Source organism: Chelon labrosus, assembly GCF_963514085.1.
Source record: "Chelon labrosus genome assembly, chromosome: 3".
Lineage (NCBI taxonomy): Eukaryota > Metazoa > Chordata > Actinopteri > Mugiliformes > Mugilidae > Chelon > Chelon labrosus.
This window is the reverse complement of record NC_140339.1, coordinates 26,933,469-27,221,826: the sequence shown is the minus strand read 5'-3', so window position 1 is coordinate 27,221,826 and position 288,358 is coordinate 26,933,469. Positions and strand designations below refer to the sequence as shown.

Here is a 288,358-nt window from a genome sequence, read left to right as displayed (position 1 = left end):
AAAAGTGGACTTGTACAGTTTTTGAGAAGACAAGCCAGTTGCATTTTTTAAATGCCGTTTTTAGACACTTTGTAATATGGTATATAAATTATTTTAGACAGTTCTGTGTTCCCAGAGAAATAAATGTTTAGCAACATGATTTTCTTTCTCAAATGTATGTCAAAACAATGTTTTCGTGGTATTACTTTGACATTTTAAGCACCCACAGACAATTTAGTCACCGTCAGTCTTTGTGACTGTGTAATAAATTTAGTTTGCCTGAAATAAAAGCGACTACAATGTGTTGTTGAAGTCAGACAGATTTAGTGTTATCTATAAGAAAACAGTAGTTTGAATTCAGACATTCGGGTCTCATTATGTCCAAACACATTAATAAGAAAGTAAAGAGACACTTAAAATAGACACATCAGACTAGCAATAACACTGTGAGGAAGGAATTGTACTTCCGAAGTACTCTTCATGAATCTATAGCACGGTATAATCACCCATAAGTGAGTTACATGTTCATCTTTGATTACCGATTTCGAAAAAGAACAAAACCACACCATAAAAGAATAAACGTATGAATTATAATCTGCACAAATGCATGAAAACAACTTCAGCATTGTTTTTTCTTAAACTCAGATTCTATCACGCTACTTTAAATATTCAGAATCGTCAATATTTTATAACTCAGAACTTAGTTACAGAAGAGATGTGTATACAATAGTGTATGTTGTTATTTTTTTATTTTTGTGCTGTTAATGAAACCATTCACTCACTCATTCATTCATTCATTCATTCATTGTCTGTAGATGCCTAGAGCATATTGCTGTTGATGTCTGGAGCTTCTTCCAGCAGGCAACGGACAAAAGTTGTTTTTGTCCAATACCGTAAGGACAGGCTACCAGTACATCACAGGATTAACACAGAGAGACACCAAGCCACTCTGGACGGGACTCCTCACCATCACAGGACAAACACAGAGGGACAAACAACCATTCACACTCACATTCACACACACAAAAACACAAATGGGGGTTTGGGTTAAGGAAAAGGGATGGGGGGGTCAATGTGGGAGGGGTCAGAGGAGGAGGTGGTCATAGGCTTGTGGTTATGGCAGAGGTCAGGCTGAGGCTGGGTCTCTCAAGTTCTTTTGAAAATTTTGAGGAATCTCTTCTTCAGAGATTTCTTCTTCACTTTTTTCGGCGCCTCCTCAGTCTGCTCTTCTAGGTGTTGCAGTCTGTCCATTAACTCTTTTCTGGCGCTCTCCCCCTTCTCCACCGTCTTCTTGATGGCCTCGGTCATGGATTGTAAGTGGTGCTGGAGGTCGCCCTTTTCCTGGTCTCATTGTCTTCTTTCTTTTTCCAGGTCCTCCTGCATCTTGATGGCTGCAGCCGTCATAGTTGCTGTCGTCACTATGTTAAACGTAGCGGAGCTTTTCCTCTTCCCACTTACACTGTTGCTCGTCCATCTGAGTCTGCATGAGAATCAGTGCAGCTTTAGCTTCAGCGGTCTCCTCTGCTTGTTGTTGAAGACAGGCCTCTGCTTCCTTCCTTTTGTTTTCTTCTGCCTTGAGAGCTTCTTCTAGCTGTTTACCATGCAGGGAAACATTTTCATGCATCTTCCCCTTCTTGCTGAGCTCCCACTGAAGAACAGCCATCTCTTCTTTCGCCTCCTTCCTTGGGCTGTGAGCTGTTTTGCTCTAACTCTTTTCTTAGAGCAGCATTGTCTTGCTCCAGTGAAGAGATCTTGTCTGTCCCTTCGGTCAGAATTTTGTTAAACTCCTGCTCCGAGATCTGAAATACAGCGTTGTTCTTGATCCCAGCACTGGTGGGTTCAGGCTGGGCTGCAGGCTGCGGTTTCTCAGCTGTGTTTCCACGCAGCATTTGGAGAATCGGATATTCTTTAGCTGCCTAAACTGTTTTTTTAACCATTTAAAGTCAATACTGTTCTGAAAAAGTACTTAAAGTACTTAAAATGGCACTTTAACTTTAGATCTGTTCAGTTTGGCCAGGGATATTTTCTTTGTTTTTCTACTGATTTGAATTGTAATGCAATTAAATGCATTTTCCCAGACATTAAAAGAGCTTGAGTCTAAAATATTCATGTCTGTGTCTGTTATTTGATTTAGTCATCCACTAAAATCCATTTAAATTAAAAAATGTTGCTTTTTGGGGCAAATATTGTTATGTGATTAAAGTGTGATTAATCAAGATTAATTAAAACAAAGCCTTTAATTAATTAGATTCATTTTTTAAACAGAGTCCCACCGCTAAATAAAATAAATGATAATATTTGTCCATTGGGCTGTAATGTTAATGTAACATCTGTATGATTACAGTCATGTCAATCATTTTTAAACTCAAAATCACTGAATTTGTGTATTTCCTTCTTAAATACAGGGAGAGACGCAAATTGAGGCAGCAACGAGCTGAGCCTCACCTCGAATTGTTCACTTTCTCACAAAATGGGTTGGGCTTGTGCCACGTGATTTGCCACCAATATAATGTTTGCACACGCTTTCATCACATCTCCTAACTTTCCAAGGTCGAGGTAATGTATTTCATGTATGTGTGTAACATATTGACGTTAAACACACTGAAACCACACTGAAAAAGTACAAGGTGAGGCAGCCAGTACTTCTACTTCATGGAAGAGTTGGACGTGAGCAGGTCAAGGGTGGTGATAAACTTGCATCTTCCCACTTTCTCCAAGAGTTCATCAAGCCGAGGCATTGGGTAAGGGTCAAACTTATACACAACATTAAAATCAATGTAGAACCTCAGAGATTCCTCCATCTTCGGGACCAACACAACTGGACTGCACCATTCACTTGTGAATGTTTTACTAATCCCTAGCTTCAACATTAGGTAAATCTTTTTTCTGAGCTTTGGCTCCAGACGTTCAGAAATTTGGTAGAATTTTTGACGAGGCTAAGCATTCTCCCTCAGACGGACATTGTCCTGTACCAGAGTTAAAACCAGGTTTCTCTTGAAACGACTCTGGACTAAGGAGACGTCTTATATCCTTCTGCTTGGAAGACCGGACTCTGAATTGCCATCAGGGAAGAATTGCTCTCTCTTCTTCATCCTCGACCACTCAAACAAGGCACTGCTGCAGGTGGGACAGCAGACTGTGGTGGAACCTGGTATTCCTTCAACAGCTTCATGTGAAAGATTTGATATTTCTTGTTCCTGTCAGACATGTCTTCCCCAGCCGTTTTGTGATTCTGTAAGGCCCCTGCCACTTGGCTAGCAGTTAAGTGTCATTAGTAGGGAGTAGTAACAGCACCTGTTGTTCCGGTTTGAAAAGTAATTTCCCTGGCCTGTCTGCTATACCAGATCTCATTGGTCTGAGCAGTTTGCACATTTTGTTGTCGTAGTTACGTCATTTGTTAGAGTCTCTCTCTCATTTTTATCACATAGACAGCCACATTCTCTCCCACTGTTTTTGGGTACTCACAGTGTTCCCTTAGCAGGTCTAGAGTCATCCTCATCTGGCAACCATAGAGCAGCTCAAAAGGTGAGAAGCACAGCTGAACCTTGTGGCACCTCATGATAAGCAAACAGAAGATAAGGCTGCCATTGATCCCAATCTGAACCAGCCTCTCAGGCAAACTTGCTCAGCATGTTCTTTAAAGTTTGGTTGAATTGTTCTGAATTGTTCTACCATCTGACTGGGGGTGGTTTTGATGGCCGAACACCAGATGAACCTGCTTAAGTGGTTTTGACGGTATTTATTCCACAGTCTGTGAGGACCTCTCTGGCTATACCTACTCAAAACAGCTGACGCAGACAATTGGCAGCCTGTCTAGCCTTAACTGATCTGAGCAGGACAGCTTCACAATAGCAAATTGCATTATCACAGATTACCAGTATGTAACAACAGGAACTTCCCTCTAATGGACTCACTTCCTGGACTAGTTCTGCTTTTAGTACCACCTAAAGCGTAATCAGTAATCAATTCGAAGCATAGACAGGACTTCTACCACTATCAAGAAATAAATTTTAGTGAACGGTAATGGACGGGACCAGATTGGCCAGTATGCAATAACACAATGGATGGAGGATCTGACAGGATTACCTACTGTGTAACGGTCGGACACTTGATAGAGAAACCAAGCGTGTACACTAGAGAGAAAATTAGGGTATATAAATCTTTAAATGCCTACAACTATGTCCTGAATGGTCATGAATAAGTCTTACAAAGATTTAATAAAACAAACCTGCACCAGGCTTGAGTTACTGTGAACCGAATCAATGGCTACATCTTGACAGCTAACTGCACTAGCATGACTTTGACAACCATGAAGTTAACTACATACTAGTTATTTGTGATGATCGTCTCGGTCCAATCTTGTCATTTTATTGCATTTAACTACAGGTTTCTCTAGTCTTTTTGACTCGGAGTGGCAGCTGGCATACAATAAAATTTCAGTTTGGAGCCATTAACCTTACTTCTCCAATTCTGGCACCCAGCAACAACAGCAAGCTGACATGTTGATAACGGTAGCCTTCTATTCTGCTCTGTGGTTTGCCTCCAGCTAACCGCAGTGATGTAGGCCATAAAAGGGTCTATATTTATTTGTTATATTTGACCTTGAAGTCAAAGAAGTCCAATCCACTGGCAACAAGCTGAGACCTTTAAGTTAGTGTTATCTCGTTTTAGTTGTTGGCCCACCTCAGATAAACACAAGTTCTTCATCAGCAGTTAGCTTATCGAGTTGGGCAGGGACAATGTGTAGGAGCTGCCACAGATAACACACAGCTTCTACAGTTACGCCAAAGGCGTGGTAATGAATGGAGACACATTTTGTACAACAATTACACATCTGATTTAAATTTGAACTCTTCTGCTACCCTGCTGCAGGGACAGCAGTGTTGTGTCCCAAACTATTTTATGCCACTCATAATGTTTTCTTATTTTTTTTGTTATACTGTGTTGAAAAGAAGAAAATATATCACATTTACAATGTTGTAAATTTAATCTTTTTTTATTTTTTTTTATTTGTCTTGTTTGAGACACTGTTTCAACTCCCCTACATAACACCACATTCCAGGCTGACCTTCTTCAGCCTGTTCAGAAAGCAGAAAATATACATCTTGTCAATCACGGTGGAGGTGTTAATGGTTCGAGACAGCAGTCCAACTCCTCTTAACTTAACTAAATGTAATTTGTTCATCCAGTTTTAGCTTCTGTTACTTGACTCCCAGTAACATACAGAACATAACTTAAAATCCTCCTCCTTACATAGAAGGCCCTTAAAGACCTAGCTCCATTATATCTTAAAGATATCATAGTACCGTATCGCCCCAATATATTTGCTTTCAAAGTGCAGGCTTATGTGGTTCCTAGAGATTCGAAATACAGAACAGGAGGTAGAGCCTTCAGCGATCAGGCTCCTCTCCTGTGGAACCAGGTTTTTATTCATTATCAATCTCTTATGTAACATGCATCAACTATATCTTGTACTTGTATCACGATGAGATTCTTCATGTATGCTTTAATCGGATGTACGTATCTGTGGCAGGTGTATGTTTATCTTGTTCCACTTACTGCTCATTCCTCTCTCTCTCTTGATGAGCTGGTTTCAGTGCTTGATTTAGAGGTTTCAGGCTCTGGGTTCTGTAAAGCGTCTTGAGACAATTTGTATTGTTATTGATATTATATTAATTAAATTGAATTGCACTGAATTTAAACATGGGTTCATTTACAATGTAGCACTGCCATCTGCTGATCATAAAATATGTGCAAACTGCTCTTGTCGATGACTACTCGTACTACCACGACATACGTGATGGCGAGGGTTGGTTACATATGGGACAGTTATGGCCCTTCATGGCAGTAAGAGAGAAAACACACAGGACATTCAACCACAGTGCTTAAAAGCTACTAGCGCTAAAATGCACTTTACAAGCTAGGGACAGTAATGCATTTAGCAGTTAATGCAGATACACAGTTAACGGAGAATATGAGTCATTAGTTTAGCTAATGATGCTAATGCACACATGTTGAAAAACTAACATAGTGGCTTAATAGTCTCTAATTCACGCACTGGCCGCACTACGAGATGATAACTGACAACAAGGTTGTCCTGAGAATTTAACAGTCCCAAATATGGAAGAGACTGGAGAGATGGCAGATTATTGTCGATAGTGATTGGTCTAAAGGTTAGGGGCTGGGGTGAGGCAGAGTGTCGTTTTGAGGAAGATCTTCTCTTTTGAGCTTTGCCTGCACAGGGTGAAGGTTTCATATTTAGTAAGTGTGCAACTTCCTGCATTTTGGTTTAAGGAATTCACACACTTTTGAAGTTTGGTTACTGGCTTTTTCAGTCATTTTCAGCATATTCCATGCAAATCAACGTACTATATGTACAATGAGTCACTAAAGCCTTATTTGTACGCATAATTTACATTCTTGTATTGGGAAGGTAACTTTCCACATGGGTGACATCTCTTACATTCTTTACTTTTTAAAAATAAAGACATACCGAAAGTATGTTACTAGTGTGGATTATGAATAATTAGTCTAAAACTGTCCAAATGTCCAACATACTCTGAAATGTCCCAAAGGATGATGACTGGACACTTGAGAAAGAGAGAAACTCCAGACAGAATGGGGACACTTTTTTATACTGTATCAATATACCTTCTTCTCTGGTGAGCTATAGAGACTGCTGGGGTGGTAGGACAGCACAGGACTGGCTGACTGAAGCAGCATGGCCCTAGTCTTTGGCCCCCCCTCCCTGTGTTTGGTTGCAGCCCTCCTCCGTCCTATGTCCTGCAGGCATTTAACCTCTGACCAGCAAGACCAATATTAACTCTTGAGTGATTGTTCCAGGGCAGCTGACTTCCCCTGGCTCAGGCCCTGAGAACATTCCTGTTCCATCGCTCAAAGAGTCTTGCTGTCACACTGCTGACCTCCTCCATGGCCATGGCGCACGCACACACACGCACACACACATAGCCCTTGCACCACCTTCCAGATAAAACTCTGTTCGTTCTGCTAATACACAACATCTGCAGTCATCAGTAACTGCTGCTAATAGTGCTTACTTGAAAGAGTGGGATATTTACCATCAGTGTTTGCATTCATCTAAACATACGATTGGGATCTTATTCTGGCTTAGATCTTATTCAGGATGTCAGGATATTCAAGATTGGTACATAATATGAGAAAACAGGTTATAGAGTCAACTAATTACAGGTTCAGTACAGTTTCTGATTGTTTATTGATGAGTATTCTCTTTATTGACACAGGTATATTTAGATCAAGGATCAAGTATTTACACTTTCAGAGACAGACTCACTACTGTACAACAGCAAACAATGACAGGTATGATATGCTGACCGCATCCACTGTTAAAATTGTTTCCTATTTTACAGACAGGGAATTAGGGAGTAAAACACATGTAGTACTAGGTTACTAAGGTGTACTTTAGGAACTGCCTTAAAATAAACTGACTGACCACATAAGTGACATCTTAAAAGGGCTTTGTCTCTACGTTCAGGTTTAGCTGAATTTAAGGGGAAGAAATCGTTTCTACTCCTGGCTCTTAACTCATCCCCACCAATAGGCTTATTCAAGGGTGCGGGTGGGTGGGACCTGGGTGGAACATATTGTTTTGTTGGACAACAGGCTGCCAGGAAAGCTTCAGCCATCCTGCGGCTTCTTTTAAGAAACTGCTCCACGATGATGGTGTCTCTAATTTGGTCCTTAGTCTTGGCATCAGGAGCCATCCACTTGCCACAGGCAAGCTTAACTTCCAAGCTTCCCTAAGGCTTAAGAGGTTAAAGGCCTTTCAATCCTCACCCTGCTGGAAGAGCAAGGATTGTTTTTTGTTCATTTTAACACCACATTGGGTCCCATCTTTTTTACCTGCAGAAGTAAAGACAAAAGGCCACCACGCCTGGAAGATCAGCTGCTTTGTATTGTGCAACAGAGCCACTAAATGTTTGTAGCGCAGCCAGGCTCTAGAACCAATCACAGTCGAGGATTCACAGAATGGGCATGGCAAACATCAGTCAACTGCAAATGAGGTATTGTGCAGGGACATCTGCATACATAATTATACAAGTGACTCAGATTAACAAAGAGCTGCATTAACAGCAGGGGCCACAACACACACTTACTGTATTCTTTACATGGACTGTGTCTGCTCTCTCGCTCCTCTTCCTTCTGTCACACACAGCCTTCTATACACACATCTTCACACCCCAGCATACACCCCAGCATACGTCTACCATATGCTTCCCTGCTTGTATATAGTGATAGATAAAGCTATAAATTAGAAGTTTATCAATTGCAGTGTATTGATTGTAGATGGATAATGCTGGTATTAATAAACTGTTCCTTTTCTTTTGGCTGTGTCCAGCCAGTTCATCAAAGTGCCATCTCTAGGACCTATTTTCCTTGGAGGGCCCTATAGGGGACATCCCAGGATTTCAGAGACACACAAACACCTCCATCATGTTAAGGTGGTGATTTCTTGGGGGAATTTCAAGCCCCTAATGTCTTCAAGATCTTCGAGTTTGACTGAATAATTTATTTCATCTATAAATGCTTTCAAATATAGTTGTGTGCCATTTACATAGCAATGGAAATATATGTTGTGTCTCTAAATGATACTGCCCAAGACACGGTTGTTAGTGGTAGCGGCCCCAGCACAGGACCTTGTGGAACTCCCTGACGAACTTTTATGTGTGTGGAAAAATCTCATGGTCAAATTGATATCTATCTGGTAATTGGGATTCAAACTAGTCTAGTGCAGATCATTTAATTCCAATCACATATATGGTGTTGAATGCAACATTAAGGTGTAGCAGGACAAGTATAGAGATCCATTGTCTGAAGCAATAAACTTTAATGACTGCTGATTATGTGCTATGGATATAGTAAGTCTATAAACACATTGATCAAGAGTACTATTTTAAAAGTTAGGATGGGCTCTAAAAGATATGCTTCACAATATATATACACCGATCAAGCATAACATTATGACCACTGACAGGAGAGTTGAATAACATTGACCATCTTGTGACAACCCAATGTTTTGCTGGGAAACTTTTGGACCTGGTATATGTGTGGATGTTACCACCCACCTTGACTAGACCAAGCACCTCCATCCCATAGCAATGACATTCCTTGATCCCCAGCAGGATGCAGCCTGATACAGGCACACACACAAAAACAGTTTAGAAACAACTAAAAAAAACATGAAGAACAGCACAAGGTGTTGACCTGGCCACCAAACTCGATAGATCCCAAACTGATCAAGTATCTGTGGGATGATCCACAGAGGCCCCTCCATTCAACCCATAGGTCCCAAAGGGCCTAACATTCTGTTGCCAGACACCACAGGACACCACAGGACACCCTCAGACACCACAGGACACTCGTGTCCATTCTCTAATGAGTCAAAACTGTTTTGGAGGCACAAGAGTGACCTACACAACATGAGGGAGGTGGTCATCATGTCATGCCTGGTCAGTGTATACTCTGATGAAAAACACATAATCCCAGCTAAACATTGGACAAACATCATCGTCTGGGTCGTGACAGGCTGTAGGTAGATGGTTCTTAATGCCTGCTGCAACTGTGGCTGATTAGGGCAATTAAGTTCATGAATGACTCAAACCCCTTGAGCTGCCACTGCAAGGCTATTGGGGTGCAGAAGGATGTAACAGCTTGTTCTGGCATTGTGCAGCACTTATTTGTTTTCCACTTAACACACTGAGAAAGATAAAGAGGTACTTAGATGGTAATGTATGAATCAAAGGTTTCTTATTGCAAGTTATATTAGTTAACGAATGCTCAGTTACAGCATGTGACAATACGCGCAATGTGTTCTTATAAAGTGCCTCTGTGATCCTTTTACCAGAAACTTTGAACACTGAGTTGTTCTATAATTCATTAATACATTGATATCTGGCTATATCCATCATTTTCAACTTATTCATATTCACTTTCATTTCAGTGAATAACCAAGTATCATGTGGTCTCCTTACATCATCTATATACATTACGCTCTATCCAGATGCATAAAGTTAACTTACTTGCTTCTCTGTTGTCTTGTTTTGAAAGTGAGGAATCTTAGTGTGGTTTAGCAGACACAGTGGTATATAAAGAACAGTGCCAACATGAACAAAGGATGAAAAATTGGATTTGGATTGGAGGTGTTTGTGATTTATTCAATATGTAGCTCCTTTGTACTGTTTAACATTTAGTTAGGATTTAACTTAGTGACTGTCTTCCAACAAGCACATCACATATACAAACTGAACTTTTACCATTGTGTTCTACTGTGCTGAATTTAGCCACCATTTCAAGTCAAAGTCAGCTTTATTGTCAATTGTGACATGTGCAACACATTCACAGCATTGAAATTTCTGCATAAACAAAATAGAATAAAAATAAAAACTAAGGCACATGACAATAGACATAAAGTGGCTGGTGCAACCCCTGATAGTGACTGTCAAATTACCACTAATGAATATGTAGTGTTTAACAATGGCTGAAGTGTGCTTCCCTTGTGCTTCATGACAGAAACACACACAGGGAAGTGGATCAGGATAGTATGAAAACAGTATATACGGCAGGACAAACCTTCTGTGATGTCCCCCATCAGATTCAGATGAGTGGTTCTGAAAGTCAGTATAGTATCTCTGGGTGTTACCTCTTGTTAATTCGAAAATGAGGAAATCTAATTGTGGTTTATTAAGTAAGCATCATTCTACATCATTCCACATTATAATAAAACATAAAAGTGTTCTCTTTCTCAGTTTTCAGGACCCCAATCACACATGCAGTGGGATGCATGCACAGATTTAACAAAGGTTTGCATACAAAATTCTATTTAAATTCCATTAAAATTAATATATTTATGTAAAATCTATTAATTTATTAACACCCCCACCCGCACCCACACACACACACATAATTGTTTAATTCAATTGTTCACACTTATTAAAGATTCCTTTATGTCTTTGAGACTGCCATTGATTGGTGAATAAGTGGATGACATATGCTGGCGGATCTCTAATATTTTGAAGTAGGGCCAACTCTGAGTAAGTCTGAGATGAATTATCTTGATGGTCCACACACACTCTGGTCAACAGTGCACCAGAACTAGACACATTCCAAAAATAAAATAAAGAGATCTGGGTTAGATGAGGAGTGGACTCTGATGAGCTGGAAATGAGTTTACTGCCACAACAGGGCAGCAAGCCGGAGGCCACAGGGCTGGTGGGCTGCAGTATTGTGTTGGGGGCAACTGTCTGCTCTGACCTATTGTCTGGATGAGCGTGACTGTCTCTGAGACAAAAGAAGCACCTGCCTGATCATCCACACACATATATTGGTCTGCCATGTGTCTGACACAAGGGCTTGTGTGTGTGAGTGTGTGTGTGTGTGTGTGTGTGTGTGTGTGTGTGTGTGTGTGTGTCTGTTTGTATGCACACTAAAATCATGGATATCGCCGGGAGAGTGTTGTGTTAGTGTGTAGTTGAGCCTTGTGCGTTGGGGGTGGGAAGGTTCACTCTGGGGGTCAGTTTGGCGGGAACACGAGGCTTGCTGAAAATACATATGTCCGGCTGTGTACCAGGCTGCGCGCTACAGAAAACACACAAGCTCATTCACACATTTGTGAAGAAGAGAAAGGCAGCATTTTGGACTTGCTCCCTAATTAACAACAGATCAATATTTCCATCTCTGAGTGTGTCCATGTGTTTGTGCACTAAAACATCTGTTGTCCCGTTAACAGCTACCATAGTTAAAGGGGGTCTGCTCTGTTGATCCAACCAGTCAGCCATAGTCATCCAGAGAGGCATAGGCAGACTCAATCAGGTTCATTCACACCTGGCATTAACACGCATATTGTGTAATCTGATCATAACAGGGCAGCTCTAAGTGTTCACACCTTCAACTAGAATGTGTCTCCACTTGCGTCTCCCTAACATTCCCTTAGGATTTATTCCTGTATGTTACCCACGACGATGTTAGTTTGTTCAGAGAGCCACAAAGTTCAGATCATAACTTGAGCTGTGGATGTATCCAGATGCAGGAGAATATCCCTGCTGCACTGTTTGCTGTCGTAAAAGGGAAAAAAACCTTGCCTAATAAAAACAAATAAAGAGCCTGGTCACTATCAACATGAGTCATAGATTTTTAATGAAATTAAGACAACATTTTGGTTACTTGGATAGAAAAGTAAATGATCTGTGACCCCTGCCAAATTGGATTTGTTTGCACAGCTGACAAATATGCATTTAGCTCCCGAACAACAATGATAAAATGTAAAAAGTTTTCCCTTCTCTTTTACGACAGAAAAGATGATGTTCCTCAGCTCTATGGCCACTTTGCTCCTCTGGCTGAGATTACAGCCGACCCAGTTTTTTAACTCTCTCACACCCTTGATGCCAATTTGCTTGTAGTGTTATTCATTAATTCATTAATTCTGGAGGTATCACACACCCGGTAACACTGCTGGTACAGTCATTGCTCCCCATTTGTGCTTATTGATACAGCGAACCACAACATTAAAAGAGCTGAGGGCAAGGCCAATAGTACTTTAACACCCAAATTAATTAAACTACATTTCCTAAAAGCTACATGGGACAGTTGTTACATTTGTGTGTGTGTGAATGTTTCTGAGGACTCACTGAACAGTATGTGTTGTTAAACCAAAAATTGCATGCCACCTTATCTTTAAACATAGTCATTTGAATCACAGTTTTCTCTGAGGGTAATATGATATGGTTGTAGCTGAACAGAACAAATCTATAGCCAGGCTCCAAATTCTTGTAAAAATCCTAAAACTAGATGCGCAGCTGCAATGAGAAGCTCATCTTTGATCAGACACATTACTTGGGTATCCATATATTTTTGGGTATTCCTATATTTTGGACTTGGGTATTCATACATTCATGTTTTATTTTTTATTTTTTTTCAAGATTGATGTAGAAAAGCAAACCAGACCAAAGGTTCATTACTGTAACAGGAGAAAATGTAAGTTGTTACTTCCTCCCTATAGTGTCTGTGTGTGTGCATGTGACGGTGTCCTCTTTATTTTGCTAACAATGATTGCTCTGTGGAGGGCTGCTCCACTTCAACCCCTGATAGAGCGATACAGAGAGAGAGAGAGGGAGCAGGAATAGAGACAGCATGGAAAAAGTGAGGACTTATTTGCGGAGTGTGCCTCGCACCCTCTTGTGGGCGCTCCCTCTGTTCTCCTCTGGTTGTCCCTTTCTCCCCTCTTCTCTCTCTTCTCTCATTCCTTTCTTCTAAGCCACTCTGATGTAATCCAAAAGCCTCCGCAGGAGCAGCTGCACAGCGAACCAGCCCCAGCTCCCTCCCTCTCCCTTTCTCTAAATGTCTTTCTCTCTTTTCTTTGCACTTCCAGAGGCATGCAATGGGCAAAGTGAGGGAGAGGAGGGCCCTCAGAAACAATTGAGGTCTTTTTCTGCCCTGAAAAAAGGGGGCTATCGCCTCACATCTCCTTCTGTAGCCCCTCTACTGTAATATACTCCAGGTGGGTGGTTGCAGTGGCACAGTGTCTTCGTGTGCTGTTAGTATAAGGAGACAACTGCAAATAAATACTGGAGCCAGACAGAAGATTTAGCTGCGGACAAATAGCAGTGGCTATAAAAAATGCTCTGTAGAGATGTACAAAGCCAATCTCAATGCAAATCTTAACTTGAACTCAAGAAATCAGTTTCCCAAAGCCAATCAAAACATCAGTGACATTAACACCCTGCTCTCTGCAATGTTAAAACAAGTCGAAAACTCAGCAGCCACTACAGGTTGTAATGTTACAAGTTACATTATACCTCACATTAAAATACTGCTGGAGAGGTGTGTGGTCCAAAAATGTTTTTAATGATCTTTGTTAGGGGCGTGCAGTTCATGAATGACTGTTTTGATCTCAGATCATTTCAAGGCAAGCAAGAACTGTTAATTTTGCTCAATAATTCTGTCCTCGGTGTGTTTTTTCTTCAAAGCATGGTAAAAGGCCTGGTATTTGCTTACAGTAGCAAACTGCAATTTTTCTTTTTGCTTCTTGGACACTGCTAGCAGTTACACCATGATTGGGAGCCGTGACACTGTCCACTCTCAGTGGGTCCTCTTGTGTGCTCATAGAAAACCACATATGGATTGACTATTGTCTTATTGTCTTGTCAGATTAACAGACCCACTTCCGCCCCCTTGAAAGTATCCCACAACATCTGAAAGAATGCGGGATTTAACTTCCAGTTGTTGTTGAAGGAACCCCCGCAAGACATCAGTTAAGTTGCACTGATTTGCACCTAGTTAAAGGTCCAGTCAGACTGCCATTATGTGTCTTGTGAGGAACTTGCAATGGGGCCACTTTTACTGACAGTTAGTTGTATTGCTTATTTGCTAGACTTATCGGCCAGATGTAAAATTGTAACCACTTCTTTTCCACGGCAGACCCACTTGGTTTGGTTTAGTAGGTTCCAATCTCCCTCTCTTCGCGGAGTGGGAGATTGGAGCCTCCCCTTCATGTATTTGTCTGTATTTAAGGGTTGTTTGAAACCTGTGTCTGTGACCCTAATAGTCCCTGGTTAGAAGAGAGATTTGTTAGTTTCCAAGCAAGACGATGTGTCTGTGTAAAAAATAACTCAGCAACTCAGTGCTGTGGCAAAGCAATGAAAAGTCACAACAATAATACTCAATGGACAAACCCAGCAAGAATATGTAGAGTGGCTGTAGTTTAGTTGATTTATGGAGAGCCATGTGTACAGAATACCTGTAAAAGTTGTGTTAATGCCTGCTCTGGGGGGTTTAGGCTTGGTCCTGTTATTGGTGCTACATAAATTAAATTAAATCGAATTGAATTAAAATCTGTCATGCTATAATACATATTGTGACACAAATATGTACACAAACACATACACACACTATATATTTTATATCACTAACAAGACATCACTGTGTCTTAAAGAATTTTGCATGACACATGACACGAACACTTACACATGACAGACATACAAACTTAAATTAAGTTATAGAAAGTCTAAGCTTACCAGGACTTATTGGGCAGATTTTTCAAAACAAAAGGCCAAAACTACTTTTAGGAAGTTACCAGAAAATGTGGAAAAAATAAAAAAAAACAAAAAACAAAATAAAAGCTCACAGATATATGATTAACAATTAAAATCTCTGCTGTGTGGCACTTCCTAACAGACACAAAACAATGGTCATGCCACTTTCTCCCACTGGGGTCACCTTCAAAATAAAAGCCTGTCCCATGCAGCCAGAGTAAAAGTAAAAGCTCTATGGTAACCTTAACTATCCAAAAGGTTTCCAAGTCCCAGACAAGAGCCAACAAAAGGGGCTTTGCTCATGTCTCACTGTTCACTTTTATTTCATTTAATTTACTTTCAGTTGCAGAGATTAAAGAAGCAATCAGCAGAGATGCCGATGCTGCGGTAGCGTTAGATTTGCAAGATGATACGTACAGCAGGGAACATACAGAGACTGACAAGAGCAGGTGGGGCCTTTTCTCAAACGGCACGCCAATCTCAAAATGAATCATTCTGCTGATATGAATGTTGCTGTGGGTTGTGTGTGTTGGACGCTATGGCTGATGCCAGCACCAAGGGAGCCCAAATGTGTGTGCGCGTTACAGTGCACAAATATTTAACTCGTCACTTGGACAGAGGTGTTCTGGCCACCTTCTTCAAAACCCTGAAGACAGATTGGAAAAGGAACACACAGGAATTTTTGCTTAATTTGACTGTAATTAACATCAGCATTGATGCATATCCACAAAAAAAGTACTTTACCTTTAAATTTGATTTGGACATGGAGCAGATTCTTTCCTTGGGAAGACTGAAAGGTTCTGTTGTGCCAAAATGCATTTTATCTTAAATAAACTAGAATTTTCATGTTTGCTTGCCAATCAGATCATTTCCATACTGGACATTATGAGTACTAGCCACAAGATGAAACACCTTAGTATGATATGTTAGAAAAGCTTAATACTCTAGACTCAGCTCCAGTAGAGGTTACAGAGGTACATTTATTTACAAGGCTATGAGCAGGCTTGACAATGTGCCTGAGTTGGCACTGTCAGTCACTTGGTACTCTCATACATTTCTTTCACATTGACCCCAGGATGCTCTAATTGGTGTATGGTAAATTATGGCCTACGCACAAACCTGGGTAGCGGAATAAATTAATTAGTATTTCATGGTTGTTTTTTTTATCAAATAATGATGCTAAAATTTATACTTCTGCATGGTAACTGAAAACCTGATCAGAGCATTATGCGTAGAAGATATTCTGTTGCATATGTGCTGTTGCAAAGTCACCCTGTGAATCCAGTGGACCCTATACTCCAGTGGAAAGATAAAGGCTCAAAGCGCCTCTTTGGAGGCTGTTCCCAGGATTCTTAAAATGATGGTGCCATAGTTGTGTCAAAAAAATGATTCCACCCAATTCTTTTCATTGTGGCATCTCCCAGACATTTTTATTTATTCCATCTCCATTGAGTTCAGTGGGTTCACCAGCAGTTTCATTCCCTGGGTTCTGTAGAGTGTCTAGAGACAATTGTAATTGTTATTGACACTATGGAAATAAAACTGTAGCACCACTGGTTACCTCAATGCAACACTGTCCAAAGGTTCCACCAGAAAGTTTGATGTGAGATTATTATATACAACACTAAATTGTAAAATATTGGATTTTCTTTTCACTTTGGCAGTTTTTATTTCTGGTTGACCTGGACTGTTCTTGCAGGACCATTCAAATAACGAGTAGCGTGGTCTACAGAGTCACTGTTGGGAATGATCTGAACCAATGAGACCAAGGAATTTGGCATTCAGACAGTGGTGAGGTGGTTAGCACTGATGCCTTACAGCGAGAAGGTCCCGGGTTCGAATCCATGGGCCGACTGCGCTTTCTGTGTGGAGTTTGCATGTTCTCCCTGTATCTGCATGGGTTCTCTCCAGGTACTCTGACTTCCTCCCACCATCCAAAGACATGCTCATTAGGTTAATTGGTGATTCTAAATTGGCCGTAGGTGTGAATGTGAGTGTGAATGGTTGTCTGTGTCTCTGTGTTAGCCCTGAGATAGACTGGAGACCTGTCCAGGGTGTACCCTGCCTCTCGCCTGATGACAGCTGGGATAGGCTCCAGCAGACCCCGCGACCCTTAACAGGAATAAGTGGTTACAGAAGATGAATGAATGAATGATAGTCAGTCAACAGTTTCACAGTAGTCCTTCATTAGTTTATCATTACTTCTCCATTATCTACAATTTGAATTTGCTGAATTAAATTTGATACTTATTTAAATACCTATTACACCTCCCTTTGGACATTTAGACAATTACAGTCAATAAGGTTGATTGGCCTGTCTTGCAGCTGTAACTAAACAAGCCTCTACTGAGCTTAACAGCATTTATGGTGATTCAAATGAAACCAAATGAAACTCCCCCAGAGTGCTGTAGGCTGAAAGTACAAACATGCCATTAATATTATAACTATGTCAGATCAACAAATACATAGTGGCTTCTATGTGATGAGTCAAGCATGTGTAATAAGTACTGGCCTCAGCATTCATAAGCATTACAATTAGTCCTGAAATACAGGAACCAACCATAGGCAGTGTTGGGGAAGAGGCAGCTGTGCTCCTTGGCAAACCAAGATCTCACACTGCCATCTACTGGCGAAAAACTGCTACACCAGACCAGTTAGTCCTGTTTAAACCCAGATTTCTCATTGACAAATACAGATTTTCAGTAGGAAAAATAAAAAAACATATACTTTATCAAATTTGTGAACACGTTAAAATTAAGTAATTGACGATTGCTACAATCACTTTTCCATCAATACCTTAAGTCAAAGTACTGTTACCTCCTGTTAACCAGCACAGGACAAACGTGTCCCCCCTAAAGGTGGTCTTTTTAAAGTAAGGTAAGGTAAAGTAAGGTAAGATAGGTAAGCCCCTCCCACCATGTAATTCAAGTGTTTATTAAGTCACTGTTACCACAAAGTAGTTTTCTCCATAATGCAACCATAAATCATCTTATAAATAAGAACACCGATATTTCCTTTTCAGCATTATTAATTTTCACAATGTTCCCCCTCAATAAAGTGCAAAGAACATGTTTTCACATACAAGAAATATTAGTGATAGTCTGCTGCCTCTGTTTGCATTTGGGAACGTGCACACACACGAGGGGTAATTAAACTCACAATGACCCCATAATGTATCTTGGCTGGATGAAAATGATTATCTCATCTTATCTTATCTTATCTTAACTTATTTTATAGTATCCTACTCGGAATGAATAACGCCCTATCGAAATAAATCACCAAGGTCTGTGTGTGGATGTACGTCTCTGCCCCCCTCCACAGTCAGTGACGGGACTGCAGCTAAACCTCTTTTTAACCTGCAAGCCTCACGGAGCTTGAGCATGGTGAATTTGGGACATGTATGGTGTCTGGATGTAAGAGATGGGGTGTGGGTGTGACAAACACATACGCAAAATGTATTGCATTAGTTGGTGAGGAGGTACAGTGGTACATTTACAACTAGTGAATATGTTACTGGGAGTTAATTATATGTATGGTATACTTATATTGCCTCAACTAATTATTTTGTATTTCCACTTCTTTATGGGAATACCCCTTGGCAAATAGTCACCATAGAACTCGTAATCTCCACAACTGGTTTCCTGGTGTAGTCCATGAACACGAGCTCCAAAAGGAAGCTGGATGTAATGTGTTGCAGGCCTCTTAGATTTCATACATAGGCATTTTTGAATGGCATAGTACCAGCACCCAGTTTCCTTGGCTTTAAAGGACCAGGAGAACCTCGAACTAAAAAGGTAAAGTACTGATTTTTTCCAACCATGGCTTATCTTATTAAGGAGTAGTTTTAGAGTATTGAATCTTAAAGGGAAGGCTCAATGTCTCAGTTGATTTGTCTGTCTGTAAAGGAAACCATTTTTGAGGAACAACCTCATGATGAGCTTTTGGGTGGTACCACTTATTGTTTTGCGAATTTTATCTTGAATTTGAATGAATTTCTTGAATTGCTTCATCAGCTGACCTCCTCCTAAGTAACTCACTAACACTAGTCATTGTCTGCCAAACTGGTGTAGAGCTGCTGTACCAGCTGCAGGTATAGTAGCTGTAAACCACAGTATGTATAGTAGGGGCGTTTGTTCCCAATTACACGGCTCCCTGGTCAGCTCCCTATCAGAAGGCTTTGTTGTTGCTTCAGTCCCAACTTTACAACATGGCCTCCAGCAGTCTTACATGTAATTCTGTAGTCAACAGGTCAGCCCTGCAACCTCCCCTGACCCTCGTCTTTTTTGGAAGAGGCTTTGCAGTCAGACACTGGCATTTTCCATTTAGATGTATTATAGTGGCTACCACGACATTGTACATGCCATCTGGTTTATGCTTAGTGGAACCTTGATTTGTTTTTCAAGGACAGCGACACCAAGGACAGTCCATGTGAGGGTTATTTGACCGAGAAGGAGAGTGATGGAGTGCTGCGTCAGATGCACCAAACCTGGGATGAGTTGGACTGCAGAGTAAGGACGAAGCAGGCAACAAGTGCTCAACACCTCTGGGAACACCTTTAATATTTAAAAAACCATTCCAGGTGACAACCTCATGAAGCTGACTGAGAGAATGCCAAGGCTCTCACTAAAGCAATAAGCGCAATCTAACTCATAAAACTCGTCTTGATTTGTACGTGAGCACATAAAAAGCACAATAATGCAATCTTGGAAACGAACTTTGGCCTTACAGTAATTACTCCTTACCCTTACTACTAAATGTGTGATCAAACGTCACCAAATTTCTCAATACACAACAGATTCTGATGTTTTTCTGATCTTTTTCACCTGCATTGTGACTGTTCTAAGCGTTTTAAGTTTAATTGGACAGAAATACTTCTATAGAGTCATTGCCTCAGCATGTGAGAATGTGCAACTGTGTTTTAGCTGTGGTGCAGCTAGTAGATCATCTTCTATATAACTATCCAGGGTACCTTGCCAGCGGTGAGGCAATCCAAATTTGAGGATGATTTTTAAAGAGCATTTTAATGTTACATTAAGTCCATTGTTTTTCTTTCCTGAAAGATAAACATAAACTGGCCGGTAGGTTTAAAAGGAATTCCAATACTCAAACACATGTAATGCTCACTGACCATACACACATTTGCTATTTTTTTGCAATTACCTGTAAAATGTTTTGACCTTAGTTTTAAATTTGCTCACTGAATTTCCATCAACTGCATCCTTGCTTCACTGGTGGCACATTTTTGGTTGTCATCAGAAACAGCTGGATAAGAAATGACACCTTTTGAATCAGTTTTGATTATATAAGATAACACATTTGTGTGTCAAAAATATATAAATGTGAAATATTTTGTAGCACTACAAATATGGAATGTAAAATATAGTGTACTTTATATATTTTTATATAGCAGGCCAAAGTGGAGAGGTCCACACAGCGCACACAGGCATTTGGAGAAGGTGTAAGAGATGAAATGCATCAGAAACAGTTTGAGAACAGTGCATATTTAGCTCCTTGCTGATATAAAGCTTAAAATGTTAAATGACAGGCTGTGATATGGCAGAGGTTTTTTTCAGTTTTAGGTCATGCCATGTACAGTTGTTTTGTTCAGTAGATCCACTAAACAAAACAGGAGTCACTGTATTTGACACCTCTATCAATCACTATCTAATCATACACTCTCTCTGGATGGCATTACCTTGGCTTCCAGTACTACTGTGAGAAACCTTGGTGTTATATTTGACCAGGATATTTCCTTTTATTCTCACTTAATCCAAGTGACCAGGACTGCCTTCTTTCACCTGTGTAATATCGTTTAAATTGTGTTCCTGAGCTGCATACTATTCATACGTGGTCCTGGTCTCATCAACCTGTCCAGTCTGTCAACGCATAACTCTCAAACCTGCTTATGGTACCTCTTATATTCAGTCATTACAGCAAACTGCTATTGTCACTGACAGATTTATAACCCCAAATATCTTGTTTATATTCCTTATCAATCTCTTATGTAAAATCATCAGCTATATCTTGTATTTGTATCATCACCAGATTCTACACTTTAGTCAGATCATGTATGTATCTATGACAGATGTATGATTATCTCGTTCCTCCTGCTGCTCTCTTCTCTCTCTTTTCTGTCTCTACCTGGCCGACCGCAATCAGATGTGTCCCTCCATATGAGCTGGGTTCTGCTCAAGGTTTCTTCCTGTTAAAAGAGAGTGTTTCCTTGCCACCATTGCCCTAGTGCTTGATCTGGGGGTTCTGTAAAGAGGCAATTTGTGTTGTTTTTGATGTTAGGCCTGTAGGCCTGTTTATCTCCTGACCTCACGTCCCACTCCCTGAGCAGTGTCCTCACTTCATTGTTTAGCCATGGCATTAGGTTGGGAAACACCTTGATTGTCCTCCATGTTGTCACATTTAAAATCCCCCCCAGGGACAAATAAAGTCTGAATCTGAAGATTTGCTATACAGGAATGAATGTATCCTGGCACAGGATCTGCATATTCCTCCAGGTCATTGCCCTCTTACCCTCTCCCTGCCAATCTGATATCAAAACACTCCTGCAGCTTTGAGGTGGCTTCCTCAAACCACACCTGTACCGTTCTCATTGTTGGTTTTACTCTGCAGATCGTGGGTCTGCAGGCTGGGATCAGAGAGAATGAAATATGATCTGGTAGTCCAAGGTGTGCAGATGGTCGAGTCTCAACAAAGATCACTGCTAATAGAGTTCACAGTGCAGATTTACACCTGCGCATATCAAATGTCGAGACAGATGGTGTAGACAAACAGAAATCAAGTGTGCACTAGTGGATCTGCCAGCTTTAACTGCAAATGTCCACACTGTGGGATGAATAAAGGATTTTCTTATCTTATCAGCGTAGCATTCACTTGTTCTTGTATTTAGATAGAAATGAAGGTGTTCTTTTTTTTTATTTCCAGTTACAAAGGTTATTTACATCTCCACACCTCTGCCATAACAATAAATTGTCAAGTGTTATAGCTTGTTCACCGTGCTTGCAGACTGTTGACCGTTAAGTTACGTACCTTCACAAACAGAAAAGCCAAGGTTACTATGACTAAACAGTAACCAGGCATTCGGGTCAAAGACCTGAAACATTACTGTCTGAACTTTGTTTTAACAACTACTTACGTTGAGAATTACTTTCCTATTTTTATGATGTGGGGATGGTACAACAACACAATAACCTCACAAACACTTGTGTTCATTAGTTAGCTTAAAATATCACACATGTCTCAGTGTTTCGGTTTTATTATATTCAGTATATGAAGAGAGGGGAGTAATGACATGATTGCAGTGATAGAGTAATGACATGCAGACTCCTCCCTGTGAACTTTAGAAAGCTTTTCCTTTCGCAGCTTCCAGTGTGTTGAGCAGTTGGACGCTCCTTCCTTCTAATTTCAGCCAGAACTGAAACAACACAGAAGTGAGTACACTGACAAATGGTTTCTTTTGTGTGTGTGTCTAAATCAGTAAATTCCTGTAGAGGGGGAAAAAATGTTTCAGTGACAGTGGTTTATCTGCTGCTGAGCAGTACTCCTCTGGGGTCGTATTTGCAATGAGAGTTGCAGCTGATTGTTAAATTCTTATTCCACGTGTGCTCTGCTCTTTTACAGCAGGGAATCATATCTCATGGTTTGATATGTTAGCACTGTACAATATAATGATGGCTAGAGACGCGACTCGAAGATGACTTTTCGGCAATTATTTCCCTCTGATCGCTTTACGCAAACGTTTATCACATAAAAGGCCAGAGACAACTAATGAATAGCACAGCAGTAACTTTTAAATACCCTCAGCAATGCCACGGAGCACAGTGAGAGGCAGTCAGGAAAAACTACTGTAACCCAGGAAGTACAGAAAAGACTATGTTTGGGATGGACATTTCCCCTGGAAATCATGAATAATATAAATGTTAAAGGTGAAATTCACAGACATTCAACAAAATAGTTAATATAATATATATTATATTATATATTATTTATATATAAATGTAATGTAACCGTGTACTGTATGTAATAAATTTTACAAATAGAAAACTGTTGATTACAACTAAAACAAAGTGCATTTTAACTGATTTACACAAACTGATAAAGCGATCCAATCATGTGACATCGCATATAAACTTCAGTTCAGTGGTCTGGCGTCAGGTCAGAAGTGGTACTGTAGTCTTGAAAGTCTTCATTCTGTCCTTTTCAGCAAAACCTGTAGGAGGAAGTGGCAACTGCAGATGTGTTTTTGATCTCACTCTCAGTGAAACAAACGGCGTCGCCTGTGTGACATCAGTTGAACGCAAGAAAGAGAATAGTGGCACGATGCGTCATGAGTGTCTAACTGTGCACAGCTTGTAATTTTGTGTGGGAATGTCTCTACAGACTAACACATACTGCATTTGGCGACAGATAGTTTTTAACTTACTTAAAAACGCTGAAAAAGTTTGAGATTTATGGCACCTACTTTCAATTCCAATTCAGAGTAAAGGGCTGTAAGTATTCAGTCCTTAAGCCAAGGACATGTGATTGCATGCTGTCCTAGCTCAACGCCGCTGGATGAGATTGGTCGATTGCTGATTAGCTGAAAGGTTGGCCTGCTGCGTCTTGATCTCTTTTGGTCTCTGGGATGCAGTATCTCTTCCCTTGTGGCTGGTTAGGGTTACCGACGTACCAACGCTCTCCGGCTCACCTCTACCTGCTCATGCACTTCATTCCTCCTCTTCAGACTCCCCACAGCCAATGACAGGTCTCAGCCCACCATTTTGTTCTGATTGGCCATTAAAATCTGTCAGTATGTAAAAGCTGACTTACACAGGTGCAGGCAATGTGGGAATGGCAGCCAGCTTCATGGCAGGAAGTGCATTTGAAAATTAAAAGCATGCAATAAAATGAAAACACAGGAAATTTAATATAATAAAACGCTAAAACGCAGCAACCAGTGAATACAAGACCATTTACCATTTAAACTGTAGGAAATAATGTAGGAAATAGCAGCCCATCTGAGCAGCCCTGTCACTGAGCAGCTGTGAGGATATTTCGCCTACTTTTGCGAGGTTGCTGAGATGGACATGCTATCCCACTGGAACTCATCACAAGATAAAATGAAAAGAGAAGGAAGTTTTACTTGCTAGAAAGATAAGTGTTACTATCGGTTCAGTCCTGATTCAGTCCTTGGAATGTAACAACTTTATGGGTTTTGTCTGTGAAATGACCTCTCCACAGGAAGTCAGGAGTGATCAGTTGACTGTCATGCAAATGTGTATGCATGGCAACAAAAGAATTGTTTCTTGGTGAATAAAAATGATTCCTGAAAATTATGCTCTTTCCTTTTTCAGATATGTTTGGTGTCTCCGTATTATTGCTTCTCCTTCTGTCAGGTAAATTAGTGCTTCATTCAGACACATGGCTGATTTTTTTTAAATTAAGATCTTTGACTGTGAAGCTTTCTCACTGACACTTCCAGGAGCGAGAGCATTCTTGATTCAGAACGCTCAGAACGGCCTGTGCTTGGAGGACTCGGCAGATACGGGTGAACTGCTGCTGAAGAAGTGCAGCTTGGACTCAGAGTCTCAGCAGTGGATGTGGATGGGTCAGGGCATGCTGATGTGTGTTGCGTCATCCAGGTGTTTGTGGGCCCAGCAGAGAGAGACACCCCAGACCAAGTCTTGTCATGGACAGGAGGTTGTTGCTGAAGGGTTAATGTGGGACTACTACGGGGACAGACTGATCAGCAGAAATAAATCCCTGCTGCTGTCAGTCAAAGGCCAGGAACTGGTTCTCACTCGACGTATGAAACATTCGAAGTGGACTTTTCTGGTTGATGGAGATGAAAGACTCAGTAAGTCTCATTTACGATTAAATTTGACTAGAAGAAAGCAGTAGAATAAGATCTGTAACAAACAGAGGTGCTGTGCTGTCTGTCTGTGTGGTCCTCTTTAGGACTCAGGAGGGGATCTGAGGATTCAGACCAGTATGAGTTTGAAGAAGAAGAAGAAGAGACACAAGTACCGTCAGGCATGACAGACGAACAGAGAGAGTATCTCCGCTGGTACTACCGCACGGAGGACCGTAAGTGCTGCTCCTGAATAAATATATCCTCCAGGAAGTGTGTCTCATTTATTTAAAATGTATCAGGATGTGTGGTTGTAGATACTGTAGATCCAGATCATGGATGCGTTGCCACTGTTGAGTTTTTAATCTGACACTTTATACACTTTTAAAATACAATTTTATGATTAATCCATCTGTTCATTACACTACATTACGCTCCCTGGACTGCTACCAGGATTGTTGCGTGTCTCTTCAATGCTGACAACAGCTGAAGAATATCTCCAGTGTTGAGACTGAGGACTGCCTAGGATCTGACTCCAGATGCTCGTGGACTCAAATAAATAACTGTAATCACAAGGTGCCAGCCTCTGTGGTCATAAAGTTCCCTCAGTATTGTCAGTATTATTTCAACTGTGGATCCCCTGCCTGTATGTTTACCCATATGTCGTGATTCCTTTGCTTTCTTCAGTCCTGTCTCTTAACATACAAATTTAGACTTGTAGGACTGGTTGTCAAAATCTTTGCCCATGTAGATAACAGTAAAACTCCCTTACAGTCCACGGTGAACTAGAGTCTCTTTAATAATAACACATTGAGTGAGGGCAGCCATTGACAATAATGTGGACCTGAATACAGATGGAATCTGGTTGCTGATATCAGCAAACAACCGGTAGAAGCCAGTCACCTTGTGCTTCTTGCGAGAAGTTGCTATCCAATTGTAATAATAATGATAATAATAATAATAAGGAATCAAGTAAATGTTAACTCTCTTTGACAAGTGCTTCATTAACTTTCACCTACCACACGGCTACAATTTCTTGTTGCCTAACTTCCTGAATACAGAATGTAAAATCTTTAAGGCAGTGAGAATTGTGATTTCTACTTTTATCTGATGCAAAAGTTGAGTACGTAATTAAATGTGTTGTGCTTTTTCCAAGTGTTCCAAGTTCCAATAAAGAAAAATGGTTAGGTATAATGAAAGTGTGCTAGTGCATGTTCTTCCATTTGTGTTGCATTTTAGTATACAGAGTTCGAAAATGATAAAAACTGTAGCAATATGAGAAACAACCAGAACACCTTCCTGCAATATTGAAACTGCCCTAAAGCCCTAAAGGGGTCGGCCAGCAGAAATCCATGAAACAGAGCTTTATGCTGATAGGACCATATTCAGAGACACACAGGCTCCAAGTGACACAGACATCTTGACAAACACTGTTGTTGAATATGTTAGGGAAAAATAATTCCCTTTGGTGGGGCGTCACTCCATCTCCCTGCTGGAGAAACTGTCCATGTTAATCCATCTGTTGAATGAAATAAGTTATTCTTTGAGCTATTTATTTACTCAGTGCTTTATTCAGTTCTGTCTTCACCCTTTTGCAGCCACCATATGGAAGTTTGTGCTGCTGGGAGTGTCCTTTATCACTCTGCTTTGTGGTTTTCTGGTGCTGGGAATTGGAACCGTGGCCAACAAGTATGACCTGAAGTTATACCAAAATCAACATATCGTATGTTTGAGTGTGCTGAGTGACATGCTTTGCTGTCTTAATTCCAACAGGAGCAGAAAGAAGATAGCGAAGTACAAGGCAGCGGTGTCTCTTCTTAAGAAAAGAGAAGGTGAGGAGTTGCTAGCTCTTTCACAGCACACGGACTCCATCACACCTCCGCCATCAGACCGGCAGGTACAAGAAAGGTCTTCTGCATCCAGCAGAGACAATAGCACTCTCAAAGCAGGAAACATTGCAGTCACATGGAAAGATGGTAATACCTCCTTACTGTACACGCCTCCTGCTGAGGAGGAAAAACAGGAGCATGAGCAGGATAAGGTGTCAGCCTTTCAACAGGAGGATCATTGACAGAGGGAAGAATTCATAGTGAATGACTTCAGCCTATGACAAAGTTTATGATGCTCCCCTTTGCACGACAGTGCACACAAATTACACAAATATGATTAACTAATCAATGCTCTCCTCCTGATCAGTATGGACAGAATGTTTTGGATCTTTACCACTTCTTTATGTTCGATGTAGGTTGACGATTGTAGTTTTAGTTATAGATCCACTTTTTTGTGACATCTGCCTCAAATGTTAATAAACAGTAAATAATTTTATCACAGGATTGTGTCTGATCATTTTCATGATGGGGTGTGGTAGTTAGCACTGATGCATCACAGCAAGAACTCACGGGTCAGCTGGGGCCTTTCTGTGATGAGTTGTCTACCTGTGCCATCTATCTATGAAATTATAGACAAACACAACACGGAGTGATACAAAACAGAAATATTTATTTCAACTGTACACTTGATAGAAAATGAAAGAATCTGCAGTCTCATAAAATAACATTTCCTGTAGACTTCCCGAAGAACATACCTACATAAAAATGTTGAAAACTGAATTTTCTACATTTCTGCATAAAAACCTTAGCGTATTCTCACACAAGTTCCAGTCAATGTAATGAGAGGTGTTGAGATGAAACAACACTGCATTCCAGCATCAGAACCTAATCCCGTCTATGAAACATAGGGGTGGGACAAGCAGCCTGAGCACACAAGTCGTACTACAAAAGAATGCTTAAAGAAAAACAAACTTAATGTTTTGGAACGAGCAAATCAAAGTCCTGACCTTAATCCAATAGAAATGTTGTGGAAGGACCTGAAGCAAGTGGTTCATGTGAGGAAACCCACCAATATCTCAGAACTGAAGTGGTTCTGTGCTGAGAAATGGGCTTCTGTAGACGACTGATCAGCAGTTACCAGAAATGTTTAGTTGCTGTTATTGCTGCAGAAAGTAGTCGCACCAGATACTGACAAGGGTTCACTTATTTTTCATCTCACAGATATGTACAAATGATCCATTCGAGTGGGTTCTCAGTGTCTACTGTCAGGACTTGTGTGAAAATCCAGTGAAGTTTAGAGTCATTTTTATGCAGTAATGTTATGTGTGTGATGCTCTACAAACCCTGTGATGACTTCTTAATATGTATGACGGGCTGCTATAACCTTAGCTCAAGTCAGCAGACAGCCATGTGTGATCGGTACAAGTGCAGCAAAGGCTCTCTGCTCGCAGAAGTGGACAGAGGAGACTCTGCGTTCACTTGCAGCAGTCAGTGAAACCTCAGAGGATGACATGAATGGAGATAGAAGCATGAGATTTAAGGTTTTGTCAGGATTGGATCTATACATGGGTATGTCTGATGAGGTTGGGAGACTGTCCAGAACTGGTTCAGGGTCAACATTTAATTTCAGACTTCGATGTCCCCTATTCTCCCTTCAGTTCTCTTATGACCAGTGAGAGGTGTTGTTCTTTAATTGACTTACAATGCAGCTGCTTCACTTAGAGTTAGATAAAGAACTACAGTCTGTCTGAACTGTCGGCTCGTTCACAATCTGTGTTGTTTACTGACAGAACATTCTAGGAACCTCACAGTGTTTGCATATCACAACATTTATATGGTAACTAATACAATAGACAAAACTACCAGCTACAAAAGTTGTGATGAACCATTTTAGTGGCTTATAAATGGAATCAGTGAGATCTGGTGATGTTTTCCATTTAACAATGTGCCTTTGATGGTCACTGCTCCTCTATTACTGGAAAGCAATCCTTGGATAACTTAATTTCTTGAGGGAACATTCAGCTCAGTTCACAAATATAACTATTAATTTTTTTATCTAAGAGAACACAGACGGCATGAGTTCAGTCAATATTAATGTGTTCCGTTACCTATCTGCAGTAATTCAGTGGTGTGTGTGTGTGTTAGTGTGTTAGTGTGTGCGTGTGTGTTTGTGTGTGCGTGTGTGTTGATGTGTTGTTAGGCCGCACGCATCATCAGCTCTTCAAGGGCCCGTTCCCTGTGGTTCTCATGAACAAGCAGCACTTCCTTGATGGCGTTCTGCTGGAAGCCCATCTCATTGAACTGACTCAGCAGGTGAAGGAACTCCTCCGCCTTAAAGGGAAAAAAAACAAACAAACAAACAAAAATAAATCATTTTACTACATTAGATGCTTTATCAGGAGAAAAGTGTCAAATTGTCTTTGAGAAGATTAAAGAATGGTGATGCTGCACGTCTCTGCATGTCTTACTTTTGTTTCGCAGTTTTGAAACATCTCCAGAGCTTCTTCTACCTGAGCCATGTCATAACCCAGCTGACACAGGTGGTCACACGCAACCAGGTAACTCACGATCTGCAGACACCAACACAGACACTGTTGTAGTTTAAAGTAAGTTCTTTTCTGATAAGATGATCAGCAATTTTACATCGTTGCATGTCTGTAGCTGATTGAGACAAAGAGCAATCAGATCGTGGCTGTAAAAAACAAATGATCTCTTTACAGGGTTATGGCTTTAATTCTACTTTACTTTCATAATAATCCACCTTCCTTTAAACGTTATTTCATTCTGTTTCTCAGGAATACGCTAAACTTTATAGTTGAGGATCTGAGGAGAACCTCAACTGTTCTTTCACTGAATCAGTTCAGTGAACACAGGGCGTACCATAATATACCTCTGTAAGGCAGTAGTTCTTATCATAGTGATTAAACAGCTGAATGATCAGTGTGTTTTGACCTGATCTATAGTCAATGGTTTTTACTGACAAGGAAGGAAAGACAGATAAGAGAGTGATCTGAAGACTTCTTATGCCATGACGCCAATTTACTTTCTCAGAATAAATGTTGTCAATGCACGTTCGAAAGCCTTCTCTTTGAACTATTTACCTTTACTTAAAAAAACGGAAGCGGAACTCAACAGGTGGGCGAACCTTCCTTTGTCTTTGATAGGTCGTATTAATTGTACTAAAATGAATATCCTGCCAAAGTTTCTCTTTCTGTTTCAAATGCTACCCATCGCCGTACCTAAATACTTTTTTAAACAGCTGAACTCAACGATATCTAGGTTTATATGGAAGACTAAAACCCCCAGAATTAAGTTAAGAGTCCTCCAGGGTACATATCAGGAAGGGGGATTGAAACTCCCCAACTTTGAAACTTATTACTGGGCAGCACAATGCCGGGCAATCTGGGTATGGAAAGCAAACTTACGGCAACCCCCCTCTTGGCTACAGATGGAACAGCACGATATAAATTCTATGTGTCTTGCCTCAATTCCGTATGTTCCCTCACTCAAGCAGCTTCACACGCTGACAATAAACCCATTCATAAAACAAACCTATAAAACATGGTCTGAATTACGTAAAAAGACCCACAGTGATCAACCCCTATATAACCTTACCCCCTTTCATACAAACCCCCTTTTGCCTAAAGTTCTAAGAGATGGTATTACCCAAATATGGTTCACAAAGGGCATCAAAACTTTTGGGGATTTGTACAAAGACGGGGCTTTAGGGTCATTTGAAGATCTTGCAGATAAATACAGCCTTGACCAGAGGCACTTCTTTAAATTCCTACAACTTAGGCATTACATTCGATCAGAACAGGGGGGCAGACTTTTACCTATTACAACACAGCCCCTGGATAGTATACTGAGTGGCAAGAAGGAACTCAAGGGATTTATATCTTACATGTACAACGGCATTAACAGTCTGTTGGACAAAGAAGTGCTCAAGGCTAGGGGGTAATGGGAGGGTGACCTCGGTCACAATTTTGAAGATGATGATTGGATCGAGTTATGTGAAAAGGCCCACCGCTTTTCCTATAATAGTAAACACATACTAACTCAATATAACTTGATACACAGGACTTATTACACCCCGGAAAGGCTGCATAATATGAGTCAGACAATCTCTCGATACTGTCCAAGGTGTAAATCTGAGGTTGGCTCTCTTATTCACATGTTCTGGTCTTGTTCACAACTGTCCAACTACTGGGAAAGAATACTTAAAACCATATCCAAGGTAACTAATATAAATATACCATCCGAACCAAGGTTAGCTCTCTTAGGGGACACTTCAATGCTACCTGTGGAGGGCAGCAAAGTCAGGTTTATAAGAATAGCTTTGACAATAGCCAATAAATGCATAGCTCTCAAATGGAAGAGCGAAGACGCACCTGTACCCTCTCTTTGGCTTAGTAAACTAACCTCTTGCATCCCCAGCGAAAAAATAATGTATAATCTAAAACAAAGACCAGACAAATTTGAAAGAGTATGGGGTAATTTGATTGAACATTTGAATACAGCAGATATAGATAATTAAAGAGTGACACCAAAATAAGACCTGGTTACTGGTGAACAAAAGGTAATTATGTATTATCATTTTCCATTCGTTACTTCACCTTTGGATTTTTATACACTTTGAATTAATTTCCATTTATATATAGTTGTATTTATTTATTTTTTTGTATTTTATTTTATTTATTCATTCGCCTTTGAAATTTTGATTGTCTTGCTGTACTTTAATGAGTATCTAAGTATGTATATACAGTATATATATATAATTTACCTTTTTTTTTTTTTGTGTGTGTGTGTATATGTACTTATAAATGTCTGTATGTGGTTGTTTTCATACATATCTTTATAAATATATGAACCAGTAAGGGAAAATGGGGGGAGGAAATGGGAGGGGGGCCAAGGGGAAAAAAAATAAGATGTTGAGTGTATAATTTGCTATGTTATACGTTAACATGACAAAATTCAATAAACACAATGTTCAAAAAAAAAAATAAATGAATAAATGTTGTCATGTTTCAGAAGCCTTTACTGAACCAACTGTATGGTAATTATCAGAAAAGCAAAGGATTTCAATATTCACTGTGAAGAAAGGGTTGATGAGCTACTTGAAGACATTCAAATGTGACATGGTAATAGTTGAGCTAAGGCCAATAGTGTGTCCTTCCTTTTTCTAATTTTTTTCCCATTAACCCTGCACTGTAGTTTGAGATTTATTCTGTGCACACTAGGCTACTGTATGTTGTGGGAGTGTAAAGCAGAGCTATCTCTGGGAGTCAAAGCTCTATTTTTACATTGGCTTACAATGGCTTAGCACAGTGTTTCTTCTCCCTTCAGGGTGTATGGTGTTTTTTGTAATATTTTCTAGGGTGCTGATTTTGTTTTGAAACTGTTTTCAACCAAAAATACCAAGGGTAACTGTGATTTGTTTTTTGACATCACAGTGGGAATAACTGCTAAAATGACCAAGCATGGGGCTTCCACCATGTAAGGGTACACTAACTGCTGAGCCAGCTTTTTCAGTTAATAATAGGTCCAGAAAAAAACAACCCAGTGTTTGTAATAGGATGCAGCTGACGAAACACAAACGTTGCCTACGTGTCTCCTAGAAATGTTTTGCTCTTAGTTGGATAAAACACTGACCTGGTCTGGACGCTGCCGACCTGTCCTCTGCAGGGCAGTGACGGCAGTATGGAGGGGGTAGCCCTGAGAAGTGATGGCCCCCAGCAGTTCTCTCTCCTCAGGGCTCAGAAGTGACAGGAGCTCTGCTGAAGAGTCGGAACCAGAGAAGGGAAGACCCTGTGGAGGCAAAGTGGCAGGAGGGTTTCTGCAGACATCAGGTTTGAGGCGCATCTAAAAAAGATTTTAAAAAACAAAACAAAAAAACAGCAGACTGTTGTGAGAACAAAGACAGATTCTAGCACTTTAGTGTGATAAAACACATTTGTTAATCCTGATGAACCTCTTATAAGCCGACTGAATTCAGGGAGTAGACTTTACAGAGTCCAAATCCTGACAGACATTTTGGAAATATAAACAGGACATAAATGCAAAAAGGTGTGAACTGATTTCTTCTTCCAAGACAACAAGATGACGGCACGGATGTAGGCCTCTGTACGGTGCTCTACAGTACTTTGGTGTATCTAAAAAAGCTAAAACAACTGGACTTGTTTCCCACCACTCATCCGTGTGACTTTTTGAGTTCTAAATGACAGGTAGTTTAGGGTTTTTTAAACATAATGGATGTAATTATAATTAAATGTGATGCAGACCTGGAACTCACATGACACAACATTCACCTGGAATTATAGAACGTTGTTCATATTAGCCTGGGTTGTATTCACTTTCTCACAGTCAGTGGTTCTCTGACAAACGGTTATTAGCCAGAAACTCTCCAGACGCAAGATGTTTGGGGACAGATGTTACTACTGTGTTGTAAGTAGTGTCTCCTTCCACTTGTTTCAAGAGGAATTTTCATATTTTATATAGATGGCTTCCTTTAGGCAGCCATCTACGATTTACTTTGTTACAGACTGCTTAGCAACAGTCAGAACAATGAAAAAAGTGTCTGTCTTCATTGAATATGGATAATTTACAGAATGGTGGTCAGTTGTATCGTATTGAACGTGTGGGACAATACAGTTTGAAATATTTTGCAATTAAAACTACCTAAAAGCACAGACACAGTGAAATGTCTTTGATTTAATCAGCTTAAAGACTGCCTGGACGTCCTGCTAATTAAAATAGGATAATTAAAACTGCTCACACTCCACTCAGTATGTTTCTTCAAATGAACCTGGCTATCCCTTACCGTAGGTGATGTGTTGTGGTCGCTGATGCTGAGGAACCTGTCAACTGTATTGGCTCTGGAGGGGGAGGTCCGGGTGTTGAGAGATCTGAGTGAGGAAGGGCTCTGGGGCTTGGTGTCTGTGTTGGGATTCTGCTGTGTGGGTGTGTCCAGCACTGAGAGGGAACACTGACGCAGGTTCTTCCTGCGCTGGTGTGGCAGACTGCTGAGACAGGCTGGAGGGTTAAGAAAGTCAGGGACGAAGGCTCTCTGCACTCTCTTGTGACCATGCTGACATGAAGCGTCGGAGCGCTTCTCCTCCGGCAAAGCTTTCGCTGTCACACACATCTTGGCTTTCTGTGCAGCACTCTCCCCTTCATCCTCAGAGTCCGAGATGGCAAACTTGGTGCGCAAGACGGTGGGGTTGAGGCTGTGGGAGCGCTGTCGAGGGTTGGGCTCCCAGAAGTCTGAGCTGTGGCGGCTGGCCAGGCGGCTTTGCTGTGGGCTGCTGAACACCATCCAGTATGGCGGGCAAGATGGCTGCAGTAATGACGTAGAGGACGAAGGCTGAGGCCGGCTGGTGAAGCCACTCTGCAGCCCAGTTAGTACCCAGTTCTCTAGACTGAATACATACTGTCACATGGACAAACAGCATGTTAGTCACAAAAACAAATATTTCAAGATTAATTTGATAATAGGTGTGATAAATGTTTTTGTTGCATTGGAGGTCTGGCACACTGAATTTGAAGCCTGGCCCCGCTCTATGGAAAACAAGTTGAGGCAGCTGGTCATGCACATATGGTTGGTTCGAACCAACCTAGTCTTGCTCCCTGGGAGCTCCAGAGCAGTACAACACTGGATGACAGACAGTACAAAGGAAGCGTAGTCCTACACACCAGCGCATGGTTCACCACTGACTCACTGGACATACCCACTGATAAACCAGCTCTGGTAATTAGCAACTTTTGCGAAACGTGAAGTTAGATACTGACACTGAATCCTATTGAAAACTGCTGCCAAAGGATAAGCATAAATATGGTGAGAGTGTTATTCATGTTGCAGGTAATGACACCCTGTTAAGCTACAATAGAGCACTAAAAGAAATGTGAAATTGGTGTGTAGCTTCGCCAAAACCATGTCAGACCTCCAAGCTTTTTTTTGTTTTTTTTAATAAATTGAACTCTATGACCCTCAGGTGACGTGTACGACTATATCTCTGGTCGTCTTTTGTCCATCGCTGCATTAAGCCCACCCTAACAATTTTATTGGTCCAGCAGATCCTTGCTGGGGCATTATCAGTTCCTAAAGGTGTGGCTAGCTCCACACCAGCTTACCGCCACACAAAAAAAAAAAATAATAAATTGTGGGCAGGGAAAATTTGGACTGGATTCCAGGCCTGCAGAGTCCCAGAACTGTCTAACACTGAAAACTCTCCAAACTAAATAGAAGCTCTGTAGGTCATGTTTATCCCTGAGCAAGACTCAAGGACACTGGTGTGTGAATGTGTGTGTGCTTGTGTGGACTCGTGGTAGGTGTGTTATTGCAACTGTAAAGTGCTTTAAGTACCAGTAGTACCAAACAACCCTAATATAACAATACGAACAGTTATCAGAATGTGGTTTTTACAAGAGAAAGCAGCAGGTACACTATACATAGAATACTGTACTAACAGACAGAGAGGAAAACACTGACCTCTGTTTCTTGGAGTACAGTGAGGTAATCAGGTAGAGTCACTTTGATATCATCTTTGACTTCTTGTATGGAAGCAGCCTCTGGCATCTTCAGAGGGACACCATCCATACTGCACAGGGCACTGAGAGACACACATTTACTGGTAAAACATTTTAGATTAACATATTTACTACACAATAATGATGACATTCATGTTCACATCGCGCTTGAATAAACTGAGTGACATCATGTTCACTAATTCTTGCGCATCACAATAGTCCCATAAGAACTAGGATAAAAGCCATGCAATAATTTGAAACCAAAACAAAATAATAATAAAAAAAATGTCTTTAAAAGGCGTCATGTACGTGAAACACATATTGGGACCTATCTCAATGGGAAGGTGTATTTGGCCCCGTTGAAGTGCTCAGGTTAAAAAATGAGTAGGCTGCACTCATCAGGGTCCATGCAAATCATTCACATTGGTATTAGTGGAAGGTTCAGGGCCAACTGGAGAAAACTGGACGCCAATTATATAACCTTGTCACTGACACCAAAATGAGTAGAGGGTATGGCATGATGATGTATTCATTGCTAAAAATTAAGGCAAAGTCCGACATGCATGACTTAATCGTACCTCACATAAGGCTGGTTTTGTAGTTGACTCTAAGTCTTGGCTTTATTTAGTTGATGGTATCAACATTTGATGTAATTTACTGTGCTGTAAAATGGAGTAAGTCCTGCAGATCGGTTTAGTAATCATTGTTTTAATCATTATTAATTGGGGGCACAAATGACCTACTGTGAAAAAAGCAGCCTCATTGAAAGCATTCAGTATGTACTGTACATCTTTAATGTTGTATACTTTAGTTATAATGTCAGTAAGCTTTTATTAAAAACACACTTGAGTTCCAGTAATATATATAACTATGAGACTTTGTTAATGAGATGTTTAATGATATTGAAGCTCAAGTAGGAATTATCTCGGTAAACTGATGACAGATTTGAACTTTAACAGCTAAGATCTTGTCTGAAAGAAAATAGTTTTCCTTAAATAAATTAGTCGTTTTTTCGTGCCCCTGCTGCCTGCAGAATGCATTTTGCAATTCCTTGCTGTCTCAAATGCTCACAAATTATATGCCAACATGCCCTTGATAAAACAATTGGATCAAGTACACGCATAGAATCATAAGAACGCATAGAACATTCCTCCAGCACGTGTGCACGTCCACAAAGGATTCATGTCTCAGTAACAAAAGGGAAAATGAAAAAGGTTCTCAGTCATTTAAACATTTCTCTTTTTGTACTTATTTATATATTATTATTTATTTCCACACTTATTTCCTTCTTCGACGATTTTTTTCATTGCTGACGCACTCCTGTGAGAAAAGATGGACGACTAATGTCAAGCACAGATCAAAAATGTCTCTAGTCAATTTTAAATGTATTTATGAATTAGTTTATTTATTTTTTGCACTTTTTATGTATTATTTCTTCTTTTAAACCATAATGTGCCATTAGCTGTATAAATTTGCATTAAAAAAAAAAGTGGAATTTCTTTATGTACAGACACGTGTTGAGTAGTTTCGTAGTTCTGGAGCCTTACTTGCCAAATAACAAAACAAGGGGTTGGAATGTCTAATTGTAGTGTTTGCATTGCAATTCCCCTCAATAAAAAATGTAAAAATAAAAAAAATGAGAAAAGCAGCACCCTCTGCATCTCAGCTAAATACATGGATGAAAAAAAGAAGAAGGTGAATGAACAGAGAAATGAGAAAAGCAATTAAGGATTACCTTCCCTCTAATACTATCTGCTTTGAGCCATTGTCTAATTTGTGGAGTGTGTTACACAATGAAGAGTGAATCATGTGCAGGGAAAGGAACAGAGGAATGTATTAGGCAGCATGTTAGGCTCTCCATTGGACAAATGAGACGTCTTCTCCGGTCAGAGACACAGTGGAATCACTATGCAACTAACGATGTGAAATGAGACTTTTCTCAAGTTCAGATGAGGGAACAGATGGCTTCTGTTTACGCAGTAAGGTCATTTTGTTTAGTATTTGTCCCTGCTGTCCGGCCAAAGTTAATCAGACTGAAATACCAAAACACCAGGCAGACAGATGGTCTTGGATATCCAGGAGCACGGAGTAGATGCTCCCTAAGCTGATGGTGTTGTGTGGTGTGCACTTAGATGCTAATGCCACTGGACAAATATCATCAAAGGTACATGACTACATGATTAGTTTGCAAAATACGTTCATCATTATTGAGGAAATATCGACTCTACCCAGTAAAGCTTCAGATGTCTCATCTGAAATTCCCCATCTACCAGTTTAGAAGGAGACTAATGAACTGGCTAATATTTAGAATATTTTGCAGAAACATTATTTTTTGTAGATTATAATCGTGTTCTCTAAATAAATGTGTAGCACTCCCTTGTCTGTCAACCACATTTATGTATTTTTCTATTTAGATTAGAAGAATAAAAACTCCTACCTGTGTGTTGTTGGATTTCCAGTCAGACTCTATGTGTGCAGATAGGAGACTGAAGCACCACACTGTAGATCCAGCTATTGAACCTCCTGGAACTCTAATCCACTTACCTCCAGTAACTCTCATCAGCTGACTTACTGCCCACACAGTCAACACACACATCAACATGGAAAGTAAAAGCATCACACATTATTGCAGCAGTAAAGACAGCTGATTACAGCGTCATAAAGCCTCTGCTGGATTTTCATTGGATGCCTGTGTGCTGGTCTCAGTGGTTGTAGTTATGAACCCTGAGGGAACCATCACATTCCACTGAAGCTCCCTTAGCATTGCAGTGTCTCACATTGTTTTCAGTGGTTGTAAAAGATTAAAGATTGTACTCCAGATTGTGCACCAGACGTTGGGAGTCATTGAACTCAAGTCCTTAAAGCTGCTGTAATCAGTGTATTTATATTCATGGATCCAAGAGATTGTGATCTGAGCACGAGCTTTACACTTCACACAAGCTCTGCTGTGTTTTCTGGCATCAACAGGCAGTTGTTCAGATTTAAAATCTGTAAAACAGTATGGTGTACTACCTGTCTAGGCATAAATAGCATGCAGATACTGTTGGAGAACACAGTGGAGTGTAAAGACCAAAAAATGAATGGCTTTAATTCAAATGATGATTGTTTTGCTCCATGGTTACTGTATGTGGAAATAAAACCTTTTGCTGACAGTTTCTTTATACTTTATACTTATATACAGTATAAAGCTTTGTCATATGTTGGATGTGTTTATAACACACTGTGTCACAGAAAATGTTCATAAAACTAGTAATAATCATTCATTAGGACACCAAATTATTTTAATAAAAAGTAATTTTATTTTTCAAATTATAAATACATTTCAAAGTCAGTAGAAACAACAACAAAAAAAATCCATTATTCCATTCCACTAACCAGTTGTCATCTCAAGCTGGGCTTACACCAACTGGTCCTGCACTGTGTGTGCAGAGGAGGTTCTGACTGGCAGCTGTATGTATTTTGGGCTCCAACTGACAGACAGCACAGATGAGTCAAGGACCATCATGATCGGTTTCTGAAGTCTGCACGGCAGAAGCCCAGACCTGGTCCGACGGGGGGGCTGGCAGGATCCAGTTCTGAGGTATAAAGGAGCCATCGGGGTGATCTGCTGAAACCACGAACATGTCCCACTCTTTCCTGAAAGAAAGCAGTTGTATTCAGGAAGCTTCTCAATGAAGATAATAAATAGCTAATAAAAGCTGAAAACAGTGATGAATGCCCTGTGTGACTTCCAGACTGTCAGAAACTGGCAGCCAGAAAATGTTATCAGATGCTACTTTAATGCGCAATTTATAGTACTGCAGCATGTTGACTGCATAGCTACAACATGGCTCTGGACCCTATGCTGCAACCTACACCGTAACCTGACATGTATCTCACAATATGCCTGCGATGTATTTGAAACCTTTGATGTTTCTCCACAAACATAGAAATTTATCATTTTTAGGCTCTGTATTTGAACAAACTCCTACAGAATGTTTCTGATGTGCTTCAGTTCTGGTCAGCACAGATCGTCCACAAACTGGACGATTAAACATTATTAAAAGCTTTTGCACAAGCTATGCAACATGGCAATCATCTCCATTCAAAGTCTTTTGGAAATTGCCATTAAAACATTAGAAGCATCTGATAACATTGCAATCCCTGATAGGGGAAAGGGTTAAAATAAGGCACAGCCCAACTGAAGCGCAGCCAGGCAATGGCAAGGGTGTGACAGCCAGTTGAATGCTGCTTGCAGCTTTAATCTATATTTGGATTCCTTCTCTGTAATAGATCTTTCTGAGGCTTCCCTTAAGCAATATTATTACGAAACACTGCGTAATCTTCCGTTGCAATGCAGATGACATCCAGTTCTATTTATCCTTGAAGCCAGGTGAAACAAACCAGACATAAAGACGTGGATGACCTGTAACTTTCTACCCTCTTTGTATTTGGCCCTAAACACCTCAGAGATTCATTGTCTAATCATATAGTTTCTCTGTATAGTATTACCCTGGCCTCCAGTACCACTGTGAGAAACCTTGGGATTATTTATATTTACACAGGCCAAAAAAAAAAAAAAAGTCACCACCTGGATTTAACTAAGCAAATAGTTACGGGCCTCCTATTGGATAATTACTGCATGGGTGATTATCTTTCAGCTGTCAACAAGTTATTTAACCCCAACTGATGCAATGAGTAGCTTCTCATTTCTTAACAACCATGTTGAAAGACACATCCTGTGGTCGTGGAGAAGATGTTAGTCTGTTTGAGAAGAGTCAAATCATTGGCATGCATCAAGAAGAGAAAACAGGATCTAAGGAGATTGAAGAAACTGCTAAATTTGGGTTAAGAACTGTCCAACTCGTTATTAAAACTAGGATAGTGGGGAACCATCGTCTTTGAGAAAGAAATGTGGTCGGAAAAAAATCCTGATTGATAAACATGAAATCAAATTGAAGAAAAACAAGGGATTGGGACTGAACAGCTGTGTAGCCTTAAGAAAACCACTAATCACTTTCACTACTTGAAAGGTAAGCTCATTCGTTTGTGTGTTGAAATAAATAACTTGAATAAGATGAAGACCAACCTGATCTGTATCAAAGCATGCAGGGAATGTTCAGCATGGCTGTAGTACTGTCTGAATGGCTGCAAGACACTATCCCTGGGAAGCTCCTCTGTCGAACAAACAGAGAAACACATGTTCAGCTATGTTATAAAGCACACACGACTGTGATTTGATCATACCAGACAAACTTTTACCTCCAAACAGCATGGAGTGCACTCTGTGTTTCCTCTGCAGCTGTCTCTCTTTCTCCTTCTTCATTCGCCTCTCGTGCTCTCTCCTCCTCTCCTCCTCTTGCTCTCCTTCCAGCATTACCATCAGAGCTTTCTCCTCTGCCGAGTAAATCGCCATCCTCTTCTTTATCACATAGCCCATATGTTCCAGTCTGCTGCTGAATACCTGGTTGAACTGCTGCTCAGTGTCGATACCTGACGCATACACACATAAAGAGTTATAGAGTGTAGACACAATAGTATCACAAAAGATTTACGCCCCTTTACATTCAATTGAAGCTAGTTCTGTCTTATTTATATGGCGCAAAATCATAATTGTATCATATACAGTATGTAATAGTAATCTTAAGACACCTTGCATAATAAGGTCAAGACCTTCCAGTATTATTGGAAGAAGCTCAATTCCCCCTTAAGCAACACTTGATGACAGTGGGGAGGAAAATGTTTTTAACATTAGGAATCTCCAACAGAAACAGAAAAGGGACAAGCACCATCTGCCCCAACTTGCTCGGATGAGTGGATAGCAAAGAGAAAAGATGAGCACAGAGGATTGGCCTAGTCTCTTGTTTAAAATAAGAAAAGAGATTCTGTTGGAGGGTTAAGAGGGATTTTGCACGACAGTTCAGATTTAAAGTTATACTGGAAAACAGGCAAAAACAAGGAAAGAGCGGTGGCAAAATAAGGATTCATTAAACACATAACAAATCTCCTATGGCTTTGTGTGAATATTCTGTTAATGATCTTAAAATTATATGGTCTTATCATTTACTACTTAATATTAAAAGCAAGAATGTCTACCTATGTTACAAAGTTCACCTGCAATTGGATAAAAGGTTTCTTTAATTGTTTGCACACACCAGTGTCCAGTAAAAACTAGGAACACACAGAGCCAATTTCACTTTGCATTTAACACACAGAGCTCTTTACAAGATTTTCTGTATCACCTACAGTAAGCAAAATGTACCTCATGCAAAAGAAAAAAACCAAAAAAAACTTAATTTTGTGAAATATGAATTACTATTTTTAAGTCGACTCTTGTGTAGGCCCACACTAAGTTTTTATTTAATAATACTTTTTTTCTGCATCTTGATCCCAGAAAAAAGCTGTCGCATTCTGCTTCGGACAGAGATACTGTGTATGGCAATATAACAGTACATTGGATTAGATCATTTCTTCCCAACTGAAGAAGCACTTCTCTATAAGTAATGACATGCTTTCTTTCTAACCGACGCATGATCACAACTTGCTCCACAAGAATGACACGGCCATAGCTGCGCAGATTTCCTGAAACAACACAGTTGAATATTGTCATCTAAACTTGTTCACACTGACTTTATCAGACACCTGTGGTTTCCGTGAAATGCCTTGGTGGTACACCACCATCCGTGTTCCACTGAAACAGGACGTCTGGAGCTAAATAGATCACGAAATCTCACCTTTCCTGGATGCTGCTTCTTTCCGCAGCCTGCGCAGCTTCTCCAAAGATTTCAGGACATCTTCCATCCTCTTCACATCTGCCTGCTTCTTCCTCACCTCACACAGAACGGAGTCTGCTGCCAGCTTCAGCTCCCGCTCCTGATTCGCAAACACACACGTTACTAATGCCTTGTCTCATGATTATCCTTTGGTGGTGCAGAGCAGGTTGTCCATGAATGAGTGTTTAGTGGTTCAATCCCCCATACATGGACAACATGCTGAAGTGTCCTTAAGCAAGACACCCAACCCCAAAGTTGCTGCCAGATGTGGCATTGTTACTGTAAAAGCCTCTATAGTGTACCAGAGCTATATAAACACAGGACCAAGATCATATCTGAGTTTTAGCTCTATGCTGAAAGTTCACTGCAGCTATGGATCCTCTGTTGACAACAGTCCTTACCTTCTTCTTGTCCTCCACTTGCTGTATTTGCTTCATCATCCATTTATCTATAGCAGCCTCTTTCATAGAGCGGCGCTCCTTGGCATTCTCCTCCTCCATCCGCAGCTTTTTCCTGGCCCTCTCTCTCAGAGCTCTCCTCCGAGCAAAACGAGACGCATCAGCTTTCATCTGATCTAAACATTCGGGGTCACTGACGAGTTTCCCTTTCTCACATATCTCTTTCATCACATTTAAAGTCATGAAATAGGAGTCACTCCACACAGAGTCCTTGTGCAGGTTGTGTTTGAGAGTTTCACAGGACTCTTCCATCAGTGAGACTAGCTGAGATACCTGGTACAGTGCCTTTCTGAGTGCGGGGACTGAGCTGAGGCGTGGCTGCTGCCTCTGCTGGGTCTGTGGGCTCCTGGACTTTTTGCTTCTGTTCTGCAAAAAGCCTCTGAGCCACTGTGTGTCCCGCATCCTCTGCACGGCTCTCTCATCTCCCGGCTGTGTTGTAGTTAGCCGACTGCTGTCACGGCCCTGCTCACAGTCATACCGAGGGGTCTGAGGGCCAGCTCTGAACTGCTGAGAGAACGGCTGATACGCAGGGAGTCGGGGGCTACGGTATGCGTCCACCTGAGCGGGCGGCGCCATGCTCAAGGGCCCCGGCGGTGGGTAGAAAGGAGGCGGGGGGACGGAGAAGTCAAATCCATATGGAAGGGGGAAGCGAGGCCCTCCTGGACCCGCTGCTCCGGAAGACGATATGGGGGAATCGTGTCTGAATTCGTACGAGTAACCGTCGTGAGCCGGTGGAGGTTCCCACGGTGGTTGAGTGTGGTCCGGCTGCGGTGGTCCATGCAACCCGCTGCTTGTCGGCTGTCTGTTAGCGATATACGGCGTCTGCATACTACCACCATCGTAGACAGGGGGTTGTTGACTTTCTGGCTGAGCGTACTGATACATCCTGTCCATGTTGGCGGCATTAACTCGTTCAAATGTTGCTCTAAATACTTTCTTTCACATCTCAGCAGCAGCCATGTTTACACCGTCTTCTGGTCTTTCTTCTTCTTCTTTTGTTTTCCTCAAAGGCTCATAAGGGCTCCCCCTGTTGGCTGAGTGCAGTATAGGTCATAAACTCCTCAATCCTTGTTAATGGATAGATAATATAATGCTGATGCATGTTCAAATGTCCATTTTTCCAAGAGTGGGAAATAAATTTAAAAAAAAAGTGCAGTGTATAAGCAATTTCCCTTGTGTACCAATAAAGTTCATCTAAGTTTATCTAATCCAACATTTCTTCGTAAGGTCTATGTTCTCATGCCTCACAGCTTTTTTAGCCAAGAAAGCTAGTAGATAGTCCCTTTACTTAAATGCCATATAATGACTGATGATCCACCATATTTGATGTTTACAGGCACAGAGAAACTGTCAGATGTCACAGTGTTTGTTATTTTATAGAATAGATAGAGTTGAATGCCTTTATTGTCACTATACACATGTACAGTGAGATTAAAAGCCAACTCCAATAACAGTGCAAAAACAGTGTAAAAAATATACAATACAATATAAACATAGGTAATATACAGTAAAGATAAAAAAAAAGTAACATAAAGTAATAGTACAAAAAAAGGGAGGTAAGGTGCACAGTCTTTGAGTCCCAGAGCAGTTCTAATGGAGGATCTTTTGGCGAAATTTGGAAAATTATTTGGACATAGTTGGGTTTTATTTGTTGATGACAGAGCAATTTGGAGAAGAGGAAGAGATGTTCAAATGACCTTTGTTACGGTATGAATGGGCATGCGGAGGGCAGTAATACGCCCACTCTCCTAATCACCTGCCAAAGTTTCCAAAAAGAAGAACTTGAAGAGTTTAAAAATAGAAAGGACGACAAGTAAACATGACTAGTCATTTCACTCATCCCTCCGTAGTTATTCCCCACGCCACATATAGATTTCAAGATACAGCAAGAAGTAAGGTGTGAAGGTGGAGCACTTTTTATTCCAGAGAAAGAAATACACATGAAGAAATTTGTTTCTGATCATTTATCTGTTTATTCCACAGAACGTTTGGCAATAATATTAGCACTGCAGTGGGTTGAGAAGAATACTGAAAACACTGTGCAATACTTTACAATATATATGCCCATTCACACCGTAACAAAGGCCATTTATATGCAGGCTATAGTTCCCACTAATAGGTATTATTTGCCCACTATTTAGCATTTCTTTCCCACGAATAGGTATTTTGTGCCCACAAATTATTACTTCGCGGGGCTCCGTGTGTATACAAATACTATAATTATCAATCATGGCGATATTGGGGTCGCAAAATAAGCCAATAACTTATTGGCAATAAATTAATCTCCAAAGACGCTCAAACATAAAAGATTATTATAGGCTGGTTTATAATACGAATAGGTATTGTATACTTGGGTGACTACGGCAGACCAACACAGACTTAACAAATAGTGAAAAATGCGCGTGCGGAGCGGTGGGGGGCGGTGACAGAAGCTTTGCGGAAGTGTGTGAAACGCAGTCATATGACCAGGTAGCAGCCCGAGAAAATGCTATCCCGACATGGGTAAACTGCACCGGACACGGTGTCTAACATCCACAAGCAGCACAGCAACAGCGACCTGAACTCGTTTACGAACACGGTGGATATCTGTGGTGAGTGGGCTGTGAGCGGACGGAGCCTTGATGCGGTGGTCTAGTGTCCTTAACGTAGCGCTCCAACAGTTAGCCGTTTAGCTAACCCCTCGGAGGAACAGTTCGCTTCCCTCTTTGGGCCACATCTGATTGTAAGTGATTGCTGAGCTGTTTTTGTCCCTACATTAAGTGACGTTTCCTCTCTCGCTGTGTCCGCAGATGGAGGAAATTAAAGTGTCTCCTGATTATAACTGGTTCAGAAGCACAGTGCCTTTGAAGAGAGTAAGTACATCTTCCCATACACTTTGCCTTTCTGCTCTGCAAAAGACATTTCCAACAGCAGACATTTTGATTGTGACTTGATATTAATTTCATTAACGATAGTTCTGGCCCCGGTCAGACCTATGTCTGTCCTGGGGAATCTGTGACCAGCGTAGTACAGGTGTGAACAGACCCAGGACACTGATGTCCATGGTCCATGGCCCTTGATCAAGCGCCTAACCCGCAAATGGCAGCCCACTGCACCGAGTGTACATACTCGTGTGAAAAAATAATGTGTCCATGGATGCTTATAAAATTGCAGTTTTAATCCGAGGTTTGTTCAGATCAATAAATAATAAATTTAAGTGTGTGGTCAAGTCATGAAGCACACACAAAACCCACCCAGTTCATGATTCTGAAACGGCAGTAGAGATCCATTAGAGGAAACAGCTTTCGTAATATTGTACTGTGCCACAAATTGTGTCCGTTTGTTTTCATACAGAGAGCAAAAATAGATCAGATGTGGAGAGCTGGCTGAGGACACATGTGGAGACTTTTAATGGAGGTTTTAATGCTAAGTGTCAAAACGAGCACTAAAAGCTGGCAGCTTGTGATCAGATTGCCCAGGTCAGATGTTAATAACACAAGGTCTGAACGGGGCTTCAGTTAAGTACCCTAGTAATCGGTAACATTGCGGCATCATGCGCTGCAATCCAGACTAACCCCACAAACAACAATAGTACTGAAACTTCAACAAACAAGTGGAGACAGTTAAGTAGCTAACAATGGAATGAATGAAGACTACTTGCTCCGTCATACATGCCTGTGTCATAAAGCCTAGCATATGACAAGGAAAACCTCTCTTTTAAAAGCAAGGGGGGTGGGTGCACAGAGTTAATGACAAGGAATAACATAAAAACATGGACAGTTGGAAGAGAGGTGCTCAGCAGCGAAGGCCAACGGCATCAAAGCTAAGGGATGGTTCAGGGTCTCCTGACCTAGCCGTAACTATAAACTTAACAAAAAGCATTATGCATGTAAAGAAGGAAAATCCTAACCTTAAAAGTAGAGAGTGTAGTGTCCTCCCATCTGGGGGCTGGCGGGAGCATGCGACCCAGACCACCTCCAAATGTGGTCAGTGATTGGCTCTCTCAAATGCGATCTCAATGCGTCCTTGGGGTGTTCACACATGTCTTTTACCCTGGCCACTTACAATTAGATTGCCCTGATCGGATCTTAATGCAAGGTCTGAACAGGTCCTAAGTTTGACTGAGCACGCATTTCACTTGCTAATTACAAAACTAAAGGAAGAAAACCACCCAAACAAACTACAAATAAAGATGGCTGTAGTAAACCTAGGCAAAGCAGCACAAAAGAAGAAACCCATTCTCTGATGCTGTCCATGGGTTCAGGACCAGGTCACTGCCTGCCAAAAAAGATCTTGACAAATTAAAAATCTCCATTTTATTTATGATTATGCTAATTTTTTTTCAATTACATTTGAACCCTTGAGAGTAAGGAACTGTGTATAAAAATGGTTGTTATTCCTTAACCTTTCTCCTAATGGATTGCTTATGTATACCCTCAAAGCTGAGCATCTGCACTCTAACTCAGCACTGTATCTAAACACTTTACATGTCTTGTAACACAACTCCAGGGAAGTTTAACTAGAAGCAGCTCAGTTTGTTTCATGTCCATCATGCAGTGTTTAAAGAGCTTCTTATATGAGTCCTTAAGTCAAATAATTCCAAGCTGGGAAAAAATGGTGTTTAAATGGACATTCAGGTCCATGATCTGTGTTGCTCACATTGCTGTGTTTCTGTCTCCCTAGATCATTGTTGATGATGACGACAGCAAGGTGTGGTCGCTGTATGATGCAGGCCCAAAGAGCATCAGGTGCCCCATCATCTTCCTTCCTCCAGTCAGCGGGACAGCTGAGGTGTTTTTCCACCAGGTGCTGGCTCTGACAGGCTGGGGCTACAGAGTAATCTCGGTGAGCTCGCCAGTAACACAACATTGCAGCTTTAGCATGTTGCTAATTTCTCAGTGTGTTCTTTATGGCCATCAATGGGAGCTTCACAAAGAAAATCTTAAATATTCTTCACGTTTCTCTCCCAGATTTTACATCATGTTTCAGTGGAAATAAATACACAAAAATGTCTGAGAGAAAATCATCCCAATCACAGCACAAACCACAGACTGAATTATATCTCTCTCAAGATTGATAATAAAATATATGTAATAAAAAAAATCAGTGGTATTTTATTGTATGGACATATAATTGTATAATTAGTGTAAAATTATGTGTAAATCATTATGTTTGTGATTTTAACACATGTCCAGTCTTGCTTAACCATACTATTCTGGATATAGACATACTATTTGGATGCTGGGCAGGTGATCAGACATGTGACTGACATCTGGTGTAGGGTCTGTTCAAACTGACTCATTCACGCTGATTCACACTGATGTGATGTGTCAGCGGGTGTGCTTGTTTTCGCCAGAGTATCGCGAAGTAAATGTACAAGGAATAAATTGGTTATAAAGGACATTCTATATGTGTCGGATGAAAGGCCTTCATGAGCTTCCTCTATCTGGTCTTCTTGGGGAACAATGAAAATACCCAAAACAAAAATGCTAACCTCATTTGCCTGTGTTGTACAACTGCCACCTCTGACCCATATGCCTGTCTTCAGGAAGTGTGTTGTCTCTTATCAGGTCTCTCTTATCATTTTGGCCTGATATAATAAACATCTTATGATTTCACCATGGTTGTTTTCCTGGTTTGGTTTTCAGCTGCAGTATCCTGTGTACTGGGATCTCATGGACTTCTGTGATGGATTTCGGAAGCTCCTGGATCATCTCCAGCTGGACAAAGTAAGACTGTGTTTTTTTTTTCAAAGCCTACTAATTTCTTTAAAATAGTATTTATGACACTACTCTGTAGTTCAGTGGGTTGCCAGGATGCCAGCTTGGGGACTGTGTGTGTATATATACATATTAGGGGTGGGACTCGATTAAAAAAATCTAATTAATTAGAGGCTTTGTAATTAATTAATCTCGATTAATCACATTTTAATCGCATAACAATATTTATTTCAATTCAAAACAATAGAAAAATAAAGAAAATATCCCTGGCCAAAACTGACCCTAACCCTAACAGACCTAAAGTTAAAGTGCCATTTTAAGTACTTTAAGTAGTTTTTCAGAACAGTTTTGACTTTAAATGTTAAAAAAAAAAAATTAAAAAAGTCTGGGCTGCCGACACGTCTTGTCCGCACTCGAACAGCTCTGACGGTATCTGTACTCACTGCAACATGCTTTGCATTTAGATGGCACCGTAGGGTTGAAGTGCTTCGTTGGTATGCAAATTTTTTCCACAATTTGCACAATACCCCGCTTTTATCACGGCTTCCATCAGGTAGTTTTTTTTTTTTAAATAAAATTTGCCTTCCATCAGTCCTAGCAACGTGCTTTCATCCGATTCCTCAGTTTTGGTAGCTGTTAGCCAAGCTCTGACATGTGCATCAGTGTAATCGGTGTACCAGGAAATCATGCACTGACAAGTTCTGTTTGGAATACAAACTGAGATTAAATGCGTTAGTTTTTTTGTAATTAATTAATTGTAAGTAACGCGTTAAAGTCCCACCCCTAATGCATATATGTTATGTATGTATATACACTGATCAGCCACAACAATTAAAACCACTGACAGGAGAAGTGAATAGCATTTCTCATCTTGTGACAATACAATGTGGATGTTACTTAGACATGTACCACCCACCTAGACCAGACCAGGCACCCCCACCCCATAGCAATGACACTCCTTGATGGCAGCAGCCATCCCCAGCAGGATGCAGCCTGACACAGACACACACATAAAAACGCTTTAGGAACAACTAAAAAAAAAAAAACATGAAGAACAGCACAAGGTGTTGACCTGACCTCCAAATTCACTAGATCCCAAACTGATCAAGTATCTGTGGGATGATCCACAGAGGCCCCTCCCCTCAACCCATAGGACCCAAAGGCCCCCACTAACAACATCGTGTTGCCAGACACCACAGGACACCCTCAGAAGGTCCATGTCCATTCTCTGATGAGTCACAACTGATAACAATATTAGGAAGGTGGTCATAATGTTATACCTGATCGGTGTACATTTATATAACCGTGAATTGTCCAAAAATGTATTGACTTTGACACAGCAGCAGTTGTCATCATGAACAGTCTGGTACAGCACTGCTGCCTGCTCACCCATATAAACACTGATGATCCTGTGTCACTTAACCTTCAGGTCCATCTGTTTGGAGCCTCTCTAGGTGGATTCTTGGCTCAGAAGTTTGCAGAGTACACACACAAGTCTCCCAGAGTCCACTCTCTGATCCTGTGTAATTCATTCAGTGACACCTCCATCTTTAACCAGACTTGGACAGCTAACAGGTACTTTTCACGGTCATCTTGTACGTTCTACTCAGGCTTACAGTCATTATTCATCTTTTCTTTGCTGCTCCTCCTCAGTTTCTGGCTGATGCCAGCTTTCTTGCTGAAGAAGATTGTTCTTGGGAACTTTGCTAAAGGTCCTGTGGACCCTAAAATGGCAAATGCAATTGACTTCATGGTGGACAGGGTAAGTGGACATGTAATTCATATGTTTCATGTCTTTGGGACCTAACTGTGTAACCTGACCATAAACCCCAGCACACTCTGCTCCTACTTAATCACAGCAGAGAATATCAGGTTGACAAGAATCTGATACCAGAAACGGGTTACATTAGTTCTCATGTTATCTCTGGGGGGAGTCTACATAGTGAAAAAGACTTTGAGTGTTGTATTTGATTGATTTTAGATTTTGTTTCCTTCAGCCACTGCATGTTCTCAGAGCAAAGCTGGCTATTGATTGGTAACAATACAGTTTCTGTGTTCACATCGGCCTGTGAAAATAATGTTTCACTGTCAAAGTACAGTTAGCAAAATTATTTGCTGATAGGTCTTGGAGATTTAATTACAACTGACCCAGATGGCTTTCCAACTCCACAAATGTCCATCTTTGCTCAGCTCCTTCCCAGTGGTATTGTTCAGTCTGTGAGGTGAGGCCAGCACACTCTGATCTTTATTGTGTGTTAATAATGTTGCACTGGATTGGGCTGCTTTTACTTCATATAAGTTAACAAACCAACACAGAGGAAACTAAACTTGAATATTGAAGGTGTCACGGTCACCATTCTTCATCAACTGCTGTCTCCAGACAAACTGACTTACTGTCAGCTGCAGACAGGACCAGGCTCGTTGTTTCTGTGTCTCTCTATGCAAACCAAGCGATCATATCTGGACTTTATATGTTTAATGTCTCTGTGCTTAACTTTGAATGTTAACGTCTCCACTCCTTATTTCGTTTATGCTGTAGTTGGAGAGTCTGAACCAAAGTGAGTTGGCTTCGCGGCTCACACTCAACTGTCAGAACTCGTATGTGGAGCCACACAAAATAAAAGATGTCGCTGTAACCATTATAGATGTAAGTGTCAAACCAAACCACCAGGTATACCTTTAAGGTACAACTTTTTCTGTTTCTACTACAGTCAACAAAATGACATGTTTCCTGTTGATGTTCAGGTGTTTGATCAGAGCGCTCTGTCGCTGGAGGCCAAGGAGGACATGTATAAACTGTATCCTAATGCCAGAAGAGCTCATCTGAAAACTGGAGGAAACTTCCCTTACCTGTGCAGGAGTGCTGAGGTCAACCTCTACATACAGGTATGCTCTGCTATGTATAAGGACACATACTGATATGTTTTGTCTGATGACAAATGTTGCAACAATATTGAAACATTTAGTATCTGCTATGTTATGCAAGTTGTCCGCATCTTTTTACATCACATGTGAAGAGGTCAGCGGTTTCTGGCTTCCTGTTGTTCTTATTTTAAACACTAAAACTCACCTCACAGATCATTTCTTCCTCGGGCTGGGTGACAAAGACCTATATATGTTTAAACATAGATTTAAAACACTGACCAAAACAGGTATGAAATCAACCTTCCCACCTACCCTATAGGCTGAAATCCCTTATCATGAGGCTTTAAATTATGAGAAGACCAGAGCGCAACATTATCCTGTTGAATGAGCTCTGCCCATTTGCTAAAACTGCCCATACTTTGTTGATTGTCTTTTATTTGGTCAGTATAATATGTTTATGATGTTACTTGTCTATGTGCAGATTCACTTGCGACAGTTCCACGGGACAAGATACGCTGCCATAAGTCCTGACATGGTGAGCGCTGAGGAGCTGGAGGTGCAGGAGAGTCACAGGACAAGTAACGAGGAAATTTAAAGACAAACCCTGGGATGACGGTTTAGCTGCCAGCTGTTTCCTCTGAACATTTCCAACAGCTGCTGTCTCTCTCCTCCTGAACTCACAAGACATTAAGGAGGATTCACTGGATATTCTAAAAACTTTCTATGGAGCCCAACAGTCAATCAGGAAATCCACTGAGAATATTTTTGACAGAAGCAATATTTTGGTATTGACTTGTATACAAATGGTATTCCACTGCTTTGCTTTAAAAACATACACCTTGCCTTATGTGAAAAGAATTGTTGCACTTAAACTGCCCAAACTTAGTTCTTGTATATGTATTATATAAACTGTTCCAGCGATGAACCGAACACACTGGTTGTAGAGATGTATAGCTCAAACAATTTGTATAACTCACTGACATATTATTATACATTTTTCTATTTTCTTTTTTTCCCTCTTTTATTTCATGTTATGCGTTTGTGTATGTCAGCTGTAAAAGGTGCAGAACTGTGTGAAATTTTGCCTGAAGCTCAAGGAGAAAAAATGAAGAAAAAAAAAAATCTTCAGGTTGTTTATGAGTATATAATATAATGCAATTAAAATGTGAGTCAACGTGAGACTGCTTGTGTTCGACAACTGGAGTGATAAAATTAGGACAAGTCTGCCCTGGAGATCCAGCATCTTGTCCACAGCCCACCTCACGCCCAATAATTATTCCTGGTGCAGGGGGAGAAATGACCTACTCACCTCAGAAAAATAAATAAAAACTTTTCAAAACTGAACAGCACAGCACATGTAATTTGTATTAAAAGACAAGTTTTAATCTGCAGGAAATCTGCACCATTTCTAATTAACATTACACTTCAACATTTTTGGGGGACTTCTAGTTTCAGAACATAACAATCTGACTACTGAAAATTTCCCTCAACCATAAAACACATCACTTACACTAAAATCTCTGGAGGAATTTTGTGACAATCGTATATAAAACAAACTGTGGGCTTCAAATTATTAACACTGCTCTGTTTTCAACAATCCACTACCTTCAAGATAACATACGTAATCAAAGTCAAACCACCAAACTAATATATGTTTCTAAACTAGAATCAGTAGCCCCAAGAAATAAATTAAATAAAAGCATTTGTGCAAGATCAAAAGTGGGAATCAATTTGGTGAAAGTGCTGATAGAAAAAAAAAAAACACAAAGGCAGCCCATTACTGTACACATGACACATCCTGTGTTACCACTGCACAACTCTGTGACAAATATGAATTGGCAATATGACAGAAAATATTATTCAACTATTTTTAAAATATTACTGTGCAGAAATACTCAATTGTAACTTAAAAGCTGTGTTAATCAGTAGAAGAATGTGCCAAAATCACCCATGCAATTGCGTTTGAACTGGTTCCCCTGAATGGAGACAAAGATCGGGTGATCCATTAGATCTTCAACTGCTCGGCTACAGGACGTCTCCTTGTTTCTGCTCAGCTGTCGACTAAACTGCCACTTCTTGCCTCCGGAGGAGGCTGCTTCACTATCTGTGCTGTTATTAGGCTGAAGAGCGCCCAAGCTGCTGATGGTTGATGATGTGGAGATGACGTTAAGATCTGAACCTTCTTGCGGTTTGTCTCCAGCTGTGTTAGCAGTAGGATCTTCTGAGAATAGAAAGTTAGGTAAATATTGATATTTAATCAGCTTTTAACAACATTACTGGGACTCTACCTACCTTCAACTTTATCCTCTGGAATACCGTGTTGTTGTTCTCCATCGTTTGGTTTCACTAGAATCACCCCATAGCCTTCATTGTTATAGATCATATTGTTCTCCATGGTGATTGAAGGCATTACATCCAGCTCATCAGCAAAGTCCTACAAACGTGACATTTTAATAACACTGGTTTATCAAAAACCATCAGCAAAATGTAACATGTAGTTGTTAAGTTTCATTGATCATCCCATGTCTGAGTTACACATGAGGGACATCTTGACATCTCACCAGTGCTGGAAAAGCCTTAGAGCCGCTATCACAGCAAAGCAAAGGTTTTAGGCCACCTAAGCCTTGCTTGGAGCTTAACTAACTGATTTGTTTAATACGGCTTCATAGATAAATATATCTGGGTTCCACCTGCATAGCAATGGAAATGTATGCAGTGTTTCCTAATATTATTGCAGAAGGGAAGCCTGTACAATGTGAAAAGTATTGGTCCAAGCATAGCACCCTGTGGAACTCCATGACTAAACTATAAATTATGTGTAGGAATTATTGTTGACATGGACAAACTGGAATTCGTCAGATACAGTGCCGCCTCAATACATTTGCCCCCATCAGAATTTTCTACATTTCTGCATAAAAAATACCCCAAATATAAGCAGATTTTTACACAAGTCCTAAAAGTAGACTTTAAGACTCATCTCACCTTGATGAGTATCCCGTCCTTGCAGTGATGGATACCATTACCAACCAGACTGCAAACACTTCCAGGGTAAATCTCCAAACCTGCTCCCTGCACACAACACATCTTATCTTAATAAATTAAATAAAAAAAATTAAAGGAACACTTAAATCAGAGAATAGCATTAAGTCAATTCAACTTCTGGGGTACTGATATGGTCAGTTAAGTAGCAGAGGGGGTTGTTAATCATGAGTTTCTTTGGTGTATAAAATTAACAACAGGTGCATATGCACAGTCTCAAGGGCATGAAGGAGATCCAGGAGACTGGCAGTTACTCTAGGAGTGCTGGACAGTTCCATAGAAGGTCCTCAACCCATCAGCATGACCGGTATCTGCTCCTTTGTACAGGCCACTGGTGTGAATGTCTCTGCCCAAACAATCAAAAAAAGACTTCATGTGGATGGCCTAAGAGCACAGGGCCCACTAGACCGCCTCTCTCGATTCTGGAGAAGCCATGGAGACGTTATGCTGCCTGTAACATCGTTCAGCATGACAGATTTGGTAGTGGGTCAGTTATGGTCTGGGGAGGCACCCATTGTCAGACCCTGTGCTGGTGCAGTGGGTCCTGGGTTCCACCCGATGCACGACAATGCCCTGCCTCCTGTGGCGATAGTATGCAGGCAGTTCCTGGGGATGAAGGAATTAATACCATTGTCTGGCCCCCATGCTCGCATGACCTAAATCCAATCCAATAGAACACCTCTGGAACATCATGTATCATACATACTGTATGGGTCCATCTGACGCCACCAGGCTCCTCAGACTGTCTAGGAGCTCAGTGGCCTGGTCCAGATCTGGGAGCAGATACCCCAGGACAAGATTAGGAGCATGCCCCGACACTGTCAGACTGCATACAAGCATGTGGGGGCCATACAAAGTACTAAGCACTGTTCTGAGTTGCTGCAAAGAAATTTAGCTAAATGGACTAGCCTGCTACATCATTTTTTTGGGGTGTCTTTGAATTCAGCCCTCTGCGAGTTGACAATTTTCATCTCCAACGATGTGGCATCCTTTAGTTCCTAACACATTACCCAGTCCATATCAGTATAGATATCCAGCACGATTTTTGAGATCTGATGTGTTTTGAATATGTTCCTTTTATTTTTTTTGAGCAGTGCTGATCAAGAGCAGCAGATTGAAACTTCAGAAAAGATCCAGTGAAGAGGAGCCTCACACATGATTAGTTTCGTGCAGTGCCTACCTTGGAGCCGTACAGATCACACATGTTCATGGTGAGACGGGCAGATGTTCGAACAATAACTCCAGTGGTCGCACACTGCAGGACACAGTTCTCCATGTTCAGAGTCCCCTGACGCACACCTGGCAAACGGGTACATACACCAGGATGTAAACATATTTTTTCTACTTTATCACAAAGAATGAAGTTCCAACCCAAAAGTGGTAGTATTTTTTTTTATAAATGGCAGAAATGAGTCAGAGGCCGCAGAAATCTCTACCACAGGGACCATATGCATAGTGACAGTGAGTATTCAGTACCTTTCTTAGACCACTTAATAGTCACTAACCACAGCAGACCAGGAACAGTCCACATCAGCTGCACTTTTGGAGATGCTCTGACCAAGTTGTCTAGCCATCACAATTTGGCTATTACCAAAGTCACTCAGATTCTTCCACTTACCCATTTTTCTTACATTTTATACAGCATTTGTGGCAACCTTTGTGGCAACAGGGTTGTATATTAGTGACAGCTATTCAGTACTCACACAGAATGCCTTCTATAGTATCATGTTGGATGAACTTGATGTTGGACAGTCTGACATCAGCTCCCGTTGACTCCACAAACGAGTCACCTTTGTTCTTCTTCTCAATCACCACTTCATCAGGAAACCCAAAGCCTGGGCACACACACCGCACAGAAACCAAGAAATCAGTCAAACACAGCAGGTCTATAATCACACTAAAGTTGTGTGTTTGTACTTGCACTACTATCTTTGTTGGGCCAGGACAACACGTTGAATATTATATTTACAGTCACAATGGGTTCAATACAAAATATAACACCATGGTGCATTTTGTTCTTCTACCACCTTCAATAGTGATGGAATCTGGTATGAAGATGGAGTTGCTGACGCTGTAGTTTCCTGGAAGAACAATCACCACATCACCCTGATGGCACAAATCCACTGCTGATACTGGGTCTCTGTGGAACTAGACACATGACACAGCTTTTAGTCTCATAAAATATACTAAACCTATCAATATGTAATTCAGATAAGTAATTAAATTAATAATTACAATGAAATGACCGTATAAATGGCTAGTACAGATTGAAGGGTTTTAGAGTTGTACATAGCAGAAACTGGCAACATTAAAAAGACCAGCATATATACTCAAAACATAATAACGGTGAAATATCACCGTTAAACAAATCTAACTGAAGAGCAAAGTGAGCATGTTGGTTGCACACCAGAAACTGTCGCCCCTTCTTACTACATAAACACGTTATGGCAGAACAGACGGAATTTGTGAAGTGGGAGATTTGAAGCCTCTCCTTCACCGTGTGTTGCAGCATTTCATGACAGTGTATGTGACCTGTGCAGAAATTCAATGTTGCCAGATTAGCAAAGAAGACTTTTTAGTTGCCTGCAAGACCTGAGAGTAATCCCAGCTGTGGCGCTACAGCTGATTCATTTAGGGCTGTGTGTGTGTGGTACTGACCTGGATCTCAGTGTCACCAGAGGAACACAGTGGTATCAGTCTCGCACTGAGGAGGGACTGGAGCTGGACGGTGCTGCAGGAGGCTGTAACTACATGAACCACCTTCATACCCGTTGGTCTGAGCCCACGACTCTGTACAAACTGCTGTCTGACATTTCCTCGGTAGGCCAGCACGTACCTGGAAATAAGGAAGAGGGGTAAAAGTCAAGGTTGCAGATAGGGCTGCAAAAAAAATTGTTGATGTCATTGATGATAAATATGTTGATTTGCATAGAATACATTGACAGATCGCTATGTTGACTAAAAAAGCCCAGACTCAAACGTCTAAAGTGAGGAAATTCATTAAACAGAGACCCAGACGTTGTTAATACTTCTGTCCTGCAGAGAGCAGTGACATTACTAGCAGCTCAAATCTGCCAGAACCCAGAAGAAGAATACAAAGTGGAATCACATTTACTAAAATTTAAACTACTCCCAGCTGTAGATGAGTCGCTGAATATTTGGACTATTTCAGTAAATTTAGTCTGATTGTCAGTTGGGAGTCATTGTTGTGTCTTTATCAGTCGTTTTGGAGAAAAGACTCAAGAGCAGATGCTAACCACTCGCATAGCAGTGCTGCTTTCCAGCCCATTTAAATTTCAGCAGATTATTTCTGCACATATAGACCTATAAAACTTAATAACATTACGCTTTAACTAGGTGGAGCCCACCTTTAGTGTTGTATCACAGCATGAATCTTCTGGGTTCTAAGTTAACCTGCTGGTCAGCTGAGATCATGGTGACTGATTAAAAAAAATACTTGTTTTTGCAGCCCTAGCTGCAAAGGAAGCTGGATCTGAGAATCCAAGAGAGAATAGTGGTGATGGTGTAGACCATTTCTGAGGACACACTGAGAGATCATACCTCAACAGGGGGTTTTCAATGATGTGTAGCTTGCGCTTGAATGTCTCCAGCTGGTCATAGAGCTTCAGACCCTCCACCATGGATACGTTGTCCAGCTCAGAATCTGAGTCAGTGCTGAGGCCACTACGAAGCACAGAGAACTGCTGGAAGCACTGGGAGAAGTTCTGCAGTAAAGACTGGTACTCTGCCACAAGGCCTGAGGGGACTCTGTCCTCTAAAATGTCGTAGTAACTTTAAAAAAAAACAACAAGCATACAAAAAATACTCAGTGTTGTGGTTAACGTTTAAGATTTTTAAGTTTTAGACCGTTAGAGCCCAAGTGGACAGTACTTTAGGTCCGCATAATCATAGTAGTAACTGGGTGTACTCACAGCCTGAGACGAGGCTCCACACAACGAACAAAGTAGTCATAGTCATCATCTTCGTCTTCCTCATCCCACTGCCTCCAGATGTGCTTATAGAAAAACCTGAGAGGCAGAGGAAAGTGTGGAGCAGCTGGGCAGGAAATAGCACCAGACCGTCTAAATATAACGGCAAACAACAAGTGAACTCTATCAGTAGAGGCATACCTGAGGTGTTCGATGGCAAGGGCCGTCTGATCTAAGTCTCCAGACTCCTCGTAGATCACCTGTAGCTCCTGCAAAGGCACTTTGTGCTGAGTGGCCTCCAGCAGAGATTTCATGGTTTCTTCAGTAAATTCACAGTCTCTGGTGACACACTGCAGAGGCAGCACGAGCCTCACGCATGCCTTGAGATCCTTAAGGTCCACATTTTGCACCTGAAAACAGCAAAAGTGGAAATTACCAAGTGCTGCACACTGAAGACCAGCAAAACTCCATTTGTGCGATTACACAGATTCAGTTTTGTGCCTGCTCAGCAAGAGGCATAGCTAGCTCAAAAAGGTGAATTATATCTGTAAAGACGTGTCTAATGGTTGGTTCACCTCCACCAGAACATCAAAGACATCAGTAGACCACAGAGCCAACCAGTCACACGGCTTCAACACCTTTTCCAGGTAGTCTGTAATGAAACCCATCACCTCTGAGGGTTTACAGTCTCCTAAAAAAGGACAATCAATAAGTGAGATCAGGAATATTTTAACATTTCTGATTATTACTGTACTCAAGTCAGAATGTGGGACAGCGTGTGGCTGTGGTTACCGAGCATGTAGTCCTGGAACACCTTGAACCTTTCATAGAAGAGCAGGTGATTGGTGTGGAATGTGTCAGGAAGACTGGAACTCTCTCCTCCATGTCGCTCAAATCTCTGCAGCTGGGTCCCCGATTTAAAGTGGTCTGTGCCACTGTCATCATCATCGTCATCATCATCGGTGTCACTGTAATCCCCTTCCTCCTGAAACAGGACTGTTGGAGGAAATATCTGTTATTTATCTCAGTGGTGGTTTAAAGCAAGGTCATCATTTCTAACCTTTATTGAAACAACTTGTGTTAAATTAGTTTTTTCAGACATTACAGCTTCATGATTATTTATATAAACTAAGTGGTGATTCTCAAGAAGCCAAAGTATGTGGCCCTGGAGGCTGGTTGCAGTACAGGACATCAGATCCCTACAATACAGTACATGTCAAATCAATTTTTCTTCAAGGATGGATTCTGTCGTTTTGAGTAGTTAATGTAAGTTTCGGTGTATGTGTCTGGTAAGTTTCGTTTTAGTTAGTTAACACTATAAAAACTGGACTGACACCATGATCATTGACAGTTGCCATTGACAACCGCTCCGTGCAGGGGGCGGATCATCGATAATGTGGCTGTCTATGGTGGCTCCACTAGCGGACAGTACTGCGCAGACTCTGGCTACAAACTCGGAAGATGGCGCCGGTCGTACCCCCGGGACATTAGCTTCAGTGTGGCCATTTTTCCACAGTCTATGGTACAAACAAGTAAAGCAAGTACTACCGGTAAATAAGAAAGCAGCAAGACAGTGTCACGGTGGACTGCACCACGATGTCAGAGCACAAACCACAAACCACCATATTAGGAGTTGGACTAGTTGATCCTGTAAAGAATCAAACACTGTCAAATTTCCAGGATTCACCGAAATGGAGATTCGATCGTAAAAACCGAGCACCGAGCAGCAGACAAGGAGTTATTTAGAACAAGTGGCAAATGGAGAGCGTTTGCTTCCACTGCCTGTAACAAGATGAATGTTTTAGCACAGACTACAAGGGACCGACACACACATCACATTAACGTTACATTAGCCGATAGAGCCAACCAGATCAAATCAAATACACGAGTACTAACGTAAATTACTGCTGGGTTGAGAATTTAACAACTACAGGAAGAAAAATCCGTCTACAGACCTTGTGTTATATCCGACGCCCGACGTCCTACTTCAGAAACGCCGTTTTCCACGCTGAGTTCAACTTCTTTAACAGCAGAGTATGGTTCAACCACTACGAAGTCCGACATGTTTTTTCCAGGGCACGCGTTTTCCTGTGATTCCTGCTCCATGGAGAACAATTTCGACTTTCTTTTAACGGACTAAAAGCTAGAAGCGCTACAGGTTTATGTCTGACAAAAACAACTCGGTCAATTACACAAACCTACTTTCAAAAATATCCCGGTCTGCATAGCCACAGCCAATCAGAAAGGACAGTTTCGGGCTGCCCCGCCCCCTGGCGTCGGGCGGCCCATAGGCGGCCAGGCTGAGATCTCCCCACGCATGCGCAGTCAAACGCGCCAGCTGAGTGAGTGTGCTGGACCAAGAACACCAGTGCAAGTCATTAGAGTGAGGTAAGTGACCATACATGTATTCAACTGTATTGTGTATTGACACACACAACACATGCCAGCAGATGATTTTGACTTGGTCACGGTATGTAATTAATCATCTGTATATCTCACTCCATTAAATTAAAACGATGAAAAACATAGGTCTATAACTTTATCTGTTGTCATGATGGTGAATCGTAGCAGTGGATCACTAAGAGCAGAATTCATTATGGGTATTATGGGTGCAGATCCCGGGGGTTTCTTTGCTGCAAGCTTCAGCATTCCGTTGCACAAATATTCACATTTCTCCAGCAGGTGGCAGCACGACCTCAAATAACTACACTGTTAGAAATTGCTGTTCATTTACAGCAGAATTCCAGCAGTATTAACCTGTTATTTTTGAATACATCACTCTACTGTTAATACAAACAAAAAACTGTGAAATTTTGGTGATTTACTGGTCTTTTAACAGAACTATACTGTTTTAATAAAAATACAGCATTTCACCGCTTATCATTCACCCAAACCTTCTAAATCATGGTATCATGATGTATTTTTTGCATTCTGGGAAATTTAACCCGAACTACACATGGGAAGCTGGATCTGTTCGGGTGGAACAGTGGGGAGGTGGTTAGCACTGATGCCTCACAGCGAGAAGGTCCCGGGTTCGAATCCATGGGCCGACTGCGCTTTCTGTGTGGAGTTTGCATGTTCTCCCTGTGTCTGCGTGGGTTCTCTCCGGGTACTCCAGCTTCCTCCCACCGTCCAAAGACATGCTGGTTAGGTTCATTGGTGATTCTAAATTGGCCGTAGGTGTGCGTGTGAGTGTGAATGGTTGTCTGTCTTTCTGTGTTGGCCCTGCGATGGACTGGCGACCTGTCCAGGGTGTACCCCGCCTCTCACCCGATGACAGCTGGGATAGGCTCCAGCAGACCCCCGCGACCCTTAACAGGAATAAGCGGTACAGAAAATGAATGAATGATCCATAATTCTAAATACTTATGAAATGAAACAGTAAACTCCACTCCCTATAAAACAGACTGATTGCACTTCAGAGCGGTAATACACAATCTCAGAATGTCACCCAGAAAATATCAGGGATGGTGTATCTTCTGCAGCAATGCAGTAGCTGTACCTAACTACAGTTAATCTCACAGCCACTTTTACGTTCACTTGCAAACAAAACACTGAGATATTTGAACAGCTCCTCCTGGGATAGACTTTGCCTTGTCACCTGTCGGTATGCCATCCGTTTGCTGATCTGCATTCAAACCATGTCACTTTCAGCTTCAAAGCATTTAAGTGTAAACCCTCTGATTGTGCCTGAAGGACAGAATCTTACTTAAAAAGTGTGTGTCACTTTCCAATCCTCATGCCGGACGCCTTCCTTAGTGCAGACACACCATGAAATTCTGGCCGTGAAAATCAGCCTTGGCAGACTTGAATACACTGAATAGGTCTGACTTCATGCCGACCATATTTAGGGACCAAACTGTCACCAAACTGTCATCAAAATGACACAATGTGTCACTGGAAAGGCAGGATGAGCAGCTCAAAGTAAATTCAATGATGACTTACAAAAATATGGATCAAAAGGCTTTGTAAAGGCTTACAAAGGGTAAGCAGATTAAATCCAAGAACACAAATTCAACAAGAGGTTAAATTCAAACTAAAGACAAACAGGGTATTAAATAGCAAGTTACACAGAATCAGGTAAAACAGACAGGAAAAACTGGAAAACAAGCGGATTAGTCATCACGACCAGTGTCAAGGGGAAAGACAATATGCACTGAGGCTAACAAGGCACGAGCAGACGAAAGACACAGAATCCCTCAAGAAACCAATCAGTTATGTTATTTATATAGTGTCAAACAAGACACTCTCAAGACACTTCACAGCACCCTAAACCAAAGAAGCCTACACATTAGCTTAATAGTCCAATGGATATTTGGAAATGTATTATTTATGTTTTACCTATTACTACATAAGTTGAAACAGACACTAGTGAATTTATTTTTCAAAATATTTAATAAATTATAATAAATGTGTAATTTTCATTTAATTCTATTCATTCTTCATTCACTGATTTACACCTATGTGTGTGACCATTCATTCATTCATCTTCTGTAACCGCTTATTCCTGTGAAAGGTCGCGGGGTCTGCTGGAGCCTATCCCAGCTGTCATCGGGCGAGAGGCGGGGTACACCCTGGACAGGTCGCCAGTCTATCGCAGGGCTAACACAGAGAGACAGATAACCACTCACACTCACATGCACACCATGCATACGGCCAATTTAGAATCACCAGTGAACAAGTACCCGGAGAGATCCCAAGCAGACACAGGGAGAACATGCAAACTCGACGCAGAAAGGCCCAGTCGGATTCGAACCCGGGACCTTCTCCCTTGTGACCATTCAATATATATCAATCAGCAATATATGCTGAGCATTCTAAAGACAGGTAAAGTAACTAAATACAATGCTAATCAAATCTATACTGGCAGGAAAGCGTGTATTTCACCATGTCAGCAAACAGTTACTCATTAAATGTACTTATGGTGAACACAAAATAACAGGCAGTCAGATCTCAGACTAGCTGGACATCACTGTGAATTCACCATCTAAAGTCAATATTTTATTATTTATTATTTATTGATTAGATTAGATTAGATTAGATGTACTTTTATATCAGATTGCAGAAGTTTAGTGTAATTTAACTGCAGTTCTGTTTTCTGAAAGTCTACAGAAAAGTCTATTTTATGAGATTGCAGATGTTTCATTCTTCACTGTACATCAAGTGTACAATTGTATCACTACTGTTTTACAAATACTCCATGGTGTGCAGATATAAAGTGTTACCCACGTTTAAACTGTAATTCTAATTTTCACATGGCTTTAGCTGAGCCGAGTGCACATGGGTATTTATGCTTCTAATACTGATGGAAGTCCACACTGTGGAACATTACTATCGTGAATTTAACTGCTTAGAAATATCTTTAGACTTATGGCGAGAGGATCTCTGTTTTTGTACCTCTTTTCCTCTTTGCTCTGATAGCCACCTGTAATGCCTCCTCCACATCTGCTGCACACAACAGGAACTGCAAGTACCATTTTGACTACTTTGAATTTTGACAGCTGATATTAATTTGACTAACAAAATGTATTTAAAGACTTATCTGTTTCACATTTCATCTTACAGATGTGACATAATAGTGGTGTTACTTACTGTAATTTGTCATTACTGTGAGTATTTATTATACTGCCATTTTCCTCCATAGTGACATTGTGGATCATTGGTGACAGCTTTGTCCGGCGTGGTTCCCAGAGAGCTGCAGAGACTTTCAGAAGTAACCTCTGCATGCTGGAGGTTTGTGTCTGTTGTGTGGCTGGTGTGGAGTGCAGTGGCAAGGCTTTCTTGTCCACTCCTTTCAAGGAAGAGCAACACTGAATGTCCTCATCATCCACTGTATGGTAGCGACATCGGGGAGTTCAGCAACGTCAAGTTGGTCATGATGAAGGACATGCTCCAGCTTCACCTCCAGTACCTTGGCGTGATCATATAGATTTGTTTTTGACAGAAAAGGGACCTGGTGACGACTAGTGCTAATCCAGCCAAAACTGATATGGTCAATAAATTTCTCAATGGTGCTATGGCTACAGTGGACCGTCACATTAGACATGCCAGACCTGGGCTATTTTTAGGAGACAGGGATGTAGTTAATTTGATGATGTTTGTAAGTACATTGGTCATGTGCCTTAACGGTCACTGCTTTTTGTCAGACTTAAACAAAGCTCTGACTGTTGTGTTTATTAATGTGGTTAAAGAACATAACACTTCCCACCTCTGCTCTTCCTCATTCCTATAATCTGACCCTCCATCCTCTTTGCCCTTTAGCACCCCATGTAGCTCTCTGGGCCTATGCTGGGCATAATAACCTTAATGGCATGTATATTTTCACATTTTATAGATTTAAATTTAGTCCATCCTTTTGTATTTAAAGTCCTTTTATTGACACTATTTTCTTTGGTTTATTTTATGACAAGTTACAGTTACACATTTCAATTAATTCTATTTACAGTATATTTGCACTCGATTTGCCGTCTGCAGAACGTCAATGTTAGATTTCACACTAAAAATGTCTCTTTCAATTTAAAGTACAAACAAATCATACAATACTGATAAAACATGTAATGAATGCTCAACTCTTTTGACAAGGGAATACAAGTCTAGTTTAAGTATCAAGTTAAAACACTCCCACAATGTTTCTGTCTTCTCATTGTTCTCAGGACACTGTCTCAAATTGTGGAGACAAATACTAAAAGAAACATAATCATCTTAATATGTTCAATGTTTATATCACCAGTCTGCTAAGACAGGATGAATGACAGCTTTTAAGAATGTGCTATTACCAAGGGGAGGTGGCTCAGTAGGTAGAGTGGGTTGTCCACAAACCGGAGGGTTAGCGGTTTGATCATGCCACATGCCGAAGTGTCCTTGAGTAAGACACTGAACCCTGAGTTGCTCTGAGTTAGTCGGGATTTTAATAAAATCTTTTCCTCTATACAAGCAGTAATTTAACAAATTAAAGTCACATCTTGCATTCAGGAAGACATCAATACTTAAGGTAACACATTTTTGACACAAATCAATAATGAAGTCCTGTTAGGAGTCCTGCTCTTTGTCTCATGTTGAGTTGGTCCACTGGTGCAGCTCATCTGGATCATCTGGAGGACAAGTATGTAAAGTAATGTAGATATAACATCAGTCACTTTACTGTTCAACCGCTCATCATTTGCTTAAGGAAACAACATAGTCTCTGTGTTATATTGTCTATTCTTGTTTAGTTATATTAACACACAGCTAACATTAATAAGTTCTGTAAGTGCACAACAAGACAAGATGACAAAAGACTTTATGGCATAAGCTTAATTTTCACTTAAGTCACTAACAAATCATCATTGGTAAGTATAACAAACTCAAGTGGTATTAGGTGCACATTTTGGAGGCTGCTGTTTTGATGCTATTGTGGTGAACTTCTGTGTAGCATAATAAGATGTCTGACGGTTCTCAGTCATCCAGGTCATGGTACATCCAAAAATGCTGAAGAAGTTCAACTGGACTGGAAAATTTCTTGAAGACGTTTCTCCACTCATCCAAGTAGCTACTTGGGGGGAAGTTAAACAGGGACATCTGTTGGTGTTACTCATCAGAAACTTAATGACTAGTGTCTGTTAACGGCCAGATACCTACCTGTCCTTCTCCGATGAATGGTACTCTAATGACCCATCGTCGGACAGAGGCTCCAGTCTCAAGGTGTGAACTGGGTGAAACTTCTTGTTAGTTCCCTTTTGAACAGTTTCTCCTGAAATGCAAGTGTGTATCAACCTCCAGTTTGTATTTGATCACAATCTGTCAGTTTCTGGAAGGAACTAATCTTAAATGATTTATTAGAAGTGTTCATTTTTGGGTTCCTTGACTGTTTACATTAGAATATAACAACCGACTCCAGCTCCGGCAACAGCTCTTTCTTTCAGCATCTGGACTAATGTTATCTCTGGAAACATGCAGTGTTAGATTAATATTTTACTGCACATACACACACCTCGCCACTTTCTAGCACACCTAACATTACCATTACACTATGGTTGCTTACACTATGTTAAAAAAAAAGTATTATGACCCTAAATTCTAACTTTTCTATATTATGTTTTGACTTTGGTGGATGCAGGTTTGATAAGAAATTTCCCATTAACACAACCAGAGTCTAGTTTGAAGGCTAGGCTTATTCCTTAGCTGGCTAATTAGCTACCAGACCTGCCATTTTCACATTGTGTGTCACTGTGTGGTACGCAAACTGCCCAGATGCAGACAGAGAGGATTTGCAACGGTTAGTGAAGTATGCACAGGGCATCACCAGCTGCAGCTTTCCTGCAGTCGAACAGTACATCAAGGAAAAGGGCAGGACTCTTCCCGCCGCACTCATGAACTGTTTACCCCCCACCTCAGAACAAAGGCTGCCCCAGCTTCAGGTCCTGAACCAATAGTGTATTTTCTTTCCAGAAGCTGTAAGACTCACAAACACTACCACCCAATAACTATGTTCCAGGTGCAAGAACCTTCTTATGTGGAATATCTGTATATCCCACACATATTTATCAATACACACCTTATACGCCTATTGCATTGCTTTTATTTATTTTACTTTATTTATGTGGTTAGGCGTATTATTTATACTCTTCTTTTCTATTGTGCTGTGACTGGACCAGTAGTTATTTCCATTCCCTTCCGTGTACCTCATGTCTTGGAATGACAATAAAAACCTTGAAACCTTGAAACCAAAACCATAAACACCACGGAGAGGCTATTGTTGATTCTTGACGAGCCCATCCCTCTCCTTTCACGCGGCCACGCCCTTACTTATGCCGAACTTTAAGCCTTCATAAAAAAAAAAAAATAATAATAATAATAATAATAATAAACGAATGAGTTATAAAACAACTCATCCTCCGAACAGTTGTCATGAATAGAGAAATTAACTAGTTGCAGGCTGTAAACATGTTGTGTTGGGCATTTAACATGGAGGTCTATGCAGATTGATTTCTTTTTGGAGCCAGGGTCAAACGGTAAATGAATGAATGAACTGCAATTTTCCCAGATCCGGACATGTCCACTTGTAGCCTATTTAGTGTGCTGGTGTTCCAGTTCCAAAAAATTCTCCCCCATGATCTATACTCCAGAATCATGTTTACTTGTGACTTGGCCTGTAAGACTATTTAATTAAAAACGTTTTATTATTATTATTTTTTTTTGTTTACCCTTTGGACTGGATTCCAATACTCACATTACCTACCCTTACCACAGGACGTGAAGGCAACATGACACTGTCCCCGCGAAAGGTGACGTCAGCGGCTCCAGGTAAAACGACACACCTTTACTTCCACACACAGACACACACACGCACACGGAGAGGGGCTAGCTTACGGAAGAGAAGCAGGGACAGCTGATAGAAAGTGTGTTTTTGTGTTTTTGCCTTTTGGTTTTTGGTCACTGGCCGATGATGGAGAAACTTTAATGAGCCGGACGCAGAAGTTCACATCTACTCTGCATTACCTCCAACATGTTCTTCAAGGCTGTCGAGGTAAACAAATGTTTTTCTTAAACGTATTAACATTGCCGTGTTAGTAAAAATGTCTCCCACTGGACCACCCAACGCAAATTGAGGTAAAGACTACTATTACGTTACATTATAATTAAGAAGGATATGTCAATTTACTTTATATTACAAACTGTTCTTAGTTGGAGACCCAGTGTTATTGTACAATACAGCACAAAGAAAACACATGTAAACATATCTGTCTTCAGCCAAAGCACAATTTTCAAAATTCTGGTTGTGTGGAGACAACACATATATATCAACACAAACACACAGACTTATCAACCGCAATTTATTATCAAAACATTAACAACATCATCTCAGTAATCTCCTTTGCATTACACCTGAGCCTTGCACAGAATCACACACACACTGTGCGCATATTAGAAATTTTCATTTCTTATATTTATGTATTAATATTATATATTAAGTATTTAGTTAACATTCACAGAATGTTTCAAAAAGCTCTCATTACAAATGAACACAAGGTCTTCTGGTCGTCAGCTTTGTCCAGAGTCAGTGCCTTTTCATCAGGAGGAGGAACAGCTTTTCTCACAGAGGTGTTGTTCAGTGCCAGGAACTTTCTGAGAATTTCATTCATTAAGAAAAACTGGACTGTCATAACATGGTAATGTTGGATCCGCCTTGTAGCCTGCCATGTGTTCATGCGTTTGGTGCTCGTGGGTTCCCGAAAGAACTTCTGGGTTTCTTGCCACAGTCCAGCCTGGCTCTTGCTGTACACCTCAGCTCTTCCTATAAAGTCACTGTTTGAATGAATTGTTAGTTTTTGTTTAGTCTTCTGGGAACCCATTATTTCAGAATGATACACGTAAAGTGACACACTTAGTTTGTTATGCATTAGGCTGCTTCTTCCATCAGTGGAGGAAGAGCATATCCAGAGGTCCTGGCAGAGAGGACTGGTATGAATACATTTTGCCTGCTCATTAAACTTTTTATCTGTTGATAAAAGCATGAGATTAATTGCTCAAACTGAATATTTGCAAAAATGCAACTGAACAGCTGCAGTTACAAATGACAGTTATGAGATAACACAAAATATAACAAATATATAGAATTTAGCTGAAATACTTGTTATGAATTTAATATTCTGTTCATTAGAGAATGACTCCTGTCTGGATCTCAATATAGATTGCTTATTGTGTGATCGTTTTCTAATGCATTACAAATATATGTAAACAAAGATTATCAAGTTGAGTATTTTAGTGCTACCCTTATATATGTGCATGTGTGTACAGGAAAACACAGAGCTGCCGGAACTACGGAGGGACAGCTGCTCTGAACGTTTACTTCCTTCAGTGGTAAGAATTCACCTTTGGTCTCTCTCCTCCCACCTGATCTTTTCCTTAGGTCCTTGTATTGTGAGATAGCAGTAGACAGAACCTTGTCAGTAACATGCAAACAAAGAATATGTCTGCTCGTATGAAAGGACTATTTTTCCAAAATACAAATTAACAGTTCAAGATAACACTTGAAAACTGTTCACGTCCAGTGTCTCATTTGCTTATCTTGAGCGCATTTGGAAATGTTACTGGACCTCAGTATTTCCTTTTAAGTCCACTTCTGTCTTATAATGTATACTTTAGATATTGGTGGACCCAGAATAACTTTAGATACACTTATGTCTTAATTTCCTGGTACTTTCCCTAACCTATCCCAGACCTCAACTGTAACATTAACATAACCTTTTCATTAACCAGTGACCTGCAAATCAGTGATTTTACGATTGGGGACTCCACTTTTGTCCCCATCTCCATCTGCCGTCCATCAGTAGATGTGATGTAAATGAACTGCATGGCCTGGAATACAGACTGCCTCACTGACAGGCATATATATAGTATGTCAGACTGCAAGGCTATCTAACAGACTGATTAACTTGAGGGAAAATGAAAGCTATCATGGACAACCCTCCTCATTCTCATGTCAGGCTGAGGCAGCTCAGGAGCATTTTAAGCCACAGACCACACAGCCACAAGCTGCACAACCTTTAGAATGCTCTTTCTTGCCAACATCCATCATGCTGCACAATGCTACATCACCCAGTACCTCTAGGCTCACCTGAAACTGATCTGATAAAAGATGAAGCTTACTGCCATCTGCCTCATCAATCTATCTGTTTTTTTTACACTTATCCAGACTAAGCAGGATTTTCTGAGCTTTCTCCGAGCTCTCTTCGAGTTCTCTCCAGATATCTGAGCTCCTCACTATCTCTAAGGCTCAGACCAACCACGCTACAGAGGAATTTCGTTTCTAACCATAAGTGTCGGTTGGAACGTAGATTGTCCAGTAAATCGAAAACTTTGCCTTACAGCTCAGCTCCTTATTAAACTCAATGGTCCAATACAGTGTGGTCCCCTAAGCAGAATGATAAAGCTGGTTCATTGTTCCACAACCAGGACAGAATCCACATTGCTCCTTCTGAATCCGAAGTTCGATGATTGGTCAGACTGTCCTTTCCAGCACCCTAGGGTGCATACCCTCTGGTCTCCTTTTTTGAAAATCGAATCCACCACCCCGGTCTGCCAGGTATTGTCCCAGACTTGAAGAGGCGAGGTAGCGTCTTTGCTTTCCTCGCTACCTGATCTAGCTCACTACCAGGTGGTCATCATTTGACAACTCTGCTCCTCTCTTCAGTTGTCATAGACATACGGCTACAGATCTGATGAGGCAACCACAACGTCCATCATTGAACTTTGAATTATTATTTTTAGTTTTTTAGCAGATGTACTGTATATATGCAGATTACTGTATCTTATTCTTTCTTTTGTATCTTATTGTAATGGTGCTGAGATGTTTAACAACTTATAATCTTATCCTATGAGCTTAAGACATGTACATAAGATAGATGTATTCCAGGCCTATGCTCTGTTATTTGCTAATTTGTTAGACTTGTTTTTGCTAAAAACTGCATTTTCTTTTCCGTCTGTCTGGTCATTATTGTCTGTATTAACTGGGTATATTGTCTTTGATTAGCCCGCCCAGAAGACATTTGACTACATACTGGTTGCACACAAGGGGCACAGTGACGAGGACCTGAAGATTCAGAGACAGTTAGCCTTTATACATCAGCTACGAAAGAAAAACATCTCAGTCACTGTGAGTTTCTTCAAAATGCATTAATGTAATGTAGTATGAAAGAATGCTTATAAAGAGAACCTACTAACATGTGTGTGTTGTGTGTTAGAAAATCATCCATGATGACAAAGTGTTTTACGGCCTGCGGGCTCCCAAAGAGACATTTGACGACTACCAGTACCTGCTTAAAGTCTCAGACTCCTGCAACTGGTGTGGAGATGTAAAAGGAGAAGTCCCCCAGGCCACCAGGTAAAGCACAAACCTTGGTGAATTCTGTACAGGTAGTTGACCTTCTGATTGGTCTGCTGTTCACCAACCAGAGGGCTTCTACCCTTTGTCATGTCTCTACTTCGTATGTTACTGTTGGTAGTTCAGACACACAATAGCAATGCATGGGCCTGTGTCCATAAAAAACATCAAAAACCTGTAATAATAGGGTGGAGCTGGCTAATGTTAGCGACCCTGCTAACGTTGGCAGATACTGGTAAAGTTACCAGTCTTTTCAACAGCTTTCAGTTACAATTACGAGTTTCATGCTAACATCTGTGAGCAGGGCTTAGAGTGAGACACAACTGAAAGGATCACTTTTATGTATTGAACTCTTGGCAAGCTGCAGAAGACAATGACACATAAATTGGCTTCTTATTTATTTTTGTACCTCTGTTCCCTTAGCAGTGCCAAAAAGCACAGTGTAATTTCATAGTTTTTCTTTTAAATACAAATACTGTTGTACAAAAACACATTTTTCCCACTACACAGCACAGTAGTAATATTTAGTTTTCCTTATCTTACGTGTTTTCTCCCGGATCGCATGTCAAAGTTAATGTGATAATAACACCTTAACCCAAACACCTGTTATAATGTTCTGGTAGAGCTGTGGCTGACCTGTAGTGTAGAGTGGGTAGCTCGTACCATAGCTCCAGAAGCTCCAACAGACGGTGTAGTCCTGTGTTCTCTACTACAGAAATGGGCTGGTCATCATGAACTCCATAAACTCAATAGTATTCTATGTAACGTTCTGTGACGTTTTCTTTTGTTTTAAACACAGGGTTCAGTGTTTGTCGTTTCAGTGCAGCCTTTGCCTGCGGGCACTCAGTGTATTTTCTTTTGTGATTTATTTTTTTCTAGGTGGTGAATCAAGTTTGTAGTATTGAATCTCCTGCTGCCATCTTGCGAAACATCGACATTGCACAACTTACAAATATTTGTCCAACTGACTTAATTTTCCAGAGGAGAATACTTCCAAACAGCAGACATGTTTAGCCACCAGATTGTTTTCTTCATCTTCTGGGATTTTTGGTAGCACTGATGCTAGCCAACCACTATTAAAACATAAGAAGAAGTTTTGACACTACAGGGATGTGGTTTTGGTTTATTTTAGAGCTAAAACAAATAACTAGAGAAGATCAGGCTTCGGTTTTGTAATTAGTTGTAACGATCTAACGGTATAATATATGTATACAATGCTGCTTAAAAGTATTTGCGGCCCTCAGAATTTTCTACATTTCTGCAACTACATGACCCAAAACATCAGTGGTTTTTTATCCAAACATGAGTCTCTCATTTAAACCAAACAATTCTTCTTTGGTTTCATCCAACCACACATTTGTTTCCCAATAGTATTCTGACAGACAGACAGAAATGTTCTTTTTGGAGAGTAGTGGCATTGTCTCCTGAATAAATAATTTGTTTTTGTATTTGTATTTTCATTCAAATATTTTATTATTCTAACCTGACATTTTTTGCAGTACAATATACACTGCATGCATTTATGTACATGGGCAATTTCTTTTCAAAAGTACTTGCGCGACTTTTGATCTAATTGATAATTACATTTATATTAATAGTATCGGTTCATCTCCACTGAACAACTTTTTATTGTTCCTCCAGGATCCGTATTGTCCATTTCATTCTCTATCAGACGTCTCTCAACACAGGAGGTGAGTTTGATTTGTTCAAGAAAGTTTAATTTAGTTACTTGTTATTTTATACCTTTGTGATATGGAGTTGTGATTGTTTATGTGGACATCTGTTTTCTTTTTCTATAAGAGAATCTAAATGACCTGTTGATGGACAATGTCTTTGAAACTTTGTTCTGCCTCCATGAGGTAAGTCGACCTAACTTTCTCTCTTTATTAGGGAATTTGTTGTCCCAATCTTAATTTTGAATGTCGGCTGATGCCCATGTGACACTTGCTTAGAGCACAGTCAAGCTCAATAGATCATGTTGAACTGAAGTCATGCTGAAAGAAATAAATTCCAGGATTTCTTATCGTTTCTATCGATGGATCAGTTCCAGGATACACTTTCATTACACTACTCTATTACACAATTGTTTATTCACAGTAAGGATCTGATTTGCTGCTAATAAATGAGCGCTCAACAGATCCCAAATAGTCCAGAAAACCCCAGGTTTAGGTTATGACGTGCATACCACACCACCATTACTGAAAAGCACAACAAACTGCCCTGGTTCTCTGTTTAGCTTCATTGTGATTCACATCTTTTTATTGAGAAAGCATTGTTGTCAGGCTCACACCACTGATTTTTGGGCCAACTTATCCGTCTGACATTCAGTTATTTTTAGGGCATCGTGAAAATCGAACAATGTGTCTCATACAATTGGAGAATTAGCAGCTATCCCTTTAAGAAAGACAGAAAACTACAACTAAGCCCACTGAATTTAATGAACTAAAAGCAGCTTGACTGGTTTGCTCTACCTTCAGTTATTATTTGGTTCGATGCATCCCAGAAAAAAAACACAAATAATCATTTACATTTGGGTGCAGGAAAGAAACTCAGCAGAGAGAACAGTAAATACAATAAAGAGGAAGGTCAGTCAAGTGCAGCAACAAAATATAGTACAGAAAAAAAGGTAGTGAATAGAAACAGTCAAAACAATTACGCCAAAAACCAGTAAATTACAGTACAGTAGTGGAAGTGGAAATGTCTTGCAAATCTATTTTTGTCCGGATGTTTCAATGCTGACATGACACTTGTTCAATGTGCTTCTCTGTGGGATTCAAAAAACTGAATGTATTTTTATTTTTCTCATCATTCTCAGAAAAAGATACAGAAACACCTGAGAAAGAAGTGGGCTCGTTGGTCGGCTCTTTTTACATCACAACCAGTCAAGGACATCCAGTCAGTATTTGTCTGTAATATACTGTTTGTCTACTGACAGTCACAGACAGTCATAGATGTCTGTCTGTGATTGTCAGTGGCTGTCACTCCAGAAAATGTTTACATCACTTTAATTACACATACAGTGCCACTTAAAAGTTTTTACGCCATTCAAAATCTTCTACATTTATGCATAAAAATGACTCAAAACTCCTCGAGGTAGATAAGATAACCCAGTCAAACAAAGGAAACGGAAACATTATTTTTGTGCATTAATTTAATCAAGAGAATGAATCATTTGTACATATAGTATATGTGAGTTACAAAAGTATGTGAAGACTTCTTTGGAGTATCTGGTATCAGCAATAACAGCAACTAAATGTTTCCGGTAATTGCTGATCAGTCGCGTGCAGCATCTAAATCCATTCCTCAGTACAGAACTATTTCATTTCTGAGATGTTGGTGGGTTACACATTAATTCACATAAACATGTATTGCTTCAGGTCTGTCCACTGCATTCCTACTGGATCAAAGTCAGGATTTTGAAAAATTATGGCAAGCTGTCCTGGCCCAGATGCAGCAAAGGCCCAAACAAGGACATTACTACCCCTATGTTTCACAGATGGGATGAAGTTCTGATGCTAGAATGCAAGTCTCCAAACATAAGCCTCTCATTTAAACAAAACAGTTTTACATTAGTCTCATCTGTCCACAAAACAGTTTCTCATTAGTCTTCTGGCTTGACCAAATGGAGAGCAGTGGCTTTGTCCTTGCCACTCTGCCATGAACACCATGGTGGTTCAGTGTTCTCCTGATGGTGGATTCATGAACATTAACATTAGTCAATGTGAGAGAGGCCTTTAGTTGCTTGGAAGTTACCCTGGCTTCCTTTGCGACCTCTCAGACCATTTTGCGCCTTGCTTTTGGAGTGATCTTTGTTGGTCGTCAACAACTCATAGATATGTAGTATTGGCTCATATAATTTTTCTGTTTCATTTGTTTGATTGGGTTGTCTTTGTCTACTCTCAGGACATGTATGGAAATATTTACAGTCATTCCTATGCATAAATGTGGAAAATTCTGAAAGGTGAAAAACTTTCAGGACACTGTATATGTGTTGTAAATTTATTGTATTTTACCCCTTTACAGTCAACAGTAGTTCCACTTTCCATGTGACACTGTCGCAAAGCAAACAGACAATTTAACACTGGAGTGGATTTGGGGACAAATCTCTGACTGTCCTTTTGGCCAGACCCTTCCAGACATCTGTGGAGAGACCTAAGCAATACGGTCTAAGCATACTTTTCATCCAATCTGGAACAGTGAAACAAATTGTAGAGACTTGTGTGCTGCAATAGCTGCCAAAGAGGATTCTACAAAGCACCCAGACTTTGAATTAATTGGGGGGAAAAAAACTAATTTACACTATTAAGTGTGCAAAATTGTAGGTGTCTAAATACTAGTAAAGGACTACCACTGTCTGGCTGTAGTTGTCTGTAATTCTGCCCATAACCAAAACTGACCTTTTGGTTGTATCTATAGTCAAGTAAAGAATTAAAGTTATGTTAAAGAAACACTGGAACCTGACAAAAATAAACAGAATTGAGTACGGTGAAAATAAAATAAAGTACAATAAGGAAACTTGACTAAATGTAAGAAAGAAACACAGCGCAATAAAAGTGCAATAAACGAATATAGTAGAATTTAGAAAACAAACATGGTCTGTAAATGTCAGATTGTTAACTACAGTGCTGTGAAAAGGTATTTGATCACCTCATATCTTCTGTTTTTTGTGTATCATAGATAATAAAAATATAACCCTACTATGTGCAGTAATTCAACATTAGAAATGATAAATTCAGCCAATCAAAAATAAGAAAAATCAATAGTTACTAAATACAAACAAGCTGCCGATTACTACCAGCCGTCAGACCATCACTTTAAAAGACTATTCAGAAGTACCAGGTTTGATAAATTTAATCATTTATGAAGAAAGGAAGAGGGTCATTGAAATCCAACAGTGTGAGAATGGATTCAAAGCTACATCTATGGCATTATCAATACATGCAAAAACTATGTGACCATAGTGAGCATTACCAGTAGTAGCAGACCTTGTAAACTGTATACAGCAGTATACTGTCAGCTTTCTGTGCTACTGACTTGTTGTGTCTTGTATACATGTGAGTAAGACAAAACTGAGTTTAATTTAATTGAGACAGGTTTCAGCTTCAGACTTCTGGAAAACACTGCACTAGATCATGACTGAAAAGGTATGGGGTATGTTCATGTGTCTGGTGAGTTCATCGTGTCTGTCTGTTTGTTTTCTCTCTGCAGGAGTTACTTTGGGGAGAAGGTGGCTCTGTACTACCTGTGGCTGGGCTGGTACACTAAACTGTTGGTGCCTGCTGCTGTTCTGGGTGTTGTAGTGTTCCTTTATGGGCTAGCCTTTTTTAACACTAGCCCTCTCATGTAAGTCAGTTATATGTGTACATGAAAGTACAGTACAACAATATGTAATACATGGTCTAGGAATGCTGCTTTTGGATGGATATAAGATTCTTTAGTAACGATAACAGGATAAAGACTAACAAGGCCTTTGAAATTGAAAATGTGTGACTCAGTGATAGGTGTATGTTGTTTTTAATTTTGATCTTTGTGTATCCTTAGTAACGAAGTGTGTCAGTCCAATATAATCATGTGCCCTCGCTGTGATAAGAGGTGTCCGCCGTGGCAACTGTCTGACACCTGCTCCTACGCAAAGGTGAGCTTATTTTCCATTGGCTGTCCTCAATCAGCTGTTGTCATATCACAATAGTCAATGTATCAGTGTAACCCATTTTAAATGAATTGTAACAAGTACACCAACACATTACAGGGTGTAACAGTAATGATGATTAAATTGACTGGGTTAGACTGGGTTATTTTTACATAATCATCAACTTCACATCTCTTGAAATGTCACAGATCCCTGCGAGGAAACAGTTAAAAATAAAAATAAAAGTAGGCAATTTTATTTCCCACTTGAAATCTGACTGGATCTTACAGTGACACAAACTGACAGCAAATTCTAGTCTTTGTAGTTTTTAAATTGTATCTCATCCAAAGAAGATGCGCTGCTCAGGAGAAAGTACTCTTTCCTTACAATATCACAGTCTGTTCCAAAAATCCTCCTCCCCTGCTGAACACAGTCTGGGTTGAACCTCTGTAGGTAACATGAGAACTCCTCAGATCCATGTGTTCATTGGGTGATTTTAAACAGAACTGTAAGCCATTATGTTACTGTTACACCTCTCTTCTCTTCATTTCCTATAACTAAAACCCCAAAACCCCTGGTCTACCCTTGCTATATTTACTTTATTACTCTTACACACACAACAGTGGTCCACCACATTTGCTCGGGACAGACACACTGGGCTGTCTTCCAAACAGCAGTTACATTGACAGTGTGTTTAACAATTCCTTGTTAGCCAGCTGGACTGGTGTCATTTACTGTCTGTTGACATTTTGGTAGTCAAAATTATTTATTCTGTGCTTTTCTTTAGTGGCTCAAACTGCTATGACTACCAACTAGCTTGTTCCACAAGAAGCAATGTGATGGTCTATACTATAGAAATTGCTTAGTTAGGATAATGTACTACACCAGCTGCATTGCTTTGTTGTATTAGACAACATACATGATATCAGCCTCAGTTTGAGACACAACAGTGGAGGTCCACTGAATAGTTTATTTCCTCTGTAGCACAAAGCCTGAAGCCACAATTATCAACAAGTTTAACTTCAGCAAGTGCAGGAAGGAGATTAACTTGTTACTCATTGACAGGTATGATAATTCAGAGACTCACTATTATAAAATGCTTCTAAATATCCACAGACAGACCCTGCCTTTCAGTGCAAAGTAGTCCTAGAAAGGCAGGTAGAATCCCATAGTTCAAACAACTAATAGAAAAGTTATTTAGAGGACCTACACGTTGGAACCAAAATTCTCATCAGACCAAAGTACAGTCTAATGTCCACTCTCGCCCAAGCAATTCTCTACTTCTTCATGTTCTCCCTAAGTAGAGTCAGGTCTCTGTTCATGCAAGAAGACATTGTCAAGGCCTAGCTCAGAACATTTTAACATCCACCATAGTTGGGTCAGTGTGATCCCATCTACTTCAGTTCCTTCCTACATGAAATGTTCATTCCCTCACCACTTAGGAGGAGGCAACAATTACCAACTGACACATTTGGAATGTAAACAGCTCCTCAAACTCCTCACTCATACTTTAAAACAGACACTGTTGATAAACTACATACCTAGTTTAAAGATATCTGATTAGATTAGATTCAGCGTTATTGTCATTGCTTAGAGTAAGTAAGCATTTTTGATTGGTTATATGCATTATGGACAGTGTAGAGAACACAGTATGTACAGTCAGTATACCACACATATATAGTTTACATATACACACACATACACTTAGATAAAAACTCTACAGACTCTACGCACTGCCAGATAACCCCTCAATACCTGAGATAAGGAAGATGACACCAGTGGCTTGGGAAACTCAATTGGGCCTGCCAGCTCAATAGCTGAAGCATTATACAGATGTACTGCCTCAAAAGGTCACCCCAGCAACAGCACAAAAGGGTGACAACATGTGCTACTGTCTTATCTATCAATTGCATCAGCATTCATACAACAGAAGCAGTTGAATGCCAGTGAGCCAACTAGCTAGACTTTAGAGTAAAAACTCAGATAATGTTTGTTTGTCAGACTCCTTCACCACTGTTCTTACCACAAGCAGGTTCTCAGGAGGCATGTTCCACATCTTTTCACAGCCTGGACAATAAAAGGTTTCATGACATCCCTGCCATATGCCTGGCAGTGCCCTACTCTGAGTAGATGACGGAAGTTATCTATCCAGGCCCAGGCCAGTACAAGAGCCTGGATAGTTGTCCAACATCTAACCAAAACTTCCCTCAAATGCTTAATGTAAAGCCAAAAGTCCAAAATAAATAAACTCGAGCTTGCTCCAGAAACCAAAATGGGGAGAGAACATCGGTGTCCCTCCTTGAAAATTCATCATTCTCTCCTACCAGGCTCTGCACCTTCTCTTTAGGAACCCATCCCCGCCTTTGAAACAATAGTGTCACACCTCCCAAACCAATCCCTTACAATCTCTGGGCAGATTTCTGTTTTTGTCCAAACATTGCATTCCCTCTAAACATTACTTCATGGCATTAAGTTATACCCTGCCAAACCAGTTTCAACTTGTATCTTTAGCTTCTGTTGACTTATCTGTCTGGACTTGCTTCAGCATGCTAGTGCCCGTGTCAGACCAGCCTTCTTTTGCACGATGCTGTACACAACAACAGGCTCACCATCTCTTTCAGTATGACTAGGATACTACAGACTACATATTTTTTTGACTTGACACACCTTCTCAAGGGTTTTTCTTTATTTTTATTGTTTTCGACATCGTAGATTAATACTGAGGAATTCAAAAGTATGAAGGAACACATGTGGAATGATGTACGTAGTTAAGTGTTAAACAAACCAGAATATGTTTTATCCTCTTAATTTTGCTGGTTCTTAGGCTCTTAGGCAAAACTCTAATGATCCTGTGCAGAAGAGTTAACTCTTATTCTTCCGGTTTCATCATAGCGTTTTAGGGTTTTCTTGTACATGTTATGGTTTTTGCACCAGAGATAGATTCAGAGTTCTTGAAATTTTCCACACTGACTGTCCTTCATGTCTTAAAGTAACGATGGAATGTCATTTGTCATTACTTAGTTGAGTGGTCCTTGCCATAATATGGATTACAGCAGTAGTTTAATAGGGCTATTCACTGTAGAGAACTGTGGACCAACCCTACCTCTGCCTAAGACAAGAAATTCCAGGAGTTCATTCTGGACCAGGCACACCTCTTTATTGAAAACCATCCCAAATGACTAGTTTTATGAAGCTGGCTGAGAGAATGTCGAGAGTGTGCAAAGCTGTCATCAAAGCAAAAGCTGGCTGCTTTAAAGAATCTCAAATATAAATCCTATTCTGCTTTGTTTAACACTTTCTTGTGTACTGCATAATTCCATGTGTAAGTATTGATCTACCATGTAGGAAAAGAAAGAGAAACCGCTGAATGTGAAAGTGTGTCCAAACTTTTGACTGAAGGCTGACTTTGATATTACCTGAAATGTTTCCAATCATGTAAGTTTACATGACAATGTCACCCTCATTCTAGGCATCTTAACTGCATTAGTATTCCATTGGATTATTATATCTCTGGCATGAAATTGTCCTAAAATTACAATAATATTGTTTGTTGCATTTATTTCTCGGGACAGTATATTATCTAACAATGAGTTATTGGGACAGTCCTGCTCTCTACAGAGGAGACTGACAAAATCAAAAGATTTGAAATAAATGCTGTCTCTATTATTTGTCCTGGAGCTGCACAAGGTCAAAGATGCAATTTGGTGCACTGAAAATTATACAGAAAATAAATGGAGGCACTAATAAAAAACTAAAACTAAAAGTTATCAATCTAACATTAACTGATATTTCTGATTCTTCTGTTTAGACACAAACATAGAACCCTGATTCTGTCTTGTGTGGTACAAGATTAAGCTTCTCTCCTAATATTCATGGTGTGTTTGTATCTTCACAGGTCAGCCTTTTGTTTGACAACGAGGGCACTGTGGCTTTTGCTATGTTCATGGCAATCTGGGGTGAGTCTCTAATAGAGTCTGAGCGGATCCACTGGAACATCTAATATAATGTGATGTGCTGTGTAGTTAATTTTTTAAATTAATCATGTGTTTTCAGCCACGCTGTTCCTGGAGCTGTGGAAGAGACACAGAGCCGGACATGTTTCTAAGTGGAATGTCTATGACTGGTGTGAGGAGGAGGTACAGTTTTCACTATGACTTGTAGAAGCTCAGTGGATTGTCAACATAGAAAACAAAAACATTTATTTACATTGTTCTAACCAAAAGCTTATCTAAAATCAAATATATGCTTTGTGACGAGATACCTGCTGGAGAAAGCTAATGTACACTTGTGCAGTCATATGCAGTCATGTGCACAAAATCACATTAATTTGCAATACAACCACAGGCATAATATTCATTTTCTGAAAAAAAAGTACACACTTGTCTCCAGCTCCTTTCCTCCTTAGCTGTGTAAGACTACAGTACATGCACTTATCTTGTAAGACTACAGTACATGCACTTTATGAAGAGTAACACTGTAATTCACAATTTCAGATTCTTTTGTTCATTCCTGTTTTGTTTTTTTTATCACGGTGTTATTCTTTCTTCACATACGTAATTCAGTCATCTGTTTGACATTTCCACCAAGCTGGCAGAGCTTTGTCCTCTGATGTTCACAGCATTACAAAGAAATTTAGGAGAAGACCTCACTTTTTTGTACAATCTGTCCATTTCACTAACTGGAAGATTGGCAGCAGTAGAACTGTCCATACTACCTCAAATAAATGACCCCTTTGCTATGATGCTAGTCCAACCTACAGCGCAATAGTTTAACACCTTAGACTCTAACTTAGTGCAGTTCTACTGGAAACATAAGCCCTTTCAAATATCATGAAGTCATCCTCAAATGTATCCAAATGGCCACAACATTCACTACAATCACAGCAACCATGGCTGGACAAGAAATATCAGTATCAGACCTCCCTTTCCTTACACAGCTAGTTAAAAAGTATAAGTATTTCAAAAGCCAGCTTGGTGGAAATCCAATCCAAGGGAGCCATATTGAGTTTTAACGCTCTTGTTAAAATGTTTCATTTCTTGATGCAACGTTCCTTGTAATATGTGTGTCTTAAACCTCTGCTTTCTTGTGTCAACAGGAGGAACTGATCTTGGAAATAGTCAATGATCCAAACTGTACAGCCAAACAGTTCACACATTCCTACTTCCGCAGTACTTTGGTTCTCATCCTGGTCACACTTATGGTAAGACAAACAGTCTTACCATGCAGTCTGCTGTACCTTATGTTTGCACATACAAGGAATTTATTTTGGTGGTTGCTACAATAACATAAGTCAAGAAAAAATCGGACGATAAAAAAATATTGAAGGAAGTGGACAGATTGTTCATGAAAAAGGTGCACATTAACAAGCAAAGTGTAAAAAAATATTCATTAACAAACAAAGTGTGTTTATATAATACATGTAGACTTAAAATGTGTGTGTGACAGGGTTATTCTGCAAGTTCAGTTGCAGATGGGAAGAAACTGTTCCAAAACCTCACGTCAGAAGGGAAAGCTCAAAATATTTGTGTCCAGGGTGAGAGGGGTCAGCTGCAATCTTTTATTCCCACCTCAGAGTCCATGCCCAATCGCCCTATCAGCAGACTGTATCAGTCAGCAAGTGAAACAGCAAACAGTGAAACATTAATTCATCACTGGCCAATTTAAGAGGTCCTAATCAAACAGGACCTGAAAAGGTGACCTGAAAAGTTCCTGTCTAAATAGCCACAATGTATTTTTTCCCCGTTAAACCATTTTGCTTACTTCCTGCTGATTTGGGATCAAGTACAACTTTGTACAAACTAGCAGTAAAAATAATTAAAATAAGCAACATGTTTGTCAACTTATGGTATTGTTGTGTTGCAGTTAATGCTAATCATCGGTCTAGCTCATGCTCTGGTGGTGTTTCGAGTGGTGGCTGCCCCCTTGATGTCTAACTCTGAGTGGGAATTTTTGAGGGACCACGCCAACCCTCTCACTGTGATGCTTGGGGCCGTGCTGCACTACGTCACCATTCAGATCATGACCCGGGTATGTATACCTGTTTTCTGATCCTCATACAATATTCACTCAGTGTAGAATTAGCGAAAACGGGAAAACATTTACAGACGTCAGAGCATAGTCCAGAGCAAAATAATTCAAGTGCCGAGTCTCAAACAAGGGCTGCAATTGCAATGGACACAGTTCTTTTCTTGGGCAGCAGTTGTTTGTGTTATTTCAAATTTCAGGAGCTTGTAAGTGGCTCAGAGTTGACTAACAGTTAAGAGATACCATTTAAACTAATGTGAAAGAGTATCTCAAAGTCAGTTTCTCAAAATTAAATGTTTAGTTCATTCAGGTGTGAAACATTAGAACAAGCTGAAGGGTGGATGTTAGAAAAGCATTGTCATACAGACATCTTTTATGACTGTATAAATGCTCTCTGGGGTATAGGGGACATGTTTTGTTGTCAACAGTAAAGACACAACCTCATGAGCAGACCCTCAGAGGATTCATCCCAGGATGCAGACATGTGGTAGGATTCAAAAAAGAAAAGCCAGGCTGCAGTTCTCAAAATCATATGACCAGTAGACTTTTGGAAATAAGGACCATGGACAAAATGAACCTCTATCAAAATGATGAAAAGAAGAAAGTGTGGAGATAAAAAAAAACTGAATCAGCTCATGAGCTAAGGCTATTAAATAATTTTTCAAACATGATTTCTTTTGACTGACCTGCTGAAGAAGTCAGAGAGAGCCACAACAAGCAAGAATAAAACTAAATGGCTATGAAACACTGAGCTAAATTTGGATCTAGAATCAGATTGTATTCTTGTTGTCAGCGGTTCTGCCTTTCAAACTGTTCATGCTGTGTCTTGAATTAGCATACTGTGGTACCCTACTGAATGAAAAATCTCAGAATGCTCAAGCCTCATGTAGACTAACATTAATACAGTACATTTTCCCACTTTTCAACTTGAGCATGTTATGTAGCTATAGTGATTTAAAATTGTGGGTGATCAAGGCTCATGTCTAGTAATCCACTTAAAGCAACAACTCCAAAGAGTATATAAGACAAGACCTTTGGAGCTTAACCCCATCCCTCTTGTAGCTTGAGAAGGCTCCACTGTGAATGTCAATTGGAGCGTCATCAAACATTGTAAGGGTCACCACACTACTGCTACGTTTACTACCACTTCTGCAGTCCCTCAGTTCTCAACAAATTCTTCCTCTTACGATGACCTGCCTGCCGCCATTGTAATGACTTCATCAATGTTCATGACTGTTTGTGTCTTTCATTATAACAAACCTGCAGGTGAACAGATGGGTGTCACTGAAGCTATGCTACATGGGTGAGAACAAAGGCTTTTTTTATTATGCATTCCTGCAATTAATAAAAAAAAAAATAAAGATTTAAACTAATTAAAATTTACACAGATGAGCCACAACATCCTGACTATTTGATATGAAATAAAATAGCACATGCTTTTGTCTGGGATACAGCATGGACAAGGCTTAAGGGGAGCTCCTGGTCAATGATCAATGCTGTCCCTATTAATACTGGTCCAATGAGAAACACACCATGAATTAACCACAGGGGGATTAGGGGTTAAGACAATTTTGATGCATTGACAAGTCAGGATTACAGAATATCTGGTAACATCTCAATGCCAGTGACTTGCTGCACACAGTTTCTGCAGCAGTTGTGGCAGCAGGTGACCAATGAGTCACATAATTGGCATGTGGTCATTGTGTTCTGGCTCATCAGTGTATAAATCCAGCAAAATCAAGTATTCAACAATTTGAGAAATTCCTCACTACTTACTGTACGTTCATGTGCTTCTCTGTATGTGTCCATTCAGAGAATCTGAACTCAACTGCTGCAACAGAGAGGAGCTTCACAGTCAAGATGTTCACCTTCCAGTTCTTCACTCTCTTCTCCTCTCTCTTCTATGTTGCCTTTTTTCTGGGCAGGTACTGTTTCTGTGATTGTCAAAAAGCATACATAAATTGTGATAATTATGAGGTCCAATGTGTACTGTTGCTCCTCACTAAACGTAAACGCTTCAGACATAATAAATATGAAACAAAAAAAAAATGTATTCTGTAGAATCAAAGCTTGGTTTGTACTAATGCACCCAGTCTATGCAGAGCCTATCCTGGTGAAAGCATTTATACATGTGCGACTAATCTGCTGTGTTGAGTTGAGGAACGGATTTTATCCAAACAAACTGAGTACTGTAATGAAATCAAAAAAATTCTTTGAAATCTGCCACATTAGTTTTCAGTGTCATTGTGTATTTTTAAAGGTCTGATATGATTTAGCTTTGAGATATATATATATATTTTTTTTTTTTATGTATTATTTTTTTTTTTACATCACAAAAACTTGCTGTTTTACCATTTACATGGAGGGTTCAACTGCTGATCTGAAGTCTTTTTGCCACAGGATAAATGGCCATCCAGGAAACTATGTGCGTGTTGCTGGGTTCAGACTGGAGGAGGTAAGAAGATTCATTCAGTGTTCAGAAGTTAAGCTACACACTGCAATGTTTAACATTCACCTGTGTTGTGTTTTGTAGTGCCATCCCAGTGGTTGTTTGACAGACCTCTTTATACAAATGGCTGTGATCATGTTGCTGAAACAGACACTAAACAACATCTTTGAGTTTACTGTGCCGTGAGTATCTTCAAGTCTCATTTAAGGAAGCAGCTGATAAAACTGTCCCAACGTCAAGACCTCATCAAAAAAACTCAGTGATAATGTGTCATATTCTCCATTTGTGTTTTTCCAGCTGGCTGAAGAGTTGTGTGAGCAAAAATGCCGCAAAGAAGCTGGAGAGGAAGTGTGGGCACTGTTATAGAAAGGCCTGTCGTGATGAACAAGGCCGGATTGAACCATGTGATATCTGCAAACTTAGGGATTGGCTACATAACTATCACCTGGCCAACACCGACGCCTTCAGCCTGTTTAATGAATTCCTGGAAATGGGTAGGTCCATAGTCCCTCACCAGTCATCACAACTAAAAAACAAGTATTGACAGTATTCATTATTTCCTTTGCTCTCACAATTATTGAAGATACAACTATTGATTTGGAGTTATTGTTTTGATATACACTGATCACCCGCAACATTAAAACCACTGACAGAAGAAGTAAATAACAATGACGTTTTTGGACCCGGCGTTTATGTGGATGTTACTTAGACATGTTCCACCTACCTAGGCCAGACCAGGCACCCCAACCTCATAGCAATGACACTCCTTGATGACAGCAGCCATCCCCAGCAGGATGCAGCCTGACACAGATACACACACAAAAACGGTTTAGGAACAACTAAAATAACATGAAGAACAGCACAAGGTGTTGACCTGGCCTCCAAATTCACTAGATCCCAAACTGATCAAGTATCTGTGGGATGATCCACAGAGGCCCCTCCCCTCAACCAATAGGACCCCCAGGCCCCCACTAACAACATTCTGTTGCTAGACACCACAGGACACCCTCAGAAGGCCCATGTCCATTCTCTGATGAGTCACAACTGTTTTGGAGGCACAAGGGAGACCTACACAATATTAGGACATTAGGTCATAATGTTATGCCTGATCGCTATATGTCAGTGACATTTAAAACTGTTTTATATTTCATTTTGAACTCAATCACTTATCTTTTTACTCTGCTGAAACATCTCGGAGTAATAATGCTGTCTATGCCCTGCAGTGATCCAGTTCAGTTTCACCACAATATTTGTGGCGGCATTCCCGCTTGCTCCCCTCCTCGCTCTCATCAACAACATCCTTGAGATACGCCTGGATGCCATAAAGATGGTCCGTCTGGAGCGACGGCTGATTCCTAGGAAGACCAATGACATTGGTGTGTCCGTTTATATGAATATCAGCCAAACTTTCTGTGTGAACAGCGTGAATCAATAGTCTGAACCAGCTAAAATTATAAAAGTTACTGAAGTCTGTATCAGACCACTCCACGTGAAACATTTAACATTTCAATCAGGCCTGAAAATGCTATAAAAGTAAAATAAGAATACAGGTACATGTATGTAACCATATTTGTTGACTGTCATGTCCTTGCAGGTGTGTGGTTGAAGGTTTTGGAAGCCATTGGAGTGTTGGCAGTGATCGCTAATGGTCTGGTCATTGGAGTCACATCAGACTTTATTCCTCGTCTTGTCTACCATTACCGTTATGGCCCATGTGCGAATGGAATCTCTCATACAGAGTCAGTCATACTTCATCTGGTAGAAACGCAAGGTAACATGCCATGCCGGCAAACTGTTTTATGTGTTTTTATGCATTTTGTGCTCTTGTTGCAGCTGCATGGCGGGATACATTAATGATACTCTGTCCACGGCTCATATAACACACAACTCAAGTGACTTCAACACCACAGAGTGCCGGTGAGACTAAGACTGAAGTATTCGGCTCAGTGTTAACATGGACAAGCGTAATTTGCAAATGAGATGAACACGACAACTTGTATTTCGTGTGCAGCTACAGAGACTACAGGAGCGAGGACTACAGTCTAACTTCTCAGTTCTGGTTGGTCCTGGCTGTGCGGTTTGCCTTCGTCATCCTCTTTGAGGTTTGTCTCTTAGGTGTGATGGAGACTATGTTGTGCACATTAGAGTACATTGATGAAGTCAGTTGAATGGTTTTGTCTGTGTCCTGTGTGTTTCTACAGCACGTTGTGGTCGTCTGTAAATTTATAGCCGCCTGGTTCGTCCCCAATAGTCCCCTTAAGGTGAAGAATGCTCGGCTCCATGACAAACTGGATCGGCTGAAGAAGGAGCTGTAGTAAGTCTGCAACAAAGCAGGACATGTTCAAGTCATATTAGAGGACTTGAAACTAACTAACTGCTTTCAACACATACAGCTATGATGTGGAAATATCTGGTGTTTTATTACTAATAATTAATCAAATTAATCAGTTGTTATTTCCTGATTTCACTGATCTCTGTCTCTGCCCCAAAGGACTATGCAAGATGAGAACTCGATCTAAATGAAAATTTATATGTTCACTATTTAAAGGTTTAATATTGTAAAATGCAACTAACTAATCACAAATTACTTTTCTCTAAGGATAAAGCTAACTTATACAACTGACATTTGCAAAGTGAAAATAAATAATGACCAGTGGTGAAAAAGATAATATAGTTGCTGGATTCTCTCCCAGGGTGGTTGATGTATCCTGGTAAACTCTGAGTGGACTCCTCCATGAGCATTAGGAGTATTGTTAACTACTCCAGTAAATAAGACAAACATTACTTTACTTTCAATAGATGGTTAGCACGACTCCAGTTGGAGAAGAAGACACAATGTTTTAGCCACACACAAAAGGCCCACCCATCTTACCCTCTTCTAAGAACAAAATGATTTTTAATACATTTAATATCTGAAAACTATTGCTCAATTCAGAATAACTTCACTAACACTGAGCGTGTCATAAAGCTGCACAATCACTCTTTACACTGAACAGCCAACAACACATTGCTTCCTGTAAAACGTGTCTTTAGCCGATACTGATACCATGATAAAAAAAAAAGTGCCAGCTGATATTTTTCAAAATATTGTCTTTCTGTGATTCCCTCAAAGATATCCTTTGCATGAGCCATGAGGTGACAAAGTAAACTGTTCTTGTTTGGGTTGGGAGGGCTGTTAGTTGTTGTTAGTTGAAAAAAAGCTACAGTGACATGTTCTTACCTGCAGAGGGGAGGAGGTGAGATTGAATGGTCTATACACTCACTTAAAAAAAAATCCTTTGTTTATCTTTGAAAGCTATTGTGTACAAAAATAATTACCTTAGGGAGGAGGTACCCTACATGCAGCTGAATACCATCTGAAAAAAAACCAAACCATTGTCTAGGTGTGTAGACATTCGATGTTGTAGTATTCTGTTCCTGTGCATACTGTAGGCAACACTAGTAATCATATTGTAGTTTCCTACAGAGGCTGCATGCACACACTAGTATTGAATCTCACATCATACACAGACTATGGATAAGTACCTCATACAACCTGCTTTAAAGACACCAAACCATCCCTTTAACCCTCATGCATCAGTTTAATTTACTACCCTCTTGAGTCATTAAGGACAAAAATGTCCACATCCAAAAAAAATGCTATAAAAACTTAACTGGTTAATATTTTTTTCAGCTTCTTTTCTGCATAAATATTGTAAAGCACTTCAGCACTTTGCAAAACTACCAAAAAGTCCATCATTTTGAGGATTTAACCCTTTAAATTCCAGTTTGATTACTTAAAGTCACTGTTGTTTTTTAACGAAAAAAGAAAACACAAAAAAATTAGTTATTTTCCATAAAACTAATGTTGGGATGCCGGGGCATTTTTGAATTGATTGCATTATTAGTTTTTGTGTAGCATCAGATTTAAAATGTACTAACCCCTTGCGACGTTATTGGACAAAAATGTCCCACTGACTGCCATTAAACCACATTTTTTAATCTCTCAGCCATGACACAGTATGATCATTCATTCTGCAATATTAGGGTTTCATTTTTGAGAAAAGTAGTCACATCATTTTTAGTGTTCAACACTAAAATCAGCCATTTCCCCTTTATAGGGCCTATGCATAAAATGTTTGTTATGTCATTAACTTTTGTGCTTGTGTATTTGAATTCTGTTCAGCTTTTACAAGGAACCATTGCAGAATTATTGAGACATCCCAATAATAAACAATTAAAATAGTCCAGAGACAAATAAGCTGAAACAAGGCCAACTGGACCAAGGGAATTTTTTGAAAACCCTGCATTCCTGCTCACTTCAATCCCCACAATACAATGAGACAGAACAGCCAAGTAAAAAACAGAGCAGTGTACTTTATGTTGTTCAGTGAACCACACCACACCTTCAGAAACGCAGCTTGTTAGGAAACGATTAAACAATCCGCCTACACCTTTGGGACAAAGCACAGAGGAGGAGAAAAGAAAGCCAAAGGGGCCTCTGAGATATAATGAAAACTTCATGGGCACAGATGTTAAGACTGTGTTTCAGCCCCATTCACACTTGAATGGACAGACTGGAGCTTCTGACTGACAATGGGTCGTACCATTCATTGAAGACAGAGGACAAACAGTTTCCTCGTTAACAGACACCAGTCATTAAGCCTCTGTTGAGTAACACCCACAGATGTTCCTATTTAAACCCCAACTCTCCACCAGTCCTTTAGAACTGCAGAAGCCGCTTGGATGTGTGGTGAAACGTCTTCAAGAAACTCTACACGTCCACATGCCCTTGTTTCAACTTATTTGGATATACCGAGACCTGGATGACTGAGAACCTTCACAGACAAATTGCTTGTCATCTTGTCTTTTGACAGTTAAAAGACTTAAAAGTGAAGCTGCAGAATAAGACAGTTTTAGTTTGCATTAGCAACAACCTAATAACCCTCGAGCTGATGACAATTTAAATAGTGACTACATTTAGTGAGTGCAATAGACAACATTTGGTAGGCTACGAGGCAGGTGGAGCTGTTTGTGTAAAGACCAAAGTGAAGCTTACCTGACCTTTCTTGGAAGATATATGCAGGGACTTCACGTTTTTCCAAAGTGTGTACAACCAAATGGATCTGGAGATTTAGTGTTATAGATGACCTAACCTAAGATAATGACTGAGACAACTCACAACCAAAAAATGACAAAATATCTTCTCCAAACATTAGATGTTTCCATGTCCCAAGGCCCCACAACATACAAAGACAGAGTTTGAGAGGGAGAGCGACTGCTCAAGTGTTTCTGCAAATTGAAGGACTCACACTGATAAACTAAGGCCCACAAGATGCACGGGCCAAACCTGTGGGTACTTGGGTCAGCCTGTAGGGCACTAGGCCCACCACATCAACACTGTCAATACCTAGGCTTGTCATGTCATGTCTAAATTCCTTTTATTCATTTAATTTTTTTCCATTTTCCATTTTTTTTCAGTGAAATAAAACGCTGCAAATCCACAGAAGTCTGACATCCCAAGCCTGACCTCAGACAGGCTGTCACTGACAAGTCCTGACTAGCTGAAGTATGAAATGGGGGGGTTATTGTATTCTTGTTTTTGTAGATTGTATTTTCTGGTGAACTCTAATCCAGAGTGCATTGTTTATGTATTGAGATACTATTGGACTTTTATTTTCTCCTGCAGACATTTTACTATAGAGCCATCAGCATGTGTTCAGCACAACAACTGATAATCTTGAAAAGTTTTCATATTATCCATTCATTAATGTGATGTACCTGTTTTTCCTCTGGAGGACTTTCAGGAGTGGGGGGTGGCTGTCATTGGCTGACAGGCGGGGTACACCCTGGACAGGTCACTGTACTGAATAATAAATGTAGTAAAATATTTCTTTTTTGTTATTTACTGTGTTCCATTAAGCAGCTTCACAGATAGGTTTGTCCCATATTGGAAATATATCAATTTGCAGTTCATTGAAGACAGGCACTGAATTCAGTAAGTGTATTCTGAGGTTTACTGCAGTTGAAACTCTTTGAGAGACATTCAGTCTGGGAAAGAAGGGGTGTTGCTGTCCGTTGGGGTCGTTTGCCAATATGATGTGCCACTCTTGATCTGTTAGTAGACAGACAGTGGAAAAACACTGCAAAAACTATATAAATGTTAGTAGCCATGAACCAGGGAGATTCATAGTTACTTGTGCAGCATATTGTAATTACACTAGGCTGAAAGCGTGACAAATATTTTTACTTTATTTAAGCCTGTGCATGAGTATGATGAATGATAATGAATACATAAACACAGAATTATATAAAATATGATGAATCTAGCTGTGGTTTTATGATCACAACTTATGATACACTACAACAAGTTAAATGCAGTACTGATAAACTGACATAACAGGATATACTGTAGACATTGGGTATTGTATTGTGTATATATACACAGTGACACTGCCCTTCAGAATTTTCAACATTTCATTCTAAAATGACTTACACATCGGCAGATGTTCACACAAGTCCAGAGAGAAGACCAAGAGAAGCCAGTCAAACAAATGAAATAGAAATATTGAAGTGGTTCTGGACTGAGGAATGAGCTTCAATTCCTCCATGCCTTTAGACGACAGATCAGCAGTTACTGGAAACGTCTATCTGCTGTTATTACTGCAAAAGAGGGTCACACCACACACTGAAGACAGGTGTTCGCTCACTTTCTTGAATGACGCAGAAGAATAATACTTCAGTTTTGCTGGGTTGTCTCCGTCTACTGTCAGGACTGAAGGACTCAAAACCGCTGATGTTTTGAATCATTTTCATGCAGAAGTGTAGAAAATTCTGAAGGGTGCAAAAACTTAGCACACACTAAACACCAAAATACATAGTAACATGCAAGTAATGTTAAGGTTAATATATTTTAGACAAACAGAAATTTTGGTAAATTCTGTCAGTAGACGGTACAGTTAGCAGAGGAGCGTTGGGTACACATGAAGTCACTGGTGACCTCTCTATAACCTCTGGATTCGGTTAGACCACTTCCTGTTCGACAAATGACAAGAGATATGTCGGGTATGAAGAGCATCTGTTCACAGCAGACAAAAACGGGTACAACTGTACTGTATGTTTACATCGTGGTAAGTGCTGCGTGAAACCTTTCATACACTGAATTTGTGGAAGTACCTTTAATTACAGAAAGGTGTGTGCAACTCCAATTGTTCCAACTGATTATTCTATCAAACCAGACTACTCACTGCACCTTACCAATGGTTATTAAAAGGCTATCAGAGATTTTATTACCACACTATTGCCCATCTTACCTTCCATGAGGTTGTAGAGGTTACAGTAGTTGGTGCCATGGTCTTTAATGGCATACCAGTTCTGAGAGATGGACATGGCCTGGAGACAAAGATACATCTAGAGTAAATGTGTTAAATAAAACACAAGGCTACACAGAGCAGACACAGAAAAAAGGAGACAAAAACAGGACCAGAATAAGGACAGATACCACAAGTACAGGCCTGAGAGCTACAGGCCGAGTCAAGAGAGTCTCAAAAATACCAGAAACAAAAACAGGAAGGAGCTCAGGCTCATAGGAACTATTATTATGATTTTTTTGTCAGTGGTTGTATCACATTCTTACAGTGGCTAAGAGAGATCAATGCAGTGCAACTTGAGAAAATGTCCTCACCAATTTGGCAACACATGCACTGCAAATACAACACAACCAAATACAGAAATGCAACGCAAATACTCAAACCCCAGCAAATACAGACTCATGCTGCAAATACTGAAAACACCAGCACATAAAGAAATGTTTAAATATGTATTTTCTGGTGTTTTAGGTATTTTCTGTGTATTTCTGTATCTGCAGGAGTATTTGCTGATGTTGTGAGTATTTGTAGCACAGGTGCTGTTCTTGAGTTGCCGTCAGTTGAGCCTCTTTTGGCAAGCGCACATTCAGCTGGTTTGGTATTACAGAAACTGTCACGCAGTCAGGCATCATGGAGGAAAACTTACCGTAACATGACAGCAAGTGAAGAAGTGATAGGAATTCAGTCGGAAGTTAAGGATGTCCTCATACCTCTTAAACGGAGTAGTGTGCTTGGCAGCTATAAAGTGGACAGAGGCAGACTGCAGCTGCAGACAAAACAGGAGTTACACATTTAGTAATATAACCGGCGATCAAGAAACAAATGATGATTAACTAGTAAGCAGAACACCACCACCTAGGTCTGTCGACACAGGAAATAAGATGCATCACTGAGCTGGAGAAGGCATTTTGGAACTGTCAGAGACTAGTACTGGAAACACTAGTTCAGTTGTGGCTCCTGCTAAATCTTTCAGGGAGGGGAACAGTAGTTCTGATTTTCAAGGTTACCTGTTCAATGGGTAAATAAACAGCAGGCTAACTAGATGTCATCACATTGCACTGACCAACTGGTTTTGAAGTTTAACTCGGGTAGCAATATAGCCAGTAACCAACAGATGGCTGCCATTGATTAGTGAAGCACCTTTAGTTTCAGGAGCAACTAGTTTAGTTCTCAGCCATCTGATTCAGTGCATCACATTTCATTTTGGGTGCCAGAAATACAGAATGAAGTGATAGGAGGTGAAAGGTGTCGGAAAAAAACGAACTTAACATATGAGTTCATGAGAATTATCTCGACCTGGCATGTCCAAAGTCCGGCCCGCTGTCCAATCACGGCCCGAGGTCGGATTTTATATGGCCCCCACATTTTGTCTAAAAATATGTTATTTTCCAGCGCACAGAGTATGCAGTTTCTTTTCTCAACTCATGGAGGCAGCGTTGACAGATGTCCGTCAACTGCCATTGAACCTCAAAGAAGAAGAAGATGATGGACCCATGACGTGTGACACAGTACTCTTGATTGGGAGGGGTTGTCACGACAGAGAGCTTTGCAAGTCTACACAGTCGACACTTAAATGTCCAAAAAAAATTTGCTTTGACGCCTCAACTGTCTTGGCTACATCAAGTAGAAACAGGAATGTTGACAACGAAGGCCTCCGCTTCCAGGAAAGGTGGAAATTACAATATGATTTTACTGAAAGCCGAAATAACTGTGTCTGCCTAATTTGCCATGAGAGTGTTGCCTTGTTTAAGGAATATAATGTGAAGAGACGCTACGAGACAATACATGCTAATACTTATGACAAGCTATCCGAGAGCACCCAAGCTCAAATCTCAACACCAGCATCTCTCTCTCACTAGAACTCAGTTTCACTCTTCACTTTAGTGTTAGTGGCTTATCTGTTGCTTTGTTATCACAGAGTTATATTTTAGAGTTTCTGTATGTTTCTGCTGTAATTTCAGATAATCTGTGTGCCCTGATGTGTTCATCTGAATGCTTTTATGTGGTAACTTCATTGTCTGAAATGAAAATGTATAAAAAGAAAAAACAGAATATCTGCATTTTTATTTGTTTTTTATTGCTGTCACGCTGTTTGTTACGCTGTCCTTGAGCGTTTCAGTGGAGGTTGCTCTTTTGAGTGCCCAGCCGCTCTTCTGGGTTGACTGTTTCTCTCTTTGATGATGGCCCGTAGACGCTTCGCCCACTTGGGCACAGGGCCCGCTGTCGTCCAACGACGTTTGATGGGATTTTGAGGAGTTGACAGCTGTCTCGGGAGGCTACTCTTCTGTTCTTCAGATGACACAGAGAGCCATGGTTCGTCCCCTGGTGCAGGGTCAGGCTGCTTAGGAGGAGAACTTGCAGAACGGTAAGAGGAGACTCTAGGGGGGCTACAGGCCGGGCAAGGAGAACGCGAGCTAGGAGAAGAGCAGAAGGAGAGGGCTGGTACTGGGACCCTTCTCAGGATCAGTCTTGGGCTGTCAGGCCGGTTTGGGTTCGGAATGTGGACCACTGTCCACCTGGTAGGAGAACCTGCAGAGGAGTCAGAGGAGACTGCAGGAGAGCTACAAGGTGAGCGTGGAGAAAGGGAACCAGGTGAAGAGCTAGAGGAGAGGGCTGGTGCTGGGACCCTTCTCAGGATCAGTCTTGGGCTGTCAGGCCGGTTTGGGTTTGGAATGTGGACTGCTGTCCACCTGGGAGAAGAACCTGCAGATGAGTCAGCGGAGACTGCAGGAGAGCTCCAAGATGAGCGTGGAGAAATGGAACCCGGGGAAGAGCTGCAGGATAGGACTGCATCCAGGACTCCTCGCAGGATCAGTTTCGGGCTGTTAGGCCGGTTAGGGTTTGGAACGTGGACGGTTGTCCATGTATATCTCTGACGAACACAAGAACAGAAACAAATGCAACATTTAAACTTCAGCTGAATGAACACATGAACACACATCAACTGTTTTACCATGAAGACTTTGTTTAAAAAGGCCTCACATTATATTAGAGATGAATAGATCAGGTTGGATGACAAAGCCAATAAATATCAATTTTCTTCTTAATATGAATTGTTATACTATGTATTCACAACACTTCACACCGTTATTCATATTTGCACTTAATGAAATGCTGTAGGATAGGATAAGTTACATGCTAATTTTAGTCATCTCCCTACACAGCCTGGCTACTGTGTCACTGTTCAGTGTTTATAGAAATCTTTTGGTGTATATTAATATTTGTGTAACTGGTAATTTTGTTACTTTTTTTAAAGCAAAAATGTTTTCTCTAACATGCAGGCCTTGCAAACGTATTCACATCATTCTTTTTTCAAAAAGTAGATTGTCTTAGATGTCTTAGAAAATTTTACACAAAATAGTCAATGCAGTAGCATCAAAACACAGTAAAATATACTGAGAGTTAAATCAATAAAACTTACCTCCTCCATGTTGAAACACTTGTGATCGCTGTTGGTTGTTCGACAGGCAATTGCAGACTGCAAAAGTGCTCGAGTAATCGAGTGTGTCTTCTTGACAAAAGTGCTACGAAAATCTCTGTGCTTTCTGCGCTGAGTTTTTGTAGAAGTGATAATCAAGGTAGGAGATAGCTATTAAATCTAAGAATTCTATATAATGCAAGCTATGACTGATCTTCTAGTTATGATGTCATAGCCATGTGGTGTGATGGCATCACATGGATGGATGGAATGTTTGTGTGAACATTCCATCCAATGAGGTCTGGTTCTCAACCTTGTTGGACATGTCCAAAAACTAAAACAAAACAAAAAAACACTGACTACTGACTACCATGATTCATTTATTGAAATGCTGAGACATTTGTGCATGTTTGACCTACTGGCTTACATAGGGAGGACTATAGTATAGCAACACAATGTATTTTCATTTAGTAATAACACACTCACAATTGAATAAGAAATCTCCAATCGCTATCAATAGAGATTTGATCACAAATCCAGGATAGTGCACATATTGAGTTCTTGGTGCATGTTACATCTCTCTACACCCCCATTAATCTTTCAGTGGCAGGGCAGGTGTCAGATAAACTAAACAAAAATAACATTTTTTTTTTTTTACTCCAAGTGTAACATGAAACATGTTCTGTGTCTTTGATTTAAAATAGTGATAGCGTCATGTTTTTGCTTTTACCATGTTGTTTTATTAAATTGTGATTTTGTAATTGTAAATCCATGAGATTCATTTTACCAATACAGACCTTGAGTCTTGAGTATTTCTGTTCCACATTGTAATTTAATTGATGATACATACAGCTTTTGCAGTATTTTGGAGATTGTCCCCATGTGCCAGAACTACCAGATACGCATTAGTTGACTGTATAGAAATTTTGAAAACAAAATATTATATTGTTTCCCTCAAAATATGTTTTTAGCTGACTTATAAAAAAACGTAAACCCTCACTTTCCACTTTCTGCCACATTGGGACCAATTTGCTAAATATCCATATAAAATTACTGAAATTGAAAATAATTCTGTTGGATAAAAAGATTAATAACACCATCAAGTGTTGCATTAAAAGACATGCAGAGTTCAGCCCCAGCTGCAGAAAAGAACAAATGGAAAAACAAAGAAGCACAATTACAAGACACAGAACTGTATTCCTGACCTTTGTGCTGATTTTTGTGCTACCCGCACTATATGTGCAAAACATAATCCCCAAGGTAATATGAGACCTAAGAGAGGACAGTTTCCAAAACCAGAATTCCCATTCCAACATATGTATGTATGGACTTTATAGAATGAAATAAATGTGAAGAAAAGAAATATTGCTACATTATAATTGATGCATTGACCAAATGGGTAGAAGTATTCCCCTGCTCAAACCCAGACGCCATGACAATTAAAGCATTAGTAAAACAGATGATCCCAAGATATGGCATTCCTGAAAGAATCTACAGTGACAGTGGGGCTCATTTTGTGAACAACATAATCACACTCATATCCCAGACTCTGAAGATAGAACTAAAAAACCAATGTGCTTATCACCCATAGTCTGCAGGATTAGTGGAAAGACATAATGGCACAATAAAGTCAAACCTGAAAAAGACCATGGAACAAACTGGAAAGAACTGGTTATACTGTTTGCCCCTAGTAATAATGAATATGCATTTTACCCCAATATCATCACCATACCAAATTCCTCAACTAAAACTATTCAAGAGGCTAGAATAAGAAAGAGAAACAACATTAGCTGACTACATGGTACAGATGCTAACAAATCGAGAGAGTTCTTCAGTTAATTCTGTTCCAGACATTCCCCTGAGTCGTGAGGATCTAGCTGCTAAGCCTGTAGACTGGCTGCTGATCAATATCATAAAGAGAAAGATGTGGTCCAGTCCAAGGTGGAAAAACCCATTCCAAGTCCTTCTCACCACTCCAACTGCTGTACAAATTGCTGAAAGGACTACGTGGATTCACCTGTCACACTGTAAGAAGGTATTTGGGTTGTCTGAGGGGACAGACTAAACTGATAATTCTTAGACATACGGATCCGCCAGTGGCTGGGGGAAGTCTGGGCTACAAAGGGAGTTCACTTAAGTTAGAGAACTGTCTCAAACCCAGTGAAGAGTTAAAGATCCCAGTCACTTAGAGGAGAAAGTGGTCACAACACAGTATTTCAGTAGCGGTACCTCCCTGAGGAAACCCCACAACAAATTGGATCAGACACGGTCAAGGTCACCTCTCCGCCTTACTGCGTGAGGGTAAATGTAATCCTCTGATAATATCACTTAAAAGACCACAAAATAAGGATACTGGACTATATGTATTAGGATCCTATGAGATAGGCACAGACCCATTAGGACACTTCACCATACAGGTCACTAGAACCAATACCACCTCAACTACAGGAGTGGGAAGTCAACCAGTGACACTCCCTACTGGAGTGACGTATCTAACAAATATCTATTGGATGGATTGGATATATATATACAGCACAAGAAACTGGTCAAACTAATTGCATAGCATGTTCCACTGCCAGACCACAATTAGGACCAATTCCATTCAGGCTAAACTTCACCTCTGACCCCTCAGGTTTGCAATGTGTTGTAAGCCTGTTTAATAAAAGCACGACTCCTACAACTAATCAACGTGAATCTCTGAGTTTATTGTTTACTCCAGTCAAGGACTCCATCCCACGAATGACAACTGCCATACCAGGTAATTATACCTGTTTTTTACAATCAGGAAATGGCATGGACGTAAGGACCCTTGAATGGTGCTCCAGTACTATCAATATTACTGCTGACAACAGTAACTGTTCCGCCTCATGGTTTGTAAATCAAACTACAAGCAAAGCTGACCTCTGGTGAGATCTAAGCTCAGTAGTAATAGTTAATAGTAGCTGTGCAATGGTGCAGTTACTCATGTCATTCCAACTCTTCGCAGTAGGAGATTTTAAGAATCTCTCAGCTGTACTCCATGACAGGCAACCACACGGGGGATACCACCGTTCAAAGAGAGTTCAGCCAGGAGGTACGTTTGACAACTGAGTGTACATTGATGCTATTGATGTACCAAGAGGTGTTCCTGATGTGTTTAAGGCACGTAATCAATTGACAGCCGGGTTTGAGCCATTCCTTTTCTGGTGGTCTACAATAAACAAAAATGCTGACTGGATTAACTACTTGTATTATAACTAACAGAGATTTATAAATCACACTAGAGATGGCATGAGAGGCATAGCTGAACAATGAGCTCCAACTTCTCTTATGGCATGGCAAAACAGAATGGCTTTGTACATGTTGCTCGCTGAAAAAGGAGATTTATTGTCAAATGTTCGGAACATTCTGTTGTAGTTTCATTCCTAACAACACAGCTCAGGATGGAAACATCACCAGAGCCTTGGAGGGACTGACGGCTCCGTCTGAAGAATTGGCTGAGGACGCAGGGGCAGATCGACCATTTGCAGCCATACTGAAATCGTCCATTGGTATGCCACCCCTTTCAGACTTTACTGTGTTGGTATGCTGTATTTTATGGACAACAACCAAAGTCTTACTAATTAATACTTTTTTCTTCTTGTTTGTTGAATGTAGCCTTTTAATATAACACTTTGAAACATATAAAGACCCACTGACCAGGAGATAGATGTGGCATAATAGCTATTATTTACCATTAATATTTTGCATAACATTTAGCTATGATTGGGTTGAGCTGTTTTCAGCCAACATAGATATGATTGGTATGGCAGATGTGAATTAACAAGGCTTTGTCACTCAATTCAGTGCCATATGCTGTTCTATAGCCACAAACCACTGCTCATCCAGCACTATTAGCAGTGCATTAATTACTCAGTATGGATAGTCTGAAGTGCAAGTGAGTTATGTAATGTATACACTTGAGCTCAACTTAAAGATTCTACAGGCCTGAAGTCAAGTGTTCTGTATTACACAAGCACACACACGCGCACACGCACACACACCCACACACCCACACACCTTGTATAGGCACTTCTGTCCTCCCATGGTGCAGCCAGCCATTGTTCTCCATTTCTTAATCTGTGAAACCAGGGATTCAGAAACCACTCGACATGGTATCCCAAAGTACCTGCATGGAACAAAACAAGCACAGCAACTGAATGTACTTTTTGGGCATTGTGCTGCAAGTATAGGTTAATTTTAAATTAATTCAGTTATAACATTAGGAATGAATTCCAAGAGAAAGAAAATATACTCTTAAAACACTGTTTTTTCACTCAAGAGGTGGATTCTTTGTGCCAATTTTGAACATTTCAGTCCTCATTAATTTGGCATCACCAGTAGTTACTGCCATATCGCATAATTCTGGGGGTAGCAAAACAAATAATCCTTTTAACTCAACAGGGTTGATGACCTCCCTGGGAGGTTGGAGGTGTGTAGCCTGTAGGCCGCAGCTCTTCATCCAATATTTCATCCAAACTTTCTGGAATATTTTAAACACATCCACTGTCAGAAATATTCCCCATTTCATTGCTGTCTTTATGAACAATAACAGTAGGTACTTGGCTTGTCCAGTCAAAGTTTTTGTCACTTAAAAGCTTTTCATGTAAAGTTGCAGCTCTTGAAAATGATTGGTTTTCATCAGCAGTAATCTGTGAAACCATTGGCTTCCTGTTCATGGCCTATTTTGATGCGTTGATGTCCAGATATCTATCCAGAAATCTGTTTATAGATAATACAAAAGCAGTAACCTGTTACCACAGACTCCCTGTTCATTGTAGTAATGAAACTATATAAACGTTACAATTCTTTCATCAGTGGACCATAGGCTCACCATTGTGTTACTTCATTCAGCAACAGATTTAGAGACATTTTTAAAGGAAATGTTGAGATATCTGCGTCAAGGTAGATAAAAACTGCTAATATGAGACCAAGGCTTTTCATCACAAGAAATAACTCAGTCCACTGACTTCTGTAACTCAAGCTGAAGAACTTTCCGTTTACATTAGAAATGCAGTCTCTGTGATTTCACTTATACAGCAACAATTGTCAAATATAATGTTTTGAACAGAAACATCAGAAATGCTTAAGGAGTTTCAGATAAATAATGCTTTTATCTAGTATGTCTTATTAAATTTAATATTGCCCACAAAGTTGTGGAAACTCAACATTCCAAAAAAAGCCATGATTGTTTTCATTTACATTTCTAAAGCAGCAACCACAGGAATTATGAAATGGTGCTTTGTGCCATATACAATAAAGTAAATGAAATTAGCAAAGTGAAACTACTAATACACATTTATCACACTCATACATTATTTTCTGTACACACAAAGGCAAACAAAGATGGAAGAGTAAAAACATCACTGCTTTTATAGCTGGCATACCAAACATAACACTATCAAAATATGGACAGAATAAATTATACCATACCATTCTACTTTGCACTGTGCATGGAAAAATCCCGCGCAAAGCCCAGATGAGCCAACTAGGAAAACAACCCAATGGAATAAATGCATTCTGCTCCAAACTGCATCAGCAACTTCAACCTGGATTCACAATGGCAATATGTTCAGTGACTGAAAGACATAAAAGGAAAAAAGAGGCAAGAAATCACAAGATAATCATGTGCTTCTCTAAACTAGGAAACAGTTTAAATTGGATTAACTTCTGTCAATAAACAGAAGCTACACAGATACTTGGCTTACAGAGACACCTAGAGACAGCCTGTAATAGAGCAAGGGGGATGCACAATCTGACATCCCCAGCACAATTTGCCTTTATGCGGCTGCTGACACTGCTGCTATGCAGTTGTTGTTGGGGGAAATACTGTAACATAGCCTACTGTTTGACAGGTACTGAAAAAGAAATGAAGAGAATGTGTTTTGCATGAACAGAAATATAGTTTTTAATAAAGTGTACTTTGGTAACACGTTTAACTCACATTATTATGAAAATGTGTGAAACTTTAGTAATAATGTTTCTAAAAATGTAATCTTAAATCCCCTGAAAATACTGTTATAACTGCGAGGCAGAATGGGGCCCTCAAAGACAAGTGTTGTAGAACATTTTCCGAATTCAGGACACCATTAGAAGACGGTTAGTGTGCATGTGCATCACAGCACAGGTGCAGAAAGGAAAGTTACTAATAATCGGCCCATAAATTTGGAACAAAGACACCGGTTTAGTAGGTGGGGATTAGAGGGAAAGACTGAGCATAATATATGGCTCCTCAGAGCAGTTTTTTGTTTCCAGGGAGCATTTACATATAAATATTCATCCATCTTCTGTAACCGCTTGTCCTGTGAAGGGTCACGGGGGGGCTGGAGCCTATCCCAGCTGTCATCGGACAAGAGGCAGGGTACACCCTGGACAGGTCCATTGAAATATAAATAAATACAATAAATTAACTAAATAATGTCCTTTTAACTCTGATACGTATTTTTTCTTTATATTTGCATTCAACATCATTAAACCAGGCAAGTCATTAAGAACATTAAAAAACTTCAGAGTTCATTTGGGTGGTCTGGCCCTTTAAATGTAAGATGATACGTACCCTTTGGCGCCACCTTGAGACTTGCATCTGGTGTTACAACTTAACAGTAAGTATTAAAATATAAACTGGACTGAGTTCTTCATCAGAGACAAACCATTAATTGATCCGGGTTCAATTCCCAGTAATTGCAAAGTTCTTTACCGAATTTCCCACGGGATAAATAAAGTATCTATCTATCTAGAATCAATATTTCAGAATATGTTAAACTCAGACAGTCCACCAATAGAATATATTTTGGTGGAATATCCAATTTTGAATGACTCTGATCCAAATCAGACCTATCAATCCCTCCCAGTGATCATAAATGAATCACCCCTTGACTGGCATTTTAGAAGGTAATAAATATCCCGTGTCTTACACTGTGACAAGAAATAACCTGATAAGAGGTCCTTTATCCGTTATCCATTAGAGCTCAACCCTTTTACACAGGGTGACACATCTGAGATAACGTTATTGAAAGATTTCTCTTCCACTTTGACAGCACATTAGTGCTAATGAACGCTACAACCACCAGACTCAATGACCACCAATAATAACCTGACAGTCATTTAGTAACTGTTGTAGAACATTCAACACATTTACCTGAACATAAACTATCGCACATGTTGCTTTGTTTGTGGGCGGGGCAGATGTCAACCCTCACTACAATTTAAATATATATATTTATATATATAAAATTCAGTTTGCACTAACATATTAACGCGTAATTAACATATAAATTAAATAATAATAATAATAATTTATGTGTATTACTTAGATCATTTTTTTTAAATATATATTGTATTAAATTGATTGTCTTCGCCATCAGTTTCAGCCGAACTGTTTTTGTGAGCGAACAGGAAACACATGTAGCTATGGCCTGTTATAGATATACGCTGATATTATCAAAGCGTATAAATGCAGATTTCTTTTTCAGCACATGTTAAACTCTTGAGTAAGTCGAAGACGTGCTCTCAAAGACGTAGCTCGAGCCGTCACGTATTACACGTAGCGGGAGGGAAATGAGGAAGTATCAGGAAGCAGCAGCTAGCTACGCCTCCTCCTCCTCCTCATAGACTAGCTGCTACTGAAGTACTGGAGCTTCACTCGTCGGTCTGTCTGCAGAGTTTTCTCACAGAGGTCTGGTCAGAGTGAAAGCAGAGGTCGTCATGAAGCTGTTGGTCCTCTTCCTCCTCCTCTTCCTCCTCAGCCTGTTCAGCTCTACGGACTGTAGGTGTTTCTGTCAGGTGAGTGACTGCAATATTCTTCCTGTATTCTCTGCTAGTGGTGTCACTGCCTACAATACGAGTCATGTGTGTATTTTATTTAAAAGATTTTATTAAAAGTTGCTCTTTGTTAAAAGAGATGTCAAAAAACATCTCAAAATCGGGGTCCAGACGTTTTAGGAAGGCTCTCGTCCATCCAGCCGTCATGTTAAAAACAGGAAGCAACTGCATGTGTTTGAGTTTTCTTTAAGTTTTAAATGACTGGTGAGGAGTTCAGGCTTTTATCAGGAACGTCTGCGGGTGGTGTCCACCTAAAACTCACATGAGTAACAACCGGAGACTCACCTGTAATGATAACAGTCCTGCACTAAATCTTAGCTTCATGATTGTTTAATGTTTTATTGATGCTGAAAGAGTTGAAAGGTGGTAATTCAACTGGATGATCATTTTGTGGTGTTATTTTATTTATTTATCTTGGTATTATATTTCTAATATAAAATAACAAGAACATGTGTCAGTACAGCACAATACAATTCAACTGCACTACAAACCACGGTGTATAAAAAGAAAAGACAGCTCTCGCAGTTATTTTAAACTAATGCTGAATACCATAACCTTCATGAAGCTAAGGGGGAGTGCAGGACAGTTACATTAGAATGCATTCTCTAGTGTACCTAATGAACTGGCAAGTAAGTCTGTATGTTCCTAAATAAAATCTAATCTCCCCACCAGCCATTTACAGCTGAAGCAGCTACCCAACAAATCCAGTTTTATGTTTGTGTTTAATGTAATCCTTGTAAGAAAGAAAGAAAGAAAATTAATAATTTATCTAATGCATCTCTAGCTACAAGTTGCAACCGAAAATACTGAACAGGAAGTTCAAATATCAAGAAGAGATAAATAAATATGCTTGAGTATAGCCCAGTAGAGAGAGAAAAAAGGCAATCAGATAACTTCTGGGAATCACTTTATATGTCGACGGTACTCTAATTGTTTAATTTTCTGAACACAACTAATAATATTAATAATAACAACAGTATTGGGCTTGGAGTGTTGGTGAAGCCAGGGGATGTATTGGCATCTTTTTTTTGTTGTTGGTTGGTCTTTAATTTGTCCATCTCAAATAGTTGTTTGTGGTTCCTGTTTAAGGTGACTGGTGACCTGGACGACTGCGCCTGTGACGTGGAGACCATCGACGGCTTCAACAACGACCAGCTTTTCCCCAAACTTCAGTCTCTCCTTGAGTCAGACTACTTCAGGTTCTATAAGGTGAGCTAGGCTAATGCACCACACACGCACATACATATACACATTGTGGGTGTTGCTAAGGACATGCATTTGGACTCGATCTCCTGCAGGTGAACCTGAATAAGCCGTGTCCATTCTGGACGGCCGACAGCCACTGTGGCCTGAGGGACTGTGCTGTGAAGCCCTGCTCTCCTGTGAGTTCGTCTGTCTGCTGTAAACAAACCTAGTTAAGCCTGTTATTAACTCAGATCTGTGTCTGGATAACTTGACAGTAAAGTCCATACATACAGCAGCTTTCCTCCTGTGAGCAGACTCTATCTAACTCATTTTCAAATTGAGGTCAAACTGTGGACACTGAGATAACGAGAACTCATTTTAATATCCGGTGCAAAAAAAATGCAAACCCATGGACTGCATGTGTTAATCATTGACTAGGTGTAAAGATGGATGAACCCTCCGTGATGCTACACATAACTTTTCTGAAGAGCAGTTTTGGAGCTCAGCGTAGTCCAGGCGTCACCCACCTTGGCCCAGCTAATTAAAAAATGGTCAAAAAGGTGGAGACGAGGCAGACAGCTAGGAATATTTGAGCTATATTCCTGAACTTTAATGTGTCTCTGTGTTACGCCAACTTTGCATTCTCCACCTGCATTAAAAACTAAACACTGCACACTGAGGGCAACAAGTGAAAGCTCCAGCTAAAGTTGGCCATTTTGCCATCTATTTTACTGATCTTAATCCTTGACTGTATATTAAAATGAACAAACTCTTGATTAAATTGAATGTGTCCTATTTTAACATATCCTACTTCCTTTTAGATATCTAAATTAAACAGTCATATCTCTCATTTCTGTGTGTATTAGCCAATATTTCCACCATCTGGCTCTGTTTAATACTGTTCTTAATCTCTGTCTTTTTGAAGAGGTCAAATGTATGACCTCTTCAAAAAGACATCATGAGCCAGAGTGAAGTTTAATCAGTATGTGTCTGTGCACATTGTACATGATCACACTGTTTGTCTACCTATTAAAATACTATTCTTTGACATGGAAGCCAAACCGCGTCTACAAATCTTTGTGGTAGAAAGTTGGTCTGGACTCGCTCCATTTGGAACTCATTAGGCCCCGGCCAATCAAATCAATTAAATCATTTGGGGGGTTTTGTGGTGACGGACAGAAGAGTTACAGCGATGCAGTCATCCGCGTCATCTGAGCGCCGTGGAGTTGAATTAGTTTACAACAAAATGGCTCTGATTGGTTGGAGGACTATCCTTGCATACAGAGTTTTTCTTTTCTCTGTATTGGTTGAAACATGCCCCATAATGAAATGTTGCCAGACTCAAAACCCTACTCTGATACAGCTGACATGTTGAAAATGGGTGAAATACATTACAGTATCTACATCAGACTGACCAAAAATCTGTCTGCTCACAGAATGAGGTGCCTGAAGGGATTCGATCCTCGTCCCAGAACAAGGTGAGTCAGTCAAACTGGCTTTAATATCCAATTATTAGTACTATTTAATGCAATTTTGACATAAAATACATCTGTATTGAAAATGGGGTAGCACAAAAGAGAGAATTAAAGTCGTAGAAGATGGGAAATATTTAATGCTAAAGGTTTGGTGCTACAACATGTGACTCAGTTGTAAGTGCCGTAATCATTGTAAATAATTCATTTTCTGTTTAGGGATCTTTGCCAGTCATAATAGTGATATATCAAATTTTAGGATTGTAAAAAAAAAAAAAAAAAAGTATGTGGGACAACATACGTTTTCACTTTTTCCCTTATCGTTCTCCATTACGTTCCTTTTTATTGTTTTCCTTAGTTTTCAGGAGTGAATATTGCTCTTGAATGTGATGGCATACATTTCCTGTTTATTATACGTTTTAATATGTCTGTGTTTGTGTTCAGTATTCAGAAGAAGCAAATAAGGAGCCAGATGAGTGTGAGCAGGCGGAGCATCTCGGAGCTGTAGATGTCTCTTTAAGGTCAGTTTTGTCAGCATTATAACTTAAAAACAATAAATATATTTATACAGTTATTTATCATCATATGCATTTCACATGTTACCACATCAGCACAGGATTTGTCACCTGCAAATTATGCTGTGGTTACAAAACAGTTTATTTTAAATCTAATCACTGGCTGGGTTATGTTTAGAGCAAGTTTTTTTTAATGCTCTGTGAACTGCACCAGACTCACTGGGAGGAACTCAAGGTGGATAGTGGGTGTACGAACCACAGACATTATGGGTGGTTAAGGTTAAAGTAAAGATCGTGGTAAGGGTTAAATCTGCGGCACAGCAACATTTTCTGGTGTTGAACTTGGCCCGAGTTTTGGGGGTGTGTCCCACGCCGCGCCGTTGGCAGTAGTCGGACCTATGTTGGAAGCTATTCAGCCAGTTCATCACAAGTCAAGGAACAAGTCTGTCAGAGAGATCGCTCTGGTTGGCCGGTCAGCTTGAAGAAACAGAGCACGAAAAAACAAATAGAACTGTCAATAAAATGGCATGCGGAAGGCTCCTCTAGTTTTCATCTTCGTCACATCTGAACGTTCAAATACACAAATATTTCCACAACAACATGATGGTCAAGAATGAATAAGCTTCCTAGCCTCTGAGCTAATAATAGCTCTTCCTGTTTTTTTTACTTTTGATTAACAAATATAGATGAAGAGTTATCACCTTTTACTTAGTCAGAGGACGTTTGTATCAGCTGGTCGTTGACTGTAGTCTTTGTGTCGTTATCAATTGGAACTTTTTGGTCCAGACATCACAGTCGGCCTTTGTTGCCGGTAGTTTGTTGCAGTTGGTTTGTAGTGACCTGGCTTTTAATCCACAGACTGGCATCAATGTGGCCACATGAGACCATGAGTGTTAACAAAATTCAGAGAGTTGTTGCAACAATGCAAAGTGGGCAGTACCAGTTGGACTTATCTCAATTTTAATGGGCAATGGCAGCGACCAAATGCAAACACAGAGCTCCCCACACCGTGAGGAAACACTGTCGACCACTTTCTACCACCAAATTCACCACGCTGATAGTGGGGGTGGAAATATAGAGCGATGACGCCAAGAAAAATTAACTCTGTCCATACACTAGCAATATTTTAATGTTCTGCTGGATTCATTTGGGGTGGGAAATGCACAATAGGGTTACCTAGGTAACCAGAGCTAACAAGACATATTACAAACACAGACAATAATCAACAATAAATGAAAATATATGTAATTCAGTTAAAAAAAGAACATTGGTCTGCATTTAATTTTGATGAACCATTTGAGTACGTCTCTCTGTCAGTGTCTTTCTTTGTCCACTATTTTAACCAACTAAAGTAGACTCTTCTAAATATTTTGCCAATAACGCACGATTTTATTGCAGTTACTACATTTTTCATGAGATAATCTTGTACAACATTAAGATACAATAAAAGCCCCCCCCCATGTTGGGCTTTATATTAGTTTCTTTCCACATTTTATTTTTGTTTATCAATTCATCATTTACTTTGAAATCTAAGCTGTCATCCAAAGTTAAAGAACTGTGCCTATTGTGACGTTGTGATGTTAAGTTGTGAAAGCCACGGCAAATTAACTGGTGTAGGAAAGTGGTGAAAGTTTGTTCTTTTTTTAAAATCCACTTCATTCACCTGTGCCGTCCTTGACCTCTGTATGTTTACAGAGAAGGAAACGGGTGAAACTAAACACGCTGACTTCTCTGTTTTCATTTTTAGTGTCGAGACCCAGGAGGCTCTGCTTGAATGGAGCAAACACGATGACGAGACAGAGCGTTTCTGCGTGGTTGACGGTACAGTTCAGTGCATCAGTCAAACAAATTAATGAATGAACAAATAAGCTTATACACCACTGTAAGAAATCAGAGTAAACCTCTTCAACTATACACATAAAAGTGTGGGTCAGAACAAATTTCATTTTAGATTTATAATCAGAATACAGAATATTTCTGGAAATATAAAAAGAGACAATGATGGTAAGACTACACCATGTCTTAGGAAAGTTCTTTTTTAGTAAAGTTCTTCTTTTTTGATTTCTCAACACATTTATAAGTCATCCATCACTACACACCCATGATGGATTATTGCAGTGTTCTGCTGGTGTGTAACTCCTCTAATCAAACAGATGATGTTATAGTGACTTACAGCTGACTAATGTGTTCCTGTTTCCCAGACGAGAAGTCACCTGACTCCCAGTATGTCGACCTGCTGCTGAACCCTGAACGCTTCACAGGATACAAAGGACCAGAAGCCTGGCAGATCTGGAACAGCATCTATGAGGAGAACTGCTTCAAGTAAACTCTCTTTATATTATACATCTTCATATTCTGACTTTTTGTATGTAACCATCTAAAACTACAGAAGACCACCTTAAGAGCAGGCCCTGGAGTTCAGTCAAATGAAGTTGAAGGGAATAAAATTAAAAGTCCTCCTGCACAAATCTCACTTATCTTTATTCTTGTGACATATTTGAGAACTTCACCTCCCTGGGTCTTCAACAGCAATTTACATTAAACCATAATCTCAAAAGTTACTACTAATTAAAGCTGTCAGATCAAGGGAGTGAAACAAAAAGGTCATCATGTATAAAATAAGAAAATATAGAAACTCTTAAGTAACATTAAACTAACACAACTATATGATTAGTGACCAACCTTAGAGAAGCTCCGCTATCGTTGGTTGTTGTTTAAAGAGGACAGTGTCATTGTTGTGGTTTAGCTCCGCCAAAAAAAAACTAACAACCAGATGAGATGACTCCCCATAATGAATCCATTTAACAGCTGAAAAGATGTTTCCTTTGTTTCCCCTTCACAGGCCGTACACTGTCAGACGACCTCTCATCCCTGAGGCGTTCCAGAGCAGCCCAGGAAGTGAAAGTAAGACCTCTTCAGTATTACACCACACAATAGCCACAGCCGCATTAACAGATAGAGAATATAAACACTTTTTATTCTGAAATATGTCACTTCAGTGATGCGCAAAAGTCCAGATATATATATTTTTTTCTTAGTTTCATTATTTTACACCTTTAAAACCTTCTTTTCAATAAGCTGTCATATACGTACACAAACAGCTCAGTGTATTGTCTCTGGCCGCCTTTGGCAGTGCTTTATCAATACCAAGTATGCAAGCTTTGGACTTGCGCCCTCAGCAGTTTAGACTTGACAAGTTTGATTCTGAGTACGGACTCTGGAAGACGTTAACTGACAACACTGTGTTTATTTACAGCGAGGACCTTCTACAGTTGGCTGGAAGGTAAGCTGACATTTCAACTGTTGTGGAGTGTTTTTTAGTTTCTTTCCATCAGCTTTCTCTCTGTGTTTGTCTATCAGGTCAGTGTGTAGAGAAGAGAGCTTTCTACCGGCTCATCTCCGGCCTCCATTCCAGCATCAATATACACCTGAGCGCCAGATACCTGCTGGATGGTGAGACATAGAAACGCATGCTTTTCCCAGAGTCGGGATTTAATCAGCTTGGGTTTGACTATTCCTCTCTCTCCTTGCAGACACCTGGTTTCAAAAGAAGTGGGGTCACAATGTGTCGGAGTTCAGGGAGAGATTCGACTCTGAGCTGACGGCCGGCGAGGGACCCAAGAGACTCCGCAACCTCTATTTCCTGTACCTGATAGAGCTGCGAGCGTTGGCCAAAGTTCTGCCGTTCTTCCAGCAGCCGTCCTTCCAACTGTACACCGGCAGACCTGAGGAAGACCAGAAACACAAAGAGCTGTTGATAGAAATCCTGCAGCTGGCCAGGTCAGTCTGAGACCACTCCAGGTGTCGGGGTGTTTTGATCGCAACCTGAAGTTAACCAGATATCTGCAGCTCAATACTCATCTCTGCTTAAGGCTAAGGACTCACTTTATTCTCAGACTGCATCTTCTAAGTTCATCTTATAATATCACACATCTTTCTCTGATCTTCTAGATCTTTTCCTTTGCACTTTGATGAGAGATCTCTGTTTGCTGGGGATGAAAAGGAAGCAGCAAAACTGAAGGTAAACTTATAAACTTATAAAATTGAATTTTTTTTTTTTTAATTATTAAAGCTTATTAAAGCTTTTTTCCACTAACTTGAAATCGTTCACCATCACATCTTACAGAATAAATACCCAAAAAGTGATTTGAAGCGAAATATTTTACAATAAACATTTTGTGCTAGCTTGTGTCAGAACAATGGCTACGTCTACACAGACAATATTTCTAATTAGTGATTCAAACTTTACCTGTTTACATGGCAACTTAACGTCTCTGATAACTTCTGATCAGTTGTCTACAGCAGCTGGGAGGAATTTTAGCCTGTTCCTCAGTAAAGAACATCTGTAGTTCTGAGAGTTTCCTCTCATGAACTGCTTGCTTCAGGTCCTTAGACAACATTTTTATTGGTTTAAGGTCAGAACTTTGACTTGGCCGTTCAAAAATATTCATTTAGTTCTTCTTTAACCATTCATTTCAGAACGACTTGTGTGCTTGGGGTGCATTGTCCTGCTCCATTTCTCTTCAGATTCAGCTCACAGACAGATGTCCTGACATTTGCTGGTATAATTTAGAATTCATTGGTCCATTAATGATGTCAAGCCATCCTGGCCCAGATGCAGCAAAACAGGCCCAAACAAGGACATTACCACCTTCACAGAGGAGGTTGTGACGCTGGAACGCAGTGTTGTTTAGTCTCCAGACATGAGCCTCTTATTTAAACCAAATAATTCTACTTTGGTCTCATCCATCCACAAAACATTTTTCCAATACTCTTCTGGCTTGTCCACATGATGTTGATCAAACTGCAGACTGGCAGAAATGTTCTTTTTGGAGAGCAGTAGTTTTGTCCTTGCCACTCTGCCATGAACACCATGGTTGTTCAGTGTTCTCTTGATGGTGGATTCATGAACATTAACATTAGTCAATGTGAGAGAGGCCTTTAGTTGCTTAGAAGTTACCCTGGCTTCCTTTGTGACCTTTCAGACTGTGAATTTGTGGATTCCAAAAGAGCTAACAGTCTATTCATTCTTCACTGCACTGAACTGCATCAACTACAAATTTCTTATAGGCAACACCCACAGATGTTCCTATTTAATCACCACCAGTATTTTAGAACTGAAAAAGCTTCTTGGATAAAACATCTTCAAGAAACTCTCCAGTCCAGTTGTCTTTGTTTCAGTTTGTACAAATGTAGTGCATCATGTAATTATTGTTTAACTCCACTGTTAATGTCAGGAGGACATCAGACTGGCCTTCCTCAACATCTCCAGGATCATGGACTGTGTTGGCTGCTTCAAGTGTCGCCTGTGGGGGAAACTACAGGTAAAATGTTCTGTCATTTGCCAACCTCTCAAAGTCTCCAATAAGCTTTAAACGGACACCTCCTGCCTGTCATTTTAATCAATAAAATAACAAAGACACGAGGATTTTCTCTGCCAGTGCGGTCTCATGGGGCCAAAAACTGTCTGCAAACCTTGCTTGGTATAGTTTGTAAACATCTGCTGTATAGTGACCTAGCCTTTGTATTCCTCTCTCTTGTCATCAGACTCAAGGATTAGGCACAGCGCTGAAGATTTTGTTTTCAGAGCGACAGATTGAAGCTCTGCCCAAATCCAGCAACCAGCGACCCAGTTTCCAGCTGAGCCGGCAGGAGATCGTCTCCCTGCTCAACGCTTTCGGAAGGTAAGGGAGTGATATAGTATCCTTAAAATTAACCAAAAATTGCACTGGAGCCAACCTCAATTCTGCAGGAAGTAATATGAAAACCTCAAATTTTCATGTATAAACTGACTTTAATGAGAATATACTGGAGTCAGACTTATGTTCCTGATGCCCCATAGGATTTCCACCAGCGTCAGAGAACTGAAGAACTTCAGATCACTGCTGGCAGAGGAGCGATGAGGACGTCAAGAGCCTGTCAACCATCTTCTGATGATTTCTAAATTCAAATCTGTGCATTTGTGGATGTGATGTAACGACAGCCATCTGTTTAGCTGTCTTAGACTTGCTGGCTTGAAGTGTCTTGACTGAAGCTGTAATTGTCACAGACTGAAAAGTGTAATCAGCTCCAGAACCATTAATTCAAACATAATTCTTTAAATGAAAACGTGCTTTGATCAGTGAAATCATGTCAGATGATATTCTTCGGACATCAGCGTGTTTTTGTAATTCTGCTTTTTTCCTGAAGATGGCGGTGTTTATAAAGAAAACTGTCCTTTGTCCTAAGAAAAACTTGAATGTAAAGACACTGTTAAAATGGAAATTATAATGTGTTTTACTTACAAAACTTACATTCCAAAAACTTGAATCTGGTTTACTGGTGGTTTACTTAATGAAGAAATGAAATGCATTAAGGGACTGAAAAGAAAAAAAGGTTGTTTGTAAAATAAATGTATTTTTATTTATGTGTATACTATGTTTGGTTTGGAAATAATGGCTGATTATGCCATTTTATTTTTTCACTATTGATCTTTTGTCTAGATAATTAGGTATTGTAAAATAATTATTTGTTTTATTTTTTTTTCATTCCTTTTGTGAAATTAATAAACTTGCACTTAAATATCCACTTATAATAAAATGAAGAGATGAGTATATGATGGCAGTGAATTATATGAACAGATTGTTTTTAATAATCACAATTCTATTTTTTGACAATTTTATGCAATGGGGAAGATTATTGTTTGTTTTGTTTGTTTTATAATTTACAAAGTTGTACAATGTAATTATACTTAATTGAAAAATAAATAAATGAATATTAATACAAAATAATATGTATAATTTTAAATTATATAATGTATAAATGTGTTATCAAACATTAACAGTTAGGCATTTATTATTAAATAAATGGTTTTGTAAGTACACAATAAATTGCCTTGTAAGATACTCAAAATTATACTTACTAAGAAAATAAATAAATAAATATATATACACATATATATATACATACTGTATATGTATATGTATGTATGTATATATATACACACATATAAAAAACTGGATTTGTAAAATTCATTCATTCATTCATCTTCTGTAACTGTTTGTCCTGTGAAGGGTCGCGGGGTCTGCTGGAGCCTATCCCAGCTGTCATTGGGCGAGAGGCGGTGTACGCCCTGGACCACTCTAATGCAGGGCGAATTTGTAAAAAATTTATTTTAATCATTGAGGTTTTTTTGCATGTAATTGTTTCAACCCTTATTCTTTTTAAATATCAGGTTTTCTGTTGGTGATACAGCTGTTTCTGTTTCTGTCGGAAGCCTCCACGATATGTTGCCTCCATAGCCTGTATGGTTAACCGTAAACACAGCGTGGCAGTTGAGCCCTCTGCTACCAACAATTGCGCAAATAGATATCAAAATAAAAGTCCACAATTAGCTTTCAAACACGTAAAGGAATGAAACAGCTTTGATCGAGAGAAATGTGTATGCTATAGATATAAGGTTGATGATAAAGGACTAAATCCTCTGTAACACACATGGTGACAGCAAGAGCACTTTACAATAGAAATAAAGGTCCTAGTTCTAAATATTACGATTCCTAAACTGATATTTGAGCCAGGCAACTGCACTGCCCATTGTTTCTGATATTTTAGGCACACACAAGGTAAGGCAACAGCATGAGAAAAACATTTACAGGAATAAGAACACAAACCACAATATACAAACGCATATTTTATTGTAACACTGATAAGAATTGTAACACAATGAGGTAAGTTAAATAATCCACATCTGTGATGTTCTTGAACCACAAAATATTCACCACCCTATCAGTAACAATTCCACAAAGTCCGCAAACAATGGCTGGTAATGCCCTGTCAGTTCAGTTCACAGTTTAAAACAAACACATTTTTTTCTGTTTCTTATGAGAACAAGAGCAATACTGTTACTGACACAACCACCCCCCCTGTCCTTCAGTCACAGACCAAAACTTACCGGTTGTGTATTTGTTTCCTTTTTAAGAGATGAAACTCAGTAGAAAATATCCCCTGAGGGAGGAACATTCTTTTGATTTTCTGATGAGAAAGAAGCCACAGACACTGGCAGGCTCAGTCTGAGTTTGCTACCGTTTCTGCTGATGACTTGGCACGGTCTCACAGGGCACTAGGACATACAGTAAGACAGCATTTAAGTTGCTCTGTACTGCGGCCAAACCGTGTAAAAACGATCTCACGATGCCTGATGAGTTATTAAATACTCCACAGACATCAGCTGGACAGGACAGCGTGTCTGAAACGCCAGGACCCTGCCCTCTGAGTTATGACCAGGGTCCTTGTTGAGAGAGTGGTCAGAGGATTGTTTCTCTGCACTCAAGGCTTTGTTCAGAAGAAGGGGAGCCCAGTGGGTTGGTGGAGGCGCTGGTTGTTTGTGGGAGATGTTTTGGACGGCGCGTGGAGGGGGACGGGGATGAACTCAGGGCACCGCAGCTCTGGAGGTGAAGGTCCTCATGGCCACGCTTCCTGGGGCTGCCTATGATGCGTTGGGTCATCACCTGGCACAAAGACATGTTTCTTGTTACAAAAATGTTAAATTAGGTTACTGTAACTTGAGTTCAGGAACTAGACCACGCCCCGTAACATTTTTTTTCCTGCTCTTACTTATAAAGGTAAATCCTCAACCTCCCCGATCCTCACCACCCCTCTCTTTTCTTCCATCTTTCATTGGAGGACAAGGAGCCGAAGCTTCTTGAGATGTGCCCCCACCCTGAGGCTCACTTCTTGGGTTCCTCTACCATCATCCATCTACACATTCTGTGCCCTTCAAGACTCCCCTTTGACCCCCCTCATCACACTGTCCATTTCCCTCATGTCCTGTCCACCAATAAACCTACATAATGTTACATCGGTTAAGATGTGGTATTTGTTCGTGAAATTAGTCAAGTATCATTTTATAATTTGTGCAACTGTTAAATAATTTTTTAGTGATTCTTTGGTTTCGATGCTGGTCTCATTACAAATTCCCACTATGCTTCCAAACTCAATTATTTTCCATAATACAAACATCATCAACGGTCTAACCATGCCCCTCCTCACGTGTTAACATCTATTTAAACTAATGGTAATTAAGAAGCAGCATGCGCATTAACGCACTGATGGCACTGTCACTTCTACAATGTAGAAGATTGACAAATCCTGGTTCAGTTACAGCTCTGTACAGTGCATTGGTTTGAAATGCGTCATTACCAGCTTTTTACATGCTACATTTCTTACATTTTTCTTTTGGCCCAACATTTGCCCCAACTGAGTATGCAAATGACTGGCCCAGCTCTACTGGATCATCTGTTTAGAGTAAGGTGCCCTTTTGTCTGGGGCAAACCAAAGTTTACATTTGGCATTCAACCTCCAAATCTATCCAAAAGTCTCTGTGTTTTACATGTCTTTATGTTTGTTTTCTGGTTTGTAAGGAGCATTACAGCCTCACCAGGCCTCTAGCATGCTATTGACCTTAGTCCAACTGGATCATTGCTCACAAATAACCATCAAAACCTGATGAAGACCTGCAGTTTTCTAAATTGCACCGAACCATCAAAGGCTGTTGTTCGCCATCTAATCCAGTTACCTGATCTATGACGTTGGCACTGAAGATGGCCTCTTCCATGTGTTTCTCGTCCGACTTAATGACACACTTGATGTTGTTGACAACCTGTTGGACCTCAGGAGGTAGACTGCAGCTGGAGTGCTCCAGGAACTTGGCCACTAATATTTTGGTGTCTTTGTACATCTTTAGGTCAGCCAGGGAGTGCGGACGGTCGTGGGAGGAGTGCGTGTGCACGGATCGGGGTTTGAGTTGAATGTCAACTTTCCTGCCCTCCTTCTGCTGCTTCCTGACACATAGATGACCGGGTTTGGCTCCGACTGCCTCTGTTGAAATGTCTCTTGGCTCTGAAGACAAAAACACATTGTATCACGAACAGTTCTCGAAGCTGAGGCTGCGTGTTGTCACAGCTCAGTTAAAATTAGCTGAGGACTCTTTTTTGTGTTTCCTAATAATCCTTTACCAATTTGTGGTTTGCACTGGACAGTGACACTACCTAGCAAATGTTTAGAAAAGTCTGTGACGTGCAGTTTGTCCATCAAGTCATTGACAAAATAGAAGGTGAAAACCTGTGTAGCAGCAGACATGCATATTGCAGATGTCTGATTTCCTCACCACCACCGCCACATGAATTCATAATTTGTAAGTTCATACCCTGTTCTGGGGATGTGTGAGCTGAATCTTCAGCAGCAGGGTTATTTCCAGAGGCGCAGCCACAATTCTCTCCTGTAGAGGGAGACAAAAACAATGGAACAATGCTGTAAGGTGGCATGTTTAATTTCAATAAATCTGCCATATGATCATTTGTTCAGTCTACAATAAAAAAAACAAAAAACAGTGGTGATTTTAAGTGATAAAAAATGGCAAATCATCACCCATAAGATGGCAACCTGAAGTCTAAACATTTTTACACACTTACTTCCTGTTGTAGTGGAGCAGGAGATAGGGTCACTGGTGGAACGGACAATGCGTGCCAATTTGCGGTACCTCCTGGCAGCTCGGAGCATCCGAGGCCTCTCTGAGGGTGAGTGGCCACTTTGGGCTGAGGTAGAGGGGGGCTGTGATGTGGAGGAGGGTGACCAAACACTAAAACACAGCCTCGGGCCACGTGGCCTGTTAGGAGGGGAAGGGGAAGGAGAGGGCGCCAAAGGGCTGATAGCAGAGGTTCCCCCAGACGATGCCACAGAGGTGGGGGAGCAAGGCTGCGGTGGCGGGGGGATAGTGACAGGGAGTGTGAGCTTCCGGCTCATCATTCGTGCTTTAATGAGGGAGTGTGTTGATGCTTTAGGTGGCTCCTCTGGTAAATGTTTGGCTGAGGCCAGCTCATCACACATGTGCATGGCTGCCCTGAGCTCCTCACTTGGATGTGTGTTCTCTGCTGAATCCTCTTGGTCCAGGTTGCTAAAGTTCTCTGACGACCAGTCCGGCGAGCGTTCCAGTGAGTCCTGGGTGTGAGAGGACTCACTGTAGCCAGTATCACTGGGGCGAGGGTCCGTGTTAGGCAAGCCACGATGGCGCCGCGAGGAGCCGCGTGTGCAGAGCTCCAGGCTGGTGCAGCTTCCGTCAGTGGGGGCCGTGTGGAGGGTGCCATAGGGTGAGGAGTCAGAGCCCTGGACCTCCAGGGAGCACAAGTCCTCTGAGGAGCAAGTCTGGTCCTGATCAGCCACCTCTGACACCATCAGTGACGCACTGTCCACAGAGGCTAAGGAAGAAAGTATCAATAGCATGACTACTAGTAAGATATTTAACAACTTCATGCAATGTTCAGCTGTTCCAACTGTCTTTACCCTGAGTGCTGAGTCCTGCAGTAGTGTTTCTCTCACACAGACTGGACTCAGTGGCCTGTTGCTCCATGCTGGTGGTGACCTGCAAAGACAAAATGATTAGTGGAGACATAACACAGCAGCACTGCTTAATAAATATTCATGTTTTGCATGTACTATATGTATTGCATAACAGCAGTGTGGCGCTTAACTCACAATACCACTGACTGGTCTGTAGAGGGCTCTACCAGACCACAACACAGTCATTTCTATCTTTAAAGGGCAGGGGTACCAGTGCAGAAAACTACTGTGTCATGTAGTGCTGAATAAGAAACTTTAATTAGAATCACTAATGCCCTTTTCAAAGAACAGTATATGAGATCTGATCTATTTCAGGTGAGAAAAGCGTTTCTGTTAATTCCCATTAAGGACACTGTTTAAAATAGGTATGAAGAGAACTATGGATTTACCACGCACTGTAATGGAACAGTGGATTAAAAGCCCCAGGTGTTAAATAATGTCGAGAATACAATATAAGATAAAAGGATTTTCTCGCATATGAGGCCGTTATTTTTAGCTGTGAACAAAGAGGTGCAGCAAAGCCTCAGAGTGAGGGGGGAAAAAAAGAAGCTCTGATCACTTCAACCTGACGGTGGAGGCAGACCGCCCCAGTACGTCTGAGACAGCAGGTGATAATCAGCTTCAATTTGGCAGTGATTTTTTTGACTCACAGACTTGACAGGCAACATCTCAAGATGCAGGCATGCGATGAAAGCAGTATTTGATACTGATAAATATGAAATACATACTGTATATAGTGGCAATACTCTTTTAACACATGGGTACACAAAACAGGATTTTGAGCAGCACATCCAGTCATATGGATTGCTAAAATTCATATTTTTTTTTAGCCTGTGGAAGTTCCCAATCATCAAGGTGAGGGTTTATCTAAAAAACTAGGGCAATTGGACTTGTTTGGTTTCTTGGAGATGTTTTGCAAGTTATTCACATCAGGAACATCTGTGGCCTCCACCTGGTGTCCACCACCCACAGATGTTTCCAGTAAAACACCAACAAGTAATTTAGAACTGAAGAAGCTACCTTCAAGAAGCTCAAGAAGTCCGGTTGTACTAGTTTCATTTTTTTTCAGATTTTCTGATGATTCACCTTGAAATTATTCTTGTCTTTGAAGAATATCTCATTAAAATTTACATCATTTCCAGTTTTAACTAAAGGACTACATTTTTAATAGCACCACTCATCCGACTATCTGCTTATAATGAATTAAACTCATTTAAAAACGCCAAATAAATAGGTTTAAACCTAGTGAAAAAAAAATGCTTTCTTTGTTGCCTCTACAGACAGGCTTACAGTATAGACTTTTGTTTTAAGGACAAAGCTGGTTGTTTTTTTTCTCACCTGGCTGGCGGGGGTTTGTCCCACCACAGACTCATACGGAGGGGGCAGGTCAGTTGGGTACAGCGTCCCTGGGCTGTTGATAGGAACCCCATAAATGGCACTGAAGGGGGAATGGGGAAAGTCCAGGTGCAGGCCTCTGCCAGGGACATACAAGCGGAAATTCAATAAAAGAGTGGAAAAATCCAGATCATATTTAGAAAAGCTGGAATACAAAGAACTGAGCCGTCATTGAGCCTGTCAAACAATGTTGAGTGTTTAAGCAACTGAAGCACCCAATGTGAATATCCGAGTTATAAATACGCTACTGTCTATTAAAACGTTAAGAAAGAAAGGATGAAAGACACACTCTGGTGTCCAACACTCCAGTCCAGACAATATACTGTATATCAGCGCTGCACTTCTCTATGTGCACCGCCACCACCGTTTCATATGGTGCCAATTAAGAATAAGCAGCCATGCGTGCTGTCATATCTTTTAATTACAACCCAATTCTCCTCCAAAGTGGCAGAGCATGAAATACAACCAGAGAGTTTCCACCAATCATTGGAGGCATGATGATGTCATGGCACATCCCTGGCCGTGAGCAGAGACACCATAAATGCTTCCTCTGCCTTGTATATATTTATGGTGTAATTGACAAACAGATGTGGCTTCGTGCCAAACGGCCATAACAGCATCTCTCTCTCTCTCTCTCTCTCTCTCTCTCTCTCTCTCTCTCTCTCTCTCTGGCAAGACTGAGAAAATGGAGGGAGTGATGAGGGAGGGCTCAAATGATCTTCCACGACAGCTGAGATTCATGGATGTCACAGCTGTTTAGCGGCGGGAAATTATCTGAGCTGACCGTGGATGATAGTAACACACGTGATGGTCACAGGGAAATAGTAAATAGACATGATGCCTTTTGTATTTGGATTGTCTTTGTTTCAGCTTTGTTTGTTTTTTGTTTTATTTGTTTAGGATATATACCATGCCCTGCATGACTGATAACCATCACAGATATCTGGATGTAAACGTTTCTTCTGGCAAATTCACCATCTCATAGGAAATTCTGTCATGGTTTGCAGCAGCCTACATTAAATATTAATGTCAAACCATACGAGTAAAGAATGCATAATACACCTTCTGAGCTCGTCCCAAACAAAGCATTCTATCCGACCAATCAGTGTAATAAGCTAAGACCACTTTTGTGTCACATAAAGACATCCAGATATGATTTCAGGTGCCTGTGGATGAGCAGGAAGGACACAGCATGATCCAAATACATAACATTATAGAGTATGTGTGAAATACACTATGCATCTGTTACAGTGTAAGCCTTGAAGCTGGAAAATGGAAATGCAAGTGTACAAATATCACTTCTCATTCATTTGTCCTGCAGATATAAATGTAATTCAAGGAGGAGCCGACTCTTGACCAGAGCTACAAACTTGCAGAGCATTTTGAGGTAGGCATCTTTAGCAATACTACACTAGATCTTTCAAAAAGTTATGTAATAAAAATAAAAGATTAGAAACACAATCATTCCTACAGGAAACAATACAGTCTCAATTGTCATATAGCATTTCATATAGATTTACTTACTGAAGTATTTTGGGAAACTAGCCTATTGTGTAAAATTATATTGCCTTGTAACCAATTCACTGATCTTATTCTGCATCCACACATCCCAGGAGACAGATTGGAAGAAGACTCTCAGAATGATGGCAATCAGTAATATTTTGTTTCTCACCTCTGTCCATCCATTGAGGGGGTGCAGGTGTACTCTGGGGGGTAGTATGGTGGTGGGGGAATGGGAGGAATAAACTCATCAAAGTCCAGTGTCTGGTGGAGGATGGTTCCATGGGGGGTCATGCAGTCAGCATTCAGGGCTCGAGCTCGGTGCGGCATGAACTGAAACGCAGCATAAAAAAAATAAAGATATCAGACTATTATTCCACCTGATACTGAGCCTTTAGCTGTTCATGTCTTATTTTAAACCACAATTTATCCACGCACAGCTAATTACTCAAATGAGAACTGTTTATAGCACCTTCTTGTTTTTTTTTTACACGTTTTCAGATGCACGCTGCTGGTAACTGAAGGAGCTCTACTGCAGGAACTAAAAGTCAAGGGCCTCACTCAGAGGACAGTTTTCTCAGTGGGAACATTTTTTTCTTTTCTAACCTCCACTGCCTTAATTAACTCGGCTAAATTTACAGAGCTAAACAAAAGGTTTATTCACCTTTTGCGGTGAATGAGCCAAAACAAGGCTACCCTTGGAAACTCCATAAGACTGCTGGCGGTAAGACACAGTGGTTTTATACTTTACTTCACTGCGACTAGATGCCACCATGTTCAGCCGATTCAGTTTACATAAGCGTCCTGTTGGTTTTAATGTGTAGCCTGGTGTGTCCTTGTATCTAAAATGTATTTTTATGAATTTATTTATAATGTATTTAGTTATAATGACATGTGTAGTAGGATAAATAAAGTCGTATCGTATCGTATCGTATCGTATCTTCTGCTTGATGTAGAGTTAAATTCTCCTAATTCTTACACCATTAGACAGTATCAGAGACATTATAATAATTATCAAGGCAATGTATTTATATCTTCACAGTTCCATTATAATCTCAGATATGCTGATCAGTGAAGCAGTGTAAGCTCCAACTAGAGGTCTTATATGAAGATGAGAAGGATTTTGAATTTACATTTTTAAATGTTGTATAAGCCAAACAGCTCTTGATGGCTTTGTCTTATTTGTCTCTGACTTATATCATTGCATGTCTCTTGTTTCATAGAGCTCAAAGATAATTAATAGACCACAGTAGTCTTTGTTTCTATGGTTCTTTCCCAGGGTTTGAAAAGGTTATTTATAGAATAACAAAACCTAACTGAGTAAATAAGTAAATGTTGACTGATCGGCTTTCATCATGTTTTTTTTGCTTCCATTTGGCAGAAACATTATTATAGATTTCACAGAACTCAAAACTCGTGAATTTTCTGCAGTCAATTTGGCCAGATGGATTTAAAACTTTGTTTATTTTACCGGCTACTATACATCTAAGATCAGTTTGCATTCCCTGCCTCTTCAGCCTGCTGTCAAATCAAACATCCCACGTGTTTGTCTCAGCGTGCACAAAACTTACAGCTTAGTTCATGAAATGTGCAGAAGACTCTTGCTTCAGATGTTACTAAGTTATTAAATTTTTGGTATCATGTTGACCGTGCAACAAATAAAATCAAAATTCAGGGAAGTTCTTCAAAGGAAGAGGAGGTCCTGTGGCAAACGACCTTCACTCTGTGTGTTTCCATTAACTTGTATTTACCGATCAGACTGACTCAAACATTTCTCTCTGGTTTCTTAAAACAGATAAAGGCTGCAACAACGTTCCTGAGCTGTGTGTGTTTGCCCTGAGGAGAGTAATCTTCAGTCGAGTTCAGCAGTTTTAGTTTTTAACCGCAGGGAGGTCACTGAAAATAAAATAAATTCAGCTATTGTTGCTGTCTCCCATTGCACCACGCTCACCATCTGCAGTACATCAGTTGAGACCATCTGCATACAGCACATTGCAGTGGCTAGAGCGCACACAATGGTGGAGATGACGTTCAGGGCGCACACGCTAAAGAGCAGCTCCTGCAGGAAGAGAGAGGGGGGAGGGAGGGAGGGAGGGAGGGAGGAAGAGACTGTTAGAAGAAAATGTGACAAATTACAGTGGTGTAGTGAGGAGAGGAAATAGGAAAGGAAGACAGTAGAAGGATGATATTTGAGGAAAATGAGAACAAAAAGAGGCAAATATGGAGCTACAGGGAGAAACACAGAAAGGACTGACGGCGATACAAACAAATGCCATGAGGTAACCAAGTTTAAATAGACACAGACAGGTAGCACTGCAGTCAAGTAAAAAAGTTAAAAGGTTAAAGACTAATGGAAAGAAATATGACCTCTGTATATGCTCAGTATGTGGGAAAATGAGCTCATTAAAATCCAAGGTTAAGCATCAACACATTCACACACTCTGCAGGCTCTGCAGAGAACCGCGAGGGGACACACCAGTACTGAAGCTGTCAGCAAAAAGAAATGTGCAAGCTCGTGAAATTGTAACCCAGCACCCCCCGAATCAGAGGAAAGACTTATATAGCAGCGGCGTTCACATTACGCTGCTGCTGGTGTATTTACTTATCTAAAAAAATATATATTTAAGTGGCTCATTTTTTGAAACGCATCCGGGCCTGACAAATAAACCTGTAATAACTTGACTTGATGAATTAATTTCCCAGAGAAGACCACAGGAACCGTAATAACATCTGCCTAGAAATTGAATCTGGGAATAGCTGCCTGGCGCGCATAATGTGCTGAGAGGACGGAGGATGAGGGCAACTTGTATTGCTGGTCAGAAAATAAGAAATATAAAATATCATTTGTGCATGTGTATAAAATATGTGTGTGTGTGTGTGTGTGATCTGCAGTCCATTCAGATGCATGAATACAATCACGAAACATATGCTGATGTTCCTCCGTATAAACATCACAGAGCTCATCTGTTTTAACAAATTCACTTACACAGTCATTGTCACGATACTAGTGTCAGAGCTACTATTATCAAGCAGTATAAGACCCTCCAAACCACACTACTGCTGGCACACCAAACAAAACACGTCCATGAATATAATGATATTTTTCCTTGGAGACAAGAACAGAATAAACTGGATTTAAATCTCACTGCACGTTCTTTGCAGACAGAGGCTCATGTATGAAGCTCCCCAGCTTCCACACAAGGCCTTTTCCAGCCTGTCGCACAGATTATTCACCAGATTCAGTAGGCACGTAATTACCAGTGACATTACAAACCCCGGCTTTTATTAATCCTGCGGAGAGAACAGCCATCTCACCTGCTGAGGTTTACCCAGTCATGGTTTGTAGTCGGGGTGTAAAAGACGATCAAGTTTGGTGTTTACAACAGGCGGTTCGTTTTTTTGCCGAACAGGCCGCGCTACTCACTTCAATTCCTTTTGAAGTTTGTGATATAAAATGGATCATGTTGGCATCAGAGATGTTGAAAGTTTCCAGCCCTGCAACTGTTTTTTCAAGCATGTTTGATATAAGCTGCCAAAGATCAAGTCTGTGTGAGCTGGGAGTTAAAGCAGAGATGACGCCAGTTGGAGCTGAGCTGAAGTTGCGCACTGCCAACTATAAAACACAACAAATGCATGTTTGAGTTGGAAACTCACAGTGTTGGAGGGAAGTTTGGAGGACATGCCTGACATTTCAAACTTGAAAAAGGCAAACTTTTCACTAAACAGAATTGGTGAGAGGATATTGTCATTGGTTTCATTGTAGCTTAGTGATAATTGCTCTATATTGTTAAAACCTTTCACTGCACACTTGGATGAAGCACTGCACATCACAGAAGAGAACGCTATTACACTGATCAGCCACAACATAATGACCACTGACAAGAGAAGTAAATAACATTGACCATCTTGTGACAATACAATGTTCTGCTGGGAAACTTTTGGACCTGGCATTCATGTGGATGTTACTTAGACATGTACCACCCACCTAGACCAGACCAGACACCCCCACCCCATAGCAATGACACTCCTTGATGGCAGCAGCCATCCCCAGCAGGATGCAGCTGGACACAGACACACACACAAAAACGCTTTAGGAACAACTCAAAAAACATGAAGAACAGCACAAGGTGTTGATCAGTTTGGGATCTAGTGAATTTGGAGGCCAGGTCAAGTATCTGTGGGATGATCCACAGAGGCCCCTCCCCTCAACCCACAGGACCCAAAGGCCCCCACTAACAACATTCTGTTACCAGACACCACAGGACACCCTCAGAAGGCCCATGTCCATTCTCTGATGAGTCACAAATGTTTTGGAGGCACAAGGGAGACCTACACAATATTAGGAAGGTGGTCATAAAGTTATGCCTGATCGGTGTAGTTTGGCTTCACTTGAGCATAGCTATGCATCATTTAGAAAGAAATGAAAACTTGGAAAACTTGCTGGAGGCAGTGTGGCCATACAGATCCAAATCACGCACAAATTCTTCTGGACTTGCCCAAAGATAACTTTTGAGATTCAGTATTAACCTCAGTATTAAATTAGGTATTAGGACACACAAACCCCAAAAAAGTGTTGTATATTATATCTTGGAAATGCAAGTGAAGCAACGCGAAAAAAAGAAACTGGTCCCACCCAGATGTAAACCAGGAGAAAATAGTGATAGATAATATACTTAACGTCTGAGAGTGAAAGAAGATAAATTTAACAGAATAAAATAGAGTATGTTTAGGAAAAACATCAGTCCTGAATTATTGTATTGACAATAATGTATTTTCTTGCATTATTAAGATAAGATAAGACTTTATTCACCCCTGTGGGGAAACTGTAACCGTTTGTATAAGACAACATTTTTTTTAAATATTAAATGCTTGCAGAAATATGAAACTAAAGGCAGTAATAATAATAATCAAAGAAACATAGAGGAACAAAACAGAACCATGTGTATTCATTTTAATCTGCTTCCTAATCTGGACACAGTTTTACTTTGGCAGATTCCACAGAGGGTTGGAGTGTTTTTTTTTCTTTCACATCACTAATACTCAACTAGACACGCGCTCCAAATAGCTGCTCCAAAATACTACAGATTCAGAGGAACAACGGTGTGCACCATGCCTTTCTCCCACCAGCATCGAGTCTCTGTTAATAGTCTCAATGTCGGTCACATTACCATCATCTGTTCTGGCGTCCCTATCCAGCTCTTTACAGGATCTGACAGAGCATCAAGAACTTCCCTCAAGAAACCCTGCAGCAGTTTCAGGGAGGTCAGGTAGGTCTGTTGACAAAGCCCTTTGGAGATTTTCTAAATTCTGATGACAGTAAAGCAGCAGAAGTTCTGATCTCTGTGATGCCACTTCCAATAAACTACTACTAGTACCCAGACTGTAGTAAAAGAAGAGCTTTTCCTCTCACATAGATGCTTCAGCCCCTGATGAATGCAGGTGACACGGTTGTGTAGTGGTTAGCACTGACAGTATCTGGGTGTACTGTATTTATCGGGATTTGAACCCACCAGCCAGTTGGGGCCTTTCTGTGTGGAGTTTGCATGTTCTATCTGTGTCTGCGTGGGTTCTCTCCGGGTACTCCAGCTTCCTCACACTGTCAAAAGACATGGTTGTTAGGTTAACTGGTGATTCTAAATTGGCCGTAGGTGTGAGTGTGAGTGTGAATGGTTGTCTGTCTCTCTGTGTTAGCCCTGTGATACAATGGCAACCTGTCCAGGGTTTGCCCCACCTCTCGCCCAATGACAGCTGGACTCCAGCCTTCCAGTGACCCTGAATGAATAAATGATCTGAATGCACTTAAGTGTAAGGTGCATTGCTTTTCACCCTCTAATAAAATGGAAGCATGGGTCAGAAAACTGTTACTAACTTGATGCTTTCCCACTACTGGATGATAATCAGAGCAGTAACAACGCTGAACCAGCAGCTCGTTTTCATTGCTCATTTCACCAGAATGCACACAGTTTCCCCACGAAGCAAATAGTAAGTTACAGAAGAGTGGATTAGATGCCACTTTGCTGTAACAAATGTGATACAAATGCCAAATGAGTGAGAGAAGTCACTGATTAATGTTACAGCTGATAGGACTCTGAAGTGAAGGTTTGCGGGGAAGTGATTAGCTGAGATCTGGACGTCAATGCAAGGTGAATAGCACAACGTGAGTGACGTGGCACTGAAACGGATCAGTCAGGCATGTCCACAATTATATTTTACATTGTATTTGCACGCTTTAAATCACTGACTATGGAGTTCTGCACTCCTAAACTTTATTGTTTCCACGCTCGTCATCACAAAAGCAAGTTGCACAGATGAAAGTGTAAACAGCAAAAACTCATCCATAATCAGTCTTGTAAGGCTCTGACACATAATTAGCGCCTTACAACAGTCCAACAAAGACAGACTGGCGGCGCACAACATCACACTGCAAAGACTACAAATGATCACCAGCTGGTGCAAGGCATACATGTAAGGTCTGCATCTGAGGGCGAGGAAACAACTGTCTCTGAGCCTAAACACCAGGAATAAAGATGAAATAAGTCCTACATGTTGTGTTTTACAAATACAGTAATACTATCCCCGACTATAAGGGCCGACTGTCAGTTTTTGTGCCTCAAAACACCTACAGAGACGCAAAAGATACTAGGATTTAGTCTCGTTTTTCTTATTATTTGCTCAGAATACAAATTGAGAACGTGTCAGAGAATATGGCCTTGCCTCTCTGTGCACAGACATCGGTACTCTGTGGTCTACTTAGAAAAGGCGAGAGGAGGAAAATAAAGGAAAAAATACAGTGAATGAAAAATCAATTGGTAGAGCAGTCGAGATTTTGGACAAGAAGAGAAAACATTGCCAAAAGCACCACAAAAACTACAGGCGGCACCCACAAGACAGTTGTTAAGAGGTTTGCATAGCTGTGCAGGGAACGAGGAACAAGACATCAGCTCTGTACCTTCATTCGTGTAATCAGTACACTCCATGTGAGCTAGCTGACTGAAATATGCTCACAGTTGATCATTTATGTATCCTGTTGTGGCAGCTTCGACTGCGAGGACTCGAAAGATTTCATCTTTCACGGCACAAACTAACCCGTGTGCAACATTTGTGAGCACCAGAGCTGAACTGCAAGCATCTAGCCTTGACAAGAAATATTTATGAAGGCTTACGCTGCAAGCTTGATCATTATTGTTGAGGTATTTAATCAGCCGCACAGACGTGGGAAGGTGCGTTTCATTGATTTCCCTTGTGAGCACAATGTACATAATAACATAATGAACCCTGCCAAGCGAAGAAACATGATAACATCACAGCATAAACCGTTTCCTGCTCACCAGATATTTGACCTCTAGAAGATACCTTGCCTCAGGTCAATCAGGTTAGTGAGTTACAGAACAAGGTTACACATCCGCCCTTCAACAGGAAATCACAAATTACCTCAACACTCCCTCTCACTGATGATTTGCAGCCTGCAGGCACCGAGGTGAGAAGAAAAACGGGATGGAAATGAAATGTGTCTGCTAAGACTGACTGGCACATATCAGCAGCTTCATTTTAAAAATCAAGTTTCAAACAGATGAGCTGTTGAACAAAACGAGTGAATAAAAAATTAAAGTAGTCTACAGCTGGGTCTGTCTGCTTTGATAATTCAGTATTCCCCCATATGCCTTGTGGTTTAGTGACAGAGGGACTCCATGGCAGCTGCATCAGGAGTTCATTAAGGCCAGCCACAGACTAACAGCCATCTGAAATGGCCAAGGACTCCTGGGACTGACAGCTTCCTCTTAGACATAACTCAATACGTCTGACTAGTTTGGCACTTAATAAAGGTTTATAGCACCAATTCCACTTCTCTTTTAATGACGGATGATCACAGTGACAAATGTGCTTGATCTGTCGTCTTTCTGTAAGCAGGCTTCATCCTAAGAAGTCTTTTATTTGGATATCATGGTTTCCTAATCAATCAGGGACATAAAAATGAATGGATATGATTATCCAATAAGAGTAATACATACTGTATGTCATTCCTGCATACACGTGGTGTCAAGGTATTCTACTGAGGTCATGAAATCTACAGGCAGACCTACACACCTCATACTCAGAGCACTTCTGTAAAAAAAAAAAAGGATTCTGCTTTCCTGCCCAATTAATCCGAGACTGAATTTTTACTTTGCTCTTCATTGTTCTGATTAGAGAAGCAGGATTAGTGTGGTGAGGCTGTACTCATATATCGTGCTTTGAACTAAATACTAAAGTCAGCGTGTTACATCTAACAACAATTCTAACATGATGCAGAGAAAGCCTAAATGACATCTGAGAGAAGATCGTATTTTGCAGGTTTTTCGTCGTAAACCACCACATGGGACGAATAAAAAACTGCACCTTACGATTACATTTAATACATCTCAAGGTTAAAAGATCGCCAGACTTTTGAGGATTTGAGGAGTTATGTATGTCTGCACAAAATTGCAAGGCAATCCACACTAGGGTGTTTTGAACATTCCAGTCTGGACTGAAGTTGTGGACAGACGAATTGCTGACATCCCTCAAGTCGCGCAATAACATGGCTGAAAATAGGTAAAATCTCAAAAGGTAATGTCTGCAGATGAAAATCAAATAACTTGAGGCACTACGTAGACACAAAATCCATTTTTCCCCCAGAAACCTCAATTTCTGTTTCCAAGTCTGGATTGAATGAAAGTATATAAAAAAAGCTAAATAAATAAATATGCGGAATCCAATTTTTGTAATCACATTGGCATTATGAGATTTGGAGTTTGGTTCAAACTGTTTTTTTGGAGTTGTGTCTCGGGTCTGTCCTCCCATGTGGATTTCAGACTCTAACAACTGCAACATCACAGAGAGGATAAAGCTAGCCATTATGGTCACAGAAATATGAAACTCCAGTTATACTCACCCTACAAAAAGTAAACTATGTCGCTAGGCCAGCTGCCACTTTAGGTTAGACATGTCAGCACAGCTTTGAACTGTCTTAAAGCTGTTTTTGAGCTATATAACACATGTACCTGCAACCTGAATACAGTCCGTACAGAATGTTTTCTACATGTGAATACAACTTGAAGAGTCGACTGCACAGAAACACATGCTGGGTTCCGCCTACCTTGAGACGTAGGCGTATGGTATTGCAATCCCTCAGTGGATTCAGTTTCAGCGTCTCTCCCAGGTTGTTGCAGCTCGAGCTCTGCTTCTGTAGCTCGCAGCATACACACACTCCATCGCTGTCAAACTTGAGCTGGGGGGGAGGAGGGGAGAACACGCATCCACACTCATGCATGCCCGCCACGTACACAAAAACACACAGAGGCACAGAAACACACACACGCGCACACACAGATGCACAGATCAGACCTGGGCTTAGTGTTTTCATGTGTTTATCCTGACAATCTCAATGAAACTATGTAGTCAACACACTGGACCCACACTGGATGCACGATACACAAACAGTGAGAATGGCCACTCTGCGTGTAGAACAGGACAAAGGATGGTGAGATATGATGAGCTAACCAGGAAGGAATGGAGGTAGAGCATACCTCTGCTATGTGTCCCAGATTGAGAGAAAGCAGGACATGAACCCAACAAGTGTGGGTTAATTACATTGGGGAGAGGAAATGAGGAACATTAATATTTCAGTCACGACTGGGGGAGGGTCTCTGGGGAGCAACATAAAGCAGCAAAGTTGGTGTGGCTGCTCGGTAGCATGGTCCCACTTGAGCAAGGAGAAAAGCTGCTTATAATGTGGAAGAGGTGGGGTTAGTGGGTTGGGTGCTAGATGATTCACTGGGGACGTCTTCAGGCATGAAATTGATAGGAACCCCCGGCACTATGAATTCAGCTTAAACAAATCAGCTAAGCATCTCATTATGAGAAGTTTGGAACACAGTCGCTTGATGGCCAGACTAACTCATGGAACGGAAGCTCATAATGTAGTTTCCTACTTCACTCTGCTGCATGAAAGCGCTTTCTACTAAAAGCCACTTGTGCTCAAAATGAACCATGTCAGAAAATGGAAGCTAGAGGAAGCAATTGTGTTCAAATATATGGATAGCAGCGTTCCCTGTCCTAATGTTGCACTCGGTTGAACAAATGAAAAATGATTGAAACGGTTCTGTATGAACGCAATAAAATAGCTTCAGTGAGAAGTCAAACTCCTACCAATTGTTTCACCTCCACATAGCTGGCTGATTGCTACATGAAGTGGATGTGGCAGTCTGAATGCCAGTTTCTGAAAGTTACAGATATTGTTGGAGACAACTCCCCAAAATCTGATATCTGAGCAGAATGGGAAAGGGGGACTTCCAATGAGAACTGACAAGCCCTTCTGGTGGAGTACACCAGGATCTTTAATATATCTGTATTTATGATCACACCATTACAAAATCAGGGCACCTTAGAATCTGCCGCAGTGTTTTTTTTTTTAACTCAAGTCTCCCAACTTTGAGTTGGAGTCACTGAACTCTTCCAAAGTTGTTTATCTATATTTTGGCTTGCTTTGATTGTGGCAAAGCTGGAGCCATTAGTCACCAACAGACAAATAGCTCAGTTGACTTTGGGTGCTGACTCAGTTCTGCTGCCTGTTTATAACAGAAGTGCTGCCTGTCAGCCCCTCACGTCCTGGCATTCGTGTTGGCGGAGTGAACTGGATGCAGACAACAATGTCTAGTTCTCACTGATGTCAAAGTTACTGCTTTCACAGATGACAACAAGTACAACAACAAAGTTCCACGCAAGTCTTTCCCTAACAAGTGACATTTTCTGAAGTGATCCACCTTCTTTCAACCATTTTATTTGCTATATGTGACAGCTTTTTTTCGTACATAACTGTGCGAACATCATATAGCAAATGAAATCTGATCTATTCAGTTCTGATTTGGGCCATCAGCATATGTAAACCTAGGCTGGACACAGGTTGGATGTCTCACTCTAAGCAGTAACACTAGAATTCATGTGATATTGGTAACAATCCTGTGTGGGCGGCAGTTACACTGCACATGCTAAAAAGAAATTTTGTTTAAATGAAGCAACTACATTCCAAACGTTTTCACAATCCCACCATTCCTGGCTCCGACTCAGTAAACACACACAAATGCACCATGAGAAGTCATAATTTAAACATATCCTCCATGTTCTTTTTGCCTCTTCCTCATCCTTTTTATCGTCTGCTCACAAATTCAGTTTCCACTGCACATCAGCTTATAAATTAAACTGTAAGCACATTGATTTCAGTGTCTAAGTCCGTATGACCGCGTGATGTGTTGCTCTTTCGTACATGTGGGTCAATTTGGAATCATGAACAGTTCACACAGGAATCTCATATTAGTCACTTTAAAAAAAAAGATAATCAAATAAACAAAACAACAACAAACTAGAGATCTTTGTATTAAATCTGACTTAGGCCTTAAAATGAGAAGATGGAATATGGATGGATGACATATTTTCACAGCATATTAGACTTGTAGAGAACAGCACAGAAATCCTTTCAACTGGAATGTCAGGGCTTTTGAAGGAAAACAAAAAACAATTATGCAATATGAAATATTCTGGTGCATGAAGTTTCTGTTGTTTTGCTAGATATGTGCAGGATTTTAAGACACAGAAGATGTGGGTATGTGAATGATGTAAGATATTGTCAGAGATCTGGGAATATGAGAAAGAGTCTTGCCTTTCCTGTCTTTATTTCATTACATTTTGGTAAATGAAAGTTCAAGCCAGATGTAAGATATATACTGTATGTGTTGTGACCAGAAGGGTGTGTGTTGTTGACACTTTGGATCAATCTGTCTTAGTAATATGAAAGAATATGTGAAAAATGTGTGTATATAGTACTTATATATTTAGGCCAGTGGCACTGAGGCATATTTTTTACAGTGTCAGAGGTGTATAGGAAAAGTTTTCAAGCCTCACAAACTGACAGCCCCATTAAATGGCTTGTCAATACGGACATCTCTCTTGTCCACACTTTTCAAGTATCGAGAAAAAAGCTGCAGAGTGCATAAGGGTTAAGGTCCAGTTGGTCTCACCAGCTGACAGTCTTCCAGAGAGTTGACAAGCTGAGCGTTCTGGCAGGAGAGGATGGAGCCCGCCAGGTTGAGCATCACACACACTGCAGAGAGCAGCATGAAGAATGTGATCTGTGACAGAGAAAGGAGAGGGAGGGAGAGAGAAATTGACAAAAGGGACAACATAATGTCAAAATGCTGCCGCTGAAACTGATTCAACACCTTTCTGATATTGTCTCTGAAAGCAGTTGTAACACCAGAGCCACAGTGTCCTCTTCTAATCAATCGTCACACACTGATTTTAACAGATCATCAAAGAGGAAATTAGAAAGGATGTCGAGAGAAATCGATCGGTGTTCCTCCTCTGAGGTCTAGCGTTTGGAGGGGAGAGAAATCATAATAACAGCAAAGCTGTTCACTCAAAGACACAAGAAACAACTTATTAATGGGTGGAAATCCTAAACCCACAGTGGACCCTTTTTGCGTTCCTCAACATCAGAACAGGTGGAAAGCAGCTGATGTCTGTCAGTCAGTGTTAATGCACCCTTCACAGCAGAGCCAGTATTTAAGCCGGCATCCTTTTAGCCCCTTTTTCTCAGGGTAAGGGCCTTTATTTATTTCTTAGCCCCATGGATATCAATCCTGTTAGCCAAAATATGGCTACTCTGTCTAGTAGTTAAAATTACAGGTCAAGTGTTCTTGAAAGACTTTTATAAACAACCAGCTCTCTCTTTCCAGGGAAGAAAACCAGACCCTTGCATTGTGTAACCAGAAGTGCCTCCTCAACTCTTGGATTTGGTGAGATCTGATCACAGCAGCAGGGTCTCACAAACTCATAACTGACCAATTTCATTAAAAACCATAATAAAGGTCTATGTTCAAAATTTGCTTTTGCCAAGTGCTGGAACCCTGGAAGAGTGTCAGTGTAGGACACAAAGGGCACCAGCAGGAGGAGCTTGACGGACGTGAAGGTTATTGAGAACACACATAAGCAGATGGAGAGGAGGTGATGAGGATGGAGGGTGGAGAAGGGGAAGGAAAGGAACTGGAGGTGGCATGTAATAAACAGATGGAGCGATAAGTTTAAGTGCTTTTCAGCGCAGCAGAAAATTGAAAGATTGAGAGACCGATGGATGAGCTCAAGGGGCAACTCCTTGGATGGCAAAGGAGAAAATCAGACGGAAAGCAGGAAAGACCAAAAAAAAAAAGAAAAGAAAAGAAACGAGGCAACCACTAATAGGTGTTAATAGGCATCCAGGAGAACAGACAGACAGATCAAGACTCTGTGGTCCCATGATGCATCAGTGGTAATGATGTGTGGATCTAATTAATTAGTATTTCATTTTAATGTGATATCAGCTGTCTGGTTCCCTGGTTGATCAGCTGCGTTAGAACAAGGAACAGCTCTGAGAAAGTTGGCCTTGGCAGACGACATTACAAAACAAGTAAGAAGAAACTATGATCAACCAGCCACCATTAACATATTCATTTTGTGTCAAGATGTTTTTCTGAGCAGTTGGCTGGCTCAGCTACACAAACATTAATATGCTGTACTATGAATTCAAAAAGGAAAAGCAGGAAGATTTTGTGGCTGTGTGTGTGTTTGTACACACTCAGTGACTAGGGATGGAGTTACGGTTAAAAAGACATTGTCCAGTTTTTGCCAGTTTTTTATCCCCTTTTCCCATTCTGCTCGGTATTTGCTACCAAATGAAAAAGACAGAATACCAATGAGCAACTGTCTGAATTCACTAAACTGAACCCTTTTCTTGTATGAATCACGATCTGACTTGTGAACGCGTTCGCTGACGACCTTGTGGGACATTAAAAAAAGTCTGTTAAGAAGCCCGACACTGTTAAACCCCCACGATCTGATTTCTAGGGTAACACTATATATGATATTGTCAGACAGTGTGGAAAATGTTCATCTACATGTACACAGTGTATTGCTTATGTCACTGGGTCACCGTCACATTTTGACAAGTAGATTTAAGTATGACAGCATATGACGGCGGAATACGACGGGGGATACGTTGGAAATTTGATAAAATGTCGTCATGTCAAAGCATTAGTTTTGTATTACTGATTAGATGCGTATGTAAATAACAGATATTATTGATTGCTGAGTCCAGAAGAGTCTGCGTGTTCAGGACTGATGGGATCTGCCTGTTACTGTGGAGAAAAAAAACAAACATGGGCCCATTTAAATATATGAACCGTGTTACTCTTCATTCACCACGACAAGTGTTTTGAAACTCCCTTATGGAGATCTATGAAAAGCAGAAGGTATGCAGCATCATTAATGCGAGGAAGTGTTTCACTTTAAAATATTCAGACAATTTCTCTGCTGGTAATTTGGATTTATTTATTTACATGCAACAAGCACCTCTGAGTGCTCTTCACAGTGGAATTTAGATTTGTACTGCAGATGAGTACTGTAAACAGTGGTTCCATAATATCCAGAGTCATATCATCCAGGCTGGTTCATATAGCACTGGTAAGTGTGACAGTAATAGTTAGTGTTTTCAGAGAGCTGTGCTGCAGAGATGAACAGCAAGCAGAAATCGTTAGTTCATTTGGGAGTGCAGGAGCGTTTATCTTGAATGACGCCACGACAGTAACTATCACAACGAGGATATTGTATCGCGCAAACTAGTGACAGTAAAAGGTTCTTCCCTGACACTCAGGCCATTAGTTGTAGTTTAGTGAAAGCCTGCCTTGTTGCTCTCTGAGCCAATCAGATACTGTGCTATGCCTCAAACAATAACCAGAAGCAATTCCAGCGGAGAAGAAAATAATTTCTTTATAAAACCCTTGAAAGCACGCTTTAAATCAAAACTTTAAAAGCGCGCAATTGTGTTTCTATTAAAAAGTGGCCTCGTGTGACCAGAGTATCACCTGTGTGCCCCGACACTTTTTATGTGCCGAGCTGATTGTCAGGCCTGGCCCCACACCGATGCCTTCTCATTACAATGTAGGATCACATAGCACCATTTAGCAGCTAGTCATTAATTACTGCAGCGCTGCTCTCTGCATGCCAAAGAGGAAAACACACACACACACACACACACACACAGAGAAAAGGCCACGCACACTCCACTTGGTCGCTGTAGCAGCCGAGGCAGATTTACGCCGTGTGTCATCATCACATCGTTTAGCACTCACTGCGGAGGACAATACAATCACCATCCATCTCCATCACCGCGCATAGATTACAATATAAGACCCAAGGTTCAGGTGTGCCACTGTAATTCTCCATAACTGTCACTGAGGTTAAAATCATTTGGTTACTGCTTTGCCTCTTCCTATTCTGCATCCAGCTTTTTCTTCAAACGGCAGAGAAAAGAGATGAGGTTATGGATGGAGCACGCATGCATTAACATGGTATGCAAAGGCACACAAGTACAACAATGGTGTAATGCACATTCCTCCTAATGGTTTTACTTTATTCCATCATAGAAGACTGCTAAAAAGAAAATACAGACATTTGGATTGAATCAGGCTATAGCTATTCACCTGTTTCCAGTCTTTGTACTGAGCTGACCAGCTTCTGGCTGCAGCCTTACAGACAGACACTACAGTGATATTGATTCCCTGACCATGACAAATATCATATTATTCCTTCCTTTAAAAGGTGTGGAGTTTCATCGGATTTGGAAAGTCTTTGTAAAAGCATGTCAATTCAACAACTTACACAACTCTTACGTCAGCATTTACTTTCAACAAAACTGCCTAAACAAGCAAAGGCAGAAATAGATCCAGGCTGCCTGTTACTCAAACACATTTCATCTTTCTATTCTGAAGCTCTTCTCATCTGTCTGTGCTGCCGCCACCAACACAGAAAAGCAAGCTCATTTATCACCTCTGTTTATTTGCAGTCGGATAAATTGGAGATAAGATAAGCATCTGAGTGTGGAAACTAGACTGCTGCAGCATCAAATAGTATACTGTAGCCTTTCATTGTTTCATTACAAGCCAACTAATAAAAACCTAAATATATTTAATAGAAACAGGAACTGGGGAAATTGGGGGTTCATACATCATCAACTGACAACTTCAGCAGTATTTTAAGCAGAAACTAATGAATATTTCATGGCCTCAAGCTTGCACACTCGCACAACTGTCATGCAGAAGTACAGTAGGTTATAATAAAGACATTATACATATTTCATTTATGGTTGTATGGGAGCACTTGGGCACCCCCGGGCAAATTATTGTACATAACAGTGACTGTGGCATGTAAAAAAGTTTCAGCAGCTTAAGTCACTACTTAGTAACCTCAGATTTCATAACCTTTAAATGTTTTTGTAGTGAGCTAAGAGGCTTTGTATTCTTGACTTCAGAATTGTCCAACATGCTTCCTTCCACCTCTGAGATTAGGCTGCCTTGCACACACATCATGCTTAAAAGGTACCCACAGATGATGCTCAAAATTGGCAGCTTTTGTATCTTGTTTCGCTACTGAGAGCTCCACAGCCCCTGGTTTCACTCCCAGTTCTTAACGTTTGGCTCGTTTAATGCTGCTCCTATATTCTCCATACATATTTTAATTTAGGCCAACAAGCTCAACTTTGATACATCTGTTCCCAGTCGTGTATTCCAAAACTGCTGTAGCTCGCCCAAATGATTTTTTGCTGAAGACTCTTCCATGTTGACCCTCTTTGTACATCAGCTGAATGATGCTCCAACACTCTTGGGTCAGCTAAACGTTTGCAACAATTAAAGGGTTTTAATTTCCCTTTCTCGGACCAGGAACATATTGTCCACAGTCCCCCTTAACTGTCTTCTCTTGTGGATATTTTAAACAATTGAAAGTGAATGCACTCACTTGATAAGTTACCAGCTCTAGCTGATGGTTATTGACCAACCTTTCAATTAAGGCTAAGCAAGTAAGTTAAGTAGGAGAAGCCTAAGTTTTGCATTCGCTATAATACAGTTTACACAGTATATACAATACAGTTTTTAAAAATGTAATAACTTTTGAAGACATGCTCATTATGTCTGCAGGGGGTTGTGTTAAAAATTCACTTAAAAAATATTAAATACTGCAGTTTCTGAATCATCACAGCTGAAGTCAATTCTGAGAATGTACAAGATGCATGTGTAATGATGTTTGCCTTTTATAATGTTTCTATAACGGTTGACAGCAGTACATAGAAAGAAATGAGAGCACAAAAAAATTAAAAATAAAACATAAAAACAACAAAACGCAATGTGTGAGCAACACCGAAACCCTCATTAATACTGAGAAGCATTAGAATAACCTTGTGCACAACGACCTTCGTGAGTAGTTACAGGGATTATCTGCCTTTGCTTCACTGAGTAAGGCAGATGCTGCAACTCATCAGCTCATCAAAGATGCATCAAAAGTGCAAACCACAGCATGTTATGCAATTCCGTGTACATCTCATCTTCACCAACCTCAGTTTCTAGAGTGAATGTGGTGCATTTGTAGCCTGCATAATAATAACCACGGGGAATCTGTCCGCTAGCTGTGTAGCGGATGTTGTGTTGTAATGTTTATGCTATTGTACCTACTGAATATTACAAACAACAAAAGTGTGTGTTTTTATCCATGTCAAGGACCTAAGCAACACATACTCGTACTACAACTGTGTAATTTATAAATTTTATAAATCAAAAACACTGACAATTGGCATGTAAAACGTTTTTTAACTCAAACTGATTTGTAAAACGTATCCAATAACAATAGTAACCATTTAAAACATTTCTGTCATAATTTATGTTAACAGATTGTCGTGGCTAAATAACCAAATCTACTCATAAATGGCCCTTTAGGACCAAAGATTCAGTGACCATACTAGTGCATCTAGCAACATTTAAACCTTGTTGAAAAGACACTGACCTGCAGTTGTGGATTGGACAATAAAACATCCAAAGACTGGAGAGTTTTGAACGCATGTTAGTTGTACAAAAGCAGGGTTTGAAACACATCCTTTGACTGCAGCACAAATTAGTATTTAGTGTGCAGCAGCACTGCGCCACAACACTATTTATTTTCAATTATCACCGAGCCACGAGAAATGGAAGCAATGTTGTTTTGTTTTTGCTGCTGCTCAGTAGATCACAGACCGTCTGATTCAGTTTCTCTGTGACACTGTCCATCAATCCTCGGGCCCCTGCCGACCAAAATGCACTTTGCAGACAATAAGACATCATCACTGTGTATTGATTAAGAGGAAGGAGCGTTATATAGGAGTTATGGAGTACCCTGGGACTTCAAACTTAAAAACGCAGATTCAGAACAGAAACAGCTGGTTCTCATTGGTTCCCACTGTTAACTATCAGTTCCACCTTGGGCTGTGCTGTATATTATTTATATATATGTGTGTGTGTATGTTAGGTGGTGATTGACCCTGAGTTCAGTGAGTCCAGATAAACAGTGGAGGTGTTGATAGTAACTTTCAGCAGCAGAACCCAGGGGGCATCACTATACACCACATGTAATGACTTAATGGACCACTATTGCTGCTGGGGAAATTAAGTTTCTCTGGAGAACACATCACTTTACAACCCTCGAACATGTTCAGGCATGTGTTTGGAGGTAAATGGACACACATATGAATAAGCCCCAATTCCAACTCGACAAAATCATTGGTGAGAAACAATGACTAGTTTATACTACGCAGCAGAAGGACAATATTATACTAAAGTCACAATAAAGCACAATTTTAAGAAAATGGATGTTTATACAATAAAATTCATATCTTTTTAACTGTTTGTGCATAATAAGATAGTATTTTGTGTACTGTATGGACAACATTTGAACATAGAAGATGATATATTGTAGATATTTTACAGATGGAAGAAAACTAAGTAAACAATATGTTCTATGTTGTTTACTGTTTTATATTCAAATTTTATATTTGAATATATGAATAAAATTTATATTTTTCCTTTTTAAACGTAACAAATACTATCAAATACAGAGTAGCGTGGTACTATGTACTTCAATTAAAGTCCATTAGATTGAATGCACACAGTTCAATTCCATATTCACACAGTGGCCATCTGGTAACAAATTCAATTTAATATTTTACAAAAAACACTATCAGCTTATGCTTGGTTTAAACGATAAGAAGCAGACGTTGACTTAAAGATAACACTTTTTAAAAAAAAAAAATCTCAGATCACGACTTGTACAGTGTCACATGTGCATCGAAAATGAAGGGTGCAAACAGGATCAAATATTTGTACTTTCAAAGTAAAAGAGCCATCTAATAGAGTATAAATAACACACCAAGTCATGTTACTTTATGTTGCAAAATGACACACGATGAGCTTAAAACGAGTTGTCAGGACACGTGAAATATGCCTTAAGGGGCATGCTAGAGTACTTATATGCAATTTGCAGAATCCTAATCCTGCTGGAAAATAACTTCTTTTCAGAAGAACACGTCACTTTGAGCCCTCAGCCATGTACAGATAGGGGCTGAGAGATACTTAGACATGCACATTTCTATAAGCCACAACTCTAACCCAGCGAATACGCTGCATGAGCTTTTCAGAGAAAAGAAAGACACATTTTAAGAGCATCTTTTTACCGGACACTAGTGTATTTCTCATTAAACCTCTCATTAAACCGTTATGGCGGACATGATCTAGTTATTTTCACAGGCAGACAGTAAGACAGTGAACCACAGCAATGTCAGCCCTAAGAGAAATGTTTTGATGTTGATCTTTATCAATTGTTCACTAGGTGTTTTTTTTTTTCTTCTTTTTTTTTCTATTTTTGTTGCCTGTAAGAGTAAAAAGACACCTTGCCTCTTGCCTTAGTATGCTTTGATGTGCAGTTATGTTGACAGCATGTCCGACTACATCTCCACAGGATGTGATGGATTAGTTCCTGTGGTTAGACACATCATGTGGACACGAGTCTAACAACTTGTGCTGGTGGCAAATGGGACAAAAGGCATGCTAAACTACATCTTACACATTAGAGTACCTTTTCAGTTTAACCATTTGACTTTTTAATAATGTGCACAAGCCTTGGAGTTTCGTACCTCCAAGCTTCAACAATAGGAGAGACAGCTAATCAGACAAGCAGTTATTGGGTGAGTAAAGGAAATAGGGGTGTAGGCTCTGCGTAAGTAAGTAGAGTTGATCTCAGTGCCAGTGCTCACATGTATTGATTAAAACAGACCATGAAAGACAATAACACCCCGAGGGTCAGTAGCTGATTAACCTCCACTTCTGAACATTTTAATCAACCACTGACCTCTAAAGAGCTAAAACAAGGAGGCTCTGCCTTCTCTGCTCCACTCCCCAGGCTCTTGGTGGGGGGGCTGCTGTAATGAGACAGGCCTATAATGAACCAGGTCCCAGCAGACATGCACATCACACAGACGTACAGAGGGAACTTGCTGCTTGCTTGTCATTGGAAATTAACAATGTTGTCTCGTGAGTGAATGAGTAAGTCATAGGGTGTTAAACAAATATGTCGACTGTAATATGTTATACACAAAACACAGAACAGGACCAGCGTAACCTAGCCCGCAAATCTTGCTTTCACGACAAGGACATATATTCATGTTCTGTGTTGTGGTTCCTCTGATGCATGATTTTATGAATGGAACTGTGCAAATGTGCATTGTTTTTAATGACAACTGGAGCTTATATGTTGTATGTCACTCATTATGTTTCTCAGGCCGAATAACTTTACAACAATGACACACATTACCCCATTTGTCATGGCATAATATAAAATGTTATTGAAAGTTTAAAATCATATTCAACAGATTGTTTAACCTATGTCTTTCTATATCTTAATACGAAAAAAAAGTCAATTAATTCAGTTAAATTTTTGCAAAATAAAATCAAATTACATCGTTACATCTGTTTAATGTTGTTATAATATACACCCTGGACAGTCTCCAGTCTATCTCAGGGCTAACACAGAGAGACAGACAACCATTCACACTCACATGCACACCTACGGCCAATTTAGAATCACCAGTTAGGCTTTGAGTAAGGCCAGAGTACCAGGAGAGAACCACACAGACACAGGGAGAGTTTGCATGTTCTCCAACGGATTTGAACCCAGAACCTTCTTGCTGTGAGGCATCAGTGCTAAGCACCACATCACGCTGCCGCCCAGCATTTTACCATGAAACAAAAAAATATATATATTCTGATATTTATGGATTTGCTATATGGGCTAAAATTGGTCATAATGACTAAAGGAGTGCAATGTGAGCTGAGCTGTAAATGTTTGCTGAAACACCTCTGCTGCTGGTGCCTGGATCATGCTGCTGCTGCTGCTCCTCTGAGACATCAGATAAGCGGCTCTATCTAATTCATATTCTAATTAATATGGAGCCTCACTTCCTGCGTCTCAGGGCCTTAGGGAAGGACACTATTCATCAGGCATTATCTTGAGCCCAAAGGTTCCTGTTCACCCAGCCAACCGTGCTCCTCTGCACTCTGCCCCCAGCTCACACTCCGCTCATACCTTTGTCTGATCCCTTACCTGTCACTTCCTGTCATTTTACACATAATAAGACCATTGTGGAGCTCAGAAATAAAGAATCAAAGATGTTTAGTGTAGGGGTGTGCATAGGTGGGTCTTTAATATGCCCAGAGAAACAATGTGATATAAATGAAAGGGAGAGGAATGAAAAGACAAAAGGAGGCAGCCACATTCAAAAAGCCTCCCAAATTGCCTTAAGGGAGGCTTCTTTTAGTCTGTATGGGAAACTGAGCAGAGTGGATCCTGTTTTTGTTTTTTACATGATCAAAATACTTCACACATCTTTTTCCTTTAAATAGTTTCTGTTTGTTCAGTGCCATGGTATAAGAAGAACGAATTTAGGTTTGTGACACCCAGAGTTAAACGCACAATAAAAAAAAACACAAAACACAAAGAAAAAGAAAAGGTGTACAGTAGCAGCAGGGGAGGCATAGACAGTGATGTGATGCAACATTTACCAACCAAGATTTCTTGCTTATTGAAGAAACGGGGGGGGGGGGGGGGGAATAGAGTTTGTTTTGTAGTTGTGGCCCCCTGCAGAGTCTTATTTCTGGGAAATGTTAAACAAAAGAAGCAAAATATTAATCTGGATTCAGAGATGCGGTCTGTAGAAGCTCTCAATGGGAATTGGACTGTGTGAGCATAAAACTGAGTGATAAAATTCACACAGTAATGGAAGTCTTCGCAGATAAATGCTGACAATCTGAATTTACAATTTATGGATTAATTTACATGCAGCTGTATTTTAATGTTGTAGTTGGTCAGGGCTAACTTATTGTCATATACAGCAATACTGTGTACGTACTGCTTGACAAAACAGAAAGTGTAGTTTATATGCCCATTTTAGGTTTTTAAAACTTAATATGAAAAGCAACTAGCAGCTAAAGCTGTCAGATAAATATTAAAAATACATTTAGGAGAACTATAAAAGTTACATAAAATCAGAAAACATGTACCCCAGCATGGTACTTAAAGTAGCAATCTCAAGGTCAGCAGCTATCACTGATGGTAAAAGCAAATGTAGTTTAATACCACAGGTCACTGACTTCTGAGGGCAGTGAAACACACTATTGTTTAAACAAATTAGTCAGAAGATAGCTGGCCTTCTTTCATAAGTCTGTGAGCGGCAGTGATCTGATTTTGTGCTGCACACAGCATGAGTCTGTGAACAGCAAGAGTTGGTGAGAAGTTGGAGGTGTGCAGCCCGTCACCTGCAGTTCTTCATTTAACATCTCACTGCGGCTGCTGCTTCTCTTTCCATTACTCCCTGCAACATTTAAACTGAAATGTTTATTGACTTGTTTTGTAGACACTTTTTTGATGAACACTAGAGCAAAAGCATTACACTGACAAAACATATTGGATTTTTGGATTTCCCTCATTTGACTACTTATTAAAGTCAACATGTGTTTTTGCCAGTGAAATGCTTCTCGGGTTTTCTTCAGCAGCAGTCTTGGAAGCCATGGTGGTTATGTGATGCTTTAAAGTATAATATTCCTATAGACACTACATCCCCCATAAGTAAAACTATTTTTTTGTATACAGATACGCAACAAAGTAGAATAACGAGAGGGTTCATCAAGCTAGACACCAACCCAGCACCTTATGGACCGTATATACTATTATTTGAAATTACAAAAGGATTGTAATACATACAGCAGAGTCTAAGAATCAGCAGCACTGTGTTGCCTAAGGCCTTGCCACTTTGCTAACACAGCTGACTCTATAGTTTACTACTAAAGGGCTGATGTGAGCATGTTCCCTTGGGTAGGAATCACTGCTTCAAAGACGCCCCCTTAATCACCCTCTTCATTTTTCTATCAGCAGTTAAGACTCAAGTTGGTTCACAGAGCAAAGATGCTCTGACTCACTAATTTGAATGCTTTCTTGACAGTTTCGCAGTATGTGAGAAGAAAGGAGGTGAGCTGAGGAGCAGTGGGAGACGGAGAGTGGCAGTGCTAATGCAAACTGACCAGAAGTGACAGGCAAACTGCGACCAGAGGGAGGACACTCCTGAACACACATCCTTGTACTCTCTCTTTCAGTTTGCCTGCTGTACAAAGAACAAACACACGCTCTTTATTCAAGTTGGCAGCGAGGTGGACGAGAGGCCACTCTTCAACAGGAACACTTGGGGTGAAGCCTCCATGTTGGCAGGCATCCACCTTGCTTAAGTGTCCCTTAAGAAAGACACCTCAGCTCCCTGCACCAGGTTAACAGAGCTCACATTAATAGCTCTGGTTTAGGGTTAATTATACGTTGTTTATTGCTGATCTTAAATAGGAGACTCTATAATAGCTTATAAACACACTAATTCCTGACTAAGACCTAAGCTACATCTATTTTCTTTTGTTACACTTATTTATTTTTTTAAAAAAAAAACCTCTTTATTTATAGATAATTTTCATCTTTTAGTACAAAAAGGTAAAACAAATATAAAAAATATAAACATTGAACAATTACACATGGTCAATGTCCTGATCACCCTCATTGGCCAAATAAGCTTGCCATTTCTGCAATCAATCTTTTTTTTTGTTACACTTATTGAACCAAAATCATAGCTATGGCACTTGGTAAAGCTTTCATTGCAACAACAAAACAACTGTGAGATAAAATCATTCAGCTGGACATCCACACTAAACCAAATCAAACTTGAACATTTAACCTAGGATGCTGGAAGGATAGAAAAAGATGTTGCCTGGCAACAGTGAGTTGTTGTTTTTTTGTTGTTTTTTTGGCTTAGGACCAAACTAATTTTATCGAAACAAACCCAAAGCTTCAGTCCCTGCCTGTGTTCCTGTGCCCGGGGCACATCACAGCGGTGCCACTATCTTATGGTAAAAATCTTCTTTTGTTCACATGTTCCTTAGTTTAATGAACCATTTAAAACGAGACACGAGAATGGAAAAATGAGGAGTAATGGGACTAAAACATCCATCACACCATTCTGAGTGAGTTTGCTGGTGAAAAGAGAAATTGGAGTACTATAGACCCCTTTTCTGTTACTGACGTTTTTTGGTTGACCCGTTTGCATAACACAATGAATGGATGATCTATCAGGATTACCTTCTGTGCAATGGCCGGGCATTTACACAGACCTGATAGAGGAGAAAAGCATGTACACTACAGAGAAACTGAGGGCATGGAAATCCTTAGATACGTATAATTATGTCCAGAATGGTCATGAACTTAACTTACAAAGATTTAACAGATGAGTTTTGTGTTGTATGAGCTGATTTTCTGCCTAGCCAGCGGTAAGGCTGGAAAACAAACTTGCATCAAGCTTGGGCTATCATGAGCCGAACCAACGGCTATGTCTTGACAGCTAACTGCACTAGCATGACTGGGTAAGTAACCTACATCTCGTATTTGACAACCATGAAGTTAACTACATACGTGCTATATACACTGTAAGTTGGTATACTTTACAGTGTATGTGACTGTTGTGTAGGCTAATGAGTATGCTAAGGGTGTCTATTATACAAGTTGATGGGTACGAGGGTAATGAGAAAGCAAAATGTTGTTAGCTGTGTTATATTTAGGAACATATTTCAATTTAATTTCCCATCTGACATTGCAGCCATACAGCATCAATACTGTTCAAGGTGAAGCTGCCAACTTATCTAATGCACTAATTTGTGATGAGGCCAATCTTTAGAGGAGTAACCAAACCGACAAAATACAATATTTAATTTATTGTCGCTGCACACACAAGCATGTTTGATGATCGCTTCAGTCCAATCCTTTTGTCTTATTGCATTTAACCACAGCTTTCTCTGATCTTTTTGACTTGACGTGGCAGCTGGTATTGAATAACATTTCAGTTTGGAGCTATTAACCTTACTTTTCCAGTTCTGGCACCCAACAACACAGCAACATGACATTCTGATAACATTAAGTGAACCGTAGCCTCCTATTCTGAATCATCGTTGCCTCCAGTTCTCAGTTGTTTTGCCTCCAGCTAACCGCCATTACGTAGTCATGACATAGGATATGAAAGCTATATGGAGGGAAGTGAGTAGGGAGTGTTTACTGCAGCAACTCGTTCCACTGTAATTGCATAGATATCTACTGACGTTACAAAGCTAACCAGCTAACTCTGGTCTGGCCTATTTCAATACTATTGGTACGCAATGGCAACCAGTGTAGTGTCTAGTCTGTCCTCACACCAACATGAGAGGAAGAAGGAGTTGTGTTGCTGTCGTCTATGATTCTAACATCTTAACAATCATGTTGAAGGACAGTTAGTCAATGAATGAAACAGTAAACGCAACTATGGCTGAGGCACACTGCTCACAACATCCACCAGCACGCACCGATGCAAAGGCCTGGAGGCCTGGTGCCTACAGCATGCTGAAGTCCTGTAGCTTATCCTGCAGATCAACAAGTTTATTGTTGGATGATTTCTATGGCATAGCATTCGCTGGGGTTGGTAGACACACAGACGACACTGGTTGCTGGTAAAAGGTGGGTTAAAAGACAAAAAATAGCTTCATTTAGGATTCAGAGAGGCCAGAGAGTCACAGTTTGAGTTTTACACATTCTTGTCCCATAAATGTATTGGTAATTGTCCCTTAATATGCTTCTACACTGATTTATTGAGATTTATCAGGATCTCATAAATACTTAAACTAAACTTTAACTACCCCTTCAACAAGTGAGTGCTACACTTGTTTTTTAATTATTTTTTTCAAAAATCATTTGAATTGTGCACCTCTCATTTCAAGGCCTTCTTCTGTAACCTCTCCCCTGCCAGCTCAGTAGAATAACTCAAAAGAACCTAAAAGAAAATCAGATTGTAAAATCATAAAGTCCCACAGAGAATATGTGAATGGGAGTAATCGCATCCCAGAGCTATTCTGGAGTGTTTCCCCTCTGTTTGAAGCAGTGCAACGTTTCCTGCAGATTTATTCTTTGTACTGTGTGTCTGTACCCCAAAGCAACACCTTTCACTCATCCTTCCTCAGCTCACACATTTGCAAACGTATGCACTTTTGTTTTCATCTCTCTCTCTCTCTGTCTGGCTGACACACACACACTTCCTGTCTCCCTGTTTTCCTTTAGCAGCTTCTGACAGGTGGTCCTGCGGGGCCCATATCACTTGGCAGTGGGCTACATCTCCCACTAAAACCTCTCCATCTGGGTCAAGTCAGAGAATAACAGGCCTCTAAGGAAGCAGGAGATAGAAGACACACATGCACACACATACTAAAATGCAAACTTGGATGCTGATTTGAAATTAGTGTGCATGAATTATTTATATGTCTGTATATGTGAATGCATGTGTGCATCACGGACTACACGTGCACATACAGTTGTAATTAGAATCCTTGAGCCTGGAGTTATTTCACAGTTCCCTAATTACATGATGATAGATAGAGATGATTGAGAGTACAGAGTTTTACTTCTGTATTATCAAGCCAGTCATCCATCAGTCATCCGCCATCCATCGCAAGCCGACGTTCCCGGCTCTGGTTGCCTAGGTAACCCTCTTGTATATTTCTCACCCAAATGTTTGGTTCCAATGTCAACAAGCAGAACATACAAATATTGCGACTGTATGGATAGAGTTAGCTCTTCTTGCTGTCACTGCTCTCTTCTCTGAAAGAAAATACCACCAGCAACACAACTGCTCTATCTGGGTTTACCCAATGCTTAAAGCCAAGCCTGCTATCAGCATGGTGAGTTGTGCACGGTGTTTCCTAGAGGCAAATCTAGGGGGAACTCTTTATTTGCATTATACATGAATTGTATCAGTTGTTCCCATTGATCGTCGCCTCAATCACGTTGCCTCAATGTTGAGATTATTTAAACTTCAGTGTTTTTTCTGTCTATCATTGCCATATCGCTGAATTTCATTTTTATTCCATGGTTACTGCTAGTCTATGTCTGTGTTTATGCCCTTTAAGACAGGACAGTTGAAGACGATGGTCTTTGTTCTGATGGCAGATCAGGGTTTGTTTGTGGCTGCCTCTCACTTGGTCGTATGGTGTATTCCTGGACATGAAGAATGTCTTATGTGCAATTATTTTACACGTACAGTGCCACTTAAAAGTATTTGCACGCCTCAGAATAAAATAACTCAAAACATCAGCAGATTTTCACATAAGTCCTGAAAGTAGACAAATAGAACCCAATCAAACAAAAGGAAGAGATATACTATACTTGTATTTGTTTATTCAGGAAAATGAGCCAACTTTACATATTGGTGAGGAGCAAGAGTAAGGACACATCTAGGATTACAAGTTAATGGCAAGGTCAAATTAGAGTCCATCAGAAGTGTTTCCAATCAATATAATGGGACACACGTGTTGTCCAGTGCCTTGTTATGTTTAAAAAACTCAAGGATTTGTCTCAGTCTGATCTTCACAACACATGTTAATCGAAGTGTATGATGGTACAGACAAAGGAACTTTCTGAGGACCACAGAAACAGAGTTGTTGTTAATTGCCAGGCTGGAAAGGGTTACAAAATCATCTCTAAAGAGTTTGGAATTGTGAACAAATGGAGAAGAAGAACCTCTCTCGTACTGACTAATGTTAATGTTCATAAATCCACCATCAGGGGAACACTGAACAACCATGGTGTTTATGGCAGAGTGGTAAGGACAAAGACACTGCTCTACAAAAAGAACATTTCTGTCTCATCATCATGTGGACAACCCAGAAGACTACTGAGAAAATGTTTTGTGGACAGATGAGACCAAAGTAGAATTATTTGGTTTAAATGAGAGGCTCATGTCTGGAGACTAAACAATGCTGCATCCCAGCATCAGAACCTCATCCATGAAACACGAGGGTGGTACTGTCCTTGTTTGGGCCTTTGCTGCATCTGGGCCAGGACGGCTTGCCATCATGGATGGACCAATGAATTCTAAATTATACCAGTGACTAACAGGACATCTGTCTGTGAGCTGAATCTGAAGAGAAGCTGAGTCATGGAGCAAGACAATGAACCCAAGCACACAAGTTGTTCTAAAAACAATGGTTAAAGAAGAACTGAATTACTTTGTAACGGCCGAGTCAAAGTCCTGACCTCAATCCACAAGAAATGTTATGAAAGGACCTGAAAGGGGGTCACATCGGATACTGAAAGTAAGTGTTCTCATACTTCTGCACCTCACAGATATGTACAAATAATTAATTGTTTTGAGTCACTTTTATGCAGAAACGTAAAATTCTGAGGGGTGCAAATACTTTGAAGTGGGTAGGTTATCCAAAATTAGTGAAGTAGCATTGTAGTAAATCTGTCTTGTTGACAGCTGTTATTTTTCTCCACCCTTTTTTGATATCAGCATTAGTGAAAAGAAAGAGGTTTTCGACCATTTCATAGCATTGCAGTTAAGATGTTCTACTGTGATATTAGACACCACTGGTGTAAAGTCAGTCTGTCACATTGGTTTTCTGTACCCTGCAGCCGTACCAGGTGAGCTTTCAACAACTATAAGCTTGTCAGAGTTGTGAAGTATAGTGGCCGTAGTCATGCCGCAGTATCAACTCACTCAGCTGTGAAATATGGCTGGCACGACTGTGTGTGTGTGCAGACCGCAATTACATTTCGAGTCCCTGACAAGTGACCGCGGAGCACTAGTTGTTCAGTTAACTGTTGAGCGTGATCTGGTGGACCCTGCCTTTCGATGCCAAGACGCAATCACTGCAATGTCACACACAGTTCTAACTGTTTGCAATACAAAGAGATTGCCACCAATGTGACAGAAGGGAGAGGAGAGAGGAGACTGTTTGTGACGCGAAACAATAGCTGAAAGACGGGCACATCACTTTTTGTTCACGTCCTTGTGGTTTGAATGACTGCATACAATTTCTCATCAGCTGCAACTCTATTATCATTACCACTGGATGCTTTCAACGAGTTTCATTTCGAGACTGAACAGGATGACAATGCATTTGTTTGTTCTCTCTGTCCAGCAAAGGTGTGTGGAGTCTGTCTGTGTGTAAAAGTGAATGTTTTAGACACCAGAGGACTTTTGGCAGGTAGGTTACACACAATACGTTCAAATTAAGCCTACGGTTACTCACTGGTCTTTAGGATACAAGATTTTGCTGCATTTCATTCATTCATTCATTCATTCATTCATCTTCTGTAACCGCTTGTCCTGTGAAGGGTCGCGGGGGGGGGGGGGGGGCAACCCCAACCCCAGCTGTCATCGGACGAGCGGCGGGGTCCACCCTGGATAGGTCTCCAGTCTATTGCAGGGCTATTTTGCTGCATTTCCTTTATGTAATTGCTATTAATCATATATACAATCCACAATGATAATGGTAGCACATCAGGACTCATTTCTACCAATTGTTAATTTTTGCCAGTTGGTAAGAGTAACTGACATATTATTTTTGTTTGACAGGCCCGCCCGCTGTGCCTCATACAGCTGAGAACCTATGATTGTTGTTTGGGGAAGCGGTTTAGCAAACATTTTCTCAATTAATTCTTCACTTAGTTTTTTTTTTCCAGTTCGTAGCACACATTTCTCTACCACTTAAAGTGTTTTTTGTTTGTTTTTTAACCAACAGCTCAGGCAATCTAACGTCATTAGCCATTGTAAACATCTGACATATTCTGAAGTTACAAACATGCTGCTTCAGAATATGAATAACAAGAGTCTTGATGTATCCACTCATTTGGCGTAAGCCTAGACTCCATTAAATGTACAATTCCTAATTGCAGTGTTACTTTACTGTAACTGTAAAGTAATTCCTGTAATGCAATACAGAATTATACATATTTGTTATACATAACATGTCTTCTGAGTCTGGCCATAATTCTCACCCACATCACTCTATAATCTCTTTTGTTGCCTGATCTATCCTTGCAATGTTCTGCAGAACCGTCCAGACACTCAGCATCCATTGACACCAGGAGAGACATCAGAACACGTGGTTGGTGGCTGAGAACTTTCAGTGTTCATGAGCAAAATATCTTCTTTGGCAGAAACGTGACACCATCCTGGAAAGTCCTCTGTGACCGGAAGAGACGCCAAATCGCCACATACGATTACAAATATTCTGGATTCTGCCACGCCCGCTCACTTTCCTCATCCCCTAAGTAAATCTTATTTTAGATGTAACTTAAATCAGCAAGTCCAGTCCAATTTACGGTTATATATATTTTGTTTTATTTCAGTAAGGTTTGACTTAAATCTGGATTATATCAAACTGCTCACCGGTGGTTGCATGAGAGACATCAAATCAGGTGGTCACAAAATCTAGTCTTTGTTGCTGAGTAATGTAGAGTAAGCTAAATGGTGACACCACCATGAGATGGGCTTTATTACATTTTATTTTAGATTGAAGTAACAAATTCCAGCCTTATCAGCAGTAATGAGTCTTTTGAACATTTATCAATCTTTATAACACAATGAACTGTAAATATTGAGGCCAGTTAATGAAGGTTGTAAATTGTGATTGCGGATTGAATTTTGTCAATTTTGACATCTGTTGAAAATATGAACTCACGTTTGTGAAATCTTTGTTGTTAACTGTAAAAACACCCCAATAGTTTAAGGCGGAAGCAGCAAATAACTTTAAAAATACAGCATTTTATTAAAAGTAGTTGGTGAATGAAATGTGAGCTTCAGCTAATGACGCTGCGTTTCGAGAAATTCACAAAAGGCTTAAATCTAACATTTATATGGGCAAATAAAGTCTGGAGCAGTCTTGAACACAAGCAGCAGAGGAGACAGCACAGGACAGATTTATCGGCTTCATCACAGCTGTTCTTCAGGAAACTTTCTCTGTGCCTGGTAATTACCTCACTCTGTCTTGAAACCCTGTAAAACTCAGATCATCCATCTGACATATAAATTTTGTGTGCAGATGATGGTGCATGATGACTTTAATAAAGACAAGATTATCAGCTTTGTATGAAAACAATAGCTTGTTTGTTTGCCTGGATGGCAGAAAACTGTTAACTGTGTGTGTGTGTGCGTGTGTTAGGATGGTTAGCCACACCAGATGCTGCTCATTTCTGTAGTTTGCTGTGTGGACGTGAGGATTAGCATTTTAGGCCATCAGATATTTTCTGTTTAAGGATGGAAAATTTCTGCGCCCTGGCTTGTGCAGTTTATGTTCAGAAAAGAGATAATTTCTACATGTGCAGAAACAGAAAAACAGCTGCAAACTAATTTTCTCACATGTGCACAGCCGTACAGTCATGTCAACACCCACCTCTGCATTTATATTCACATGAACAGCATTGCTATAAATAATCCGCTGTGGGATCATTATGATCAAAACACAGCCAAACCACTGAAGACTACAAGCTGAAGTTCTCGTCACTGTACTTTTGTTTCTTATGATTCATGAATTAAAGATTTACTACTGGCCGCACAGCAAGGGAGATTTTTAAAATACTGTCTTACATAACGTACGTATACACTTAGGTGTGTAAGAGAGACCTCATGGCTTAGACAAGCGCAGACAAAAACACACATATCTAAACCTGCTTTCAACAGAGCCAGGAACAGAAGCTGCTAATGGGCTAATTTCACTCCCAATTACAGGATTAATTTTTCCATTAAGGTCTGCTTGAAAAATGCTCAACTATTGGAGGGCGAAACTGTGCGGAAAGACCCGCCGCCTCCGGCTGTGCATGGCCTTTTAATCCGCCAATTAGCTGGATGATAAGACATTGCGCTCGCAAAGTTACGTACTTAGATTTTTATGTTGTTTTGATTATTACAAATCTTCATTCCACCGGTGTAGTGAGGTCTGTTTCCCCATCACAGTCAGTCAGCGTGCCGCCTCTTTCTCTCTGTCTTTCTCTCTTCCTCCCTCTTTCATCTGTTACAGGCAGTAATATTTATGGGCTGTCAGGGTCACAGGCTGTCACAGAGAGCACCTCATAAAACCTTTCACCGATGTCCTGCTGGCCCTACTGTAGTTATAGGATCGTAATGGAAAGTCTACAGATATATGTACGCTCTGTCAGTGATTTGTGTTCCTCCTTAGCTGTATATCTGTAAATGTGGAAAGTATGGATGTGTGTTCATACGTGTATTATTTGTTAAAAACGTGAAGCTGCTGCCCTCATGACACTATGGTATGTTTGAGTTTTGTGTGTGTGTAGACAACAGTATGGAGAGTGGAACAAACGCTGACCAAAGACACCTGGATTTTTCCCCAGGAAGCCTTTGGCCATTAGCGTGTCGACTCAAGTGGAGGTGTAAATCACAAACACCATTCCTGTATGTAGTCTAAGACAAACTGAGACACACACACACACTTGATAAATTAAGTTCAACCAGCAGGAATATACCACCCTGGAACTGCTCTCACACATTTCTCCACAGCCACTCAGTCCTCAGTCTTCCAGCATTCAGTCCAAAACACATCCATCAATCTAAAGCTCTGTTGCATAAACATACCATTTCATCAGGAAATCAAAGTAAGAGGGAAATAAATGAACTCTTCTGTACTCTTGCATCAACTGGGCAAATGCCAAGAAATAAAGGAAGAGGGGTCCAAGTAAATGACTAAAAATGAAATAATATTTTATTTGGAACTCTATGATACCTGCATATATGCCTCTTCACTTAAGTTACTGTATTTAAAGCCCATGCTAATGACTCTGAGTCTTTACTAAATTAATGTGTTACAAATGATCTTATTGGCCACTGAGGATCACGTCAACATTTCTCTCCATATCACCCTCGCCTGTTTGCGTAGCTGTTTTCTTCAAAGTTGACCTGGTTACTATAAGTGGTTACCTGACAAACGCTAGAGCAGCATTTATGTGGAGACAAACGTTCCACACTCAAAACACCTTGGTGTGTGGAATATATTACTAAAACTCTTATGATAAGGGATCCATTTTAAACCTCCTTCCCATGCAAACTTTGTCTCTCTGACAGCTTCTGCAGACTTCTTCCTTTGCCCCCAAGGTAACTATGCATGCCGCGCCAGAGGGCTTTGCCACTTAAAAACACCAATGTGTTTCTGGTAAACTTGCTGAAATAACCGAGGCTGTCATTATTCTTGGGATGACAGTCCTCTATATTAAGATGGTTTCAATTCAGGTGGGTAAATAAAATATAATTTTGCCTAATAGTGGTAAACAGAATATATTTTTATAACAGAATATATACTCTCCTCTAGGTTCCTAACACCACAACAAATGACAGAGGATGTGACGTCAGTGTTCTCATTGGTAGCTACTGCCCCATACTGTTGCAATTGAGTGATTACTAAATGGCACGTGGTGACATGAAGGCAGGCACTAATGCTTAAAGATCAAATCTGAATGTCCATGGCCTGTACAAGCAGGCAGCAGAGGTACGACCATATCCGTTGGATCAGGCCAGAAACATGCTCCTGCTCCAATCTGTCAATCTAAAGGTTAATGGATGCATAGAAGAGTCACACCACACCACTACTGAGGTGACTATTCTGGTGGAGATGAAAGGTTTGCACTCTCTGATGACACAATAGCAGTTCAAGAGGTGCTGTTCAAGGCTAGTTTTGCTATAATTGAAGTTTTCTCAAGGAGTCGACAGTGTTTTACGAGGGGTGAAACATGCTTAGCTTTAAGTGCTCTTGGGAACGTACAACAGTGTCTGTTTTCCTTTCAAAACAATGAAAAAAGAAGGCCAGCACTGAAATAGGTGACTTTCCCAGCAGAGATACAGGTTTAATATTCTCATGGCACACAATGTAGGTTAGGCACTCGCTAGTGATAAACCATTCTAGCTAAGGGTCATTAAAGCAACACTAAAGAGTTTTTAGTACCTTAAAATAATGTTTCAAAAAATAGTTTCAGTGATTTATCACCTCAAAACTGGGTGAAAGCCAATTCTGTAATCGCTTTGCGGCCCTCTATTGGCTGTAACCGCACTATGTAACTTTGCTTCGTCGGGTAGCGTTTTTGTAGTTCTAAAAAGACTACAAATTTGACCTGCTTTACGGCAACGCGGCTACAAAATCCGGTAGGTTGAGGCTCAAATCAGTGAGAGAGTGAATCAGATCAGTGAGAGAACACTCAGCAGGTGTGTGGAAGATACCAGCTAGATAGTTTTTAAATTGTCATCATGACAGAGCCTGCAAAGAAAAGGAGGAGTGTATTGTCCGATGAGGCGAAGAAAAGAAAACGAGAGCATGATAAAGAAAGAGCTAAAACGAGAGTGAATATCGGACCGGCTCATACTCGATGGCGACTTGGCTTTGCTGCTGCTGGACTTGTAAGTAATACCGGTAATCTTTTTTTCAAACAGTGTGCATCGGTGTACAATACATTGTCAATTATTTTTTCGGCTCATCTTAGCTAAGGCGTTAGCTATTGTGCTAATATAACTATCGCTATGGCTCATGTTAGCTAAGGTGTTCGCTATTGTACGTAACTATCGCTAAGCTAAATATCGCTGTAACTATCACTGCAAGCTAAGACAATAACTGCCAAAATAACCCCAAATGTTTGATCGTTCCCAAAGTTGTTGATTCTTAGTTCACAACGGTCTCTGAAACTTTTTTCAACAACATTCACAAGATTTTCACAGACAATGCAAATGGCTATTACATGCTAAACTGCAATACGTTTCTTTATTTTTCATCCTTATGTAAACCTATCTGGCTATTGCTAATCTGCCGTTTCAAATTTACAGTTTCACACAGAAATAAAAATAGCAAGCAATGTCATTATTTTGTTTTACTTCATTCTAATGTTGCAATACATCATACTTTCGTAAAATCATGCAACCTACTCTACCTTGTCACTGGACATCCTTCGATATCGTTGATTGTTTCCAAAGCCGGTTCTGCATAAACAAATAACGTGCCTGCGACAGTAGGATGCAGTCGGCTTACTTATTTACGACGGAAGTAATGGACAATTACACTTCCAACCAGTAGGGGGACGGAAGAAGAAAACTTCTTTAGTGTTGCTTTAAAGCATGATAGTGGAAAATTGCCATGAACAGTTATTTGGACAGTAATTCAATCCAAAAGAAAAACCCTCTAAAATATTAAAAGCTCTGTGAGGCTGTCAGTGAACAGCTTTGAGTAAAACGCTAACGTCAGCACGCTAGCATGCTCACAATGACAAGGCAGTAGAGGAGCAGTCGTCAAAGTCAGTGCAATACCTCCTCTGGGCACCACGGATCTCCCTGTGTCAGAGATAATTCAGTAAGGATCTATGATATTGACTGGTGTATTGCAATCCATATATAGTCACTGCTAGCATCCCTAACACAGTCACAGTCTATTTAGAAAAAGTTCAATAGTCAGACAGTTGCAGTCCATGCAAACATAGCGTAGTGAAACAAGGAAGCACTCAGACCGTAGTACAACCCTGCACACTCTCACGACAACGTGCACTTCAACCCCTGTGGAGACATGAACATAAAGTAGCTGCACATGTACGACTCTGTTACCTCCTGACACCTCACAAGTGTAGTGACCGTTTCACCTCGAGACAGCTGTGCTTCTCCATTATTTAAATCCATCCATGCTACACTTTCAGAGAAGTACCCAGCGTACATATTGCTTCCTTTTTATGAATGGACAAACTGAACAAAATAGAGCATGAGATGTATCTTCTGCCCTTTCATTGGTGTCTTTTAATTTGATTTTTTCTTTAATTATTTAGGTACCTCCCTGTGCCAGCTCATGAATGTGAAACTGCAGTTGTGAAGCCAAAATTTCTGCTTGCAGTGTTTCTTTAAAGTAACAGTATGTGTTATACAGTTGGCGATAAACATGAAACTAAGAGACTGATTTCGGGAACTGCTCCCGTCTTATGATCATCTTTTCAGGACACCACCTGAGACTGCAGGAAGTCGACCTCTGAGATATGACAGAACTGCATATAAATAGGACACCACTTGAAGCATATTTTGGGTGTCATGACTACTCAACTTTTTTGCATGTTGCCATAAAATGACAGTTACTTTTAGGAATAACAACATGACAAGAAGGTCCCTAATCAATAGGCCACAATGGGATTGGGACTGTTATACAAGAGATTATACAAGGCTGCTGTTCTCAAATAAAATATTTTAACCTGTAACCAACCTAAAAATGTAACTTGTAGCTTTTATAGTTCTGTCTGTGTACAAATTTTCAAAAAGATATAAATAAATGTGGCGGCACAGTGGTGAGGTGGTTAGCACTGATGCCTCACAGCGAGAAGGTCCCGGGTTCGAATGCAAGGGCCAACTGGGCCTTTCCGTGTGGAGTTTGCATGTTCTCCCTGTGTCTGTGTGGGTTCTCTCCAGGTACTCTGGCTTCCTCCCACTGTCCAAAGACATGCTGGTTAGGTTCACTGGTGATTCTAAGGGCCTGTCCACACGGAAACGCTTTTTGGTCTAAACGCAGATGTTTTGCATCGTTTTGGCCGATTGTCCACACGAATCCTGTAAACGCATTGCCCTAAAACGCACTTTTCTGAAACCGGGTCCCAGGGTGGAAAAATTCGCAAACGCACATCTTGCGTTTTGGTGTGGACGGGGAAAACGGAGAAAAACGCATACGGGCGTTTCGATGATGTCATCGCCACACCCCTCGAGCAGCCTTCCACCTCTTATATCCCGCGAGATGTTTCATAACAACATCAACAACAATGGCGGACTACATGCTCGTGTTCCTGCTGGAGAAGATGTTGAGCCTATTAGGGTTACTAGGGCAAAATATCATTTCTCCTTGAGTTTGGTTTCTTCTAAAGCCGATTTGTAAACAGCGCTCAAGCTTTATGCGCATGCTCCGCCTCTGCCTCTCCGTTTTTGGTGAATTTCTGAAACTGAAACAGCGCCACCTATAGGCCTGGAATATGAAGTAGCGTTTTCAGTCGTGTTGAAACGGATCTGTATGGACGCAGATATTCTGAAACGATGCCAGGGAAAACGGAGGGGGAAAAGAACGTTTTCGTACGTGTGGACGTGGCCTAAATTGGCTGTAGGTGTGAATGTGAGTGTGAATGGTTGTCTGTCTCTCTGAGTTAGCACTGCGATAGACTGAAGACCTGTCCAGGGTGTACCCCACCTCTCGCCCGATGACAGCTGGGATAGGCTCCAGCAGACCCCGCGACCCTTAACAGGAATAAGCGGTTACAGAAGATGAATGAATGTTTGTATGTTCTAACTGCAGACTGAATCAGGCTTACTGCTTCCACTTGCTTTCAGTCTTGATGCTAAGCTAAGCTAAATCTCTCCTGACACAGACATGAAAGTGGTTTTGATATCCTCATTTAACTCTCAGTAAGAAACAGAATATATTATAGTTAAATTAGCTCCCCTAAAGGAGATGATGGCCCCAGTTGGCCAAAGAGAAATTACATTGAGAAGAATGGAAGTAACAGATGAGGATTTCTGAGACAAATACTAGATGCTGCAGACTATTACAATGTTGTTTCCCAACAGGGCAAACAAGGACTTACTGCCCTCAGACTCGCTCTCTATCTTTCTGTCTCTCTCTAAACACATAATCCATCACAGTCACAAACAGCAGAAGACTGCAGGTAGTCTTGTCTCGTCTCCAAGCTCAGAGTGATACAGAATAAATCTGCTACGGCATTAATGCAGCAGACAAGAAAAGCGGGTGGAAAATGTTTATTAGCCATTTTAAATAAGTTGAACAAGGAGTGTTTCCTGGACATAGCGTGTTTTCTCATTCAGCTTAGCAAAACATCCGCATCAGTCTTTGACGTGGTGTTTACAAGGGAAGTGTGAGTTCGACTGAAATTCTCATTCAACACGTCTCCTTTCTTCACTATTGTGTTTTTCTGTTCTGGCATACAAACATCCTGTCTCCAGCCATCCAAACATTGCTCTTATGAGCTGACATGACTGCAGCATGTCAGAGCTGAAGATACTGCACAAGCTCGCCTCGATAAACCCTGTCTCACCTTTTCTATTTATAACTCATACCTACCCCTTCAAAGGATACGCAATATGAATACAAACATCATTGTTAGTCTAGTCTACACGCTGTAAAGAGAAAAAATTGACAAGTATCAGCAGAAATCACTCCGGCCAATAACTGAAATCACTCTCTGATTTTTTAGACTCATTACAAGAGAGCTCTAGAGTCAGTTGCAACAGCAGGGTTAATGTCCAGTCTTGAGATAAATATTTATACCAATTGCACCAGCTCCAAGTAGGACAAAGCAAAGCCATCCCTAGTGTGGTAAAGTAACTTCCATGCCGACATACTCTAGCGCAGTGACAGTTGTTGTCTCACTGCTAGGGTTAATCACCTTATCTAACTTACACATACACCAGGAAGTAGGTCAAAAATGACTGCAAAGCCAACAGAACAAATATGAAATTACTCAAACTGTGAAACAAGAGTATTTATTAAACTGTTCAGTAAATATTATATGCACTGTGCTAAGCACTATGCCAGGGAGCTGGTCAACCCATACCACTGCACCATCACATCAGTTAGTTTGATGTCTGTATCGCAAACAACCTGAACCAAACTAAATCTCTCAATAGGTTCTATCGCCCTACAATGTATAACCAAATGATTGGTGCAGCCTTTCATTGCTCTTTGGTGCCTGATCGTCTGTTGGTTGTGAAGTCTATATATTAGATACGCCGGTGCATTAATGTTGTTATTTTCAAACTAGTCAAGGTTTTCCACTTTACATCTGCCTCTGACTAGGCGTAAGGTTTAGCCTCAGACATACCACTACGCACACTAGTACTGACTTGTCGGCAAGTCAGTTTGTCGACTCCACTGCTGTCCGTGACATTTTAAGCATCATGTATACTAGTCAGTGATCACATGACAATAGCAACATTGAAGCCTCAGAGATGACAGGTGAGTATTCCAGTGGGTCATTGCAGCAAACTAGCAGTGGTTCATCAAGTGTGTGGAAATACTTCACTAAAGATGAAGCTCATGCTACCGTGACATGCAGAATATATAAGTCACTCCTACAATACAACAAATTCCATGTGCAATGCACATTCATTGGCTCCAGGAAGTCAATGAACAGGCAAAGGATAGTGCGACATCTAATTCTCCAAATGTGTTATTTTGGTTATATTTACACATTGTTTCATATATTTCTGTACATGTTCATTAGTGATCCTTAGATTCAGTTTTTGTTACCTTTTTAAAAGAGCCAGACAGTTTCCCCATTTCCTAACAACATAAAAACACCCATTCACACCCACATGCATCAAAATCTAATAAAGTGCTTGATAAATGACACTTAAGCGATAAAAGAGTTGCAGATAAATCCTGGCTGACTAACTGAGTTATCAGCTAATCCTCTGAATACAAAATTGTTTTGCAGGCTGAAATCCTAAACCCCACAGATTGTGCGATTATCCACTGTTATCATATGGAGAGGAGGAGGAGCCCGGTCTCTTAACAGCCAGTTGAGAAACAAGAGTCTTTAACACACACACTTAAACCGTCTGGAGAAACTCCAGATATTATGAATCACGATGCAAGGTGCATGGCCACCCACAATTGGCAGATGGGATAGGGCAATGTTGCCAAGCCTGAAGGCGTCCAGCCGGTGTATTAGTCACCTGCCAGTCATCACTGGGTCGAGGCCAGAAAAACTCGGCAGTCAGGACCAAACATTAGATTGTACAGTAACAAAAACAGGACCAAATATTACCATTGGACCCTTCTGTAAAGCAGCAACCATGGACTGAGAACTCTGTACACTAGCGGGCACAGATTATTCCAGTGAATTAGTCATGGCTTTAAGAAAAGACTAGTAAGAGGATTTACGGTGCAGAAAGCGTGACCAGTGTCTATGCACACCTCAGTGATGGGATGTTTCTTTTGATCCCTGAGAGAAATGATTCCAATCTCTTCTTCTGGTCTAATGTTTCACAAAGGGGACGAGATGGAGGGGAAAGGAATAGAAATGTGAAAAGAGAGGATGCAGATATGAGTAGCAGAGAAGCAAGGCAATAAAAGTAAAGGGAGTGAGACAAGATGGGGAGGGGGTGTGAGATGATGCACTGCAGGTAAAGTATGAAATAGAGTTGGAAAGGGGCTTTTACTTTGTGCTCTACTTTAAAGTACAGAAAAACGTCAGTCACAAGTATGCATATACAATATATGTCCTGTAGTTAAACACAGGGGGAGAAAGGAATAATTCATGTTATTGTATGTAGTGTATCACACATGGTAAATGGTATATAGCGCTTTTCTACCTATTGGTACTCAAAGCGCTTTGCAGTCATAGACACATCTACCCATTCGCTCACACAAGCACACACACATTCACACACCAGTGCCACGCACTGGGAGCAACTGGGGGTTCAGTGTCTTGCTCAAGGACACTTCGGCATGTGGCACATTCCGGCGATCGAACCGCTAACCCCCTGGTTCGTGGACAACCCGCTCTACCTACTGAGCCACAGCCGCCCCCACATGCACATAAGGGATATGTGGACGGTAACATGCACAATAAGGCAGTCATTTAAAAGTTGCTCTATATTATTGCCACAGTAATTTATAATAAATCAATAATAACAAGCACAGTACCATTTGTTTATAACAAAGCTTTAGTTGTTTTATGTAAAATCCTTCACTTTTACCCATAAACTTCAGACTACAATCTGTTACATGCAGCTTTTAATACATAAGAGCTTTCTTAAGTTAGTTAAGAGTAGATTCTAGATGTGTGCAGTGCAAAAAAACAGAAGTGAGCTGACACCTTCAGAGGCGTGTTCTAGAGCGACTGTCAAAAATATTGTTGGTCGCGATGAATAATACATTAGCAGAAGCAATATGTATAATTCAGAATGGGCTATTATTTGATGGGAGGTTACAGTTCATTTTTGTCTTTATTCGGGCTGCAAACAACAAGAAAAAAAGCTAAAAATGGTTACTTTACATGTAGCCTCATCACATGTCTGTGGAACTAAATTCTCTATATTGATAACATTTGATTTATAGGAGCAGCGGCATTTGCTTTTATTTTAATTTCTATTAAATTTAGTTTTATTCTATCCTGTTTTGAATTACTTATTCATCATAAAAATGATGGATTTTGAATACGTTTTTCTCATCATCCTGTAGTTCAGAGTTCAGAGTACTGCATAAAACAAAGGTTTCTGTCCAACTGAGCAACAATATTCTGCGATTTTCTCATCTGTGTAGGACGAGAAAGGAAAAATGGAAACTGCTAAGACTTCTAACTGACTTTGGTCGTGTTATTTCCAGGTCAGCGGCTGTGGAAGAAAAATACACTGAAGCTGGGATTCAGGGATTTTACCACAACCTGAAAAAAACTCAAAACTTGATCAGTGACTGTTACAGTTTCTACAGCTGCTAAACCACAAGTGTGACTAGCAACAAGGTTTGGACTCATTGACTCTGTCACACTGTGTTAATAAGCTGAGATGACAGCTGAAGGACTCTTTATCAGGCTCAGCAATACGGCATGGTTTGCAAGTTGTTTGCTGCTTGCTTCACTGCAAGAAGACAAGCATGCGCTATTGCAACGTCAACAGTAAGCATTAGTTCATGCCAGTATGTTTAAACACAGAAAGTTGTTTTATTAAAAGCTAGAATTACCATCTATTCCTCCACCGAGCTGCAGTTTCCAATGACTTTTGAGATTTTCTAAAAGGTATTAAGTGTTATATTTTTGGCAAAGAGGAAGCTACACGTATGATTCCAGCAAGACACATGCCGTCTTCACACTGAGACTATTTTTTTTAAATTAGAACAGAGGACTGATAGAGAGCTTCATCACGCAGTGCATCGACGATCACCTGAAGCTCAATATTGGGAAAATCTAAATGCTTGTGGTAAACTACCAGCAGGAGGAAGAGGAGGAACCCTCTGTCCTGGTTGACATCCAGAGAGAGAGAAGTGAAGAGGGTGGGATCCTTAGAGACATTTGTGTGAAATTGTGTGTGAACTGCTACTTCTGAAAATTGGCACCATTTCTACCTCGACAGTACCATCTTAGTACTCTTACTCAGTTTACTCAGCTAGAATTTGGTGACAAGGAAAACTCTCTCTCAGGTATCATTGCTTTGTTTAGAGTTGTCAGATTAGCAGCTAGAGTGCAGACATTCACAGGACACTCACCACAAGAGAGAGCGGCCTCTTCCATGACACCACTCCAATGAGTCCAGAGAGCAGAACCTGGGAGAGAAAACCCAAAACAGACACTGTAAGAGGTGAATGACTGAAAATGGAATACATTGTATTTCTGTCTCTTCTTTGCACAATCTGGATCTTAGTTTCTTAGTTTTGGGTTGTGCTGGTAAAAATGATATGAGATGTAATATCCTCATGAGAGAAATAAAGGCCAATATTACACACATAAAGATGAAGATTATAAAAATGGTAATTTCCATTTAATATATACAGACAACAACAACAAAACCACACTTCTTAGAATAGCCCGTTCATATAAAATTCCTGATACACAAAATCGTGACTTTACCTTCTGTTTTGGCTTTAAAACAAATACACTCTTTTAAAAGATCTTTGTCTTTACACTACTGTCAGCGACTGAAATAAGGCCACCAAGAGTCAACAGGTTGGTACCACCATGACTTCAGGATGTCCCAGTTTTGCAGGCACTCAGGCATTTAATTTGGTACACCTGTCCGGTCTAATCCCATTAAGTATAACTCTTTTCATATAAAGATTCACGATGCCAATAATCTTTTTTGTTGGCAAATTCCGGCAATTTCTTCAAGTCTGAGGCCGTGGTGCTCTGCAGGAAAAATGGTGGATTGGGGGTAAATTCCAGCCTCAAGCAAAGGAGTTATGAGCATCTCAGAATGGAGCGAGAGATGGAAAGAGGTGGTTTGGTGCAGTGGGTGCAGCAATGCAGGCGTTGTATCGAACTGTTCTGGTGTACAAGGAGCTGAGACATTTTATTAAAAACTAGAATTTGCTGCTTTCAATTGACCAGTTGTTCTAAATTCCAACCCTCACATATGGTCAGTAACTGAGTAGTGACCGAAAGAATGGTATTATGGATACAAAGGGTCGAAATTAGGTTTCTACCCAGAGATAGGGTGAGGAGGAGTTAGTAGAGTGGCTGCTCCTTTGTTTCGAAAAGGGCCAGCTGAGGTAGTTCGGGCATCTGGTGAGGGTGCCTCCTGGGACTGACCTGGGAATGCCTAGGTATCCCCCAGCAGGAGTGGGAATACTTTGCCTGGGAGAAGGACATCTGGAATTTCCTGCTTGGCCTGTTGCCACCACGACTCAACCTTGGATGATATGGATGTGGATGATGATGGATGAATAGATGGATGATGGCAGCATGAACATTGAGAATATCTGTATTCCTAATAAAGTGTATTATTTGATTCTGAATTCTCTAAATTTATCCGTTTATCCGTTTGAGTTTGGTTGCAAATCTTTTATCAGTCCAAGGATTTTATAATTCCACCTACAGCGTGGCTAAAATAGGGAAGATTGCTAGATTTGTGCGGAAAGACCTCTGGTAACGCTCCTTCACACAGCGCAGGTGAAGTTCCCCAAACTTTTACCACAAGGACGCATTGCCCATGACTTTGGTGCGCTCGGAGCATCAGGGGAAATCAGATTGAGCAACGGCGTCGTTGAGAGTATTTTCCTTTATAGAAGAGAGCGGTGAAGGCAAGTGGACCTAGCTCTGTCCATACACTAGCAGTATTTTATGTTCAGCTTGTGTCACTCTGAGACATTTTTGGTGGGAACCAAGATGATTATCTATTCAAGCCTGAAACATCTACTAGAAACTCACTCTTTACTTTAAAAAAATGCTTAATGGTTGCTGTTTATTGCCTACTTCCAACAACAAATATTGTTTTTTGTTGTTTTCTCTTTAAACCATGAGTGTTCCTTAATCTCATCTGAGTAGTACTTAAACTCGAACCAGGATGTGTTTAACAAGGTTATAATAATAATAATAATAACACATTTTATTTATAAGCGCCTTTCAAGACTCACAAGGACACTGTACAAAAACATAAAGACACAAAACAAGACAGAATAAACAAATGGAACAGTGCAATCACGGTGGATAAGCTTTCTGGAACAGTTGGGTTTTGAGTCTGGATTTGAAGAGAGGGAAAGAGTCAATGTTTCGGATGTCCGGTGGGAGTGAGTTCCAGAGTTGGGGAGCAGAGCAACTGAAGGCTCTGCTCCCCATGGTACTGAGGCGGGCCGAGGGCACAGAGAGGTGGATAGAGGAGGAGGATCTGAGGGAGCGGGAGGGGGTGGCAATATGGAGGAGATCCGAGAGATAAGGGGGGGCGAGGTTATGGATGGCCTTGAAGGAAATGTGTTAGGTTAGGTTCATTCTGGAGGGCAGGTACAAACGCTATGTGTTGTTTTTCACGTTGGAGGACTGAAAACACAGCATCTTGTATTACTACTATGGCAGCTTCATCAGATTGTCTCACAGGACTTATTGGAGCTCCAGGTTTCTCCATTAGCAGTGATTAGCTTTTAGATTTATGCTCCATCTACCTGGAACCAGTTTCCCTGAAGCTTTCTGCCGGGGCTGAAACGAAACAACTCAAGCCATCCTGTAGTGATGTCCGTGTTTCCCCTTAATAACACTTATTACTTATTGTTACTGACCGTGTGTCCATTTGGTTTAAATCAAGTTAGTCAAGTTTTTAAATCAGATGCCTGATTAAATCAAGTTAAAAACAAGAAAAATACCTATTAGTTTTCTCAGCACTCTTCTCTCGGGGTGTGGGAATGCATTTTTACAGTGAAGGTGTGAATTTGCGTATCATCGAAAATGTGTGTGAACAAAGGGTACTCGTAGCCTCCAGCTCTCTGTTCTTCCACGGTCTCCCTCTGCCTTTCACCTCTCTTCACCCTCCATTAAACACCAACATGCTCTCCTTATTTCCCCCATCATGCTCTGCTTCTTCATTGCCTCGACTCACTTTCTTGATATCCACCTCCTCTCTTTGAGAATTTCTATCACTCCATATCTGTATTTCTTGCTCCTGCTCTGCACCCACACGGTCACACTATATTCTGCACTTACACACTTTCACTACACTCTATCCAGCCTTCACATTTCTCTTTCCCTCTCCATCTTGTTCCACTTTCTAGTCAATCTCGCGCTTCTTCGCTCACCTTTATACCCACAAGAATAGGAATGGCTTGTCAATATTTCGTTTGAACACACAGGTACACACACACACACACAAGATCAAAGTTTAAAATGATGTGTTTAAAACATTAAAAAGATATAATAAAAAATCCAAACCCACAGTGTGTGAATCCAGCTAATACAAATTATGTTCCCTGAAGTGGTCCACACATTCTGCTTTTCTGGAAAGCTCTTTTATGCTTTTACAAATAGTTTGTTTTTGTGAACCCTTTACTGTCATGTGTTTACTGTTGTGGTCAAGCCTGCAGTAGCCCTACAGTAGATAACACTAGCCTAAAATGTGTAACCTCCAGTGGGTCCACTGGGTGCAATTATTTTGTCACTGTCCAGCATTGCAATAGTCAAGAGACAATCTGCAGCCGTTGTCACCGATGGGCAAAACTGTCTCTTCTATTATTCGACTCGTCTCTCTGAGCTCATTTGTATTCTTGACAGTTCACAATAGAAGTTGGCTTTGAGTCTGAACGGCATGTTCCTTTGGGTTTGTCACTGTCTCACCAATCTCTGAGAGACACTTGTACATGCTACTTAAAAAATATAGATACAAAGAACAGCCACAAAGAAGAAATGTGGCAGAATTTTTAGAACATCTTCCTCAGATATTATCCACATCCAGAGGATTTCAGATGTCCACACTGTCTGTACTAATAACGCCTCTGCTGTGTCTGCTCTGCCTATTGCTGATATAAACTGCATCAAGAGACAGAGGCTTGTGTTACTGCAGGTACTATTCCCCCTCTCTATATCGGTGCCAAGCACTGCGACAAGGAGTCCAGAGATGTTGTGTCACCGTTTTAAACCTCTCTCTCCCCCTCTCTCCTGGCAGCAGAGAGAAAATGCACTGCACAATCAGGGTCGAACAGAGATCCTATCATAATGCAGTTCATGCTTTCTTGTCCAACTCTAATCAGAGATTTCTGTACTGTGCAACATGAGATAAATCATGTTGTTGTTTGAAGTGACTTCATATATCTACGCTTGGATCAAACTGTTACAATCAATTTTATGGCACAGAATGAGTACAAAGGTTTTTCTTTTTAATGATGCTTCAGTTCCTATACATTATGTTTGGTGTTTAGAATATTCACTTCCTGCTTAATGTGATGGAATGGGAATACTTCCAAGATCACTGGACTACAGACAAATGGAAAAAAATCTGGAAATGCAAACATGCATTATTTTTCTCAGCGTGCACATACAGTGTATGTCTGTGAGGATGGTCTGTCGCCCAGATGATGGTGTGCCTCAAACAAAGTCAAAGCACAGGCAACTGGACTTGAGGTTTCTTCAGTCTTTAAGAAACCACAAGGCCAGCTCAACAGTGTCTGCGTCTAATCCATTCTGTTTTCTACATTATGATTCTTATCACACTGATGTGGAAGCATGGAGCAGATGCCCTGCTTTTTTGTGGATATCACACACACTGATAGATGGCTGGATGGGCACCAGCACTGTAGCAGAGACTTAGATGTAAATGTAGGGAAGCCTTTTCTCTTCTTTGTCTCATTTTGCTCGCACCACGCTTCCTGTCCCTTCAGCGTACACTGCATGCCTGTGCACCCTCGTACACGTGTGTGAGGGACAGTGTGTGCGTATGTGTCGGTGGTTTGCGCGATGAGAGGGCAAGAGCCATGTGATAGCTTTGCTGTCTGTCAGTCGCTGGAGGCTTTTCCTCTTGGCTGCTCCCAGAACAGGATTAACATTAAATACTTAGCAGCATTAGTCACCGAAACCTGGATAGCACACACCCACTATCATACTGGGGGAAAAAGTGCTGAAGATCTTTCAGTATTTTATGGTATTCTGTTTTAATATACAGTACAAACAATCAAAAAGCTCAGTATAAGCAGAGGCAACCAAACAACACAAGCAGGACGGACAATCAAATTAGAATAAGATGTATGGCCCTGATAAGTTGTTTTGAGACTACAAGACGGCTTTTAGTAGAACAGTGAGCCATGTATGTGAGTTTAAACTGTTAATAAGAAAACTTTAAATCTTTAAAATATGAATAAATAAAAATTTTAATTTGCATCTTTGATGAGTTCATGAAATCATGAAACGAGTAAAAAGGGAGAAAAAGGGAGGAAATCAGAGGTCAGATATATAGACTATTAAAATATAACACTAAATCATTAAAGTATGATACTAGCCTTGATATAAATTAAAAAATGTTTCCTGTAGAAGATGCTTTTATGTGTATTTATATATCCATCATGTACAATGAGTAATTTGTTCAGGAATAGCATCCAGAGTCTGACGTTGGAGTTGGATCACATTTAAAGCTTTGATGTGGTTAGTCAGCACAGCGGGATATTTAGATCCTTAAGCATATCTGCTTAAATGACACACAGCCTGTAACTTAAAAATGACGGATGATACAATAAAGCGAGTAAGAAACCGAAATAAGTTTTACAACTTTTCAGGACTAATATGGAGCTATAAGGATTTTCTTAGTGGGGCTCTGACACATGAACACGCAAACCCATGTGCAGTTTCACAAGGACACACACACAGTAGTGACAAGTGCAAATGGAACAGAGAGATAAAAATGAGGCTGACCAGAGGAGCCAGTGTCACAGCCATGAAATAATGTATTGCTCTAATACTGAACCCGAGTGGTGTTCAGTTATTGGACTTCTGCGCGCATCGCAGTCTGTCCATAACTAACACCATGTTCGAACATAAGGTTGTTCATTGGTGCTCTTGGCAGCATGACGGCCTAGGTTGTAGGTCAATGATTGACTTTACAGTCGTATCATCTGACCTGCGACTGTATGATCTGGACACTCATGTATAGAGAGGAGCAGAGCTGTCAATCAGATCACCACCTGGATCAGATGGCAGGGGAGGACGTCGCGCAGACCTGGTAGGCCCAAACAAATAGTGAGGGTCTGCTGGCAACGCTTGGTGGAAGAACCAGTCAAGATGGCCTTCAACTCCCACTTCTGGCAGAGCTTCAACCACGTTCCGGGGCCGGTGGACTCATTCATTGAGTCTGAATGGGCCATGTTCTGCTCCACCATTGTTGAGGCTGCCGTTGTGACCGCAAGGTTGCTGGTGCTGGTCGCAGTGGTAATCCCCGAACCCGCTGGTGGAGGGAAACTGTCAGGCTGAAGAAGGAGGCCTACAGGGCATGGTTAGTCTGTGGGTCTCTGAAAGCAGCAGACCGGCACCGGATGGCTAGGCAGTCCGGGCAGGGCAGGCAAAAACTCGGACATGGGAGGAGTTCAGTGAGGCCATGGAAGAAGACTATCGATTGGTTCCGAGGAGGTTCTGGCAGACTTTCCGGCGCCTCAGGGGAGGTGCCAGAAGATTTGTTCATTAGGAGCTGCTGACGTCGTCTTGGGATATCATCGGGCGGTGGAAGGAATACTTTGAGGAGCCCCTCAATCCCACCAACAGAGTTGGAGGGCCAGGGGTTGGACTGTCCAATCTCTGGGGCAGAAGTTGCCGAGGTAGTGAAACAACTCTGCGGTGGCTTAGCTCTGGGAGTGGATGAGATCCTAGAGGATGAGATCCTAGGTATCTCAAGGCTCTGGATGTTGTAGGGCTGTCCTGGTTGACACGCCTCTGCAACATTGCGTGGACATTGGGGGCAGTGCCTCTTGAGTGGCAGACAGTGGTGGTGTTCCTCGTCTTTAAGAAAGGGGACCAGAGGATGTGTTCCAACTATAGGGGGATAACACTCCTCAGCCTCCCTGGCAAGGTCTATGCCAGGGTGGTGGAAAAGAGGGTCCGGTCGATGGTTGAACCCCAGATCGAGGAGGAACAATGCAGACGTGGAACCATGGATCGGCTCTTGACTCTTGCTAGGGTGCTAAAGGGGACATGGGAATTTGCCCAACCGGTCGACATGTGTTTTGTGGATTTGGAGAAGGCTTACGACCATGTCCCCAAAGGAATCCTGTGGGGGGAACTCCGGGAGTATGGGGTTGATGGCCCCTTGCTAAGGGCCATTCAGTCCCTGTACCAAATGAGTGCAACTTGGTCCAGTAAGTCGGACCTGTTCCCAGTGAGAGTTGGACTCCGCCAGGGCTGCCCTTTGTCACCGGTTATGTTCATAACTTTTATGGACAGAATTAGTAGGCGCAGCCGGGTGGGGGAAGGTGTCGGGTTCGGTGATCAGAGGATCTCTTCCCTGCTTTTTGTGGATGATGTGGTCCTCCTAGCTTCATCAAACATCCTCAGTCAGAAAAGAGTGGATTGCACACTCCGGGTCGGGGAGGAGGTCCTGCCTCAAGTGGAAGAGTTCAAGTATCTCAGGATCTTGGTCACGAGTGAGGGTAGCATGGAGCGGGAGATCGACAGGTGTATCGGAGCGGCATCTGTAGTGATGCAGGCGTCCATGGCAAAGAGAGAGCTAAACCGAAAGGCGAAGCTCTCTCTTTACCGGTTGATCTACATTTCAACCCTCACCTATAGTCATGAACTTTGGGTAATGACCAAAAGAATGAGATACAAGCAGCCGAAATGAGTTTCCTTCGCAGGGTGGCCGAGAGAAGCTCAGAGTAGAACTGCTGCTCCTCCATGTCGAGAGGAGTCAGTTGAGGTGGTTAGGGCATCTGGTAAGGATGCCTCCCGGACGCCTCTCGTGAGAGGTGTTTCGGGCATGTCCCACCGGAAGGAGGCCTCGGGGCCAACCTAGGATACGATGGAGGGATTATATCTCTCGTCTGGCCTGGGAACACCTGGGGATTCCTCCGGAGGAGCTGGTGAAAGTGGCTGGGGAGAGGGCTGTCTGGACTTCCCTGCTGAGGCTGCTGCCCCTGTGACCCGGATCCGGATAAGCTGGAGAACACGAGACGAGATGAGGCTCTAATACTCTGACAGAGAAAGCTACTACCTACACACACACACACACATAAAGAAAATGACTTCCAGAGGTGATGTGTCATTTGAGGCTGACAACAAAGAAAAATATTTGATTCTTTTTTTAGAGATAAGTCGATCAATCAATCAGACTTTATTTCATACAGCATACAACATTTATACAGTAATCCCACCTGCACTCCCCAAACACCCCTCCCCCAACAGAAACACACACCCACACATACACAGACACACACACAACTTAATAATCCTGCGAAGCACTACAAATAAGAACACCGTTCATTAAAACAAGGACAAGAACTGGAAACGTTATCGTAGGTGAGGAAACACCAGAGGCTGGATAAAACCAACAACAGCACGGTAAAATCAGTCAATAAGTATAAACTCCAAAGTAGTAGAAATGAAATAAAACATAAGAGCACAAAGTGAGAAAAAAACTAACTGAAAATAATAAAAATGCTAAAAGGTAAACGAGAGAGAAAGTGATAAAATTACATTAACAACAGAATAAAAATGCCAACTACTAAAACAATAAAAGATCAAAAAATATCATATCGCAAAGTAATTGTGAAAATTCTGATGTCAAACTGCTTTATGCTCATGAGTAGAAGCATGGGACCCCTGCTGGATACCCACATGAGAGAAACCCAGTGAGTAATATAGCTGCTGCAGCAAATTCCTGGCTTGCACACAAGATGTAACAGATATACACAGCCCAGAGCACAATTTACAACAAACAGATGTGTGGTGTTTATGATGCATAATAGTTATTCTTTTATTCTCCAGTTATTTAATCTGGAAACAGGAACTTCTCCTTGGATGATAGGCAGTGCAACTTGATGGAGACCTTCAGAGCACAGACACAACTGTTCTGGGAGCTCGGTACGAATTATTTTCTGTCTTTAAAGCACAAAGAACATTGTCTCTGTAGTTTCCGTTTAGATAGCTTAGTTTATTGTTTGTTGGCAATATAATCCATTATTAACATCGGCAGCCCTAAAGGGGTGCTCATATGTAGACCACAAGGTTGTTTGTCATTTCTTGCTTTTTTTTTACACAGAGACTAGTGATTCAGCATTAATTAATTTTACTGCAGTCAAAGAGATGAAAGAGGTTCATAAGTAAGTTAGTAAATGAGGACTGGATGCATTGTGAATGGATGCTGAAGAATGTAATGTTGTACCTTCGGCAGAAATTAAACGCTGTCTCACTAACCTTGTTCTCAATCACTAGCTCTGACACCTCAGCTACCTTGATTAGATAAACATCCAGATGTGCCGTTATGAAGAAACGCTTTGAACAAGGCAGTGAGTTTCAGGAAAGAGGCATCTAATTTGATGAAACATTGAATGTTCATTCATTCATTCATTTTCTGTAACCGCTTGTCCTCTGGAGGGTTGCGGGGAGTCTGGAGCCTATCCCAGCTGCCATTGGGCGAGCCTATCGCAGGGCTAACACATAGACACAGACAACCATTCACACTCACATGCACACCTTCGGCCAATTTAGAATCACCAATTAACCTAACCAGCATGTCTTTGGATGGTGAGAGGAAGTCGGAGTACCCGGAGAGAACCAACCTTGCTGTGAGGCATCAATGCTAATAACCACACCACTGTTCTGCCCGGAAACATTGAATGTCCCTTCCTAAAATGTAACAAGATTTGTTCATTAGGTATGTGACCTAAGAAACCCTGTTAATCTGCATATGTGTGTTTCAGGCTGTTATTGGGACACGGCTGTTTTAAGGTAGAAATTCCAAGTCATCACTTTCACTGCTTATTTCAGATATGATATGTCTTTTAGCAAAGCATGGCATAAAAACATGAGATGGACACGTTAACAAGGATGATTTTCAATGAAGGGGCTATTAATGAAATTTTTCCTTTTGTCTCAGTTCATCAGTGTAAACTGAACTCACCTAACCTGAGCATATATATATATAAAAAATATAGGATCATAGGTGCAAATTTACAGAATTATAAAAAAATATAATCACATGTACATTATAATCACGTAAGATAAAAAAATGTGAAAATTTCATATTTCATGTCATTACAAATATTTTTACTTCCATACAGAGACACTGCATGTAAATGACACATGCATTTATATTGTTGTGCTCTCTCTGTAAAGTGTATGCAAATAAAATCAAGTAGAGTTAGTTATAGAGTCAAATCAAGTCAATTTTATTTATGAAGCCTGATATCATAAGTCACACATTTTCCTCAAGGGGCTCTACTGCGTGTACAGAATATGATACCCTAGATATACTTTGGTTTCGGATATGGAAAACTAACCTCAAGAAAAGCAAGACAGACACACCTGCAATGGATGTGATGTGTTCAAAATAAAGCAATATAGAAGAATTAGAGTGGGAAAACCAGGGGATACTGTATGTGACATAAAAATACATTTCTATTCTATTATTTATTGTTTTAACTGATTTGTGGTATTTCTTTAATTTCAAGCAGTTTTTAAACCTTATATTCAAATTTGAGACTTCTTGAGATAACTAGGCCACAGTGGAGGATAACTCTGTATTATTAACTGGAAATAGAAAGATATGCGAGGGCTGAAACTGCCATGGATTCCACCTAAATCACAGTCTTGACCTATTCTTATTCATTTATGCATGGCGCCAATCAAAGAAGCCATTACTGAGAGTGAGGGTTTAGAAAGCAGGCCGTTTCTCAAACATCATCACTGCCAAGATGGATGGCGCTGGCGCGGTTGCCGTGGTAACCACGAACTGGCCATTTGCCAGGATCCATAATGATTTCCCATCAGCTGCTGCATTGAGAGGAGAAGGGACCCTCGCTGGTTCAGAACAGGCTCATGTTAGATTGCACAAGAATCCCCCATGACCTCATCACACACACACAGATACGGTCCATATATTGTATAATCCTGGTATTACATGGCAACGCTTCACGCTAGAGCCAGAATAGACAGCTCTCTCTGACACACACAAACATTATGCACATATCTATCTCTGAGACACTTCCTCTCCAGCAACTAAGACAGACAGATTTTATTTCCTTACTCTGAACCTTTCTCTTTGGTTTATGTTGGTAAAGAAGGTTTTTCAACATCTCTGTGCTCTCCTTGCTCTGCAGCCTCTAAGCACAGAGTAACCCAAAACAAAACATGTGCAAAGGAGTGTGCACAGTTTTATGTGGGTTCTTCTTTGTGTGTGTATCCGCCTTTAAGTGCAGGCATGTGTGAACTGAGCAGACTGTGTCCGGGGAAAGCTCTTCTACTGTCTGTGAATGAAATGAATATCTGCTGATTAAATGTATGTCTTTTAAAGGGAACTGTTTTCAGACAGTTCACTTCATGTGAGTGCAAACTATTGATCCTGATTACATCGCTTACTTTTTTCAGATCTCTTTCTAAAAATGTGCCTCTATTGCATTGGCATGCTGATGTTAGCATTTACCATAAAGCACCACTTCACGGATCTCACTTCACCACCCACCTGTCTCCTGCTGTTCTTCTACAATATAAATATATACCCAATTACATTCCATCTCCTACACTGTGAATCTTGTGTCTTCCATAATAAATATCTCTTCTGGGTGGAACTGAAGGATTTGTTGTCATCCACTCTCTTGAGTTCCGCATACACAAGTGTATAATTATTTATGCTACACGTTATCCAGTCTTTCACAAATTTAGGAATCTCTAAAGAAATTCAAAAACAATAAATTATTTTTAGTAGAATTAGTTTCCTACATTGAATTAATGATGTATTACTTCATTTTTAAAAGCCTTATAAGCCATAGACAAAGTCAGTGGCTCTAAAGATGGAATTTAAAAAGAAAATCACCTTGTGTTTCTCCTTGAAGAACATTTGACTCTTTATGGATGTACTGTACATGTCCCCAAATGAAAGACAAATGAAAGTGAGATGTAGCATCAGGGGAGCTGAACTCCTAATGCTTGTGTGACAATTTTGGTTGTAACCTTGGAGTAACCTTTGCTGGCCATGAAAGAGCAGCCTTAGAAGTATCCGTGTGTAAGCATACTATATGTGTGTGCGTCTGTATGATCATATTAAGTCACAGACGGCATGAAAATCACATGGACAGGTCGTGAGGCGTCCAGTGCTGTAGTGTCCCTACCTCCACAGAGCGTCCACAATGCAGCTAGTCTAACTGAAGCTCATGCTGACAAAGCTAACAGACGTGCACGCTTGGCTTCTGTGTGTTCCTGCTGTTTCAACAACAGCAGCAGTCCTCCTCCAGATTCACCCTTTTTCCTACCGTATTCCCTTTTCTCTTCACCCGCCACCTGCTCCTCCTTCCGAACCCCTCCCCCCCAGTCTTGTATATCATCACTTCACTTTGGAGCTCAGCAGCACCCCACCGGAGTAACCATGGAAACAGTGGAACAACAGCAGGTTGGCTGTTGCTGCTGCCTGGAGGCGTGGCATGTCAGCCACCCTTTGCTCCTCTCCCTGCACTCCCGGCAGTCTATAGTATCTCAGCTGAATCCATGAATCAGGAATGTCCTATTGAATGTCAGTCAGTCTGCATCACAACAATAACAGAGGGCGGATATGTATTGTACTTCTCACCAGTGTGCTTCACCATAGCAACAAGAACTGATGTTCATGCACTATACAACATTTACAGTCTTACAATCTGGAAACCTACCAGCATTAACTTTGGCATTTGTTGCTAAGGGACACATATACTGTACTGTATGTGCTGCTCTCAGAGCCTCCAAGGTTTAAGGCGCAGTCTCAAATACGGACTTCATAAGCATGCTCAATAAAGTATGTGCAAAGGGATAGATGAATCAGTCCAAGTGGATGTTGCGCAGTTCATCAGAATGGGCCTTAAAGTATACACTGGGGAGGAGCCGCGCCATATAACCATCATTACCATCCTAAGCTTGACTATATTATCTTGCAGCGTTAAGGCTGATGTAGCTGCTTCCCACATTCCTCGAGAAATCCTTCAGAAAATAATGTTCTAAGCCCCAGCATCTGAAGTATGGTCAGCTTTAGAGACTGAGTTTACTGCATTTCTGCACGTTTCCAAATTAAAACCACCGCCTGTAAAGAAAGAAATGGACAAGCTCTCTGTAATGTCACCCAAAGGATACCCGAAGAGGAGATTTTAAAACTGTGTGGTGGTTCTGGTCATCGCAACCTTGGCAGTGCCCAACTTACTCTGTGCTAATTCAAAAATGGACAAAGAAGTGGAGCATGGGTGGAGCTGAGGTGATATGATCCCCGTACAGTTGTCAAAAATGGGCCAGAATCCATTTCATGTACCGGGCTGTAAACCTGTTTCTATAAGCCATAAAGTTGGGCATTTTAACAAAACGGTCTTTGTGGACTGACTTGTTTCTGAAGCTGAACCTCAAGTGGCCTTTCAAACTGTAGGCTACAGAACTTTAGGTTTTGTCACTTCAACAGACTTTTCTCAGAAGTTGCCATGTGATTAAACCCAGGAAGGTTGTGTCACTGGATGATTATGGATCATTAAATAATCAAGGAAACTAAATTATGCAACAAACTAATTTATTAAAACAATTTTTTTACATCTTACAGCTTTTTTGTTTTGAACTGCCTCTTTCTTCCTTCAGCAATTATTCAAACGAACAAATAAACTCCTTGAATAAAGGGGTACTGAGAAAAATTAAAGTGCAATGTCCCTGAATACTGCTGCGGTTTCAAATTTACCGATATAGTCAACATCTTGACTGTTTCTGTGTGAGCAAAACAGGAAGTGAAGATAAGCAGTTTGTGAACTCTGGGCTTCCCCTAAATTAGTTTTTAATCCTACAGTTACATCTCCACACAAGTATAGGTTAGTGTGTGAAGAGGTTCTGACTGCTTAAGACTTGTATTACTGTAGAACGCTCACTCCATCAATTATTTATTCATATAGCACTTTTAATTTACTAAGGCACAGTGATTCAAAATGCTTTACATAATGCATTTAACACATTCAAATCAAAGCAATAACAACCTTTTTATTTAAATGCAAAAGCCAAGAAGACAACAGATGCAGGATAAAAAGGCACATGGTTCCATGACGATTTAAGGTTCAGGAAAAGGCAGTGACGGAGAAGTATCTTTAATGCCTTTGTACGTGTTGATGGGCATGTAAATAAAGTAATAAACAATAAGGGAGTATTCTACAGATAAGTAAAGACCCTACACCATGGCCCTGTTTGGTCAGGTAGTGTTCCTCGAGCAAAGTGTTCATTTCAGACAAAGTGACTGAAGCGAGAAAGAAGAGGTGAGGTTAAAAAACCCTTGACCTGTTTCTGGGAATCGCAAGGATGGTGAGAAGACAACAGATCTGATTGGTTGTGAGTGAGCTGAGGGAAAGAAAGAAAGAGCAGGGAGAGGAGAGGCTGCTCTGTGGCTTTTCCTGATTTAGATCACCATCGGGCCTTTTTGTGTCTAGTGCAGGGGCATGGCACGGATACACGAGAACAAGCACACACATAGGCTGCCACTTTTCATCTGACGAATGCTTCTTTGATGCGGCAAATAAATTAAAAAATGAAAGAGAAAGCGTGTGAAAAAATACATAAATGTTTCCTTTTAATTTTCTTGATGTTTGCTCTGTCTACTTGCTGCATTACTAGATGAAGTTCAGACTAAATCAACTAGAAGACATGACATATGTACACAGAGGAGAAGAAGAGAATATCCGATATTACTGCAATGTATGCTTAAACAATGGACAGATGACCTGGTCTCTACTGTCCATCCCAATGTTATGACACATTGCCACTGTGACTCACCAATCCAGAAGCCAGAAAATGTTCTCGCTGTATTCACTTAAAATGTGTGTATGTTATCTTTTATCATTTTTTGCTGTGTAATGCAAAGAACTTAGTTTTGTTTTGTTCATCTTCAGTGTTGTCTTTCTTTAAGAGTTCGTCAAGCTGTCGGAAATTAACCAGCACATATTCATAATAACAGCCACACCTCATACACTGCAGCACGTACAGTATATGAGTGCGTGAGGATGCAAGGGTGCAAGCAAGCTATGTTTCATCTGGAAATGAAACTTACTGACCAAACTTTAACTTCAAACTTCCACTCAGAGTTCTGATGGGCACTATTGTGGCCTCAGCGGTGATAACTCACGAGCAAAAGGCCAAAAATTCACTGCAGTGTGCTGCAGTTAACCAGCCACACATTCATCCTGGATCCGGCTGCAGTGACACCAACAGCTGAATCAGGCTTTCAGTCCTCTGCTGACAGGATAATCTCGCCCTGCAGCCAACCAGATTTAATGGGAATGAGTGGTGGACACACGGCGTAGAGAGAGTGTTTGTACTATGTATGCATGTTTAAGAGTGACAGATGGAGTGAGGTGTTGGGCTGGTGGGTGTGTACTGTATCCTTTTATCAGCATCAGCTGCATCTCCATCCAAAATGTAGAGTGTTGTAGTACATTGAGACAATTCTAAGTGTCCCAGTGTGGGAGCTAACGCTATTCAGAGCTCAGTAAGCAACATTATAATGGACTTTGTTAGATGAAATTAAAGAGGAGGAGGACAATTGAAAATTAGGCTTTATCCATATTCTTGGATGTGTTTGAGAAAAGGATGACCCAATCAAGATTTTTGCCAGATCTGATCTTAAATAAACCAAATTTCCTCCCCTGGAGATTAATAAAGGCTTTTCTTTTCTTACTTAGTCTCCTAGATCACATGTGCACCATGCAACTGTAATAAGTACCATTTACAATGAAGCCTTTCTCTGAGTGTATTTGGCCTGTTCTGTTCTTTTTGTTTGCTGGCAAAGCAAGTCAGTAGGACTTGAATAACGATAAGTCTTCTTCTTTTTTTGTCAGGTTTGAGGCTAGCCAAAAACCGTTAAAACAGAAAAGGAAGAAGATGTTTTGACGCTACAGGGACGTGCTTTTGGTTTATGGCAGACCTAAAATAAAAAACTACAAAAGATCGGGCTTGGCTGAAGCCTGATACCGATCTGATCATTTTAAAAAATTTTAAAAATGGATCGGCCCCGACAGTGATCTCTTGATACTGATCGGGACATCCCTAGTTTTCTGACTGAAATCAACGGAGACAACACAGAAGAAAATGTGGCGGTTTAGGAGAACGTTTAGGAGAAAGTTTCCTTTGGTTTGTATGTATGTATGCATTTATGTACACAAATAAATCCCTGAACAAAGCCAATAAGGACACATGTAGAAAAAAATAAGTCGTTGAAAATATGATTTGTATTTCACCGTTGCTTTGAGAAAGGAATTACAACACAATACAGACTCTGTCTGCTTCTCAGACCTCAGAGAGTAGCGATTTCTTCAGCAAATGTCTTTGCTGTCAATCTTTTAAAAGGAAAGTGTTGAATGGAAACTATTTCAGCCTGCTGCAAGAAGATGCCGATTACTGCAGTTTGACAAATGGAAGAATGAATAAGGTTTTCATTGTATTCAAAAGTCAATCAATTTAGAGAAGATAATATGCTGAACTGGATAATTGAATATTTTTTTAATGATCGGATTTCAACTAGCCTGATTTCCTTATTTGTTCTTTCAAATATTCACGCTTTTTGGTGTGAGTTTAATGAATAAACACTGTAAATCAGTGCTAAGCCACAGGCCTTTAACATCTGTTTTCCATCCACTGAAAACTCTTTATACCCTAATAAAATTATCTCAGACTACACTTAGCTTTTCTTCCAGTGTTGGTGGGAAAGCTTCTTTGCCTTATAGCCAAAAAAACTCTCTAAATCAAACTAAGAAAACCAGCAAACTGTCATTCAGAGTGAGGCGGGTGAGCAACACTTTCAAGTCAAGAAGCAATTAAAGAAAAGAAAGGCCTCTGCAAGTGATTATGGCCACAAGCTTCATTCAGCGCCTTCTAATTTATCAACCGCACACACAAAAGATGATACATCTCCCTGAAAAACAGAGATGAGTGCTCCACGACTCGTCTCAAGCTCATTGAACAGGGGTGTCTGGGTGTCGCAAGCCGTGATTTGAAGGAAATTAATTTGGGTGACACTTAAAGGACGGCGCGTCTCCATTTCAGGACACAATATTCCCACTACAAAGTAAACACATCTAAACGGTGACTGCAGAAAAAGAGTCAGCTGGCATCCGTTGGTTTGGACAACTGTAATTAAAGCTAAAAGATGTACTTCCCCTGTGACTGTAATCAGTCAGCTTTTATGAGCACACATGTGTGGCACATCGGTTACACTACATTAAGGAGAATCTACTGTAAAGTAAGACTCTGACTCTAGCCTCTAACCTTGCTTTTACAACAGTCTTAGTAATTCCACTCATGCTACATCTGAGCAGTCCTCTTCTCTAAAACAGAATTGTTGCTTAAATATCTCCCTGCCTAAAGCTCTATCAGCCCTCCACTCGGTAATGTTCTCACTTACATATCAGCTGGGTGCAGTGGCCTGGGGGGAAGAGCAGTTCATACAATACGACCTTACACAACGTTTGAAGAGAGCGGATGAGACAGGCGGCGGCACCCGCAGACTTTATTGTGCACCCACTCCTCGCCTCCCCTCTCCGAGAATAAAGCAAAGTCCAAGTTATTTAAAGCCCTACTATGCTCCCAGTATCAAACACTCCCCACCTCCTGGGTTTGAAATGTTCATGTAAAGCTTGATTATTTCCTCCTTTATGGACAACAGCAGCTGAGGTCAGCTCAAATCCTTCTCAGTTACAGGGTTCATAAAAACCTTTCAAACATGACCTGCATCATACTCACCCTCTCTGCTGTGCATTGAATCATGACACCACTCACGTCCATGTCCAATAATGCCTTGGGCTCAGAAGCTGCACTGAGACAGATTTTCATGACTGTTGTTCATTGTAAATCTGCATTATTGACCTCAGTCTGAATGAAATGCCAAAATGATTCAAAAATGCAGACAGAATATTTGCATAAATGATAATAATACATGGCCTTTCTTCTTTAACTCATATTCTGCAGTATTGCTATAAACTTTTTCACTCCACCCAATAAAGGTGTATAGTATAAGCGGTTGATGAATGTAAACTACAAATGTCACTGGAAAAAGAAGAAACGCCTGAATCTGAAGCTCACCTCGACTTTTCATCGTTGTTGTTTAGCCTGTATATTTACAGTTTTGGTTCGCTCTCACGTTGTTGTTTTCAAGTGCAGCAGGCTGCAGTTTACAAGGGGAAAAAAAGCTCTTCAGAGCCGCTGTGAACTACCTGCTCAGCCCCCAACAGCACACAGTCACAGATAGTGACTGTCTGGTGAGCATAGTTAAAGGATTTAGCAGCTAAACAGACATATTTCCCTCGGGAGGCGGGAGAGACCAAAAATAGAGCAAAAAGAGAGTGAGGCACGGAGTTACACTGCGTTCACGTCTGTTCTACCAAACTAAAACGGCCCTAATATATCAGTTATTGCATGATTGCTCGTTCTAAGAACTACCCTGTGATGTCTTTGCATGCAGCTTTAAAGACATTTATTTTAATGTAAATAATCACTGTATTCATCAACCTTTCCCGCTGAGATTAAAATTTATGTCATTTAAAAAAAAGTATATACCGGCCTCATCTTATGGGTGCCCACATAAGGAGTTATAGCTATTGACAAATACATTAAGAAACTGTATATCTGCTGCTGCTTCGTAGTGCATTATAAATAATTGAATAAATGCTTATATACTTATGAATGCTCAATAGAGGGTTTAGAATAAAGTGTTCCCCATTCATTACTTATTAAAGCAGATGGAAACCCACAACATGCCCCGATGTAGACTTCCTTGAGCGATATGCCCTCCTTTCATTATGTAGCTAGCATCATGTAGTATATTTTGTGGTGTTCTTCTGACTTAGATATCATTGCGGAATTACACTTGTATTCTGGACCATGAATTCATTTGGTGGCATCGTGCAGCAAATCACACAGACGAACTTCAACTTCAAGTAGAAAGTTAGATCCCAAATGCTTGTGTTAAAACTTTTTTAGTCATCTTTAGAAGGAAAACCCCTTCAGCCCTCAGTGTTTTAAAACCTCACATTATAGAATATACCATGATCTGGATGACTGAGAACCTTCACAGACATATTGCCACAACCATGTCAGTGAGGATAATCTTTAAAAGTGTCAGTAAAACCTACAGCACCCTTGAACATGTAGCAGAAACAGCAACTGCATTCACTTTAATTTTCACGTGGAGCAGACAAAAGAAGGACAGCACAGTGAAGCAGAACTTGAATCATGGAGCAAACTGAATATACAGGATATTTATGGCAGAACCTTATTTGATTGAACTGAATAAGCCAGGAGGGTGAGTCAGCGAAAACAACCCTGAACTCTGAACATGATTGGACTCCGTTATTGCAGAGCTATGACGGATCTGGGAGGATACTGGTTTTTGGTTTCGTCCTCGTGTGGGAAAATCCAAACCATAAATTGTGATGATGTTTAGGCTGCAGACATTAATACTGTCATCCAAACGAACCCAATTTAGTTTCAAAACCACACATTGTGCAGTCATTCCCGTAATTCTGAGCCAACCCTGTAATTGTCAAGAAAACTAATTCAATTTGCCTCGTGAACAGTAAAAACCGAAATGTCTCAACAGGCTGCTAATGAACAACACTGATTGAAACAAAACACATTAAGTAGAAACTAGAAGTGGAAGCATATATAGAAACAGACTTTTCTGACTCTGATTAAGGGGGTGGTGAGATGTTTCCACAGCCCTCTTATTACCAGAATAATTGTACGGCAACACCCAAGAAAAGCATGCTAATGAGCGCGCTTTGCATTGTGTATCCACAGCGGTCCACACGGCACATTCATCATTTCATCAGTGAAAGAATAAACAACAGAGCAACGCTGACTCCCAGTGAGCTGAAGATTACCAACATGGCCGAGCGCTTCCACGGAGCGACAATAATTACAGTTTGTGTGAGATTATGCAACGTTACACACCTCGAAAAAGAGCAGCTGAACTCAGATGAGCAACTTCACTGAGTAACCTCATCAGAGCTGCATTCTGGGACTTCATTGGTGATCGCCATCTCAGAATCATTTCTTTATTTAATCTAAAGAAATGTAAAGGGTGTATGTGCACCTATGAATGTGGCTGAAAATTATTACTGTCAAAGTCCTCTGAGGATAACTGGAATACCCCCTGCTTTACCCTTTTGCAAAAGATTTCCTTTTCACACAGAAATATATTCCTTAAAAAATCAGCTAAATCATTTTGTACTGAGATGGCCCCAGAAGAGTAATACTTCTGCAGGTAATGTGATTTATGGTTTTGCTCTCAGATGCGTTTTATTTTTAAGATGTAGGAAATGAAAGGCATTTGGCAAACTCTCCATTTGCCCCACTAACATTTACTTTGCTTGTAACACCACAGCCTGCATAGTAAATGTACAGTACAATCATACTCACTGAGCACACACTGAGATAAATAAAAACGGTGAGGTGGTTAAAGTACAGTAAAATAATAACTGCATTACTAATAACATTATGTTTTGCGTTTGTTTTATGAATGAAATTCCTTTCTGTGCTAAGCTAAGCAGCTATAGGCTGAAGCTTCATTCTGAATGAGTGTCCCATTTAACTCTGAACATCAATAAGCACAATTCTTAAAATACAGATGTATAACCACCCCTGACTGAGGAGGAAAAGCCTGCGTTAATTAAACGAAACCACAGTCGTTTTGAGTATGTGTGACTTTTTCACCTTGATGTTTCCACATATTTAATTCATGTGGTAGTGCCTCTTCGGTGCTAAAAACTTGATTAAGACCGAGGATGGGTGGGTCCTTCTGAAACCACAGCACAGCTCTGGATGAAAGGCAAGTCAATGCCACATGAAGAGAATCGATCCATTGAGCAGTCGTGTTTGAGACCGGCTGCAGCACATTCACGGTCCTCAGACTGAATCTGGGTAAAAGGAAAAGGCAACCTTGATTCTCACCACAGAGAAGGTTTCCAGTGTTGGCGGTCAAGAGAAACAGAGCACTACTGGGAATTGGGTGGGGAGGTCAGGCATTTCTGCTTGCATAGTGCAGCAATACTTACGTCAAAAAGACAACATGTAAGTCAGCCACTAAATGTACAGTGATAGTGTTTACAATTTTTTTTTTAACGCAATATTGTGAATTGTGTAATTCAGAAATATAGCTTTCCAGAATCTCAGGAATGGCTAAACCCTTAAGCACTGACACTGAGTGACACAGTTTAGTGAGATACAAAGTATTTGTCTTCCCTTTCTTTGTACATAGTATAGTGTATAGTAACCCTGTGCAGGCTGGTTACCTTTCTGCACATGATGCGAGAATGAAACACAAGTAAGTCCTGGGAATGTTGGATATTAAATACAAGATTTTTTTTATCCACTTCTGCATTTAATTATAGTGCAGTTACAGATTATTTCAGTCTGTATGATAAAATGTTACTATTTTCCTTGATTCCTGGTGGAAAATGATAATTCTGTTTCTGTCGCAGGACTTATTTTGTTCAATTAGGTTTTTGCTTGTTCTTGATGCGGCGAGGTGCTTTGTGCAGAGTTAGCGTTTCACTCTGCTGCTGGTTCTGTGCAGTTGTGCATTGTTTGCCCCCTCTATTTTAATTTCACGGCCGTGCGATTAACTTCCAAGGGCATTCCTGCCCCAATTAATATCTGTCCTTTCACAGTGTTGTCTGGAAAACACCTGAATAAAGCATCACTGAAGGCATAATGTAAATGTCAGCTGACTTGCACACAGGCTCTGCATTCAAGAGTACTGTAATCTCATTATCTGTGTAAACACCTTCCTGACTACTAAAAAAAAAAAAAAAAATGAAATACACTTAAAAAAATAAAAGAAAAAAGCAGCAGGTCACATCTGCACAGAAAATAAAACACATCCCGCCTACCTTCAACTAAGTCCTTTAATAAAATCTGAATACAGACATTTCTTTTTGCTTCTTCAGCTTTGAATCCTGAACTGCACGTGGTGCCAAGTGTCATCTCAAAAACAAATAAACGCACACATTTATAAATATTAATGAGGATTGTCACCCACAAACTAATCATTAGCATATGAAAAAAGGAATATAAGAAAATCAAGTATCTTCTCTTTTTAGCTTCTCATAAGACAGTGAAACGAAACAAGAAGATGGGAATGTGTTCAAATGTAAATGTTACTGACATTTATACTGTAGACGGATCCATAGGCATCAATCCACACACCCACACACACAAGAACACCACAGAAGGAAGTGAGCACTGTGCAGTGGACCAACACGAAACCTAAAACCCCCTCAATTTATCAAAGTGGCCCCACAAATCAATGTGGATTACTTTGGGAGAAAGCATTGCTCATGAGGCAGTGCATTTCCATTACCACACAACAATATTGGTCTTTTGGGAGGCAGCGGTAATTTTGTCTATTGATCAAATCACAGGCGAAGATCACATCACCGTGTCGTAGTTTAAGCAATAACTCAAATGCGGAGAAAAGTCAAAACCATCATCTCTGTGTGGATAACAGCGTACAAGCAACACACACACAGACACCTGTACAAACACAGCCACTAAGAGCACAAACATCACTCTAGAGGTCATACCAGACTCAAGTAAAATATTGCCAAATAATAAAGGGATTATCCCTGTAATCCAAATGGTGAACACGTCAACCACAGCTGGAGGTGTCACCTTGTCTGATGTCAGTTCAGCCGGCCTCTGCAGCGATGAGAAGAAAACTTTGCAGCTTGATAAAGTCAGATAAGCCAACAGTCTGAGGCTCAAAAGAAAAAAAACATGTTTGGAGAGTTGAATGAAAAGATTGTGCTTATATCTCCTATATTTGACCTAAAATAAGCTGTCCCAACCCACATCTGACTGTAGATGGATGCATATTCCAGCAGCATGTGATAGTTCGTTGGCAAAGCCTTGAAAATGTTCCTACTTCAATTTCCATTTTCTTTTTCTTACAAACAATGCCTCAACAATGCATCCTTTTAAGAATGCACCTCGCCTTAATATTTCCTTCACTAATTTAAACAGTATGGACGTAAATTATGTGGGAGCGCTTCCTCAGTGATAGGCCAAATTAAAACCAGAGGAGGGGTAGTGTCTGTGTGGATACAAATATCAACTGACTTTGGAAAGACACACAGAGTGTGAGAGCCAGACACACACTGCGAGGGGAAGATGCTAATAATGGGAATCCTGTCAACACCTCTTACACTCTCCAGTCATCCATCTCACACATACACACACACACATGCTCCTGTCTGCCCTTAAAATCAGTTGCTGCTCTAATGAGAAACAGTGAATGGGGCCACAAGTTGTATCAAAAAGGAGCAGAGCGAACATGAGTGAGATGTGGACAGCAGGGAAACACTTTCGCTTTTGCCTTTCTGCATCTTTTAAAAAAAAATCAAATCAAAGCTGCAAATAAACTTTCTGTCAGTCCACAAATGGAATAGTCAATAAATAACCTCCCATCAAAGTGGAAATGTTGCATAAACATTTCTATTCTTGCGGAATTTGTAGGAAGGAAAGACAGCAAGTGTGGCTATAGATGGGCAAATACTTGCAGCATCCAACTGCCAACACAAAAACCTTTAAGATACACACACAATGTAGTAAAGATGTTCACCTGAACAGAGCTCTGGAACATGAAATCAGTGCTGCTATAAGTGTGGCTGGTGTACCGTACGGAGGATAAAGGATGTTAAACACTACCGCAAGGCTACATGGACAAAACCTTCTTCCACTTGCTTTAGCTTGTCCCTCTGGGTTCTGCCACTGAGACAACATACAGTAGGCCGTATCACATACAGCTTTGTTTCAGACTATAACTCTGAGAACCATAGTTTGAAAAAAAAAAAAAAAACAAGTTGGTGCTGTCACTTAGGATGTCGACTTAAAAGTCGGCAGAGATTAGGGCTCTGCTTCCAAAAGTGGCCTCAGACTATTATTTGCTGCAACGCTAGTGATTGTTCCAGTCGTTCTGTTTGTCTGCTCATGTCTCCAGATGGCTCAAGACAGGAGTAGGAGGTCTCGGTGCAAACAGAGGTGGTCAGTCCAGCATGGGAGACAAACAGATTTTGTCATTGTGGCCTTAGAATTACATCATATTTACATACATTTGAGTCACTTTTGGAAACATAACTGTGCTCATTAAGGCGCAGTCTAAAAGTTGGCAGTGCAAAGATCTTCTTCCAGTAAGTAAACTGCAGGCTACTGCCCGAGCAACACGCTCTTACACCCAAAGTATAAAGCTCTGCTCTTGGCTTCTTCCGACAGTGTGACATTTTGATCAGATCCTCACTCGTCATGTTTCAAAAGAACTGCTGCCCTTCCATGTTTGAAGCCCACAGCCTCTCTGTTGTTTCATGGCTCTAGCTGTTCAAAAACCCCTGCTACGTCATCCCCACATACACAAACTCAAACACGCACCGAGGTCGCCTTTCATGTGTTCTGATCAACCCACTCACCAAGCAGGTTGCTGAAGCAGAATGACTCTAAGAATAAGCAAACTCAGATGAGTTAACGACAAAGTTTCTGAACCTTTAGAAGAAGGAATCCGGTGTTCGCCGCAGTAAAGGTGGTGGTTCACAAACCTGATCTGTCTCTGCTTAGGTAATCAACACATTCTGTTTTACATTCAGTTTGACAACCCTGAGTTACCGTCAGCACTGTGGCCTTCGATGCACTGCAGATTCAAAAACATGAGCAAATAGAGAAAAAAACACAAGCAACAGATGAAATTTGAGACATCTTCATCACTGGTTTAAAAAAGACAACAAAACATGATAACGTGATGGTGATACCATATATGAAAGTATATTTCATTCATTTTCTGTGTGTCCTCTGGAGGGTCATTGGGCGAGAGGCGGGGTACACCCTGGACAGGTCTCCAGTCTATGGCAGAGCTAACACAGAGAGACAGACAACCATTCACACTCACATGTACACCTACGTCCAATTCAGAATCACCAATTAACCTAACAAGCATGTCTTTGGATGGTGGGAGGAAGCTGGAGTACCTGGAGAGAACCCACGCAGACACAGGGAGAACAGACAGAAAGGCCCATGTATAAAATTCAGAGATGTATAAAATAATAAATAAAAGGAAAATTGTAACCATGGTTAAAAACACATACATGGAAGTAAAAAAAAAAACCATCAACTCTTGGTTTTTGAGAATACATAGATCTCTGTCTTTGACATTAAAGCCCAAATCATCCCCCTCACTTTGTTTCTTCATCACTCCTTCCTGCGCCAACATTCGATGACTTGCACGGCAATGCAAATGCACGGCAAAGTCCTCTAATACAAGCATCGTTTTGTAAGGACGCATGCGACGCAGCGTCTCACTACCAAAGAAATGCCACTCGGCTTGACCGCGTTGCTGGGGGCAACCAACGATGGTGAATAAGATGTAGCACATGCAGACAGAAGCACACAAGACTGGGAACTGAGAAATAGAGTGAGTCATAGATACAGAATAATGCCTCACACTTATTATTATTTGGTCCGACTTCCAGGATCCTCCAGAAAGTGCAGGAGAAGGTTGTGAGCTGATCACGCACAAACACACAAGGCCACGTATGAACAAGAGTTGTCAAAACATCGTTTTTTTTTTTCCTCCAGTACCAGCTAATGAGAGAAACACAGCGGCATGAGACACGGTCAGACTCATTAGTCCACTGAACCGCAGCTGTAATTGACTTCAACCAAAACATTTCACTCTCCCTCCTCGTTCCGCTAATAGAAGTCACTCTACTCTGAACCCTTTGTTGTGACGTTGCCTTCATATTCCTTGTTCTCTCTCACGCAGCCTGTCTGTCATTTCACCCGTGACAAGCCTCCCGTCGTCGCTCTGATCTTCATGTGCTACCAGCTCTCCCTCCCTTTCTTATGCGAGCTTCCTCTTTCGTCTTCAAGCTCATTTCAGCAGGCGACGGAGAAAAAAGACACACACTCGTACACACACCTCGAGTCCCTCCCCACCTTCAAACGATACTGACTGGAAACAAGCCATAGTAACTGGTTGCTGTGGTAACCGACCTTGACAAGATCACAATCAGCGTTGATGCTGCTTATTTTTTTCCACAATTATAGAAATCTTTTCATCGCGTTGCTTCCATTTCCATCTTTGAATTAAAAACTATATTTTAGTTTTATTTATTTATTTTGTTGGAGGACCACTGCATGCTGTAGTTTTGCATGGAGCCGGTGTTAAAGTACCATAATGCAACAACTAAATTTCTCTGTGCCTTCTGCATCTGATTGAATGTGAATGTGTGTGATGTTTGCTCGTTATTTCACCTTCCATGTCACCTTCAGAAACATCCATACAAGTATCGCTATCTCCTGCACAGACAATAACAATCAGACAAGCTTTTACATTTGTGAGAAAGCCCGCAACAACCTCTAATGCTCTATTGCTGCATCATTATACCCTGCAAGCCAGAAATCTCTTAAATTCCACGTGCATGTCTTCCTTTTAGAAGGCTGTACAGAAACAAAAAAAATTAATCTCATCCAACACAAATGTGAAAAGATGTACATCAGCGCACATCAGCTCAGATTTGATTTCCTTTGATAAAACACGCAGCATTTCTGTCTTTTCGGGCATGAGCACATACCATGCATTGATGAGTGGATACACTTATTATATTAACTGAGCTCCTACATCAATCTAAAAAAATAAAATAAATAAATAAATGCCCATCACATTTCCAGAGCTGAGGGTAACATCTTCACATTGTTCTGAAAATCCACTGATATGCATTTCAAAATTACCGCAAGTCTCTCTGTTGATCAGCACGACATTTGGATTTCATCACGGGGCGTTTCAACCAGACATAGAGAAAAAAATACCTGCGCTTGCACTTACGTAGTTCTACAACAAGGCAGAGACATTTTATTGTTGTATCAACTCAGGCAACTCAGATGATGTGCATGACTATGTCCCTGCATGCATAATCAGTTCGCAACAGAGCCACCCCGGACCAACTTTTTCCGACAATAACGTTGTGGGCGGGGGACGTTCAGGCTGGTTTCCAGGGTACACACAGTTTTCATGCAGAGGGCTTTCTGGCTCTGGTCCTCCCTGACTAAGCACAGTTGGAAAGGAAATGATGTGAGAAAAGGCTTACAAGCTGCATCGTTTTAGGTTTCACACTGCAGCAGTGATGTTGGTATTGATGGGCACCTGTGCTGAATAAGGAAATATAGAGTTAAAGTAGAAACGGTTTGCTGCTGTGGTTTTATTTAAGAAAAGAAAATATAGATATAAAGACATGAAGACGATACACAGCAGCCAGAAACTGAAGCTGAACAGGACATGCTCCTAAATGGGGAGTGATAGAAAAACATGCACATACGGTCTTACTGTATGTATAATGCTTTAGACTGAAATACATTTGCCTACTAAGCACTAGCCCCCTCCCACTCTCCATCTGAAATTTAAAAGTTAAATCCCAGAGGTATTCCCACTCCCACAGTCACAGCTGAAACATGGATCCTACAGAGAAGTAACCTCCAGGGAGAGAAACAGGCAGCGAGTCGGATCAAAAAGAGTGTAGATTATGAGAGGGTGGGTGGGGGATGAGGCATGCTAACCAAGCTGAGTCGATGCCAAAAGAAGCACTCTGTGCTGGTAAGGAGGAGAGAGCTGAAATATCAACCTGAGGGAGGAGCTAATGGCCCAGGGGCAGCTGGCCTCCTTCATGCTGAGCAAACACCCACATTCCCCATCTTTCCCTGCAGCGCAGGATCGAAGTCTGCCGCAGTTCTCTCTCTTATTTCAGCATAAATAGGTTATTCTTTCTTTTAAAGTATTTTTTAAAAGACCAAACAGCGGAGAGGAAAAATCTACTTGTGAATTAAGAGAAAAAACAGCAACCCCCCCAAATCCACACGTGCCCCGGGACAGATAGAAATGAGTTTAGTACTATTCCCCGCAGCCAGAGACCATGAGGAAAAACTGATCTCCCCAAAATGTGTGATGTGTTTCCAATGCATCACAGCAAAGTCAACAGGAAGATATAAATGTGTCCGTTGGGAAGCTGTAGGGCTGCAACAGTTTCAGTCAATCTATTATTTTAGTATAGAACCGAGTATTTGATCAAACCTTTAGCACTAAATAATGACAGCAAGTTGACACTAAAATAACTTCCAGTCTCAAACATTCAAACTTTTAATCCAACATATCTGATTCTGGAGAAAGACAGGAAGAATAGAGGCAAGAGGGATTAGACGTCAAAGGGCGGAGGCTGGAATCAAACCTGTGCCACTATAGCTTAGAAGCTGCTGCCTCATTATTTTGAGGTTTCATGGGCTGTGCCAATATAGTCAACATACTTAAAAGTACAATCTATGAAGAAACCATTTCAAAGCTTTAACTTAATGATACTATTCATCACTAAATTTAAGATTTATCCAGTCTAGACCTAATTAGGAAAGTTGTCCTCTACTAAATCCCGCCATTAGCAAAGATTGTGTTGAGTAAGTTTCAACTTGAACTGCTTGTGCTGACTGTAACAGCAAAGGCACCCATTTGGAGCATAACAACAACGGAAATTTAGTTTAATGGGTCTATATGAGAATAAACAAACTTGCAAATGCACTGGAAAGCAGCATTGCCGTAGTAATCATTAGGCTCCGTTCTGTTTTCTTGATTTGTCTGAAACACAACAGAGAAGGACACGATAACTCCCAGACACTGATCACCAAACAAAACCCGCTGTAATAGTCCAAACACCGGCGCTGCTCTCCCGCTGTTTTGAGGCTGGATCGCCAGCGAGGTGTCTTGGTTGAAATGTTTGAGCAAAGTGTTTGCACTTTGCATGGTTTACAGATTTCCTACACTTAACAGGGTTCAGGTTTCTGTGATTTTCAGCATGCCTGGAGGAAGACGCCACCAGAGTTCAGAACTAAAGTAAACACTTTGATGTGTCAGTGTATTCCACCTAAATCAACGCATTTACCTAATCAAAATGAGGATGAAGATACATATGATAGATAGATAGATAGATAGATAAACTACAACCAAAGTGTGCACTGCCGGAGAGAGAAGCTGAAATGACGCCACAAGGCGGGATGATGTTTCTACCAAAGAACCTCAGCTGTGGAGAGAAAATCAGACCCCCACCTGTCTTTTCTGGAGGCTTAAGCCGTTACTCAACTCTTGCTGTGGCTCCTCTAAAAGACAAATGTGTTAGCCTGTCAGATCAATCAGTCCCGCGGTTTGTTCTCTCCTTCTCCACCTTCTTTTTTTAATGTTTTACACACAGATATACGCACTTGCACGAAAAAGTCCTCGGAAGGCATCCAGAGATTAACTTATTGGCCCGTCTGGCTGTAGCCAGTCCCATCTGAATTGATGGAACAACAGGAGGAGCAGGAATCCACGAGGAAATGCATCAGTCAGGCTATTAAAATGAAAAATGACTTGAAGATTATGCTGCCGGACTCTACTGGGAGACAATGCCGACTGCATTATGCATTAGGTGACAAATCTGATCACTGCTGGATGCTGAACGGTTGCGCGTGCATGTGTGTGTTTTCTCCTCAATGGCAAATTCTCCCTCAGATGTAGTGACCCCTTGAACACCATTAACTGCTGCTAAAGGTTTGACCTCTGACCTTGTGAATTTCTCTTCGAGGCTCTTTTATCCAAGACAGACTGGGTTATATTAAGGGTCATATTTTCCTTTTACTGTGGCATTCTTTATGTATTTCACAAACCCAGAGTTAGAGCCAAAGCCTTGCTGCTATTCTTCTTTCTTATTTTTACACAATTTGATGATTTCATTTTTGGAAAAAGCGGTTTCTAAGGCTGCAACTGTGAATTCATTTGTAATCCTCTAGTCTGCCAAGTTTCTTGATTTGAGTAATTGGACCCATGTCCTTCAGAATACCCAAAAAAAATATTATTTTTTGTTTGTTTTTTTAAGCATTTAACAATTTCTACATGATCTGAATCACAAAATTATAGTGATGCTTTCACTTTGAACATATGAACACTTATTTTAACTCTTTAAAATGTGGACATGAGGTTAAGGTGAAAACTCATCTCATTCTATAGAGAAAAGTCATGACAGATGGATGATATTCTGTGAGGCTGGATTGTTTTAATTATTATTCATGTGCACAATTGCAAAGGTGTCTGTGATTCTGAATCAAGTTTTTTGCTTTTGGAACAAGTTTCTCTATGACTCCATCATGAACTTCATATTGCCATGCACCTGTGTTAGAAGTGAAGCACCCTGCAAGTCGTTCTCGAGGCTCTTCATTTATCATTCTTACTGCCTGATTATCCTCTTAAAGCGTCTTTCAGCAGAAAGCGTCTTTCTCAGGAAGTGAGAGACAAAGACAAAGATAATAAAAAGTTCCCTGTTCTCTTTTCTGTCCTCTGTAACCCGTCTTAAACACAAACGACCACATAGCTACTCAGCTGTGTACACGTCTCTGCTTTGTGCATTCAAACTGATAAAGGAGGATGATACTGCATATCACTAAACTTCTCTAGCCCCATATAGACAGATAAGTACACAGAGGACACATTCACACACCTACAACCTCCCCTCCCACATGTGTACACACATAAAAGCACCATTAAACACAACGCTGGTCGCTAATCATAGAACAAAGAGAGCCTCCAGTCAGCAGGCTTTCCCATTGATCAGCTATAGAAAGCAGCTAGGAAGGTCGAGACTCAGCTTTGTTACACCGGGAAGAAGTAACGGCAGGTAGAGGCTGGAAGTCACACGAACAAAGCTCCATCTGTCTGTTGAATTTCTGCTGTCGGAAGTTCACACTGATGACGACCTGTTGCAACATGCCACTGAAAAGCGCTTTGTTACATATATATAAAAGAAAGCTCAATAAACATCTTTGCTCAGGTCAAAGCACGGAGGAGGAAGTAGACGTCTTTTCCTATCATAAAGCCGCTCTGGGCTGAAAAATTAATAAAAGCACAGGTGTCATACAGTTGCACCACCTGTGAGTGTCTTCATCATTGCAACAGAGAAACAGAATCCCATGGCAGACATTTACCTCTGGTCGTCCCCCTTGCTTCCCTCCCTCCCTGTGAGCTAAGTTCCACCCCGTTGGCCTTTTCTGTTCAACAGTCTGCAGGCAGACCTGCTGGCGGCCGGGTCGAAGCTGTTTGTAAAGAAGTGCAGCATCAAGCATTCTGTCTGACACGTCCCGGGCTGCAGGTCAGACTAACACACAGACACACTACAAACAGGGCCGGCAGAGGGAAGAAAAGGAGGATTTGCGAGAGTGATCTCTGATGTATGCACATACAAATATATCATGCATTCAAAACATAACAGCTATTTCCCCAGACACATGACCCCGTCTCTCTCTCTCTCTCGCTTTTCTTTTCTGTCTTCTCTGATGTATTCACAGCGGTCAGTTCAGGAACGGAAAACGTCCTGAAAAACCGAAAACCTGCAGCTTTCATCACGCATCGACCGGCTTCACTCCTCAAAGATCAAAATAAGGCATAATGGAGGCTGTTTGTGTTTTATGTGCGTGCATTTGGGCATGCATGAAAGTGCCTCTGAATATAAAAGAGTGTGTCTGCAGAGACGTAATGCGTGTGCACACATGTTCAAGTGCAGATATGCGTTTGATCATTCTGGTGTAAACATCCCCTCCAGTTGTGTTTCATAAGATAAAAATACTTTTGATAATTTGCGTACTTTTCTCCCACAAAAAGTCTTTTAATTAAATTGTGAAACAAAAAATTGTGCTTTTAAACTTGAAGCGTAGCTGCAAAGCCATACTCTGACATATTCCCAGTAAGTACAACAACCATTGTGGCAGTGGTGTGGCAAAAAAACACTGGAAACGTAAAGGGGGAAGGTACCACAATGAACTAATCTCATCTTTGAAGGGACAAACCAATGGGAGCAACTGATAGAGTTGACTGAAATGCAATGCAAACACAGAGCTCCCCTTAAACCTTTATCACAAGGAAACACCACCCACAACTTTGGCTCCTACCACTTCAACAACATCAGAATGGAAGTTCAACTCTTCATAGCTCTCTACAACAAACCTGAACTATACAACACAGCTCACAAATCTAAACTGTGGTGTCTGGGTCCACCTTTCTGAAACTCTCAGGGTTCCCTGTGAGTGTACACATCTGTTTATACCATAGCTATATCTGAGCTAAAGTCCATTACCCAGACGGAGCAGCGGAAACACTGATAGTATTTTTATTTCAAAATGAGGATGGTGAGGCTAGCTCCGTCCATACACTAGAAATATTTTTTATGTTGTGCTTTTTTCAGGGTGGTGGTTAGCACTGATGCCTCACAGCGAGACGGTCCCGGGTTCGAATCCATGGGCCGACTGGGCCTTTCTGTGTGGAGTTTGCATGTTCTCCCTGTGTCTGCGTGGGTTCTCTCCAGGTTCCTCCCACCGTCCAAAGACATGCTCCTTAGATTCACTGGTGATTCTAAATTGGCTGTAGTTGTGCATGTGAGTGTGAATGGTTGTCTGTCTCTCTGTGTCAGCCCTGTGATAGACTGGAGACCTGTCCAGGGTGTACCCCACCGCTCGCCCGATGACTGCTGGGATAGGCCGCAGGTCCTCTGCGACCATCCACAGGACAAGCGGTTGTGCTTTCTTCACCACCAAACATTTGGGGTGAGAAATATACAATATGGCTAGCAACCAGAGCCTGGAACGTCCGCTAGCAATGAGTGAAGACCAAATTGCTCTATCTGCAACATCCAGGACCTAAGTCAAGTTCATTATTGATCTTTATCTCATCCAGAGCTCCAGCTTTATCATTTTCATCACCACCACTAGTGTCTTGACCCAAGGGGGCTTTCCTATTCCAAACACAGCCTTATCGTCTCCCTCAAATCTGTGACATCACGTTCAGCTCTAAATCACATTTTTCTATTGCGTAAGTCATTAAATAACATTTATTGCTCACTCAGAACCAAGTCTCTCCTGATTGAAGTATGTATAGGGTTTTACTGAGCTACCTGGGAGACAATAAATGCTGGAAAAAAATAAATGTTTTACCAGTCTTAAAAGTTCCAAAACAGAAATTGTCCTCAAGATTCCACCAAGCTCTCAAAACAATACCGACTGCTTCATGCCAGGTTTGGGCTCAACCTTAGGACCTAACCTAACTAAACAAGGGGCCCAAAAGTAGTTTTTGATTCTCGTCTGTCTTTTAACAGCTCGACACCAAAGGCAATGCAGTCCTGCTTCCTTCAGCTCAGGCTAATCTCTAAGTGTGACAGGTTGGAGAAATAGAAGGCCCGCAGGACACAAGGATCAGATAGATAAAAAAAAAGAGCAAGCTTTACTTTCAAGCTGATATGGTGCACAGCATCAAGACAATCAATAAACCACAAGAAGCTGGCAAAAGGCAGAAGATTCAGAAAACAGGCAAAAGGTCGTACACAAAGAGTCCAACTAGAAATTAGGACCATAGCCACAATCTATGTAATGAGTGGGGGAAATCAAAGAGTGTAGTGTATATACTGGCAGGTAATTAACTGATGAAGAAACAAGTAGAACTAAGTAAAAACAGGTTTTAACAGGAATGCAAGAACAACACAAAAACTCCAAATCATGACACCTACTTATTAGACCCTTTCTTTTTCTGTGATGTTTAAACTCCTCTCAAGCCCTCTTGCTGTTTGAGATCCTCAGCCAGGAAATGACTGTCCCTGAATCCCAACTCTGGACCAGAGGTGATCGAGGCCTTTTGCCATTTGTGCCTCTAAGCTGACAAATCCAGACGAAGTCAGTGACTTTTTTAAATCGCTCATGAAAACTTTCTTTTATCTTAAGGCCATCTTTTAATTGGTAGACCTTTTTATTGTCGCTCCTTTAATTTATTCTGTCTTCCGTATTAAATTAGTAGTTGTTATGCTGGTCTGTCTCGTACTTTGCACTGGGGTTGCTTAATTTTATTTTTCATATAATTGTTGCTCGTGTACTTTTTATTTAAATGTCTACTTGGCTCAGGACCTTGTAACTTTGTTTTAGAAAGGCAGTATAAAATTAAAGTTATTACAAATGATTTAATACACAATAGGTCTTAAACTGAAATACACAGAGAAGCTTTCTCATTAGAGCAGATGAATATGAAAACAGCTTTCTATTGTCAAACTTCATCTACATAGTGAAGGTTAAACATTCATGTTAGATAATTAAAAATAAGCCTAACAATTTGGGTGGAGAGGAACTTACAAATTAGTGTTCATTATGTCATACTACTCAGATTGTGACATAGTTGTGAGAATATAACAGCAGCAGCAGCAGCAGTTCATGTATTCAATAAGACAATTCCAAACAACCCTGAAGCTACAGTTTTTTGACATGTTGAAGTCAACACGCTTCTGTCTTCATCTGATTCAGCACGCCTGCAAAGAGTGATGTTAACACATGTTCAGAGCAAAAATGGTGTTAAAGAAGCACTGCTCTGCGTTGGCATGAACATGGTGCTTCAGAGTGATGAGAACATTCAAACACAACACTTAAACTAGAAATAACAGCTCTCAAAAAGCAACATCACAGCAACAATCATTTTGTTTAAAGCTGCCACGATTTGTCACTGAATTGATGGGAAAAAAAAGTAATCTGGAAATATTTTATTTAATGGATTGTTTCAGTAATTTCACGATCAAACATTCAATGTTTCCAGGTAATCTAATGGGGAAATGTTTCACTTTTCTTTGTTTAACATGACAGTAAATGGAATATTTTTTGGTCAAACCTCGTCATCCTTGTTTTTTTTTTTCTTGGGGCCTCTGCATTTGGACCATCTGCATCAGTGGACTGGTCTCAATGAAGTGAAAGAAACTGTTTTATTTTTTTTTGCCAGTCGGGCTGACACAGGCTTTCTTGGGAACTATTGGTTCAAAATGCTGCAAAGAAATCCCCCTTTATTTAGTCTCCTCAAAGAACACAACACCGGGCAGCGGTGGATACAATTAACATCGTCAGATCTCCCGCAGAAATACAACCTCAACATTTATCTTTTTTTTCTTTCCACTTCACAGATGAGTGCTTTGTCAAGCGGGCATAGTACAATGCCGGTTTTCCAGCTAGGTTGCTTCTTTGCTTCATTAGATAAAATGTGGAAAAGAGGGAAAAGAAAGCGAGGACGTGCTACAAAGGACTTCGACTCACCGAACACATCCGGATCATCCTGTTCCTGGTGTTGAACACAGATTGTGAACAACTCAAAAATACAAGAGAATGGAGGAACAAGAAGAGCGCGAAGCGAGTGTCCAACGTCTGGAAAGGGAATTAAATGAAGTTGGCAACTTGAAATATTAGCTACCACCGTGTGTATGTGTGTGATGCTAGGAAGGACACATCCTTCTCTTCACCATTACGGTGCTCACTGGTGACACTGGAGTGGGGGCAGGATGCACTGGAGGGTCCTCGGAGTAATGAGCAGCAGCAGGCTGAGTGCTACTTACTTATTATGGAAGGTCCAGAAGGAAAGTGAATTACAGCAGCTGAGCAACACCTCAGGACGGACTGAGCGCTAAAACTACATGACATCATCACACTAGCCGCCTGCATTAACCACTAGAGTGAGGTCACCGCAGAGATGTTGAGAAACCACCAGCGGCTCGAGTAAAAATGAATAAAAACACAAGTCAGATGATTGATCGGGGTTCACCGTATTAGCTGATCAATATATGATTTAAGACAAGGGCGGACGAGCCCTGAGTGGTCCGGTCTGGGAGCATGTGTGCTGACCACAGTCTCCATTTAATCTAAGCTGACAAGATGAGTACAAGGGCCCAGGAGCCACGTCCTCTATTGACAGCTGAGAATAAATGGCTGCACCGTAACAACAAACAGTGAGCTCTCTGTCCCAGAGCAACGCCTCGGTTGCACTGGTTGCAACTTCCTGCTGGACGGCTTCATGGTGTCACTACTAACAATGCACAGCGGTGACTTCAATCTCAAATCACAAAGAAGAACTTTCTTCAACGGCGGTCATCTGTGAGGAGGATTTCCCTTGGCCTCCTCTGCAAGTTGTAATTCCTTTAAGGGCCATTTCACTCACAGTACAACAATATTAACATCCTTTCTAGTGAATGAAATTGGATTTTGTGGGCTTCACAGCATTGATCAATTATACAAATGAATCTGAATAATGTGGTGTAAACTTGGCATTTGGCCATCTTTTTTTCGAGACATCTCGTTTTACGTCTAATACTTAACTCCTTACAAACTAAATTCCTGAAGATTTACAACTCATGGCTAGGAAAAACAACTCTGCATGACTAGGAAGAAGAAGAAGATTTTCTCACAAGAAAGTGGGAAAAGTTTGCAATTTGTTTATTTTTGAAGTGACTCTTTACTGGTTCCCCATACACTGATAAATATTTTATACAGATCTGAGACAGAGTAGGGCTTCACAAACATGTTGCACAAAAATAAACACATAAATCACATGACTGCACAGGATTTAGGAGTATCTATTAGAACATACTGCATATAGTATTCAAAAATGTGTTTTCATTGATATGGAATTACCTGAAACTATTAATTGTTAGGTTTTTGGTAGCTTAGAATAAGCACTTTATCTCTACAAAGGGAGTGGATCTTATTCCATGGAGTCGCCATGATACACTGCCATGTTTCTACAGAAGCCCACAACAGACAAAGCAAACACTGGATTGCCAGGGAGTCCCATTCATTTTTCAGTTTGTTGCAATCTCCATACTCGCTGCTTGATGCCATTATGTTCTAATACCAGCTTCTGTTTGTTCCTACTTAAACCTGCAGCAACTTTGACTGCAGGCAAATTCACAACATAAATTTTATTCATCTTTCATTCATCTTCTGTTCCGCTTATTCCTGTTAAGGGTTGTGGGGGGTCTGCTGGAGCCTATCCCAGCTGTCATCGGGCGAGAGGCGGGGTACACCCTGGACAGGTCTCCAGTCTATCGCAGGGCTAACACAGAGAGACAGACAACCATTCACACTCACACTCACACCTACGGCCAATTTAGAATCACCAATGAACCTAACTAGCATGTCTTTGGATGGTGGGGCGAAGCCGGAGTACCCGGAGAGAACCCACGCAGACACAGGGAGAACATGCAAACTCCACATAGATAGGCCCAGTCGGCCCATGGATTCGAAGCCAGGACCTTCTCGCTGTGAGGCACCAGTGCTAACCACCTCGCCACTGTGCCGCCCCTAACATAAATTTTAATAAAGCAAAATCTTTAGTTATGGAGGAACAAATAAATAAGAATCAACTAAAGGGGGATATATTACCTTGTTAAGAAATTAATTAGTTCAATAATACACTGATTCACACTCAGATAAGTTTACATATTTGTCCACTACATTATACAATCAGGAGTTTGACTAGAGCTGAATCTATTACTCATTTAGACCTCTCTTTAAAATCATACAAAAACGCTCAGAACTGCTTCACATGCACTTGACACAGAGGTGAAACTACTGATATTCACTTTGAAGGCAGCGAGACGCTGATTGAATGTAATGTTAACACTTCTCCTCTTTGTTGTTATGAGTCATGCGCGACACCAAAAGCGAAGCATTTCGCAACAAATACCGTGTCAGTATTCCTGACAGCCATCACATCCGAATTCACTCCGTTTGTATGCAACACGCAGAAATCCTTTTCATCACAATCACCACATTTTCAAACTGGCACTGCGGACTATGCTTACGTATGAGTGCATGTGTGTGCACAAGTCTGTGTTGATGTCTTAAGACCTGTTGCCAGGATACTACCTAAGCCTAATCCACCAGTTAATTAATGATGACTCACACTCTCTTGCTGCCAACAAAAAAAAAGCAGAAGCAACAGAACTAATCAAATCAAATACTTTGCATCTTTGTCTTCATCTGTGACTAGAGGTGATCTGTTCCTCACCAACACCATTCAGGAGAACAATGTCAAACAGATACGCACGATCCAAAAGAGTTCTAGGAAAATGGTTTCTTGTGAGGTGCCTACTTTATTTTATAAAAAGAAAAATATGTTATCTGTCTGCAACAGCTTTTGGACTGTTCTGGTTTTCTAAAGGCAGAGAAAACATGAGAAGCCACAATGGAGTCAGTTTTGTGTTTAGAATCAAGGCAGAAATCAATACAGGAGTCTACAGCCCTTTTATATTAGCCATACAATATTACTTAGGTCACTTACTTTGACCTAAATGCTAACATGAAGTACCTAGATAGAGATCAAGGCCTCACTTGTAACAAAGCTGAGTAAAACATATATATAGTATATAGTATACATATATATATATATATACAACAGCTGGTGGTTAAATAAGATGAAAGGAATCATTTCAGTTGCAAGCTTTGAGTTGTTCTGATCTTATTCCAAGTTGCATTGTATATCTCAGTAAAAACAGACAGCTGCTGCGACATGATCCAGCCTGATGACTGCATTGGTTGCAGAAGATGGTTCTTTTGTTGAATAAAAACCGACAGCAACAACTGGCATTTATTTAAAACAACCGAGGGAGCTGTTGATTCAACTGTTTTTTTCATTTCGGAGGCTGTGGTTTATAGTACTATTAAATCGTATTGTGTTGTACTGACACATGTTTCTATCACTTGACAACCCCACGTTCATCTGAGTGCTAGGTAAAACAACAGAAACATTTTAGTCTTTCATTCCACACAGTTTAACCCCACCACAAACTACATCCGTCATCAGGAGATAATCATCCAGTTGAATCACCGCCGTTCTTATACTCTTTGATCATTACAGCAGTAATGAAGCTAAGATTTAGTGCAGGACTGTTATATTAGAATGCATTCGTTTTCACTAGTGTACCTAATGAATTGGCAAGTGAGAGTATACGACAACTGGAAGTTAAATAAGATGAAATGAATAATTTAAGTTGCCTCAGGGATAAAAGTGAGGGAAGCTTTAGGATGTTCTGATCTTATTCCACGTTGCCAGTGCCTCGTGAGTAAACACTGACTAGCTGCAACATAATCCAGTCATCAGGCTGGATTTGGCAGGTTTACTACTGTAACATTCTGTGCATCGCCTTAGTTTTGCAAGTTAGCGTATTTGCTAATTAGTGTGAAGTGCAAAGTACAGATGAAGCAATCCCAAGCGGATGTTGATATATTCCACAGTGGGATTTATATTCCATCCAGTAGTTGGAAAAGCCCCGACCAACTGACAGCATCACATGGCTTTTGTGTTGCCTCATTTAGTCCAGTATAGGCCTTTACCCTCTTTCCACACACAAAGACAGAGATCCCCCTGCAACACAACAAGCCCCTACAAAACACTTCTGTTCACACTCTCCCGCAGATTAGTGCAGAATCTGCTGACAGTTGGGGCTGGAAATGCAGCAGAAAGAGCTGCCTCACAACAAACACCAAGAATACCATCCAAAGCCGTCTTTGTTACGGCCCTGTCGGCACATTTGAGATGTCAGAGTGTTACTTTTAGAGGGACCCAAAATCAACATTTCTTTTCTTTTGCACAACCAGGAGAGCGGGGGAGGAGTGAAGTAAATCCTTTTCTGGAGCTCAGAGATGATGCACAGAGAGGCTGAATTTGTAAATGATACATGCAGTATGTCCTTGTGATGGATTTATACATAGCCATATTTTGTCTAAAGCAATTTAATTCTCAGGAGGCAGTTTGTGTTTGGACGCTTGGATCGGACCCAAGCTTAACTCACGGAGACGCGAGGTGGACGGTAATTTGTCCTGCATGTCAGCCGCTGACAGCTGCAGTGGCCTTTTAGCTCGCTCGGCCACGTCGACTCATTTACTGGTCAAACCTGGCAGGGCAGCTTGATTCAGAGCCAACAGGTGAACCTGCTGATAATCTGGCCTCACTCAGCCTGCAGCCTCGGAACCGGCCCTGCTCATCGATACAGCTCGGCTTCACCTTTTGTCGCCAAATTACACTGACAGGAAGAGACGGCGGCTGGCTGCACGTCTGCAGAGCTGAAGAGTTTAAGGAGTGTGGGATGATTACAAGCGCTGATGCGAGAAAGAGCAAGATATTTGGAGGATTAGTCGTAGGCCAATGGTGTGTGTGTGTGTGTGTGTAGCCATATCTAAATGTGCCTGTGTGATATCGCGCTGTCAAAGATGACTCTGAACATCAAAGCTGTGAAAAAGCTTTTGTCCAGAGTGTGGAAAATCGGGACGAGGGAGACTGATCAAATGATATGCAGAACACTGAGATGGTAAATGTGTGTTAATGTTGCTGATGTGTGTGTGTGTATATGTGTTTGCTGAAAGAGGAGGGACAGCCAGGCTGCACTCAGCAGTCGTCGCTCTTTGTAGGAAGTCAAGATTACTCTTTCTCTCACGGCGACTCTGATGAAATCCCACAGCACCAGTCGTCACACAGGGATCCTTAATGGTGACTCACGGTGAATGCACCTACAGAGCACCTGCAGAGCACACACAGCCCCGCACAGACACAAACACACACACACTCATAGGTTGTGAAGGTGAATTATTGTCACCGTCCTCATTAGCTTAGTTGAGCAACACGGCAGGAACCTCAACATTAAGGCTCCATGTTGCAGCGCTCCATGTTCTCGCTCAAAGAGCCACGTTGGTGACACTGACACTGAGAATACATTGAACTCAGGTGAGACCTCAACCAGCCTACACATTTAGGATGATTATTCATATAGCGACCGCCTTTCTAATTCTTCTCATTTGGCTTGCCACCAGGAGAGGAGGAGAGAAGGAACACTGTACTCCACTAAACTTCAGTTATACAAGAAGCAAAGCTTTTGCATTCAAATACAAAATAGATAGATAGATAGATAGATAGATAGATAGATAGATATACAACAACAGACCCGTGCAAAGCTTCCTGTCCGAACTGATGGAGATGCTGCTTTTCACAACAAAATATTTGATAAAGACAAAATATCACGTCAGCTCCTGGACACAAATCATGCTGCACATTATTCTGCTATACACTGATCAGCCACCACATTAAAACCACTGACAGGAGAAGTGAATAACATTGACCATGTTGTTGTTACTTAGACATGGTAAATGGCAAATGGCCTTGCTTTTATATAGCGCTTTTCTACCTATTGGTACTCAAAGCGCTTTACAGTCACAGACACATCTTCCCATTCGCTCACACAAGCACACACACATTCACACACCAGCGCCTTTCAGTGTCTTGCTCAAGGACACTTCGGCATGTGGCACATTCCGGGGATCGATCCCCTCAACCCATAGGACCCAAAGGTCCCCACTAACAACATTCTGTTGCCAGACACCACAGGACACCCTCAGAAGGTCCATGTCCATTTGATGAGCTGAACTGTTTTGGAGACACAAGGGAGACCTACACAATATTAGGAAGGTGGTCATAATGTTATGCCTGGTGGGTGTATTAAGACACATAAGACCAAATGACAGACCTGACTATAAGGGTCAGTTAGTTAAAATATTATTCTTAGAAATCTCAAGGTTTCAGAGGGGAAGAGTGACTGCCCCTGTCTGGTTGAAGGTAAATCACTTCCATCCTCAGATGAGTCTCCAGATGCTGGTCCCAGACGCACTATCTGGATTTTGGCACCACTGTGGCAGACGTTTCCTGCTGCAGGTTATGCTTTTTGTTTACAACTGACTCGGCCAGTACTGACCTTCTGCTCACCGACATTATTTTCTATTTATTTTGTCCGATTCGTTTATTTGTTATTATGAGTTTACAGCGTCTGTTGATATAATCTACAACCATACTGTCTTGTGAAAAACATGTTTGGCTGTTCTCTCGTGAGCACAGTTGCAGTACATTCCCATTAGTTCTAAAAGGCTCGTTTATGTGATTTTGGTGGAACGGACAGTGAGGTGATTCTGAACATTCTGACATATGTGAGTTGGGAACTTGATGATGTTTTCTGAGTCCCTGTATCAGGTCTCAATGATGCATCAGGTTTCCGTGCCCAAAGATAACACAAAGGTTGACAGACCAGTAACACCTCCTCCACACGTTTGACCAATCAGCTCGAGGCACTGATCAAGAATGTGCTTTGACCTTTGAACTCCGACCCCAGTGGTTACTTGCCGTTCCCCTGTAACTATACACTCCCGCACAAACAGGCAAAAAAACACATGCTCTGCCTCTACCCCCCCTCTCTCTCACGTGCACACACAGATGGCCCTGATGCCACAGACCTCCCCTCACCCATGCACTCTGCCCCACTGCCTCTATAATTAATGGACCAGGCCTGCTCCGGGTCTCTGGCAGAAAATCAAGGAAGTGTGTATTCATAAATATTAACAGGGGCCAGCATGAACATTTCACATAAAGGAAAACAACAGCTCAGTTAACGATTCTTCCAAAGGTATCATACTGTACGCTCATGAAAGACTAGAGTACTGTAGTTTTAAAAATATCCTGTGTGTGTGTGTTTTTGTGTGTGGTATCACTGGTTACCACAGAGGCTCTGCATCCGCAGCTAATTGCAAAAGATTGGCTCCATCCTCTAAAATTCATTCAGAAACCTCATTTCCTTTTTTTCATGGCATTGGCACAATTAATTTAGCTCTCTGGATGAGACTCAAGCATCTGGACCGCTTTGAAATCACTGCACCCAGTTTAAATAGCATCACTGTTTTAACTCCAGGTTTTGCTGTTAGTCTCTCAGTAGGTTTATGATTTTAGTATTCCACCTTTCTTTAAGATGGGAAAAACTTAGGCTACATGATGACTGATTCAAACACAAGCACTGTGTCATTGTTGTACTCACAGAGAAACCTGCCCAGAAGGGACAGGAGTGCCGGACTCTGGGTGATGTGGTGAGAGCCAGAGCTGCGAAGCTGACAGCCAGGATGAGGCTCCCGAGGACCATCTGAGAGACCCCCAGAGCCAACATGATCCTCGTCCGGGTCCGGTACTCCCTCAGCCGGGAGAGACTACGGGACAACGACGCCGGGCTCAGGGACCCCGGGCCGCCCATGCTGCTGCTGCCGCCGCGAGGCAGCGCGTTCACCGGCATTGTCAATGAAGCGTAAGACCAGCCGAGTTAGACGAATGCAGGTGTAGAATACGAGCACAATAGCATCCAAATAACAGCGGAAGCGCCGCGTGTCCGCCCGCAGTGAGCTGGTGAACGGTGTAACTCGAGGTCAGTGTCCGACGTGGATGATCTCCATCAATTAAGACGCTCGCTCCAATTAGAGGTGCGCTGCGGCTGATGGGAGGAGAAAGGTGAGCGCAGAGCGGACTGGACCAGGCACCAGATGTTTACCATAGCACGTACGGAGAAACTACGAATATGTTCAAGTCGAAATTTACAAAATGAACCGCCGGAGTTCTCGGTGAGTGCCCCAGCAGAGATCCCATTCCTCAAAAGTCAAAGCGCAAAAAGGAAAAAACCAAAAACGCATCATCCTGCTGTCAGCCAGCCTTGCACCATTGTCATGCTGTCATGCTCGCCCGTGCAGGCTCTCCCAACAACTCAAGAGCGAGAGATGAAGCCTGGATGAGACGAGTGTTCAAACGTGCACGCACTCCTCGTGGATTAAAACGCAGAGGGGGGAAAAAACGTGTAAACGGTTGAGATCACGCTAATTTTGATGGTCTCTGAGTGTCTGAATACCCGCAGGTCTGAGTGAGCAACGCTTCTTCTTCTCCTTCTTCTTCCTCTGTGAGAGGCACCAGCCGTGGTTTTCACAGACGACAGCAAATCTCACAGCCAGGACAGGAGATGCACACTGCGCATTGGAGATGTGCCACTCCGTGCGTGTACATGGCGGCGAGCTGTACGGAGTCTGTTTTACTACGACTGTGAAGAAGGGAGGGGAGGGGGGGTCCTACTGTAAGGCAACATAAAAAAAAAATAAAAAATTGCTTGTGATTTGTTAGCGCTGCTGGTGATGGATGAGAACGTGGTGGGTCCTGATCTGCAGATGAGGATCATCATATAACAAAAGACATTGTTGGACAAAAAAAATACATCCTTTTTAAAAATGTTCTTTAGTTGAAAAAAAAAAAAAATACATTAAAGAAATTACAATTTTAAGTCCTGCTGGATTCAGCTTTAACGTGACTGATAAGCCCCAGCAGCAGCCGCAGTGTCTTGCACACGCAGCATATCGGGCTGCATTGTCGTTTAACACTGGCTCTGTGTTGCCCTTCACCGTGCAGGCCGGTCCTGTCAGGTATGAGGAGGATTTTGCCATGAGAGCACCAAGAAGTCAGACTTGCTGCTCATTAATTAACAGAAAAAAAAAGTCTTGACGGGGTTTGAGTTTGCACAATTGTGCTTTTGTGAGGCCCCGTGGTTCCAAACCTTTGAGGCTTTAAAAGGGATCAATCTAACATGATTGTTTTTAAGGAGATCTGGTGGCGTTTTCCACAAATAAAAACAGGTTAACAGAAAATCGGATAAAAGTTTTTTCTTTCTAGTCATTTTTGAACTCATCTTGGGACCCATCTTGCTTACATCCTCCAAGGACCTGGTCATTGTGTAACTACTTGTCATCAATTAGGACTGTGTAGTTCTCTCGACATATTTTTTGAGAACGTGTCTGAATGATCTGCACTCTATAGATGTAGTGGCAGGGCTTTTAAATCCTTCAGGTAAACCGGAAACTACAAATTTGACTGCGTTGATTCTCTTACTTGTTGGTTTCTGTCTTAGAAGGACTTAAATATTTCTGACCTTGCGTGGCAGACTTATTCACAGCTCACTTGCGCCGGCTAGCGGTGATCCATGGTGATGCAGTATTCCTATGCTGACTAATGATCATTCATACATTTTCTGTAAAGACTTGTCCTCTGGAGGGTCACAGCGGGCTCGAGCCTATCCCAGCTGGCACTGGGCGAGATGCGGGCTACACCCTGGACAGGTCACCAGTCTATCACAGGTAAACTAACGATCAACACTCTGAAATATATACAATAGGCAAAAGATTGGCTAAACCACAAAATGAACTAGGGACAACTTTCATACTTACTGTTTTGGTGTTTGATTTTTAAATTGAACTACCCAAAGTGCATGGTCTCAAGCAAACAGGAGAGAGTTTGGAGCTGTACTTTATCTTGTGTGGCAGGGAACTAGATAGTTTTGAGTTTTGGACTCTCGGCTGGAGGGAACAAGCTCTTTGAAAACATTTTTCCAGACATTTTATAGATGAAACCAAAATGATGTATGTAGTAATAGAAAGTCTAATAGCAGCTGTGAACAGCACAGGCGAAAAAATATCATCAATCACCGCTGCTTATTTTAGAAAAAAGGAAAAGAAGAAGTTAACTTTGTAGGTTATACAAAATCCTTAGACACTCTTTATTTTAAAAATGATTTTATTTATTAATACAGTGGTATACTTAAAATTGTGTTGCAGAGGAGAAAAAAAAATCAGCCACACGTGAAGAGCTAATATCCAATTAAAGCTGTGTTATATCTAAAAATAAAACAGTACTGGTGTGCCATACATCATATATTGTCTATTAGTACAAAAATACATTTAAGGGCACACAATATAGCATCCAGTATCACAAATCCGTGAGGGGGACACTTTGAGAGCACACCCTTCCAAAAGAACATGTTTTAAATGCGTTTTAGGCCAAGTTCCTGATCCATACGTGGCCACAAAAAGACCTTATTGTAACATAGCGTCAATATGTTGGTAGAAAAGGTGTGGTGTGTTATTGTTACGTTACAATTCCAAGGCTCCAGGGTATCTCCAGAATATCAAGATAACCGTGCTCACTTTCCTTTGCTTTTTAAAACATGTTTTCTCTAAGTTTTATACAAAAACAAAAGACATACAAAAAGTTCATTTACAAACGAAAGAAACAAGGCAATATGCTAGCTTTATTTACAGCCACTTCTTTTCATTTTTTTTGTTGTTTTGTTTTTAAGTAATGCATAGCAGATAAAAGAAGAGCATACCATTGTTATCCTTTATCAACTGTTATTGTGTGCTAAACCCAAGTTTCTTTTATACAGTGGGTTCACAAAAAATGGCAACACAAATGACATTATACCATAATTTATCATAACTTATCTTTTTAATGAAAAGTGAATAATCTGCAGATAAGGCATCACTGCTTATTTGTGTGTGAGTGCAAGAGTGCACAGAGAGAAAAGGACAGAAGGAGAGGCGTAGAGGAGAGGCAGAGAGATGTGAGGAAGGAAGTGTAGATGCTACTGGACCTGAGTAAAGAACATGCATAGATCTCCCTCAGGCAGGAAGGAGAGACGTGGTGCTCGGTAAGAAAGGAAGCTACAAGGTATTACTGTAGGAAAAGGAAGAACTAAGGAAGGAGTGACGGAAGAACGTCTCTTTAAGTGTGCTACTCGGGTTCATATCCAGCTCATGTTTTGCCATCTCCTTCACCAGATACTTGCAAATTTCTTCACCTGCCTCAAGCCTTCTATAAAATTCCCTCAATGTGGAAAAAAAAACATGGCGATAATTCTTCATATTCAGCCCCAGGAACTGAGAGATAAAGATGTGGACTGATAATTGAATTCATGAGTAAAAATTTAGTAAGTTTTCTCTATACTACTATATATACTGGAGGCATATATAGCATAAATATACTGACACAGATTTCTTTGAAGCACATATGTTGCCTCAAAAGCCATCCATCCATTTATATTCATGTAAGAATTACATTAAACATTGCTTTATATATAGTGTCAGTCCTCAGTGACATGGGGCATGCATCAAAGGTTTCATTTCACATCAAAACTTCAAATTGAGGAAGAGTTTAAAGAAAAGCCTTCATCTCGCTTTCATCCACGGGTGCAGTAAACAGCACTGACTGGGTCTTCTTCATGCTCCTTTGTGTGTTGGGTTTGTATGTTTGGAGTGCATCCGTCAGTGTATGTACACTATGTGTGTGTGTGTGTGTGTGTGTGTGTGTGTGTGTTTATGCGCGCGTCCATCTTCTTCATTTAATTCCCCACGGTTCCACATTCAGTAACATCACACCGGCTGGTCCATCCTTAAAAGTGGTCAATGAGCACAGACACACAGTTGGCTCCCACCAGGTAGTTGGGGTCTCCGGGGAGAGACTTGTTCTGCCAGCTTTTTGGGTCACCTGAGGACAGACAGATGGAGGGGACGATGAATGATAACAGCTGCTTATTATGTAAAATTCATGCTGGAATACATTTCATGAGCACCAGACAATACTCTTTATACCAAACCTTTAAAAAAAAAAAAAAAAATCCAGGAACTACTGGTCAAAAAAAATAAATAAAAATAAAAAAACACTGACAATATCTACTTTGTAAGCTGTGTTGAGCGCATGTTTGAGGCCTAGATCCGAATGCAGTGGCACAAGAGACTAGTGAAAACTGTTTCATATTTTTATTGATCGTCCCTAGTCACTTTTAGACTGCAAATTAAACTTCAGTCACTGTGAGGTCTGGGTCTAACGGCAATTATAAACACACAGGTCTGTGCCAAGAGCAAAGTTCCAGCAATCAATCAGAGACAGCAGAGACAGCTTGGCAGAGGTCCACTGATAGAGTGCACTGTCTACTGTACATGTGACAAAATAGATTTGCTTTGAATATGTTTTTTTTTTTTTTTAAATAAGGTTTATCCACAACACTTTGTAATGAAGTATTGAAAATATATAGATGTGTTCAACATTCTCCAGTTCTAGAGTTAATGGATATGCAAATATGACTCATTTAAAAGGAAAGGGATTTCTGCATCTCTAGTGTTTGATGGAGGTTTTTGGCGTTGAAACAAAAAAAGTGTGTCTCTTCTCTCCTTTCCTTAATATTAGCCTGTGTATATGAACTTTACGTCAATAGGAGTGATTTCTCCTTCATTTATTAGCTTGAAAAATAAGTAAATCATTTTTTTTTCTCGAAAATCAAACTAATTTCTTTAGTGCAGTTTTTGCTCAAACTACAAGAATTGATATCACAAATCCCAGTGGATTATTATAATGATGTTAAAGGTACCATGGGGATGTTTTCAAGTAGATATTTACCTGCATGGTCAAGTTTAAGGAGCTCAGATTATCAAACTATTAACTTCTGCTTAAAAATAACAAATCAATGCAGATATTATTTCTGAATGAATTTCTTCAACTCTAGTGTATCCTCAAGGTATAATATGTAAAAATGTGAAAGTACTTGTATGCATGTGTGTACAGGTGTATCTTTAAATGAATGCAAATAAATGATGACCTCACTAATTAAAACAGTACACACATACGTGTGTTGAACGTGTTGAACACTACAATATACCTATAATGTCACAGATGTTAAGATGATATTGAAGTTTCCACAGATTACAATTTCAAATGCTATTCTTCATGATGAAAAATCAACCATTATAAAGTGCTAAACTGTATCACAGTGGTTCTGTTTGAAGTATTTAAGCTAACACAGTGAGATCACTATGAATAAGAAAACACAGTACAGATAACACGTAGAAGAAATAAGATGCAGAGACTTAGAGGAGTAAAAAGGAGAAGAAGGGAAACAAAGTGAGAAGAAAACCACAGAGGGGGACAGGAGGAGGCTGGAGAGTGGCCTTGCTTTACAATAAGAGGATTACGGCACGGCCTGATAATCCTCCCACAATTCAGAAGGACAACAGAGAGAGCCGACATCTCATTCAGCCCTTCGAGTTTCATCCTTAAAATGAGGCTAATTAACAGCTAATCCTGACCACTGCCAAAATTACCACTGTTTTTGAAGACAGGGCACGACAAGGACAGAGTTAAGACAAGTGACAGGAGACATTAGTTACTTTCTACAGTTTTGTTCTGTTCTTCTTATACTTAGAAGTAGAAGTAATAGAAGTTCTGCTTTTCAATATACCTCAGGTCTTCCTCAGATTAAATATACCCACTTTGCTTGACTGTATTACAGATTTAAGAACATCCTCCTTCAAGCAGTTTATCTTGGTTTTGATTTCCATGAAGTTGATTTGTGAGTAGTTCTTTTATCTCGTGTGTCCTAAATGATTTGTGAATTTAGTGTTTGACAGTATTCTATTATGTGGTTTTGAACAAATGTATTAAGTGGTCAGCTATTTAAAATCTGTTCTCTGTACTGTTATGTCACTCACATGTTTTGGGTGCATGAGGCCTAAAGCAATGAGCAGGTGATTAAGGTGTAACCATGTAAATTATATATATGTGTTCCTAAAGATTTTTGTTAAGATATTTACTTAAATTCAACTTCTCCTGCAGCCACTGAGAGCTGTGAGAAACTGATTTATTAGCATCTGTTTCTGCTTCACCTGATTGAATTTCACAACCAGATTCTGCATTACAGAGGAAAGACTGAAAAACAAATTAACCTTAAAGCTACAGTCAAACACATTGGAAGACAGAAGCTAAATTTAGAGAGCTGCACTTTGATATGATAACAAGATGTCTTCTTTTTATGCAGGATAATGATAGGAATTACTGGCAATGACAGTGTCCCTATTTCCATGAAAAATCTATGAAAGCTGTTTGTTCTTCAGGTCAGGATTTGGGTGGCTATGTGAGAAAAATCCTTCTGAGTAGAAGCATGCATTATCATTGTACATGAAGAAAGTGAATCACTATACGGCCAAACATCCAACGCATGCATGGTGATTAAAATGAGAGAAACTTGTTAAGATGATTAAAAAAGCAAAGAGAGACAAACTGCACTTGTAACAGGTTAAATGAATATCACTGATGTGAAAGAAATGGTGATACAGCATATGAGAGATTGCGTGGATAAGTTAACCAGCATATGATGAAAATGAATCAACCAGAAACCATAATTAAGAAAAAAAAAAAGACAGATTTTCCCCCTAGATTGATTCTCAGACATTGGGATAATCATTATATCTAGAAGATTCTCTTCCCATCATAATGTTTGATAGAAAAAAGGAAAATCAAAAACTAGGGGTAAAAGCTGATTTAACAGTGAACCAAAACCCTCAATTTTTCACACAGCCAGCCCAAACGACCCCGGAAGAACAGAGAGAGCACAGCATACCCGACGAGGAGTCGGAGGATTTTAGAGCAAAAGACCAACCATCAGGGGTCATTGACGCACAGTGAGGTAAGCGTAGCTCCACAGGCTTCAAAAACTTGAGGCCATGAGGTCCACACATCACCAGTGGGCTGAGCAGAGTCTCTCCTGTAAACACAGACAGAAAGCATGTCTTTAAATTCAACACGATAACAACAATGTACACACACAGGCTTCAATATTTTTATCCTACAGTTCAAGTAGATGTAGGATTTCTATTGAAAGGAGCCCGGTTCATACCAGATAATACTGATTCATATCAAAGAATGACACAATCGGGATTAGGGCTGGACAATCTTCTACATTTAAGATCACTGTATCGCTATTTTGTCCTGAGAACAAATATGACTACAGAGGGCTCATATGTGATCTCATTGTCACATGACACAGCAAGAGAAATATAAGCAGGCCGCACAGTGAAGGCTCAACTGAACTTGACTGATATAGACTTTAATGGAAGAACTAGACTTCTTAAAGTGTAAGAAACCAAAAATAGAAGCAGTTTCAGGTAATAATCTCAGAAGATCCATCACAGCAAGCAACCCCTACACTGTGACATTATATTATACATAAATATGTATTATAAAAAGTATCAATTATAGACTCTAAACCAGCAGGGACATTAGTAATTGGCGATTGTCTGTAAGTACAGTACTTTAGAGGATATCTTACGCACAATTAAACTTTAAAATAGAAAATGGCTTTTTCATCCTTCCATTTTTTGCAAGAGTTACCTTTCTCCTTGTCCAGCGGTGGCAGGATGCTGTTGTCTCGACAGACCTTAAAGTAGATCTCCTGCTCCACACCTTCAGGGATGGCACCCTGTGGGATAATTATGCTGACGCCTGTTTCAATGGAGCTCAGAACGCCACCGTTACTGTTAAAGATACCACGAGCTGTTGCAACCACTGTGTGGCCCTCATCTTCATCATCATCGTCCTCCAGGGCACTGGGGCTGGAAAACAAATATCTTTCCTGTCACACTTTTATATCCAACAAAATAGCATTAATTGAATGTGCCCAGACAGAGTTTGTTACCTCACAGGGATGGCCTTAGGCACAGCGTTGACATTGTTGTACTGGTATTTGGGTCTGTGGTCCATAGTGCGTGTGAAAGTGTCCAGGCCGCTGTCATGGTCTGTGTTCTGGGGCTTTGGGGGAGGCTTCACTGGACTAGAGGTCTGACCCTGATCAAATGCAAGAGAGTTAAATGTGATATTTTATTGACTTGTACAAAGCCCTTCCTTGTTGCTGGGAAGTGCTTTGACCTCGTTTGTCCTCTCTACACCAGAAGTGGAATTGTGTAGATTGAAATCTGCCATTTCTGATTACACTGCACCAGCATACGATATAAAGCACAAGACAAAGGGCCATCACAAAATGACAGCTGCAGAAGCCACACCAGGACTGAGTCTTTGTTGTATTTGATAGACCCTAGCATGGATGACTATGAATATTTACAGACATATTTAACAGTATTTGACTTACACTGCTGTACAACCCCTGGCCAAAATATGCCTACCTTTGGAGCACTCTCAGGCTTGTCATTGGGAAGAAGGTTGTGGTTGAATTTAGGACTGTCGAACATCCGTGCAAAAGGCTTGGCAGAGGTGGTGTAGGGCTTGGGCACGTAGCGGTTGTAGCTAGATGTTGGTGGAGCCCCAGTGACTGTCTTTGGAGGCTGCTCACTTGTGCCATTAACTGGAGACTTCTCAGGGAAACTCTTGTGAGGCAGAAAGTTGGTCTGGACAGTGTCTTCTCGGGCAGGAGGCTTGGCTGTGAAAGAGAAAGAGTGTGTGTCACTTTGGTAGTGCGTGTGTATGTCTGTATTTGTGTGAAATTATGTTTTTTTATGTATAGTGTGATGAGCATACCCATGTAACTTCTCTAGGAAAGAATAAATCTTACCTTCAGTTGAGGGTTTGGGCAGTGTGGCTGGTGGCAGAGATGGCATCACCTGGGGAACTGGTTCATATTTTTTCTCCACTGGACTGGGTTTCTCTACCGACTCCGTCCTATATCACAAGATCAAAACCAAATATATGTGATTCCCAGTAAAATGGCATAATTACACTCTAAGAGAGACGAAAGTTGTACAAGTATCCAGAATGCATGGGAATATCAATGGGAGCATCACCTGGGGTAGCTGTGGGCTGTTTGTGCTTGTGGTTTGGTGGGGCCAGTCTGAAGTTTGTCAAAATAAGACAGCTGTTTCCTGTAGTAGTCCTCATCCTCATCAGGGTCGTAATGGTTGGAGCGCACAATGTCATCAGCCACCTTGGACTGAGGCTTCTGCGGCTCTGGTGCTCTGATTAGGTGTAACAATACAGTTAAGAAAGGAAATGCAGGGAGAAGTAATAGCAAAACATTAGAAGAAAGGTAGAGCAACAACTATTGTTTACCTAAAAGTCTTTTCTTGATCCAGGTTACTCAGAGAATTCGCTTTAGGGATGACTCCACCTGCTTTCAAGGGTAAATCAGCTGCCTAAAATAGCAAAAACAGTGAACCTTATCAGTAGAATAACAAATTTGAAAGTTCTCACCATTTAATGCGCTGAAAAAGCACATGTACAAGTTAACTTCTGTAACTGGATAAGCATAAATTATAAACACAAAGTCAAACAGTTTACCTTGTTCCCAGATGAATCCCCTGTGTCTCTGGCTCGGTCCACGGACACAGAGCGTTTGTTTTCAAACATCTTGACTCTTGTCAGGACTGACTGCGGCCGCATGGCAGGGTCATCCTCCTGTTGGTCATCTCTGATAGCCGTAGGTTTCGGAACGTCAGCAGGGGAAGGTGAGGGGGCTTGTGCCTTAGGAGATGGTGTGGGGCTGGTTTCAGAGTTCAGAGCGGTAGAGTCATACTGCTGAGGTCTGTAGCCTTTTTGTTGTGAAGTTGGTCCCTGGTTATAGGCAGGCCGCTGGGCAGCGGGTTCCGGGGAGCGGGCAGCTGATGGATACGAGCTCAGGTGAGAATCTGGGTCGTAGTGCAGATCAGATCCTGGAGCGGGAGGTGGAAGGTCATCATAACGAACAGGCCCTGGACCTGTGGGTTTACCATAACGAGGCCGTCCATCAAAAGCCTGATGTGGTGGGGGCTCATCATAGCGCAGAGGAGGGGTGTACTGGGAATCTGGGCCATCACCATATGGCAAACGGGGATCATAGGCTTGGGAATTGGCAGTAGAGAGTGACTGGTTGTAGGGGTTCCATTGTTGCTGGTCAAAGTGGGGTACACTGTTCTCGTACGGTGGGTTAGAGTCATAGTTACGGTACTTTTGTTCTGGGTAACCGCCTCCACTGCTGACTCCACTGCTGCTGACATCATACCGACTGGGTGGGTGGTCGTAATCTCTGTACGGCTGCTGGTCAGAGTGATACCCCTGCTGATGGCTGTAAGTCGCTGGCTTCGCGTTGTGACTCATTCTCCCAGTGTTGTCTGTGTTGTACGGATCCTTCTGAAACATCTACCGAAAAAAAATACACAACAAAGAAAAGGGTTAAAAGCTGCACAGGAACCACTACAACAGTGCAGAAATGTAAAATATGTGACATGAAAACTGGACAGACAAAATTCGGTAAAAGGTTAAAAGAAACTTTAAAACAAGTCCGTTAAATTAATTGCAGAAGAGGAAATAAGAAGGGAAAGACCTGAAATAGAGAAACTGAGAGGGAGGGGTTACTAGTCAGATATTATATTAAACAGAAATCGAAGCACGGCCAAATGTTGCAGCTTAAAAACATCAAAATGTACATCACACTGCAAGTGTAAATTAATCACTAAAATTAAACAGATAAAAGAACAACAAAGTTGAAATAAGATGCAACAAAACAATGGGATCCATTTATCTTAGGACTGAGAAAGTAATATATAGATCTGTACTGGTAAACCTAAATATATATGTATATACATACACACAGTAAATAAATTTTGAATACAGGGCTGTGGTTTCTTCTCTCGTAACACATGCACTTATACATGTGTAGTACTAAAACAAATGTCACCCACTGTCTTGTTGCAATTATAAGGCAACGTAAGCATCCACAATATTTAACAATACAAGCACATACTCAATGTACCAAATAAAAAAAGTAAAAAAATAAATAAATTTAAAATTCCAATATTTGAGAAGTAGCCATTAATTATCCATCCAAATCTCAAGAGCATCTAAGTTTTACATGGCCAGATTTCCCCTGCCTGTGGCCACATGCTGGGCAGAACGTAGATAAATTGGTTAGAAAATGAATGGCTACTTTTACAAGTAAATTCTGCACTGATAAATACAGCACAAACAGATCTACGTCTAGTGCTTAACTGAGAATGAGGCAAACATGTTGCAGCCATGCAAAGAAGATAAGCAACAGTGAGAGCTGCAGGATTCTCACTGCCGGGATATCAGTGCAGCCATCACCTTCAAGCCCACTGTTGTTTACCAGCATTCGCTTGCACTCTGGCATGTGCACACACACACACACACACACACACACACAAATAAACAATCCTGAACAGCCTCACTCTCTCTCTCTCGTGCACACACACACACACACACACACACACACACACACACACACGCAGACATCTGTCTCTTCTGGGCAGCACTGTGGTCAGCAGACATGCAGGGCAGAAGGAGAGAAAGAGAAAGAGAGAAGCATGGCAGCAGGAGGCAGGTAGGTAGACAGGCAGCAGCAGTAGCACAGGAGGTCAGCCGAGTGAGGCTGAGCCGAGCCGAGCCGAGCTGAGCCGAGCCGGACCAGGTCCCGAAGCGTCCATTGACGATCAGATGAATACCTTTGGTTCTGAACTGGCCAGTCCAGGCTGCAGAGGTTCGGGTGAGATGCTCTGAGGGGACAGCTCAGGGGTTGGCCTCCTAAGCGAGCCAGCCTCTGGGATGGGGCTTGGCTGGCTGTAGGGAGCTGTAGGAGCCACATCAGAGCTCAGAGCGCCTACAGTTTTTACAGTAACGTCGACAGCAGGGGGCATTGTCTCAGTCAGGGGATCAGGCTGCTGGGAGATGCTAGGGATGGCAGCGGCCTCTGCTTTCTGTGAAGTGGTTCAGAAATGTTTAATAACACGCGCTGACACACTACGGTGCAGTACTAACAAGTGTCACTAGCTTCTGAGCCCCCCTACAATGGCCTGCTCCTCATCTGTACCTACAGTTTAACACTGATGCAAACAGCCAATCACCCGCCTCCACATTTAACAGTAGCTGTAGACCAGTCAATGGCATGTGAGGGTTAGGAATTAGCAGCAGGACAAGTTTTCATCGTTAGAGAACACTAATTGGATTTTAATTCTACGGTTACAATACAGCAGTTTTTTCCGCTTTTAACACATCATGAGACGACAAAGATAGATTTAGATATCACAACTGCCAATCGGGTATTAATAAATACATTTCACAGGTACACGGGATTAACACTGGCATTTCCAACATGCACATAATACTTTCTGGTGTCGTATTGTCAGAGTCCCAATCATAGGTAAAACAAAGGTAGGAAGTGCACATAGGTGAGTACTTGAACAGACACTTGGACAAACATATGCCTTTTTTCTCCCAGTGACATTAGTAACAGTCGCACTGATAAGACAGCTTGTGGTAATACAGAGTACCAGAGTAAAACTTGACTCAACTTCTCCTTTTCAAAAATAAAAAAACACGCTCACAAACATCAATCAACAAACACATTGAGGCAAATAGATAAAATAAATATCATAAATATAGATATATATTATATATAATATTTATATATATATTGAGATAAATACCTGACCACAAAAGTTTTCACTTTCCCACTGATATTGTTGTGTAACAGTAGTTAGACGGAATAACTGTAAATAAAAAAGTGCCTTCAATAGCGCCTCCAGAAAACCCTTCTAACGCACACCACGTCCTCCAGACAACAGGGAAGACGTACAGCTCTCAGAAACGCTACCTGCTGCTGCGCTGGTGCCTTGAACCCAGCTGGGTTGATGCGGTTCAAGGGGTCCGGCTGCACTGTGTGCTGGTAGCCAGCATAGCCTGGGGGCTCCTGGATGACAGGCGGGTCCTCACGGACGGGCTCTGAGGAGCGGGTTATGGCGGGCTCCGTGGGCGGACCCACGTCATCATTCAGCGTTTCATCCAGCTCCTGGTCGGTGTAGGCTCCACCCTCTGTGTCGGTGTCCTCGTAGTCGGAGGTGTGGCGGCTGTCGGTGCTGTACATGGAATACTCACTGCCTGGTGCCGACAGGTAGGAGAGGCGGTCGTCATGGATATCCAAGTCATCATCAGTTGCCCCATCAGCCTAAGAAAGAATGAAATTTGAAGATGGAATTTGAAAAGCTCCATACCAGTCTACGTGTTGGTTTGTTTGTGCATGTCTTACCTTGCCCTCTGAAACCCACACCAGCTGGTTCTGTTGCTGCTGGATTGTCTCTTTCAGTGCTCCAAACCAGCCATCATTCATGCTGTTCAAGTTAATGGTTGCTGAATGCACAAAGCAAAAAAAACAAAAAAACAAAAACAAATCTCTCCAGTCAAATGAGAATTAATTCAGCATTCATCAGTAATAAAACATCATTTTTGGTATTCTGATCCATAAATGATGTTCAACACTATGTTTCTGAAGGACTCTAGTGACCATTTCTTGCTGCTTTGACATTTTCTCCATTTGACAGAGTTAAACTTTGCAGGACACTTTAGGTGTTATAAAAAGCATTAACAGTAAAATATAAACTAAAGATCATGTTTTTATGAAGTACATAAGCCAATCGTGGAATGCTGTCCATCCATTTAAAGGAGACCTGCTTGTCTCATGCATAATTGGTGAATTCATTTATAGTCGACATCATGCGTGTACACAACTGTAGAATATGATTATAATATGCGGACTTTAAAAATAATAAATGCAAATAAATGGATGGATCGAATAAATGTAGAGGCACAGATGTAATGTGTTATATGGCAGAGAATTATGTGAAGAACGTATGTATATACTTTAAATGTGAGCAAAGAGAAATGCTCTCTAGGACTCCATCAACTGATGCTCCTAAAGCAAGGTCCTAGCACCTTCCTTGACAGGGAGAGCACATACTGAGTGAAGGGCCTAGGGGGGTGTTACTGTGTGACAGTGCTCAACAAGCATCTGTAATGACTTTTACAGAACTAAGCAAAGCCTAAGTGGAGTGTTGTGACAGCCTCCAACGCTGCAGTACTCGACTGTCAAGTGCATGTGAAATGTGTCTTTGCCTCTTGAGAAGTCTTTTCCAATCAAACCATGTCCTTCTCCAGATTTGTGGATTATAATCTACTTCACCCACTGAACTCACTGGTGAAAAGGTGGTGGTTGTTCTTCCTTAGTTTGAGGGCTCTGTCATAAAGCTTTCTTGCACTCTTCCTAGACTCAGGGCAGAGCCGGGTCCTCATGTTCTTGACGCCCTGCTTGGTGTCTGGGTTGAGAAACACCACAATGGGATACCACTGAGCGTAGTTCAGACGGTCCACTGCATTGGGGGTGATATCCAGAACAGCATGCTTGTCCTTCATACACAAAAAACAACAACATACATGTTTTGTTAATGTTTCGACATTGACATATACCAAGCACTTACCAACTTATGCCTGTTAAAGCCATAATTCTATGCAGCCCTCATTATTTTTTCCACATACTGGGTGCAGCAGATTTTGAGGTAAATTGAATAGATTTGATGATTTTCTTAAGTGAACCTGCCACAATAAAATTCATGACTTCCCTGAGGTTCGGGCACCTGATGGTGTTAAGGAATCCAGTACACCAGAGGGCAGCAGTGAGCTGTGCATATTTTTTTGTCCTTACCATCGTTATTTTACGAAAACAAATCTGTCAAAATACATTTTACTCTGTGTCTTTCATATTTTTATATCAACATGGGTGCGTATCTCACTCACTCTGTCAATGATCTGTTTAATCGTGTGCAGGCGAATGATGCCAGAGTTTTTCTGGTCGGTCCCTGCATCCCTGGGTTCACTCTCTATGGGAGACAAACGGACACTGTCACTGCATCACATCAGCATAAGAGACCAACGACAATAAACACAGACTGTGCCCCAATTAGACATCCTTTTAGCGTGCAGTTGTCGACTCCCATAAATAGATCGGTTAATTACAGAACAATAATCTTCGCATAGGAGCGGACAAGTGTACGTTTATGGACACAGTTCAATAATAAAGACAAAATGAGGACAGCAGCCAATTCATGCAGCAGTCATTAGGTATTTTGGGTAGTTTTAGGAGATGGAATTTAGTGTTTAATGAATATGTGTGTGTGCAAGTGCATGTAGCAGTATAAATTATGGTGCAGGAAATGTGTTATGTGAGGAACATTGCATTAAATATGCACATACAAGAGCAGGAGGGTCATTTTGGATTAATGAGACTACAGTGTCATTGTAAGCCTTGAGAATTTAAGCAAGGATGTGGAGAGGAGTTCATGATTCAAACAAAGATAAGCAATGGTTTCCTGCCTAGAAACACATGGTTCAAAAGGGGGCAGTCATATGAGCTGGATGTTCAGTATTGTACAGACTCTAACACATGGTGGGGCCAGGCTTAATTTCTAAAAGGACCTATGATCCACAAACACTGGCCATAATTATCAAAATAATTTAGATGCCTAAGAAGAGCAAATAAACATAGCCATGCACGCAGAGGTTCAAGGATATGCAGCAATGTTTACCACTACATGTGAGCTTGGCTCTGTTTTTCTGCAATTTAAGGGGGGATTTTTGATAGTGACTGAGACATCTACTGGTTTTCCATCACTTCATTGCATTAATGAGACCGTGACAGACACGTACACACAAATACAACACTGACAGCATCATATAAAGAAACTTAATAGCACCACACTTTTAGCGCATGCCCCCTTTTCACTGTAGTTTGAAGTTTGTGCCTTAAAATAGCAAATATTTTCTTATGTCAATTCATTTTTGGTCCTGCACACACTTGAAGACAATTTTATAGTAACTACATATAAGCAGAGATTCACATTATCATATGAAGACCTCACAAATATAGATAATATTTAGTATTTTTCAGAGATAATTTAGAGATTAGTCTAGTGGGTATTTTTAAAAAACGGGACCCATCATGGTGTATTTTAATGGACTGGGGGGAAAAAATGGATGAATGGGGTTTAGAACGATCTTAAAATCTGAGTAAGATCCACATTTAATTGGCATTTCCAAGCCACATTATTTTGTGTTTCTTGTTTTGTACTTTTGTGATTTAATTTATGAACAAATAGGGATGGTAAAAAGATGGTAGAGAAGTCAAAAAAAAAAAAGATATATATACATATATATTTAAAAATTAAATATTCCTTGTCCAGTAATTTCTTCCCACTTCCTATTATGTTCTCCATTAATGTGTACATGGGGTTTGTCAAACTTTTAAGAAAGTATACACATCTCATTTTTTGCTGCATATTAAAATGCACGGCTTGACATGCAGCCTTGCTGTTGTCATTCTGCATAAATACACCTGCATTTAGGAGGGGAATACCACTGAATTTAATTATATATGATTGTTTCTGTTTGCAGAACTTTACACTGACTAATCTCTTCATATAACTAAGGACAAGAGAAGCTATCACACTGACACAGCTAAGTAGACTAGTGTCAAATGTTCGTTCTTTGCGTTAGTCATATTTTAATTAAATATGAGACTTAAAGTATCTGACAGTTAAAGTGCCTGCTGGTCAGTGTTGACATCTTCCCCAATGAGAGTACTTTCAACCTTGATCTGATATGTTTTTATTGATATTATGTTATTTTTGTTTAAGTTCAATTTCAGCACTGGACTCCACTCGCAGAAAAAGAAAAAACAGTAAGACTCCAAATCACCTCAGTGTCTGGGAAGCACTAACTATGTGTCAGTACGACATTTCTTCATGTCTTCTGTCTTTAGTTTTGCAATACTGGGTGTTATTGCTGAAATAGAATGATTGGAGACTCACTGCCAAATGTGGTAACAAAAGAAAATTAAATTAAGTGCTATTCCCCTGTATACATCAACCAGGCAACAGCTGTTGTTTAAACATCTACAGAATAGGGAGCTAGCCACCAAACACTAGTTCATAGATGATCTGCCATTCACTGAATTAAATAAAAGAAATAAAAATTTGATACACTAAGTGACATACTTTCCCCTCCTTGTTGTTGCTGTGTTTCTGAAAAGAAAATACAGTTACACAAACATCACTGGAGGGGTGCAAACAAAACATCAAGGAATGGAAACACTGTTTTATGTGGGTGAGATCTGAATGTGTGTTTGGTTGCGCTGGCATGTGCAGTAGTGCACTTCCAAGTAATTGAAATTCAATACTGAATGTTAAAATGAAAACCACACACTAAAGATGCTTGGAATTTGAAGACGTAAGGGGAGGTGGATGAAGACTGAAATTAAAACAAGTGTTCAGCTCTACTTGAAATCTGAGAGAGTGAAAGAAAAACAGGGGAAAGGAAGAGAGAAACTATCAACACTTGACTAATCTGATCAACAGATTTACTGAACCAAACTAGGAATAATTAGTAGTAGTAAGACTACTACTGGCAAAAGAGAAACTCACAAGGCAAATATTATGGGCCCAACTGTCTGTAGGTTCAAACCAAATATAAAAAGCAGAGGTTGTCCTTACACTCCTATGGTATTTCACTTATGTATTTACTGTATTATCATCTGATCCAGTATATGATCAGTAGAAGACATTACCTTTCTACACTACCCCTCTTCCAAAGAGCATTTACAAATAATGACAAACATTTAGAGCTACATTTGAATTTTGAAATATGCACGCTACATACAAGAGACATACACTCAACAGGGAAGTAACCGTAATGGGTAGCTTGAAAGTCTGATCTCAGTCCAAGACACACAGTAGGAAACTACACAAAACATTGGACAGAGGGAGACAGGTTCTTTTATTACTTACTTGCTAGTTCAAAAATGTCTGGCTCTTCCCTGGCCAGTTTCTCTCTGGCCACATCTGCTATTGGCCCAAAGATAACTACAGGTCTCAGGAACCCAGCTGTGTTAGAACAGGATCAAGACCATCAATGGTTAGCATGACGTAAAACTTACACAACTGCACTTCTGAAATTAGGATACGTTCGGTGCATAAACAATGCTGCTGACAGTCTTTTTACATTACTCATGCACTCAAATATCTATGCTGTGCTCTTATGTTAACATACAGTACCAACAAATTCACAATTGTTCAGTGCTTACAAAGATCTTGGAGATCTAAGACCAAGCTTAAGGGACAGCTGTATACTTGTATCAGTTGTAATAAACCTGTTAATTTCTTTGTAAATGATTGCCCTACAATAATGAAGGCCAAGGCAGTTATTGCTGCAACTGCCTTGGCCTCTGTACTCTTACCTTCCCTCAGCACTACTCTCTCATAGGCAGGGAACTTGGTCTGAACCGGCTGGGCTGACAGGTCCTCCCTGCTTTTCCGCAAATTCCGCTTGGAACTTCGCAGTCCTCTGAATCTCCAGAAGTCTGCTCTGTCACCCCCTGGTGTTTTAGGGAGAGTGTACTGCACGCTGGATAGCTGTTCAGCTCTAGACAGGAAAGAGTAGGTGTAAGGTCAGCTGAAAGGAGTTCAGTCAAAACTACAATCTACCATATTAAACAGTACTGGGTTGTAAATGGGTGTCCAGTTGTGAGGAAGATTCACGGACTGAAGACATACTGATGAAACCCTAACTTCAAATTATGAACAGTATAAATCATGATAAATGTGCAAAAAGCAACAAAAAAAAAAAAAAAAACAGAATAAAGGAGCAGCAGAGCAAATGCTTAAATGAAACCTTTCCTTCTAACTCTCAGATCTACCACAATGCTTCTAATTCCCATTGCCTCTACCCTTGCCCATTCATGAAGTGCCACAACAAGCTGTACAGGCATTAAAAGGTGTGACCTTGAACATCTTTTTACCTGTTCTTGTTAGGGATGATGCCCCTTTCAACCTCTTGGTGGTTCTTGCCAATACGGATAGCGAGCCACGAGCCTAACTTGCCATTGTAGAGTGTATCTACCACGCGGAACACCTCGCCTTTGTTGAAGCTCAGCCCATACGGTGACTCTTTTTCATATTCAAAATGTGTCCGAATATAGAAGGAGTCACCCACGTCTGATTCCACTATCCTCCGATACACTGAAGCAAAACAGAACAGAACAGAGATGATTCAAGTTTTAAAGATCAGGTTTTAAAGTTTGGTTCCGATATGTTTAGGAACACAGTACTTCACGCTGCCATCACTCACCATCCTTTTTCTTCTGGGCCAGAATAGTAACCTCTTCTCCTCTTGGGAGATCCAGCAGAAACAACACAGCCTCCTCACGGATGATGTTAGCAAAGTCCACATTGTTCACCTGCAGATGCAGCAGTAGAAGAAAGTTCTAGATGACTAAGCAAATTTGAATCTTTTAATAGGGTTAGGGTTAGTAGAACTTTTAAATAATTAGAAGAACTGTTGAAAGCTGCAAGGCTAAAGTGTACTGTGCTCACACTTTTGCCTTTCCGCAACTTTCATTTCTTCTTTGACAAAAAAACTTGAGTTGTTTTCACTCAGTTGCTTTCTCAAAGAATACAGGGGGAAAAAAAGAAAGGAAAACAGAAGCAGGGCAGCAGCCTACCCCTGGTCTCCTGCTGCTGTCCTAAACACAATAACGGCTGTTTATTGACTCTGCTTGTGGGTCAGCAGGGGAACCAGAAACACATGGACTGAGTCACTGAACCTCAGAAAGACACCTTTATCCTTCCCAGAAAAAAGGGCTTGACGTCTTTATCTCCAACTAGCACACAGTGGCCAAAGGGAAGCCACCTTAAGATGGAAAACAATATACTGGAAGTCTTCAAGATGTGTTTGTTCAGTGGGGAGGACATGCTACAGTGTTGGGTGGGAGGAATATAAGACGTTTCAAGTATCAACAGAAGGTGATAACACAGTGACAAAAGAGATCTGTGTATCATATCCACACGATTTGTGGAGGTTAGTTTTATGTTGCAAACAATGGAGCTAAGTACCAAGGATGTACTTGTATGAATAATTGTTAACAGAAAACACATAAATGTGTAATAAGACAAAAGACAGGCAGTATAGCTGTCAAAAAAATTAATATAGATTTTCTGTAGTACTAAGTTGTGCCACCAGGTTGAGCTTCTTATTAACTAATAATGGTGAAGTTAGAGGCGATGCTCCATAAGGCTTGGATAAAGTGTAAAATGATCCTAACTCCTTGCCAACAAGTTAGGGAAAAGTCGCCTACCTGGTACTGCTAACTATGGTAGTTGTGGATTGTGGGTTCTGTGGTTCAGCTAGCTATCCAAGGCCAAGACATTTTTAAGCATTATCATGGCTCATAAACAAGCAGCAGAGAACAGCTGTCCAGGAGCAGAAGTACTCTGATTACATGTTTCAGATGACATTAAAACTAAAGTGATGAAGCATATCAGCGTCACTCCCCACTCTGAGTAAAAGGCCATGTTAGCAGTATCAGTTAACACTGACGGATTTCCTAGACTGCTAAAGTTTATGCAACTGTATTTACGAACATCTGTTGTTGATGAGCAGCTGTTTCCAGCAGCTGGAGAATCTACAGTAAACAAGTCAATCTGCCATGTGTCAGGTATGAGGATTATTTTATATGAAACCAATATGACCAATATGAGTTTTATTACAACCAGGCCGATTATGTAACAAACATTAAGTATCAGTACTGAAATATCCACTGTATTTCATTCCTTTAACAATTCATTTATTGTTGGCATGGCTGAGTATTGGTACAGGACATTAGCATCACTGCTAAGGACCCATCCTCTGTTGCACAGTAAGTTGAACTACTAGCAAGTGTGACACTGCCGTATAAACATGTCAGAATGGATCCAACGCTGACATCAAGAGGGTTTCCATCATCCCAACAACAATGTTTCTCTAGTGTCCAGTGAAACAGACAGTCAACTGTTCCGAGGTCAGAATGAAAAAGGACCTCTATTGTGTCCTCACATTGGAAACAAGGAGAGTTTTGACATAAAGCACAGCCTGGGAATGACTCATAGACTGACACATTGTACTGTATTCCCAAGATCTCTACACAGAAGTAAACCTATTGTGGCCATGGATCACATAGATTCACCATTTACTATCTAAGTTAGTGTGGGCAGCTAAGGCTTGTCTATTTTTACAATAACACCAGATGTTCCTCCCACTTCCAGTTAAGTGAAAAAATGTGTAACCGTTAATACTCACAAAAAATATGTGACTGAACTCTGAAAACAATAGTTTAGAAATGTCATTTAAGGTACAAAATACTAAGCCAGGATACAGCAATGAGGTTACTCATTACTTTAACAATAGCTGCCTTTGTGACAGTTTCCCTCTCTAAAATATGTATCATGTACACCAGGGTTGGTGTACATGATACAGGGTGGTATGTTACATTTTCCTATTTGCCAAACAACTGGCAACTTCCAATATATTCACAGGTGTGTGTGGTGTTTTTAACCACAGCTATAACAGTGTTATTACAGTATTATGTTACAGTCAGCCCTATCCTAGTGACTATAGTGTGATTTGTTTGGACAAATTATTTTCAGTCACTTTGCCTTCACCTTCCGTCCTCAAACATTTGCTATCTTAATTAATTAATGAAAAAAATGTATTGAACCATTATGGCCTATACCGTACTCAATTCAATTTGACATAATAAATCACCTTAGATAAGCAATAAGCTGTACAGACCGGTTAAGCAACTGTTCAACAGTAGCTACCCAACTGTCAATCGGACAGCAACCACTCAGGACAGTTTGATTTCCATTTAGTCACTGCCCTGTTTTATGAAAGATGGAAATCATTGCAACAAGAGGTTGTATAATATGGCCTAACTCCAACTGCCAGTTTCTATTAGGACACGCTTTTTACAGGTTCATTATTCACTGAGCTGTATTCTCAAGGAGGTAAACCGTTAAATTAGCAAAATGAAATGACAGTAATTATATGCACACATCTAAAAGCTGGGGAAGCATATACAGTACATAGACAACACAACAACCTGGCCTCTTAAAAAATAAAATAAAATAAAATGAAATAAAAACCTTGCAAAAACGTTTCTTTTTTTATTGTTGTTAAAGTAATGGAGTGTAGCATACCCTGAGAATCTGGTCCCCCTCCTCCAGCCCCTCTTTGGCTGCAGGACTGTCTTCCAAAACTCCTGCCACAAAAATTCCCACGTCATTCCCTCCAGCTAACCGCAGGCCGACACTCTCTCCCTTCTTGAACTTGACCAGCTTCATACTTGGTCTACAGGAAAACATAGGTAGAGAAATCGAGTTAAGTAAAAAGGTCAGCAAATCACAGATCTAAAAATAATAACACAAAGCTCAGCCAGCTGTTCAAGCATAGCGTGATATGACAACAAAGCCAAAAAGCATAAGACAAATCGGCTAAATCACATTTCCAAGTGACTAATAAAGTTAATTCTTATGTCTGAAGTAAGTATAAGCAGCAGATATACAGTATATGTGACAGTCCTAGTGTGCATTCATTATTGTACAGTGACTTGATGGACAACAACTGGGACATTTACCTGAGAATGCTGTCATCGTGAGCAGCAATGGGTACAGGGCCATCTGACGGGCTGACAGGAAGATCCACGTCAGGCTGACCAGGCTGTGCATACACTGGCTTTGGTTCTGGCACACATACAAGAAGAATGTCACACTTACACACAAAGAAAGCACTGAACACTCAAAACTGCATCACATTGGCTTTCGTGTATGGTAAAGACAGCTAGCTATGTGTAGGTACTGATGTGGCACTAATTGAAAAAATGAAAACATCTGCCTTAATAAGGCTATAAATTAAATGACACATATATGTAAGGAAGTGAAAGAAGTCAATGTTAAAAAAAATACAGTGATTCGTAATGTTGTTGGATAAAGTTTTTCTTTTTTTTCTTTTACCAGGCAGCGGAGGTAACTGTTTGTCATCTCTGGAGCTGGCCTGGTCGCTGGCCTGAGACAAGACACCATCATCAATGCTTTTGACCGGTGTGGATATGGACCCTGGTTTGGATATGCGTTCCTCATCTCGACTTCGATGGCTAAAATAAATAAAAACAACACATGACAGTTGAGTATGAGTGGATTGTCAGTGCTATAAACAATCCCAGTTTAAAGCGGGTACACTATATTAATGACTAGCTTAAATGTGTTTACAGCGGGTGTAAGAATGACCTCATGTGTTCTGTGTTTAGTGGTAGTTTTGTATTGTACTGACTTTACCAGGAAGAGACAGACAATAATAATGAACCCAAAAGGAAATAGCATAGACCATGGATTACGTCATAGGGCACATGAACAAAAAAGTTTAATGAAAAGACAATAAGCAATTAACATAAGGATGTGCGGCTCCGTCATAAATAGTGTGCACATTCGGCACTGCTTTAAAGTTGTGTGTTCTTAATGGTGGATGTTATTCTTTCTTTTGAATTGTATAGTCTTTGTAATGTGTCAACACACACATGACCAACTGCATTCCAACGAGAAACTCATTAAGTTCAAAAGAAGGACACAAGGCTTATGTTTTATTTTCCAAGTTACAGTGATTGATAAAAACTCCCATATTACCAACCACGCACCCTCCTTTCTGATAAAAGCTCACTGACAGAAATAGAAAAATCTGACCATAACTCCCAACATAAACTCAAGTTGGGATACTTTTCAGCCCAAGATCCTGTTTAACCTGGATAAAATAAATAAGGAAAAACTGCATGTGTGAGTCTAGCAAGTTATGTCTAACAGGGGGTGAAAGGGCTCTGCTGCTTAAAACAATGGTTGAATTCCAATGTGATCACATGACAGCCTTCTGGCACAGTACTTGAGCTGCATTCAAAAGCTTTTGTACAAGAACATGAAGGTGCAGGCTGTGCCACCAGCTCAGACTGCACAACTTCTCTCATGTCTGGCCTTTCATTTTTTGCTCCCATGCAGCATAAAAATATAGTGCGCAGCAAAAATATGCAATGTAGCTGTGAATGCATTCATACAAGGAAACTCTGTAAAACCAAATGCAAGGGAAGTATGTGCATATCCACTTGAACTCAAATGACTGATTCTCAGGGTCAAACTTGTTAGCTGTGCAGCTGCACTTATTTATAATACCACAGTTCTGTCTTTTTCTTGGTCCTTGAATTTATCCAGAAGTTTTCCCTACAATTCTGCTACATAAATTAAGCTGGCTTGTGCAATTTTATGTCAGCAGAAGTGGCATCAGGGAGAACTGTTTCAGAGTAGGGTAAATGAGAACTGCATCCCAGTAATAAATAACAGAATTGTAATGGGAGAAGGAGAATTGTAGTATGAGAAAGAGAGGGGGGAAAGAGAGAGAGAAAGAGAGCAATAGCATGAGAGAGAGAAATAGTAGTGTGGTCTAAATCTGCTGCTCCTTGCTGCAGAATGGTTTCTAAAATAGGCGTCACGCTGACAAACACTTTTTGACAGAACCCTCTGTTCAATCTTCTCACAGATACAGTTTGGGTATAGGAAAGAGAGAGGGAAGTGGCTGCATAGCGAGGCCATATATTCATTCACAAGTCCTTCAGTATTTAAAGAACAAAATTCACCCGACAGAAATGATTAAATGTACTAGCATCTTTTTCAAATAAAATATCCAAAACCAGAATTCCACTCTTGTAAACTAACAACCCAAAAAAAAAAAAAAAAAAAAAAAACACATAACTAACACTACTTTATATTTATATAATATAAAAATCAATTACTCACACAAACGTTTCTGTAAGTTGAACCATGATGCCTATAAACAAAGAACACTCAAGCTGAGAGAGACTTAATGAAGGACTTTTTTTTTTTTAAATGAACTGTCGTATTCCAAAATCTCAACCAGCGTTGCGTCCTTAGGGGGGGATGCCTCTAAGCCCTACGGCCAATCAGATTTAGTGAACCATCTGGCTTGGGGCAAAGCACTGTGGGAAGTATGTCAAATTCCTTTTACCCCTCCTAAAGTGGGAGATAGTAAAAACATTCCCTTACACACAGTCTGAGAGGGAAAGACTTACGTTACTTCTTCCAGCACAACTATGTGAGATGCAGGTGAAGCTCCTCTAAATAAAAATGAACATCTAGTGCTGCCAATTGAATGAAAATACAGCCCAAATATTACAGTGATAGGTGCTCAAAACAAAGCAGGCCTGTTGTCAGACAGATGCATTCACTTACATTGGAAGCAATCTGTGCAACAATGAACCAGCCCACATCCTGCATTGAAACAAGTTTGGTTATTTCAGAGTTTGCCACAATACACCACTTAATGAAATGCCAGCACACAATGTTAATCTGATATGACTGACAAGCAACTACCAAGTCAAGCAGTTAAATGAGTAGCAGCCGTGAACTAACTACTTCTAAGTATTTGCCCTTTAGTATTGGCACTCAGCTCTAACGGTCAGTCATCCATCTCATCAAAATCATTGAAGCTTGAAGAAAACTGCCACAATTTCTTACACTATCTCAATGATTGGATATTTTGTTACATAAGCCGGTGACGGTTTAGTCCAGAACAAGTGAGTGAGGGTCTCTGATGTGGCTGACTACACAATATCAGAATGATTTACGGAGGACTGTTTACAGGAACCAAAAAAATCCTCTGTCTTTTGTCACTGCAGCCAATGACAGAATCAGCATAGTGGCGAGTCTGCTCAAGTCCCCAGTCCTGTTTTATGAACTGATTTAACATCTGCGATCCCATCCCCTTAGATTTCCAAGCTCCAGACTAACTCAGAGAACCTGTAGACACTTGTAAGTCCGCTGCTAGCCGCTCTTTTTGCCATCTATGTGTTGACTATAAAAGCTATGCAACATCTAATCTACAAGAACGGTAACTTACTGGAAGCTCCATGTGGTGGTAGGAAAAGAAAAAGACATAGGCAGCACAGAGATTTCAAAAAGAATTTAAGTATATAAGAGTTTTTAATTGGCCCTGTGATCTGTGGATATGCTCTGAAGCTTTGCATTTCATTATATTTTCAAAACAAGACCTTAGTCAACCCGGAGATGGATCAATCCTCCTCTCTGCCCCAAGCTCGGTGCCAGAAAAGGTCATTATTGGAACTCATTGATCTCCTCCAGTGGGAGTGTGATGGTTTATGCATGTTATGTCTTCATCTATTGATTAATAAAAGGTGCTTACTCAGCACCCGCTCACCTGTAGGTGTGAACATGATGTATGAAGTTGGAGTGGGTGGGAGTGTGGACGTATGACTCTGTCATGTGTGACACCAGATTTGCAGCCAGATGTGCGTGTGTTTCACCTACCTGCCATTGCTGATCTGTCGAGGCGAGTGACGGAGATGGTCCGATGTTTCAGGCCTGTCAGGTGAACGTGATCGACCTCGCCCATGGGACCGATTGGAATGGTCTGATGTCAGTGAATGTATTTCTGAAATGTCTGCAAAATGCAAATTAAGTATGTATTAGCATTTCATCAATGACGTCAATCAAAATTAAAAGTAATTAAAAATATTTACACGTATAGGATATATATATATATATATATATATATATACACACACACACACACACACACACACACACACACACATATATATATATACGTGTATACATATATATATATATACTATGGCATGCCGTTCAGGAAATTAATCTTTGAATATATTGAATGAAACGTTGAATATATTGAATGAACCTTGAATATATTGAATGAATCTTGAATATATTGAATGAACTTTGAATATATGGAGTGAACCTTTGAATATATTGAATGAATCTTGAATATATTTAATGAAAGTTGACTGTCGTCAGACTTCACGGCAGTGCCTGCGGCCATCTTGTTTAGCGTGTGACAACGAGTCAGGCCGCTCGCAATCTCGTTGCGGCAATATTAAACAATGAGGACATGATAAACACACTGGCGAATGCGTGTACGGGCCAAAATCCTCCTGATACCCCTGCCCAATACCCTGCCTGTTCTTCTAAGAAGTTCGCTCCTTTTTGCAGTCCGCTGTGAGTAACGTGCCCAAAGCTGACAATGTGTCGCCGATCATCAAATACGTTCAATACTAAACTAAATATTCAGCCTGCACTGGTCTATGAATGTGGGTGATTCTTTTTGCATCTAAAAAATATATGAAGAGCTTCTCTTTCAGTTCACGAAATCCCTGTAGCCGCAGCAGCTTCTCCAGTCCAGGAGAAGAGCCGCGTCAGAGCGCAGTGCCGTTACGCACGGCCATTCACTGTGTTTTGCCTTCATTAAATCACCTGAAAACTATATCAAGCTAACCATACAGACCTACATACAGACCTCTACACACAGCAGAGTGTTCTTTTAATAGCTCTGCCACGGTTAAAAAGGAGCGAACTTCTTTGTTAGTGTGTTTATCATGTCCTCATTGTTTAATATTGCCGCAACGAGATTGCGTGCGGCCTGACTCGTTGTCACTCGGTCACTTTTTGCTGCAGCATCCACACGTTAAACAAGATGGCCGCAGGCACTGCCGTGAAGTCTGACATCAGTCAACTTTCATTCAATATATTCAAAGGTTCACTCCATATATTCAAAGTTCATTCAATATATTCAAGATCCATTCAATATATTCAAAGGTTCACTCAATATATTCAAGGTTCATTCAATATATTCAAGATTCATTCAATATATTCAAAGGTTCACTCAATATATTCAAGATTCATTCAATATATTCAAGGTTTCATTCAATATGTTCAAAGATTAATTTCCTGAATGGCATGCCATATTTTATATAGGGTAGAGTGGGGTAAGATGAGCCAGTGGGTAAGTTGACCCACCCCTTGTATCTAGGTAACTGTGCACATGTTTTGTCATGTGACCATAAATTTAGGAAGCACCCATCATTTCCATCTTGCTGTGATGCAGAGAAGCATATGGGAGAAGTGGAAAGTATTTTATTTACACAAAAACTGTTTTTTGCTTGTCAAAGTAAATTTTCTGCATATGAAGTAAAATGACTGTTATGTCAAAGCAGATTTATCCAGGGCTAAAATTATATATTATACATGTTGGTGATTTGCTAACGTATAAAATCATGTGAATCACTTCATTAAAGATTAGCCTGAATTTCTAAGCTAGCCCATTTTTTTCCAAAATGGTGGCTATGGGGTAAAGTGAGCCAAAGGCTGTGGGGTAAATTGAGCCGATGGTTCAACTTACCCCACCATAAGACACTGAAATTTAGTTAAGTCTCTGACGTATAAAATTTTATTTCAGTTGAGTATACTCAACTGGTTTGGTGTATTTGTCATATGTTAACCATTGTAGAAAAGGTATCATGCCGAGAACCTACAAGAGGGAAACAAGCTGGGGCTCAACCCCCCTCGAAGAGATGGAGAGAGCAGCCAGTGATGTCAAGAGTGGAAAGTCCATCAGATCAGTGGAAAGAGAGAGAAATATTGACAGGTCAACATTGAGGAGGTGCATGAAAAAGAGGGAGGCAAAGGAAGTAAAAACAGTAGGGTACAGTGGAACAGCAGAAGCAAAGAGTCTTCTAAGAGGAGGCGGAGAAGGAGCTAAGAGACCATATCAAGAAGTTTGCAGAGCAGTTCCATGGCCTTACTCCAAAGAAATGCTGTGAACTGGCGCTGCAATTGGCAGAAAGAAGCAATTCAGCAACTGGAAGAGAAAGGTTTAGCCGGTAGGATGTGCAAGAAATGACATGACTCAGTAGGCTGGCATAGACAATTTGATGACACTTCTGAGCATGAGAGGTCCAGGATTGAAAGAAGTGAACCAGATCTCTCAGATCTGCTGGTGGTGACTTTGTCATCGTAAAATTTGCATTTAAATGCAGGAGTCACCATTACATTGGTTTGGTTGACAGTCTTGCGGGCAATGAAGTGCCAGATTTCTCAGAAGCATCCTAGGGATCACTGACGGTAAGAAACCCACCTTTGCATTCAAGGAAAAGGATGAGGCATCTTTCCCACTGAGTGATGCGCTGAAGAAGCTCCCTCAACCTCAAAAGGCTGAAGGAACTGCAAGGAGGGGGAAGTTCATATTCCCCTGCACCCTTGACAGTTGGAATATTGAATAGTTGTTTCGATTAAATGGTTTTGAAACTAACTGGTGGTTTGTTCCCACAAGTTCAAAACTGTTAAAACTGTTTGTTAGCACTTTATGCTCAGGTTTACATTTTAAAACTCAGATGGTCAGTTTACCCACTGACTTGGTTCAACTTACCCCTAACCTGGGGCAAGTTGAGCCAGAGGAGCACTTTTTTTTGAGAAGTCATTGTTTTGGGCAGCTTTGTCAAATATGCATTCCGATCATACCATTAGATAGAAGACATCCTGAAATAAAGGTATATGTGTTCATTGTATTTCTGTGTCATTTTCCCTTGCCCCTATATATATATATATATATATATATATATACACATACACACACACACACACACACACATATATATATATATGTATACATACATACATATATATATACACATACATACATACATATACTTTTTTTTTTTTTTAATTGAGTCACAGTTTATAGCCAAGTGTTAGCTTCATCCAATAAGACCACACCACATGTCCCACCGTCTCTGTCGGAGTTATTGGCTGACGGGACGCTGTCATCAAGGTCAGGAATGTTGAGCAGTGTGGCTCTCTCATCCCTCTGCACTACCATCTTCAGCTTACCCTTTGACCTTTCAATCAGCTTCTTGGCATCTATCAGTGATAGGTTCTCTGTAACTGTGCCATTGATCTGCCAGAGGAAGAGGAGCAGGTCTGTCAGATTCACCCTCTATCTCTTTTTCATTGTGATAACAATATGCTTTTGAATACTAAGTGATCATCTCAAAGTAAAGCATTCAATCTGTATAACATAATTGGACTCACGATGCCTGTTATCACATTTAAACTAGAAAATGTCTCTACTTCTCCTCAGTTAAATTGAAACATAAATAAAAAAAATCTAAGGAATAATGGAATGGGTGGTATTCCTGAGTCTGCATACTAATGCATACAACTGTGCAAGCCCCTTCCTGCAGATCACAGATTGATTATCTTTTAAACACCCATGTCTCCAACTCCTCTCTTTTCTCTGACCTTAAGAACAACATCTCCCTCCTGAATGTTTCCATCTCTGGCAGCAAGGCTCTCTGGAGAGATGTCTTTAACAAAGATGTGGCTGGCCAGTCGCAATCCATATTCTGTTTTCAAAGGGGATAAGCATAGGAAAGTAAAATTAAGAATTTATCCACCACATTATATGTATTGGATGCCTCCACAGTATGTACAGTCAGATTCGGATGCTTGGACATAGGAGTGCCCACCTTCACTTTTGCGAGATTTTACAAGGGTGACCTTGGCAGGCCTGGGTGGAGCAGAAGAGGCTTGTGATCTATGATCAGAGCGTGGTGAGACGCTTCTCTCCCGCGAGGCACTGTGATCCCTCCTCCCACTGTTGCTACGCTCACGATCGTGACGCCTACCAGTGCCTGTACCTCCGCTCGCTCCTCCACGACCGGTGTGGGGCTCGTAACCATCCTCCTCATCACTGTCTTCTTCGTCTTGCTCTGACATTGTCTCTCTGTCTCCTGGCCGTGAAACTGGGATTTGTACTTTCCTTTTCCTACGAATAGTCTTGAAAAACAGGATGTTTTATACGTTAAATAGACATTTACTTTCCAGTCGCACATGAAAAACACTTGACACATCATTAATATTGCAAAAGATTACTGCAAAATCCCCTGAGTGTCTGTACCATAATATCATGGTTAACTCTGAAAGCATTTCACCTTAATTCAGGTTTATGAAATATAATCTGGGTTTAACTTACTATCTTTGCATTTTTGCCACTCTTGCGAAGTTGCTGAACAGCATAGGCGTGCTCTACATTGTCCATAGAGACCGCATTGACCATCACCACACGATCATTTTCTCTGAAAAAATTAAGAAAATTATGAACAATGCATAAATAACATTAAACAATCATGAGTCTACACTGCTCATAGAAATGTTTTAGATTTCATTTTTAATATAAAGCATAACATTGCTCACTATAAAATAAACAAAAGTATGATGACAATATAGTCCAAAACTCACTGTAGAAGACCCTCTGCAGGACCTCCTTTCAACACATCAGATATCACAATGGATGTCTCTCCGCTCTGGAAATGAGGGTTGTCTCGTCCACCTGAGATGGCAATGCCAAACCCAAATCCTGGGGCCTATACACAATGAAATACACACAAGACTTACTGATACAGCAGAGATGGCAGATACATTAGACGTGTATCTGCAACTGCTGTAGACAATTTGGACAAATAGCTTCTCCTCAGACTCAGTCTCTTCTTCTCAGTCTCGGTCATCAAAAATATTAATAATGTAAAGCCTTCAGTGAAGGGGGGGGGGGGGGGGGGGTTAAAAGACTGGAGAAATTACTAGGGCTAATAAATATTGCCAATTGTGATTTCGTGGCATGAAAGAAATGTGAGAAATTTTAAAGTTCCAAACTTTATTGCAGAGTCTTCAATCAGACATGCTGCATTACGTGCATGCTAAATTATTATTTATATTTGCTAATTGCATGTTTTAATTTGCAATTAATTAATGACAACAAAAGCCATGCAAGTTTGCTATTTGGCTTCCATTGAGGTTTTGAGGATTGCTGTGTTTTGCCTTTGCAATAGCTAGCACCATCATAGCATGCCACGTGATGTAAATGGCTAATCATACAACCACAACAATACAGGAGAGCTTGAAGCCTGGGAACTGCAGGTCACAGTGGGCCGCTCCTTCAGCCTCAATAAAGCTGCTTCTAATTAGATTACAGCAAGCAGGCCAGTCTAGACAGGTGCTCTACACAATCCCACGACACAGCAGCATCAACTACCTCAAGTTCACTCAAAGAAGTGTTTCCAGAAATCCAGCATACAATAAGACGGTGAGTAAACTCATTTATTTCAAAGGGAACAGGACTTTGAATGGTTTGATAGTAAATCAGATGATGATGATTATGGCATGGGGGTAGTCAATGACATTCACTGACTGCTATTGAAGTTAAGGGGTACAATCTTATCATTGTTACAAACAAAAATAACATGGACTATGATAACGACGTCCCTCTTTTTTTCTGGAGTTGTATTAAGAAGAAGGAGCATTTTGCCAACAGGAAGGAAGTGAAATGAAGTAGTAAGGAAGTGGATGCTGATTCCTGTCTTCCTTAGCCATGTTTCCTGCCATCTGGATTCCCTGACTATTGTTTCACTGCCACACATCCTGCTGCTACAGCTGGGCCTCTCAGCACAGAGAGAAAAGAGACATAGCTGGGCAGAAGACAGCAAGGAACAGGGAGGAAAAAAAGTGAAGAACACATAAGACATGCTACAGGATTAGGATGCAGGCAGAGGGGAAAAGACAAAGGAGAAGAAAAGGGAGGAGTGGATTAAAGAGTGAACACTCACCCTGTGAAGGGTCACCGTGTGCTGTTCCCATATGACCGTTTCCTCCATCGCTGCACTCTGCAATACAAGACATGAGAGGGAAAGGATCAGTATCCGGTATCATCTTTGCAAAGCCGTTTTGGTAGACACTGTTTAAGAGGTTTTGGGTCAACTCTATGGTCATAGTATTGGTTTGTAGTGCCTTGTTACATATACATACTAGAGATGGGCAGAATATTGTACAAGTGTTATACATGAAATATACAAAATGATCAGAGTTAACGCCTCTAAAATGTTAGGAAGAAGTGTGCATCTCAATCTGCTGTATACGAGTAAGATGGTATACTTTATTATAAAATACAGAACTACTGGATTTGAAATATATACTGTATATAAATACATATATACAACTTTAAATAACAACACCAGTCTACATACATACAGTAAGTATTTCCATAACCTGTTTTCTTTCAGTAGACGCAGTGCTTGTTTGGTTACCAGCAATGTAATCTCTCTAGCTTATTTGCATGACTAAGCCCTGGAGTACCAAAAGTCTACATGAGAAAAGATTATGAATGACAGCAGTATGAGTAAAGTGCTGGCAGAGACTAAGTGAGACCCAAAAACACTATGTGAACATTCCTATATTATTTCTGGCTGGGTTATCTGAGTAGAGCTGAAGCAACAAAAGTATTTAGCCGCTCCTGTGTCCTGCCATGCTGGATTCAAGTGATTCTAGGCAAGCATATTTGGCTGTCCCTAATTGAATTATATTCTCTTTAGGCGTGTTTCATCTTTTAGCATAGGCTCACTTTTATTCATGTGTACTGTAATAATGTTTATGAAGTTAAGCGGATACTCTTCAATTTGTTTATGAAACATTACTGTTTATTTAAACTGCCATATATACAGCTTTAAATTACAGCTTTACTCTGCTTCTCTCCAGCTGATGAAGCAACACTAGTGCCCTGTCTGTCAGCCTGCAGCGAGCGATGGTACAGCTGTCTATGGCAGAGTGCTGAGCGCAGTCCAAAGCAGAGGGGGAAGGAAAAGACATAAACAACACCACACGTGGCAGGGTGCTCATTTACTACACCTTCTATAATCAGCCTTTTAAAATAACACACCATGTCATCTGTCCACCCTGTCATCGTGATAATCCCACTGCCTCACCCCTTCATCATCACCTAATCTCCAAACCATCTCACCCATCATCTTCAACATCATCATGGTCATTAATGTCACCACCTTCCCTTATCCTAAATATACAGTTTACAGGAGGCACACTCTGCAGTGTCGCCATCCGCATGTGACCAAGAGCAACATGATTAGAGTGTCTAGCCTGCCTGGACACATACTACTGTAGGTGTGCTGAGAAAAAAACATAAAGAAGGAATTGTAACTAGCTAACAATACCATATCAGGCTTTATTTGGACTTTTCTGCATGCACAAATATTTAACTGAAACCGTGGCGTTATTATTCAACTGACTGACTGAAATAAATCAACAATGTTTTGATAACCAATTTGTAAATGTGAATATTTTATCATAGTTATGTTTTAAAGAGAATTTAAAATAAATGTAAACATATGCTGCACTTACTGCAGGTCTCCAAATCAGACTTTGCAGTCAATATTTTCCTTTCATTAATCTGCACCATATGACAACGGATCGGTTGGCCTGAACCTCTAGAATACACAGTTAACCTTTTGACCCTAATTTCCATGGCAGCTCTGTGTGGATGTTATTTATGTCCATAATTGGCGCAGAGGGCTTGAGTGCCCCCACCTCTCTATCCATCCTTCCCCTGTCCCCCCCCTCCTGTCTGCCCCTACAACTCCCACAGCACTGCCACTATTGTGTGAGGGGACCTGACCCATTTAACCACAGCTCCCCCCGACATTCCCAAACACATCCATTCCTCTAAAGTGTTTTGTGATATATTCATCCATCCGTTCATCCATTCATTCATCCAACAGTCCAAGCAGACAGAGAGGGGCTACACTATGAGAAACAACTGTGTGCTGGGGTCATGTGACCAGGCGGTCAGGCAGGCAGGCGGCCTTGTCCTTGAACTGCGGGTTGTGCTGATAGGGAGGGAGAGGGAGGAGCAGGAGGAGGGGAGCAAGGCTGTGGGCTGCATATACAACATACAGTACTAAGGGACACGACACCGTAGAGGATGACATGTGAAAGAACATGGCCGTCTCTTTCCAAGATACATGCACACGCATAAATGACAACCATGAAATTAACCCATATTCAAATCAAGCGAGCAACATTTTTAACGGATTTTACGTAAAACACATGTTGCTTCACCAAATCTCAATGCACTAAAAACTGAATCATCCTGCACATCCAATATGGACCCACAGACTGATCATAATCGTTGCTAGGGAGTGTTTATAGTGAGTGGAGAGTGTGAGCCATAAGGGTGTAGATAAGCTTGCACCAGTGAGAGGGAACAGGTCAACTACAGAAAACAGATTAATACACTTACTTCAATTTAATTCCTAATTAACTTTTGCGTGAGTACTGTTTTAGAGAAAAACTTAAATATATTGCAGGTTTGTAGCATTGCAGCTGTACCTCTACTCACACTGTAAGATTGGCCATTGACAGATAAACAACACACTGAACAGTATGTGGAGGGTATGTCACACAAGAAATGCCTCTGTAATATAAACCGATCAGCCACAACATTACAACCACTGACAGGAGAAGTAAATAACATTGACCATCTTGTGACAAAACAATGTTCTGCTGGGAAACATGTGGATCTGGCATTCATGTGGATGTTACTTAGACATGTACCACCCACCTAGACCAGACCAGACACCCCCACCACATAGCAATGACACTCCTTGATGGCAGCAGCCATCCCAACAGGATGCAGTCTCACACAGGCACGCACACACACAAAATGGTCTAGGAACAACTCAAAAAAACATGAAAAACAGCACAAAGCGTTGACCTGGCCTCCAAATTCACTAGATCCCAAACTGATCAAGTATCTGTGGGATGCACTGGAACAAGCCTGATCCACAGAGGCCCCTACCCCCAACAGTGTTTATAACAAACACAAGGGTTACAGGTATACTTAGTTAACAGCCAAGATGGTTACGGAGAGAGAACCTGTCTTTCTCTTATGCTTCTTGAAATATTTACTCTACTGGGACAGCTAGGCCTCTCAGATGAGATTATTGCAGTAATTAATCACTGCAATGTGAAGTGATGATTAACAGGCTGCCTGATTGAGTATGAGATACAGTATAAGCAGGATGGAAAACTGGGAAAGGGGCAATTAAAACCCTCTCTGTGAGAAAACTAGCACATCCATTCCAAAGAGTTATTAAGAGACATCAAAAGAATAACAAACAATTCACTGTAAACAAGTTAATTTGTTCACAAGTTCAACAGCTAATTAAGAAGTGATGTAGATGAGGGAGGCAAGTGTGGTCACATCTTGCAGAAAACAAACAGGAATTCTCTGTGTGGAAAAGCTCATTCAAGCCATAGCACAGTGTCAAAAGGTAACTTTGTAGAGGATTTTTTTTATTTTATTTTTTCTGTGTAAAAGCAGAAATCACAGAACACGTGGGGCCGTAATAAAAACCATGAGCACAAGTGTGTCTCAATAATAAAAATACTGACGGGAACAAAGAATGAGGTTTATCTCTGAAGTCACAGAGTTGTGTGAAACAATGGTCCACTTGATGTTGCACAAACTGGCGGCAGCCTAGTGTATTTATACATCCATATTAGTCAAGCTTGAGCTCTGGCCAGCAAGGCCCTGGGCTGGGAAACAAAGAGTAGCCATCGTCCGTGGGCCCCTCTCTCTCTCTCTCTCCCTCTCTCTCACTCACACACAAACACACAAACACGCAAAAGCCATGATCTAACACTACAGGGCCTCTTTGTTCTAGCAGAACAGACTTGGTTGGTCCTGCCTGGCCCACCATAACACACAGTCCAGTACAGACGATAACAGCTCACTCAGGCTCTTCAAAGGCAGAGACTAATCCAATTCTTTGGGGCATACTGATGAACTGACTGGAATGAAATGAATGAAATGGACAATAATAACCTGCTGCAGAAAGAACTGATAAATCGGGTCAGGACTTGAATGCAAGTCTTAGTCACTATAGCATGTTCAAGTTTATAGAAAATATACATCGACTGCGTACACACTGCCAACAGTTTAAGAATCTGTGGACTGTAAGCCAATCTTTTCCAATTAACATAAAAGGGAAAAGGACAAAGCAGCAGGTGACAGTGAGGTCATCTTATGAGTAATGCTATAGGCTAAGAGGAGGTTTAGTCAAAGCACAACACAGGCTCTTTATCAGTGCTTAAGCAATGAAACTGTTGTCCAGTTGTCCATTACTCACAACCTCTCCTCATCTGCCTTCCTTTCTTTTGAACCACAGGAATGCTTTATGAAGTGGGCGTATCAAATACAAAGTCCAAGATGCAGTTTTCACAGGGTGTAAATGTGAGAGAAGAAAATAAGAAAGAAAAGGTCAGGACTAACCTTTCAGCCACTGAGTGAGGACAATTAATTATTTTTTTTAAAACATCACAAGTTATTTAGAGGTACAGAGAGGTAATACTGTGCAAAAGGAGAGAAGCAGCGATTGTCTAGTAAACGACAAGTATGAGGTAAAATCCTGAAAAAGCTTTAGGTCAGTGTGCCTGCTCTTTCTGATAGCCCGAAGCAGGATGTAGGCAAGCACAGCCACAGCACCCACAGGAAAACACTCCACTTCCTGTTTGCAGGAAATCGTTTCAACGTCCAGAGAAATCCCTGCGCAAACTATTGAGAACTCCTCCAAGTACAGCTTAATCCTGTTATACCTTAGAAAACCTTAGAAAGCACCTCATCTGGTGTTGGAGGACAAGTGGTCATTGAATAAAAGAGCCGGAACTTGTAGGACTCTAAGGATATTTATCTCGTTTTATTCAAATATGTGCCAATGTCACATTGCTGATTCCTGTTGGCCCTTTCTTCTTGGCTGTTTACAAGCTGTTCAGGTGCATATATTACAAGCTACAGAAGAGAAGAGAAGAGAAGAGAAGAGAAGAGATATTAAGACTGAAAACTCCTACAGAACAACAACCATTGCTGGGGCAATTGTATCCATGGTAACCTTATCTCCCTTCTTACTAGACCCAAAGGAAAAAGTGAGAGAACAGTGCACTCAAACAACACATTATTATAATTAGACACACACATTCATTTTTGCCGGAAGGCAAACACCCAACAACAAACATGTGCAATGTGTAAGCCACTAACATAAGTTTTACATTCAAACATATTCTTTCAGATCATTCTGTGCAAATTATGATGAGTACATTTATTAACAAACCCCTACAAATTCAGCAGCAGCCGTTTTTGGTACACCTAGTTACTGTGATGGGAGCAGAGAGGGCTGAAAACATGTGCACACACGGGTGTTGAGATGAGGCCAAGTAGCCAATAGGCAGATGATGATGATGATGCTGCAGAGCCTCAGTCAGCAATGATGTACTGTTGTGCTGACGTGCTCAAATATGTTTGAGTTAATTAGTTTCAAATAGCAACTCTACTCTGTCACACAGCTCCATGAAAAAACGTTCCACCAGGACTGTCCTCAACACGACAACCGAGATCCACACTTACACGTGCGAGCATGCACAGAAGCATACACACACACACCTCTGCATGAAAATTATCTGACAGAGTCACTGCTAGAATAGTGAGGGTAGGAATAAAATACAAAACCTATAATCCGGGCTTTTGGATTAAAACGTTAATCTGAGCCATGCTTCCCTCTGAAGTCTACGGCTGCTGTCTCATGAAATCAGACCAAGTGAAATGGATAGAAGGGTGGATGGATGAGAGATGGATGCAGAACTGAAAAACTCTGTCAGCAAGCATGGTTTTTGCAGTATAGTGTAGGGCCTGTACAGTATATGGTACATCCATAAATATGTATCCAACTTATTATCTATTTTAACAGAATAAACATCCAGATAGCTGTCTCAATCAGAAACATCCTGTTAAACTCAAGAGGCATCAATAAAGCTGACTGTAAGATGTTATGAGGGAAAATCATTCCAGTTCACCTACTGAAACCTTCCTCAAAATAATTGTTTACCTAAATTAATCACACTCAAACAGTCAGAGTAGCATACGGTTAGCTGTTTTGATTTCAATACACTATATACCCATTAACAGCTGATATTCTAGTCTGGATTGAAGAAATCATAAGTGAATAAAGTGACAGTTTCATCAGAGTCTCTGAGTCAGGTGCTGGCTCTGAATATTTTCACTGACCGCAGTGCAGCTCTGCAGAGCTGATGTGCAGCGAGCTGTTCACTGCTATCCACTGACCCAGACACATAGCTAGGCTAGGCTAACATCTCATGTGTAGCTTGTCCAGCAGCAAAGTCATCCCAGCTCAACCACACTAATTGTTCTCTGCCTCGAGAGACAGGAAGTGTTGAGGTCACAGAGGAGAATAGTAACTTCTGGTGGGGTTCAGACTTTGTTTTACCACACTCCTTCTTGTTGGTTTATTTCAAGCTTTGTGTTTCTCACAAACTGCAAAGTTTAAAAGAGCGTGCTACACAGCAGGTCTCACTTTTGGGATCTGAGGCACCCCGCTCTCAAGAATGAGATGTTTTTTTAGAGGCTCGATGACGTTTTGCTAAAAAGAGCATTTTTTCCCCCCTTTGTGTATGGGAGATAAAAAGCCTATGGCCGGAACTTATACCAGCTTAGATTCAGTCCATCTTCCTGTTACCAGTCATTTGAAACTGTAACTGTCTTCCTTTTTCCAAGAAAAATTTAATTTGAGGAGTTTGTTTACGAGAAAATCTTATCGGAAATATATCCGATATCAAGTATTATCAGAGGTTCTTGTCTCATCTAACTTATTTATGTGTATTTGCACATGTGGGCCGATATGAAATAGTTCATATGAGGAGGGAGAACTGAATGTTGTCAGGATACGCGGATGATGAAGTTTTGTTTATAACTGTTGTTTCTAGCGGAGTGTATTAAGAGAAACACATACGCCCACTACAACTGTGGTTTACTTTTGTGGAAACAAATCGTAAGCCAAGGCACTGAGGATGATAACGAGATCCAGCACTGGAACTGGAGTCCGCCAATCACTCCACACACAAGTATCAGTACTCCTGCCCTTCCCCTCCCTTCCCACACACATAAATACACTCTGAAGGAATGTGCAGATAAGGACACAAGGCCCGCCTCTCTCACTCAGCTTGTTTCTCATTCCAAACGGTTTCCCTCACTTTTCTTCACCTCAGGCTTCTGCCACAACCTCTCTCTCAGTTTTAGGTTGTTTCCTTTCTTCTTTCTAACTGCCACTGAGCACAGAATGAAGCAGGGCCCAGACCAACAAAGATGAATATAATATTATAATATAATGTGACAAGTGCTGCTGCAATTTAATACCAGAAAACCAAAACAGCAGCATCAGTGACTGCAGAGAAAAAAAAGGTGACGGGGGAAGGCAGTGACAACAATTAGTGTTAAGAGTTTAGCTTTCTACAATGTGAAGTACTTCAGATGCACGATAGGACTGGGCATGAATATTCAACTACTAAGACAGTTGTTTGTTTAGTAGATATTTCAATTTTACATTAAGAAATTGTATTTAGGACATAACTACTGCACAAATACTACACTACTAATCTCTTTGTGGCCTAAAGTGCCAGCTCCAAATCCTTGATATGTGTATGTGTTCCTGGCATCCAAACGTTTCATTGCAACATAACAGATTGCTAAAGAACTAAAGCCAAGCAGCAAAGAGTTCAAAATGTGACCATATTGTACTTCCAATATGGAAACACAATCCCAAAAAATTGTGTTCTTGGTTTTTATAAATTATGGTTTCTACTTCACCATGTGGCTGGATTTGACAGTGGTGAAATAAACTGTACCACATGAGCAAGCAGGGATACACACACACACAAACACGCACACTGACACACATCCACAGAGTAAACAAAGCAGTGATACAGCACGGGTCTTTCAGTCTGCTCACGTTTGCCTGCCTCCAGACAGAGAACCAAAATTAGCTACTACCAGCAAGGAGCAACGTAGAGACTCTCGTCTGGCACAGTGCAACCACAAAGACGATACATGACTACGCTAGTAAGAGCATCATTTCAATATTCAAACATAAACTTGGAGCAGACCGTTGGAATATTTGACACAGAAATAAAAACATTATAGGTTTCAAATTTCACATTGCACAATATTTTTCACACTACGCAACTCTCAACCACAACTCATAGCCAGCAGAGTTGCATGGTGCCATAAAACAAGAGGCCAAGCCCACTCAATGACATTCCCAAGCTTTCTGAGGACTTTGCTACAATAGGCATGTTGTGGGGCAGAATCTATAGTGAATTAATGAGTTACTGTTGTAGCGGCCATTTTCCCAGCACTTAACTGGCAACATAATTACCATTCCACCAAGAGATGAGAGAGGCGGTGCATGCATTCTTTAACAAGATGCACAAGGACAGAAAGATAATACACATAAAAAAGAAGTTCTTACAAAGGAATCTTACAGCCCTCAATGTAACTCATGAACTAATTACTATTTGCAAAGGACAACCGGTTCAAATGTTTAATGAAGCCTCATCTCGTTATTCAGTAGTGTACATACAGTAACCGAACATCATTAAGGTGTTTCAGCTTTGTGAATGCGTGAAACTCGTCCAAAATGTCCTGATCACATTCTTTGCTCCCAATCCAAATATTTCACACTTCAGTATATGCTGAAACCAAGTCAGGGTTTTGTTTATACAGCTGCGCATTGCAAAGTTATCATCAGGTGACATGCTACAGTCTCTCTCTCTTCTCTTTATAATGTAACAAATAAAGCCACTTAAAAGCTAGTACACAGCAAATAAGATACAAAAGTGGGTTACTCTCCATTGTAAGGTTGCCAAGTATAAAATGAAAAGCTTTAAAAAAAAACAGACCATGGAACATATTCATAATTAAGTATAACAGTATAATATAAAATAACTCGGAGTGATTATTTTGAGAGGAGAAGTTGTATGTGTCGGTGGTGCAGGAAGGCTGATTAAAATGTGAAGTGGGAGCTAACACATCACAAAAAATCACAGTGCCTGTACGGATTTAAAGGCTAACCAAAGTAGTATGCTACAGCTAATAGGCCCGGCCCACATCTCAGGCCATTTTAGAGCCCCCCTACCACCATATCTACTACGCATGTGACTTTTTCATCAGGGATCTTTATTAACATACAAATATGATCAAATCACTGCGCGTATCTCTTCTGCAGTGTGGTCTGACTCGTGATGGCTGTTCATGATAAAGAGAATTGAGTGTATATCCATTCGTATCCAGTCTGCAACATTTCAAATCTACTGGCAGGTGTAACAGTCATTAAGATGATGATAGTTCTCAGAGGAATGTAAACAGCACTGATCCTGTCCTGCTGAAGCTACTTTTCCTTTAGAGGAAAGGCGTATGCAAATTAACAGTGATGAAGTAGATAAGGATAGGATAGATTTGTTGTTATAAAAAGCTATAAAATAGTGATTGATTATTTGAGAGTCAGATCACATCGCACCTATCAAATGTATGCACACACAAACAACACAAGCGGAGACAGAATGGTTGTTGTGAGTTTAAGAAACAGCAGCAGCTAAGGGTGATCTGGTGAATATGTACCACAGATTTCTATGCGCGCATATGGATACACTGCATATTTGTTAGCAGGTGAAATATTTGTAGATATCAGTCTAGTGTATGAGTAAGGCCCTCTTGAGTCAGAGCAGTTTGCTAAAAGAGTTAAATTCCTTCATCAGGAGGGAATTCTGACATCTGGGAAATTTACACGCCGATTTACTGGCAGTGATGATTACTCCTTATTTCAGCTGCAGACAATGTCTACCACAGGATGATGACTGCAAGAGACAGAACAGACACTGTTTTACTCCTGACAGTATGGAGTATAAGCAAATGAACACACAACACATAGAGTGCGTGTGCGCAAAGGGATGTAGGGCAACAAGCCTTAGGATGAATCTGTTCCAGTCTCTTTCTCTCTTCCCTAACCAGCTGAGCCATGGCTGCACTCTCTCTCGTACCTCCCCACTTCTTCTCTTACACCGTCTCTCTCTCACACACACAAAACAGCCTGTGTCAAATCCCCTATGCCTGTAGTGGGAATGATAAATCCCTGCAGGGACCTGCCCTGCACTGTCCTACCACAGTACAGGGTTGGTTTGGAGTATCCTAGCGCTGCTAGACTTGCTGTAAGAAAAGGTACTAAGCAAGATTCAAAGTTGTATCATACTTTCATCCATCTCAATCAAGAGCACCAGCAGGTGAGTGAAAGGTGGTGAATCACTTTATTCAGGACAAATCACAGTCTGGTCTTCCAAAGAAAGCTCCATTATATAATATTTAGACTGATCACTGCTAAGATTATTCTGCCTGTAACAACCTGCTTGTATAGCTATAACACAGCCTCAGTACAACTGCAGAGTTCAGTTTTTACTCTACAGTTTTCAGCCCAGTCAGATTGAAATGTGACCGACCAACAAACATTTGAAATGAAATGAAAACAAGTATCTCTGCCTCACTGAACCTCAAAACCTTGCTGACAGCCATCGAGATTAAGCAATTAAGATCTAATCCAAAGTACGATTTATCATGATTATTAGACAAAATGGCCCACGTCCTGCGTCATTTGGGTGAAAAGAGAAATTAAGATATTTAACAGCAATTCAGAACCACACCCAATGACAGCCAAGTAAGTGGTGTGTTCATCCAGTAATGTATAAGAAGAATTCATGATGATATCTTGATGGCGCAGATTTGTGTCAAAGATATACTATTCTTGGAATAACATCCGTCACAAGATAATTAACACACAATGCTGCCAGACCACACTGAGCAATATAAAAAGTGTGCTCTGTTTTCAAGGCTACTGCTACTCTTGTCCACAAATGCCTTCAACGAACACTGGGCAAAAACAATTAAGTATTTTACTGTTATATTTGAATTCATTTTAAATTAAATTAATGTGAGCTACAATACAAGAGCTTTAATGCTATGATTATAGGAGAGAAGCAGCCTTTTTAAGATCAGCCATGTGACTCAGATTATAGCCGGTGTGTCTCTCTCTCCCCCACTACTTCCTTTCTCCATTTCACCCTCCTCCCTCAGAAGGCATTTTCTGTTTTCTTTCTTTTTCTCTCTCTCTGGTATCCACCTGGCTTCTGCTGTGTGAATGTGCCCTGGATTTCCCTCCAGAGATGAAAGGATAAATAGGTCAGATATCCTTGATAACTGCCACACGCTCAAGTACCCTGGCATTGAAACAACACAAACAGCTGTTTGTACCAACATTATGACAGGCAGTAACAAGAAGCTCTCTTCATCACAGCTGTCCGACTCTCTTACAGCATAATTTCTCCAGTTAAGCTTACTCTGCGAGTTAAAAGTCTCTCATTTTCGATGGACCTGTGCCTACACATTTATTCCAGGCAAAATAAATTATGTGAACACATATTCAGATAGGTCACAGGCACGGACAAACCAGCCAAAAAAATCTGAAGGCCAGCTGAGCCAACATGCCCCCGGCTGCTGTCTTCAATATGGGCAACTGACATCCCTCTCTTGTTGTACAAAGACAGCTTACACCTGCTCTTCTTAGGGACTGTGAGGACTTTGAATCAAGGGCCTATAATCAAAGACTTGTTTCTTAGTGTGAGCAGGAGTAAGTGAGTGAGTCTGTGCATCAGACTGTTGCCGTCCTCGGTGGATCTCAACACATCGTTACTACTTACTTACTCAGCAAAAAGTCCAACATTCATGAGCTCACAGACTGCATGCACAGACAGATATGTGTAAACACATCTGCACGTATAAACCCAAACTTCTACAGGTGCTTTAAATGTATTTTTTGAAAGGGTGTCCTTGTTCACACTGATGCACTGAAGCTGAGTGGGGATATAATTGATTACATTGGATAAAGATTGGATAAATAATTTATACACTTAAGACTAAACTCCTTGCCAAAGACATGCAGACGTTGGATGTTCCCTACTATGTTAATCACTCGCCAAATCAACCCTAATTCTCAGAAAAGGACAGGGAGCTTAGGACACAGAACAAAAACACCATCAAGACTATTTTTCTCTATCTAGCACATGCTTTTCTAATTGCATTTCCCTCCTTCAGTGATGTAAATGGAGATGTGTAATCATCAAAGCAAAATAGAGGCTGTTCTTGGCCCGCTGTGCAACTCTAATTAATACAGCCTCCTCCATCCAGGCGCATTTTCCACTTATTTCAGCTTGTCTTCTCAAAATACACTAGTCTGAAGACTGGAGGGATTGCTGTTACTCTAAATTAAATTTCTTTTTGTGTGTGTTACATTCTTGAAACTATGCAGAAATGACTGAAGGCCAAACAAAGAATGAGGCCAGCATTTGCCATAGTGAAGGATAGTCTCAAGGATGTAAAAAGCAATCAGACTGTGGTGAATCTTAAAGTACATTAGACAGAAAAGCCATACAATGAGTCAAACACTTATTATTCTGTAGTGTGGGAGATCCACAAGCTTTCTGACGTCAAAACAAAGAGACAGCAGTGTTTGTATTTGGACTATTAACCCAAGTTTTGGCTAATTGTTGGTTGTGTTCAGTGTCTGGGAGCTGCCTCAGTGAAGACTCTCCAGAGCAGATGCTAACGGCTAGCGTGACAGCGCTGCTTTCCAGTACATATACAACTTGTAAACAGTTTGCATCTGCACTTCTTAACTAAACTACATAGATTTCTGGTAATGTTTTGCTCTAAGTGGGAACTTCGAACTATCCTCTCCTCGCAACATTGGCTTTGACAGCGCCAATTTATTGGACTTAACCCGGTCATACTGTACAAATGTGACTTTGGAGAATACAAGTAAGATTTAAAAAAAAGCGTTTATGAATCTCTCAACTCGGATTGGCCGAGTGATTGGGATATAATAAACTAAACGTTTTTAGTCACGCTCAATAAATCTGAGCAGATTCATTAGGTGAAAGCTACATTTTGAAATGCGTTCTTCATTCATACACATTATGTTAAAAATATTTTATAATGATTGTGTTTGCATAAAAGTTTAAATGTTTAATAGGAGAAGTTCATTTTATCTTGTAGTGGCTGACTACAGGATTATTTGACTACTCAAATAATCAATAGGATAAATTAAAGGATTATTTTATCTTAATGAAACACATATAATTAGTTGCAGCCTTAACTTGGGGAACTAGAAAGTCTCTCCTCTTCTCTAGAAATACATGACAGTCAGATGTTTCCCCTTCCATTTCTCGGAAAAAAAACCTACTCTAAACAACATATGTAGTGTAGATCACCCACCTATTAGGTAAGACAGAGTACTTTCCTCTCAAGTTGTCACAGCTAAGTGGATAGTAAGAACGTATAAAACATAATACTAACCTAGTGACACACTATGAGTATACAGGACTGTGGAATAATAACATTGCTGACCCCTGAGACATGAGGCCAACACACCCACAGATTTAACTCTTTTCCCGAAAAACCACACTGCAAATTTTATCAGTTACTCATCAACTGCAGATCCATGTGGTTTGTGACCAATACCAAAATCATGACAGTTTATCACTAATCATCAGGTGGGAGTAAAAATGTGAAAATTGCGCAATTAACTGACAAGAAAGCTGACCCACAGTGGGAGTCATACATCTTACATTAGTTCTGACAATCAAACAAAAAATATAATATTCACTGATATATCTTGTTAAAATACTTTAACTGCATCCATTTCTGGTTTTGTTTTAATATCCATTTCCTGGATTCATTAACTACAACAGCTTGTAAAATGTTTAGTTTAGATTAAATTCCAATTACACCGGCAGAAGATAAATGATTGCACTTTTTTACTGCCCGGCCAAAACTTAAAATATGAATATGAATCATTGAGTCATTCATATATATGAATGGAGAGAGAAAGACAGCGAGAGAGAGAGAGAGAGAGAGAGAGAGAGAGAGAGAGAGAGAGAGAGAGAGAATTATAGTATCCCTTGTCATGCAAAGAAGTAAGCTAGCTCTCCACTGGTCTCAAGACACTGCTGCCCATCAACAATGAGTCATTAAGTTCCTGCTTTCATCCACCTGACAGAAGCCTGCTTTTTTGTGTGTTAGTGTATTAGAACCCTTTTAATCTACTACTAACACGCCACCAAAGTTTTTTACTAACATCGTACAGGAAAACCTTCATTCAGAAGCAGCTAGAGAAATCATGCTAAATTACTGAGAAACAAAAAAGACATATCCTGAACTTCTGCTCATTATCCAGCCGAGCACGTCTTGTAAATTACTAGAAACTGCTGCCTCAAGGAAACACAGTCAGAACTGTCATCCTGGTCCTATAGTTTCACTTTAAACAGAAAGAAAACAAGTGTTTGAAAGTCCTACCTGCTGAAACCAATCACACGCAGTTCAGGACGAATTTCCAAGACAAAAATAAACTGAAGAGCATATTGATACAAATCGCATACTAATCAGCAAATGAAGCGCTGTTGGCTCATGACACACTTCAAGTAAACTACAGCACTACGTTTTCTGTCAGGGTGTTGCCACAGCACTCAGGTACGGTACAGTATGACGCCACCAGATGATATGATGAAACTGGTTTCGTCTAACTAGAAAAACCGCCCTGACCTGAATATTGCTACCTCTGTTAGACAAATACAGCACATTCCTCGTCAACATTCATAGTAAAAAGAATATATGGAGAACACTATGAAGAATTTTAGGTCTGGTATGAGGACTGATTATCTTTTTTTAATTATTAAATTCAAATATATATATATATATATATATATATATATATATATATATATATATATATATATAAGGCAATAGAATCACATGGTGCATGTCTCAAAATGTGGCATACAGTTGATTGCCCTGACCCTGTTACCAATTTATGCAGGGATGCTTTATTAATGTCTTTCAATGTATAATATATGATATAAAGCTACAAAATCTGCAAGGCTTGATATATATAAAACCAGGTGCTTTGAACTGATGACACACAAAAAAATATTCTTGATCAAAATAGTCTGAGGTCTGTGAAAAGTAAAAGAAAGGGAGTTTCTCTCACATAGGCTTAAATGAAGACATGGGGATTTCCTGCCAGTGTATTCAAAAAACTGGGAGTATCAACAGGTAGCTGAACTGGGACCTGCCATGAACACAACTGGGTGACTCATAATGACAGCTTATCAACTGTAAAAGACAGAAGAGTTGACTTTAATACACTGCAAACGCTATAGCTGGATGTAAGCTATGTTACGTTAGGTGTATATTTCAAAATAAACCCTAAAACACCACCACCATTAGGCATACTCCATTACTACTACCACCATTATAGTACACAGTAAGATTAACCCCTGCTCCTATTTTAGCTAATGTTAACCTTTCAGTACACACATTACATAAGCTAGCATCGCGACGTTAACACATGGATTTTATCGGGCCAGGTTACCCACCTTATTGGAAGCTTTGGAGGACATTTTACTCTATCCCGCTTCAAAAAAAAGTAGCAGGTTTTCAAAGTTGTTCCTGTCTCTGTTATGATAATCACTTGGGTCGAATGCGCTATGTTCCTTGCAGTTGAATTTTCGCCCAGCTGCCGCCACGCCGGGCTACGTTGTTATTTTATTTTATCCAGGACGACGAGAAACATGTCACGAAAAGCCGTGCGGGAAGTCCAAAGTTCATTATCTTATCTTCGCCGTCCCGAACGCTAGCGTTAGTGCGGCCAGGTGTCGAGGCATGGAAGGAACTCGGGTCAGGGGGTGGGGGACAACGCGCACAAATACGAGCTCCTTGCTTTTAGCGTCCCGTCGCTAACCTCTGGATGAAAAGTTGGGAAGACTAGGCATCACTAGGACGTTTTGCAGCAATGGCAGGCTCGGTAAACCTCTCCCTGCTCTCGGCTCTGTGAGCAACGGCCGTGTCGTGTCTGTGCGGAGCGAACCATTGGACGCGTGTAGGGGTGCTACATCACAGAAAAAACGGGGGCATCGTTCATTTACAATGCCATTTTACATTTCAACATTTACTTTCCTTTCTGACCTTTTCAACAACATATTATTACACCACGGCATTGTTTATTTTTTTTTGTTTTGTGTCTTCCTTTATGGCCGCTACTTAAGTGGTCACCCCTGTTTTCCCTTGGAGTAAAAAGTCCGGGATACAATAAGGAGAAGGGACGCCGCTGTCCCTGCTGATGCTGAATGCTCACTTTCGCTCTGTGGTGATGGTGCATGGTATGTGACACAAGGTCTGCAGTAGCACGTAAAACCTCAGATTTGGTGTAAAAAAAAATCTTAGCATGTATTCTGTTTAAAATAGTACTCAAAATCGGCGCATATCTGCGTGAAATGGGCCACAGGAAGCGTGCCCTCTGGACAAAACAACGTGAGCAGAATATTTAAAAAGTTAGTTGCGTAAGAAATCATCGCGACTGTTTTCCCCGTGTTTGTCGTTTTTGGTCGATTACAAAATGAGCCAATAAGTAAATCAGAGTGCTCTCATTTATAAACATTTCTCAGCTCTCAGAAATTGGCAGTGTTTGTGGTTGACAAGTCACCTCACAGGAAACCACAGAAGCCATTCAGTTAAGTTCCTAAACCAGACCCCACCCACAGGATGCAACAACCTCAGCTTGTATTGTTCCACAGTTAACTTCTGTTTCCAGGAAAAACAATGTAGCCTATGCAATATTAAAGTAGGCCACAAGAGAAACACAAAATGATGAAGCAGTAAATTTTTTTTTCCTCTATTCGTACATGTAATTGAGAGCATATGGACCCAGAGACACACCCTATCTTTTCCAAACAAACTGAAAAATCACACTCCCCCATCTAGCTCCTCTAATGATTACTTCCTCTGTGTCTTTCTTCCTCAACTGTGGAGGAGGGCTTGGCGACAGTGTAGGTGGTCTAAGGAGTTAATTCCCACCAGACGTAATCCTACGAGGCTAAAATACCGCCAGCCAGGAGTGGCAGACATATCTTGGGGATTGCAAGCGAAGGATGACCTCCAGAAAGGCGAGGTCACACCAAGATGAGGATCAAGACATACGAGCAACTCCAAAACCGGCAGTCGTACTTCAGCAGGGAATCCCCACAACCTCTTCCAAAACAGACACTGAATACAAACACATAACATGCTCAAAAATAATAATACATACTAGTATAGATGCAAGTCGCTCACTCCTTCTGAAGCTCCTCAAACGCCTGTCAGGATCAATCAGTGCAGACAGCAAGATGTTTAACATGATCACTCGGGATAGTCAATCTTAAACTAGAAAATATTGCTAATCACCTTTAAAAATTACAATAAAGAGCGGTCTTTTCTTTGCTGCTTGCGTCTCACTCTCATCCACACCTGTGATGATACATCAGATGTTCTTAGAGTGGATCAAGACATCAGTGACACTCCAGTGTGATCAAAGCTATCTTTGTCCTCTCTGCTTACATCCCTGCTCCCATCTCTCTCTCTCTTTTTCTCTCCCCCCCTCACTCTCACACAAACATACAAACACAAGCACTGAGACGCAGCTCTTCCGGACAACAGGCAGCTTCAAAGCTCAGGTGCGCTCATGGAAGAGCAGGCACATGGAAAACAAAGGCGAACGCGCAGGCCCACGTTTGGCTGGAGCACATCACAAGGTTCACTCAACCCAGCTTCTCCTGCAGCCAAAAGGCTAATGTAGAGTGAAACAGCATAATGTGCACACCTTAAAATTACAAAGCTGACTGCTGATGCACACGGAGGCAACCAAACACACACGACTGCATGATGACGCATACAGCGATGATGGATGTGAACCAGTTGCTTTGCACCGGTGAAAGTTCCTAAGCAGATGTGGTTTCCGTGTTTTCATCTGCGCCAAGTTAGGTGTCTGTGAGAGACTGTGTGATCCCTCATACGTCCTGTTGACTCACGGCTGCCCTGCAGATCCAGCAGAAGCTCTTTGTTTCTTCATGCTAATAAAAACCTTATGGGGGCACAAGACCTACTGAATTTCTCAGTTCATGTCCCATTATTGTTGCCCACATAAGCAACACCTACAACTCCTACAAAACCTACCATGTAAACAGTAATTACGAGTTGTGGATCAATACACATTTGGTGCATTTGTGAATCTTTGCAACAGCAAATCACTACCCCGACAACACTTTTAACAAAGATCAACTGAATGCTTCTTCTGGCCTTTTCAGTTGTTACTACACATTCCCAGATAAATATCTCAAGTATACCCCCCCCCCCATTTAACTTTGAGGAACTTTCTATCACTTTCACTTACAGAGTACTAATCAGCTCAGCGAAGGCCACAAAAGGAAAGGTGGTGGTGTAAATCTTTAATGACCTGTATAACAAATGTCACATCTCTGCTTAGGGGGCCAACTGTTTGTGGCCAGATTAGTATCATATGACAGGATTAGCGGGCATCTCACAAATGCACCCCAGACCTCCTGGGTCAATGCTGTTTCACCTTTTGTGGCGATTTAAACACTGAACACTTATCTCAGGAATTCAAGAAACATGGATTTTACACGTGAGAAGTAATTGAAGTGAATGTGCTAATGAATAGCAAATAAAAACAGCACAGAAGAGATATTTCATTATATAAGAAAAATCTGCTGTTTCATAATAAGAAGGCTTGTCAGAGGGTGCAAACGTGACCAACCTGGGGTGTAGTGTACACACAAAAACCGAAACAATAACCCAGGTCTCCATCCTCTGTGAGAGTCCCTAAACCGGATCTTCCACATAAAACTGTCATCTGTTTCCAGTCATGCAGCCTGTCTCTTCCATATTCAGTCACTGTGCATGTGATTCATCAATCACACCCTCTCGCACCCTGAGTAGGCACACTCCAACATTTGCAGGCAGCTTTGTCCAGGTGAGGTAAATCAAGAACTGCATGGTTAACGTGTTGATGGAAGAAAATGCTTTGAGCTAAATTTACAAGCAGTTGATAATGTCAGTTTTGTTCTTTTGAAATGCATTCACGGCAGAAGTAAAGTAAGAGAGTGGGAGAATAGCCTGAAGTGCTGTTATTTTGAGTGACACTTCCACTTAGTTCTCGTGATGAGGAAGAAAGCTTTTGGAGTTCTAAATTTACCACGGTGGGTCAGTCGCTGATAGTAGAGGACCAGGCTACTTTTAATCTTCTGAAGACATTTACTCCAAGAGGCAGCCTGTGATCAACCAACCAAAAAATCTCATGTTTTCTTCTTTCTCTGCCTCTTTCTCGCAGTTTTTCTTCTCAGCAGACAGACAAGGGTTTATACCAGAGAGCAAACTATGCAGTAAACCTGGTTGAAGTGCACTCAATATGCTCTATGAACCTGGTGAAAAACTAGCCATTACCTCATGCTTTCCATCCTGGTGACAACCGCACCGTTTGCTGCAGAATGAGACTGTAAATTAAGAATATGTCAAATCCCAAGGTACAATCCACAATACACTCAGCTCAGCGCCGTGTGTGTGCATGTGCGTGTGTGGGGTTTGCCAGTAAATACCTCATGAGCAACAATGCAACCTTTTCCTTTCATTGTTGCAGCAGCATACGCCGCAAATGCAACTTCAAACTGCATTTTGTTACGACCAAGATACATTTAATACAGCAAGTCCTCCAAATCATGAGAAAAAGAACAGACTGTTCTCAAAAGTTTCAAATCACAGTCTATGCAAAATCATGTTACTGTCTGTCATAATGGTCCACCTTGAAAAACTGATAATTAAAACCTGCAACCTTGCAAAAACTACAACAACAAAAAAAAGTATTACAGAATATGTCAAATCCCAATCCCAAATGTGGACATTCAGTTATGAGGACAAGAAGAAAAAATATTTTTGTTGCAGAAATGTGTTAAATAACTTGCACTTACATGTGATTTTTATCATCCACCTCCACAGAGGAGCACTAAGGGACAGATGGGTGCATGAAAATATTCTTACTGACATGCTACAGGAGTTTCATGCTTGCTGCAAATGTAAGTGATTCAGTATTGTGGGACAATAGTACCCCGTGTGCTGGTTCAGAAGATGATTTTACAGTTTGTTGCTGTTTTATATAATTACATGAACCATGCTTTTAAATTACATAAACTCAAGCTGTTAATAAAGCAAAAAAATGTAAAACTCACACAAACCAAGAGTGGAAGAAAGCCAAGTGGGATGCACATATTATTAAAGTCTTGTTTTATACACACTTGGGGTAATGTGCTTAGAAAAGGAGAATGAAAATGAACTACTGCATGCTCTAAAACCACAGGAACTGAATTTTATCTCGGGGAAATTAGAAAGAAAAACCCTCTGGACAAACAGGCTGATAGAGTCCGCAGTATGCTTGTTGGAGTTAAGTTGTGCTCCCAGTTAGAGATTGAATGGGTCGCAATATTTCTGTTCACTTTGCTTCAACAGTTCACATCGTGAGGTAATACTTCATTTTTTAGATTAACAGATCAACAAGCAGGCCAACCAGTGCCCTTCCAGAAGGTGCTTATCATATGTATGCAGCTGAAGATACACTGCAAGGAGTTAATGCAACGCATCACGCATAAAATCCGACACCGGCATCAGAAACACATTATTATTCTCATATTAGCCAGGTTCACAGAAACAGAGAGCAATTTTACTGAACTGTTGCTACATGTTACCACAGACAGAATAAGAGGATGTAATAAAAGCAGCTATTAACCCGTCTGGTAGCAGTTACAGTAAATGCTCACCCAAGGCTATAATAACAGTGCAGAGTAATAATCTATACTGTTCAAGTTCACCAGAGTTTATCTCCTAAATTACCATCAATCAAAACCACATTCTGTGATCCGAGGTTGTGAATGAAAAGACTGAAAAACACTGCAGTCAGACATTATGAGAAGAAGGTAAAGTTTTTCATTGTTTAGGCTTGATTCCAGCACCCTGGATATGAAACAGAACAATGACTGCAGCATTAAAGCTCTGACTCTGTCTTGAGGGTGGTTGTGGCCACATCACACGGACAGGAGGAATTCAAGCCCCTTTGCTGCTCAGTCCAAGTCCAACAATTTTAAGGGAGCAAAGCTAGACAACAAAACAGCATATTTAATAGTTGTACAGCATTTGTAATCAATTACAATTGCTGATTTCCAATACAATGTGCTGAATAAAGCTAAATCTATCAAAAACTGTTCATTTCATCTGTAATTTTAACAGCAATGTACATTAAAGAGTTGAGATATACTAGGGAAGACATTAAAAAGCCAAGTATGTATGTGCAAGAGCCAATGTGTCTGTGTCTGGACACACATATGTGAATGGCTAAGAATGGTGTAAATCTGCAGCTTAATAAACGGGCAGTAACAAACACTGCAAAGCTCTCCAACTTAAACTGAGAGACAGAATTATGCCTTGGTAAGTTCAACAGCTGCAGCTCAAGTTACTGTGTTGACAGCAGGCAGCAGGCGCTTAAACGCCATTTGACACATGCTGTAAGTGGCATGTAATTGATTTTCAAGGAAGAGTAAAGATATACAAGTCCATTACAGGAAGCAACTGCAGATCTGAGGTGCTTTGGAAACAACTTGTCAGAAGATTTATTTTGCCACTGTCCAACAGCACAGTTACACATTTCAACCTGAAACTTAACACTGTTGCCTAGGCCATGCCAATTCTATGGCAATTTGATTATCCTTCTTCATTTTCAGATTTGCTTTAAGAAGTTGACCAACCAAAGAATATTAAGGAAATAGAAGGATCAAATTTAAATCTTGTTCCTTGTAACGTAACACTAAGCTTGTGGTTGTGGTTAAGGTTGTGGTCAGAAGTGTCTTTTTTGCAACTGTATCCGCAGCCTACAGTGATATCGTTGTGTACGCACATACCCTGTAAACTTCTACCACCACAGCGAGGTGAGACGTTAAACCACAGGAGGTCAGCAGGAACAAGCTATTTAAAGTGTGAAGGATTTAGGGCGTCCTATTAGCAGAAATGAAAAGTTGTTATTAGCTTAGAAAGAAGGGGTATTCAGTTGGCTGCAATATGCAACCTCACCACTAGATGCCACTAAGTCATACACACCAGTCCTTTAACTTGCAGCTGGCAAACAACTTTATTTACATTTTTGGAAGAGTTTGAATGACACTCTATTTTAAAACAGACATCTTAAATTACTTTACATTTCTCTGTTATATTAAATGGAGTAGTATAACGTGCACATATTGTGTGTATATTTTTAACATAACTTCTAAAAAGAACTCAGTGAGACCAATGTCGGTGTCTGTGGTTGTGTATGAAAGTGTGCTGGAGTTTCCTAAATGGGTGTTTTTACTTACTTACACTTACGCAGGTACCAGCAATAAAACCTACTGGGAATGGATCAACACACGATGTGTTATTCATTCTAACTGTTGTGTGTTGTCGTTTTATGAGGTGACCAAAAGAAATCCTGTCCAGCTACTCCATAAGAGTAATACCACTGTTTCCATTGTAAATAGGGCAACGACAGTCACTCTGTTCTCCGCTCTGCCTGCATGGTTTAGTAGTAATATCTGTACAACTTCACTTCATGACATTTATGAAAAATCTGGTTTGACTGTATGTGAATGCTTCTTAGTTTTCCAGTTAATATTGAATTTGTGAGTGATTATGTACACGTTGGCCCTGGACCTCTGAAACATCCATTCAAGATATTTAGCTAATAAATACTTAACCTTCTCTAGTAATGGTATGAACTGTCCCCATTATAAAGCCACAGTATCAAAACTGGAACAAAACAGTTTGAGTGCAGTTTGTTCTGATTTCAGTCACTTGCAATCAGAAGAACAGACACATAGTTGTCATAGCAGAAACAGCAGTCATGTTTCATAGAGTGATAAATGCTTCTGTCTGAGATAAATGATTGCAGCCTAGTTCATTTTCTGACAGATCGTAAGCAGAGCCTATGTGACTGTGTGTATTTCTGTTTGTGACACCTCAACAGAACAAGTAAAATTAGACACACGTACAGTACGAGTGGATCAGAATAACCTGAGTTGATGCGTTCGTATGTTTTTTTTAATGTTGTGTTTATTATAATATAGGACAAAGAAAAAGCAGCAAATCCTCCAGTTAAAGAAGTGGAACCAACCATTGCTTTTCACCTTTGCTTGAAAAAAGGACTTTTATGATTAATTAACGTACGATCAAAACAGTTCCCACAGCACATTCATTTACTTCCAAACGATAGATTAATCACTTTATCCAGCGCATTTGTAGAATTAGCAAACTGAGCAGAGTAAGTTCAGAGCAAGTCCAGAAACCAGAAGTTACACATGCGTATATCTACGGTACAAAAAAGCAATACAGAGGTCAACTGTCTTCATCTGGAGGAACATTAGTGAGGTCTGTCTATGAGGCACAAAAGACAAAAAGACCGCCTGATGTCTGATGAAGAGATGTGACAATAGGAGGGGAACCAGAATGAATGAAAATAAATGGAACATGGGATATGTAAGATTAGGACAGAAAGTAGTGAAAGCAACAAGAGTGGAGGACGGGAGGGCTGAGGGTGTCAGTTTAGAGAATAATGAATAGGGTCACAGCTGATAAGATGCCAGCAAAGACATTAGAGAGAAGTAGGTGAGATAAGAGAAACAAAGACTGGGCCAAACTAAACTACAGTGTTGCTGAGACAAAGTGTTTCGAGTCCAGTGAATTTAGGATTGGCCTGAATAAAGGGCGTGCAGCTCACCCTCCCTCGTCAGTGACTCTTCCCATGGTACTGCCTGTTACTGTTGCATTCCAACATTATGAAGCTGCTCACTCTGGGCAGAGAAGTGGAAACAGCAGGAGCTTCCAGAAAAACAGGCACAGGCACTCTGCGCCCTGAGAGAGGTTGAACAGCACAGGCCGAGGAGTGCCCGTCAGACAAAAGCAGCTGTAATTCTATAAAATCTGTTCAATTGAGTCTAAAGGCAGAAGCAGTGGGTTGTTGCTGTGCAGTTAATGCGATTTAATGGTTCAGTGATAATGAGGTAAATTCATTTCTGGCCAGTGTGTTGGAAGATAATATCAGGAATAATATCAGGAAAGGGTTTCGGTTTGTGTTTAAATGTTTAAATGATATAGTAGATTGAGAAAACAAGAACTGAAGGGAGCAACTTTTTGTGTATTCTTTTCATAACACATTACTTTGTTGTAAGTTTCAGTAGACAGATTAAGTGCATGCAGCTGGACTTTGAAACGTGCATTGAAATGTGTGGAAACATATGTTTAATAAGCATTTTGACCTGTAATAACTCCTCCACTGACTCAGGTCCCACTTAACCCATTTCTGACCTAAGTTTATGACATCGTCTGCTCCTCCAATGAAAACACAGCCCTACAAGAAGAGTCGATGTGGTGCTTTCGGTAGACGGAAGAAGGAAGTGGTGGAGGATGGGCATCAGAGCCAGCAAACCAGCCAGAGAGGCGGATAGAGACACGGCAGCCACAGGGGCCGCTCCAAGCCTGGTGGTGATGAGATGCGATGGGACCCGACCCTGCAGAAGCCCCAGCCAGTGTGTTAGCTGACTAATCCTCTAGCCGTCCAGTGCCAGGATCCAGACTCATCAGCTTTGGTGTTCTCTTGTCAGACTCATTTTTATAACGTCCCACTGGTCAATTCTAGCCACTAATGCCCAACACAACGGGCCCTAATGCCAAGTGATTACGGAGTGCTGTTTTAGCACATTTGTTGCCTGAAAAGAAAGAAAGAGCCACAAGGCAGTGGGCTGGCTCTCTGCTCAAAGGACCAGCCCGATGAACTCAGCACAAAGGGAGCAGAGTAAAAGCCAGTCTAAGCCACCTCTGTGATGGTGGGCACTGTGGGGCCTGAGCTGGGTCAGGACAGGGCTGGGCAGTGGGCAGGGATTTACAGTGCCCCATTCTACAGCATATAGACAGTTCCTGTGAGCTCATACGTGAGGAGAGACTGAATGTCCACATCCGGATCCACTGGGCACGCCAATCACTGTGGAGTGAGGGTGGACGTTTGACTTTAAAGTCAGTAGGGACTCAAGGGTGACTGAGGACATGTCAAGGCAAAAAATAAATAAATAAATTGATTTATGATATGCTTCGTAAACAAAAAAACTGTATTCTGCATTCATGTCAAATCATTCAGTAAAAAAAGTTTGTTTTGGAGTGAAACTTCTGTTCACGTATGCTAAAACAAATATTCTTTATGTCCGAGTCTTTGCACACTCAGAACAGAAACTCTGCAGGTTAAGTTCCACCTGGCTGTGTGACGAGCACTGGACTTGAGAGCATTTGCTCCCAGGCTACGAGCACAAAAATACTTAAATAAATAAAATCCCTGAATAATAATAATAATGTGTGTGTGTCACCTTCCCATAAACCCCTTAAACAGACACAAATGCACATGAAGTCATCAGTGTCACCCTCTGACCTGATAGAATATTTAACAAACAAAAAAAGTCACTTGGGAGTTTTTTTGCGGGGGAGGCGGCATGGACCTGATGATGTTGAATAATGATAATGACTAAGACAGCAAATGGGATTCCCAATACATTTCAAAGTGAATTAATAATTAAAGGTACATTAAGCTGTTTTTACAAAAGCACTGGGGCCACAACTTATTGATGTTCCTCCAACTGATTTATCTGAGAATGGATTTCAGGTTAATCTATTAATGCATAGTAAATAACACAAAGACAAAATGGTGCTAAAATTGTTGCATGTCTCTGTTATGCCCTGTATTAAAAGAGACACCCAACAAACAGAATAGAAAGTAGAGATACAGTATACATGTTCTATTTGCCTTAGCAGCACCACCAACGGGGAACAGACCTGTGCGTGGAGATGTTATCTTCCTGTGTTTGCCCACGGCTCTCGTATCACCTGAGGCCCCCCACAGCTGGCCTAGTGCTAAAGGCCTAACCTTGTGACAGGTACAGTAAACAACATGTAGAAGTAGCAGTGCTGGTAAAACAATAGCAGGGAAGTCAGAATTGACATTGCACTGCACTGCTCTTCTACTACCCCAAGCAGTCAGGCCAGTTGAGTTCCTCTGTCATAGACATTATGGCTTTTACACACTCAATATAAAGCTGAATAAAGCTTTACTTACATTCATTACAGTTTTGGAATCAGTGGCTACGCTCACATGGGCACAAATAACAATTTGATTGTGATTTGTCCAATTGTAACAAAAACACTTCATTCAACCACCTCCACCAGATCAGACTGGCCTTATGGGATGCAACGATCTAAAGGTGTGGTGTAAACTTTTGATAATTTGTTTAAAACTAAATTATTATTGCCTAATAACCATGTATAGCTTGAGCCAATCATCTCTCTTTGGGTGGAAAAAATACATTCTTTCTGTACACTTTTGCGCGATGTGATCAAAATCATGTGATCTGACAAGTTTCCAGGGGTAAGAAGCATGGTGATAGCAAAAATAGCAACTTTAAAATTTCAACAAGTTGTTTTCACAAGTGTCCGTAAAGCTAAATCTCTTCTTCTGTTATATTTCCAGTAGATTCAGTGCTCCACAGTGGGCAGAACCACTTTATACCTGTCAAAAATGTATATTGTGATGGATGTTTTGAGTCATGTAAACGCACCATATCAGATAATTATATTTAGTGTCCATGTAAACTGTAGGAAAGCTCTGATAAGGATTGCCTGTCACTTTAAAAATTTGGCAACAAATTCAACTATTACTATTACTAGCATAATAAAAACATAAAAAACTCAATAGGATTCTGTAATGTAAAAAAAAAAGTTACCACATAATAACATAAATGCCTTATTAATAACATGGTGTCATCGCTGCTGTAACTAATAGAACATGCATATCTTTAATTGCAGAGTGTATCAGAGGAAACATTATGCAGGCCACAGCTACGAGGCAGTGATTAGTTGTGTTGTCATGCTCTTAGTCAGTGTCTAATATGCAGGGGCAGCAGTCCCGCGGGAAGGTCAGACTATGACACATGAGTGCTCCACAAGACAACAGCATTTTATACCAGAACGTACTTAAATCACAGCAGTTAACCTCTGCTGGGACATAAATATGAAACTATAGCTTAAGAATACATTTATTTTAACATTTCTAGCATTAAAACTATTACAATGTGACTCCAATGATTCAATTTAGTCTGATTGTTTTCAATTATATAGTCAAGAAGCAAAATAGTTGGTATTGGGATATCGGACAAATACTTGATATGTAACATGATAAGTAGGGACAAGGAGAATAGTAAGAGGACGAACCGAATCTCCTTTGTACTGATATATGTCTTACACAGCATTGTGTATGTGCATAATTAAATGGATTTCATACTAAAAGCTTTTCATTGAAGGTTCACACTGAAACACTGAAGTGTCAGTATTATAAAGAAGCTTCACACAGCATCATTATGCATTATCTTTATGGTAAGTTGTGCATTTTTCTTGCACTGCAAAAAAAAAAAAATGAATAGCAGCGACACGAGTCTGACAAGAAGAGATCAGTTTAAATTTCAGTTCCCATGGATGGGGGTGTCTTTTGTATCTGAGCCGTTTGTGTTAGGGTGCAGCGCTTGCACACACAGAATGGAAGATCTGAACACAGAAGGTGTTTTGAACCCAAAATCCTCTTGTGTGAGTCAACATTGCTAACCAGCCACTGAGTCACCCAAGCACTGAAGCCTCCTCCCTGGCAGCGGTCAGAAGACATTTTAAAATTAGATCCATAAATTCTCTCAGAAACTGAGCTTTGCTAAGAAAATGTGCTTGACTCCGAACTCCAGAATGTTTTCTTTGTCTGGTTTTGTTATGAGGCGCTTCGAATGCACTTTGGTTTTATCTCATCAGCCTGGAATTTTGGTTTTGTTGGATTCATTAGTGCTCATAAGCTCTAAGCTTCTGTCTTTCTATTTCTTCAGTTCTAATTTACTGCCATCAACAAAGCCCGCCACACAGATTCAATGACTGACAGATGATGACTAATCAGTCAGCACACAAAACACCAACTTAACATCAACACACTGTCTTAAAGTTATGTTGCACAGTTCAGACTAAAGGGGTACAGAGTACTGACAGTTTTGTAACACTCGTTCAGACGAGAGTGGTAAGCATTTACCTCCAAAAAGTCTCTAATCTAATCTTCCTCTCGAAGAACAAACCTTTAGGCAACACCGGCTTGTATTAAACATATTACCAGTCACTAACAAATAACATATCAGGCAAATACCAGCAAAATAAGACCACTGTGCTGATCTATTACCTTCCGAAACAAGGCATTTGGTTCCCTCTATGCTCTTAACACAATGTTAAACAGTTTCTCACGTTCACTCACCGCACATGCGTGCATAAGCCTTCACGCGGTCTGACTCCAGCTACGGCTGACCCAGAGGGATGCTCTTGCCCGCGTATGCGTCCCTCCCCACACACGTGCAGTATGTAAGTCAGTGCGTTCGCCTGCGTGGGTGAATACGGGGTGATCCTCAGCAGCACGCACAGTGGACTGAGAGCAGAGCCAACCTGGTGTGACATCTGTGAAAGCCGTGAGATAATCAGCATGACACTGCCACTGATAGGAGTGGAGATATTGATTTAAAAAGCGGACGCTCTAAAATTTGATTCCTATGTGTTCTGATTGGGCCAGAGGCATGCACCTCTGAGGTAACCTGAGCCCATGGGCAGAGCTGTGTGTAGCGATCAAAGCTTTGATGATGGAAACCCAACAATTCCGGCAGTCATCGCTGAAGTCGACCTAACAACGGTGGGGCCCTCGAGCCTGACCTCCTGTTCCTTTCCTCCCTCCATCTTCTCTCTCTGTGATAACAGAGACATTCCTGAGCTTGTTCTCTGCCTCGCCGCAGGCCTCTCCCTTAATTCCAGTGGAGTGTGTGGAATGTTGGACCGGGGAGCCGAGCAGCCAGGCGGCCAGAAGAGAGGAGACGAGAGGAAATGAACAACATTAATAAACTCAGGTCTGTTATGGCTCCTGGTGTTAGAAGCACCTGAATGCCCGCAGCAGGATGGACCAGTGACCATTCATGCACACACGCTCAAGTAGACACAGCAGCATGAGCACAAAGCAGAGAGAACATCTGCCTCACAATGTGCAAATCTGGAGCAAGCCAATCCATATGTAGCTGCGTAGTTGGATTAACTATGTAAGTGAATCAGAGGGCTGGATTACAGCAAATGACAGAATCTTTTAAGCATGTACATCAGACAGATCAGGCCACCGTACTGCTTCGGATCCCAGCAACAACATGTCGAAGAACAAGCAAGACCGGGAATCATGTCAACATTTTACTAAGCAATTTATCAAAATTGTGTTCAGAAACGTCTTTCTCTATAATACATACTTGTACAGTGCTGTTACCGCAATTCCAGATGCATACAGTGAGGCTGACATCTCTTCTTTGGCTTTAAGACTGCTGAGTTCTGTAGCCTAAGCCACTCAGACAGAAAATCAGCAAATTCCACAAAGTCGGAGGCAGGTCTATTAGAGTCTGGCCAATTTCACTTGGACCTTTAAAAGTCGGGGGGGGGGGGGGGGGGGGGGGTGTGTGTGTTTGTGAGAGAGAAGGAGAGAAAGAGAAAGAAGACAGGAAAATAAAGCTGCTAGAAGCCAGGTGAGCGGAGCACACGGACGATTACACTGAAAAGATAAACCAAGAGAAGATCAAAGGGGAAAAAACTTTGGCAAATGATATAAACAGAGGGAACGCTCTGTTCTGGATGTTAAAGTCGAAGGCAGAATGATGGCCCGCAAAAAAATAAATAAATAAAGATGAAGGGCAAAACATATCAGAAAGAGTGATATACAGCACTGCAGCGGACCGGCTCAGAGCGTAAATCTCCACAACTCCTTCGTGCTTCTGAAAATCAATTCTCTTCATCGGTTGCTGCTTTATTTATGGCCCACCATTAGGGACGAGCCATCAGCAGCTATGATGACTGAGTTGCCTCACCGATTGCTGGAGCTTGGTGGGTCACCAATACATCCAGCTGCCTCCCCTGGTGATCAAACGGACATTTTAAGTTGCGAGCTAGAACTGTAAGCGTTGCAACTATGCAGGGAATAAATCACAAACCTAAATCAAACAACTCTTCACAACCTGAAACCTTCTCTTTAAGCCCGTTTGATTTGAGGATGCGGTCAAAAGCAGGTGACGTTTCCCCTTCCAATCATGTTTGCTCCTGACAAAGTCAGTGAGGCTATGGCATGTCTCTGTACGTGTGCCATCCACCAGAATGCGTATCCGGCTGCCACTCCGCCTGACAAGAATGTAGCTCTTCAAACGGAGAAGACGTGATGGAAGGCGACAATGTCACAGAGTCGTGACGTTTGCCGTGACTGCACCGAACAGAGGGGTTTGCAGCACTGAGACCTTTCATAGCGCCCAATCAACACGTCTCTCCCTCTCTGCCCAGTTCGTTTGCCCTCACACCGTCTCTGCCCGTTCTTCCTGCCCACCTGCTTGGCGTCTTGTCAGACTGCCAGCCTCCTTCAGGACTAAGGAGGCCAGCCTGCTTTATTAAAAGAAAACAAGCAGGAGACATATCAAGTGATGCGAGGATATGAGGACAGTTAATCTACTGGCAACGTTGCTGAGGCTCAGAGGGAGCTTCCACTGAAAATAAGCCAGAAACGTACAGTATACTGTGTGAGGGCATCTCTTTGAACAATCTGACAACGCTCTTAAGTTTAAGCCATAAAAAAAGGATAAAATACCACTTTTATTCTTTGCAGGCCTACTGAGCCTCTAGCTTAATGCAGACGGCACCAGGCCGACCGTGTTCATCGTTCAAAAGAGGCAAGAGAAAGGTAGAAAAGAAAAGGCTATGGCAGGCTCAGAGAAAAGGCGCTGACCCATGGATGATAAAATCTCTATCACCTGATGCTTTCCACTCTCCCCCCTCCCTCATTTTTAATGAAATGGCTCCAGCTAAGACTTGACACCACCTCATAAAAATGAGCATATTTGCTGGAGACTTCATATCTCCCTTTACAGTTTCAAAACATCTGCAGATTTAGCATTTGAAGCCCACACGGTCTCCTTCGGCTGCTCTCTGTAGAAACACAATCCTGATCTTTGGCTTGGACCACAACATCCAGAATTAAAGCCGTGTATTTTATTGCTAAAACCTCGTCATTATTTGCCAACAGCCAGTAGATAACATAAGATGTTAAAACTGTGCCAAAAGGGCAGAGGAATCTGCGCCCATCTCTCGCGCCGTATCTTTCTTGTTTTCACTCTCTGATGCTGCACAGATCTGCCACTCTGCTTGGCAGCGAGATCCCCAGTGGGCCTTTCTGGAATGTCGATTTCAGTTAATTAAATTTTCTGGCATCTGCTTTGCCCATGAAGTCACAGAGGGAGGCATAACAGCGCGGGCATCAGCAGAAGATCTGTCGCAAGTTTTACTGCGAGTAAAACGCACACATTTGTCAAACATGAAGTTAATGCGGCCGCTTCCTTGAGTTCTGAGACGGTACAAAGTCAGCACACATGCTTTTCAAGCCACAAACCGCGCAGATATCCACCTACTTTTGACTGATTATTTATGAAAGCTGGTGAAGTTCCCGTCTTCCTTACTATCCAATCTCTTTGAACATCGGTTCACGGAGTTCACACATATGGTAGTGATACATAAAGTGTGTACGAGCGTAAAGACAGGTGAGTCACACGTGAAATACACTCACTTGCCAGTTCATCAGCTGGTGATTTAACAGTCCTGCACAAAATCTTCATGAACGTTATGATATTTATTATTGGTTTAAAGTAGCTCACAGCTGTTGATTTAACTGTATGGTTATTCTGGAGGGTGTAGTTGGTGGTGCTTTTAAACTGTGTTGAATTGAACACAAAAGAGTCTGTTATTTACAAGGTGTGTCGCTAAAACACAATACAGCTCAAGAGTACTATAAACTGCAGCCTCTAAAATGAAAACACAGTTCAATCAACAGCCCTCTCACTTATTCTAAACAGATGCTGAACACCATAACCTCCATGGAGCTAAGATTTAGCGCAGGGATGTTACATTAGTGTTAGTATTTACTAGTGTACCCAATGAACCGGCAAGTGAGTATATTCCCACGTACGGATGGATGTGTCCCCCTCTCTCATTCAGACAGTTAAAATGGAGACCAGCGCTGAGGAGGTCAGGGTCCGCTCAGTGGCAAAAAGCCTTAAGATTATTGGTTAGTGGTGAAACTCTGCCCTCTGCAGGATTACAGCCCTCACTGACCTGTAGTTCAGCCAGGTTGACTGGAGAGGATCGCAATGTGCCACAATAATTCTTTCAGCGCGGCAAAAGCATTGGTTAGGGGCCACACAGGTGGAGTGCATAGCAGAGCTAGAAGAAGAGTAACTGGTTGTGGTTGCTGCTTTATGTTTTTATCTGTAAAAATAAGGGACAGGGCCGGTGGTGTTGTCCGAGGCTTTGAGATTCTAGTTGAAGTGATTTCAAACAGTATTAAAATGCTCCACAAAGTTCGCCTTCATTTTTTTAATTTTTCAATACAGATACTAAGCTACAAACGCTGCAGTCTGCTATAGACCACTTTTAAATGTTCACATCATGTTTGGGAGATCCTGTTTAAGCACATTTTATAGTTAAATTAATGCAATTCCCTTCTATTTATTAATTTAATTGATTACGCGTCAGCAAAAAAAGACATTGAATAATTTGAAAACTAATTCAAACTGTTTCTTGCAAACACGCATCATAAATCTCCAGCTAAAACGCAGTTGTGTGCGACCTCTGACCCCGAAGCCCTCGGAGGTCAGCTTGTGTCGCTGCGCTGTGGAAGTCAGTCAGGAAAGAATGCTGATTCATTTTCCTCAAAGAAACACACACGCCCTCAGCACACACACTCACACACACTCACACACACAGTCGTGTTTCCATCACTTCAGAGGACGTCAGGCCAGGGTAAGATAAAAAGGACACAGCAGTTACAGGGAGTTGACGTTAAGAAAAAGAAAAACCTACACATCAAAAGTGTACAGAATAAGATTAAACCGGATTAGCAGAAACAGAACAAGTGGAGTGATAAAATAAAAGGGATTTGAGTACCGAAAATCTGACTGTAAACAGATCTCAGTCCCCACAACATGATTATCCATACATAGACCCACAGTATCTGTTCTCTTTGTACTTGTTTCCATTTTCAGTTTCCATTTTTCCAAATATTATCAGTTTGATGTGTTTCGACCAAGATCTCCGGAGTCATACGCAACATGATGGTTTGCTTATCCATCCTTCAATAAACAGCAGCAGAAAAGAATGTACTGCTCCATCTAAAGTACAGACAGTTATGTAATCCTATGAAAGGTCATGCCTAAGGGCAGCCATGACAGTTGAGGATAAATGTATGTAATGTCTGTCAGAAGGTTGAGCATAAATAAAAATCTGCAGTCATTTGTGAAAATGTGAAGTTATCGATGTTGTCAAAATGTAAGTATGAACTAAAATACCTGGACAGTTTATGAAAATTGTCTCTACCCCAGTTACTCGGCAGCGACCCAAGCCGTCTCTGCCTTGTTTAATGGTCTTGGGCGGAGGGGCCATGAAAACTGTGAAAAGAGTACATCCCTCAGCAGGTAGCATCCTGAAATAGCAACCTTGATCCTAATGGCGCACAGCACAGCCCCTGGCTTCTGACGAATCCATCCTGAGTGCCCCCGTGTCCCCGAGCCAGCAGTCCTCCCGAGGCATTCACATAAAAAGACAGACACGGAGACACACTTCCAACAACAGGCAGAAAGACGAACACACGCACACACACACACATCTCAGCATCCTTCGGCTCCTTTTAACCCATTTGTTTTCCTTTTTTTTCTGTTTTCTTTGTTTACTTTGATCACCTGACTTACTCCTCCCCTCTGCAGACCGGCGCCACAAACGCAGGTCGAGGCTCAGCACCGTGACTTCCCGGGGGCGTCTCGCTTGACAGAAAGATTCACATTTCTGGTGGTCGATGATTTGGTGGAGAGGGAAAATAAAAGTCAAACTTGAAATGAGAGCCCCTGCAGGTGCAAGGTTGGAGACGGATACATGCAGCACTGGGGAGACTGACACTGCAGAAAGGGCGACGCATTCACGGGCGACGAAAAGTACTGGGACAGAGGTGACACTATGACCTAGCCTTCCACTGATATGGCAAAGACATTAGATGACGACAAGGACGTACATTGTCTTTGAATATTTATCATATTTCAAGATTTACGATCTGAGAGCTAAGCTAAAATGACAACAATAGATTTTCTCAACGTGAAGTCAATGAAGGTTGTAGTGTAGCTAAAAAACCGTCTGAAACAAGGTCAACTGGACTTGTAGAGTTTCTTGGAGACGTTTCGCCACTCATCCAAGGAGCTTCTTCAGGTTATGGATATTTTCTCAACATGTTGAACAGTATGAACCAGAGCATGCATTTGCATATTTATGTGTGTTTCTTTCATTCTTCTGGCTCGTTCTTTGTCAATACAATAACATTTCATTTGTCGCAATAAAATACTATAAAAGAAGGTGAGGAGGACATCGGAGGACACATTGTGAGACCCAAACTATTCTAAATATGCAGTAAAAATTTGACATTTCTTTTCATAATTAACACCTTGAAGCAAAAACTAACCGTGATACTTGATGAATTTGAGAAAATTTATGGAAACACTTATTTGATGCTACTTTTGTACTGTTTCTGTAAGTCTTTCCTAATTTGGTGTCAGCTGTTTGACTCCTTTATTAGGAGAGACTGGTGGATAAAGTTATTTTCTAATAAAAAAAATGTTTCTTAAGTGTCTGGATCACCTTCAGTAGTCTGTCATACCATCATTTTAATAGCAACATGCAGGGCTCAGTAACACTGAAAGAAGCATCAGTGGCGGGGTAGAAGGTATTCTCTCTCGGAGCAATAATAAACAGCGCAGGTCTTTTAAATCTCTCACCAAGTTGATATAAAAGCACACCACAGCCTCTTTTCTCTCCGTGCCCCTCAGCGTGAAAACTGCTCATTCACATTACGTTATCCTGTGTGCATTATCACCCTAACCTCCAACACCCAGGGCAAAGTAATTGGGTTGCCATGGAAACACAAGAGCAGGGCCTAAATTCTGAGCTGCTGAGAATCCATCCCATCTCGTTAAGACCGGGCCGCTGCTGCTGCTGCTGCTGCTGCCACGTGGTACAAGATGAATGCTGAAGTCATAAATTAACCCAATCTTCTCTTTTCATAATCCAACACATCTCATGCAGGAGCCACGGCCGAAGCGGCGTGGTTCACATCAGGGTGCTCAAATCACTGCCCAAAATGAATACAAGACAGAACGGAAAACACGGAATAATAATGCAGTTCGTCTTAATTTGACCCGAGACTACAAGGTATTGTTATTGCTTTAAGGAGTGATAAATTATTCAGAGCAAAACATTTTAGCGCTGAGACCAGACATGGGGCAAGGACAGCGCTGGGACCAAAACAGGGATGGCTGTGAAAGCTAAAATTACATCAAAACATCAGAGAAGGTCACAGAGGTAACACTGTCAGTCACCGAGGCCGAAATTGGTTGTGAAACATCTACGAAGACAAATACGTGTTACTGTAACAACATTAGAGCACCTCGAGTGGCGACTGAACACAAGCGCCTCGCAGGAAAGCGCGCGGCCTGCGTGAGCAGTGTCCGGCCAGCCCGCCTGATCTGATCGATAAAATTAATTCCTCTGCTCCGTTAAGTAAACATCGCGGAGCAAGAACGGCGCTTGATGTTATTTATTTAGTATCGAGCTAACATTTCTATCCATATACGGCAAACAAACACGTAAACAGAAAGTATGGAGGCCAGAACAATAGCTCATCTTTAACCAGCTGTAGCACGTGAAATCAATACTATAAGGTGGGGATGTGGCGGGGCAGGGCTTGCAGTCATGTGAACAAAACAACACTGATACTGTAACTCTTTAGTCAGTCCTCTCATCCGTCTCGTCTCTTTTCATTTTCTGTCCTTCAACACGCGTTCTTCATCACATCTTCTCATGCCCTCTAATCATTCCTCCAAGCCTCCTCTTCACACTCCTCCATCTTCTTCTTCCCCTATCTGAGAAATGCTGACCTGCAGACTCCCTAATGCGACCAATCAATATCACACAGAGGACAGCAGACCGCCAGACATACTAATATGAAGACACACTTTCTGCGACGCGCGCACGAAGGCGCACCGCCCAAACCGAGAGCGATTGATTCATTTAATTTAATGTGAACAGTTCCATATGACCCTGTATTAAATGAGCCCTTCTCACTTTCAGGCTGCTGCTGTGGATGTCACAGATCATCGCTTCATCTATCTATAGAACCGCCATTGATCCTGCATGCCCTTCCTGCCTGACATTAAGGATGCACGGTGCCGGGGGACGAGCTAACATGAGGGGCAGGGAGCATGTCATTATGCAGAGAGCTTCATGTCTTTAAAAAGCTAATGAATCACAACAATCAAGACGAAAGCCATAGGGGACTTGAAAGCCTATAGATTTGCTGGTGGTTAATGGGGAACACCATTAATGAGCGGCTTCACTGGCTGTCCCAGATGGCCGGCTAGAGCCTTTATTAATGTATAGCAGAATTACTTTTACAAGCAATAGTCCTGCTTCATATCAACAAGTTAAAAGTAATTGTAATTAGCAGCCAAACAACCCCTGGTATTGCATTATATATATATATTATTACAAACTATATCTGTGGTGACATTAGCTGAGAAAATGTTGTATTAAGTTACTGCTTTATAAACAGATGCAGTATGGATGCAGAATGCTAAATCGTCATCATTGAGAGGTTCAGAGATCGCTGCTAATGAAAATTCAACATTTCCTACTTCCTACTCCTTCAGCCTCACATTTAACTGGCAAAACACAAGTGAGCCGTTATGAAGAGCAGCAGGTGACGGGCTGCACACCTCCAACTTCTCAGCGAGGTAACCATCTCCTTCCACTGCGCCTTGCTGTTCACAGACTCCTGCTGTGTGCTGCATAAAATCAGATCACAGTGGCTCACAGAAGGAGGAAAAACTGCTGATTATGACTCATTTACTGAAACAACAATAGATTGTTTACCATCCTCACAATTCACCGCCACATTTACTGTTTAGCTTTAGCACCTGTAACTAGTGTTACTAAATCAACCAGGACCTTCAGATGGTGTCCTGTGGTGTCTGGCAACAGAATGTTGTTAGTGGGGGCCTTTGGGTCCTATGGGTTGAGGGGAGGGGCCTCTGTGGATCATCCCACAGATACTTGATCAGTTTGGGATCTAGTGAATTTGGAGGCCAGGTCAACACCTTGTGCTGTTCTTCATGTTTTTTGAGTTGTTCCGAAACTGTTTTTGTGTGTTTGTCTGTGTCAGGCTGCATCCTGTTGGGGATGGCTGCTGCCATCAAGGAGTGTCATTGTTGTGGTGCCTGGTCTGGTCTGGTCTAGGTGGGTGCTACATGTCTAAGTAATATCCACATGAATGCCAGGTCCAAAAGTTTCCCAGCAGAACACTGAATTGTCACAAGATGGTCAATGTTATTTACTTCTCATAATGTTGTGGCTGATCGGTGTAAATCAATATGGAAATACTAATGAAATTGTACTTAAGCACATCACTAAAGTAAATGTACTTAGTCTCTCTTCACCTCTGTCAGTAATAGTAACAGTAACAGCAGTTGTAGAAGTGTTTGGTAAAATAAACAGCCACCATTATATGTTTATTGATATTCTATATACAGATGTACAACACCCCCGATCCCACCACGCATATCATTCCTATTACAACGACAGCCCTGATCTGATGTTGCCCTGGTTCTTACTTTGATGTTTATTTTTGTATTCTGTTCAACATGATGATTAAATCAATAGTGAAAACAAACGTACAGTGTCTCTAACTGAGCCTGTCTTTTTGTGTCACTCTCAATAATAAATGTATCAGTGCTGCCCCTAGAGGCAGGCTAAGATACGACTGGCACAGTGTGTAGCTTCCTCTGTATTTCACCACAGATCTACAGCCTAAGTGTAAGTGCATGTGTGTTTATCACTACACACACAGACAATAATCACACTCTGCATCAGTTGAGCTAATATGTCCTCAAATGTGTCACATATGAAAAATGCACTTTTATTTACTTTTGCTTTAAAAGCCTTGTTATCCTCCAGTGGACCGATTCATCAAACAAAATGCAGCAGCTTTTGTTTATTCCACAAATTACTGATGATGATGATCCGAGAAGCTTTGTGCTACTGTGGATTTATTAATTTGTTCAGGAACAACCAGCTGTAATACCACTTCCAGTCCAGACAAAGGACAGGAGCACATGACATAACCACAGAGGCTGCAGATGATTTTCAGCAGCCTGTTTCGGCTCAGGTAAGACAAACGACTTGTATGTGGAATGCAATTTTGTGCCATTGTGCTTTGAGACCAAGGGATGAAGAGAATGAGTTATAAGGTGTCTGCGGAGCCTCCTGTCTGTCCAGGAAAAATATATTCATCTAATCCTAACATCCTGCACTCTGCCATCAAACCGTTCTCTCATCCCTCATAGATCCCATCCATGTCATAACCTCCACTCCTCCCTCGCATTTATCACTCACTTTTTCCCTTTTCCACTCTCTCTCCGTCAGTGGGTATTTGAGGGTGTGCCATCTCTGGCCTGCCGCCATCAGCCCAGCAGAGAACTGAGAGATCTGTCCCACCATCAAGTACTCAGTGAAGTTAATAGTGGGATAAAGTGTCCATACTGTAGAATATTTACACAACTCTGAACAGGTCTGGAAACTGGATTTAGGAAACTCTGAACAACTGATTTGACTGGTTTTATCTCTTGGAACGTAAGAAAAGTTTCATGGACATAAAAATAAAATAATAAAAATAGAAATATTTAAATTAACATCTGCCATTTGAGTAAATGTTTGTTCCAAATTGCCCTATCTACATAGTTTGAAAGTACAAAGCATAGTTATTGTGTCTTTCTAATATGGAGAGTAAGTCCAATTAGCATCCCAAATGCACTACAGACAATATAGCATTTATATAAAATCTATAAACCCCTACAAACAATGTAATAGTTGAAATACAGAAATAATGTCCCATTTAGAATAAAACATAGCTCAAGAGGTCAAAGCATACGGACATCCCCTCCTGAATTGGCTTGTAAGAACGGCTGATCCAGGGCCTAACAAATCTTGGCTGGTTGACAACCGTTGCTACCGATGACACACGCAGACCGGAGACAATAGATTTTAAAACTCTGCTATACTCCGAAATACAGGGAGCTTTACCTGGAAGTGATTAGCCTAATGAGATATTGCCTGTTGTCATTTGCCAAGGACTTTGAATGCCATTCATTGGGCATTTCAACATGGAGATCTATGGGACTGACTTGCTTTTGGAGCCAGTTGGTCGTTTGAGTTCGTGCAGTTTTTAGTCGCTGAATTAATTTTTCATTCCTGGAGAATGTCACTTGTGCTAGCCACTCACAAGCTAACAGTCATGTATGGATTTCACATTTGTTAAACATTTTTATATGAGGAAAAAAAGATATGTTTAGAATTCAGTAAGGAGTCAATGAAGCATTTATACAGGAATGCAGAACTAACAATATACATTCTAATTTCAGTGTGTTTCATGGTGAGTTTTACAAAACTGGCAGTAGGTATTAGATCAGGAAATGAACACCTGGAAAATCAGCAACTATAACAACCTTTTTACCTTAAATCCTATTTGTGTATTCTTAGTACCTTTCTTGGACAGAATAACCGATGTATACAAAAGTCAGAGGCCAGGTAGATCCGCTGGGAATCAAACTGGAGAGCCCAGTGAGCAGATACAGCCCTGTGCCATCAAAACACTGTGTACTTTCAGCTCAAGGACTTTGCATATCAGGTCACACTTTAGAGCAACACACATACATACACACACCTATCTAAACAAATGACTGACAGTGTTGAAAGGATTCAGTCCCTTCTTCCACAGTAAAGTACACATTGGCAGGTACTTTGCATTAGAAGACAAATAGAGGAGCTATTGGTCAGTACTGAATAAATAATAGCTAATGTCGTCAATTTGTTCAGCCAGTTTAACCAGAGACTTTTCAGATTTTCTTTTCTATAGCCTTCATAAGGCAGTGTTCTTACATCACATGAAAATAGCTGCAAATGAAAGAAAGAAAGCCCTGCATTATGAAGTAGATCATTTCTTTCATCTATTATTCATGCTTCAAACTTACGCTCATGGACATCTTGTGATGGTCCACAGCAGGGCAAGAGAATGGAGGCTAATGTATTTGTGTAACGTGCTACCAGCAGCCAATACCGATGCACGGAGTGAGGAGTCCGTTGGGCGAAATGGATACCGAGGTCTTTTTTTAGTCGGCATCTTCTACATTTTTTACTGCAAACAGAGAGGTGTAATTGAGAATCCGTGCTCGAGAGTCATATGCAAACCACGACCCAGCCTGAATATTGTACAGAGTAAATCATGTTTACACATCGATATTTAATGTTACTATAAAATGTTACAGCTGGAGGACAGAACGGTTGAGGAGACTGAAGAAAGGAAGCTTGAACTTCAACGCACAGGTTCTCTCGAGCCTGTGTTTGAAGACTATCCTTGCTGATGGATGGTCTTTAAAGACAAAACTGTGAAGCATCACTTTGATTTTCTCTCTCTGCACAACTCTGGCTTCGATGCCTGAAATACTTTCAGCAGTAATCACATCAGTGTACGTTATAAATTCAAGGTTTGACGATGGATAAAGAAACTAAGGGCTTGTACCAGAACAAATACCGACAAAAGAGGCTGTGAGATAGATTTCCGAGATTGTTCAAGTCTGAAATCTTGCTTTCGTCATTACTATGTTACTACTGTATACACGCCAAAGTGTCCTTGAGCAAGACACTGAACCCTCAGTTGCTCCCAGTGTGTGGCACTGGTGTGTGAACGTGTGTGTGCTTGTGCGAGTGTATGGGTAGATGTGTCTGTGACTGTAAAGCACTTTGAGTACCAATAGGTAGAAAGGCGCTTTTTAAAAACAAGACCGTTTACCATTTACAATGCAATAATGCAGTTTTCTAATATAACAACAACAGCGGCTTAATTATAACTTGTTCCAGGTAGTGAATGTTTGAATGCACCTCTCTGTACTGTTGTACTTTGAGTGATCTGAGGTTAACTGACTTCCTTCACTGGATACATTTTAACTATCTTTGCTCAGATACTGTCTACAGTAACAAATAAATTAATGATGATGACTATGAAAGTGAAGCAGCTAAATGAAATTTTGCTGAAACATGTCATTCGTGAAAAAAATCCAACATGGTAGTGCTGCTACTATTTATTCTTAACCAAACTTTGTAAAGCACAGAAAGTTCTGCAGCTCAAAGGTGTCTGAACATCAAAACAATGCATTAATTGCTTTTAATGCACCATCTTCGCTATACACAGAAGAACACCCAGTCCTGGGAAGACGCCAAGAGCAAGGAGAGTCTGACCTATCGATAAATGAGCTTTGGAATTATTTCAGTTGATGCTGAGGAGAGGTTGGCAGTATGTTTCTGGGAGGGGCGCACAGTTTATTAAAAGCCATTGGGTCTGAGAGGTCAGAAAGGGTTTTGAAGTTCAAATGTTTGGGAGTCTGCGTGGACACAAAGGTTGTATTTACAGTTAGATAATTAATTGTAGTGTAAATGAAATCTTGCACATCTCCTTAAAACTCTGGAGGTCACCCTATCATCAGTAAAAAACCTTATTATTCATGACTTAGGAGCAACTACTCGTCTCTGCCATAGCTGTTCACCTACAGTAGCTGTAATACTTCAAAACAGCATCCACCCTGCTTAACAATGTTTCTCATTCACCTATTCCCACACTAACGGCAGAAGCTGCCAAGCAAGATGCTGGGCTGCCCCTGAGAGCAAATGTCAGTACAGGTTCTTGCCCAAGTACACTTCAGCCGGCTTTTGGTTGGCAAGCGACTGAACCGCTAGTGGATAACCTGCTCAAGCACCTGAGCCACCGCCACCCACAAGACAACATCACATTTACATGGTTCAACATTAACATAGCGTCTTCGTAACTCTGAGATAGCTTAGACTTTAGTAGATTCATTTCTTAGTAGTAGTTTAAAGAAAAAAAACAACAATAAACAATAAAAAACTGAGAACTTTCTACAACCTCAACTTTAAGTGACTGCAATATCTGATAGGTTAGTGCTAATGCTGTGTAGACATCACTAATGTCTGTGTTTCTGTATGAAATGTAATATACTGTACCTAAATACGTAAAAAAAAGTTTTGTGTATATACCAAGAACTGAAATCACAGTGTTGCCATTGTCAATAAAAGATAAAAAATGAGGTCTTACAGCTCCACAGTAGCAGTGTTGCTGTAGTAGGCTGACACATTTCTCACTCGACCCAAAGTGTGCCATGACCACTACAAGTCTTTGTTGTTGTAGATGACATAGGAGCAAAGTCACATCTAACTTTCATTCACCATCTGCCTCTACAGCTCCAGTACAATCCACCTCTGCTCATTCATGTCTGCACGGTTAAGGAAAAACAACCGCCTCTGATTTAGGCCAGACGGCTCACTGCCAAGTACTTATGCTGCAGAGCACTCAAGGTTGTTTTAAAAATCTATGAGATATTTTCACCTCTGTCTCAAAATTAGAAACTGACAGGAAACTTCATGCCAGCAGTCAATCAAACTTGGGCAAACGCACGGTTTGGTGTGTGTGTGTGTATGTGTGTCAGCTGGATCCTTCAGGTTGGAGAGGCTGTGCTGTGTCATCTCTGAGCTCGTCCCTGACTGTCACCCCCACCCTGCGACTTCCTCCATCAAGCTTCACCTTCAACTCTCCTTCACATCAATAATGGAGTAATTCTTGTGAACTGCAAATGCTGCCTCTCTTGAACGTAGCCTTAACAAGTCTCGGTCTGACGACAGGCTGGCTGATGTGCAGGGGAAGAGCTATAATGACTCCAGCGCAGACACACCAGGCAACCCTCAATTAAGGCCATCTAATGTACTGAACACCCACAACGAGCATGCACGCACTTAAACACATGCACATATACGCTGCAGACTGTCAGCATGGAGAGGAAGGATGGGGGTGGATGAGGAGACATCACACTGTGAACATTTATTAAAGGAGACATCTACAGAGGGTCAAGACATAAAGAAAGTAGCAGGGGGGCGAGAAAGACATTCAGTGTGCCGTGCAAGGGAGAGAGAGAGATTTATCCGTGTGTCCACTGCCGTCCCCACGCCGCAAAAATCAGCCTGCATTAGTAGCAGGTTGGCATGCTTTTACATCATAAACCGTTGGTTGCCTTCCCAAATATCACACATCACTCATGAACACACAGGTACACACACAAGCGCACGCACGCACGTACAAGTACGCATGAGTTGACCAGTGGAGAGAGTGGGGCCAGAGGCGGTTCTCAGCTCGACGGACAATCCCAGAGTTAGGAAGGGTTTTTAGGTCCAAGCAGCTTACCCAATCATTTATCAGATTAATACTTTTCATGAGAATAAACCAGTCATAGAGAGAGACATATGGAATGTGTTAAAATGTGCTCATGTGAAATATTGCATAACGGACGGCCATCCTATCTGTGAGTGTGATTGCATGCGTGTGTGTGTGTACAAGCGCGTGCATGCGTTCGTATTAGCGCTGTAGCCTGTGAGAATGTTAAATCTGAATGAAACCATTAGGATAAAAAAAATGTGTCTGGACTTCTTGGACATTTAGTCTACACAGAAACAACAGGAGCCATGATTTAGTAAATGTAATCACAGTTTTTAACACAAGACTAACTGTTAAAGAGTTCTCTACCATTTCTTATCAACCCATTTTTCTAGCTTAGAATGAACAGTTTTCCGACATTAGGCAAAACAATTAATCAAATAATTGATTTAATAACCAGCTGCTGCCATAGTTCTCCTCCTATATCTGTACATGTTATATCCTGTACCCTATATCTTATATCTGTACAAGTCGATGTGAAGTGTGTGTGAGCCTTACATTGGAGTCAAGCAGGTCGATGCTGTCCAGGCTCTTGCTGCGGTGAATGCGGCCTTTGATGCGACGCAGGGAGGGTTTACCTTGGCTCATGGGCAACGAGAGGGTGGAGGTGGCAGGCATTGCCATAGCACCAGCGCCACCGGTAGCACCTAAAGGCCCATCTGAAGTCCCGGGAGCACCTGAGGGGGACGTATCTCCATCTGGTGGGGTCACCCTGCGAGAGAAAAGACGGGGAAGCAGAGGTGGCGTTACTGATGCAGGCAAAAAATACCAGGTCAACAAGGCACAACGGATCTTCACTTATCTTTGCCGCAGTCATGTTTTCCCTGCCTAATGTCACGTTCAATCTGTTTACCCATTTCCACACACAAGAAATCTAGTATCTGTTTGCCACGTTTCTCTTGCCACACTAAGTCCCTGACTGAAATCCCGTGGCTACAGAGAGCTCAAAATGATTAGGATACTTAAAGCTGCATTAATCTGTATAAATCACTAATTGTTTTTTTTTTTTTACTTCTTTCCGTTCATCATTAACATTTTGAGCCACCTCCCTGTACCAATTGTACAATATCTATCTACCACCAAACAGGAGTGAGTTAGCAGCTCAAGAGCAATGTATTTTGAGTTGGTATAGACAGAAGTCAATGCATCAGAAAGTCAAATCAAATGAACTTGGTGTGTGCTGATTGTTGCTGGTTAGCAGGCAACAAATGTGTTTATAGGTTGTTGAACTCCACTCCAAAAAATGCATGTTTAACTATACTGTGTATCAACCGAATTCACCTGTTTTCATATCTGGTTTTGGTTTTATAGTCATGACAAAGAGGACATGCTGTAGTTATACTGCTTCATTAGATTAGACACAGCGTCCAAACCTTCTGGGTATGGTTCATATCTTGAATCTGGACTGAAAAGCTTGACGTAACCACACCCCTTAAACACCACACGGTTCACAATGACAATGGTTTCTCCCAAGAAAGAGCAATCCACATCACACACAGGGCTAGCAGGCACTGTTGCATATCTGAGGGAATCCAGAAAGATGCCCCGAGGATGAAAGTGACGTAACTTTCCCTTTGCTGCCTTTACTTTTTAAAGGACATCATCTCCTGCTGGCTGTAGTGGCATTCAAGCAAGTGTGAATAATTGTGCTGAATGTCAGTGGGTATTATTAAGCCACAATGAAGCCGCTTTGCTTCTTACATGCAATTAGAGGGAATTTCCAAAGTAATCTGAGGTGAAGTGTCAGGGGAAAAAATAGCACTCATTGTAATTCTGATCATTCCAGCCTCCTCCCTTAAAAGTAAATTAAGTTAAAAATGGACCAAAATAACTGCCCTCTCCTGAGAGAAGAAAATGATTTACATGTTTTACATACATTTAGTTAAATACTATTAGGACTACTGGGGGAAAGGGAAGACATAAGGAACGACTGTCCTGTGGAGTCATGTGCAGTTTTATGTAGGAACTATTTTACGTCTACCTAACCACACCCAGCAAGTGTACAACACCAGAAGCAAAAAGTGTGCATCTACCATCAAATTCTATCGTGTCAGAGAAAGCAGAAATCTCTACAGCCGACATCTACGAAACCCTTCAACTAACATCAGAACAACCTAGATGTATAAATAGCACTACAAGCCCAGGGGAAAACACGTATATTTGATTTGTATAGTTCAGAAGGTTCCCAATTTATGCTTTACACTCCGAATCATCTTTCTAAATAAAACATATTTGGCTTGTGAATGTTGCTTGGACAAAACAAGCTATCTCAACACGCCCTTTTTGGGAAACTGGATGTCACTTATCATTTTTTTCATTTGTTTCACAGAGAAAACAATTAGCTAGCCAATCGAGAAGATCATTTACAGATTAAACGTTAATGAAAAAAAAATGATTGGTTGTAGTGAAAACAGCTCTGCAACACATTTATACTTTGGGTCATACCAAACGGGAGATAGGGTGTTTGTTGTACTTCAGAGGTATCACAATGACAAGGCATCAGTCAAAGCCATGTGCCAAGCTGTTAGACCGAGTTAGAGTTGACGACACATGACAGTCACAAGGGAGAAAGGGAACTTATTGACAGCCTGTCGGCCTCTCTTAACATTAAAACACATTCAGACGTGCTGATCGTCTGTCAGGCATTGTCACAGGGCTACTCTTAGATTCAGTCGTGAAAGCTGGACAACCTAGACAAACGGTTAAACACATCCGCGAAGCAAATAAAATGAAACGCCCGGCGTCCTGAATGAATACGTTCATACGTTCAGTGAATGTATGAACATATTCATTGAGGAGACGAGGCATTTCATTTGCTTTGAGGGCCTGTCTTGCCTGTGAAAAAAAATAGATTCACCCGGTCATAATAAGCCGAGGCATTACGAGGCTCACCTTACTGTTACCTCTGGTTGCACTTTGGTAAAGACCATAAAGCCACTTACTGATACTTAAGAGCCATTAAGCAGGAAAACAAAAAATACTGATAATATAAAGTGATTCTTTGAAATCCAAAGAGGTGCACAGGGTTCTGGCTGGGCTTATCCCTCCCCTGTGAACTTTGCCTTAAACAATAATACTTGATAGTTTTCCAAAACATATTCATCATTGTAATTTTGTTGTTATTTATTGACTGGCCTTAATGCTTCCAGTGTTGCTTCATACAATATAATCCAATAATGCTGACTACCTGTAGCTCATTACTTGTCCCGGCATTACCACAGCTTGTGCGGTAAGCACTTTACACCTGAATTTAGAGCTGAAGCTTGTCAATACATGTTGTCTCTGCTTTTATGTCCAATAAAGGGTATGGATTTCAAAATGTGTGTATTGGTAAAGGGTTCAATACGAACAATAGAAGGAGTGTTTCGATTACAACCTCAAAGCCATCTTTAAGTATTCTCAACCAAACAGGCACACATTCCGTCATCACATTTTTCTGTCTTTATCTCCTACTTTATTTGATGTGAAAAAGGCAAAAAAAAAAAACCTGAGGCAGATCAATAACAGACTCAGAGTCCAGAATAATAGCTGCACAGTGTCTCAGCAGAATACTTTTCACTTAATAGCCTGGAGACCTGTTTTGTATCTGCTATGATTCATAACAAACAGTCTGATTCAAATTACACATGTGCTGATTTACTACCTTGTTGTTCCCATGGAAAAATTCAGAGGCAAAGCAAGTGGTAGGCACTGTGCTCTGATTATACCCTGGATCCTTTTAATAGAGGAGGAGATGCAACGGAACAGACCAGAATTACTGTTATCATTCTCAGCTAACGGTAAACTGAAATTCTGCATTTTAACAGGAGTTAAGAGTCTAAGACTGTACTAACAGGTCTTTGAGGGTGTGTTTATTGTGCATACAAGGCAAATGCTGGTTGTCTTCAAACATAATTACAGAACAGTTAGATTGCCAGTTACTCACAAAACAACACTTATGACTGTTGGCATAAACAACACTTATCGCAGTTACAAATTTACAAAAAGTGAGGGTTTAACCAGGAGACTGAAGCTTGTGCCACTTTTTCCCATAGCTGACTCATTATTCACCTTTTGAATAACTTATTTTATTTCCACATCTGCTTTGTTTCGGCACCAGAACCTTCGGTTAGATCTGAGCAAAATATCTTTGTTAGGCTTAAAAATGACCTCTTCACACGGTTAAATAGAAATGTTTCTGATCTGCAACAAGTTTGTCAGCCATTTTCTTCACTACCGTGTTGATTTCTGCCCTTGTATCAGTTTAGCATGTCAACATGCTTACAATTGCTGATAATCACTAAATACATGGTAAAAGAAAAAAATAAAATAGAGCATCAGCAAACATGTTAGAATGTACCCTGAGGAGATCAAACGTTAAATTTAATCCCAATACTTCACCTAGCAGCTGAAAAGCTCCTTTGGATAAAGGCCAGGTTTTAATTTCCAAAGTGTTCAGAAACTCAAAAAGATAAGCTGAGAAATCAATACACATAAATGTGCTGCCAGTAAAACCATTTTGGTGCAGCTTTGCACATTTTACCGCTTATATTTTATTGAACTCCTATCATGTAACAGCCAGGCTCTGAACAATACTTTAGAGAAAGTATTTAGTTTGTTTTTTTAAATGTTATAATATTCATACACTGTTCAGCCACAACATTAAAACCACTGACAGGGGAAGTAAATAACATTGACTATCTTGTGACAATACAATGTTCTGCTGAGAAACTTTTGGACCTGTCATTCATGTGGATGTTACTTAGAGATGTACCACCCACCTAGACCAGACCAGGCACCCCCACCCCATAGCAATGACACTCCTTGATGGCAGCAGCCATCCCCAGCAGGATGCAGTCTGACACAGACACACACACACAAACGGTTTAGGAACAACTAAAAAAACATGAAGAACAGCACAAGGTGTTGACCTGGCCTCCAAATTCACTAGATCCCAAACTGATCAAGTATCTGTGGGATGATCCACAGAGGCCCCTCCCCTCAACCCATAGGACCCAAAGGCCCCCACTAACAACATTCTGTTGCCAGACACCGCAGGACACCCTCAGAAGGACCATGTCCATTCTCTGATGAGTCACAACTGTTTTGGAGGCACAAGGGAGACCTACACAATATTAGGAAGGTGGTCATAATGTTATGCCTGATCGGTGTACATAAGAACAAATGCATGCACAGATTTTGAGTCACAGTTCAAGAGTGCAGTGTACTTAGTGTACCTGATGCATTTGTGTATTGACTTGCACGAACACAGAGCAGCTGAGGCCCTCACTGTAATCCCAGTGTTACTTTTACAGGAGGATTTCACTGACACATCGAGCATCAGCTTATGAATCTCCGAGGGTTTAACAACCCTGTTTCTAACAATGAGGAGTGCTGACAGGGACTGTTTCTGTGTGGTGGTTACCAACCTGTAGCTCACTCTGCTAATCCCACACTAGTAGATAAAATCACAGACAGGAAACAGGTGAGGGCAACCTGGGCACCTTGACACATTTAATGCATCATTGCTTCCATGACACCATGTTTTATGGCATGAATATGGTGCTTTGCTAGAAAACATGACGAAGAACCAGTTTTAGAAACAACATCTTACATTTGGTCATTTGTTTATATGGTCATGTTCTGCAAAAGGTTTGGATAAAAACTACACCAGACAACGATCAGTGTATTATTCTATGACACAGTGCAGACTAAAAGATTTATGAAGACCACACCAATTTAGCGCTGCAGCCCAGTGTTGGACTCATGATTGGCATTTTCAACAAAAAAGAAATGCTGTACAACTTTGCAAAAACTACAGACTTTAATAAGTACAGTCAGCGGAGTTCCCTTTTAAGGCCAACACTTTTATTCTTC

General features: G+C 40.8%; 8 protein-coding genes across 13 annotated transcripts; 3 read left to right on the top strand and 5 right to left on the bottom strand.

The window, feature by feature from the left end:
* Positions 1 to 28,880: 28,880 nt before the first annotated feature.
* ubap1lb (ubiquitin associated protein 1-like b) lies at positions 28,881 to 35,310 on the bottom strand (the record flags this gene model as incomplete). Its single annotated transcript, XM_084542021.1, has 5 exons — positions 28,881 to 29,045; positions 29,183 to 29,284; positions 32,367 to 32,576; positions 33,535 to 34,143; positions 35,203 to 35,310. The coding sequence occupies 5 exons, from the start codon at positions 35,308 to 35,310 to the stop codon at positions 28,911 to 28,913; spliced, it is 1,164 nt and encodes a 387-aa protein (XP_084398147.1). The 3' UTR covers positions 28,881 to 28,910.
* Positions 35,311 to 38,520: 3,210 nt separating this feature from the next.
* Positions 38,521 to 43,440, bottom strand: pdcd7 (programmed cell death 7). Its single transcript, XM_084542001.1, has 5 exons — positions 42,394 to 43,440; positions 41,954 to 42,092; positions 40,482 to 40,712; positions 40,309 to 40,396; positions 38,521 to 38,876 (listed from the first exon to the last, which is right to left on the bottom strand). Exons 1-5 carry the CDS (start codon positions 43,342 to 43,344, stop codon positions 38,732 to 38,734), a joined length of 1,554 nt encoding a protein of 517 aa, XP_084398127.1. The 5' UTR covers positions 43,345 to 43,440; the 3' UTR covers positions 38,521 to 38,731.
* Positions 43,441 to 44,881: 1,441 nt separating this feature from the next.
* spg21 (SPG21 abhydrolase domain containing, maspardin) lies at positions 44,882 to 52,358 on the top strand. Its single transcript, XM_084575037.1, has 9 exons — positions 44,882 to 45,041; positions 45,240 to 45,302; positions 47,113 to 47,274; positions 48,078 to 48,158; positions 49,579 to 49,724; positions 49,803 to 49,911; positions 50,689 to 50,796; positions 50,895 to 51,035; positions 51,496 to 52,358. Exons 2-9 carry the CDS (start codon positions 45,240 to 45,242, stop codon positions 51,607 to 51,609), a joined length of 924 nt encoding a protein of 307 aa, XP_084431163.1. The 5' UTR covers positions 44,882 to 45,041; the 3' UTR covers positions 51,610 to 52,358.
* Positions 52,359 to 52,391: 33 nt separating this feature from the next.
* Positions 52,392 to 60,129, bottom strand: shcbp1 (SHC SH2-domain binding protein 1). Of its 2 annotated transcripts, none has more exons than XM_084575036.1 (13): positions 59,938 to 60,129; positions 58,775 to 58,978; positions 58,558 to 58,673; positions 58,184 to 58,392; positions 57,986 to 58,081; positions 57,615 to 57,845; positions 56,712 to 56,889; positions 56,081 to 56,201; positions 55,757 to 55,888; positions 55,234 to 55,352; positions 53,997 to 54,083; positions 53,307 to 53,448; positions 52,392 to 53,232 (listed from the first exon to the last, which is right to left on the bottom strand). In XM_084575036.1, the coding sequence occupies exons 1-13, from the start codon at positions 60,086 to 60,088 to the stop codon at positions 52,937 to 52,939; spliced, it is 2,082 nt and encodes a 693-aa protein (XP_084431162.1). In that variant the 5' UTR covers positions 60,089 to 60,129; the 3' UTR covers positions 52,392 to 52,936. The 2 variants fall into 2 exon arrangements, with proteins under 2 accessions (XP_084431162.1, XP_084431161.1); XM_084575035.1 differs by having other exon boundaries at positions 52,475 to 53,235; positions 59,938 to 60,127.
* A 6,765-nt stretch (positions 60,130 to 66,894) lies between these two features.
* Positions 66,895 to 90,811, top strand: LOC311485503 (anoctamin-9-like). The gene is made up of 24 exons (XM_084540968.1): positions 66,895 to 67,487; positions 68,759 to 68,821; positions 70,494 to 70,616; positions 70,705 to 70,844; positions 72,486 to 72,535; positions 72,645 to 72,703; positions 73,660 to 73,739; positions 76,053 to 76,187; positions 76,386 to 76,479; positions 80,369 to 80,429; positions 80,527 to 80,609; positions 81,569 to 81,673; positions 82,336 to 82,500; positions 83,764 to 83,800; positions 84,311 to 84,422; positions 84,898 to 84,952; positions 85,031 to 85,128; positions 85,244 to 85,440; positions 86,170 to 86,322; positions 86,541 to 86,685; positions 86,780 to 86,863; positions 86,958 to 87,048; positions 87,148 to 87,260; positions 90,407 to 90,811. Exons 1-24 carry the CDS (start codon positions 67,467 to 67,469, stop codon positions 90,438 to 90,440), a joined length of 2,298 nt encoding a protein of 765 aa, XP_084397094.1. The 5' UTR covers positions 66,895 to 67,466; the 3' UTR covers positions 90,441 to 90,811.
* A 12,441-nt stretch (positions 90,812 to 103,252) lies between these two features.
* On the top strand, positions 103,253 to 113,344 carry ero1a (endoplasmic reticulum oxidoreductase 1 alpha). The gene is made up of 15 exons (XM_084541840.1): positions 103,253 to 103,510; positions 104,639 to 104,758; positions 104,848 to 104,931; positions 106,171 to 106,212; positions 106,651 to 106,727; positions 108,469 to 108,542; positions 108,923 to 109,043; positions 109,564 to 109,625; positions 109,978 to 110,004; positions 110,082 to 110,174; positions 110,255 to 110,501; positions 110,673 to 110,742; positions 111,959 to 112,045; positions 112,269 to 112,405; positions 112,564 to 113,344. Exons 1-15 carry the CDS (start codon positions 103,433 to 103,435, stop codon positions 112,622 to 112,624), a joined length of 1,380 nt encoding a protein of 459 aa, XP_084397966.1. The 5' UTR covers positions 103,253 to 103,432; the 3' UTR covers positions 112,625 to 113,344.
* A 904-nt stretch (positions 113,345 to 114,248) lies between these two features.
* On the bottom strand, positions 114,249 to 206,725 carry fam189a1 (family with sequence similarity 189 member A1). Its single transcript, XM_084541761.1, has 12 exons — positions 206,126 to 206,725; positions 163,508 to 163,564; positions 133,022 to 133,132; positions 130,105 to 130,269; positions 122,941 to 123,048; positions 121,162 to 121,322; positions 119,433 to 119,568; positions 118,038 to 118,116; positions 117,170 to 117,952; positions 116,905 to 116,976; positions 116,275 to 116,597; positions 114,249 to 115,207 (listed from the first exon to the last, which is right to left on the bottom strand). Exons 1-12 carry the CDS (start codon positions 206,372 to 206,374, stop codon positions 115,004 to 115,006), a joined length of 2,448 nt encoding a protein of 815 aa, XP_084397887.1. The 5' UTR covers positions 206,375 to 206,725; the 3' UTR covers positions 114,249 to 115,003.
* A 1,951-nt stretch (positions 206,726 to 208,676) lies between these two features.
* tjp1a (tight junction protein 1a) lies at positions 208,677 to 254,945 on the bottom strand. Of its 5 annotated transcripts, none has more exons than XM_084541537.1 (30): positions 254,442 to 254,945; positions 238,880 to 238,936; positions 237,519 to 237,643; positions 237,253 to 237,355; positions 236,747 to 237,056; positions 236,520 to 236,623; positions 236,007 to 236,175; positions 232,734 to 232,866; positions 229,365 to 229,504; positions 228,989 to 229,094; positions 228,552 to 228,702; positions 225,667 to 225,775; positions 225,338 to 225,557; positions 224,777 to 224,961; positions 224,328 to 224,423; positions 223,539 to 223,565; positions 221,284 to 221,366; positions 220,686 to 220,896; positions 219,743 to 219,843; positions 219,311 to 219,661; positions 218,163 to 218,414; positions 216,004 to 216,840; positions 215,776 to 215,858; positions 215,511 to 215,681; positions 215,282 to 215,388; positions 214,896 to 215,149; positions 214,412 to 214,560; positions 214,108 to 214,328; positions 213,377 to 213,481; positions 208,677 to 210,432 (listed from the first exon to the last, which is right to left on the bottom strand). In XM_084541537.1, exons 1-30 carry the CDS (start codon positions 254,463 to 254,465, stop codon positions 210,338 to 210,340), a joined length of 5,079 nt encoding a protein of 1,692 aa, XP_084397663.1. In that variant the 5' UTR covers positions 254,466 to 254,945; the 3' UTR covers positions 208,677 to 210,337. The 5 variants fall into 5 exon arrangements, with proteins under 5 accessions (XP_084397663.1, XP_084397664.1, XP_084397666.1 ...); XM_084541538.1 differs by having other exon boundaries at positions 213,398 to 213,481; XM_084541540.1 differs by lacking the exon at positions 254,442 to 254,945 and adding an exon at positions 253,363 to 253,564.
* Positions 254,946 to 288,358: the final 33,413 nt, after the last annotated feature.

Bases quoted from the DNA above. Each gene is read 5' to 3' on its own strand.
- pdcd7 (XM_084542001.1), bottom strand. From the start codon at position 43,344: ATGGACAGGATGTATCAGTACGCTCAGCCAGAAAGTCAACAACCCCCT. The intron at 40,713-41,953 runs GTGAGATTTCGT...TGTATGCGTCAG, and splicing joins AGAAGCAGCATCCAGGAAAG to GTATCGACACTGAGCAGCAG. The intron at 38,877-40,308 runs GTTGGTCTTCAT...GCTTTCTTTCAG, and splicing joins CATGCTTTGATACAGATCAG to GAAAGAGTGGGACATGTTCG.
- spg21 (XM_084575037.1), top strand. From the start codon at position 45,240: ATGGAGGAAATTAAAGTGTCTCCTGATTATAACTGGTTCAGAAGCACA. The intron at 45,303-47,112 runs GTAAGTACATCT...CTGTCTCCCTAG, and splicing joins GCACAGTGCCTTTGAAGAGA to ATCATTGTTGATGATGACGA. The intron at 47,275-48,077 runs GTGAGCTCGCCA...TTTGGTTTTCAG, and splicing joins GGGGCTACAGAGTAATCTCG to CTGCAGTATCCTGTGTACTG.
- shcbp1 (XM_084575035.1), bottom strand. From the start codon at position 60,088: ATGGAGCAGGAATCACAGGAAAACGCGTGCCCTGGAAAAAACATGTCG. The intron at 55,889-56,080 runs GTGGTAGAAGAA...GTGTGTGCCCAG, and splicing joins AGATTCCATCACTATTGAAG to GCTTTGGGTTTCCTGATGAA. The intron at 55,353-55,756 runs GTGAGTACTGAA...CCCGTTTGCCAG, and splicing joins TACTATAGAAGGCATTCTGT to GTGTGCGTCAGGGGACTCTG.
- LOC311485503 (XM_084540968.1), top strand. From the start codon at position 67,467: ATGTTCTTCAAGGCTGTCGAG. The intron at 72,536-72,644 runs GTGAGTTTGATT...TTTTTCTATAAG, and splicing joins GACGTCTCTCAACACAGGAG to AGAATCTAAATGACCTGTTG. The intron at 80,610-81,568 runs GTACAGTTTTCA...TTGTGTCAACAG, and splicing joins ATGACTGGTGTGAGGAGGAG to GAGGAACTGATCTTGGAAAT.
- ero1a (XM_084541840.1), top strand. From the start codon at position 103,433: ATGAAGCTGTTGGTCCTCTTCCTCCTCCTCTTCCTCCTCAGCCTGTTC. The intron at 108,543-108,922 runs GTACAGTTCAGT...CCTGTTTCCCAG, and splicing joins GCGTTTCTGCGTGGTTGACG to ACGAGAAGTCACCTGACTCC. The intron at 109,626-109,977 runs GTAAGACCTCTT...GTTTATTTACAG, and splicing joins GAGCAGCCCAGGAAGTGAAA to CGAGGACCTTCTACAGTTGG.
- fam189a1 (XM_084541761.1), bottom strand. From the start codon at position 206,374: ATGCCGGTGAACGCGCTGCCTCGCGGCGGCAGCAGCAGCATGGGCGGC. The intron at 121,323-122,940 runs GTGAGCGTGGTG...GCTGCGTTTCAG, and splicing joins CAACTGATGTACTGCAGATG to TTCATGCCGCACCGAGCTCG. The intron at 116,977-117,169 runs GTAAGTGTGTAA...CTCCCTCTACAG, and splicing joins CTGCTCCACTACAACAGGAA to GAGAGAATTGTGGCTGCGCC.
- tjp1a (XM_084541537.1), bottom strand. From the start codon at position 254,465: ATGTCCTCCAAAGCTTCCAATAAG. The intron at 229,095-229,364 runs GTAAAAGAAAAA...TATGTGTGCCAG, and splicing joins ACAGTTACCTCCGCTGCCTG to AACCAAAGCCAGTGTATGCA. The intron at 215,389-215,510 runs GTGATGCTCCCA...CTTGTGATATAG, and splicing joins ACAGCCCACAGCTACCCCAG to GACGGAGTCGGTAGAGAAAC.